Source organism: Manis javanica, chromosome 2, assembly GCF_040802235.1.
Source record: "Manis javanica isolate MJ-LG chromosome 2, MJ_LKY, whole genome shotgun sequence".
In the NCBI taxonomy this organism is placed as follows: domain Eukaryota; kingdom Metazoa; phylum Chordata; class Mammalia; order Pholidota; family Manidae; genus Manis; species Manis javanica.
In genome coordinates this window covers 167,442,382-167,730,739 of record NC_133157.1, presented here as the reverse complement: position 1 = coordinate 167,730,739, position 288,358 = coordinate 167,442,382, and the positions used below count along the sequence as shown (strand labels likewise).

The 288,358-nt window shown below is 39.2% G+C and overlaps 1 protein-coding gene across 15 annotated transcripts; it reads left to right on the top strand.

The window, feature by feature from the left end:
• The first annotated feature begins 124,085 nt into the window (after positions 1 to 124,085).
• PAG1 (phosphoprotein membrane anchor with glycosphingolipid microdomains 1) lies at positions 124,086 to 266,318 on the top strand. Of its 15 annotated transcripts, XM_073229753.1 has the most exons (11): positions 124,086 to 124,556; positions 168,665 to 168,734; positions 199,886 to 200,001; positions 210,482 to 210,574; positions 240,490 to 240,556; positions 240,676 to 240,882; positions 242,464 to 242,515; positions 244,783 to 244,879; positions 247,173 to 247,777; positions 253,576 to 253,635; positions 257,726 to 266,318. In XM_073229753.1, the coding sequence occupies exons 6-11, from the start codon at positions 240,758 to 240,760 to the stop codon at positions 258,092 to 258,094; spliced, it is 1,308 nt and encodes a 435-aa protein (XP_073085854.1). In that variant the 5' UTR covers positions 124,086 to 124,556; positions 168,665 to 168,734; positions 199,886 to 200,001; positions 210,482 to 210,574; positions 240,490 to 240,556; positions 240,676 to 240,757; the 3' UTR covers positions 258,095 to 266,318. The 15 variants fall into 15 exon arrangements, with proteins under 15 accessions (XP_073085854.1, XP_073085856.1, XP_073085855.1 ...); XM_073229755.1 differs by lacking the exon at positions 199,886 to 200,001; XM_073229752.1 differs by lacking the exon at positions 240,490 to 240,556 and having other exon boundaries at positions 124,087 to 124,556.
• Positions 266,319 to 288,358: the final 22,040 nt, after the last annotated feature.

Genomic DNA, 288,358 nt, shown 5'->3' with positions numbered 1-288,358 from the left:
AAATTGTCAAATCCAAAAACCGTTTCCTGTTGCTTCACCTTCTCTGCAGCCTTGGGCTATCCGATTAGTCTCTCTTGTAAAACTGTACCTTCTTTCCTGTCAGTGTCACTTCATTACTTGTTTCTTGACTCACTTGTTTAAATGTTTCTCTTTTCCACTCACTGCCCAAGTGAAGGTATTCTGTTAGTCTCCACCTTATATCTTTTTTTTTTGCTCTATAGATTTATACTTTAGCTAATCTCCTTCACCCTGAGCAAATGAGTTCCCCTTCTGCCTTCAGGCCATGGGAGCACACAACTTACTGTTACTACAGCCACTGTCTCTCCTTTCCTTTTACTCAGTAAGGAGGCACTCCTCCTCCTCTACTATTAAGCCCTCCTTGTACTATCACCTGCCTTCCAAGTACCCTAGGGGCATTGCTCCCTTATCTTGTCATTTGTCCTAGATCCTCAGCCCCTTTCTAAAGGCTCTTCTCCCTCAGATATTATCTTGCTTGATTTTCTCTTACGATGTAAAGAAAAAAAGTCTCTTGACCCTACGCTACCTTCCAGTTATCACCAATCTCCCTTTTTTCATTCTTAATGAAACTTAAACATTCTAATTTGTTTTCGTCTTCATATTTTATAACTTTTATTACCTAATGTCTTAGGTAGGGTACCTCCAGAAGGCAATGCATAAGAATTTGTAGCTTATTTGGGAGACAACCCCAGCTAGGGGTTGGGTAAGTGAGTCAGGGCAGGGAAAGAGCCAGCACAGGGTGTATCAATGCGTAGGAAACTACTGTGGAAAGCTATTTCATGTCACTGGGACATCTGAGAAGCTATGTACAACATGCCTGAGAGTTTCCCCTCCTCTGGAATGAGAATGATGGGGTATTCACCTATCAACTCTCATCCTGATCACTGAGGGTTGCTCCTGGAGGTGTTCACTCTCCAGCACTCTGGCCAGCTCTAAGGCAAAGCTGGGCTCCTGCTGGCTTACAAAGGTAGGAAGTGGCAGGTACTTGCAGTGGGGGTGCGCGGGAATCAACTAGCAGATATGGGAATAGTGAGTGCCAAAGGGATATGGGAGGAGCACCAACTGTGTCTGCTACACCCACTGTAATTAACCTGCTTTTACCATTTCCCTTTCATGGTGAGGAGCCAATGATCTCATAATTGCCAAACCTAGTGAAATCGCTCCCACCCTCGTCCCCCTTGACCTTAATTTTCTGTAGCATTTAGGTCTCCAGTCCTTATCCTCTTGCATACTGTTCTTTCTTTGGTTTCTAAGAAGCCAGTCTTTCTTGCTGCTTCTGCCTCTATACCAATTTTGTCTCCTTTTCAGCTGTCTTCTCCAGGTGTTGATGTTTCACAGGACTCTGCTTTGGATTTCTCATTTTATTTGCTATTCCTGAGACATGCCTTGTAATTTTTTGACTCTCACAACCACCTACATGATGCTGACTTGAGTCTGTATGCCCAGAACTCTTCTCCTGAGGTCACAGCTGCATATCAGGTGCATTCCACACGTCCACTTTCTGGAGTACCTGATCATCTTAGTCTGAATGTCAGATATTCAATCCTAGCATTCACACAATGAAGTATTATCTTTCTTTCAAGACACACATACTTCCTCCTCTATTCCCTCTTAGCTAACCAGTAATACAAATGGAAAACCTGGGGGTCATTTGAGTCTTTCTCTTTCTCCTTACTCTTCACATCCAATTAGTGAGCAAGCCTGTCAATTTCATCTTCTTCATGCTTTCCAGTTCATTCATTCCTGCTCTTTCTCTTCATGCCATATCAGTTCCCTCTCCTTACTCCTGTTTTGTTTCTAACCTCACCTCATCACTATGGAAACTTTAGCCTGCTGCTAGATGGTGCATCTGATCAATTGCTTATTGAAAAAATCCAAATCCCTTACTGTGACATGAAGAGCCTCCACAAACTGACCCCTGCCAGCCTCTCCAGCCTCATGACTCACCATTTCCTTTCCCTGCCCACTCTATACTCTAACCATTAAAATTTTCAAATGGTTCCATAGAGTTCCAAATCTCCATGTATTCATTTACTAACACTTCTATTTAGCACATACCATGCTATGTAATCTAGTAATTCTGCAAGTATTAAATTATTTAATCTTTATAACAATCCTATAACATACATACTATTATTATCTTCATTTTATAGATGAGGTAATTGAGGCTCAGAGATGTTAAGTAATTTGGCCAATGTCACACAAGTAGTATGTGGCAGGGCCAGGATTCCAATCAAGACAGTCTAGCTCCAGAGTCATTGCTCTTGACTTCCCTCCCACAGTGAGCTGGATTTGCTATTCACGTCTCTCTCTGTCTGGAGCATCCTCTCCTCACTCCACTCCCAGTAAGTCCTTCTCTAGCAAATCTTTCTTAATCCTTCGTGACTTTGACAGACTTGACCTCTCTTATTTCAGTAGGTGTCTCTCTTAGTATAAACTCCTTGACAGCCTCTCCTTTACTAATTCCTGTAGTTTTCTCTGATTATTGAATGTTCCAAAGTTAAAACCTTTAAGGTCTTTTTCTTTTTATCTACTCCCATTCTCTTGGTGATTTCATCTGCTTCAGGCTGCAAACACCCTCTGTACAGGACAACACCCACATTTAAACTTCCTGCTTAGAATTCTGTCCTGAACTCCAGACTCACCTATAAAGCCACCACCTGTGTGACTTCACTTGGTTGTGTCTAATGGGCATCTCACAGTTTACATGTCCAAACAAAACTCCCAATCCTTGCTTCCTCCCATTGGCCTGCATCTCAGTCATCTCCTTCCCAGCTAGTGATAACACTATGCTTCCAACTGCTCAGTAAGGACTTCCCTGATCACCCTATTTAAGATTGAAGGCCCCTAGTTGGAACATTCTCTATCTTGCTTTCTAGCTGCACTTTTCTCCATATCACCATCTAACAGTATGCATTTTACTTACTAATTTTATTCTCTCTCTCTCTCTCCCAACTAGGATCTAAATTTCCCCTAAATTTAGAGCTTGCTAATTTTGTAATTAATGTGCAAGACCTTATCATCCCTTTGTCACCAATCATTTTTGTATCCACTGATTTAATATCCCAGTATCCAAAATATTATCAAACCTGAGTCTACCTATAGAATATTTATTTCGTATGTCTTTTTCTTTCATTCCCACTGATAATGCCCTCATCAGACCTTGACTGTCTCTCTATTCTGTCCTTTTAGTCAGCCATTCAGTTGTCCATCCAATTTCTTCATGTATCAGCAAATATTTTTTAGTCCCTACTATACTAAGTACTTGGCCTGTATTGTACAGAATGTGCCATAAAATGGTTTCTTTTGTCAGGAAAAATATCACTTGGTAGGACAGACTGACACAGTAACTTTTGTTTCAATCCTTTATCTATATTATTAATATTAGTTTGAATGACTGTAAGTCCAGGGAGAGGAAATGCTGGGGTAAAATACCTCTAAAACTGAAATCAGTCAAAGGGAGAAATAAAGTTTAAAACCCATTTATTGCTTACAAACTACAGTCTGGGCCTGTCTCTCTATCCTGCTTTGGCAGAAGCAAAACCAGCCCTTCCCCTCACCTCTCAGGTTCAGATAAGCCCTCTGTTGCCCAGGTAATTACCCATTGATATAAGGAGATGAACCTCTCCTCACCCACCCCTGAGGAATGCCTATTGATATGCAGAAGAACTAAAGCCATACGTTTCTCCACCCCTGAGGAATGTCTGTTGATATGCAGATGAACTAAAGATAGGCAAGATATTCTGGAAATATTACAATTTTACCCACAATGATTAAATAAGCAAATCCAAAGTCTGAATCCATGCCAGTCAAAATCCATTTAAACTTCCCAGTGCTAAAAGGCAAGGGTCTAATATTGTCCAATTGCCATCGGCATGCTGTTTCCTCACCCCTGGGAATATATTCCATTGCATTTTGTAAATGTTGTTTCTCCTGCTAATAAACTGGACAATTCCAGTTAACAATCTGTACTTCCTCTAGTGCTGCTGGAAGCGACATCATTCACCTCAGAGATACATGGCTAGGTTCCTCCCGTGACCACTCACGTCATGTACTCAAAAGGCCACTTTTAGGAAATGCATCAAAGCAGCTATGTGTTGCTTTTGGTTTCTGTCTGATCTTGGTAAGGGATTGTATTCTGTATAATTAGATTTATTTATATGCTTCTCTTAACACCCCCTGCCCCAGAAACCTAAGTTTAAAAAGAACAGAATATGTGTTCTAGCAATTTCTTGTACCTTCAACATTGTTGGACTATATTAGGGGATCTGTGAATGTAATTGAATAGAATCTGAAGTAATTGAATAGAATTGCTTATAGATTACACTTATTTAGAACATATCATACAACGACTTTGGCATTACAGCTGTAGGTGACATGGACAGTTACATGGAACTATACATCAAAACAATAACATTTTATTCAAGGATGAATCAAGAGGCTATTCTTTCTTTGATTCAAACAATAAGGAGTAAAATTCCCCTGATCTAATTTAAGGCTTAGAATTATAACACCAGCTCCCTCTGTTGATCATTTTAGAAATGACATGGAATTTGAAGCTATCTTGAGCAGCTACAAAAATAGAAGACACCCCTACAAAAGTGAAATAGTAATTAAAACAAAATAAACCAATGAAGACACATTTGAAATTTCATTCTGAAAATATAAGGAAGAAATAAATAATATGGCATTAAGTGGCAACTTCATGCAGTGTCCCCTTCCCTGTTGATTAGCATCATCAACAAACATACAGTGTTTAGGAGACTCACTGATAATGGAGTCTAACAGAAACATAATTCCAGGCTCTTTGAAGAGGTGGTTATCAAGTTTTAGTTTGTATAAAGCTAATCTGGACAAGTGGTTCTCAAGCTTTGGCATGCACCAGACATCAGCGGAAGAGTTTGTAAAACGTGGATTTCTGGGTCCCACGTGCAGTGTTTTTGATCCTATGGGTCTGTGTTGGACCAGAGAATGCATAGTTATCGTATTCTGAGAACCACTCCTCTAGACCATTTTGCTAAGTATAATCCACGAGATGGGAGACACAGAATCTCAGGCCTCCTCCAGACCTACTGAATCAGAATTTTCTTTCTCATATGATTCCTCAGTGATCTGCATGTATGCACATCAAAGTTTAAGAGGCATTAGCTTAGAGCATGGGTGGCAAATCTTTTTGGGAAAAGATGAGAGAGTAAACATTTTAAGCTTTACAGGCCATAGAGTTTCTGCCACATCTCTGCCATCTTTGCACAAAAGCATCTGTAGACTGATGGTGGCTGTGTGCCAATGAAACTTGACTTACAAAAATAGGCAGTGGACTGGATTTGGTTCAGAACGTGTGTTTATGTGTGTTGTTAATGTAATTTCACCTTTCATGGTTCCTGTTTCAGTTGTCCTAGGGTTGGACTGATGACATTTTGGTTCTGGTGGTGAGCAAACCACTCTTTGAGAAACATTTCCAGCCGTCATTTTCTCTTGCAATATTAAATTATTTTATTATCTATTTATGGTTTTCTTTTAAGTAGCTCATAGAAAGAAAAATAAAAATCCTGACCCAGGATTCTTTTCAACAACACCTTCCATGTTCTTCCCAGTGTTTCCATCACTAGGGTCAGGCTGGTACCGATTGCATGCATTTTTCCCAGCAGAGCAAACCAAGCACTGTAAGGAAATTTGGCTCCTGAAAGAGTTGCTGCTGCACATATTTTTCCCATCAGGAAAGAGGACAAACTGCATGCACATTTAAGCAGGAAACTCATTACAGAAGAAAATTAGAAGCAGAGAGAAGTGCAGATCCTTCTCTTTTATTACTTCTCTAATTTTTTTAAACCCAAACTCAGCTGTTTTAGCTAAACTCTTCAGGGAATAGTTTTATGATTAAAGCAAAAAAAAAAGTATTGTGAATTTACTTTTTCTCAATTCTACATCAAGCAGAGAACGGGAGGGAAAACAAAGATGGCTGTGACATGGATTTTGTTCTCAGTTTTTAAACAGTTAGTTTTTCTTTTATAAAAGTATATTTGAATTTACCTATTTGTCCCAATGTTCTCATCCCTTCTTACCAACTCTTCCTTCCCCCAAAGGCACTAGCTTTAAAATAAGTACGACCTTTTCTGTGCCCTTCTTCTTATTTCAGTTAAAAAATCTGGAAATAATACATGAAACAAGATTTAATTGTTAGTGAACAAAAGTGAAAATTATAAACATTGTGTTTTAATATATTTTTAGGAAGATGTATTTTTCCCCAAGTGTGGAAAGAGATGGCTAGATTTTTTTTAGTCATTTTTTCCAGCTGCCTTAAAGTGTAGTTTTAAATTGGGAGGTTCTTGGGAGTTAATCGTTTTACAATTCTTACCTATTAAAACAATACTGTTTATTATTTAAATTTCTTAAATGCAGGTAAGTGACAAAAGAAATCATGCTTAATGCCACTACTCAAAGGTAGTGTCTACTAACTTTTAAAAAAAATAATTTGAGGTGAAATTCACATAACATAAAATTAACCATTTTAAAGTTAACAACTAAGTGGCATTTAGAATATTCACAGTATTTACAATGCTGTGCAATAAATACCACCTCTATGCAGGTCCAAAACATTTCTATCACTCCAAAGTAAAACCTCTTACCATTAAGGAGTTTCTCCCCTTTCCTTCACCTCAACTCCTGACAACGAGCATTCTGTGATCTATCTCTATGGGTTTACCTAGTCATTTAAATGGAATCACACATATGAGACTCTGTGTGTCTGGTTTCTTTCACTTTAGCGTGTTTTTAAGACTCATGGACATCACAGCATGTATCACTACTTAATTCCTTTTTATGACATAACAATATTCCATTGACCATTATTATCACATTTGTTTATCTATTCATCCACTGATTGGATGTTTCCATCTTTTGGCTATGCTGCTGAATTCATCTTTGTGAATAATGCTGCAGTGAACATGGTGTACATAGACTTGTTTGAATACCTGTTTCAGTTATTTTGGGTAGATACCTAGCAGTGTAATTACTAGATCTTATGGTAATTCTATGTTTAACTTTTTGAGGAACCACCAAACAGTTTTCCATGGTAGCTAAACAATTTTGCATTTCTAACAATGTAAAATTTACATTTCTAGCATTTCACAAGGGTTCCAATTTTTCCACATCCTTGCAACACCTATTTTTTTTAATTTTTTAATTTTGATATCATTAATGTACAATTACTTGAACAACATTATGGTTACTAGACTACCCCCATTATCAAATCCCCCCCACATACCCCATTACAGTCACTGTCCATCAGCATAGTAAGATGCTATAGAATCATTACTTGTCTTCTCTGTATATACTGCCTTTCCCGTGCCCCCGCTACATTATGTGTGCTAATCATAATCCCCATTTTCTCCCTTATCCCTCCCTTCCCACCCACCCTCCCCAGTCCCTTTCCCCTTGGTAACTGTTAGTCCATTCTTGGGTTCTGTGAGTCTGGTACTGTTTTGTTCCTTCAGTTTTTGCTTTGTTCTTAGACTCCACAGATGAGTGAAATCATTGGATACTTGTCTTTCTCTGCCTGGCTTATTTCACTGAGCATAATACCCTCTAGCTCCATCCATGTTGTTGCAAATGGTAGGATTTGTTTTCTTCTTATGGATGAATAATATTCCATTGTGTATATGTACCACATCTTCTTTATCGATTCATCTACTGATGGACACTTATGTTGCTTCCATTTCTTGGCTATTGTAAATAGTGCTGCGATAAACATAGGGGTGCATATGTCTTTTTCAAACTGGGCCTTGCAGCACCTATTTTTTAACATTTTTAAAGTGTATAGCCACCTTTGTGGGTGTAAAGGGGCATTTGTGATTTTGATTTGTATTTCCTTAGTGACTAATGATCCTGAGCGTCTCTCCATGTGTTTATTAGCCATTTGTGTATCTTCTCTGAAGAAATGTTTACTTATATCCTCGGCTTATTTTTAATGGGATTGTCTTTTTGTTGTTCCGTTGTAGATTTCTTTATTTACTCTGTATGTTAGACCCTTATTAAATATATGATTTGCAAATATTTTCTCACATTCTATAGATTGTCTTTTCACTTTATTGCTTGATAATATCAGTCAACATTTACTTATTGATAATGTCCTTGATGCACAAAAGTTTTTAATATTGATGCAGTCCAATGCATCTATTTTTTTCTTTTGGTACTCCTGTTCTGGGCTCATATATGAGAATCCATTGCCCAATCCAATTCATGAAAATTTACCTTTTTTGCCCTACGAAATTTATGGTTTTAGTTTATATTAGGTGGTTGAAACATTTTGAGTTGGTTTTTTTATATAGTGTGAGGTGGGGTCCAAATTCATTCATTTGCATGTGGATATCCAGTTATCCCTGCACCTTTTATGGAAGAGACTATTCTTTCCCTATTGAATGGTCTTGGCACCCTGTTGAAATGAAATTGGTCATAGGTGTATGGGTTTTTTCTGGACTTTTAATTCCATTGCACAGGTATATATGTCTGTCCTCAAGCTAGTGCCACACTGTTTTGATTATTAATGCTTTATAGTAAGTTTTGAATCTGGGAAGTCTGAGTCCTATAACTTTGTCCTTTTAAAAGATTATTTGGGGACTATTGCAACTCATATGAATTTAAGGATCTGCTTTTCCTGCTATACTACTTCTGCAAAAAATAGTATTGATAAGTATTGCACTGAATCTATAGATTTTTGGGGGATAGTATGGATATCTTAAGAATATTAAATCTTCCAATCCATGAACACAGGCTGTCTCTCCATTTATTTAGGTCTTTTTAAAAAAATGTTACCAATGTTTGGTACTTTTCAATATGATAATCTGTTTGGGATAAATCTCCAGATAAAATATATAGGGCTAAAGAGTATACAAAATTCCAAATATATCACAAAATTTTCCTTTAGAAAGGTTTCCCAAATTACACTTTTATTCAATGTTAATCAGTTTGAGGGGTAAAAAATCATCTTGTTTTGCTTTAATTTTCACTTCTTTGATTCTCAGTGATATTAATACCTTTTCATGAGTCATTTATAATTCTTAGTTAGAAACATTTGTTTGTAAACATGCCTCAATAATGTCTGACTTTCTAAATTGGATTTATAGAACTATGTCTGGTTGCCACAAACAATGTGAATGCAGAACATTATTATTATTGTTGTTGTCTCAGTTGTATTATTTTCCATAATATCCTTAATTATGTACAATAAAGCATATTAATCTCAAAGCCCTTCCATTTTAACTTTGTGGATAATTAATAAATCAGAATATTTGAGAAGAAGGAATAGCTTGGTTTGTCTTTTACCGTATATTCCACCTGGACCCTGACTCCATATCTAAACATTATGAGTTTAGCAACTAAAGATGAGCAAGTAAACATCTCTGGTACTAGAGCACCCATGTTCCTACTTAAACTGGCACTACAATTGCTGTTCACAGAATCTTAGAGCTGGAAAGGGCCTCAGAGACCATTTAACATAACTCTGTAATTTTATAGATGACAAACTTGTGGCCCAGTCTGGTGATACAGTTTAACAGAGGTCACAGTCAGGGGCAGGATCCAAAATGCCACAGTCCTTCCAGAAGGCTAAAGTTGTCTCTTATACAGCCAGAAAACAGTGTTAGCACTTAAAGCCTATGTGCTCCCTGCAGGTCTCAGAGGCTAAAAATGTCTGCTGCAATCCAATCAATCCTTAGAACAAGTAGTGGGAAAAAATGTGAGCCCTTATTTTAACTTGGATAAATATATTTTTCTTGCCACACATAGCCCTAAGCAAAGGTTATGCAAATATTTCAGGTACGTCTGGGCAAACTTTTCCTCTTTTCCAAATCTTGTTTTCCCTTTTGTTATACGGTCCTCAGAGAAAGCAGTAGCTTGTACTAAAGAACCTGAACCCTAGATTCACAGTGTCTGAGCTTGGCTTCTGGCTCAATCAGCTACTAGTTGTGCATACTTTCAAGCTTCACTGTTGCACCTATAACATGAAAACGGTAATAGTCATTAGGATCCACAACAAATAGGATAGTTGTGAAAATAAAGGACTAACACATGTAAAAACACTCAATATAGAGATTAGCACATGACAATGGTGAAGATAAAGGCTCTAAGTGCTCTTTAAATATTTATAAATTGCAGAATGTGTCCAGTATGCTGCTCACCCCACTAAATCTCATTGGTACAGGAAAAAAAAAAAAACCTGCCTCTGCAGTACCTGAGATTGTTACTGCTCCAAATTCTGAAACATGTTTGTTGTGTTTATACTCTTCATAGACAGAACATTTTAAAAACACATGTGACTTGGATTTTTCTTTACCACCACCCGAGTTTCTTTAACAACTGTGAACATGGGATAACATGCTTGTTGTAAAGTTATTCAAGACCTAGAGCACAGAAACAGTATTTTAAAGAACTAAAGAACGTTTTTGAAGACAAACTTCAACACAGTAATAATAAAGTTTACATTTGCCATTTTTACTCTAATTTGGAAAGACGTTCAATGAAATAGCAAAAATTACAGGTTCCTGAATTAGATGAATATGTATAATATTTTGTTACCAACATTATTAATAAATAGAGGAAAAATTTGGATAAAAATTAATGTAATACAAAACAAAGGCAATAAAGATGAAGAAATATTCTGACATCTAGATGCTCTACAAACTATTATAAAATTCAGATCATACCAAGAACCACAATTAATAAAAATTAAGCAATGACTTAAAAAAAATAGTGAATAAACTTTTGATTATTTGATTATCAAATTAGTGGAGAGGTGTAAATTATGTCAACACACTGAAAGAAGATAAAATTTCTTGCTTATTTGACAGGAAACACCAACACCGATTAAGATAACAGAAGATTCATACATACTGATGCAAAGAGGTGTTGATAGCAAGGTGGGTGATACGTGTTGTCAATGCAGGAGTATTTGAAAGTGCTCACTGCTTGAGTAAAATGAAAATGTTCAGATATCTTTCAATTTGTCATATAAAGAAGTAACCAAAGAGTATGCAGCCAAAATAGGAAAGTACTGAGTTGCATCAGACAACTAATAAATATGAAAAATTACATTATTTTCGTGGATTTTGTGATGCCTATGTCAGTTTTTTAAATGTGTGATTTGTTGTGATTCTTTTCTCAATTGAAGTAAATATTCATTTTGGTGACTGATTCTGATTTGTAATTTATATTACTTCTCATAAAGGAGGACTCCCCAACTGCCTAAGTTTCAAGCCCAAAATCTGGATCTGCCCCTGAGTAGGAGAGATATAAAGGGTCAAAAGGAGGAAACTGAGAGGCCTCGATCCTGCGTGAAGTCTGCGATGCCAGCTGACGCCTCTTTGCAGTTGCTGATCCAGTTTCCGTGGCCTGGTAGGCCAGTGGAGTGCTGTGGACTTTTCACAGGTTTCCCACCTTTCCTTCCACATTTGCTACGGCTATTAATGCTGCCCCAGCAACAGCTGTCTGCCGGAAGACTGAACTGGTCTGCAGCTTGACGTCCGATAGGAGTAAGTATGGCGGCAGGTAAAAGGTAAGCAGAATGATCAGTGTCAGAGAGTGTTCAGTGGAATGTGAGAGGATGTTGCCTCTGGAATTTATACAAGAACTTGGGCAGGGTAGATGAGGCATTATTATATAAGTGGTAGTGGATCTAAACTTGACCGGTGGTGACTACTGAATTTCTATGCAGGTGGTTATCTGCAAACGGAGTTTGCCGAGCTAGATCCATCTTTTATTTGAACTCTATGTTACTTGGGATGGCTTGCAGCAAGAGGCCTGCTGACGAAAACTAGGTAGGATAAGGGTGGAACACAGCACCAACTTGCCCACACCATTCCAGGAAGCATGGCCTGAGCCCTGGATGCCTTGTGCCAGCCTGCATTAGCTATTGGTGACATTTGCCGCTGAATTATATAGCTTGTTTTGTTTCACTAGTTCCTTAAAATGGACCACCAAAAACTTAAGAACTTTAAAGTGTGTATAAAAACAAAAGGTTGAAAACCACAAAAACATAAGGAAACTCTTTTGAGTTCAAATGTAAAGTATAACTTTGTTTGGAATAATTAATCTCTGAGTCCATGCATGGTTCTCTATTCTGAAGTAAACGGTGGAGTTTGCAAGGTCATTCAGTGCCCATTCTTTTATCACACACCTAGTAGGTCCAGGCATTGTGCCTGCAGCTGGGCATTCAAAGAACAAAATGCAGGTAATGGAGCTTTTTATCTTAGTCAAGACCCCAAAAAACTATAATATATGGTAAATGCTTTGGGAAAGACATGGCTAACCAGAATGAGAGTATTTGACTCCATTCTGGAAAGGACAGTATGGAAAAGAGCTTTTGGTTTTTTATGGAAGTAGAATTACTGCCTAAGAGAAAAGGAATGGGAGATAGAAATTATGGCACGGTGAGAATGAAGGTTAATTGCTTATTTCCTCCTCTGGGATGCTTTTGTAAAGCATGTAATTCTTTTATCTTCAGGGATCTGACATGTTTTAATTAATTTATACTAACATCCTAGTGTTCTAATATTTTTTTTCTTGTGATGGAAAAAATATACTTTATGAGTGGCTTGGGGCCATAATGGGAACAAACACTGAGAAGGGTGGAAAAGATGTTGACGGCAGCTGAAAACTTTTCTGTTTCACTTCACGATTTTGCCTAAAATCAGCTAAGATGGCATCCTCTTACCTCTATTCTATTTTTAACAAATGTTCTGCTTCATTTTAAAAAGTTCTAAATAAGCAAGCCTGCACTTTTATTTATTTAGATAAAATCCTCAAAAGTTATTTTTGAAACTGATTAAGGTTTAATTTAAGAATTTAAGCCCCTACTTTTAAGACAAGCATTTTTGCTATAAGTTCCAAGGAGAGCTTAGAAATCTCCTTGATATTTGTAAATCTCATTGAAATTATCACAGTAGGAGCCAAACCATATCTTGGTTTGCATATGATTTTCTACGCAGCTAATAACCTGAGACAGTTAAGAACTAATCATCTCAGCATGGCTGTACCTGCTGTTCTAAGCTTGGTAGCTGATAATTGCAGCCTAAAGTATCAGAGAAAAGAAGGAAAGAAAATGTAATATTATTCCCTTAATAGAGAATAGGGACAGTCGTAGGAAAGAATTATATAACTGTGATTTCTGCATTATTTATCTTATGTGGCAAATGTCACAGGGCTTTCAGCGAGGTTTTGTTCATTACTGTTATAGCATGAGTGTTAAGATGCATGATCTAAAGGCTCTTTTAAGAAGATTTAAGTCATTGACTTTCCTTTCAAGAATGGAAGAAGAGCGTTATTGTTATTGCATCCATTGCATTCCATAGACCTGGGAAGTACAGCCAAGCAAAAAACCCACAGAAGAAAAAAACTCGGCATTTCCAAAGAAGTGGGGGCTAAGTTCCATATGGCTTGCTGTGGTATATAGCAGATGGCCTGGGCAGCATGCTGTAAATGCTGACAGGGGCCAGCAGGCAGCTAGAGAGTGTGCCTGTTCAAGCCTGCCGCGTGAAAAAGATTTCAATCAGAGCAAGGAAAAGTGATGATTTTTATGTCTATGATTCTTTGCTTGATGCATTCCTAGGACGGAAGTAAAATGTCAGGAGGACAGATGTGAGGATAAGGTAGAATAATCTCTTGATAGGTTTACTGGTACTGAACGCCCAAGAAAACAGCTCTGGTTGCTCAGTTAGAATTCTAACATCTCTCAAACAATGGCTAAATTTTGCACAATGCTTGATATGCCAGGCTTTTAAAATGTCACAACCTTCCTAGGTAGGTTCTAATTTTATTCCCAATTTAAAATGAGGAAATGGAGCCCAAAGAGGGAGGCTGGATAATTTGTCCCCAATGAGTTGTGGAGCTGTTCCTGACCCCAGAGTTCACTTACTGCCATTACTTTAGGCTACATCTGTGCAAGATGTGTACTTGTTTAAAAGCAGGTCTTCTTCCCTATCATACATAGAGAGGACAGAAATCATTCATTCAACATACATTTCTTGCACATCTGTGAGAGGCACCATCAAGACTATGGATAGTTGGGGTGCAAGGACCCTGAAGGATTTCCAATCCATTGATTGCTAATAAAAGATAATCTCCTCCATCTAGAGAATTCACTTTAACATTCCTTCTAAGTTAGTATTTGAAAAGACCAGTGCCAGTCATACTGCCTGCTCTCCAGCTTGCGACAGCTCGCTCCAGCATTCTGCTGCCCGGGAGCCTCTCTAGCCTTGCCACCCCTCCTCACCGACAACACGTTCTGCAGCTGCCAACCTGGGTCACACTCTGCTGTCCCTCCACATGCCCAACATGTCCTTCTCTACTTCTCGGATGATTCTTTTCTTTCCACCTGCAATTCACCACATCTCACTCACCTCAAAATCCCTCTTGTCCAACATAAATGTGAAAGTCCTCCACAAAACCATCTCTGGGCTTAGCCCATATGCCACAGCCAGAAGAGCCTCCCCCTCCCCTGGGGCTTCCAGGATGCCTTGTCCACACCTTTTGGGACATGGGATACATTGTGTCAGTGTTGTGATTGTTTTGTACTAGTCTTACCAACCCTTCTAAATGGCATCATTTTAAGGGAAAGTTTTTAGTCTATCCATCTTTGTGTACACCAGGATCTAGCAGTGTGTTGAATAGATGGCTGAATAAATAATTCTCCTTGAACAAAATTATTCTGCATATTAATGACATTCCTGTGGTTAAAAACTAAATTAAGCCGCATTTTCAGAAGAAATGTCCTTACCTAAGACCAACCAGAGATGGATAACTTTCATCTAGAACATTAGGATAGACAGTCCCCTAATGACAGGTGCCACAAATGGTGAAATGTCCAGTCATTTGAGTGAACTATATTATTTCTTCTGGAATTGCAGTGATTTTGTCTGGCCAAGCCTGAGACCTGTAGCTGGTACTTTTCCAATCTCTCAGCCTCCATTATCCCCTATAAGTTCCAGCCCTCATCACCTCTGTCCTGTTTTCTTGCAATAGCTTCACACATGGGTGCTCTGACTTCCGACTCTCCCTCCCTCTCTCACTTTCTCTCTCTCTACTATAAACCACCTCCCTCCAGACTCCAAAGTGATCTGAAATATTACTTCTTTGAAGAGGCAATAGACCAGAGTGGTTAAGAGGGTGGGCTTTGCAGTCAATGATGTTTAAGTTTGTGTCTCTAGCTGGCCACTTACTAGTTAGCTCTGTGACACTGCACAAATGACTTAGCTTCTCTAAGCCTGCTTTTCCTCTTCCACATTCAAGAAGACTACTACACCATAACATTGTTGTGAAAATCTCTCATGTAACATGCTCAAGTCACATGCCTGGCATAAAGAGTCTCAATTGCTGAATGCTAAAATGTTAATGTCATTCCTTTGCTTTAGAAAAAAAGAAGGAAACTTTAAGTGGCTCCCAATAAGGTAAAATAAAAATATACACATCATGGCTTTAAATAGAAAAATATAAATCTCATAATTATTGAGTCTCATTCTATCTTTACAATATGGTTTCCTGATTCCTTCTTCCATGTAAGCCCTTCCTTCAGCCACAAAGAATTTTTCAATTTTTCCTTGTCATTCCCTTTCACACCAATGAATATGTAGGTCTGTCTGACTGGAATTCTCCTGAAGTCCACCTGCTAAACACCTACATAATTCAAGACTCAATTATAAACTTATTTGTATAGTCTTATTACTCCAGACAGAATTAATTCCCTCATTTTGCTTCCAGCTATGCTATTCTTAGATCTATTAAAGTAAGTTTCAAATGGCATTGCTATTGTTTATTTGTCTTTTTCTCATTAAGCTATAAAATCCTGTTAAGAATATGTCTTATTAGTGTCTAGTTAGATACCTAGTAGAAGTGCCTGACATAGAGTAAACTTCCATAAATATTTGTAAAATGCATTAATAAATGTGTAAGTGGATAAATCCAGGAACCAAAGGAATCATTCTTTGTGGAAGAAAGATATAAAGCCAGCTGACATGTATTGGGCCTGAGTATTTTATTTATAAAATGAAATGACAAAATACACACACACACGAACAAATGTACAAGGAAGTAAACAAAAAATAAAGGAAACAATTCAATATCAGGGACTGGTGTTGGAGAATAGTATGCCTTCTGTGCTTGCTCAGCCTAATCCCCTAAAGCCTTTTTTCATATCTTTAATGAGTTCTGGGCAGTAAAAGTTCATAATGGTGACCTGGAGCCATCATAAGGCAAAACCCATCTTCTGCTTATCTTTCTACTGACAGGACATTCAGTTTATCACAATATTCCAATTCTTGGTCCTTCAAGCTTACTATAATAAGAAAGTCAATAGGATTATGCTTCAGGGACTTACAAAAGCAAATAATCCTAGACAAAGGAAAAGCTTTATGCCCAAAGACTTACTTGTGTTACCACATATAATAGTAAAAAAATTATAAACGAAATGCCTAAGATATAATAATGTTAACTATATTGTGACACATTTATTCTGTGGAATTCTGCTTTTTCAAATTACATTTTTGATGTATATATAGTATAATAAGAGAATGCTTTCAATATGTGAAATTAAACATCAGGTTATATAACTGCAAATAGACAAGGATCACAACCATGTAATAAAAACAATGGATAGACAAGATACTGAAAAAAATAGATCAAATATTAGTAATATTTGGGCAGTGGAGCCAACATTTTCTTTTAATTCATAGTAATTTGAAATGTTCTTTAATGAAATCTATTATTATTATTATTATTAAAATATTATTTAAATTTTTTAGTCCCAAAGCATATTTTGATGGACTAATCAAATATTAGGCCAATTTAGTCCACTGTACATTAGAAGCCTGTATTAGTCATTCAGCCATCTTAGAACATTGTTCTAAGATATTAGCTAGGCTTTTATGTTAATGAAGCAAGCTGCTTGGGAGCACCTATTGTGTGAAGTCTTTGTGTTAGGCATTGGGTTGGGGGAGAGAAGATACAAAGATACTACACAGTATCTCATAGTATCTTCACATTCTACTTATGTGGCTTCGTGCACCTGATTCCCAATTCTCTCCAGTACAGCCTGTCTATGTCAAATGCTCTAATAGAGATGAGAGTAAAGAGCTACGTGGGATTTAACTCTGCTCGACAGTACTAGAGGAGTGTGTACAGGAAGCTGACATGTGAGCTGGGAGTTAAGGATTGTGAAGTCTAAAAATGTAAGGGAGGAATATTCCAGAAAGAGGAAGAAAGACATTAAAATGCATGTGGAGTATGAGTTGTCTGCTGTGATGGGAACATTCAAAGACTTGGCACGAGGCAAGTATAATTGCAATAATGCATTTGTTGGCAGTGTACATGAAAAGCCTAAGTAAACTTGATCCTCCTCCATGTTTAAATATTATATTCTTAAATTATTCTGAAAAACTCATATATCTGTAAATTAATTTCCCATGCTTTGGCCTATTTTTGTTTTCAGTTCTGGACTTGTATAATTATAGTTAGGGTTCTAAAACAACATTAAATCTTTATTCAGGATTTACCTTGTACCAGGCACTCTGCTAAGCATTTTCCATACATTATCTCACATGAACCTCATGAAAACCATAAGAACTAGGTCCTTATCCCCATTCTACAGATGAATAAACCAAGGCACAGAAATATTAAATAATTTGCCCAAGGTCATGCAGATAGTAAGTAGGAATAAAAGAATGTGAAGGCCAAAACTAATCACGTGATTCAAATTTGAATTAATTCTCAGGCCTTGAGCAGATCCAACTAATGCCCTACAATGCAGTTCAGCAAGGTGGTCACTAGATGGCAGAGCTGGCCCAGCTTGGATAGAGTTTGGAATGGGTGCGGTCGAATCTTGGAAGCTGGATGGGATTTAACAATGGTTAGAAAGAGCTGCTTCTCTGAATGAAGCAGATGGGGACAGGAATAATACTCTTTCCCATGTAGTTAAGGCTTCAGAGGAAAGCGTCTCATTTTTCAGAATCGAGAATCACAACCATAATCAAAATAATTTCCTACATATTTGGTTATTTCCAATCTGCAAAAGAAAAACAAAGAGGGTATGAGTCTTCTCATTTCTTCTTTCATAGAGAAGGGGGATATTTGTAGCCCGGCTTATTTAGGTGGAGAGATCTCTGGTTTCAAAGGGCTCTGCCTTTACTTGCTGCAGTAAATCTAGAGTGGTACATCTTCTTTCAGGGAATGAATGCTCACTAGGGGCAGAGAGAGGTACTTAATACCCTGAGGTCTGACTGAGACACCACCTGTCTACCTTGGGTTGACTTTTACGTACTCCTCCACCCTATAAGATTTTTCAACTATTCAACTTAGGTTAAATGGTTACAAATATTTAACAGGGATAATTAAAGAGAAACATCATTGAAAAATAAAAGGCATTTGTCATGTTACTCAGTTCTTTAGTCAGGTTGAAGTCAAGACTCAAGCAAACTGCTCAAAGACCTAAAATTATTGTATCTATTAAAATCACTGACCCTAAGGAAATTCACTAATCCAATTGTCCAGCATAGAGGGGTAGACATATCAAAAGGATGCTCCTATAATCCTTGGGATCAAACACAGACTCTACCCAGAATACCATATACTGGGACTTTTGTGCAAATGAAGGGTTCATGATGGGGACACTCTAAATGCATATGGGATACATCAAACCAAGGCACATCAAGGTCAGACTTACCCACAAAATGCATGACAGTCCTTGACTACCCATTTCCTGTTTCATAGAAAGAGCATGACCCTGTGGGAACTCACAGGCAGCAACCCCTGCCCATCGCCCAGTGCTATTTAAAAGAAAAAAAACTCCTAGTCAGAAAACATCATTGAGGAACACAAAGAAGAATTTGTGTTTCTAAAATGTGAAATGAGAAGAACCATTCAGAGTCATGTTAAGTGAAACAGAAAGTATGTCACCCATTGTAATTTTGCGAGAACATGCCCCAGAGGCATGTTCTTTTAAATGAGAACAGAAAATCTACCTTCTTCCTCCTTCCCTTTCTTCAAAAGGAAGAAATACTATTCTCTTTGCATCAGATTATTCCAGAGTGTTTGTACATATACACTTAATATATATTTAATCAGCTCTGTGGAAGTAGGATTAATATACAATAAAATTCACCAGTTTTAAGTGTATGATTTCATGAACTTGGACAAATGTATATGTTGTGTATCCACACCACTACTGTGAACATTCCTCATGACTCTAAAAACTGCACATTCTCTTATACAAACAATCCTTTCCCTCCTACCCACCTCCCAGGTCCTGACAACAAATACTCTACTTTCTTTCACTCTAGTTTTTTTTTCTACAATATCATAAAATGAAATCATACAGCATGTAGGCTTTTCTGCCTGTAAGCTTTCACTCAGTAGAATGTGTTTAAGGCTCATCCCCTAGCACATGTTTCAGTGGAGATTTTTAGCATTTCATAGTACTTCACTATATATACTACTATTGTTTATTCATTCACCAGCACCAAACATTTTCCTGTGTTCAGTTTTTAGCTATTATGAACAAACTCTTAGGAACATTGAAATATAAGTCTCTGTATGAACACATGTTTTCATTTCTCTCAGATAAATTCCTAGGGGTGGGATTGATAAGTCATCTGGTAAATGTATGTTTAACTTAAAAGCTGCACCAGTTCAGATAGGGCTGTATCTACTGCATGTATTCCTTCTTTCTAAACTCATGTGTCTAGAATAGTAAAAGAGCAAAGGGCCTCTCCCGTACAGAAGGAGCAGAGCCAAGGCCCTGTTTTAGGAGTTTCAGACATTCGCTATCATTTGTATACTGCTGTTGGGCAGAGAGTGATAAGATTCCAAGATTTTTGTCTGAGCTTGAGAAGATAAAGCTGTCAAATGGTGCTGCCTCTCCACACATCTCAGTCCATGGGCCCAAGCCTCTTTTTGCTCTGGTGCATTTTACCAGCAACTCTGCATTGGATCTAAGGTGCCAGAACCAGTCATAATAAAGCTGTCCTTGGCTTTTCTTTGTCAGAATTTCTCTGCATGTACTTCTCCTAAGGGGATGCCAAGCTTGAAAAACTGCTAGCTGTAAACAGCCCTGATCCTACCAATATTATAAGTTTTAAATAGAAATTTTAATGACTTCTTCTCTTTAGTGTTTCAAAAATCTCTGGGCCTAATCCCATCCAGAACAATCCACTGCACTTATAATATGTTTGGAATGTATTAAATGACATGAAATGCAAAACTGATAAAATACTCAGTCTTCTCATTAAAGTAGCAGTGTTCTTGGCTCCTTAATTTCCTAATCATCTAACTTGTTTCATTATTTTAGCAACTAATAACCTTTCCTGGAGAGTGAACAATTATTCTGTACAAAATTAGGGAAGATGTGCAAGAAAAATTCTTATATGAGAAGTGCCAACTACAAAACCACACTAATTCTTAACAGTGTGAGAGAGGTGCTAATGTATATAATAAAGGATCTGAATAATCAGGAAAAAAAATGCTAGTAGTAAAACCATATTCACATTACTGACTCCCCTAGGCAAATGCTCTCCGGTTGCATCCCTCTTACACCTTAATGACCAACATTTGTATGTATTGGTATTTGGTGCCTATTACAGGTTAATGTTGAATACCATTCTGTAGTTCCAGAAGTCACAATATGTAGTATCTCAGACTGAATTTAGAATTGGAAATCAGCATTTGGAATACCTAGGACTGAGAAGAGAAACTACCAATAAAATGCATGTATAGGAATTTGTTGCCTTGCTTATATTTAATATGTATTAAGTAGTGTCTACTAGGTTATACTAAAAACTCTTTGGTGCACAGAGTATACAGTAGCAAACAAAACAAAGTCTTGTCTCTGCAGATCTTAATTTTTAATGGGATGTGTAGACCAGTAAATCCAAGAATGGTTAAACACACACACACACGCATACTTAAAAAAATATCAATGCCAGGCAAAGAATAAAAGCAGGATGATGTGCAAGAAGGGATTTAGGGAAGCTTCTTTGAAGAAGCCAGCTATATCCAGATTAGGGAAACTGCATCCCAGGCCAAAGGAGCAGCTATGCAAAGGTTCAAGGTCCAAGAACCCTGAAGATCAGAAAGCCTGAAGATGGAAGGGGAGAGTGTGCGCTGAGGTGGAGAAGGCTTCCTCCGCCAGCTCACAGAGTTCGGAGGTCATACAACACACAGCGTATGTTCTGTGTCCAAACCTAAGGATCATTTTACCTCACAGATGAGAAATGTAAGACGAAAAGTAAAGTTAAATGGGTTGAAGTTGAGAATGCTTTTATTAAAAGTCTAATAAATATTTTTATGTTCAATGAACAAAATAATAAAACAGACAAAGAACATGTGTCTCGCCTTCTCAAGACGTTTCCTTCCTTGCCATTGCCTTTGGCACCACTCCACAATTTTATTATCTAACAACTTCCTCTTCCTTCACCTCACAGCCGAGCCTGACAGCAAGGAGGCTGGGAAACGGAGCTCAGCGTGGGGGCCAGGAGAGTAGAGGGTAGAAAAGCAGCGAACCACCTCTGTCTCACCCTAGAAGCCACACAGATTTCTCCATTATTTTCTTTAGGTTCCCTTACATTTTATTATATTTTATTTATTTTATTTTTTGTGGTGATGGAGTGCCTCATGAATGTTTGTGCTCCAATGTTATGCAAATTTATGCATGAATAGTTATGTTTCTGAAAAGCTGTATCCCCTAGTGATACATAGTATCACTAGGTGATACTTAAGCACTAAATCACAACATGAATAGCATGGAGATATTTATTTTCACAAATAGTAAAACTGTGACAGAGCACATTGAGCTCTGTAAGCCAAAGGGCAGAGGAGCAAGAGGCCAACTGCCTGTCCAGTCTCCATGAGAAACTGAGTCAGGTAGGCTGCTCAGATGGAGCTGATTTTATTTTACATCTGGGAACTCCCAGCAATTTTCACATATTTAATACAAAATTATCATGGCTTGGAATGCAAGATGGCGGCATGAGTAGAGCAGCAGAAATCTCCTCCCAAAACCACATTTATCTATGAAAATATAACAAAGAAAACTCTTCCTAAAATAGAGACCAGAGGACACAGGACAACATCCAGACCACATCCACACCTGTGAGAACCCAGTGCCTCGTGAAGGGGGTAAGATACAAGCCCCAGCCCAGCGGGAGCCGAGCGCCCCTCACACTGGCTCCTGGCGGGTGGAGAGGAGTCAGCAAGGAGGGCTAGGGAGCCCAGGACTGCTGAACACCCAGCCCCAGGATTCCAGACCAGAGTGCAGACACAGTTCATGCGTGTGGTCCTGGATACTAGGGAAACAGGGTGGCAGGACTGGTGAGCGGGTGCCTGAGGCGGACTCTGGAGAGCAATGAAACGGGAGTGGCTTTTTTATTTTTATTTTTTTGGCGAGTGCTTTTTGGAAGCCTTAAAGGGACAGGGACCCCAATACTAGGGAAACAGGGCAGCAAGACCAGTGAGTGGGTGCCTGAGAACGCCACCTGAGGACAAAGAAAATCACGTGTTTTTCCTTTTTTTAATTATTTATATAATTTTTTCTTTCGTTGTTGCTGTTGTTGTTTTGGTTTGGAGAATGCTTTTTGGAAGTCTTAAAGGGGCAGGACAGGACACTTACCCCAGAGGCAGGGAATCTGGGGATCTCTGGGCACTCTAACCCCCTGGGCAGCAGGGAGCACAGAGGCCTCTTACAGAGATAAATAGCCTCCCGGCCGCTCCCCCTCCAACGGGGCTGCACAATTTTGGAGGAGCAGCCCGAGCCAGGCCACGCCCACTGCAACAGCAGAGATAAACTCCATAGCAGCAGGGCAGGAAGCAGAAGCCCTGTCTGCGCATAGCTGCCAAGCATAGGCCACTAGAGGTTGCTATTCTCCCAGGAGAGGAAGGCCACAAACCAGCAAGAAGGAAAGCTCTTCCAGCTGTCACTCGTACCAGCTATGCAAACTATCTGTGTCACCATGAAAAGGCAAAACTACAGGCAGACAAAGATCACAGAGACAACACCTGAGACGGAGACAGACTTAACCAGTCTCCCTGAAAAAGAATTCAAAATAAAAATCATGAACATGCTGATGGAGATGCAGAGAAAAATGCAAGAGCAATGGGATGAGATGCAGAGAAAAATGCAAGAGCAATGGGATGAAGTCCGGAGGGAGATCACAGATGTCAGGAAGGAGATCACAGAAGAGAAACAAACCCTGGAAGGATTTATAAGCAGAATGGATAAAATGCAAGAGGCCATTGAAAGAATAGAAACCAGAGAACAGGAACGTATAGAAGCTGACATAGAGAGAGATAAAAGGATCTCCAGGAACGAAACAATACTAAGAGAACTATGTGATCAATCCAAAAGGAATGATATCCGCATTATAGGGGTACCAGAAGAAGAAGAGAGAGGAAAAGGGATAGAAAGTGTCTTTGAAGAAATAATTGCTGAAAACTTCCCCAAACTGGGGCAGGAAATAATCAAACAGACCACAGAAATACACAGAACCCCCCAACAGAAAGGATCCAAGGAGGACAACACCAAGACACATAATAATTAAAATGGCAAGGATCAAGGACAAAGAAACAGTTTTAAAGGCAGCTAGAGAGAAAAAGGTCAACTATAAAGGAAAACCCATCAGGCTAACATCAGACTTATCGACAGAAACCCTACAGGCCAGAAGAGAATGGCATGATATATTTAATGCAATGAAACAGAAGGGTCTTGAACCAAGGACACTGTATCCAGCACGACTATCATTTAAATATGATGGTGGGATTAAACAATTCCCAGGCAAGCAAAAGCTGAGGGAATTTGCTTCCCACAAACCACCTCTACAGGGCATCTTACAGGGACTGCTCTAGATGGAAGCACTCCTAAAAAGAGCACAGAACAAAACACTTAACATATGAAGAATGGAGGAGGAGAAATAAGAAGGGAGAGAAGAAAAGAATCTCCAGACAGTGTATATAACAGCTCAATAAGTGAGCTAAGTTAGGCAGTAAGATACTAAAGAAGCTAACCTTGAACCTTTGGTAACCACAAATCTAAAGCCTGCAATAGCAATAAGTACATAGCTCTCAATAGTCACCCTAAATGTAAATGGACTTAATGCACCAATCAAAAGACACAGAGTAATAGAATGGATAAAAAAGCAAGACCCATCTATATGCTGCTTACAAGAACCTCACCTCAAACCCAAAGACATGCACAAACTAAAAGTTAAGGGATGGAAAAACATATTTCAGGCAAACAACAGTGAGAAGAAAGCAGGGGTTGCAGTACTAATATCAGACAAAATAGACTTCAAAACAAAGAAAGTAACAAGAGATAAAGAAGGACATTATGTAATGATAAAGGGCTCAGTCCAACAAGAGGATATAACCATTCTAAATATATATGCACCCAACACAGGAGCACCAGCATTTGTGAAGCAAATGCTAACAGAACTAAAGAGGGAAATAGACTGCAATGCATTCATTTTAGGAGACTTCAACACATCACTCACCCCAAAGGATAGATCCACCAGGCAGAAAATAAGTATGGACACACAGGCATTGAACAACACACTAGAACAGATGGACCTAACAGACATCTATAGAACTCTACATCCAAAAGCAACAGGATATACATTCTTCTCAAGTGCACATGGAACATTCTCCAGAATAGACCACATACTAGCTCACAAAAAGAGCCTCAGTTAATTCCAAAACATTGAAATTCTACCAACAAATTTTTTCAGACCATAAAGGTAAAAAACTAGAAATAAATTCTACAAAGAAAACAAAAAGGCTCACAAACACATGGAGGCTTAACAACATGCTACTAAATAATCAATTGATCAATGAACAAATCAAAATAGAGATCAAGAAATATATAGAAACAAATGACAACAACAACACAAAGCCCCAACTTCTGTGGGACGCAGCGAAAGCAGTCTTAAGAGGAAAGTATATAGCAATCCAGGCACACTTGAAGAAGGAAGAACAATCCTTCTTCAATGGATAGTCTAACATCACAATTATCGAAACTGGAAAAAGAAGAACAAATGGGGCCTAAAGTCAGCAGAAGGAGGGACATAATAAAGATCAGAGAAGAAATAAACAAAATTGAGAAGAATAAAACAAAGCAAAAATCAATGAAACCAAGAGCTGGTTCTTTGAGAAAATAAACAAAATAGATAAGCCTCTAGCCAAACTTATTAAGAGAAAAAGAGAATCAACACAAATCAACAGCATCAGAAATCAGAACAGAATAATCATGACAGACTCCACAGAAATACAAAGAATTATTAAAGACTACTATGAAAACCTATATGTCAACAAGCTGGAAAACCTAGAAGAAATGGACAACTTCCTAGAAAAATACAACCTCCCAAGACTGACCAAGGAAGAAACACAAAAGTTAAACAAACCAGTAACGAGCAAAGAAATTGAAACGGTAATAAAAATCTACCCAAGAACAAAACCCCGGGGCTGGATGGATTTACCTTGGAATTTTATCAGACACACAGAGAAGACATAATACCCATTCTCCTTAAAGTGTTCCAAAAAATAGAAGAGGAGGGAATACTTCCAAACTCATTCTATGAAGCCAACATTACCCTAATACCAAAACCAGGCAAAGACCCCACCAAAAAAGAAAATTACAGACCAATATCCCTGATGAATGTAGATGCAAAAATACTCAATAAAATATTAGCAAACAGAATTCAACAGTATATCAAAAAGATCATACACTATGTCCAAGAGGGATTCATCCCAGGGATGCAAGGATGGTACAACATTCGAAAATCCATCAACATCATCCACCACATCAACAAAAAGAAAGACGAAAACCACATGATCATCTCCATAGACACTGAAAAAGCATTTGACAAAATTCAACATCCATTCATGATAAAAACTCTCAGCAAAATGGGAATAGAGGGCAAGTACCTCAACATAATAAAGGCCATATATCATAAACCCACAGCCAACATTATACTGAACAGTGAGAAGCTGAAAGCATTTCCACTGAGATCAGGAACTAGACAGGGATGCCCACTCTCCCCACTGTTATTCAACATAGTACCGGAGGTCCTAGCCACGGCAGTCAGACAAAACAAAGAAATACAAGGAATCCAGATTGGTAAAGAAGAAGTTAAACTGTCACTATTTGCAGATGATATGATATAGTACATAAAAAACCCTAAAGACTCCACTCCAAACTACTAGAACTGATATTGGAATACAGCAAAGTTGCAGAATACAAAATTAACACACAGAAATCTGTAGCTTTCCTATACACTAACAATGAACCAATAGAAAGAGAAATCAGGAAAACCATTCCATTCACAATTGCATCAAAAAGAATAAAATACCTAGGAATAAACCTAACCAAAGAAGTGAAAGACCTCTACCCTGAAAACTACAAGTCACTCTTAAGAGAAATTAAAGGGGACACTAACAAGTGGAAACTCATCCCATGCTCATGGCTAGGAAGAATTAATATCATCAAAATGCCCATCCTGCCCAAAGCAATATACAGATTTGATGCAATCCCTCTCAAATTACCAGCAACATTCTTCAATGAACTGGAACAAATAATTCAAAAATTCATATGGAAACACCAAAGACCCCGAATAGCCAAAGCAATCCTGAAAGAGAAGAATAAAGTAGGGGGGATCTCACTCCCCAACTTCAAGCTCTATTACAAAGCCATAGTAATCAAGACAATTTGGTACTGGCACAAGAACAGAGCCACAGACCAGTGGAAAAGATTAGAGATTCCAGAAATTAACCCAAACAAATATGGTCAATTAATATTTGATAAAGGAGCCATGGACATACAATGGGGAAATGACAGTCTCTTCAACAGATCGTGTTGGCAACACTGGACAGCTACGTGTAGGAGAATGAAACTGGACCATTGTCTAACCCCATATACAAAGGTAAACTCAAAATGGATCAAGGACCTGAATGTAAGTCATGAAACCATTAAACTCTTGGAAAAAAACATAGGCAAAAACCTCTTAGACATAAACATGAGTGACCTCTTCTTGAACATATCTCCCCAGGCAAGGAAAACAACAGCAAAAATGAGCAAGTGGGACTACATTAAGCTGAAAAGCTTCTGTACAGCAAAAGACACCATCAATAGAACAAAAAGAACCCTATAGTATGGGAGAATATATTTGAAAATGACAGAGCCGATAAAGGCTTGACGTCCAGAATATATAAAGAGCTTACATGCCTTAACAAACAAAAAACAAATAATCTAATTAAAAAATGGGCAGAGGTACTGAACAGAAAGTTCTCTAAAAAAGAAATACAGATGGCCAACAGACACATGAAAAGATGCTCCACATCGCTAATTATCAGAGAAATGCAAATTAAAACTACAATGAGGTATCACCTCACACCAGTAAGGATGGCTGCCATCCAAAAGACAAACAATAACAAATGTTGGCAAGGTTGTGGAGAAAGGGGAACCCTCTTACACTGCTGGTGGGAATGTAAATTAGTTCAGCTATTGTGGAAAGCAGTATGGAGGTTCATCGAAATGCTCAAAACAGACCTACCATTTGACCCAGGAATTCCACTCCTAGGAATTTACCCTAAGAACGCAGCAATCAAGTTTGAGAAAGACAGATGCACCCCTATGTTTATCGCAGCACTATTTACAATAGCCAAGAATTGGAAGCAACCTAAATGTCCATCGGTAGATGAATGGATAAAAAAGATGTGGTACATATACACCATGGAATGCTACTCAGCCATAAGAAGAGGGCAAATCCTACCATTTGCAGCAACATGGATGGAGCTGGAGAGTATTATGCTCAGTGAAATAAGCCAAGCGGAGAGAGAGAAATACCAAATGATTTCACTCATCTGAGGAGTATAAGAACAAAGGAAAAACTGAAGGAACAAAACAGCAGCAGAATTACAGAACCCAAAAATGGACTAACAGGTACCAAAGGGAAAGGGACTGGGGAGGATGGATGGGCAGGGAGGGATAAGGGGGGGAAGAAGAAAGGGGGTATTAAGATTAGCATGCATGGGGGGAGGGAGAAAGGGGAGGGCTGTACAACACAGAGAGGACAAGTAGTGATTCTACAACATTTTGCTATGCTGATGGACAGTGACTGTAATGTTGTTTATAGGGGGGCCTGATATAGGGGAGAGCATAGTAAATATAGCATTCTTCAGGTAAGTGTAAATTAAAGATAAAAAAAAAAGAAAGAAAGAAAGATAAGGGGGATTACTCCTTGATAGGATAAAACTAATGGTAAATCAAAGATTAACGCATGCTTTAAATATCCTTAATTTTGATCACTTAAAGGGTGTCAGATGATCGGCTATGGAGGTACACTTTTCTGATAACATTCCTTTCTCTTAATAGAAAAAAAAAAAAAAAAGCAGTTCCTGTGTGGTGACCTCCAATGTGTTCTACACAGTGGTATAAAGGGCATATGAAAGTGTGGGAAAAGGGTCTGTTTGTTTTTATACAGAAGATCAAAGCCTAATTTGGCTACCCAGAAAATGAACTAAGATACGATATGAAGAACTTCCAACATCAGCACTCTCTGGAAGACTCATACCAGAAGATGATCATCAAAAAACCTCCACAAAGATCCAGGCGATGCTGCAGTTGTAGCTGCATCCATCTCACCATTTCCTGGACTTGCCATTGGAATGAAGAAGGAGATATCTAAGCTGGCCTGTGCATACAGTAAAACAACAAATTTGACTGGATCTATACTGTTGGAACTCAACCAAGTATTAGGAGAAGTGCAAGTTGGAGCGCTCCAAAATCTTACAACTACAGACTATCTACTGTTAAAAGAACATATGGGATGTGAACAGTTCCCAGAAATGGGTTGCTTTAATTTGTCTGATTTCTCTCAGACTGTTCAAGTACAGTTGGACAATATCCATCATATCATAGACAAATTTTCACAAATGCCTAGGGTGCCTAACTGGTTTTCTTGGCTTCACTGGAGATTGCTGGTAATTATGGATCTGCTTTGGTTATGTAACTGTATTCCTATTATGTTAATGTGTGTGTGCAATTTAGTTAGTAGTTTAAAACCTATACATGCTTAAGTTACTCTACAAGAAGATACGTCAAAGAAATAATCAATCCTCCCATGTTTTCTTCCATCTGCTACCTCTATAGCTTTTCTTCTTCCTTCCTGATTATAACCCTTAAATAGAATTCGTGCCTCAAATAGAATTTACCGAGTATCATAATTCCTCCAAGTGGTAAAGATACCTCAAAACAAATGCTGGGCATAGAAGCCACAGGGCATAAATCTGCAAAGAAGTAAAAAGCTATCGTTTTCAAACAATATGGCTTCTCTCTCACTTACCAACTTTACATCTGCCTGTATGGCCCGGAAGATGACTGGTTAGCCAGAGACGGGTAAGATTCCTCAAGGGAGGAACAACCTAAGACAGGCACAGTCGCAGGGGGGCCATCAGGTGAGAAACTGGGGATCAACAGTGGTGAAGCTTAGAACCTCACCCCCCCCACCCCCCTGTTTTGAGAGAAATCTTCTGCATTCGTGGATGTTTCATTGCCCTTGTCTAGCTCGGATTAACACATAGTCTACAGGCACACACCTGATCATCTACAATTGCTCTCTTACAACACTAAACTATGTTTTCTACCTTTATCTTGCATCTACCTACCACTTCAGCATTTTATTAAAAATAAAAATAATAATAATAATAAAGGGAGAAATGTGGGATCCACATATAAATCAAGTATAAAAATCAAATGAATATTCATATTTGACCTGATTGTTTATAGTTCATAATGCGTGATCAAAACCGAAAGTTTCTGTGATGACTGCCCTTGTACTGTTCACCATGTAAGAACTTATTCACTATGTAAGAATTCGTTCACCATGTAAGAACTTGTTCATTATGCTTCAGAAGATTGGAAACTGACGAGAATTAGGCTTCAGATGGATTAATGATTGTACATTGAGCATTGACTCCCCTATACAGAATTTTATTGTTGTTAACAACTATTTGATCAATAAATATGAGAGATGCCCTCTCAAAAAAAAAATTATCATGGCTTATATATGGTACACAGAAGTAAATCTGCAAATATTAAAATGCTGTAGTAAGGAATTTTCTGGTTAGGAAGAGTTTACTTGATTGAAGTTCTTAGTAAAAAAATGTTATAATAGCTCAATATCATTTCAAAGGAATTCTGAATTTAAAAAAATTGAATCTGTGTAATTTCAGTTTATTGCCAATTAATCCCAAGCAATTATAATTATTATAATAGTGATTTACTCTAAATTTATATAGTCAAGCACTAAACTAGGAAAAAATATATACATATAACCTCATTTATTTTTTTATTGATGTATCATTGATACACAATCTTATATACTCATATTATTAAATCCTCACCCCAACTAGTGCAGTTACTGTCTATCAACACAGGAAGATGTTACAGAATCATTGGCTATATTCTCCTTGCTGTACTGTTATCCCCATGACCAATTTATATTATGATTGAGAATTTTTGTGCCCTTTTATCTTCCTCACCCTCTCAACCCACCTACTTCATCTATCCCTCATGGTAACTACCAGTCATTTCTCAGTGTCTATATATATAATCTCATTTAATCTGCCCAATAATCTTATGCAGAAATTGAGGCTCAGGAATATTAATTGTCTCATATCACACTTGCCAGTAATTCCATGACCAGAACTTTAATCCAGATCTTTCAAAGCAGAGCTTCAGCTCTTAACCATCTCTACACTACCATCTCAGAATAAGGACACAACAGAAAATGTTTCTGTGGGTCAGACAATTTCATAATGGCTATTAAAGCTCTTCAGAAAGGAAACCCCATTTTCTGAGCAGGCTGGAGGTACATTTCCTGACTTCTGCTCACTCATTCAGTCAACAAGTGTTTGGGTGAACACTTGCTGTATGCCAGACATTGTTCTGGGAAAGGGTCCTGATTGTCCTGGATTACCTGGGTGGGTCCTAACTCCAGTGACAACTGTCCTCATCAAAGAAGAAAAGGGAAAGTCACACAGGGAATGGCCCTGTGAAGGAGGCAGAGATGGAGTTTTGCAGGCATAACCAATGCTTCTCCTCCGGAGACTTTGGAGGGAGCTCAGCCTTGCCAACACCTTGATTTCAGACTTCTGGCCTCCAGAACTGTGAAAAAATACATTTCTGTTGGTGTAAGCCACTCAATTTGTGGTAATTTGTTATGACAGCCCTAAGAGACTAATATATCACCCCTACTGTAATGTAAACTCCTGGAGAGTAGAGACTGTGTTTTATTCATAGAAACGTAAATAAAAGAGGAAGGAGAAACAAGAAGTATAGGGATGGGGGTGTTAGATGGGTAATGACTGGAAGGTCTCACTGAGAAGGTGATACTTAAGAAGGGACCTAAAGAATATGACAGAGAAATCTGTGTGGCTATGAGGGTGAGACAGAGGTGGTTTGCGGCTTCTCGACTCTGTCTGCTTTTTTGGCCCCCATGCTTAATTCCATTTCCCAGCCTCCTTGCTGTCAGACGTGGCTGTGTGGTGAGCTCTAGTCAATGCAACACGAGCAGAGGTGACAAGTGCCATGTTCAGCCTGTCCACCAAAGAGCTCCCACATGAATTCATCCGTGCATTTCCACCTTCTGGTTCTCTGTAAAGGAACACTGTTTAAAACGATCCCGGAAGCCTCATGTTGAACACAGCAGAACCTCCTCTAGTCTGGGCTCCAGAATGACAACATAAAAGAAGAGCACCCCACTGGGTTTTCCTCTGAGTCACTGGCTCAGGAGAAGCAGCGGGATCTGGAGAGTAGCATCAGATTTAATTCTTTGCAGCAAATGTTTATGGGTCACCTAATAATACAAGGCAATCTGCCAGGTATTCAAAGATGAAAACCCAGTCCCCCTCCTCAATGAAGAGAGCGGACATCAAAACTAGGTTTCATGTCCTATTTTCCACCCATGTTATTTAGGGTAAGCTTATTGCTTTGGGAACAAATCTGAAATGTATAATGTCTCCAAACAATACCGTTTTCATTTCTCTAATTTTACAGTTAAATGTTGAGTTTATTTTTCAGACCAACGTTTACTCGGGCATCCATGGCTCAAGTCTTCCCATCTTGCGGCTCCTCCCTTCTCAGTGCGCTTGTCCCCTCCTATCAGTCAAAGGACGGGAAAGAGCCCATGTAGACTCGTGGGGAGATTTTTATGACAGTCTTAGAGAAGACTATCCAGATTCCATTGGTCAGAACTCAGTCACGTGGCCATAATTAACGGTGGAAGGTGAGAAGGTAGGGAAGCCATCTGCCCAGGAGGAAAAATAAGTGGGTTATGGAGAACATATTATAAACTGAAAACTAATTTGTTATTTCAAAACATGGAAATCTCTGTTGTTGGCAGAATCTTAGTAATAAGCCTTTATATATTACTACCCAGCTTTGTTGATTTATTTATAAGGAAACATCACGGGCCAAAGATAAGAAGAAGAAACAGAATATTCTTGAAATATTTGTAAGAATGTTTGAAATGGAGTATTTGAATTCTTTCATCAATTCCTTGTCATTTATTATGTTAAGGAAAAGTTAAGAATCCCTTATAATCTACTTCTAAATAATTTTCTGGGACCCTCCACTTCTAGATTTTGTGTGAGTTGATCATCTCCGTTCTTTCCTGAGTCTCTACTCTTCATGGGAAATCAGTCATTCCAGAAAACAAAACAGGAGGAGATGTAGTTGTGGTGTAATTAAGTAGGAGGTTCATGAGCCAGATCATCTTAACTGTCCCCCAAACCATGGCTGTTGACAGAAACTATTGTCTATAGGTTGAATGGATAATATGCTTCTCATAGGTGTACTGGTTTCATTTTACTGAGATTTTTCCAAATTTTACATAGGTGATTTTAGGATTAATTAAGGACAAATTTAATTCAATGGTTTTGATTATGAATTTTCAATTGGATAATAAAAATCTTTAATTTTTTTGTATTAAAAAGGAGGTCTTTGTATTCGATAAGATTGGAAAGGAAAGCTTCAGTCCATATTCTAGGGTACAAATGAAAGTAAGAAACCCATTGCAGTATGTGTCCACTCAACTAAAAACGGAAGTCCACACGTGGGTACACACAAGCATGGATGCAAACATAAACAGAGTCCGACACGGCCCCGCATATACCTTCAACCCCCAGCAAATCACTCTTTCTGACTATGTCCACAGCACAATTAGTCCTACACCTTCCACTGTCACCATCATCAACAATACATTTCAGAGAAAAATCAGCATCAGTCATTCTTCCTCAAGTCAGTGGTGCCAGTTCAGGACAGTTCTGGCTGGGAAATAAAAAGGAGAGAAAGCAATCTGGTGTATTTTAATCCAGAAGGTATGTTTTGTATCCCAGTGCATTGTTCCGGTTTCCTTGGGCACAACCAAAGGAGGCAGTTCAGTTTTGAGTGGTGCCACAGAGCTGTGTGCCCACCCAGAGTGCTTACACAAATAGGAAACTGACTTACTGACAGTCTATAAACTTGCTATCCAGAACACGGTACCTCAGACCAAATAACATCAGCATCTCCTGAGAGCTTGTTAGAAATGAAAAGGTCACAGGCTCCACCCAAGAGTGACTGAATCAGTATCCATGTGTTAACAAGTTCACCAGGTAATTTGTATGCACATTAAACTGAGAATCACTGTCCTATAGGGTTCTGTATGTTCTTTGCCACCATTTCATCTATTAATTTCTTAATATGATCATCATGTGAAAACTCAAGTATGTTTTGTTAATACCTCTTTATCAACATCACTAACAGGAACAAGTTACTAGTCATGTAATCCAACTTAACTAAATAGACCTATTAATTAGGACACAAACACTTCATCTAGGATTAATCTAGTTAATTTCCTGGATAGAGAAAACTTACTTGATTCACAAAGGATAAAAGATTGTGATGGTGGGGTGAAGGGGCAGAGCCACTTATACTGATTTCTTTCACAATTTACTTGTACTAAATATTTTTAAATCATTTACTAGTCAATAATTATAGTCAGTAAAATGAAATTTTGTCTTGTTAAAAATTCACACTCAGTTATTAAAGTTATGGAAGCAAATTATTTCAAGCATAAATAAGCATGCATATTTCTTTGATTGGAAAATCTCACAACATGTATAGTAAATACCATTTCCAAGAGGAATTAATAGAAATCCTATCAGGTACATATGCATTCATGTAAACCAATTTATTAATGTCAAAGATGATTAAAACATACACTTTAAAATTTTTTTATTTTTTGTTGTGACTTTTTATAGAAAGCATTATTAAAAAATTATTGAAATACTTTAGGCAAAGGGTATAACTGCAACTATTGTCCTTGAAAGCACTTCTGTATCTCTAGAAGTACAAGCCTAAGGCAATACTACAATTAGTATGAGTGGACTCTACTCTTTAAAATATGTGAGACCAATTATTCTCATGACTGATGAAATCCCAAATGACCTTAAGTATTCCCACAATGTATCAAGGATATTTCTTCTGTGGAAAGTGCCAAGAACTTACACAAGAATGTCTTAGGAAAAGAGAATTTTCCCACAGTAGAACAGAGGAAATGCATGTTGAAAGGCAAGTACTAATATGCAAAATGAAGCATATGACCTACTTAATTATGTACCCTTGGGACATGCAATGTGTTTGCAAAGCAACCAAGGCCTTAAAGGTCATATTTGAGGAGCACAAATCAGATGTAGGGAGGACGAAGGAATCCTGGTTGCATGGCATCATAATGAGATGAAACATCCTGTCACATCTTTACAATTTATGGTTATTGACTATGGCCACACACTCCCAAGGGAAGAAGCAGAAATGCTTATTAAAGCAGAGAGAAGCACACTGCATTTACAAATGTAATATGCTGCAACTGAAGGATATTAACAAAGAATTGGATTGGATTTTTTTCCTCCTTAGGTTATAGAATTTATAAGTAAAATAAAATTATGTTTTTCAAATTCAATGATTTTCCTATTACAATCTTCAGGCTCCTTTGTGGACCAAGAGGGAAGGATCATAATTTCTTGCCAAATCATATCCTCAAAAGAACTGTTCACAAAATAAAATTATCAATAACCTCCCTCATTCTAAATAATCCACCAAGACTTGCTGAGCCCTGTGTGTACAGAAGGCGTTACACCAAGAACCTCCATTGGGATTGACCATCAAGGTCTCCAATGACACAAAGCAAATGGGGCAGAAAAATTGCTTTCTCACAAGTTGCATGTTCGTATCTCTAAAATGGCATTCCCCAAAGTAAGTGTGCACTTTGAATGAATTACAAATACAACTTCAAAAAATGTACGTTGAAGAGGCAATCCCAGCAATTATAAATGGAGTAACTAATGACCACCAGAGTAAGCCAGTGCTCATGAAATAATAATACCCCATACTTAGTATTTTTCTCTGAGGAGCATAGTGTACTTTACAAGCATGGAATGTTTTGCTTTTTAGTAAAAGAGTCCTTTAAAAGTCTGTTCCTGTATCTTGAGTGAGATAAATTACACTCATTTCAAGCAAACTATTGTGTAATTCTCACTATCCTAATCCCTGTACACCAAATTGTTTATCCTGGTGCATTTTTTTATGAAGATGGTATGAGAATATTTACTGTTTTTCTTTCAGGCTATCTTAATTCATCTCTGGATTCTTAAATTTAATTAAAATATCCCTTTTTAAGTTTGACATTGATTAAATAGATCAGATAAGGAAATACACAGTACAGTTGAATTTTAATGCATAAGCAGTAATTGTAAAGCTTTGCACCCTTACGGGTTTTCTGCCCTTATACATTTAGGAAGCTGTATTTTCTTGAGAGATTACTTTTGGAAGGTTGGTCAGTCCCTTGTTAAACCATGTACTAGGGACTTCTTTTCTTTTGGTGGGGAAGGGAAGAGCTTAAATAAGATTTGCTGAGGTATTCTTTATAAACAGTAAACGTTTTCCTTTTAAGTGTACAGATCAATGAATTTTTATATATGCATATATAGCTATGTTGCCACCACTACAAATAAGATATGTAAGATTTTTATCATCCCAGGAAGTTTCTTCATGTCCCTTTGCAATCATCTCCTCCATCCCCAGTCCCTGGCAACCACTGGTCTGCTTTCCATCATCATAGTTTTTGGCTTTTCTATATTATCTATGGAGTCATATAATACGTGTTCACGTGAATCTAGATTCTTTCAGTTGGCATAATGTTTTTGAGATGCACCCTTATTGCTGCATGTATCAATCAGCTCATTCCTTCTTATTATTGAGTAGTGTTCCACTGTAGAGATGTACTACATTTTGTTTATCCATGCACCAGGAGATGGGCTGTTTCCAGTATGGGTGATTATGAATCAAAATGCTATAAACAATCACATGCAGATATTAGTTTGGGCATATATATTTAATTCTCTTGCATAAATACCTAGGAGTGGAATTGCTGAGTCAGGTGGTAGGCAAATGTTTAATTATGAGAAACTGACAAACTCTTGCAAGGTAGCTGTACCATTTTGCACCAACGTATGGGAATCACAGTTGCTCCATATCCTTGCACACTTACCATATCAATCTTCTATCGTTTTAGCCATTCTAGATATATGGTAGTATCTCATTGTGGTTTTACTTTGCATTTCCCTAATGGCCTATGATTTTAAGCATATTTTCATGTGCTTTTTGATCATTTGTATATCTTCTTTGCTGAAATGTCTCGAAGTATTTTTCCCATTTTTAAAGTGTATTGTTTGTCTTATTGATTTATAAGAGTTCTGCATATTCTGTATACAAGTCTTTTATCAGGTGTCTGTAAATATTTGCTCCAAATCTGAGGCTATTTTTCATTTTTTAATAGTTTTTTTAGAGGAACACAAATTTTTAATTTGATGAAGTTTAACTTCATCAGCTATTTTTCTCTTATGATTTATGCTTTTTGCTCATTATCTTTTTGTATATGCTCTCAATGTTTAAAATGTCTCTTGATTTTAATGTTTAAATGTTTAAAATGTCTCTTGAATATTAGCTAAAGTAAAATAGCCTTAATGCATTCTCCCTCTCTATTCTTATTTTAATTCATTTCATTTCAGTAAAATTCAGGCAATGTATTAGCTTCCTATTGCTGCTATAATATATTCCCATGAATTTGTTGGCTTATAACAACACAAATTTATTATCTTACAAATCTGGAGGCGAGAAGTCTAAAATGGTTCTTACTGGGTTAAAATCAAGTGTCTTTCTGAAGACTAAGTGGAAGAATCCATTTCTTTGTCTTTTCCAGCTTTCAGAGGCACCCACATGCCTCCTTTTGTGGTTCCTCCCTTCACCTTCAAAGCCAGCAATGGCCTGTCTAGTCCTTTTCAGACTGAATCACTTTTGACCTTCTCTCCTGCCTCTCTCTTCCACTTTTAAGGACCCTGCATTGGTTCCATATGGATAATCATGAATCATCTCCCTATTTTAAGATTAGTTGATTAACAACCAATTCTGTTTACATCCTTAATTTCCATTTGTCATGTAGCACAGTATATTCATAGGTTCTGGGGATTAGAGCAAGGACATCTTTGGGAGCCCATTATTCTGTCTACCACAGGCAACATGGTAAGAAATCAGCCTAAAAGCATCTGTGCTACCATAATTTCTAGCCTATCTTGTTATAATACCTAAAAGACATATTGTGCTGTACTGAGTACTGATCCATTTGCTTATCTGCCCAAACCCTTAAACTGTGAGCTTTTAAGGAAAGGAAATGGATTTTTTTTATCTTGGTAGCCTCTACAGAGATAGGCCTGCCATATAAAAGGTAACTAAAAATATCTGACAGTTGATGAATGAACGAATGAGTGAATGAAGTTTCTTCAAATCAACCTGCTGGTCTTGCTCACATCTTTTTTCATCACAATACTAATGCTGAATGGGTTAAATCTTAGATCCATTGCTTATTTGCTCTATGACTGAGTCTTTCTCTGAAATTTCTATTGCAGCTATAACAAAATCCACAAGCCCAGCAATTTACAAGGACACCCATTTATTATCTTGCAGTCCCATCGTTTAGAAGTCTGGCATGGCTCAACTGGGTCCTCTTCCTGTCTCAAAGGGCAAAGTGCAGGTGTTAGTCAGGCTGGGCTCTATCTATCCTGATGAGGCTAGAGAGAACTCATTTCCTTTAGTTGTTGGATTGAGGTCCCGGTTTACTTGCCGGCTATCTGCCAGGGTTTGCACTCTCCTCGTGGGGTATGTCCACACTCATGTGGCCCCTCCATCACACTGTAACAGCAAGTCTGAGTTGTTCTCACACGCCAATGCTCCCTGGATTTCTGAATCTGCCTTTTAAAGGCTCATGTGATTGGATCAGGCCTACTTGGGTAATCTCTATGTCTTAAATTCAACTGATTTGGGACTTCAATTACAACTGGGGAACCCCTTCACAACACTACTTAGATTAGTGTCTGATTAAATAACCAGGGGACTGGAGTCCTGGGGTGAGGTACAGAAAATCTTTAGCTTTCTGCCTATCCTGGCTTCTAATTTAACCTGGCTGTACCTTAATTCCCCTTTATAAAAAGTGAGGGTGAGAAATACTCTATCTCATTTATTGCTATGGGAATTAAATACCATAATCCATGTATATACATATATGTAGAACAGATCCTAGGCACTAGTTGGATTTAAAATATATTTGTTTTCTCAGAAAGTTTATTCATTTTCACAAATATCTATGATTTTCACCTATTATTCTATGAACTTACAGCAAACTGGAAGAATAAACTCACCTCTTTTTAATAATTAAAGTTGTGTTTACTTTCTGTAAAATCTATATTTTTCATGAAAAAGAATTTTCCCATACAAATTTACATGTGATGTGTTACATATCTTCTGACATATTTGCAAACAGAATAAAGTGTCCTGGGCCTAAACTAATAAACTCAAATGGTCATATGCTTTACCATCATAGACTTTTCTCAGAAGCTTTACTGCTCCAATTAATTTTTATTATCTTCTGCCTTCATTATAGGGAAATTAATGTTGTGGTATGCATTTTCTTTATACCAGGAACTAATTTCATCTCCTGAATACTTTCCTAATTTACTAAAGAATCTTCCTTTGGTCTTTGATGTGGAAAGACAAATGGCCAACAGCTGTTCTCACTCAAGAGTTCCTAACCTCTGACATGGGTTGAGTGAGTTAATCTATAAAACAGTCGACCTTCTGCTGGCTAGGTTGAGGGCTTTTAATGGGTAAAACACTTAATAAGAGAATGAATTGGATATTTCTGTCTCCAAAAATCACCTCATTTTCTAATCAGAACTTTGGTTCCCTAATTACTTTGTCTTTCACATAAAATAAGAAGACAGATTTCTAATAAGATAATCGTGGTTGTAGGTTATTCTCAGGGTTCGTCCTACATTTTATGAAATGAGTTTTTAAATCATGAACAATTCATCTACTTATATATTAACAGTAGCAAATTTAATTATTAATTCTAAAAATATTCAAGTTAACTTAAAACAAACATACTAACTCACCTGGAATTTCTTTCTTTTTCATTTCCTTGGTGTTTTGTTTTTGTTTTTATTTTGGTTTTGGAAGCAACATTTGGTATACTTACATTTGAGGTTTTTGAAAGAATTTTCCATTGTTCTATTTGGTCTTCACCACAACCCTTTTGCGGGTTTGGATGACTGTTATTATCCCCTTTTAAAATGAGGAAATGGGCTTAGAGAGGATAATTAACTTGGTTATTTTCATGTTAGCTGGTAAGAAGCCAAGCTATGTCTTCTGGTTTTCATCCTGTGTTTCTTTCCTCTTTGCAGTGTGGCAATTATATGTGAAACATTTCTAAGCTGACAGACTCCTCTTTAGGTGTAAGTCATTCAGCCACATGTTAAACTTTGTTAATTTGTTTTAACGCACTCTGTTGTAAAAGACATAAAAAAGGCAGGAGCCTTTTGTGTGTAAATATGAAACTTTTAAAATTAACTTTGGGATATGTTATAATTAAAAATGTACTGGTAATTATCATCATCTCATGGTAAAGAGTAATAACTGTCCCCTACTATGTTTTAATCCTAACTTTGAAAATTCTAATTTTGAAACCCTATTTTTTTCTCCCAAAGTCCAGAAAACTATCTTAGCAATGCTAAGTAGTATCATGTTGTTTTGGAAGTTAATAAAAACTAGAAGGACTATATAGTTTACCATCCAAATATAAGGACACTTTGAGAGCGAGAAAAACACTGTTACCAGTTATGTTGGAACAGTGGGCATAACCCAGATGGGCTCAAGGAAACCAGGATATGTCATCACTCTCACCTAGCCCTCTGACTTCAAAGATTTTCCATTTCTTTAGTGATAATAACATGAATCTTCATCAGCCTCCCTTTAAGCCTAAACTTAAGACTGGGCTCTGGACCTTGTCATCACCTGAAGTGCTTCATCTCCTAAATTTTGAACTCTAAAATTTTCTTTTCCCCCTTCCCTTCCACTGCCTCACTATCACTGCTTCTGCCTTTTGTCCTCCTATTCTGGGGCCACCACTGTTCACACGGCCCCTCCAGCCGACTGCAGGCTCATTGGTCTCCAGCACTGATTCTTCCCTATGGGAAGACATTTCAGTAAAGCTCTCCCTAGAAGCTCTGATCCCTTCTACACTGTGTCCTTCCAATGCACCCAACTTTTCAGTTCTTTACCCTGAGCACCGCAAATCATCTCTTCTCTTCCTACCATGAGGCTGTTGGGCAGAACTGGAGAAAGTCACAAAACCAAGTTTGTTTGGTTTTGTTTTTGTTTTTCAGATTCGTCCTGTTAGCATCTGGCCCCTCCCCTCTATTTAACAATCTTTTCATTCATCATTAATTAATGTGCTTTCTTCCAAGCTCCTCAGGACTAAATCAGGTTTAATTTCTGCCTTCCAGGAGAATACAAATAGTAGGACAGATAGTCATGAGTATAGAAAGTACCATTAAGAATGGACACAAAGACACCAGTATGTTGGGGCATAGTTGCAGGGAGCGGGGTCATAAATAAAGAACAGGAGGACTCAAGAAGGATGAAACGAGCCAGGGAAGGTTTCATAGAGGGTTACTGCTTGAACTAAGACTTGAATGGGTATTCTTCAGTGGCAAGGGAAGTGGGATGTAAGCATAATCCAGACAGGGGAGCATCATGATCAAAGGCAGGGAGATATGAAATGGCCTGATGTACTCAGAGGACTGTGAGCATTTCTGAATGGCTGAACTGCGGGCTTCAGATGAGGCTGAAGAAATACCATGCATGCTAAGAAACTTGATCATTATCCGTAAGATAATGGACAGCCACTGACTAAACAGAAGACTGATGTGATCAGTTTTACCTTGTAAAAGCATCACTTTGGAGGTGAAGTGGAAGCTAGATAAGAAAGATGTAAGACATGAGCCTGTGGTAGCAATTGAAAGCTATTGCAGATGTTTAGATGAGAGATAGCATGTCTGCATTAGGCCCCCAACAACAAAGTGAGAGGGAATGAAAGAGCACAGTGGAAAATTAAGGATGGGGAATGGAGAGATTTGGGTTTTGGATTGCCCACTAGTTAGGACCAACTGAGGAGACTGTGGCCCCAGGGTCTGATACGGCTTACTGGATAGGAGTAATTCAAAATATGTAGAAATACAAGAGCAGTAACACATTTATGGAAAAAATAATGGATACAGTTGCACAGACACATTAGGTGCCTATAGTGCTGGTCTGCCCTGATTCCCCCTCAGGGCTGAAGGACGTGGCTGCACTGCTGGCAGGAGCAGGCTTCTCTCCAAGTCAGGCTTGCTTTTTTAGCCTGCATTCAATGCTGGGCAGTGCCGGGGGGTGAAGGCCCAGCCCCATCTCTCCAACTAGGGATGACACTGAAGGACCATTCCAGATTCTGAGCTCCTCATGAAGTTACCTGAGGCTTTCTGAATGCATTACCACTTAACTTCTCCTTCCATCCAAAATGCTTCCATCTTTCCCCTTCTAAAGATGTCATTTCCTAAAGTGGTCCCTAACAAACATCCTACACAAAAATCCTGGTGTGCTTTTTCAGGGACCCCAACCTATAACAATGCTTAAGGTCGACTGAAGGGGAAATAATGTCCTATAGCACTTGATCCCTGCACAGATGACTGAGTTTGGGTGAAGATGCTAACCGAGACCAATGGACTTAATAAGCTCACTCTGGGAGGGCACATGGAACAGTACAGGGCCAGAGAACCTTGGGATATCAATATTTAAATAAGTCATTAGGAGAAGAAAAGCTAACAAAGGAACCTGAGGAACAAGGGTGAAAGGGTAACGGAATCACAAATGGGTGCCATCAGGAAGTCAAAGGAGGAAAGAAGTGGTAGTCAGTGTTAGACTCAAGAAAAAATGATCAAGTGAAATCAAGCCTTGAAAAGAACCTAGCAATGATAATAATTAGGGGAGCAGCTGGCACTTGGACAGGGCCGCTAATGCCATTGCATGGGCAAACCAGTCAGTACTGGCTGCAGTGGGTTCATAACTTGGTTATGAGAAGGAGAGCATCCAGGTAGTAACTAAAAAGGAATGCAGCATTGTGGTTTGTGTGTGAATCTATATGCGTGTTGTCTTGCCAATGGGTTTCAGCCCCAGGCAAGTTTGCTATGGATGAAAATGACAGCAAAATGTTCTTGGGGTGAAAGCATTATACCCAATTTTATTCTCACAGTTGCAGGTCAGTCACTAAAATCCCATGCACTCAGAGCGAGTCTGCATGCCAGCAAGCCAGTCTCTGGGCCCCTCTGTCCGCACAGCTGTCCTCTGGGTTTCTCTGCACAGCCATCCTGCCCAGCCATCCTCCAGGCCTCTCTGCACAGTTGTCCCACACAGCCATCCTCTGGGCCTCTGTCCTTGGCATTGCCACCACTCCAGCCTCTGCTCTGCTCTCCTGCAGCCTTGCAGCCCTGCCACCGTGTCGTGCATGTAGAGCACTGGGCGGAGCTCTTGATATAGAGTCAACAATCATGTATTGCCCACAGGTGTGAAGTGAGCTAGTCAACCACGGCCAGGTGAGAATCCTGGCCACAGGAACTCTCATTTTATCCACACAGGTGTAGTTTGTTTTAGTAAGGGAGAGAGTTGACCTTCACCTGCGCCAGGAAACTGCCCCTAATTCCTCTGCTGACAGCAGTTGCTCCCTCCTCTGACTCCTAAGATTTCTTTCTCATGTCCTGGTCATTTTCTTGCTTGCATAATATTTATGGACATATCTTTTATATACGTTAGTTTTAACTCTTCGTGGAAAAAGTTCGTGAAGAAATTACCTTTAAATTGTTAAAACTATCTGGAAGTCTCACACAGTGGTACCCAGTAGTGGTTGTGTAATTAACACTTTGAAGAAAAGATAAGGAATGACTCAAAGAAGAGAAGGTGAATGTGCCGAGCCCCTGAGGTGCCCTCAGTGCTCACTATGACCTTATTTTGAGGAAAAGTTGTGGAGATATAGAAAAAGGTTATACTGTCATCTGCAGACAAAATAAGATTATGGAATCAAGAGCCAGTAATACTGAGAGGCAGGCAAGCTTCTAAACAGAACTAGCTCTTTGGGGCAAAAATAAGATATTTGATTATGGATGTCAACTTGTACCCTTAAGGTGCCTATGGATACAACAATGTTACATATACTCAAGTGCTTCATAGCTTGGTATCTAACAGTATTCAGAGTATTGAAGAAGTTAGTTAAACATAAATGTTAGTAACTGTATTTTCTAATGAACTAACATCTGAGAATTAATCAAAATAGGTTCAATTTATTAGTTATATTTCCCTAAATCATACCAGTTCTCCGATACAGCTTTTTGGTTAAAAAAATATTATAGGGTGAAACCCAGAAAATAATTATAATTTTAACGTTCAGCACAACCTCTTAAAATTTCCTTTCAAAAACAAGTTCCAAATGACCGGGTTGGAGGACATAAAAGAAAGATAAAACCTCAATATTTGGTTTCTAAAATCTTTGAGTGAATGAACCACAGCAGGGCTAGATCAGCAGTACCTCTGTTTTACTAAAGAGTCTTAAATCACTTCATCACAAAGAAAACACACTCTTCAGGGAAAACTGAATTTCTGTAGGTGGGTTTTCTTACTCTTTTTCTTGCTAATGAGAATAAATTTAGGATGATCTTGCAAAATTTGGAGTATTTAGAGTTATTAATGTTCAAGTTCCCTTCCGGATTTGGTCCTTTTGAGGGAAAGCAAAATTTATGAACATAATTAAGTGTATAGCTCTCCCAGCCAAAGTGAAGAAAGGAAAAAAATATATATATTTTTTCATTTTGTATTCTCTTATTTGTACCTTTCCCTAGAGGGGATAGTTGGTTTCAGAATCAAAATAAGCATTTCTAATTGGTGAAACAAAAGAGTGATATTTGAAGTAATCAATTGTGACAAGCCACAGATAATAAATTAGGCAGTTAGAATGTAGAAAAAATATCAGGTAGATGGAACAGGGTAGTTAGAGATCACAATTGGAGATGCAATTTTCAGATAAAATGAACTATGTTTCCAAACATGTTCAGGAAATTTTTTAAGTTCCTCAAATATAAACTAGAGCCATTTTAAGAATTAAAAACCTAAATCAAAATTTTTAAGATTAATTTTGGTTATGATATTTAGAGCACACTAACAAAGCCAGAAATTATTAATAGTTCCATTTTTAGTTTTGGGGGAAAAAATAATGCTCTGAAATTTACTTTATTTGAATTAAAATATTTATGAAGAGCATAAAGGTTGAAATGCAGAAAATTTGTCTGTAAGATAATAGCTGTATATTATAAAGCATGGAATATGTAAAAGCATTTAATAAATTTCAGAAAGAAGATAATTCTGAGAGATATTGTTTTACTAATGAGAAGACTACTATAATAAATTAGAGGAGCAATAGTTATTTTGAAGACACGTTATCAGCCTCTCTTTCAAGTCATCCATTTATGTGGGTTGGGTTCAAATTTAGACCAAACAGGCACCATCACCCACCTCTTTCCTCTCCCCAAATGCAGAATATCTGATGATAGAACTACAGGGCCATCAGTGACAGTAACCCCTAATTTACAGAGCCCCTTTAAACTCCAGACCTAGTGGATTTGGGAACAGGTGTCTGTCATTGACAGTGTATCAGATGTGCAACAAATGAAAACAACCTGTAAACCAGCAAGGGAATATGCCTTAAAGCCAACTAAGTACAAGGCACAGCCCTCTTTCTATGGTACAGTGAGTGGGCAATCTGAGCAGGGCTGAGGGTGGAACATGGGCATGCAAAGAGACAAGGGATTCCTCTGGGAGAGGCAGTAGTCTTCTGGGTGCAAAAAAGATCTTCTATGTTGCCATATGCATGGGAATGAAAAATGAAGTACTGCCTAAAAAGGGTTGGAGGCATAGCAGCTGGTCCCAGTGAGGTGTGTCCCTATTTCTCTCAGAAGAATTTTGTTCTTACTCTGGCTCCCACCCACACTCTAAACATGATTGATCCCACCACCTCTGAAAATGAAACCTCACTTGTATTTCCCTGAAGCAGAAAAAGAAGCAGAGATGCAGCTGATCATGGTGGACACTAGGATTCTGGGTTCTTGGCAGGCCAAAGCCACCTTTCTGGCTTGAACAGTCATAGCAACATTTTAGATCTCTGTGAGGCTTCAGAGATCATTTCCATCACTTCTTTACTCTACCTTAACTGTACTTCCCTATCAGACAACTTAAAATCTGAGGAAGCCCAACCAGCACAAGAATATTTTAATTAACAAGCTCTAACAGTTTCCCCTTCCTGATTGTCGTTTCCGTGGCTTTTTTCACTGAATTTTTTTTCTTTCTTTATTCAAAAAATTTGATATTTTGCAGTAACAGTTCCAGGCAAATCAATGTTTTAATCCATTCATCTTATCTAGTTCATGTATATATTTAATTCTTACAGTGTGTACTGATAACATAGATTGAATTTTATATTCTCTAAATCATATCCATTTTTCCAGGGTAATGTATTCAAACTCTGGCCCTTTAAAACAAATTTTAATAGTTTAAAATTTTACTCTTTAAAACCTTACTTCTCATTCTCCTTCCTTCAACCTTCAATGTCCTTTCTTCTATTTATCCAATGCCCACATATTCATTGCAAGCAGCTATATACCCACACTCTCATGTACAGGGCTTTTCATCAATTTTTGTTCTACAGAAATGGAGTCATTCTGTAAGCATTTCTCTGCATCTTAATTTTCTCACTGAATAATGGAAATTTAGCTCAATGAGTATAGATGTGACTTATTTTTTCTCATGGTTGCATATAATCCATGCACGGATGTACTGCAATATATTCAGTTATTTTCCTATTTATGGACAGTCACCGACCTTGCTGGCCTTTTTCTTCTACAAACAATCCTACAGGAAAAGATTTTTTTGAATATATAGTCAAAGGTATCAAAGCTTTGTTTCTGTGCGATAAGTTCACAGGAATAGAATTTCTAGGTTGAAGGATAATATCTGGAAATAGATATTACCAAACTGCTTCCTCTGAAAAAGGGTGTTACAATTCATATTTCTTCGAGAAAACTGGGAATACTATTTTACAGGTACTGGATGTTATCACTTTTAAATTTTTATTAGCATCATGGGTAAGAATTAGCATTTCAGAGATAAAATTGATCATGTTTACACATGTATATTGTTTGAGTCACTTGTATTTCCTTTCCTACGAGTTGCCCATTTATAATTTGCTTGTTTTACTTATTTATATCATTTAGTTACTTTTTTTCTTACAGATGCAATATATCAAGGAAGCCCTTGATATACTGTAAATATTAACCCTTTACCAATAATGTGCACTGTGCATGTTCTTCCTCCATAACTTCCTTATTTGTTTTTAAGATATAATTTGCCATAATACATTAAAAAGATTTTTATGCAATCAAGTATTTTATCCTTTCTTTATAACTTTTCTAGATTTCCTACCTTATTTAAAAGACCTCTCCTCATTTTCTCTGAATTTTGCCTTGTCAGGTGGCTAGGCAGACATGAGCCATGAGCGGGTCCCACCCTGACCTGGACAAGGTCCTCCCCCTCTCCACCTTCCCCTTGTCACCAGATGACAGAACACACCCCAAACCCTATCTGTTTATGGTTCAGTCTCCTTCCTCCTTAGGGTCAAACAAGATGTAAAAAGCTCAAGGGGTTTGAGACCCAGAAGGTGACCTGGAGCTACTTGTGGGTTCATTATACCATAATTATAATAATTTTGCATTGCAGTTTTGTGCCCCCCTCACCCCACCATGGGTTTCCCTTAGATACTTTTGGATAAGAGCCTGTGCATGAGGACGAAGGTTATATAACCTGAAACTGTTAATCAACATGTCAATCAAATGACATAAGACAAGGGAAGGAACTTTCTACTATTTTAAAAACCAACCCTAACCTACTAGCAGGGCTTCTTTCTGGTTTCCAGACCTCCCACTCTACCCTTCTCAAGAGTGTATTTTTGCTTTGCTTAATAAACTCCTGCCACTTAAGACTGTTCTGTCTCTTGACTGAGAAAACACAATGCATTCAACCAGCAACAGTTTCATTATTTTAAATATTTAATCTGTACAGACTTTATTCTTCTACATACCTCTAAGAATTAGGTAGATTAGGATGATTAAGGTATGTGTCTTCATTTATTCAATCTTTTTCTACATCTTTAAAGAAAGATATATAATTTTACTAATAAAAGTACTTCTTGTTGGTTAGATGATTTATCATTTTGTTTGCTATTTTGAGAATTTTTTTCATCATGGTTTCAAATTTGTTATTACAGGCAAATAGAAAAATGAATGATTTGGTATATTCATTTTATAATCAAGCACCTTAATGAAATCTTTCACTATATCTAATAATTGTTATTGCTTTCTGCATTGTCAAAGTAAACAGCCATGTTCCTAGTATAAAATTATAATCTTGTCTCCTTGAAGCTCATAATTATATCTCTTTATTTTTCTTGCCTTACTATATTGGCAGACATATTAAAATGCAAATGAAAATGACAATCATTATTTTGTTATTTACTTTAATAGGAATGCTAATTGTTTAAGCATTAAGCAACCTCTGTTAAGAATAGGTTGGCTAGTGTTTGAGCAAAGCTGAGAAAAACAGTTGGAGGCATTCAGTATGAAAAGGTTATGATACTGTCATTCTGTGTGCAATTCAAAACAGAAACAGTGTTAAAATGCAAACTAATATCAATAAATTCAGTAGTTCTATTCTCTAAAGATGACAACTTCAATGTATGTTTTATAATAATTTGTATGGGTGTTTAATAATTTGCAAATATTAAATATAACATACTTTGGTTCTCTACACATATATTTCATTGGCCCATTGGAAAATTCTGCACTGAATTTGAGATAATATTCTTTGTCTTGTAAAGGAAGAATCCTCTTATTTAAAAATAACTAAACACTTTTGGTCAGAAACTGATTTTGAATCCTTTCTAATGTCTCTTCAGCACATATCAAGTTTATCACCTTTTTTTGTCATTGATATTGATGTGATAGATTATGTTAACATATTTTGTAGAAGTCAATGTTGTTTGTATTCCTTAATAAAATATATATAAATATTTTGATGAGGTAAATATTTAAACATACAAATAAAATATATCCTTATATATCTAAAATGAAAGATTCAATTTATCAGTAATTTATTTAGAAATTTTTAACCTATTTACTAAAGAAATTACTCTTTTTTTCTATTTTGCACAAACCTGTTTAGTTTTGGAACAACTATTACACTAAATATTTAAAATGAACTGATAAGCTCTCCATGATGTTCTATTTTTTGGAACCATCTACATAGTAAGTAAATTATCTGTTGATGTTCTGAAATAACTTTTCATGTAATTTGTGACTCTTTACTAAAGGTACTTAGGTGACTTTTTTCCCAGTTCTATCATAATATTCATTTTTTGACTTTCTATGTTCCTATGAGTCAATTTAAGCAATATATAGTTTACTCAAAAATCATGTTTCATTGTTATTTCATTTTCATTATTAACAAATAGTTTGCTTACTTTTCTACATTTGGTCTAGTCAAGTAGTAGTCCATTTCATTTTAGTTAGAGGACCAGGTTATGAATTTATTTAATTTGAACAGTTTGTGTTTTTGACTTTTTAAAATTTTTATCATTCTTTCTCAATGCTTCTTAAATTGAATGCACAACTCAGTGTTTCCTAAACTGCTCAAAAGAGCATTGCTCTGAGATGATTATACATATACAATGAAAAAAATTTTCTCTAATCAAATAGTTTGGGAAACAGTGAAAATTGTATTTCCTCATAGAACTTTTACAATGCTCATTAGCATGGTAAAAATACTGAGGAATCAATGACAAGTACCAAATGATTTCACTCATCTGTGGAGTGTAACAACAAAGCCAAAACTGAAGGAACGAAATAGCAGCAGACTCACAGAACCCAAGAATGGACTAACAGTTACCAAAGGGAAAGGGACTGGGGAGGATGGATGGGAAGGGAGGGAGAAGGGAATTAAGGGGCATTATGATTAGCAGACATAATGTAGGGGGGGCACGGGGAAGGCAGCATAGCACAAAGAAAGTAGTGACTCTATAATATCTTACTACACTGATGGACAGTGACTGTAATGGGGTATGTGGTGGGGACTTGATAATGGAAAGAATCTACTAGCCACAATGTTGCTCATGTGATATATTAATTATATCATAATAAAAATAAGTAATTAATTATTTTTTAAAAAGGAAGGGAATTCTGACACAAGCTACAACATGGATAAACCTTGAAGACACGCTCAGTGAAATAAGCCAATCACAAAAGGACAAATAGCGTGTGATTCCGCTTATACAGGTTTCTAGAGTAGTCAAGTTTGCAGAGACAGAAGTACAATGGAGGTTGCCAAGGGCTGGGGGGAAAGGTGGACAGACTGTTAGTTTGGGAAGATGGATCATGGTGATAGTTGCCCAACAATGTGAATGTACTTAATGTCACAGAGCTGTACACTTAAAAATGGTTAAGATGGCAAATTTTATGTTATGTGTATTTTACCGCAATTTTTTAAAAAGGTAATAGAAGCTAATTTCATACATAAAAAAAGATACTGAGGAATTCTCAAGTTAAAAAATGTATAGCTTTTTTAACACAGCATTTTCTAAGTTATTTTTACCCTAGAAAGAATTTTTATAGTATAGTATACTTCAGTATAGAATAGTATAGTGTAATATATATATACCACCTATGCTACTCTAGAACGTAGTATGTATACAGTCTAGAGTAGCATATGCTTTCTATAGTATACTGACACTTCATACCACGGTGTTGTGGAGGACACCAGTTTGGGAAATTCTGGCTTCAGGTCATTCATTTGTATGTCTTTTTGCTTGCTTATAAAATGAAAGCATTTGATGACATGAATTTGTCTCTGGACACTTCTTTGACTACATCTCATATTTTAATATGTAATGGCTTCTGTTGTCATTTTCTTGAATTCTTTGATTCAAAAATTATATAAAGGAATTCACACAATAAGGTTTTGGATTATACTTTTGCTATTAAAGACATTTTATTACACATATAGTCTATGTAATTTTTGCTTTGGAGAACTTACTGTGTTTCTTTGTGACACAGTAGATAATTCTTTATATAGTCACAGATCCTGAGGAAAATGAATCTTCTTTTTTCAAAATAGTGAGACTGAGTACACTATGTACATATGTATCAATTAATCAAATTAATGTCATGTGATTAGAATTCTCTATATTCCTTTTTTTATCTCCCTGTTTGATCTGTCAAAAAAGTGAGTAAACTGAATTAAAGAAATATGGTAGAACTGCATTTCTATTTCTCCTCATATTTTTATATGTGATTTTCTTTATATATTTAAGGCAAAATCATATTTTATGATTATTACATCTTCATTACCTTCATATCAACCTCCTGTCATTCTCTGTCTCCTTGCCTTCTTTTATTTTCCTTTATAAACTCATCTGTTTGGTTTGTCACTGTATCTTCAGCATCTAGAAAAGTATATGGCACATGGTGTACACAATATATGCTTGAGTTAATAAATCAATTAAACTATATATGAAATAAAAGAGACCCTCAACCCGTTTTACTGCTGATCTGTTTGTGTTTGTATTTATCTGTTATTTTCTGATTCATCTTGTCCTTTTATTCTAAATGAATAGCTTTGTTTTAGGTGTATTCATTCCCCAAATTCTACTAATACAGAGAATGGTTTAATTAAACTGACTCAATCTGACTCAATCTGAAAATCTTTTAATGAGGTCATTCAATTTTTAAATTTATTATTACAACAAATAGCTTTCATATTACTCTTTTAGTTGAATTCTGTATTATTCCATGGGCTACTTTAAAACTTTTAAGAACATACTTACCCAAATTCTTCACATTATCTACCCAAGAATAAAATTTTCTGTTGATCAGCATGCATTACTTTTCCCCCATTCTCCTCCTCCCTCCCTATATTTGAAGTTGTAATATGTGATTCTAGACCAGTTTCTTCTTACAATGAACTGCTCTGTATTATTCACCACCTACTTCAGTATTTGTTCCTATTTTGCACTTTTGCTCTTCTTTTTGCTTTGCTTGGATGGGAAATGATCATTTCATGGTAAATTGCTCCCAAGAAGAACTCTACAGCCAATAACAGAAGCTAAATCACACTTGTGGAGATTTGGGGAATCCAAAGAGATATCAGAGAATAGAGCTTAAACTTTGTCAAAATGCATTTGCCAGACAGTTAGTACAGTAAATGAGGAGAGGAAGAGGCTGCAACACCTAGTGGTTGTGGCTCAGGGAGTGTAGGGATTGGCCATTCAAATGTCACTGGGCTTTACCTCTTAAAGTGAAGAAGTGTAAGCAAAGGGCTATCTCCCCATGGATAGCACCCAGAGATTTGTCAGTGGGTGTTCACTCTGAACATAGAGGCCATGCTTAGAAATTCCTGCTAGGAATGCACACTATGCATAATACATTACATTCCAAAATTGAATCAACATGCTGCTGACATAACAAGGAAAGCTGCTCACCCCTTCCCTGTCCCAGGTTACACAAGATTCGGCAAAAACTTACGCATACTCAGATAAAGTTCCACCAGTGCTGGGCCCCACAGAGAGGAGAACAGAGTTACTCCAAAAGGAACAACCAAATTCCCTTGCTTCCAGACTCATGCTTCCCATTCTTGGGGAAAACTTCTTGCCATATCCAGACAGTTTTGTATCTGGAGGGAGACCTATTGGGCAGACCTGAGCCCCATTTACCTGAGTTTAAGACTATGTGTCATCATTGTACACAGAGGGAAATTGGGAGTAAATCTTCTTTTCTGGGTGTGAAAACTACCTAGGAGAAACATATAGGATAGAATAATTTATTCATATATTAATTTTAAATCATTTTTAAATGAATACTTCATTTTTTTATATTAGAAATGTTCTGTTCATCCTGCTGTATTTGCTTTATGACCTGACAATAATTTATGATTAAGCCAAAAGAGCCTAACTCAGTCTTGGCACTCAGAAAGTACTCAAGAAATATTGTTGGCTGGTTTTCCAAACTTTTTCAAAGGCTTCTTTCTAGAGAATTTATTGTTAACAGTTTGGTGTTAACCTTATATTTTTTGAAACTGAGTTATCTCTGGGATTTGTGATCCAGCAAGACTCAAGTTTCACTCCACAGGGATCTGATTAACCATCAGGCCCTATTAGGAGCTTACACCAAATCAGGCTATTACATCCAAACGGAGGCATGGTGAGGCACTTCCATACCCCACGCCACTCTTCTCCTGACATCACGTCAGTACAAATCTTCCTGTATTCTTCCCTTAACTCAGTTAGGCCCAGGGTTGACATTAGCATAATTGACCTAGAAATTATAGATAATAGCAGCAAGAAAAGGTTTTAACAGGCTAGACAGCATTATTTAGTCTTTTTCTATAATGACCTTTTTATTACTGTTATTTCACTCCCTTTATTCTATTTACCACCCCTTGTCAAAGCACTGAGGCCTGTGAGACAGCTATGAAGCATCCATTCTCCCACAGACAAGCCTTCTTAAAATGTCATCATACCTCACAATAACCTTAAAGGTCAGTTATTTAATGATTTTATGTTGCAGGGAGAAATGAGAGACTCTACATTAAGTGCCCTTCCCCAGACAAATCAGAGCCCGACTGGAGTCAGAACACCAGTACTCTGACTCCCAGTTAATTCAACTGGAAAACAATGCATCCCCCTGGCTGAGATTGCTGCCAGGAACTTTGGGAAGTGTAATGTAGTATTCTGATTGTAAGCCTTTAATAAATGGGCACGCTTATCCTTTCTAGGTGAACCATCACTGGGTCTTGGTTTTTGACTTAGTTATGCACTAAGTTTATATCAGGATGGAATCCAGGGCACTGTATGAGATTACAATAATAAGAGGCTTTTTTCTAGAAGCCTTCAGTCAGCATTAATGGAGAAAACTCAAAAAGTATACTTCTTGCCATATGTGGAGCAGAATAACCTGATTAATGAACATGAAACCTGTCCTAGTGGCATGTAAGCAGCTTTGGCCATAGTCCCAGCAATCTTAGAGACTATCCAAGGTCAAGTTTTGTCAACACTTGGATGGAAGTCATCCAGAGAAAACCGCAGGTGTGGAAAGAGATATGTTGATGATTCAGTCATCAACATTCTGAGCCAATAATCAACCCCAGCATGGTATTATTGACATTCTGAAGGCTTTTGTAATTTGCATGGCTTAAAAATTAGACTCAGTCAAAACTATTGGTTGTAAAGGTAGTTGTAACTGCATGTCAGAAGGAATTGGCTACATAAGCTCTATCAAGTTCTTCAAGATTTTCTGCAGAGAGTATTTTTTGCTTTCATTTTTTCATAAAATTCTGATTTCCTTGGAAAAAGTAGTGTGGACATTACAGCTATGAAGCAGTGTCTTGAAAGTGTCATGGGAATAGTTTTATCATGCTGGAGAGTTGCTTGGGCACCCCGCATCCCACCCACCCCAAAATACAAAAGGCCATGTGTGAGTTGTTGGTAGATGGGCAATAAGACTCAGATTCTTCAGTCTCTCTGTGGCTTCGAGACAATTCTCTTCAGGTAAAAGCACATTTCTGAAGAAATAACAGCTGAAATACATATGCCTTTTTACCCTAAACTTTTTAACTTACATTCAGAATGTTGATGCATAAGTTCCTTAATAATACCTTCTTTTTATTAAACCATGAATTCCTGATGCTTAGAACCAATATTCTCACCACTCTTCTTGTATAAGTGTTGAATGAAGCAGTCTTGTTAAGTGAACAACAGTAAATATAGCCTGGGTTTCTTCCTGGTTCATAGTCCAGATGATACATTCTAGGTTAACATTTTCGTGATGATAAAATGTTCAAGCAGCTGAAAACATCACTTTCAATAAGGATCTGTTAACAAAAGAGACTATTTTGAAGGTAGAATGAAGTGGTATAACTGATTCAGACATGGTGGCTCTACCAAGTAATATCTTTTGATGGAAGGTCAGCATGATTTGACAGAGCTGGGGAACTGTTAAATTAAGAGACTACTTAGAAGCCAAAATAGTAAATGTATAAATATTCAAACTACTCTTATAAGCTCAATCATTTTTTTAAATTTTCAGCCTTATTAAGGAATAACTGACACACAAAATTGTATGATATTTAAAGTGTACATTATATTGATTTAATATACTATATATTTTGAAAAAATTCTCACCATCAAGTTAATACCCATCTGTCAGATATTTATCTTTTTTTTGGTAGGAACATTTAAATTCTATTCTGTTAACATATTTCAATTACACAATACAGTTTTATTAACTATTGTCATCATGTTTTGCATTAGATCCTCAGATCATATTTATATGATAGCTGAAAGTTTGTATATACTTCCAACAAACTCCTGATTTCCACCCCGCACTGGCCTTGAGAAACCAGTTTTCTACTATCTGTTTCTATGAGTTTGCCTTCTTTTTCTTTCTTAGATTCCACATGTAAGTGGTACCATACTTGTCTTTATCTGTCTAGCTTATTCCACTTAGCATAATGCCCTCAAGTTTCATTCAGGTTGTCACAAACAGTAGAATTTACTTCTTTTCTATGGCTTAATAGTTAGTATGCCATTGTGTATATTATACCACAATCACCTTTATCCACTCATTCACTGATGGACACTTAGGTTTGTTTTCATATCTTGGCTATTGTGATTAATGCTGTGATGAACATGGCAGTGTAGATAACTCCTCAGTATTCTATTTTTATCTTCTTTGAATACATATCCAGCAGTGGAATTGTTGGGTCATATGGTAGTGTTATATTTAATTTTTTGAGGAACTTCCATACTGTTTTCTATAGGGTCTGTATGAATTTACATTCCCCTTGACAGTGTAAGAGGATTCCATTTTCTCCACATTCTTGCCAACAGTTGTCACCTCTTGCCTTTTTGATCATAGTCGTTCTAACAAGTATGAGGGATATCTCGTAGTTTTGATTTGCATTTTCCTGATGATTAGTGATATGGAGCACCTTTTTATGTACCTGTTGACCATTTGTATATCTTCATTGGAAAAATGTTTATTCAGTTCCTCTGACCATTTAAAAATCTTATTTGGGTTTTTTGCTATTGAATTGCATGAGTTCTTTATATATCATGTGTATTAACCCTTTATCAGATATGTTGTTTGCAAACATTTTCCCATTCTGTAGGCTACCTTTTCATTTTGTTGATGGTGTCCTTTGCTGTGAAGAAGCTTTTTAGTTTGATGTGGTTCCACTTGTGTGCTTTGCTTTTGCTGCCTTTGCTTTTTCTGTCAAGTTGAAAAATAAATCATTACCGAGACCAGTGTCAAGAAGCTTATCCTCCATGTTTTCTTCTAGGAGTTTTATAGTTTCAGGTCTAATGTTCAAGTCCTTTATGCATTTTCAGTTGATTTTTGTATATGGTATAAGATAAGGCTCATTTTCATTCTTTTGCACATGGTTGTCCGGTTTTCCAATCCGTTTTACTGAAGAGATAGCCTTTCTCTTGCATATTTTTGACTCTTTTGTTATGAATTAATTGACCCACATGTTTGCCTTTATTTCTTGGCTTTTGATTTTGTTCCATTGGTCTATGCGTCTATTTTTATCTTATCAGATAAGCTGTAGTACAGATAGATGAAACAACTCTCTAGTTTTCTCATAGGTTAACATATGTATTTAACTCACTAGTTTAAATTTAAAAAACCAAGTTTTAAAAAATGTCAAAAATATGATCAAAGAATTTAAAAATAAAATGAAAAAACTACTGTGTTAGGAATCATCTGTTGCAAGGAAACTAACTCTGGTTACATTAAGTAAAATAGAAACTAGAGGCTAGAAGAGAAGCCAAACTTTAGAACAGGAAATGTTGCAAGATTCAAAGTGACCACCTTCTCTGTCTTTCTGTCTCACTCTGCATGCTCGCTTGGTTCTTCTTCTTTTTTGTGGACAGGCTTACCTGCAGCCTCGCTTTTGCCCTTCTAGTGGATCATAGGTTAAACAAAGCCATTCCAATTCTGACTTTTTCTTATACCCCAGGTGGAGTGTAGCAGACACTGACTGGGGTCACTTTTTTCAAATCTCATCTTCAAGGAAAGAAAAATCTGATTTGTCCATTTGGATAAGTCAAGGAAAGAAAAATCCAATTTGTCCATTTGGATAAGATGCTCACTCCTGTCCAATTAGTTGGGACTGATTGCATCCCATGTGACCATTCCTGAGACTGCAGGGTTCCTTGTTCCTGCTCATTAAAGGCTGTGCAGGCACATTATCAGAAAGAGAACTATGTTGTAAAGGCCAAGTGACCAGTATGTCAATTACATCTAAAACGTTTCTGCTAGAGATGTATTCAAACATAAATTTATAACATTAATTGCGATTATTATTTTAAACAGCGGAAATACATGAGTTGACAATTTAACTAAAGAGGTAAAAAGATTCACGTCAAATAAAGTAATAGAAAACAAACATAAAAAAATCAAGTTCATGGAATGCAGCAAACAGTATGAATAAAGGTAAAGACAAAAACTAATTAGTTAGAAAACAAAATTTAGAATCAATCATTTAGAACAAAGGAAGTGCTCAAAATATTTATGGAATGAAATGAATGAAAAGAAACCCTTGGTAAGTCAAATCAAGAAAAATGAGTCAACAGAAATAAATGGTATTATGTAAAAGAAATAAAATAAAACCAGATACCTAAAAGAATTAGAAATGAGAGAGTAGCATGTACAACATATGGAAAAAGGTGAATATTATTTAGAAAAGGGCAAAATATTATTCCAGTTCAAATAAAAAGCCAGTAACTCAGATTTTTAAAATGTAAGTCACTTATTCTTGTCTACTACTCAGTAGTAGATAACAAATACGAAGTTATATCTTTTGATAGAAGGCCACTGTGGTTTGACAGAGATGACTCCATATTATCACCAGTCATTATCTATTCCTGCCTTACCCACTTCCATCTCACGAAATAAAGTCTAACTTAGCATGATTTGTTTGTCTCCTAATAAAATGCTGTTTTCATAAAATAATTACTGCAGAAAACATTGGAATTTGTATCCACATTTTTTATATCCTTGCAATGATTACTCATCTGACATTTTAATGTCTAAACAGATAAAGTCCTCTAGTATTTCAAAAATATTGGAAACTGGACTGTAGAGAAATCCTTGATCACACAAGTAAGATAGAGACAATTAACCAGGTTACAAGATTAACCTTTGAGAAGTCAGTTAGGTAGCAAGGCAAAGGGACTGGAGATCTCAAATGAGATGTGGACATTCACAGGGATGGAATCCTTTGGGAGGGGCCTGATGTCCACCTGGTAGAGAGCAGGCAGAACACATGGTCAGGCACAAGGTAGGCACTGTTCTTGTATGTGTGTGTGTGGGAAGTGTGGATGGGGGACATATTGTCCAGGTGGCAGATAGCAGGTCAGGCACAAGGTAGCTATTGTTCTACTGTGATGTCCCCGCCCAGCAATAAACACACCTGTGCAGGGAGTAAAGGATACAAAGTCTAACTCTTTTTTTCTCCCTTCATAGTGATCCACTTAATGTACCTATTACTGTTTTTCCTGCTTGTCAGGATTGATTCAGAAAGTGAAATGAGGCAATTAAACAAAGACTGACTTTCACAACTAGCCCTTTTTTTCCAGAAACTAAGATCCTTCTGAGTTATTTCTTTTAATTCCAAACCCTGAACATCACAGTATCTGGAGAAACCCAGAATACTTAAAATATATTGAATAACGGATATAGGTGGCAATAGAGGAGAGAGAGCATACGGGAAAGAACAGGCTTGTTTTAAGTGGATTTTTTAAAAAAATCAGTTATGTTTTGGCCCCTTTGCTAGTATGTGCCATTTCCATCAACACAAATTAACCCAGCTTTGCCAAAAATTAGCAAGAACCAAGACTGACAAATTTCTCTGGCTTACCCCAATACTTCTTTTTTATACTTCCATTATCCTAACTCTGAATTTGTTCTGAAAATACATTACAATTAATGTCTAACACAATGCAGCTTATGATGTGGTTATAGATTCCTCAGGGAACAGAATTAAACCACCAAAGCCATTTTCTAAGTCTTCGGTGAAAGACTGGATTTACTAAAATGCTAAACAAATTCAAAGTAGTATCCCTTAGAGAGAGAAATGAAGAAAAGCATCAAATGCTTGTCTGCACAAATCTTTTCTTCATTCTGAAAATATTCTAAGTAACATCAAAGGAATGGCAGAAAAATGATCAAGGCTAAACAAATAATGATGAGTCCTCATTACTGCCTTCCACTGAGGATTTCCAGCAAATTCGAGTTTACACCTTGTTTAGGAAGATGTAGACTATTAAGTCAAGAGCAAATGTTATCTACATTTAGCAGATGGTAGAGATGAGACTCTGCAGAAAAACTGATATGCTCAGCTTCTCGCTTCAGGGTAGAAAGGGAGAATAATGTTCAGAACCTGGGAATCCAGCTACATTTCTCATTACCTGAATCATCCTTTCTGAGAATTAAAAATAGGATATTGCAGTTGAATACATAAAAGTTATAATCCTTCAGGAAAACTGGGCTAATTGTAGATGGTGTTGTAGGTTGCATTACTGTTTAGAAATATTCATACTTCTTCCTACCCCCATAGGAGTATCAGTTTCCCTACCATTAGACTTTGGGCTTTCCACGTAACTTACTTCAACCAATGGGCTGTTGGCAGATATGCCATCAGCGAGAACTTGACATGTACTTGTTCAGTTGTCCTCCTGTGTATCTGCCATTGCCTTGAAAAGAGATTCCTCTGCATACTTATTGCCCCTGAGTATAAACAAGTGGAGCCAAGCTTGCAGTTCAAAGCAGAAACATCCTGCTGATTCTTGATCAGCCAACTCTGACCAGAAAGCCGACTCATGAAAAGTAAGCACTTACTGTGGAACGGCACTGAGATGTTATGACTGCACAGTAATAACTGACCAGACATGAGAATTATGTGGTCTGCACTGGAGGGTCTGAAGATAGTTGATTTCCTTTTAGCTTCATTTCCTCAGCTGCTTTTTCTATTTTTAACTCGTAAGCCTTAATTCCCCCAGGCAAAGTGATTTGCTTCAGCTCCCAGCCATTTCTCTAATTCTGTGCTTGGTTTAGTTGTCTTTATTACTGCTCCAATATTTACAGCTTAAACCACCATAACCTATGTGTCCTGCGCTGATTGGCTTTTTATGAATTGCCCAGAGTAATCCGTAAAATCCCCAGGAAAGTAAATGGATTTAAGGTATTTACAGATCTGGTGTCTGCATATTTTTACTTTTTTGCTGTATTTACAGAAAGACCGTTCAGTATAGGTTTTATCACTGTGAAAATCTTATTTTCATGTAACATTCAGAAAGTAACTGTTTTTTTAAATTATAGTATCTGAGTAGAATCCCATATGAATGAAGCTGATAGGATATAAAAATTGCTTTGTTACATTTCAAGTCCAACTTACGTAGCTGTATCTATTGATAAAATGTACATAGAGGATGTAACTTTGACTTTCAAACTGCAGCGTTCTCAATCTCAGCATTTACTGACATTTCAGACCAGATATTATTTGTTGTGAGGGGCTGTCCTATGTACTGTAGCCCTGGCCTCTAGCCACTAGACAACCCCTTCCTGCAGCTGTATCAACCAAAAATATCTCTAGACATTTACAAAATTACTCCAACTGAGAATCACTGAAATAGAGGATATTTATTTTCATTTATCAACTAAAGATACCTAACTCAGAAACTTCTCCACTTTCCCTTTTTCTCCCCAATGACTTTGCTTATCTACCTGATTTCTATGTTCTGTCCAAAACCAAGGGTAATCATATCTGTCAAAGTTTAAAGAAACATTCCATTGCATTGAAGTCTGGTTTCAATGAAATGATATATGTCAAAGCAGCATTTACGTAAGTGAACTCTTAAATAGACAGGACCTGGGGAGCATAGCATCACTTATGTTAACTTTTTGGTTCAATAGTATATATGGAAACCAGATCAATGGAGTACAGTAACAATGGGGCACATGTTTGAACCTTCACACAGTCTTATTACATGTATCTGGGCATCAAAGTGATATTCATTAAAGTGATATTTTACCTGTATCCCATTTTTCTCAATTGTATGGAGTCAAGATTAGGATATTTCTCTATGATATGAAGAAGCTTTGCACAGCAAAGCAGCCACAACTAGTCTGATTCTTCTAATTAGACAGTATAAGATTTCTTGCACACAAACACCATATCATATTTTGTTTTCAATAAAGGACCATCTGTTTTCTAAAGGATGCACTCTTAGGAATGCAATATTTCATTTAGATATTATGGTGTTGCTGTATTTTCCTTGACATGTGAACCATAGTCATTGCAAATGTAAAGCCACCACTCTTGTATTGCAATAAGGTTATCTCCTTTTCTAATGTGAGTTTAGAGGCAACATGTCAATATTTTACAGACAGAGTGACTTAGCAAATGGAGTAGTAATTAAAATAGTGTATCTGAGAGCAAACCACTCTGGCAGATGGTGAATGCCTCTTTACCAACAATCTTCAAGCAGAGGCTAAACAGCCAAGAATATTTACTTGTGAGAGGGCATTGGTCAATCTAATTTCCACTGTTCCCTCCAAGTCTAATTTCCTGTTATTCTTATCTTTAAACACTCTATTTTTACTGAATTAATCTATGAACTGTTCTTGGAAAGTAAATACTATGAGAGGTAATGTCCAACTTTTATCACATACATTATCTCATTTTATCCTCCTCAAGGACTTATAAAATGGGTATCAGCATCTCCATTTTACAGATGGATACACTGACGCTTAGAAAGATAAAGTAACTCTTTCAACTCAGTGTCAAAACATAGATTTCAGCCCAGTCCAATCTGACTGTGTCATCACTATGCTGAAGTGGAGACTAGAGGTCGGAGTCATGACCATAGGATGAGTTTGTCGCCTGAAATCATTATATACGAGCCACAGATTTTTGCCACACACAAAGAACTCCTTCTCCAACCCTCTTAAAATTCTATGCCTTGTATCATTTATGACAAAGTTCTATATTCAGCAAAAAACTGGTAGGCAATGTGGAGAGCCATATCTATGTCTTGCTACAAATGAAGCTTTGTTCTCTAGTTCTGAGTAATTTTATTGGTTCAAAAAAGTAATTAAAGAAATTTTCATAAGATTGTATATCAATGATACTTTAATAAAAAAAATTTTTTTAAGTAATTAAATTTTTTATACCAAAACTCAGTAAAAAATGATGGATAAAGCCTATCATTTTAATTTTGTTATTTCCAATAACAAAATTAGTGAGATAATTTGTGTGTGTTTTTGTAATTGGTGAGAAGTAACTTTTGAGTCTTAGGTTTCATATTCATGCCATTCCTTTCCATACCTTCAGAAAGATTGGTAGACAAACATGATTGAAAAATCAATCAAAAGCCTTGTTTACAGTACAACTATTTTCCTGATGAAAGTCAGAAAACCATACAATGAGATGGTTCATTTCAGTACACATATTATTTCTGAGCAAGATGAGGACACACAATGCTAAAAGCATGCACTAGAACTGTTATTCCTGTAGACAGTAATGAAATATCAGTATCAACAGGAACCCTGTAAATCACTGTTTCTTATTTTATTATAGGAAATGTATGCAGCTATGGATCTGAGACCTTTCTCTTATTAAACATACAATTGACTAAGTTGACACAGCTCTACTCTCTCATAAGAAAAAAGCCATCCTATCCAAGTTACATGATTTAGTTTTATCCATTATTTGACCTTTCCTTAGCTCATATTTCTTGTTTATAGTTTCAAGCTTTGAAAGCTGGCTTGACTTATAAAAATATTTTCCTTACAGCAAACAAAATATACAAGACAACTCCCTCAGAGCACTTTATTGTATTTATAGCTCATCTTGTTCCAAAAGATATTTGAGAGGACTTGCAAAATGATGTATAGTAATTTGACAATATTAAAAGATTTTTAAAAATCAGGAGCAAATAAAATATTAATAACAAGAGGGAAAATTATATAATGTGACCTACTTAAAAAGTGAAGGTGATTGACCCCTTGGTCTCTCTTACTTTAGATTATAAACAAAAGAACCAACTCCAGACAAATATGCTCTACTGGTTTTACTTTATGAGGCTATTTCTCTCTACTTATAGCCTGCCTTTACTTATTTTGTATAAAATCTTTCCAGAAGAACACCCAGTTAGTAGTAATAAAGTAATAATGAGCACCATTTATTGAGCACCTCCTCTGTGTTACACCCTCTCTAAATAAAGCTGGTCACACTCTGAGTTCAGTTCAACTAGTAGACATTTTTGTTCTGTTATTTCATCTTTTTCCACACATTTGTTTCTTGTGTGCTGTGAGTATAAGCCTTTTGAGGGCAAGGACAAGATATTTCTTCTCTCCTTTTTAGTCTCACATTGCCAATTCCACCTCTCCAATCCCCTCAAAAAAAAAAGCTTTATTGCAAAGCAATCTGTGATAGGAATAGTCTTTGCCCACCCTTGGTGTGTGTGTGTGTGTGTGTGTGTGTGTGTGTGTGTGTGTGTGTGTGTGTCCTATTCTAAGCCTACTCATTAGGGAACCTCAAACCCAATCCCAAAACCTACAAGTAAAACAAAACCTTGCCACAAGAGTGGAAACAGGTTGTTGTGCACTGAATTGTGCCCCTCCCAAAATTCAAACGTTGAAATGCTGACCCATAGTACCTCAGACTTTACTTAGAGATTGATCCTTTACAGAGATAATCAAGTAAAATGAAGTCACTAGGATGGGCACTAATCCAGTATGACTGGTGTCTTGATGAGAAGAGGAAATTTGGACACAAAGGAAAGATGATGAAGGTACAAGGAAGACAGCTACAAGCCCAGAAGAGAGGCCTGGGACAGGACCTTCCATTTCAGCCTCAAGAAGAACAAGCCCTGATGACCCCTCCATCTCAGACTCCCGCCTCCAGCACTGTGCGAAAGTACATTGCCATTGCCTAAACCATCCATCTATGGTACTGCATTACAGCAGCCCTAGAGGAAACTAACAGAGGAGTAGTTTTTTGTTGGTTGGTTTTTGGGTGTATTTTTTTGTTTGTTTTTTAATTTTCAGCAGCTAGGTATTTTTGTCTAAACTCATTGAGATAAGAGTTGTATACATTTTACTCTTTGTATTTACTTATAGTAAACTCTGAAGAAGATATACAAAATAGGGCCTGATATCAATATTTAGTTCCTACTCACTGATAGGTGGTAATCGTTAACCGGAGTTTCCAAGAGAATGATAAACGTTCTGATCCAGTCTGGATGATAAAATTTCCAGTATCATCATTAACAACATTTTATTGAGGTTTTACTGTGTAACTGGCGCTGTTTTAAGCACTTCATGTTAAATCACAGTTACCTTGGGAGAGAAACACAACTATTATCTCCATACCTGTTGCTTTGCACAGGACCTCTTCTTTCTTCAGGCCTTTGCTGCCAATCACAGAAAATTCTAGTCTTCCCGTATATATTTGCCTGAAGCACATTATTTTAAGAACTACTGTTTTGTAGCTACTTCTCTCAGAAAACTTCCCGCAATTGCTGGGTATTAACATTGTAAGTGAATGCATGTTTTTCATGAGAATGCAGGCCTATATTTTCTATGGATCATCTACTTGAGAATTACCTCCTTGACTACTCACTTAAAAATCAGTTCCCAGGGTCTCATTCCAGACCTAATGAGTTAGTTTCTATTGGTAGGTCCCTGAAAACTGCATTTTTAAATAAACTTCATTTGAGAACATGGCCTATTTTGAAAATGCCATCTGTGTTTTCACTAAATTTTAATTTAATTGACTAATTAATTGATCAGTAGAGACTTGTGCATTTATCATACTGGAAGAGTCTTTAAAAATAATAAAAGGATAAACAAAATTATGATAAAATTTTATAAGTCAGTGTAGCTTTAAAGCAGATTACAAGCACACTGTTAGAAAGACAAGGAAAGGAAGCATTAATACTCAACAAATGAGCCTGAAAACATCACTAATCCATGTGCTTTACATTAAATGTCTCATTAAGGAGGATAGTTTTGGCATATGGTTACTGACCCTGTGAATTTCTCCAATTATTTCATAATACTGCAATCCAAGTTACAAGTTCGGAGCATGTATTGACAATGGAATCTAATGTACCAGAAAGAAGAAAAGAATAATTATAGAAGACAGGTTGTTCTGGTTATTTCAGAAAATTTTCCAGCAGTTTGATTTCTTAGTTTGATAGGAAAGGCTAAATATTTCTAAGTTCCTGATTGGTGACCAGAGGAAGCATGTTGTGGTAGCCAACCTCTAAGATGCCTCCTTTGATCCTCACCTCCTGAGATTCATACCTTTGTCTAATCCCCTCCAATACCGAATAAGGATGACATGTCTAACCAGCAGGATATTGCAAAAGATGATGAAGTAGGATGTCTGAGGCTAGGTTACAGAAGACTGGTTTTTCTGCTGTTTGTTTCTTATATCACTTCTCTGAAGGAGACCTGTCGCCAGGCTGCAGGGACACCTAAGTAGCCTATGGGAAGACTCATGTGGAGAAGAACTGAGGCCTCCTAAGAGCAGCCAGTGCCAACCTTCCACTCATGTGGGTGAGCCATCTCAGAAGAAAAGCCTGCAGCCCCAGTCAGGCTTTCAGATAATGGCAACCTCGGCTGCCATCTTGTTTGCAGCCTCATGAAAGACCCCAAATGAGAACATGGCAGCTAAGCTATTGCTGAATTCCTAACCCACAGAAATTGTGTGACATAGCAAATGTTTATTTTTGTTTTAGGATTTTTGTTACATAGCATTAGATAACTAATATAGATATATATGCAATAATCCTGAGGATATTTGGAAAATGCTGAAATAGTATTTGACACTATTAATCTATTTATCCTTGTGTAACCCTCTAAATCTAGGTTCAATTTTCAGTTTTCCACCGTTTTTTCAGGTAACTGTTTCTCAATCCCCTTTGCTTTCTCTTTTTCTCAAGACATCTTCTCTCATCATTATTTACATTTTCTCTCTAAATCATCTTTTCTACAAGGCTGATCTTCAAATCTTTTTTTATAGCCCTGAATACTTCTTTCAGTTACAATATACAGATGGCATGTGAATATTTCCACTTAGATGCTAAAAGTCAACATATCTGGAACTGGATTTTTCTTTTTGTCTTTAAAATTGATTATTCTCTTCTGACTTTATATCTATTGGTGGGGTGTGGGGGATCATTATTCTCTCCATTTATAAACATCAAACTACTAGTTCTCTAACTCTTCATTCTATTTTTGTCTTGATTTCCACATTCTACCTTTAAATTCTGTGAATTTATGTTCATAATATCTTCAAAACCTCCTGCTTCTTTTCATTCCTATTACATGACTAGTTGCCAGGTCCTTGTGACCTGTAAATTATAATAACTTCATAAGGTGATAATTGCAGTAACCACTTTACCTACTCTTTCTGATTCCAATACTCTTTAAGTCCATCCGTTATGCATGTGACTGTCAAATAAATCTTTCTAGACATCATATTCATTCTTCTTCCACTCACAAATTGTTGATGACAATTTCTTATCCTTAATTTTACCTTCCTCAACCCCTTGTCTGATTACTGCATTATTTTAATTCTTCTTTACTGAGCTGAAATTTTACCACCACCCTATTGTGCCAAATACAATTCCCCCTTCATATACCTTGCTCAGTCCTTTCCCCACTTACTCATGACCTTTTCAGTCTCTCTGCATACTCACAATATCTAAATCCTTGTAATGTGTCACAACCCAGCTCAAGTCTCACATTTCCAATAGATTTTCCATGATCTCTCTATTTCACAAAATGTTGGTAGCATGTATATTCAAAGGCACAGTGCATAAAAGGCACTATTATTCTGGAATTAAAAAGGAATGATACAATCTATAAAGTTCTCTGAACTACTATTATACTTGCTCCTTACTGTATTCATTTAACAATAAATAACATAAATCTCTGTATTTTCAACCAATGAAGATGTAGCTCAGCAGGAAACAGCTGAAATATTATGACATTACTAGAAACCTCTGGACATTCCATAATTCCATCTGGAGTTATGAATGAATGTTGGTCATTAATAAATTCGTTCTAACCAGGTCATGCCAAGATGATTCAGTCACAGTTATAAAAACAACGAAAAGTCTAGTGAAGCAATCACATCTATGAAACAAGTGCATAAGACAGGAATGCAGGAACTGAAGAAAGAGATGGAAGACAAAAGAAGGGGATGAGATATGAATTACTGGAGTTTAGGAAGAAAGTAGAAGAAAAGATATGATCATAGCAGAAATAAGTGTAAAATTTGAAGGGAATTTGAGGGAAGTAAACACTGCTGAAAGTCCCATAATAGACAAAAGATAAAAACTGTAAAAAAGGCAAAATAAAAACAGAAATAGCTGTTCAATACAACTTCTGAAATAAATGACTCTACCCATACTGAAAATTTACCATTTGCCAGAGTAAACTAGCCCAGATTGATCTGTTCTCAGAAATACATAAATAAGGTTCATAAACTTTTAAAAGAAAGAAAACTCCTTGGCCATTCAGGAAAAAAAGAACTTCAATTGGTCTCAGACTTTTCTACACCTTCTAACATCAGAACATAGTAGAGGAACACCTACAAATCTTCAAGGGAAAACATAATTTAAACATTTTAGACCCATTCTAACTGCTTTTCAGTTTTAAGTATAACAGACAAATTGTTTTGAAAATTCAAGAATTCAGGGACTATTGTTTTCATAAGCTCTTACTAAGGAACCAACTAAAGGAAAACTTTCAGCCAACCACTGACAATGAGAATTGCACTTAAATAACTGTAAGACTAAGACTAAAACTAAAATAAATGTAGGAAACGGGGTGACAAAATGAAAATATTATAAGCTCTGCCAAATTCTATAAGATAGAATGAAAAAAGAGTGTAGAAGGGCGAGGGGAGAAGAGGTTAGAGAGAGAATAGAGCTTCAGCCTGTGTTCACTAGAAAGCAGAGCCTCCAATACTGGAGAGTGTGATCTAGAAAATAAGAGTGGGCTATGGGAGAACAGAAACAGGAGGAGGGAGGGGCAACACAAGAATGTGTATTCATGCTATACATTGCTACAGACTCCAGCTTCATTCATTCAAAACTCTACCCTCACCCTACAGATTTGGGGCACCACCCTTTCATGTGTGAAATTCTCCTTTTATTTTAGACCCATTTCTGGTTTTTCTATTCAAGTCCATTGAACTGTCATTCTATTCTGATACCAGTACCACATTGTTCTTGTTATTGAAGATTAAAAATATGTTTAAATGTGAGGAAGAGCTAGTCTTCCTCCCAAATCCGTTGATTTTCTTGACTATTCTTGTTTTTATTTTTCCATTTGAAGTTTAGTACTGGCTTGTCTGATTCCAAAATAAAATGCTGCTTCTATTTTTATTAAATCTTATGTTTATGATGTTGATTTTTCCTATACAAGAAATGTTATACCTTTCCATTATTCATCTTCTTTTGTGTGTTTCAGTAGCATTTAAAAATGTTCTTTATATAGCTCTTTATAGAGATCTCATGCTTAGTCCTAAACATTTTACCTTTCTTGTTGAATAGAGTTTTTTTCCTTGCCCTTTATCAAATACACAAAACTGACTCTTTATCCACAGCCTTACTAAGTTGTCTTATTTTGGTTGGTTTCTTGAGTTTTTGTCATGGAATCTGACCTGTGTCTATACTGAATCTTCACTTTGACAGATTTAATATGCCTTGAAGTCAAGAGCTACAGCAATCCTTGGCATTTGATAAATGATGTTATCTGAACCCAGATCACATCTCCTAGGAAAGCATTGTTCCATCCTAGTTTAGGCATATGAAGTAATGTTACGATTGCTGTTGATTTGTTTGCTGTTCTTCAACACTGACAAAACATTCAGCTGTTATTTTTTATTATCATCAAGTAATCCATGGGTATCCTGGGAATGTATTTGTTATAATTAAGAACTTAATCGATAGAGGAAATATGTGGCTTTTATCTTAAAAGTTTACATTATTCTGGGCTATGTCTTCTCTCTTACCATGAAACATCCAATTGATTTCCCACACATGCGTCAAGCTAAACCAAATCTTTCTTGCGCATTGGGGATCAGAAGCACCAGCTATCAGGAGCCAGGAATGTGAATATCGGAGAAAAGCTGGTAGGATCAAGCAACTACCACTGATTAGAGCTAATGCAGACACATGAATTAATGGTAGCATGCATATATAAATCACAAACCAGCTTAGTCAGAAACCAAGCAAACGGACAATAATCCAGGGGGAGTGGCAGTATTTAATAGAGGATAAGAAAAGTCAATGGCAGAAAGATTAGGCAGGTATGTTGTATGTAACTCGTGGAAGACAAGAAACAAATTTTCCACCAAAAAAGGAAGAAACTGTCAGTAAATCTGATGGGCTCTAATGCATCTGTTAAAATGATAACTGTGATAATTAGGTACAAATATTGAAACATATTTACAAAATGATTCTAAGTGAATAAAATACATGACAAGGGCTACATACTTAGTAATATTATTTCTAAGAAAAATCAACTACACTGTGGACAAAATTTGTAAGAGAATAGGAAGAAATAAATATTAGAGAATTGAGACTATGTTAAGATGAAGAAAAGAAACTTTTCATTTAACAATAATTTTTAAACTCTGTCATTAAGATGTGAATTTAAGAGAATGGGCAAAGTGAGAGCAACAAATAGACCTCTTAACTGAAGCAGGCATTTGCTTTAATCAAGACATTTTATTTGCCTGCTGTTACCATCATTAATAAAGGCTAATTCATTTATCATCTCTTGTATGTTAAGTCCTCAATGCAAAATCAGTCTTTAACCATGGCTAATATCAGCTTTGCACATATGTTCCTCACACACCAGTGAGAAATGGAGAAAATGAGATTTATATGCTGTATATACATACACATATACTGTATACACATAAACACATACACATTTACATGCTGTGTATATGCATATGTATGTGTATATATATTATATGTATACATACAAAAGGCATTTAATGCTATTCTCTCTAGGAGGATATGAAAGAAATTTATAAGATGACAGCTGGTCTTAAGGCACTGAACATTTAGTGGAGTGGGGAAAAGGGGGAATGGACTTGAAATAACTGGCAGTGAAATACTCTTTTCTCTTGTCTCAGAGTGAAGTAACAGATGAAGAAAATTAATTTATAAAGGCAACTCCACCAGAGTTTCCTAACAGCAGTGCTGGAACCTGGGGCTGAACGCTTGCTTCTTCAGTTGTACAGGACTGTCCCAGTCATGGCAAGATGGTTTGCATCCCTGGCCCCTGTCTTTGAAATGCCAGTTTTCCCCAGCCATTGTGCCAAACAAAATTAAACTGAATTGAATTGAATTTAAACACACATTTATTTACAAAATGAGACTCATTAGTCCAGATGTTTTCAAATTCCAGTGTTCCAAAGGATCTATGTTGCTTTGGTTTGTGCTATTCAACTTATCCATACTGAAAGAGACAGTAAAAATACTAATACTGTGTGTATCTAAAACCCTCATACATTTCTGATTCCTCCCTTTCTTTCACCTCCCACCATCAGATCAGTCAACACCATCTCTCCACTCTACCTTTAAATCTATATTCCCAGTCCTGTCCAGCCACTTCTGTCCTTCACTACCAACTATGTCATGCAAGCTCCTATCATCTCTCACCTGAATTATGGCAGTAGCCTCCTGGTATGAACTACTGAATGTTTGTGTTCCCTCAAAATTCGTATTTTGAAGCCCTAGCCCCCAGTGTGACGGTATTTGGTAACAGAGTCCCTGGGAGGTAACTAGGCTTAGATAAGGCCATGAAGCATCAGTACCCTTACAAGATAGTGCAAGAGAGCCTGCTGTCCCTTTCGGTCTTTGCACAGATACTGAGGAAAAGCCGTGTGAGCACACAGCAAGAAGATGGTCACCTACTAGCAAAGAGACCTCAGAATGAGACCTACCTTGCCAGCACCTTGATTTTGGACTTGGAGCATCCAAAGCAGTGAGAAATAAATTTTTGTGTTTTAAGCCATCCAGCCTGTGGTCTTTTGTTACAGCAGCCAAGCCAACTTACATCCTTGCCAACTCGTCTCCCTGGCACCCTGTTTGCCTTGTTTGTTGCATTTCTCAACACAGGAGTGACTGTCTTGGAACTCAGATGATACCATTTCCTCCTCAGAACCCTCTGATGACTTCTTTTCTTATTAGAATTAAAGTCAAGATTCTTACTTGGTCTTTCATGACCTGTGCCCTGTGAACACTTTAACGTGGTCTTTTGATGCCCTGCCACCACATTGACTTGCTGCTCCTCCATGTGCCAGTTTCATCAGGCCTCAGGACCTTCGCACAATCTGTTCTGTCTCTGGAGAGCTCCAAGCTCTCTCCCTCACTCATGAAGGTCTTGACTCAAATGTCCCTGGCCACCTTTAGTAAATGTCAATGCCCTTTCCTCTCACGTATCTACTGCCTGTCTCCTTTCTTTGATCAACTTTTTTCCTTGTCACTTACTGCTTTTTTAACATATTATACATTTTACTTATTTATCTTCTTTACTGTGAGCACTTCCTCCCACATATAATTTCATGAGGGATTTTCTTTTCCTTGTTGTTTATTGCTGTTTATGCACATCAAGAATGGGATTTCTCGACCTGTTTGTTTTTTTTTGGTATCATTAATATACAGTCACATGAGCAACATTGTGGTTACTAGATTCTCCCATTATCAAGTCTCCACCACATACCCCATTACAGTCACTGCCCATCAGCATAGTAAGATGCTATGCAGTCACTATTTGTCTTCTCTGTGCTATACTGCCTTCCCTGTGCCCCACCCCCTATATTAAGGGTGCTAATCATAATGCCCTTTTCCCCCTTATACCTCTCTTCCCACCCAACCTCCCCAGTCCCTTTTCCTTTGGTAACTGTTAGTCCATTCTGTGATCCTGCTGCTGTATTGTTCCTTCAGTTTTTTATTTGTTCTTATACTCCACAGATGAGTGAAATTATTTGATACTTGTCTTTTTCCGCCTGACTTATTTCACTGAGCATAATACCCTCTAGTTCCAAACATGTTGTTGCAAGTGGTAGGATTTGTTTTTCTTATGGTTGAATAATATTCTATTGTGTATATGTACCACATCTTTTTTTATCCATTCACCTATTGCTTCCATTTCTTGGCTATTGTAAATAGTGCTGCAATAAACATAGGGGTGCATCTGTCTTTGTGAAACTGGGATCCTGCTCTCTTAGGGTAAATTCCTAGGAATGGAATGTCTGGGTCAAATGGTATTCCTATTTTTAGTTTTTGAGGAACCTCCATATTGCTTTCCACAATGGTTGAACTAGTTTACATTGCCACCAGCAGTGTAGGAGGGTTCCTCTTTGTCCACATCCTTGCTGGCAGTTGTTCCTAGTCTTTTCTATGTTGGCCATCCTAACTGGTGTGAGATGATATCTCATTGTGGTTTTAATTTGCATTTCCCTGATAATTAGCGATGTGGAGTGTCTTTTCATGTGCCTATTCGCCATACAGATTTCTTGTTTGGAGAAGAGTCTGTTTATATCCTCAGCCCATTTTTTAATAGGGTTATTTGCTTTTTGGGTGTTGAGGTGTGTGAGTTCTTTATATATTTAGGATGTTAATCCCTTGTCGGATATGTCATTTACAAATATATTCTCCCATATTGTAGGATGCCTTTTTGTTCTGCTGATGGTGTCCTTGCTGTACAGAAGCTTTTTAGCATGATATAGTCCCATTTGTTCATTTTTTATTTTCTTTCCCTTGACTGAGGAGATGCGTTCAGGAAAAAGTTGCTCATGTTTATATTTGCCTATGTTTTCTTCTAAGAGTTTTATGGTTTCATGACTTACATTCAGGTCTTTGATCCATTTTGAGTTTACTTTTGTGTATGGAGTTAGATAATAATCTAATTTCATTCTCTTGCATGTAACTGTCCAGTTTTGCCAACACCAGTTGTTGAAGAGGCTGTCACTTTCCCATTGTATGTCCATGGCTCCTTTATCGTATATTAATTGACCATATATGGTTGGGTATCAGGGCCTCTAGTCTGTTCCATTGGTCTGTGGGTCTGTTCTTGTGCCCATACCAAATTGTCTTGATTACTGTGGCTTTGTAGAAGGGCTTGAAGTTGGGAAGTGAGATCACTCCTGCCTTATTCTTCCTTCTCAGGATTGCTTTGACTATTCAGGGTCTTTTGTGGTTCCATATGAATTTTAGAACTATTTGTTCCAGTTTGTTGAAGAATGCCGTTGGTATTTTGGTAAGGATTGCATTGAATCTGTAGATGGTTTTAGGCAGGATGGCCATTTTAACAATATTAGTTCTTCCTATCCATGAGCACAGGATGTGTTTCCATTTATTTGGTATCTTCTTTAATTTCTTTCGTGAGTATCTTGTAGTTTTCAGGATATAGGTCTTTCACTTCCTTGGTTTGGTTTATTCCTAGGTATTTTATTCTTTTTTATGCAATTGTAAATGGAATTGTTTCCCTAATTTCTCTTTCTGCTAGTTCATCATTAGTGTATAGGAATGCAACAGTTTTCTGTGTATTAATTTTGTATCCTGCAACTTTGCTGAATTCAGATATTAGATCTAATAGTTTTGGAGTGGATTCTTTAGGTATTTTTATGTACAATATCATGTCTTCTGCAAACAGGGACAGTTTGACTTCTTCCTTTCTGATCTGTATGCCTTTAATTTCTTTGTGTTGTCTGATTGCCGTGGCTAGGACCTCTAGAACTATGTTGAATAAAAGTGGAGAGAGTGGAAATACTTGTCTTGTTTAGCTTGTTTCAGCTTCTCACTGTTAAGTGTAATGTTGGCTGTGGGTTTGTCATATATGGCCTTTATTATGTTGAGGTACATGCCCTCTATACCCATTTGTTGAGAGTTTTTATCATGAACGGATGTTGAATTTTGTAAAATGCTTTTTCAATATGTATGGAGATGATCATGTTGTTTATGTCCTTCTTTTTGTTGATGTACTGGATGATGTTGATGAATTTTCGAATGTTGTACCATCCTTGCATCCCTGGGATGAATCCCACTTCTGCAATATCATGTCTTCTTCCATGCCAATCTGGGTGCCTTTTATTTCTTTGTGTTGTCTGATTGCCTTGACTAGGACTTGCAGCACTATGTTGAATAAAAGTGGGGAGAGTAAGCATCTTTGTCTTGTTCCCAATCTTAAAGGAAAAGCTTTCAGCTTCTTGCTGTTAAATATAATGTTGGCTGTGGGTTTGTCATATATGGACTTTATTATGTTGAGGTACTTGCCCTCTATACCCATTTTGTTGAGTGTTTTTATCATGAAAGGATGTTGAATTTTGTTGAATGCTCTTTCAGCATCTATGGAGATGATCATGTGGTTTTTGTCCTTTTTGTTGATGTGGTGGATGATGTTGATGGATTTTTGAATGTTGTACCATCCTTGCATCCCTGGAATAAATACAACTTGATCATGATGATATTTTTGATGTATTTTTGAATTTGGTTTGCTAATATTTTGAGTATTTTTGCATCTATGTTCATCAGGGATATTGGTCTGTAATTTTCTTTTTTTGTTGTGTCTTTGCCTGGTTTTGATGTTAGTGATGCTGGCCTCATAGAATGAGTTTGGGAGTATTCCCCCCATTATCAAGTCTCCACCACATACCTCATTACAGTCACTGCCCATCAGCATAGTAAGATGCTATGCAGTCACTATTTGTCTTCTCTGTGCTATACTGCCTTCCCTGTGCCCCACCCCCCATATTACGGGTGCTAATCATAATACCCTTTTTTCTCCTTATACCTCCCTTCCCACCCAACCTCCCCAGTCCTTTTCCCTTTGGTAACTGTTGGTCCATTCTGTGAGCCTGCTGCTGTATTGTTCTTTCAGTTTTTTATTTGTTCTTATATTCCACAGATGAGTGAAATCATTTGGTACTTGTCTTTCTCTGCCTGGCTTATTTCACTGAGCATAATACTCTCTAGCTCCATCCATGTTGCTGCAAATGGCAAGATTTGCTTTCTTCTTATGGCTGAATATATTTGTTTCACATATGCAGGTGATCCTATGTTGGGTGCATAGATATTTATAAAAGTTATATTCTCTTGTTGGACTGACCCCTTTATCATTATGTAATGTCCTTCTTTGTCTCTTGTTCCTTTCTTTGTTTTGAAGGCTATTTTGACTCATACAAGTGCTGCAACTCCTGCTTTGTTCTCCCTATTAGTTGCATGAAATATCTTTTTCCATCCCTTCACTTTTAGTCTGTGTATGTCTTTGGGTTTAAAATGAGTCTCTTGTAAGCAGCATATAGATGGTTCTTGCTTTTTTATCCATTCTATTACTCTGTGTCTTTTGATTGGTACATTCAGTCCATTTACATTTAGGGTGATAATTGATAGGTATATACTTATTGCCATTGCAGGCTTTAGATTTGTGGTTACCAATGGTTCAAGGTTAACTTCCTTACTTTGTAAGAGTCGAACTTAACTCAGTATGCTATTACAAGCACCATCTAAAGGTTCTTTTTTTTCCTCCTTTTTCTTCCTCCTCCATTCTTTATATATTAGGTATCATATTCTGTACTTTTTGTCTATCCCTTGATTGACTTTGGGGGTAGTTGATTTGATTTTGCATCTTCTTAGTAATTAATTGTTCTACTTTCTGTGCTGTGGTTTTATTTCCCCTGGTGACAGCTATTTAGCCTTAGGAATACTTCCAGTTATAGCAGTCCCTCAAAAATGCACTGTAGAGGTGAGTTTGGGGATGTAAATTCTCTCAGCTTTTGCTTATCTGAAAATCGTTTAATCCCTCCTTCAAAGTTAAATGATAATCTTGCCAGATAAAGTATTCTTGGTTCAAGGCCTTTCTGTTTCATTGCATTAAATATATCATGCCACTCCCTTGTGGCCTGTAAGGTTTCTGTTGAGATGTCTGATGATAGCCTGGCGTGTTTTCCTTTGTATGTGATCTTTTTTCTCTCTCTAGCTGCTTTTAACAGTCTGTCCTTATCCTTGATCTTTGCCATTTTAAGTATTATATCTCTTGGTGTTGTCTTCCTTGGGTCCCTTGTGTTGGGAGATCTGTGTACATACCTCCATTGCCTGAGAGACTATCTCCTTCCCCAGATTGGGGAAGTTTTCATCAATTACCTCCCCAAAGACACTTTCTAGCACTTCTCCTCTCTCTTCTTCTTCTGGCACCCCTATAATGTGAATATTGTTCCATTCGGATTGGTCACACAGTTTTCTCAATATTCTTTCATTCTTCCAGATCTTTTTTTCTCTCTGTGCTTCAGCTTCTTTGTATTCCTCTTCTCTAATTTATATTCCATTTGCTGTCTTTTCTACTATATCTAGTCTGCTTTTAAATCCCTCCATTGTATGTTTCATTTCAGATATGGAATTTTATAATGATTGAAACTCCATCCTAAATTCATCCCTGAGTTCTCGAATATTTTCTGTACCTCCATGAGTGTGTTTATGATTTTTATTTTGAACTCTCTTTCAGGAAGATTGGTGAGTTCAGTTTCATTTGGGCCTTTTTCTGTTGTTTGTGAGATTTTGGTCTGAACCGGGTTCCTTTGATGTTTCATATTTGTATGTGGTGCCCTCTAGTGCCCAGAAGCTCTACTCTCTGGGGCTGCTCAACCCCTGAAGTAATGTTGGGGGTCACAGGGGAGCAGTATTGGTGCCTTGGGGGTAGGAAGAGCTGTTTTCTGCTTCTTGGCTGCAGCGCCTTTCTCCACTGTCAGAACCAGTGGGCCAAGCACACAGGTGTAAACCTCTGTGCTTTGCATCTGTAGTTGCCATAGGCGGAACCTCCCTCTGGCTGGCCTGACACCAGGGCAGGGACTGCCAGTTTGCAGCAGGTGCCAGCAGGCCAGGAAGAAGGCATAGCAGGCTGCATGTCACAGTGGGGGGAGCCTCAAAGCTGAGTAGCCAGCCAGTAGGATGGAGCACCTGAAGCTCCTGAACGTTCCCAACCTGCTGGGCAGAGCATGCCCAAACAACATTGTTCACCTGTCCTTTATCCCGCACAGCAAGCTCCATGCAAACACCACCTCTTCAGCAGGCCTCTTGCTGCTAGGAAGCCTCTCAGACCACCCACCTTTCCTTTCTTTTGTCCCAGAGCAGCCAGATGTGGATCACTGTCCTCCGTAAATGGTTGGAATCTCTGTCTCTCCAAGTATTCTGCCTCTCTTACCTTTCCAACCCCACTAATCTCCAGAGCACTATGTAATGTAAGTTTGTGCTCCCAAAGCAGATCTCCAGGGCTGGGTGTTCAGCAGTGCTAGGCTTCCACCACCTCCCCACTCCATTTCTCTTCCTCCCGGAGGTGAGCTGGGGTGGGGGAAGGGCTTGGGTCTCACTGAATCAAGGCTTTGTTATGTTACCCTGTTTCACAAGGTCTGTTCTGTTATCCAGATTTATGCAGTCTGGTGCAGTCTTCTTTCATGTTGCTCTTTTAGGATTAGTTGTATTAACTATATTTTTGTATTTTATGTGATATGGGGACGAGTTCTCTTTCTCACCTCTCACATTGCCATCTTGAATTCCACAGTCTCTCAACCTGTTTTTTTCCCATTATTGCTACCCTTAGAACACTTTTCCAGATATTTTTCACACATTTGTTTTTATAACTCCACCACTTGTTGAGTACCTTGAACATATAGTATGCATGTAATAAAAACTATTTGAATGAATAAAGGCTGGTTATATTTAGGAGAAGTTTATGGAGAATCTAGGACTTGAGTTAAGACAATGTATTTGCATAAGGGAAACATTTCTCAGTTGAGAGAATATTAGAAGATTGCCAGTTGTACATTGGGTAAGACAGATAAACTATACTGAATATATAAAAAGAAATCTGATTATGAAAAGCTTTAATAACAAATTTTGGGAGTTTGGACTAGAAACTGAAAGCAAGAAGAAACCATTACAAGAATTTATGGAATGGAGTAACATAATTAAAGTTGTATTTTAGGGAAATGGCCTGGCAACAGCATAAAAGGTGAGAGAACAGGACGAAAGTGTGTATGTTTGCTAGGAGACTGCCAGTAATTGGCTATACACTGAAGCCATGACAATTGTGAGGAAGAAGAACAGAAAGACTGAAGGTATTTCCAAAGAGATGACATAAGAGCACTGTCTCACTAATAACCTTAGGCTACAAGTAACAGAAACACGGAAAAATATTGACTCACTTTGCTAAATATCCACAAGTAGTGCACTCACTGGGACAGGCTTCATCCAGGTTCCCTGGCCCCATTTCCTTGAGATTCATTTGGCTCACTACTCCTCCATTTGCTGACTTCATCTCCAGGGTGATATTAAGATAATGAGCTCACTTCCAGAGTCACATTCACACATGAGTGCAGACCGAGAAAAAGCAAGAAAAGAAAGAGAGAGAGAGAGAGAGAGAGAGAGAGAGAGAGAGAGAGAGAGAGAGAATTGCTGCTGAAAGCTTTCCCAGAAAAGTAAAGAATTACTCCAGAATCCCCAAGAATTCTTTCTTGAATCTCTGAGAACTGAACTGGTTTGCATGACAATTGCTGAAACAATTGGGCAAGAGGAAGACATTCTCCTCAGATCATTCTGGTACATTTCTTGGGAAGGGATTCAATTTCTGTGCCATATGGGCTGCATAAGGGAAAATTAGCTGATAGATTAATCAAGTGGACAGTGAACAATGACCCTAGGACATAAGGGAAATATCAGAGCTGGAAACAGAAATTTAGATGTCCTCCATGTAGAATTGAATGAGCTCACCTAGAGAGTGAGTATACAAAAAGGACAGATGATAAGTCTTGTCTTCAGATTAGAGTAAGGAGGAAAAAGAGATGATAGTGGATTTTTAAAAAGAGTTTTCAGAAAGATCAAAAGAATAGTAAATACAGTATAATCATGGAAGATGAAAGAACAAAAATTTGGGAAGAAGATGTCAAATATTACAGAGATGATGGAGAAAAGGGCTAACAAACCCAAGTTTTTAGCTGAAAAGGAATTAGAAGTATGTGCGGAAGTCATTTAAAAAATCATGGACGATTTTTAAATAGTAGCAAAGCCCAAGTTCAAGTTCTCAGCATAAATCTCCAACAGGTCAGGTCAGCTCCTCCCACAAGCTAATAGGACTTCTACACAGGCAACAAAAGGATGATTCCATCACTGGTGATGTATTTGGTTTGGGGAAAAGATTAAGTATCAAAATTATTTAGATTCTGATAAGGCAGTATTAAATAGCTGACCTTGGAATTTAAAGTGGGGCTGGAATTGTAAGCCAATTTTTTTTTTTTTTCACTGATTTTCTTGCTTACCAGGTAACACAGCCAGTTTTGGTTCTGTTTAATTGAATTTCCAATATAACATAGTAGACTTGCTAGCTCTGTGTCTTAGTTTACATTTCCTTAAAAGCAGAGTTTAAAATAAGGCCTTGGGTACAGGTAGTTAATTTGGGAGGCAAACCTTCTAATTTGCCTCCCAAAAGGAGAGAAAATGGAGAGTGAGACAGGGAAGTGGTAAAATCCATAATATGTAAGTACTGACTTCAGCCAGCTGTAGGCAGACAGTTACAGCATCCTACCTCAAGCTCAGTTGGTGGTGTCTCTCCTTCTGCCCCAAAGCTTCCTCTGAAGCCCAGCCACAGACACACCCTAGAATTGCAAAGGTAAGCATGAACAATGCTGGGGCAACCCTCAACCACTGGGGGATGGCACTAGGTCAGTAAGTGCCTGCTGTACCTGTTGGTTAGCCCTGCAGGCAACTGAGCCTCCGTCTGTCCAGGGATCTGCAGAGGAGCTCTGTAAAGGTCCTCAGATTGTTGCATCAGTGAACAGGAGGTTGCGCAGCTGATGGAAGGTTGATCCCAGATGTTAACGCTGCATGTCCCAAGCCATGCCCACAGGTTCTCTGCAGTAAGCCCTGAGGCAGGAAAGCAAAGAGCTGCCACCTCATACATGATGGGGAGCCAATAGCAATCGCAGCCCAGTATCCCTAACAGCTGTCCACCACAGCTGCTCTGAGGTCAGCCGCCCAGGGAGCTATGACATGGGCTTCACACACAGCTGCTACACCAGGGTTTCTCAACCACAGTACTCCTGACTCTTGGGGCCAAATAATTCTTTGTTACGGGTGCTGTCCTGGGCACCATAGAATGTTTAGTGGCATCCCTGGCCTTTCCTCACTAGCTGCCAGTTGCCCCCTGCCCAGTTGTGACAATGAAAAATGTCTGCAGACCTTGCTACATGTCACCAGAGAGACAAAGTCACTTTCAGCTGAGAATCACAGAGCCACACTGTGTGAACCTGGGCAAGTTGCTTCGCTCCTCTAAATCTCAGCTTTTACCTATAAAATGAGACTAACAGAGGATGGACCTCATGGGCTTGGGGGAAGGAGTGAATGAGATGGTGAACATTAAGCACTGAGCAGAGTACCTGGCGCATAATATATATTTAATAATGATGATAATAATGTAGGAAAACTCTGTACTTCATAGTGGTATATTTTTGTGACTAGAATTCAAGGTTTATCTTCCCCTTCTTTGATTAAAAATAATGATAGTAAGGTACTTATTCCTAATATCTGTTTCAGCAAATGGATCAGAGGCTAAATCTCAATGTGAATAAATCAAAGGGAAAAAGGTTACCATCAGTCACTTTTCTTCTTCCATTACCAACACCAGTTAATGCTCTTAAGTTAAACATGACCACGTATCATTTTGTTCTCGCTAAGTGAACATGCAGTGTGAAGGAAATAAGAGTGAATTCACTCTCTTAAAAAGTGAATAGAAAATTAGAATATTGTATTCTGGGGTAATCTTGCAGAGTTTACACTTCAGTATGCTACAAAATGCAGATTTAAAATGTACAGTTACTAAAACAAATTTTTTTCAACAAAGTGTACAATCAGACTTAAAGACATGAATATTTCAGGTTTATTAGCATAAACTGAATACTAGCATGCAAACACTGAAATGAATTTAAGGAAATTGTTAATGATTCATTACATAGAGTTCTTAGATTTTTGTGTGATCAGAGCAAATGCATTAGCAAAAACAATTATGCACTGAGACAATGAACACCACTTCCAGGGAAAAGTCATTAGTGTAATAAAAAGGACAGTTTGCAGAGCCTCCTCCTGCACTTTCTCTGACTCAGGCACAAACAGCTGTTGCCATCTGCCACGGAGAGCCCTTGGCGGAGATACTTGACAAACGTCTGCCAAGCTCCTGGGTTGAAAATGTCTGCCCCAGAACCTTCAGAGACCGAATATCTTTGAAAGGTAGCAAATGAATCTCCAGTGAGACTGGCTTATCTCATTCTTAAAGAATGGTGGGAGATAAATAAAACAAGTATGAAAAGTACATTCATGGGAAATCACTTTTGTGGCTTCTGCTTCTGTCTCTTCGAACCTTTCAGAGGGTGTGTGCATTTGCTCACAGCAAAGCCACTGCTCAGACTTGTTGCATTATATTGTAACTACTTTTTAATGTGTCTTTGAAGTGCTGGTGCCAAGACATTGTCATTTTCCTTTCTTCAGGACCTGGCACAGAGCACTCAAGAAATGATAAACAAGTGAATGAATGACTAAAAACACCAGTTGGTCCAGTTCACCATTACCAAAAACACCAGTTGGTCCAGTTCACCACTACCGGTGTAACAGACCCTAAGATCAGTGAAGAACTTAAAGTATCAGTCTCAGTGTTCACAGGGATATCTTAGTAAGCAATGTACCTCTGAACCACTGAACCTTCCAATCATGGCTTAGCCTCCCTAGAATAGATACAGTCTGAAGCAGCAGGAAGTGAGGCAATCATGTGCAGACACTGAATGCTCAGACATGTGACATAGACCAGATCTACACCCCCAAAGAAAAGAAGTTAGGCCATCTTCCAGATTACTGAGACAGAAAAAGATATTTGCCAGCAATTGCCAGATAACTCAGGCAAAGTGTTTCTTTCTTTTTTTTCTGCTTGAATTAATAGTATAATTGCCTCAGTTCTCCCTTTGTCTATTCATGTTCATAGCTTAAGATAAAATAATTTGCAGCAGAGAGTCCTAGGGGGATAAAAGAGAAGGAGCCCAGAGACAAAGGAGGAACCTTCAAAATAGCTCGACTGTGTCACCGAACAGCCTGCATGCATCCAGGTGGCAGTCTGGAGATTATGAAGTGAAACTGGATCTATGCATATGATTAGGAAATGCTTATTTGAATTTTACAAACAAGAGCATTAGCTGTTTTCATAATGCAAAGCATTTGATTTTACCTTAATGTATCAACATTTCAGAAGCAAATCCAGGTATCTGTTGTTTCTATTTCATTTAAGTGGATGTTGATTGCAAAGAGGCTTTTCAGTAAGAATTCAATCTGAAAAGCTTAAAAAAAACAGTGGTTAAGATGAAATGGTTTTAAAAACCAAACTTAATATGAATACTTCCCCCAGGAAATGATGTTGATTAATAAAAAACCAAGTTAAGTACAGTAGACTTTCACAATGGTGTTATATCTGAATTTCTGGCTAGGAGATCTTCCCAGAAATGGAATAATATATGAGCAAGTACCTTCTAGGGCTTCCATTTTCAGTATCTGCTCTATTTCATCCAAGACAGCTCAACCGCTATTGCCCTGGCCATGTTTATAGCCAGCCACCAACTTCTGTGATTATGCTGATCACAGCTAAGTTCTAAAATCTGATGGAAAAATAAACAGGCACCATATAAATTAAAATGAAATTATCTGTGAGAAAACTCTGTAAACTGTGACATACCATGCAAATCTGAGTTACTATGGTACAGAAGGTTCATTGGAGTCCTTTTTTTCTTTTGATAAAGTGATGTGACTAATTACAAGCACAAAACCTCATTAAATCTTTTACCCTGATTTTCCTTTTTAGTTATTGGAAGCTTATCTATTTTCTTCCAGTGGATTTCTTTTCTGCAACTAGATGTTTTCCTGTCATGACTGGATTTCACAATGACTGCTAAGGAACTGTTTGAGGCAAAAGAAGATGGGATTGGTCCCCCTGCATTACAGGAATTCACCGTGGAGACCAGCAGACAGGAAAAAGAGGAGTGGGAGAAAGCAAATCAGGATCACTGCGGACTCCTGAGCACAGGTAGTTAAAATCACAGCCTAGGCCCCCTTGTTTACTTGGCATTCTATTCCTGGGCCATGAAAAGAATTCACAGACTTTGAGTCAGTGTTGGGACAAAAGATGAAATGATTTTGTTGTATGAGGCTAACTGACCTGCAAAATAATTCCCCCATCTCCACTCCCATAGACTTAAACTTTTTTCATACCTACTAGTTTAAAAGTGATTTGTAAAGCTGGTATCAATTTATACATAACATATCTAAAAACTCCTGCATTAAAAATTAGGCTCCTGGAATTATGAAACTATTGTGAGCGACATTGTAGGCCAAATTGTCAATGAAATTCTTTGCTTTAACTTTCCTTTTGCTTCTTTCAGGCAATTTTTTCCCTCAAAATTTGTTGCTTTGAGAGAGGAAAAGGTGTGCTTTTAGATGTCTCATCAGATTAAGTGATTTTAATAATAAATTCTTGTGCAAAATTTGCCTGTAAACATTTTCTATCTCCTATCAGTTAAAAAATTTTGAGCATGTCCACAGTCAATCTATATTAAAATATTTATAAAAGTAGGTATTTTAAAGATGTTTTAATAAAAGAAATTCATCTCAAGAAGAGATCACCAACCCCCTATCTAAAATACTTGTATAATGACCTTTGGTGAACTTAATAGCACTCCTTATTCAGCCATTACTTCGTTATTTGTTTTCTTTCTCTTTGCTGTGCCCTTGGGCCTTCATCACTTCTTGGATTGCTTTGAGATGCCCTCCTTGCTACTTGAGTCCCAGCTGGGAGATTCTCATACTCTGAACACATTGTGATGCAGTTCACAGCAAGTTCGCCTCAGTAGAGATCAGTTTTTCTGACTAGGACCTCATTACATTCCATTTGAATGAACTTTAATGGGTTAATCAAATTCTCTTAACTAAAACTTTGTAGAGCTAAGTACTTTATCAAATGAGTGGTCTATTTTTACACACTTTGGTGTCATTTTTCAGAAATTTGGGTCACAGTATTGCTCTAGTAAGGTGTCCTTGGGAATATCGCTTTTCATTCTTCCTAGTCTGACTTTCTTTCAGATTGCTTAAATAAATGAGAAGATCAAAGGACTGACCAGTGTATTGATACTGGTGCTACCGTTCCCAAAATATTCCTGAGATGGGGATTAAGGAGAACCAGAATCGGAAACCTATTATGCTTATTGTTGTCATTTAAAACACTTTAAATCATTCTTAATAAAAATGTTGACTCAAAATTGTTTAAACATGTAGACGTTATATATTATTACAGTAGGAAATTGAATGGGAAAAATTGTATTTCAAAATGATTCTGAGTGATCACACACACACACACACACACACACACACACACACACACACACTCACACACAACATCCATAACATTTTTCCAGAGCCTAGGAGCCTCTAGTCGTCTGGTGGTCCTGCAATTAAGAGTTATCTTGGTTAAGTGCAAAGGGTTGGAACAAGATCTTCCAGTCACATCTGATTTAACTCCAAACCTGGTCCAATAATGTGCTTCTTACTCCTGCAACGAAAATGTATATATTTAAAAATAAACTAAAAACAACTCTTAGAATCAGGTAGTTACTACAATGTGATCCACCCCTAACATTGCTTTCCTTTCCGTGGATGACTAAAAGTTGGAGGTGTATTCTATTTGCAACCATATTTCTGAATAAGTTTAGTGTTCGTATTAGAGGGCAATTTAATTAACGCTTTACAAGGCCTAGCCCCTTATATTTAATGGGTTATTTTCCCTTTAAAGTTTTGGTAACAGCTGATGTGGGAGGTGGCCTTAGATGCCCCCTCTCATAATGAGGGAAAGAAAAAACATTCTATCAAATGTTCAAATGTGCCTATTCTTAGGTTTTATTCTAACTAATTTAATAACATTAAAAATTGATGTTCTCCACTCTTTAGAAAAGTGAAAATTTTAGACAAGGGATTGGAGAAAAGATTTATGTGCGTGCTTAATTATTTCATTATTTATGTCTGTCACTGCTCCTAGCACTGTAAATCAGAGTAGATAGGGCTTGGTGCTTTGTGACAGCAATGAGGCATTTGAAAATCTGTAATGGGTTGCTGTAAAGCAGAGGTATTACCTAACATCTTTATGATAAGCAATCTCCCAGAGCAAAGGGAAACCACCTTTCTAAGGGTAAGGTTTATTTCACGCGTGTATTTCACAATTTATTACACCAGCTTTGTTCCTGCATACCAAAAACTCCACCCATTGTGGTTAAATAACCTCCACTGATTTAAGAAGAAATAAACAAGGGGGATATGTCCCTTTTTTGATCTCATCTGCTCCTCAGTTTCCTGCACATCCCGTTTCTGAAGACAGCTTGCTGCCGACACCTAACTGCGGGCATCCTCACCCAGCCTCAGCAAGCTGCCATGGCGAAGCCCAGCGCTCTCGCGGTGGAAGTCAGAGGCAGCCTAGGGTGTGACCTTCACTGTCCAAGCTTCAAAAAAGCCCTGTATAAACCTGATAATAAGCTTAGATTGCAGAATGATCTGTGGTAGCATTTTCTCCCTCAGAAATTGTTTTCGGGATTCAAGTAAATTTCTCAGAGGCAAGTAAAGAAATCTAGATTGGAGTGGCAAACTGGGAATTAGAAACCAGAAATAGGTCTGAAATTAGGAAGATTTTAGCCACCGACAGCAACAGGATTCTGAATTCCCAACTGTTTTTGAGTAAATGGTGAAAAGAAAGGTCTTAAAGATTAATCATTTTTGACCATAAAGAAGGTCCTGTCTTTATTGGCAGCCAGACACTCATATAATTCTTCTCCCTTCTCCTTTCCTCCACATTCCTTTTAGAAACAAAGGAAGGAGATGGCTGGGGGACATGGCAGGGGCTGGGACTCCCTGTGTGAAAGTGCTACAGTTTCACATTCTCATCTCCAGCTGTCAGTTTCCTGTGTTTCTGTCATCTTCCCCCAAGCACTTCCCTATTTTTACTGTAAGCTGAATGAACTGGGGCATCCTCTGGAGGATCTCTGCCTGCACAGCAGGGTTTCTCTATTCATAGAAAACTACTTCATCATCATTTTTAAAAAGTGGTAAAACGATCAGGCTATATAAACTTTTCTCATTGGAAACTGTCAGTTTTAAGGGTTTTGTAACACCTCCTCCAGCTGTCCCTCCAGATTTCCTCTGATTTTTGTAGTACAATAGTTGCTGTTCATCAAAACAGAGGAAGATAATCTTTCATATTCATTAGGTGGAGAAAAAAATTGGTGGCCTATTTATAATTGAAAATTGTTGTCCTGTAGAAGAAAGGGGGGCATCTAGTGCCAAGGCCTTAGCTAAGCAGGAGACAATGGTGTGCCCTCTGATTCTAAGGACAGCATGTTCTGCTGCATTGCTCCATCTCTAATTATCCTGATTCATTGGCTGATACTTCTGTCAGGGATTTTTGACAGAAAACCAACAATCAGAGACAAAACTGAATACATTAATTCTGGTCCTTCAAGCCTAAAATATTAACAGAGCAACCAGTCTCATGGAGGGGACCAAGCCGGGGGAGGGGATGATACCACAGCTGCACAACTGCATGTGGTAATCACTGCTGTTATCTTCACTGCTTTATATGCAGTGGTTCTCTGATCGTTCTCTGTGCTGAGCACTGCATATTGATTTGGACAGAAGTAAATGAGTTTCTGAATACGTAAGGCGTCTTTGGTATACTTAGAACAATCACTTCCCTTTTTTGTTTCTTTTCTGATTTAGTTTTTAACTTCCAAGGTCAAGTGACTCACTTATTTTTAGCTTTTTTCTTTTTACATAATTTACTATGTATTTGCAGGGTATTTGATGGAGTAAGCATGTAAACATTTTTTAATTAAATTAGAAATGAATTTCTTCATAATAAAAGCCCGATTCAAACACTCACTTTCAAATGTTCTGACATGGTATGCAGGATATTTATGTAAATCATCCGACTCAGACATGGAGAAGTACAGGGGGCAGTGATTACATTAAAAAGACAGCACTTTGATTCAAATGTAAGGTTCTTCAGTAGTCGGAAACCTCCATGTTCTCTGACAAGAGGCTTCGGGTCGTTGATATGCCCTGAGTCAAGGAGTCTCAACGCTGACTGCCCCTTTGGCTCCCTGGACACCTCTGCTGCTGGTGGCAGACATGAGGCTGGGCCGGAGAGCAAGAATGGCAAAGGACACCTGTCTTGAGAACAGCATTACATTGAGCCCCTACTTTCCACCAGCTAGCTCCATTTCTGCTGCCCCTTCCAGTCTGGAAGGATACAGTGAGCTAGCAAATATGACCAAATCTAAAAAGAACACCTTGTGGGCTAAATTCTCTTGTCTGAGATGACAGGTAGCTCCCATTTACTGAGTGCCAAATGTGCCAGGCATGATGCCAGATACCTGATATAAGAAGCTTGTTGAATCCTTAAACAAGCTTGCAGGGTAGCTTTTATTATTTTTCCCACTAAATACCAGAAGCCTGAGGCTTAGGAAGGTAGAGTTAACTGCCCAGTATCACATGGCTATCAAGAAGTAACACTAAGATTCTAATTCATGCTTTTAACCAGGTGTAACCAACACTGCTCTCGACTTCTCCCCAGATTGCCCCCAACCTGCTGTCCTGCTAAGCAGGGAGTGGATGTCTCATGAGATGACCCCAGGAACTGTTGCCAGAAGACCTGTGCTTACACACCTGTTCTGCCTCCTTCTAGTATGTGACCAGTATGTTAGGCTGCTCCCTGGCTCTTGCCGGCAAAGTAAAGAACATTGGGTTTTATTGCAAAGGACCACTGTAGAATTAAATCTATTTTTTTCCCAACAGAATACTTTGTGTATAATGGGTGTTTGATTAATGCTTGTTGAATCTGATTTTTGAGTGACTTAATTCTATAAAGAAAATACATTTGTATATTTTGTATCATTCTCATTAAGTAGCAACTTGAAAACATCTCAGTACATCTTCATTGCAGCTTGAGAAAGTCTGTCTGTCTTTGAGAAGATAATTTTCCACTTTATTTGTATCTTGTACATATATACCCATGCATTTCCTTCCACATTTAGAGTTTACAGTCTCAGCCAAACATGCATACATATGTTAGAAAGATACAAGCACTTGGCCCAGAGTCCCCAAAGCAGGAACTCAGTGACATGTTGCTGTGACTCTCAGGCTTGTCAGGGAACTATGCCTAAGCTTTCATTTACATATACCCATTTCCTGATCCAGCCTCCTTGGCCACACAGGGTTCCTGTTCTTCTGTTTGGAGCTCCTCCAAGCTTATAGCCAACAACACTTCACTCAAGGAGAAAGTATGCTGGCAGTGCAACTCAAGTGGGAAGATGAGTTGCATAGGGTGATAGTAGGACACAGAAGTCATGGAAAAAAAAGAGGTGCAGCACGTAGGGACAACCTTGGCTTTCTGAGATGATGGGTGGCTGCCTTCTCACACGGTGGAGTGATGTGTATTTGTCTGCCTTAGGTTGGGGTGCCATGAGAATATCCCCAGACTTTGTGACACTGGAAGAATTTTCAGAGAACTGCAAATGTCAGAACCTTTGCACATGCCCTGTGGAAATGCCCTCACCCCAGGCTATGCAGATGGTGTCTCCTCCAGTCTTCTCTGACTTCCCTCTTCAAAGCAGCTGTTACCACTCCCATGACACTGTGTCATCTTCATAGTACCTCATTATGATCGGAAATTAAACTTTTTATTGAGTTACTTGTTTTCTGATGTCTGCTCCTTCTGGAAACAAGCTTCTTACTGCTATTGTCCCAATGGCCAGGATGACTCAGTAGATATTTATGAGAAAGAATGAATTTCACCAGGGTCATTTCACCCCATTTTAGGCTGTTAATTTCTTCCTTATTCTAGGAGAGCTCTACTCAGATATCCCATTTCTATTCAAAAAAATCTCAAATATTGTGCAACAAATCTTCCTTTCAGGTCCCAAAATGATATTTCCTGTCTGACAGCATTCACATGTTGTTCCTTCCACAAATTCTCTGCTCTTAGGGTGGCTGACTGCTTCTTATCCAAATTCAGTATCATTCCTTAGAAAGGACTTCCCCGATCCCCTGATCAACTGATCCTTCTTTGTTTCCTGTCAGAACAATTTGGATTTTTTCTTTTTCATATAACATTATGTTAGTTTCAGGTGTACACCATAATGATTCAATATACATGTAGTCAACATAGGTCTATAAGATTCAGTAAGTTTAACATCCATCACCACACTTAGTTAAAATTTTTTCATAACAAAAGATAACTTTCAGTTATCAAACAAATAAGTCTGGGGGTATACTGTACATCATGGTGACTGCAGTTAATAATACTGTATTGTGTATTTGAAAGTTGCTGAGAGAGTAGATCTTTAAAGTTGTCATCACAATAAAAAAAGTTGGATTTCTTTTTTTTGTTTTTGTTTTTCAATTCAATCATTTATTTATTTATTTGTTTCTTATTTATCTCCCCCAATAGTCTCTAAGTTTCACTAAGGGAGACACGGTGCATATTTTATTTTATAACACATATTTATTTATTTGTTTCTTATCTATCTTCCCCAATAGTCTCTAAATTTCACTAGGGGAGACACTGAATGTTTTATTTTATAATGCATGCTTAGGATATAGCACAATACCTACAACATAGTTGTAAATGAATTGTTGAATGACTTGAATGGTCTTAAGTCAGTCTGTCCACATTTGGATTAGGAGGCAAATCTTACTTTCAAATTTATTAATAGATACACTCCTTACCTCTTTCAATTTATAGATAGACTAGACTCTCCTTAAAGGACAAGTTAAAATTCTACTTTGTCCATGAGACTTTCTAAACATTTCAGACACAGTCACCTTTCCTTTTGCCAGACCCATTCATTTAATTCACAAAGTGGTGCTAAGTGCTGTAAGGGACAGAAAGATGTATCAGCTATGTTTCCTTCCTCAAAGAGGTTTGAGTATTTATCACATACTTTTGGACTAGAGTGTGATTTATATGAGTCAAATGAATAAATGAATGAGCTTAATTATAACTTTGTTGACCTCTCAACTCACTTTTCATGGTATTAAACACAAACACTCACCTTCTTCCATAATCCTGCTGGGAAAACTCAAGAAAAATTATCTTTCCAGAAGAATCGAGAGCATAATCTATGCCTAGTACAAAACTGATGCTGGGAAATGAAGTCAATTCCCAGCACCCCCTAAATGCAATTTGCACTCTATTAATCCATTACATTTAGATTAACTTCCTGAAAACCACACCCTCTGGTATTTAAATATAAACACCAAACATTTTCCAGCCAAAGGTAAAAGTTTTTCGTTAGCCATCTTATGAAATGACGTCCTTTTGCTGGTTCAAATAATTATGTTAGTCTCCCTCCCTTTCTCTCCCCTTGGTTTCTCATGATCATACACAGCAGCACTGTGTTTATGCCCCCACTAATTTGAAACCAAGTTTCAAATCAAATGTAGATTTTTTTCCCATGGCTTCCTCCATTACACCCAATCCTTGACAAAAGTTTTGTGTCTGTGGCATAAAAACAAGGAGCTTAAGGGTGAGAAATGCAGTCACTCTGTTGGCTGGTTTGTCTCTATGATGCTCTCCCAGAGCTGAAGTGGTTTTTCTCTGCATTACATATAAATGGAGCAGTTGTTCGGGCGGTGCTTTGGCACACAATTGGCTACCAATTTTCTGTAACACATTTCATCTTTATTCTTTCTAGTGTTATTTTTTCTTTTAATTACCCTCAAGTGTGGGCTACTGGAACTGCCTTCTAGTTCTAGTTTCTTCTCCATGCAGCTCATCCTGTCTCAGCCACAATCACCAAATTCCAGTCTCCTTTACGTATAGAACTTCCAGATCAGTCCTCTTCACTAGCTCATGGACCCAGAGTTCCAAAGCACAGACTTCAGAAAGCTCACCATTTCTGGCCTCATCTCCTGTAAAGTTCTGGCTGTACTTTCCCCTTAACTAAAACCAGCTAGCTCATCACCGTCTGCTGTCCACTCACAAACATGGTTGTTAAAACTCTTCCCTAAATCCTTCATCAAGTCTTGTTAGCACCATGACCCCCTCCACAGGATATTCAAGCACCTCTTGAGACCTTCCAGCTATGGGCTTAGCCCAAGCTGCAATCCCGGCTTTTCCAGATTCTGCAACAGACCCGTCGGCGAGGCCTCCCTGCCCCTTGTCCACAGACCACCTTCTTCACAGTAACTGCAGACAACTCGCAATGTAATTTCTAAAACAAATCAGATCACATCACTCTCCTGTTGAAATTATTCTGGTGGTTCCCTTTCAAAACCGTGATAAAACACAGACTTCCTACCTTGGCCTACAAGGTCCTGTGAGCCTGACACCTCCCACACCTTCACCTCTAGCCAGTCAATTCATTCTGGGCACACTGGCTCCCTCCTCAGGGCCTGGGACTTGCTTTTTCTTCCCCTCGAAGTCCTCCTTCCCTGCATCTTCACAGGACTTCCTGCTTCTCATGTCAACTCAGAGAGGCCTGCTCTGGCCTCTCTAGCTAAGCAATGTCCCTTTTCACTTTCTTTTCTTTTCTTTTTTTTAAAAATTTTGGTATCATTAATCTACAATTACATGAAGAACATTATATTTACTAGGCTCCCCCCTTCACCAAGTCCCCCCCACATATCCTTCACAGTCACTGTCCATCTGCGTAGTAAGATACTGTAAAATCACTACTTGTATTCTCTGTGTTGCACAGCCCTCCCTGTGCCCCCCACGCACTATACATGCTAATCATAATGACCTCTTTCTTTTTCCTCACCCTTATGCCTCCCTTCCCTCCCATCCTCCCCAGTGCCTTTCCCTTTGGTAACTATTAGTCCATTCTTGGGTTCTGTGATTCTGCTGCTGTTTTGTTCCTTCAGTTTTCCTTTGTTCTTATACTCCACATATGAGTGAAATAATTTGGTACTTGTCTTTCTCCACCTGGCTTATTTCACTGAGCATAATACCCTCTAGCTCCATCCATGTTGTTGCAAATGGTAGGATTTGTTTTCTTCTTGCGGCTGAGTAATATCCATTGTGTATATGTACCACATCTTCTTTATCCATTCATCTACTGATGGACATTTAGGTTGCTTCCATATCTTGGCTATTGTAAATAGTGCAGTGATAAACATAGGGGTGCATCTGTCTTTTTCAAACTGGAGGGCTGCATCCTTAGGGTAAATTCCTAGAAGTGGAATTCCTGGGTCAAATGGTAAGTCTATTTTGAGCATTCTGAGGAACCTCCATACTGCTTTCCACAATGGTTGAACTAATTTACATTCCCACCAGCAGGGTAGGAGGGGTTTCCCTTTCTCCACAACCTTGCCAGCATTTGTTGTTGTTTGTCTTTTTGATGATGGCGATCCTTACTGGTGTGAGGTGATATCTCATTGTGGTTTTAATTTGCATTTCTCTGATGATTAGCGATGTGGAGCATCTTTTCATGTGCCTGTTGGCCATCTGGATTTCTTCTTCAGAGAACTGTCTATTCAGCTCCTCTGCCCATTTTTTAATTGGATTATTTGCTTTTTGATTGTTGAGGTGTGTGAGCTCTTTATATATTTTGGATGTCAATTCTTTATCAGATCTGTCATTTATGAATATATTCTCCCATACTGTAGGGTACCTTTTTGTTCTATTGATGGTGTCCTTTGCTGTACAGAAGCTTTTTAGCTTGGTATAGTGCCACTTGTTCATTTTTGCCTTTGTTTCCCTTGCCTGGGGAGATATGTTCATGAAGAAGTCACTCATGTTTATGTCGAAGAGTTTTTTGCCTATGTTTTTTTCTAAGAGTTTTATGGTTTCATGACTTACATTCAGGTCTTTGATCCATTTCGAATTTACTTTTGTGTATGGGGTTAGACAGTGATCCAGTTTCATTCTCTTACATGTAGCTGTCCAGTTTTGCCAGCACCATCGGTTGAAGAGACTGTCATTTCCCCATTGTATGTCCATGGCTCCTTTATCGTATATTAATTGGCCATATATGTTTGGGTTAATGTCTGGAGTCTCTATTCTGTTCCACTGGTCTGTGGCTCTGTTCTTGTGCCAGTACCAAATTGTCTTGATTACTGTGGCTTTGTAGTAGAGCTTGAAGTTGGGGAGCGAGATCCCCCCTATTTCTCAGGATTGCTTTGGCTACTCGGGGTCTTTGGCAGTTCCATATGAATTTTTAAACTATTTGTTCCAGTTCATTGAAGAATGCTGTTGGTAATTTGATAGGGATCACATCATATCTGTATATTGCTTTTGGTAGGATGGCCATTTTGATGATATTAATTCTTCCTAGCCAGGAGCATGGGATGAGTTTCCATTTGTTAGTGTCCTCTTTAATTTATCTTAAGAGTGTCTTGTAGTTTTCAGGGTAGAGGTCTTTCACTTCCTTGGTTAGGTTTATTCCTAGGTATTTTATTCTTTTTGATGCTATTGTGAATGGAATTGTTTTCCTGATTTCTCTTTCTATTAGTTCATTGTTAGTGTATAGGAAAGCTACAGATTTCTGTGTGTTAATTTTGTATCCTGCAACTTTGCTGAATTCTGATATTATTTCTAGTAGTTTTGGAGTAGAGTCTTGAGGGTTTTCATGTACAATATCATGTCATCTGCAAATACTGACAGTCTGATTTCTTCTTTACCAATCTGGATTCCTTGTATTTCTTTGTTTTGTCTGATTGCCGTGGCTAGGACCTCCGGTACTATGTTGAATAACAGTGGGGAGAGTGGGCATCCCTGTCTTGTTCCAGATCTCAGAGGAAAAGCTTTCAGCCTCTCGCTGTTCAGTATGATGTTAGCTGTGGGTTTATCATATATTTCCTTTATTTTGTTGAGGTACTTGCCCTCTATGCCCATTTTGTTGAGAGTTTTTATCATGAATGGATGTTGAATTCTATCGAATGCTTTTTCAGCATCTATGGAGATGATCATGTGGTTTTTGTCCTTCTTTTTGTTGATGTGGTGGATGATGTTGATGGATTTTCGAATGTTGTATCATCCTTGCATCCCTGGGATGAATCCCACTTGGTCATGGTGTATGATCCTCTTGATGTATTTTTGAATTCAGTTTGCTAATATTTTGTTGAGTATTTTTGCATCTACATTCATCAGGGATATTGGTCTGTAGTTTTCTTTTTTGGTGGGGTCTTTGCCTGGTTTTGTTATTAGGGTGATAGAATGAGCTTCATAGAATGAGTTTGGGAGTATTCCCTCCTCTTCTATTTTTTGGAAAACTTTCAGGAGAATAGGTGTTATGTCTTCTCTGTATGTCTGATAAAATTCTGAGGTAAATCCATCTGACCCGGGGGGTTTTGTTCTTGGGTAGTTTTTTGATTACTGATTCAATTTCATTTCTGGTAATTGGTCTGTTTAGAGTTAGTGTTTCTTTCTGGGTCAGTATTGGGAGGTTGTATTTTTCTAGGAAGTTATCCATTTCTCCTAGATTTTCCAGTTTATTAGCATATAGGTTTTCATAGTATTTTCTAATAATTCTTTGTATTTCTATGAGGTCTGTCGTGATTTTTCCTTTCTCATTTCTGATTCTGTTGATGTGTGTTGACTCTCTTTTTCTCTTAATAAGTCTGGCTAGAGGCTTATCTATTTTGTTTATTTTCTCAAAGAACCAGCTTGTGGTTTCATTGATCTTTTCTATTGTTTTATTCTTCTCAATTTTATTTATTTCTTCTCTGATCTTTATTATGTCCCTGCATCTGCTGACCTTAGGTCTCATTTGTTCTTCTTTTTCCAATTTTGATAATTGTGACATTAGACTATTCATTTGGGATCGTTCTTCCTTCTTTAAATATTCCTGGTTTGCTATATACTTTCCTCTTAACACTGCTTTTGCTGTGTCCCACAGAAGTTGGGGCTTTGTGTTGTTGTTGTCATTTGTTTCCATATATTGCTGGATCTCCATTTTAATTTGGTCATTGATCCATTGATTATTTAGGAGCATGTTGTTGAGCCTCCATGTGTTTGTGACCCTTTTTGCTTTCTTTGTACAATTTATTTCTAGTTTTGTACCTTTGTGGTCTGAGAAGTTGGTTGGTAGGATTTCAATCTTTTGGAATTTACTGAGGCTCTTTTTGTGGCCTAGTATGTGGTCTATTCTGGAGAATGTTCCATGTGCACTTGAGAAGAATGTGTATCCTGTTGCTTTTGGGTGTAGAGTTCTATAGATGTCTATTAGGTCCATCTGTTCTAGTGTGTTGTTCAGTGCCTCTGTGTCCTTACTTATTTTCTGTCTGGTGGATCTGTCCTTTGGAGTGAGTGATGTGCTAAAGTCTCCCAAAATGAATGCATTGCATTCTATTTCCTCCTTTAATTCTGTTAGAATTTGTTTCACATATATTGGTGCTCCTGTATCGGGTGCATATATGTTTATAATGGTTATATCCTCTTGTTGGACTGAGCCCTTTATCATTATGTAATGTCCTTCTTTATCTCTTGTTACTTTCTTTGTTTTGAAGTCTATTTTGTCTGATACTAGTATTGCAGCACCTGCTTTTTCTCACTGTTTTTGCATGAAATATCTTTTTCCATCCCTTCACTTTTAATCTGTGCATGTCTTTGGGTTTGAGGTGAGTCTCTTGTAAGCAGCATATAGATGGGTCTTGCCTTTTTATCCATTCAGTGACTCTATGTCTTTTGATTGGTGCATTCAGTCCATTTACATTTAGGGTGATTATTGAAAGATATGTACTTATCACCATTGCAGGCTTTAGATTTGTGGTTACCAAAGGTTCAAGGTTAGCTTGTTTACTACCTTACTGTCTGACCTCACTCACTTATTGAGCTATTATAAACACAGTTTGATGATTCTTTCTCTCCCTTCCTATTCCTCCTCCTCCATTCTTCATATGTTGGGTGTTTTGTTCTGTGCTCTTTTTAGGAGTGCTCCCATCTAGAGCAGTCCCTCTAAGATACCCTGTAGAGGTGGTTTGTGGGAGGCAAATTCCCTCAACTTTTGCTTGTCTGGGAATTGTTTAATCCCTCCTTCATATTTAAATGATAATCGTGCTGGATACAGTATCCTTGGTTCAAGGCCCTTCTGTTTCATTGCATTAAATATACCATGCCATTCTCTTCTGGCCTGTAAGGTTTCTGTTGAGAAGTCTGATGATAGCCTGATGGGTTTTTGTCCCGACCTGCAGGACTATCAACAGGGGTCGACAACCTAGAGGAGAGAATGAAGGGGCAAGAGACACAAAGAACGAACAGTAAGACAGGATGTCTGATCAAGCTGACACAGTTTGTTGTTTGCAGGCTCAATTTATACAGGTAGCAAGGGAGGGGTGGGTCAGAAGGTGATTGGGCCTTAGGTGGCACCGGTGGGAAGGTGTAGAGGGGTGATTGGGCCTTGGCTGGCACCAGCGGGAGCGGAGGACCTGGAAGAGAAGCAGGGAGTTCGCCATCTTGTGTGTGGGGGCCCTTGGGAGGGAGGTTTCAAGGGTGGGGCTTTCCCCTGGGGCAGAGGGTGTTTCTTGATTAACAAGATGTTGGCAATATTAATAGGCCAGTGGAAAGAACAGAAAAGCACAGGTTGCTAGGTAACTTAACCACTAGTTCCGGCTTTGGAGTTTGCTAAATGCGTTTCTTGGTAATAGGAGAAAACTTGTTTCTAACACATGGATTGATTCATTGTTTCCAATTTTACAGGAGAGACTTTACTCAAACGTTGCTGTTGTCTTAAGACTTTCATAACTGAGCCTGCCTAAAGGCCCACAGGTTTGCTCCCAACAGGTTTTCCTTTGTAGGTGACCTTTATTCTCTTTCTGGCTACCTTTAATACTCTGTCCTTGTCTTTGATCTTTGCCATTTTAATTAGTATGTGTCTTGGTGTTGTCCTCTTTGGGTCCCTTCTGTTGGGAGTTCTGTGTGCTTCCATAGTCTGAGCGACTATTTCCTGCCCCAGTTTGGGGAAGTTCTCAGCAATTATTTCTTCAAAGACACTTTTTATCCCTTTTTCTCTCTCTTCTTCTTCTGGTACCCCTATAATGCGGATATTGTTCCTTTTGGATTGGTCACACAGTTCTCTTAATATTGTTTCATTCCTGGAGATTCTTTTATCTCTCTCTGCTTCAGCTTCTATGCATTCCTGTTCTCTGGTTTCTATTCCATCAATGGCCTCTTGCATCTTATCCATTCTTCTTATAAATCCTTCCAGAGTTTATTTCACTTCTGTAATCTCCCTCCGGACATCTATAATCTCCCTCTGGACTTCATCCCTTAGCTCTTGCATATTTCTCTGCAGCTCTGTCAGCATGTTTATGATTTTTATTTTGAATTATTTTTCAGGGAGACTGGTTAGATCTGTCTCTGCAGCTCCTCTCTCAGGTGTTGTCTGAACTATCTTGGACTGGACTAAATTTTTTTGCCTTTTCATGGTGGCAGCGGTGTCTGTAGGCAGGTTGCAGGTGTGTCAGCTGGGAGAAGAAATTCCTTTCCTGCTTTCTGGATGCCTTGCCCTTCTCCGCTGCCTGTGTCAGTTATCCGCACTCCTGGTGCAGCCACCGGGTTAGTCCCCTAAGATGCTGTGGGTGGGGTTTCCGTCAGAGCAGTGCGGAGCCCTGCGGGGAGCGGCAAGCATGCTCAGTGTGCTCCTCCATGAAAGCGGCACCCCTACCAGGCAGCTGTGTGCCAACAGTGGCCTTTGGATCTGGCCTGGGTGGCTGTGCACATGGCTGGGATTCCGGTCGGCTGCTGGGAGCATGCCTACTTCCTCTGGCTCTGCTTCAGGTGCTCGTTGGGCTCTTCCGCACAGTCCTCTACCGGGCTCCTCTCGCTCCACTGTTGCTGGTGCACATGAGCCTCACTCGGGCTGTTCGGTTGCCACCGCTGCGGGCTCGCACAGCCTCTCCTGGTCCCCTCTGGTGCCATTGGTGCACACGATCTGCTCCCAGTCCCTTCCAGCACCGCCGCCCCTGGCACGCGCTGCCACTCTCCCACTACTGGGCCGGTGTGTTGGGGTCTACGCCAGTTGGAGGAATGACTGGCAGACTGCTTAGTGCTGTGAGGGACTTCAGAGCTGCACTGCCTTCCCGGGGTTTAGGGCGACTAAGGTTCCCCAGGATTCCCAGCTGCTGGCTAAGTGTGCCGGGATGACTTCTTCCAGTAATGGGGTCCCTGTCTCTTTAAGACTTGCAGAAAACACTCGCTTTTCTTTTGTCTCAGGGGCGCTGGTTGCAGGGACCTGTCCCAAGTTTTGCTTTTCCATTTCTCTAATATCCAGCATCCCGTGCACCTTGTGTCTGCGCTCCGGATGTGGATTTCTAGACCTGGTTGTTTAGCAGTCCTGGGCTTTCACTCCCTCCCTGTTCCAACTCCCTTCTTCCTTCCGGGTTCTGAGGTGGGGGAGCGTTTGGATCCCGTCTGGCCACAGCTTGTATCTTACCCCCTTCATGTGATGTTGAGTTCTCACAGATGTAGATGTATCCTGGCTGTTGTACTGCATCCACTGGTGTCTCTTTTAGGAATAGTTGTATTTATTGTATTTTCATAAATATATATGTTTTGGGGAGGAGATTTCCTCTGAACTACTCATGCCGCCATCTTCCCGTGATCCCCGCCTTTTCACTTTCTATGAGGTACCCACTTTTGTTATGTCACTAGCAACCATTCATGCATGAAGTCATCATACTCATTTGTATATCCTTTATGTCTTCCCCTTTTGAATGTAAGCTGCCTATGGTTAAGTTCACTGTGATATGCTCATTATTGTCTTTCTAGCAGCTAACACAGAATCTGGCAAAAGCTGGTGTTCTTTTCATTTATTTATACCTAATACTTACATAGCACCTACTATGTGTCAACCACTGTCCAGAGCATGAGAAGACAGCTGTGAACAAAATTGAAAGAGGTCTCTATTACATTCGGGGTGAGACTGGTGCCCACTGTAAAAAAAGAAGTTGTTAATAAACAAGTAAATACAGGGTATATCAAATGATAATAGATGCTCTAAAAACAAAAAAAGAAATTGTACATTAACAATACCAAAATAAATAAATGAATGAATGAATGAATAAATAAATAAATAAATAAATAAAAATTAAAAGAAGTGGAGGAATCGGAGGTGCCAGTGGAAGCATCCCTCCTGAACAAATGAGTAAACAGTGTGAATAACTCCTGTTTTTGTTCCCACAGCAGTTGAGATGCACTTTACCCACACTTACATGTTTATCACAGCTAAGTGTTCACATGGCTCTTTTCATGTGAACTCATTTGACTCAAAGTTCTAAATTAGTGTTGATGTTCTGCATATCATATTCTGTGCCTGGCATATAGGAAGACTCAATAAATGCAATTAAACAAGTGAATTCATTAACATATACATTTTCTGTTCTTACTATCTAGAGTTTCTTCTGCATAAACCTTCATGAAAGAGTTTGCTTAGGAGACCTAGAGAAAATATTTTTCATTTAACCCTTCATATATACAGCCAGTGCCACTTTTTCTGTTTCTGTGCATCAGTATGTGGAAGGCACATCTCCTGGCCACTGTGTCCTTTTTATTTGTGACATCATTCTCTTACAAGGGTTGGATGAAGGTTTTCCTTCCTTCCCTGCAGGCCACAAAGCTAGGGATCATGTTCATTTACCCTTTATATAACACATAATACATTTGTGTGTGTAACAGAAATACATAGTATATATTATGCACAAAATTGGGTTCCACTGTTACATAGGAAACAGTTACAGAGCAGAAACTACTCTGTACTTCTGATCTGGGTGCTTGGCACCCAGCCATGCATCAGGGTAAGTACCATTTTCCTGCAGAAATACTGTACTATGTTTAAGGTCCCTCTCTGCAATATCATTACACTACTTTCCTAGGTAAACAAAAGCAAATGTCTGTCTTTCTCAGTGCTTCTAGTGCCTTCCAATATCAGATGCAATAAAAGCCTTTAAGCCTTTTTTTTGTTTTTGAAGAATTGGTTCCAGGTAGTATCTTTGATATAGCTAAGGCAACTATGTATAAAGAAAATAATGAAATCTGACTGTATCCATACGAAAGACATTACAAAGAAAATTAAGTTTTTCCTCAAAGAATCTGAATGGTGGGAATGCACATCAGGAGAGCAAATACTTCAGTACCAGCCAAGCAGTTCATTTCATTATAAAGATGCCTCATGTATCCCTATGACTAAGAGAAAAAAAAAAAAGAGCCTATTTCTCTAGTAAAAGACTATAATGACTATTGTTAAGGGCTAGAGAAGAGGAAGAGATGATTTTGTTACCTATTATACCGGATTTCAAAATGCGTGTGGTTTCCTGCTAGAAACGTAATTTCCTGTCTTCTCTCGGAACAGTTTGGGCTGGGCTGTCATAAATTTCCTGTGTCCCTCTCTGATAGTATGTACATAAGAACAGAAGGCAAGAAGAAAACATTTCCCAGCCAAAGTATATCATAATTTTGTTTCAAGTGCGATGTAAAACAGAAAATCACTACACCATTAGTTAAATCTCTACTACACATTCAGTTTTTATGCCCTTTAGCGCTATCTCCCTAACAGCTGTTAGTGTGGAATGCCAGAGACCCTATGGATTGAGCATCTATTTAGCAAGTGGGCTCCAAGCATATATAGAAGATCTATATCTTGCAAAACAGTCTGGGAAAAAAATCAATGCAAGTATGTAATCTATATGGAAAGTAGCATGAAATCTTTTTGTTTTAGGCAATAAACAAATTTAGGATTGCAATTTCATTAGTCCTGGAAATGTGGGTCTTCCACACCAGTCTGCCACTAATGGGTCCAGTGAATCATGTTGTAGCTGGTTTATAAATGGGATCCTTTGGAATGCTTAGCAAATAGAGCTTCCATTCTTCATCCATCTTTAACTAGCTATTGTACACAGTCCACATCTTGTTTGCTATGCTTATGAAAAGAAGTTCTTAATGATGAATACTATTGTCAAGGATTTTCCATTTATTCAGAGTTTTAATTATAACAGGTGCTTAGAGAAAAAACTTCTCAGATGTGGTCAATTATCTCTGCTATCCAGTGGGTTGGAGAAGAATGTACACGTATAAAATAAAATTGCATCAAATCTAATTGGAATGTTTTGACAGCAAGACACAGCAAAAGGTTACACTGGTATTATATAGCAGGAGAGCATAACAAATGATTTACAACAGCAGCAGAGACACAACCTTGAATTACAATGAATAGAGCAAGCTGGCTATTAAAAATGTATAGCAGTTAATAAAACTGCATTTGATTAGATGAAAATGTGGGGGATAATTTCTAATGGATCATGGATAATGGTTCTAATACAGCCAAGTGGATTTCCTTATTTTGATTTATAATACCCACTCTTTGACAGACCCTCCAGGCATATGTACAGCAGCCCAACAGAATTCAAATAGGTCAAACTGTCAAGGGAGCCGCTGTCCATTGTTATCAGGAAAATCCTAATTTAACTGATGTGTTTACAAGTTTTGATTTTTCTGAATCAAAAGAAAGCAAAGTCCCAGAGTCTTCCTTTTTTTTTTTATAAAACTCTCCTACTCTCAGTCCTTAACTAAAAGACAACTCAGATAATTCTCAGTCTTGACTTCAGAAGAAGACATCAAGATAATTGAATGGCAAGCCAAGAGAATGGCACACATATATTATTTACACTATTTTAAAAAGGTGTTTTTATAAGAGGGATAGGAAAAGAGTGTGTGGGTAGATTTGCAATGGGCTGCATCAGATCTGAGAAGATGTCATGGATAAAACAAAACAGAAGTATCATGCTATGGAGTAATGATATTTTCAAAGTGGTTTCATGTCCTTGTCTTTAATGCTCAAAGTATCCTCCTCTTAAAAATTAGAGGGATTTTGTCCTTACTTTACAAATTAGAAACCAGATATCTAGATGTGAAAAAAGCTTTATAATAAGAGTATAAGTGATCAAAGAATAGAAATAGTGCTTTGAAACATCCTTTTGTTACCACTCAAACATTAGCATTTCCTTCCAATGTCTTGATCAGGAAATATTTTGGGGACAGCTATATAAAATAGTCAAGTACACTTCCAATGTCCCCTTCCGCTACCACATCATTCTTTCTCCCACAATATCCATCCTTACTTCCCATATCACATATTATGCACATGTGAAAATTATAGGTAACACAGAAAACAGCACAGTGATGAAGAGAAAAAGTATATTTATGTAATATATTTGAGTCATATTTATGTTAAGGTCATTAAGCCTGTGAAAGTTTGTCATCCTCAATAATAAGCAAAAAAAAAAAAAATGCAAACAAATGAGATATTTCCCCAGGATCAGAATCCAAAAAAAATTTTTTAATTAGTGCAGCTTATTGGCAGTATCAAAAGATATATAATATGTGTGTATACCTGTATATACATATATCATATACATACACACATATACATACATGTACATGTACATAAATATACATATATATTTTGTAGCACTTTTTCCTTCAGGGGGAAAGATGCACAAATATAGAAAGATACACTAAACAATAACTACAAATAAATAGGAACTATATAAACTAAAGGTTAACAGCTGTTCGAAGCAAGGGATTATCTGAAAAATTACATTACATTATTTTTACATGGTAAAATTAGTGGTAATTTTAACTTCTTTGTATGTACTTCTCTATATTTTTCAAATAGAATATGTATCAAAAACCGTTTGTGAGAAATGTATAGGTCATGAGTGTTGGAGTCCAACAGCATAGTTTGGGTCCTGGCTACACCATCTTAGATTTCCTAAACCTTTGTTTCTTCAACTGTAAAATAAGGATAAACTTAGTTCTTACATCACGAAGTTGTAAAGATTAATGAGAAATGAAGGGAAATTCATAGAAATGCTTAGTGTGGTAACTATTGCATGGAAAGCTCAGTAGATATTAGTCATTGTCGTTGTTAGTATTACTATTTTCTCAAGTCCAACTTCATTTGACCTACCAGATAAATTTTAATCCAAGTCCATTCTTAAATATGCTTGAATATAAAGATACTTGTCTCTTGTTCTCTTGGAAGTTTTGCATTTGCTCTCAGATTCCATTTACTTCTCCACCCAAAATGCTACATTTTCCTTTGCTTTACCTCTTCACTGAAAAATTCTTGTCTGGGTCCCTATTTCCCTACATTTGTTAAGATGGAACTGCCCCCACCTCCCTCTGCTCATCTCTTACAGCTCAGTTCATTGGAATGCTACCCAGGTCAGAGCTTAAACCATTCGTCTCTTTGTTATCTCTAACCTTTCCTTCCTAGCTCAATGATGAGTTGTGCTTTTTACTGAAGATGAACCCAGGAGCCCCCTATCTCCTAGAACTTGTTTCTCCTACAATGTCTATAAAATGGAAAATGATCACTTTTTAAAAAATTGCACAGAAAGTGTCAATGTGACCACAGAAATATTCCACTCAGGAGCAATGACTGAGCTATTTATGGAAACAAAGAGATGGATGCCATTTTGGAAAATAGTTTCATATTTTTGTTGTGTTCTTTAAAATCTTTACTAGACAGTTTCTCTGTTAATTAGAACACAAAACTAAAGTGTCCCAGTTTGCGGCCTGCCATTGCAACATTACATGCACACAGAAATTGTTATTCTTGACTCAGCATGTAGACATTCTGGGTTAATGAGAGAAAAGTCAAGTGGGGAATATGAGGAATAAGTGCTCTTTTTTTTTTTTTGAGAGGACATTTCTCATATTTATTGATCAAATGGTTGTTAACAACAATAAAATTCTGTATAGAGGACTCAATGCTCAATGCACAATCATTAATCCACCTCAAACCTAATTCTCATCAGTCTCTAATCTTCTGAAGCATAAGGAACAAGTTCTTACATAGTGAATAAGTTCTTACATGGTGAACAGTACAAGGGCAGTCATCACAGAAACTTTCAGTTTCGATCACTCATTATGAACTATAAACAATCAGGTCAAATATGAATATTTATTTGATTTTTATACTTTATTTATATGTGAATCCCACATTTCTCCCTTTATTATTATTATTATTATTTTTAATAAGATGCTGAAGTGGTAGGTAGATGCAAGATAAAGGTAGAAAACATAGTTTAGTGCTGTAAGAGAGCAAATTTAGGTGATCAGGTGTGTGCCTGTAGACTAAGTGTTAATCCAAGCTAGACAAGGGCAATAAAACATCCACGGATGCAGATTTCTCTCAATACAGGGAGGGGGCGGTGAGGTTCTAAGCCTCACCTCTGTTGATCCCCAATTTCTCACCTGATGGCCCCCCTGTGACTGTGCCTGTCTTAGGTTGTTCCTCCCTTGAGGAATCTTACCCGTCTCTGGCTAACCAGTCATCTTCTGGGGCCATACAGGGAGATGTAAAGTTGGTAAGTGTGAGAGAGGCAATATTGTTTGAAAAGGTTAGCTTTTTACTTCTTTGCAGATTTATGCCCTGTGGCTTTTATGCCCAGTATTTGTCTTGAGGTATCTTTAACACTTGGAAGAATTATGATACTCCGTAAATTCGACATGAGGCACGAATTCTATTTAAGGGTTGTAATTAGGAAGGAAGAAGAAAAGCTATAGGAGTAGCAGACAGAAGATAACATGGGAAGATTGATTATTTCTTTGACATATCTTCTTGTAGAGTAACTTAAGCATGTATAGGTTTTAAACTACTAATTAAATCGCGTACACACATTAACATAATAGGAATACAGTTACATAACCAAAGCAGACCTGTAATTACCAGCCATCTCCAGTGAAACCAAGAAAACCAGTCAGGCACCCTAGGCATTTGTGAAAACTTATCTGTGATATGGTGGATATTGTCCAACTGAACTTGAACAGTCTGAGAGAAATCAGGCAAATTAAAACAACCCGGAATAAGTGCTCTTTTAAACTGGCAGAATTTTAATTCTCTTTTCTTCTGAATGAGCAACATGCTATATGATTGCTCATCCAAGATTTCTTTCAGAAACACGTGGGTTTTGTTAAATTTCTTAAGAGTTGATAATGGGTAGTGTACAGACAAACATGTTTGCCTCCTGACTGTAGCAGAAAATAGCCTCCAGGTATAATGACATAGTTCATCATTTTGCAGTAAAAAGCAAGAAAGCCAGGACAGTGAAACTTGATGCTTGCAGGGGTTTATGTCCCTGAAGACCTTTAGAGGTAATGATCATTCCACCTTCCATCTCAGTAGCATCTGATGGTTTGCAAAGTACTTTCACATATATTATTTCATTCAAGGAAAAGAAATTCATATTCTATAAGGGTCATTCCTGAGAGAAAATAAAATGTCAAGTAAATGAAAATTATTCCTAGATTGAATAATTCAGGGAGCTGCTCTATCAAAATAGTGAGCTACTCCATTAGAAACAGAGGAGCCAAAAAAAATAAAACAAAATCACCATCACTTGTATAAATATGAAATATGTGGGACTTACTAAATTTTTTCATTATGTTCTTTGTTCAGGGACTGTAATTTGTTCCATATTTGTTGAAACTGGAATAAATGATAAATAGACATCCTAGCTCTCAGGTACCCTGTGGGATTTCAGTACTTTAGCACCTGAGGCAAAATGTATATATATTATTTGGCAGTGCAGTAACTTTCCTTTGCCTTCTAATTCTATCCAAATTTCACTCTCGGACATGACACCTTCCCTGTCTTTACCTCTGTGTACACTTCCACTACAGCCAGACCGGGGTCCTCACATTGACAAATCTGGGCACGTTCCTGCCCCTAAGTCTTTGTACCCCACCACTCTTCACAACTAAAATAATCTTTCTTTCTCCAAGAACTTTCTCCAACTATTCTAAGCTACAATTGCCTATCTTAGTTTTCCAATAGTTCATTTTGTCATTCATTCATCAACACTATTCAACAATTAAAGAAAATCAACTATGTACAAAGCATCATGCTAGGTACTAGAATTAAAGTAATAAAAAAGAAACAAGAACTCTGTTTTCAAGGAGTTTACATTCTCTGGGGAAAGGACAGGCCATAAACAGATACATAATAAAAAAAATTATTTTAGATGCTGCTAATTGCTATGAAGATCTAAAATAGGGTGGTATTAAAAACGGAGAGTGGGGATTAATAGCTTAGACTGGAGGGTCAGTGAGGGCTTCATCTGAGTCAGACCTGAGTGAAAAGAAGGAGCCAGCCCTGCAAAGAGAGGGTGCAAAGTGTCCCAGGCGGGATGAGCCACATCCACGAAGTTTCTAAGGAAGGAGCAGGCACGGCAGTTTCTAGGAACAGGGAAGGCTGGTATGGCTGGAAGGTAGTGAGCAGGAGGAAGCTTACTAGAGATGGATCTAGAGGTAGGCTGGTGCCAGGTCACGCAGGGACTTCAGTTTTTACCCTGAATACATCCAGGAGCCATCAAAGAGTTTTAGGCAGGAGATGACAGGATATGATTTGTGTTTTTGGAAGATTGCTCTGGCTACTGGGCAGAGACTGGACCATGAGGATACAAAATTAGAATGAGGGAGACCAATCAGGAGGTTGTTGCAGGTCCATGGGAGACAAGTGAGGTTTAGGTCAAGGGTCTCTGGTGAATTTTGAGAAAGTGGACAGATTTGGGATATATTTTACAGGTTATTCATCAGGACTAATGCATAAACTGAATATAAAAAGGAAAAGTAACCCAAATTCATATTCTACTATGTCATAATTAAGCTAGTTAATATGGGTTTGTACATATGCTCCTAACTAGACTATGATTACTTTCATACCAGAAATTAATTATATCCTGCTTTTCTTGGTCTCAAGTACAGAAATGAAGATGTCCCTTTGCAAAAATGAGCATACAATAAAGATCTGCTAACTTGAATCTCACTAATGTTTTTACTTCTGTTGTGGGGTCAAAAATAGTCCAATCTAACTGAGCATTGCAAAGCAAAGTGTCTCCCCTGTGTTTTTTTTCCTGCCTGCTACCATCTGTCCCTTCACCTCCCACTACTTTTCCAGTCTCTGTACTTCACTTCGTGATTTCTTGGTAACCGCCCTCTGCCTATCAGCTCTTTGCTTCTGTAGGAGTGCCCACTGCTTCCTTGCTCGCGGCACCCACACTTTTGCAGCTCTCTGCAGCCATTTACTCTGCACTCACTCTCAGCCAGGCCCTCTGCTGGGTTATAGGGACCCAAAGATAAGCATGACAGGCATGAGAAACCTCACTGTCCAGCCTTCTGATAAGAACCAGGTAGCAGAATCCTGGACCCTATGGACACACAAGAAAGAAAGGGAAGAATTACTCAGGAAGACACAGATTTGATTCTCTGCTTTAGAGCTGAGCTCTCTGAAGTGTACCTAAAAAGAAGCTCCATCCACTTCTCTGCCACTTATCTCTCAACTTTTCTAGAAACTATGTGCTTCAAGTTCCTGGAAAGGGAAACTTTAATCTCTCCATGGAAACAAGGAAGATTCAGTGTACATGTGTGCAGAAATGTGTTTGAGTTTCCTTAGATAATGCCAACATTCTTTCCAAATCCTCTCTTCTCACAAGTAAAAGTCCTTTCCTTCATTTGGGTTAACCTCTATTCAATAAACATTTATCAAATCACCACTAATAAGCACATAATCCTGGAATGGTTCTAGAGATACAATCCCTGTCTTCTACATCCTTGGAGGAAAGACTTAAAGTAAAATGAAATCCAGGCCAAACAAACATCTGTAGAATATGATGTTTGAGCACAAAGGAAAGGTGATATATCTTGAACAGATGCCTCAGAGGAGAAAGAGACTACATGGAAATGGTATTTGTTATTGAAAGTGTGAAACATTCATGCCTTTTTATTGATAGCAATAACAACAAGAAATGACATTTCAGAATATCAAAATTTTATAATTAAAGAACACTAAAACCATTTATTCATATGCTATGGGGCATAATGCTGAAGAGCATCTATATAGAATGCAAGTTAGACTGGCAAACTTTCTACTATAATTTCCAAATATTCTCTAAGTTTTTAATAGATTACTTTTAATATTTAATTTATGTAGGAGTCGTAGCAGACTTCCTATTCTGATTTTCTATGTTTCAATTTGTTTCTCCATGAAATATAAACATATCAACAATTAGGGTGAAAAAATATGAATTTTTAGATAAACTAAATATGAAGTGTTTAGTAATTGTTCTCAGCTGCTGTTGCATTAGAGCAAAAATTATTTTATATTTAAGGAAAATTGTGTGGAACCACAAATCTATAACAAATTTGAGTTGACTGTATGACCATTTAATTAAATATGTTTCAACATCAATAACAACTTGATAGTAAATTATTGTTTACTATCTTATTTATATTTATACCTTTATATATAATTATTACTCATACATTCATGTGTAAATATGGAATTCTCTTAACCAAAAGTGGGTTTTCTGTTTATCCCTTGCAATTCTTCCTAAACTGTGCCATGTAAATTGGTTTCATAATTTGTTTTCATCTCCACATTGTGTGAAGTGCTTTTGTTTATAATATTCTTTTTGAAGTCAGGAAAGCCTTACCGATAAAAGAGATAGCACAATCTTGTCCTTTCATATCATAGAGTAAATAAGGGGAGTTGAGCTGTTCATTTGATCAGTAGTTGCCACTCTGAAATAATTTTCCACCAAGTGTGGAATCTTGGTATTATCTGGAAAAGAACAGTCACTACCAGCAACCTTTACAAACCAAACCTGAGCAGCAAGTTGCCTTTGGAATAATAACAAACTCACATTCTGGTAGAGTGTACAGGCCCTACAAAATCTAAGCTGTGAGGATAGCTTTGTATCTCCTGATGGCTATATTCCTCTTCTTCTTGGCTATAAGAGTCTTAGTTTTGTTTGAGAATCTGCATGCTCATTTGCTAGCAATGGTTATAGTGGGACTCAGCCATTATGACATTTTGTTCTCCATCTTTCGGGTTCTCTTACAGCATGTGATAACCAGTAAAACAGCAACAGAAATCTGTTGTGGGAGCTTCTGCGAAAGCTTTCGCTTTCCTGAGTCCAGGGACAGATATTGGTGCCACCCCTCCCTCGTTCCTCATGGCTTGGGTGCAGATGTGAGGTCAGAAACTGAGGCAGTCATTTTGACACCATGAGAGAAAGGCTGAGAGAACTACAGAGACACCAGCTCCATCACCATTTAGTCCCTGAACCAAGTCCCTCAGCCTCCTACATTCAGACTTCACTTCAGAAAAAATAAACCTCTATTTGTTTAAACCATCACTGTTCCCTTCTTGTCATTTGCAGTAAAAAGCATTCTTCACTGAAACTGACTGAGATTACTTGCTTTTCTAGCCTCATTTCCTGTACCTCTTCCTCAAGCTACAAAATCCACCTACATTCTGAAAACCCACTGAGCTATTTAACGATAGACAAAAAGCCTTACCTTCCAAAATTCTGCTTATCAAAATGACTCAGCACAAATTAGAAATTTCCCCACAGCTCATCTCAACCCCTTTCCTCCATGTTCCCATGCTCTGCACAAACCTCATACTAAGCAACTAGACTAAAGTGTCCTTGAGAAAGGGATCAATTCCTTTTTGAATTACTTAAATGCCATTACACTGTTCCAGGACCTAACAGTACCAGGAACACTGGGACAGATGTGTCATCTTTGTCAAATCTTACAGTTTCTTGACTACTTGAAATTATAACCTTGGTCTTATCTTGCCATTTTCACCGAGAGGGTTTCCTTTGATTCTGAATGAAGTTATACTATCCCTTCATTTGGCATTCCTGGATTTGGTGAAAGAAACATACTACAACAGTTTTTCTGAAGGACACTTTTACCATAACAACTTAAAATACAAATGTATCTAATTTTTGATCCAGTTATTCTGATTCTAGAAAGTTATTCCAGAGATACAACATGAAGTGGCCAAAGATATCTGTATCTAGATAATGTTAATAATAATAATAATAATATAAGCATTGCTTCTAATAACAAAAATTGGAAACAAGCTACATGGCCACTAATACAAGACAGGTTAAATAAATTATGACACATCCATTTAAAAAGAGAAGACTATGCCAATGTTAGAAAGAACCAGAAAAAATCTATCTATCTATATATATATATATATATATATATACAGTGACACATACGGATTTCCAAAACACACATCACTAAGGAAAATAATCCAGTTGCAGAAGAGTTTATCTTTATTCCTTTTCTGTAAAATGCATGTATATATTGAAAAAGAGCAAGATGAATAAACTCTAACTTTTAAACAGTGGTTAGTTCTGAGGTTGAGACATTTACTCCCTTTGACTTAGGTTTCAGTATTGTATCAATTTATATTTATAATGAGGAACAAATTGTTAAAGAAACAGATCTTCTCTGGTACTTGTTTCTAATAATGGTAGGAGGGTAGGAGCATCTGCAGGGAGGTGACTTCATGCAGAAATGAAGAAATGCAGGGAAAATTTGAAATGAAGGAGAGAGAGGGGCTGGAAGTGGGACAGGAAGACTGGAGGTTCAGGGAAGAATACATGATGAGAACTGTCCAAAAAGGGAACATGGTGCACTGTGAGGTCGCGAGCTTCCCATTGGCCCACTTAGGCAAGCAAGAGGCCTACAGTAATCACTGACACCTTTCTCTCCCTTGTTCCACAAGATTTCTCTACAACATACTTTTCTCTATCTCTACCAACACTACCCAGCTCCAGATAACCCACTGCTCCTGCTTGAACCATTAGAGTAACTTCTAATTGGTATTCCTTTATCAAGTGTGGGATGCAGAATTTTGGTCCCATGACCTTTGCCCCTGATGCCATGCCTGTGAAGAGCTTCTGTTACATGGCAGAAGGGCCTTTGCAATGATGTGGGTTATTAATGAGTTTGACTTTAACAAAGGTGGGTGATCGGGGATTATCAAGGCGAGCCCAATGTGAGCACATGAACCCTTAGAAGCTGGGCCGTCTGCCAGCTGAAGGCAGAAGAGGAAGTAAGAGAGGTGGTGGGAGGGGAAGCTGGAGAGACTGGAAGCGTGAGAAGGACTTGACAGGGTTTGGAGATGGGAGGGGCTGCCTGGGAAGCAGAAGGAAATGAATTCTGCCAACAACCCATGAACTTGAGTAAGAATCTCAGCCTGTATCTTGATTTCTACCTCGTGAGACCCTAAAAAAGAGAACCCAGTTGAGCCATGCTGTGACTAGACCTTTTGCCTACAGAAACTGTAATATTGTTTTAAATTGCTTAATTTGTGGTAATTTGTTTGAGCAGCAATAGAAAATGAATACACCAACCATGGCCCATCTCTGGTCTATTCTTCCAAACGCAATAATAATTATTTTCTTTCTCCAAATAACAGATCTGGTCAAGACATACCCATTTACAACCCTAATTAGCTTCCTACTGCCCTTTGAAAACCTTGCAAACTCCTTAACACAGGCTTCAAGTCTTGCATGATTTTCAGCTCCTATGGATCTCTCCAACCTCATTGTTAATCTTGACACTTCCACTCCACTACACTCCCGTTCATCTTTCTTAGTTGAAATGTAGCCTGTTTTTTAATACCGAACATTATGTACTTTTTCCACAAGTAAAGCATTTGTTTCAATGCTATTAAAGGTACTAGTTCTATGCATTACGATCCAAAGGTTTGCCCAATTGATGTAGTCACTGTTAAAAATTTGATATGCACCTTCCTTACTTGTTCCTTTGCTAAATATATACAATACACTATAAATACCATCATTGCTATTGTTTTTACAAAAATGGAATTGTACACATAAGTAATATTTTCTTAGCAATGGTAAAAAATCCATTATGTCACACACTTCCCAAAATTCCTTCATATAGATCTCTCATTCTATCAAATAACTGCATAATATTCCATAGAAGTATAATAATTTATGATATCACCTCCTATTGATGGGTGATTAGGATGTTTTTCCTCATTTTTTTCCTGTTATCAGAACCAAAGCAATAAAACCATAGTGTAAATATTTAAATAATGGCATTTTTATTTTTAGAAAATATTTCTTTGCTAACAATTGTAAATTTAACTAACAAATACAAATGGGTTCTTTCCATTGTTTTCTATGAGGTCATGGTCCATATTTGTCTGGTTCATTGGTATCTTGCCCAAACAGAACATTGAACATGACTTATAGAAACTTTGAGTGAAATAAACATTTGCAAAATTGAACTGAACAGATAACAGTATTGTGGGGGCCCTGAATTTAAAAGTTGTCAGTGTGTAAGCTGTGCTGTATGATGTCTAGGTAAGACTCCAGAGTCAGGGTGTTACTAGGAAATTCACAAACCCACTATCTGCATCCAGCCTGACCACCAATGGACAGTATGTCTTTGAACTCTTTCCAGTTCATTTGAATCTCCTTCCACTTCATTTTATATATATATAATATATATATATATTATATATATATATATAATATATATATACACACACACACACACACAAAGTGGTTAAATGTCATGCTTCTCATGTTGCATAGACAGGTCCATTTTAATATGCATTTTATTATTATCAGGTGTCTGATAATAACATAATCTAAGTTCCATTAACAGTAAAGTACTATATTAAAATTATACCATATTTGTGATTATGAGGGTATTCACTAACATCTCTTTATATGCATATTTCACATGCAGAGGATGAAATGATTATCAAATTCTTCCCACTCTTTCAAGTATTCAAAGTCTACATAAGAATTAGCCCACAGTCACCCTGGAAAATGCATGGCACCGTCAGAGGAGTGATGAAGAAGTCATATACAGGAGTCGGTATAAACAAACCTGTTTGGGCTGGAAAACCTGAGGTCCCCTGGGTATGGCCAACACCTCCTTGAATGTAGAGATCAAGGAAAATCAGTAATGAACACCTTTATGCTCCCTCCCCCACTTGAATTCCAAATAAATGAAGACATAGATAGAGAAGTTAGGCAGATGGAAGCCACAACACAGCATTTATTACCAGTAAAGATGTTATTGGAAGCTGTGATTACATCCAAGGGCTTGCAGGTCTCCCAGAACAACGGGCTCACCTCTCTGCTGCAGACAGTGCTGGACGGAAAAGGGAGGGAAGGAACAGAGCAGAGCACTTACTTCCTACCAGAGCTCACACCTAGAACAGAAGAGGAGTGGGTGGTCTGCACACATCCTGTTTCTTCTTTCAGCCTCACCACACAGTGTAAAAGTTGTCAGTATGTAAGCTGTACAGTATGATGTCTAGGTAAGACTCCAGAGTCAGGGTCTAACTAGGAAATTCACAAACCCACCATCTGCATCCAGCCTGACCACGGATGGGAACTCTCTCTCCCTGCTGGGAACCAGAGACGGGGACAAAGCTGTCCAATGTATGCTCGTGGAACCCCTTTTACATTAAAGGAAATATCAGGTGTGAAAAAGAAGAGCTTCCCCCTGCTGCTCATATTGAAAAACACTTTTCTTTTTTTTTCTTATGCACATGTTGCTGCCCTTCATGGGGATTTGGATTTTGAGACAGCAGACAACCTATGCATCCTCTGGCTAGCCCCACAACAGACATGCATACACACCACACAGGTGAGCTAAAGCATTTGGTGAGGACACTCTAGGAGAGCACAAGCCAGAAGAGACCCTGACTGTAAAATTGTGTTTGGAGTCTAGACCTTAAATACTTAACAGTTTACAGTGCATTTTAGAATCTAACCTCTTAATTTATTTTGAAAATAGAGCATAGAAATATAGTCCATGATTCCAATTTTTAAATTTGAGAGCAAATGTTTTTCCTGTTAATATCCCTATATTCTTTCTCTTTGATAATGTATTTATTCAAAGCATTTTTCAAATCCTTGTAATAACATTTATGAGTACCAGCAATGAGCCAAGTCTTATAAGGAAAATATTATGAAGACCATTTTATAAATGAAAAAATTAAGGTTCAGTTAGATAATTTGCTTAAGGAATAAGAAAGGAAAATTATATTTGAACCCAGATCTTCCCAACAGGCTCCTGTTTACTTACACAGATTTCTGTCATGCTAGAAATTATTTGTGGTTGAAATCATGGCTTCTATTTTTATTCATTTGTTTTCCTATCCATAGCAAAAAAACACAGCACTCTCACGTAGTAGGTATCCAGTAAATACTTAAGTTTAGGCAAGGAGACTATCATGAAATTCTACATATGGAAAGTGCATAGAAATATTCCAGTTTGATCTGTCATTTTATAATTTAGCAAGTTAAGGCTCAGAGAAGATCTTCCAGTTTGCAAAGCTAGGAGAGTGTCAAAATCTAAACAAAAATCCTTCACATATGGCCTTGCAGCTCTTCCTGCTACCATTTCCCCTTTACCATGGGAATCATCCAAATGACAAGTGGCTTGTCATGGATTATGGTGGTTTAGCAACTGGAGGAGCCAGCTGCTGCTTCTCCTGGGACATAAAGACCCAAGGGAACAGAGGTCAAGTCCATGCCACAGAGCTGGAAAGACTTACAGGAAGGAAGACAACAATAATAAAACATCACATTTACTTACGAGAGAAGCAACAGAGAATAATGACTTTATGCATGGACTCTGAAGCCACATGGCCTAGGTTACTATGTATAGAGGTAATAGGCTACTTACTAGCTGTGTGACCTTGGACAAGTCACTTAGGCCATGTGTGCCTTAGTTTCTTCCTCTGTGGAATGGGAATGTAGTGACTCACACTATCTTTGTGAAAGGTAAAGGAGTTACGTATATAAAATGCATAGACTTCACCTGGCACAGAGTAAGCCCTAATTCATTTTTCATTTGAACACTTTATAGGTTCCAGAGACTGTGCCAAATGTTTCAAAACCATTAATTTTATTTATCTTATTATGAAATAAGATAAACCCCTGCCACATTTTATAAATGAGGACTCTTCAGGCAGAGAGAGAATAAACAACTTGACTGAGATTCTTACACCTGCCAGTGGAGGCATAGAAACCTGCATGACCTTCCCCCAGGGCCCATGCTGCTAAATCACTGTGCTGGCAGCTGAATCTCATTATCAGCTCTCTCTTCCACAAAAAAGGAAAGCTGCACTGGGGCCCCTTGACTGGGGCTCCTAGTCAAGGCCACTTTTTTTTCTAATTAGCCTCCATTAATTCTCCTGTGGCCCCAGCAAGGTAGGTCTACAGCAGCCCATATCACCCCTAATTCAAAAACAGTCTGCATTAGCTTGGACACTGCTCTGAAATTCTGAAAGTTTGGAATTACCATAAGAAGATCTCAAAGGAGAAGTGATTTGGATTTCCCTGGAATCAGATACTGCTGAAATAATTAAAATCCGTCGACCCTGAAGCTTTCTCTTGAAAAGTCAGATTGCCCAGGTGTCTCCCATTCTGAAGCATATGTACATGGAAGCTTGTGTGAAACTTACATACAGGGTCGGAAGCACTCACTATCAAGGAGTATTCTAGAAGGGGAGGACCATGAACCCTTCCCCTAATGGCAAAATGGCCAATGAAATCACCGGCTTTGTCTCTCAGAAAGCGTCACAAATAGTGTCTAAACTTAAAACTTCACAAAGCAATAATTTCCATCAGTGTTTCCATTTAGATAAAGCTTCCAGGAAAATGCATTGAGATTCAGCCTATCAATACATGTTTATTATTGAGTTTGTTACATACTTAGCATTGGGTTGAGCAAACTTTGAAGTTTCCTACCACATGCTTGAAGGAAATTTAAGGCTCTTAATAGACATGATTGCATGTTGTCAACTGGAATGCTACAGTAATTACTGTTTCCCAACTCCAATTGCTATTGTTATCAGAGATCCTGTGAGTAATAAAGCAAAAGTTTGGTGTGTTAGGAAAGTCAGTAATTACTTCAGAATATTAACATTAAATCAGATGAAATACAATGAAATTTCTCTCGCTATTCCCCCCTCTGAAGTAAATTGTATGATATTCCCCCATAGCCAGTGAAAACTCCTCTGGCTGCAATTACTGTTTCAATTCTGTTTATAACATGAAGAAGACACAAAGAGTGAGTGAAGTCCCGTTAGTCAATAGGGCTAATTAATTTTAACCTACTAGATAAGCAATACAATTATTTTTAAACTCTTTAGATGTTTTTGTTTTCATGTTTCTTGTTTCTGTTTTTGTCAATACTTGAAGTCTATTTCTTATCCTCTTTAAGAGTGTAGATATTAAGTTGGATTCCTAACCATTCCTATCAGTATAAATGATTCTCTGAATTTGGCAAGAAGACATTGGGTTAAACTACTAGCATAAACATAAGGCTAAATGAACAGTTTTAAGATGAATGACAAGCACATTATTCATTATAAAATCTGATTCTGAACTTCAATGGCTGTATCACTGTCTATTGTCATCCATATAATTGTCAGAACTGGAAATGACCTTAATACTTAAGGAGGTGTGATAAGCTAAATAATAGGCTTAGACATCCAACACAGATGGACTTTTAATTTCAGTTCTGGTTCTGACTTACTCTAAGATACTGGGAAAGATGCTTATCTATGGCTTAGCTTTTCCTATTTCTGAAATAAAGAGAGAAAAGAGAATATTAATGTCCAGGGAGACAAGACTCTTAAATAGGCATGAAATCCAAGGGGGGTATTATAACTAATAAGTACTTATTTGTGCATCATTATATTAACCATAAAGCAGGTTATTAGTATCCAGGATTTTTAAAGATAATTCACACTGGGCATGGTTTGAAAAACAAAGGTGTAGAGAATGTGGACTTGACTGCCAGAAGCCTACAGTTCAGTCAGAGAGATGGGATGCACACACTAAAATTTCTTGATTATTTCACTGATCATCAATCAACATTGCAGACTGACAGATGTGGACATAACCTGATATAACTGTTCTCTTCTTCATTTTGAGGTGGTGATGTCACTACTGCTTTTCGTTAAATCAACACTAGAAATAAGCCAACCCTAAAACAAGGTGAGTTTTTAAATATGCTATGTGATATCATGTTTTGACACCAATTTTCTGACATCAGCTAAGTGTCCTGCAGTTAGAGTCTGATACTAATTGGAGTTAGCATCAGATCCCACAAGTTACAGGGCAGATCCCCAACATGACTGCCCTTACATCAGAAGCTAGCTGCAAGGGTGGGGGGTCCACAGGCTTCTTGAACTTGTGTCTGGCTTGGCTACAAACTCAGAGGTTCCCACAACCCTCCTTCAGATTTGATAATTCATCTGAATGACTCACAGAACTCAGGAAAACACTGTGGCTAAGGTTACTGCTTTGTTATGAAGGACATAAATGAACAACCAGATGAGGAGCAGAGATAGGGCAAGGCCTGGAAGCATGCTGAGTGGGAGTTTCTGTGCCTGTGGAGTCAGGGTGTATAACACCCCCCAAGTACATCAATATGTTCACCACCCAGCAAGCAGCTCAAGACTTTGTGTCCTGAGTTTTTTATTGGGGTTTTGTTGCATAAGTGTGATTGATTAAATCATTGGCCGTGTGATTGAACTCAACCTCCAGATCCCCTCCTCTCCCTGCCAGAGGATGGGGATACAGGCTCCAGCCTCCTAAACACACATTTGGTTCCCCTCAACATCTCATTAGCAAAACTCAAGTTTGGCTCAAAGGGATTCATTATGAATTTCATAAGACAATCCTATCACTCAAGAATTTCAGGGTTTTTGAAGTTCTTTGCCAGCGACCAAGGACAGTTTAGGAGAAGTGCTGTGTGGATAATTTAGGAGTAGGTGCTGTCCACACTCACAGGAGGAGACACCCCTCCAGCAGCAGAGGTGAGATGATCAAAGGTCATGGACAGGATGAGGCGTGAATTAGGCACTAGAGTATGGCTGGTATTTGAATGACAGACATGAGAGAGAAGAATTTGAGTGAAAAAACAACAGTGAAACACAAAAGTAAGGAAGTGCAAAGGATAAGGATGCAATTAAAAGCAAACCAGTTTGACCAAAGCAGAAGATTTGGGAGGAGGAATAGTGAGACAGAAAGTAGATTGCAATCACTCTTGTGTACCCAAGGGTCTTTTAATCAAGAAGTCTAATTATGTATTTTCAGAAGGAATTCTAATAATTAATATGGAATAATGAATTACTAATAAAGCAAACTACTATCAGATTGCCATTAATTAGTTTCAAAATATAATAATCCAGTACTTTCAAGAGGAAAAAAGACTTTACAAGGGTACCATAGTTGGTTGGATTCTGAACATTCCTTCAATAAGAGATCAGGACAATGCATGTCAAAGGAATATAAATAATATTTTTAATTGCTGTTACTGGCTCTATGAACCAAAATAATGTCTCTTGGGTTCAGCTGTCCCTGTGTATATATAAACAAAACAGCCTCTATACTTTGTTTCTTTTCTAGCCAAGAGAAATTAGGCTCCCATGGCTGGAGACAGCTGTCATGCATTTCCCCGACTGCCACCATAGGAGTGTTAGGTTCTGTAGATCATTACCAACACCAACATCTGGCTCTGCTTGCTTTCTTTCAAACATAGCTTAATTTTCCTCTAAGTTTCCAGAAACAGGAAATACCATGTGCACTTCAGTGGAATTGAGGATTAAATATTTCTAAAACCAACTGTTGTTTTTACAAGACATCTTGTAGTGATGGTTTATTTTATGCTTTTGTCTCTGGAAATTATTCTCTCTATATGAATTTCTATGAAATCTCCAAGATCCCTTGCCTCCCCATCAGGCTATACCATTGTGCTTTTTTTTATTCATCCCCTAAAAGAATATGTTTGAGACTCCACTGAAGTTCTGAACACCAACCACACAAGTAACATCTCAAATTCCAGGAGTTTTTGTTACCTATTCTGAACTGTTTGTTCAAAACAGCAAGTTTGACCACTGCCAAGTGTGTGGAAACTTTGGGGAGCCCTCAGTCTGACTAGCCCTCACTCGTACTGACCATGACCCCTCTCTAGATGTTCTCTTCCTTGGGAGTAGGGAAGAGAAGAAAGTTCAGCAGAAACCGGATGCTCCTTCTTCTTGGGGAAATAGCAACAGTTAAATGACTGACTCAGAGAATTAAAGGAACTACTATCATTATCCCCATTTTGCAGATAAAGAATATGTAGGCTGAGGGAAAAAAACATGTAAATATTGCATATTCCTGCACTTCTAAGTGGGCTTCTGGCTCAAAGAGAAAGCCACACGGTACTGAATTCCTCTCCTTGTCATCTTTTGTGCCTCTGTAACAAGTGAAGGCCACCACTCCAGGGACAGTACAGGACTGAGAGCAGAAAAGCATTTGCTGACAGTGTTCAGAGGGCAGGAATAGAGGAAAATGGACAACAGGGCAAGAAATGACAAAAGTGCTTTAGCCCCTGAAAGCCTTTCACATTTTTCTGAGTTTGGAGACTGTGCAACTAGCTTCTCTTTGAAGTGAAACTCTTGCTAATGTTATACATAGTTCTTTCTCCATCCTGAATTTTTATTTCTTGGTTGGTGACTTGATTTATGACTACTAATAAAGTGCACAGTTTTCTCTGAAACCTATTTAAAATATGTTTGCAAGAATTGTATTATACAAAAGTAATAAAGGCAGAAGAACTAAAAAGTGAACCTAAGGAATCTCTGCCAGCATTGTGCATATTCACATTAGTTTTACAGTAAAAAATCTTGAGCGACGATGTCAGGATAAGGAATGCCTAAGGTCAGGATGACAAAGGATATTCGGAATAGCCATTCTGTAATCTGTAATATAAAGACATTTCCTAAAGCATTCTCTGTTTTCACTTTTCTAAGTACTGCCTTTCTTCCCACCATAATTTCTTTCTCCCAGTAGAAAGATCTGGAAGTGTCAAGTCCTAAACCCTGCGTTTTCCGCTGCATTTCAGTGTGAGGCTACAGAGTACCATTAGCAGGCTTTGTCCTGATCTCCCCTAAAGCCTTTTCTACATGATTCCCCTGTTCTCAGAGGAACCCTAAAGTCAGTCTTAATTCTTCTGTCAGAAAAGAAAAGCACTCCCTTAAACAAACTATGGTTAATCATTGTTTACATTAAAATGATAAAATAGACACCAGAAGACATCTAACTGCAGATTTAAGGTTTAGGAGAGAAAAAGAAAAAAGCTAACACGAACAAGCAGCATTTACTAGGAACCAACTACATGCTTGAAGCTATGGCCACTGTTACCTAACACAGATAAGCAAAGATGGCAGCCATATGATTTACCTGACAGATGGAGATGCTGGGAGTTGAAACCAGACAATTCTCTGAAGTTCCCACTGTGCAACTGGCCCCTCCACTGGTCACCTTCTCTTTCTATTAGTGAGCAACTTGTTTAGGAGGGAGGGGTAGGTAATTCTTAGAGATTAAAATTCAATGTACATTTCTGTAGTAGTTCTTTAAAGCATTTATTGATTTATAAGGGGTTTATAATCTATTTATTAGTCTCTGATCATTCTTTCCTATAGATTAAGTCAAACATGAGAAGCTTAACACTTTAAGTACAGGCAAGCTCTAAGCTACGGGTACAGTTTCAATTGCTATTTCTCTTCTTGGTCACAGACCAATACTTCTCCCAAGTTTATCTCAGAGGCTACTGACAACCTGTCTTCACCAGCCTCTGCTCCTCCGCTACAAAAAGTCCATAGCCAGTCTTCCTCTTTGGTCCCCAAATTCCATTCTCGCCAACCCCAAACCCTACTCTTAACCACTGGGCCAGAATCCTCACCCAGCACCTATTTGCTTGCAGGTTTGGAGTTACAGTCAACACTACATTAACTTATTTGTGGGCTTAAGAAATATTCTGGGCTAGCCTGAAAATCCAAATCACTCATTATACTGACTGCTGTAAGTTCCAAACAAATTATTTAGAACAGACAATTTAGAAGTAAACATTTGAAATTCAGGCATTTCATGTTTCCTGTCTTAGGGCAAGAGGAGTTGGGCTTTCCAATAGCTTTGAAACATTTCCCAGGATAAAAAAGACAAACCCAGAATGTTAATCTCCCTATCCTCACTCTAACCTCCAACTAGGGATTCAGTTATGGTTTCCAGTGAAGTTACTAGCAGCTGCATGTATTCAAACAGGCAAATCTTGTAACAAACCATGTCCAAAAATCAAACACAACTTGCATTGATTTTTATGGCAACTTTATCTTCCCTTAGTGAAATCTAATTTTATATTCCCACTTGTGTCTCAGCTCTGCCAGTTACCTTGGTTCTCCTATCTAGACTATAAAACTAGGAAGCAAGCAGACGGAATTTTCATTTCAAAAAACCCCTTTGAGTGAAATGAATCAAGAAATGTCATTAACAAATATGGAGAATTTTTGGACCAAAACTTCTCAGCTCAATGATAAGCCTGTGGTTCTCAGCAGAAAGAGCTTAATAAAAACCTACTCAAAGTATACAACTCCTTGAATGACCAGAGAATAGAGTCAGTGGAGTCACTAGCATCTGTATCATTGAAATCCTCACTATTGGGGCTTTTAGAAGCACTGAATGTGGAAATTTTCAGCCAAAGAGCAGGCTTTGCAGATCTATAAGGAATGCAGACCTCAGAGAGAAAAAAAATTGTAGCTGCTGTTCCTGCCAGGCAACAATAGAAGCAAATGAGAAACAAAATCTATGTTTAGACACATTCAATATTAAGATAGTCAATATTAAGCCAACATTACACATTTCATGTGTTTAATGCCAATAATGGTAGCTCAAAATACAATGTCAGTGGGACATACTAATTAATTTAATCTTAAAGTCAATCACACTTCTGTGTGATTATGAAAGTATGATTATGAAAGATCAGAAGTGAATTAATATACTGTGCAGAAAAATATTTTGATTGCAGTTTCTAACATGTAAGAAAATGAGATGACAACTTTGAATTAGATTTTTCTAAAAGTACCAATATGACTATTATACTACCTTTGTTTTTGTTTTTTTAACTTAAAATATTTTCCAATTAAAAACTGAACAAAATTCCATAGCTAGCTCCCTAATTTCCAGAGAATTCTTTTTTTTAATTGAAGTATAGTTTATGTACAATATTATATTAGTTTCAGCTATATGACATAGAAATTCAAGGGTGTTATGCTAAGTGAAGTCAGAGAAAGATGTGGAATCTAAAAAAATAAAACCAAACAGAAACAAAATTCTCTTTTGATTAGGCATCCATTTATTTTTTATTTCATAATCACATAGAAGAGTAGCTCTAATGGAAGAGTTACACTGTGAGTAGACATAACTGTGGGTAGGACATAGTTTACAGTATAGCACTCCCAGGTAAACTTTGGATTGAAACACTGCATATAAACATCACACACTTTCTTCCAAAATTACTCAGATCGGGAATATAGCTCATAGCATTTACCACAAGCACAAGAATCATTCCTGACATTTCTGGTTCTGTACCAAGGAGTGGCTTTGAAATACATTTGGGTTCTAATCAATTGATGGCAAATCTTGATAAGAAAAATTTGGAAATGAAAAAAATCTTCAGTATGTCATTTGATGAAAGGAGAGCAGAGGAAACTGCTTCTTGCCTGGACTTTGTCTAAATCACTTAACTTCTTTGGGCCTGGATAAAATAAAAATGGTAGTTACACTTGTCACCAGAAAATGTCACACTTTGAACCTTTTGATGAAGTCTGCACTGTGTAACTGCTTGTGCTGGGACTGGGATGCTCTTAGAAGAACATTTTGGATCCCAAAATATGGAGCTGCAAAACAGGGGTGAAGACACAAAATATACCTCCTCCCTACAAAAACAAAAGCCTTTCTACTCAAAATTTAGACACAGCCTTTAAAGGGTGTGAACAATAAACACAGAAACCACTTTCTTTGTAAGACCTGAATCATTGTTTTCCTTAGAACTATAGAAGCCACATCTGACATTTGAATCTGTACTCTTGTTCACGTTCTACTGTTTGGGCAAGTCAACAAATGTCCATAGCATCCTTTTTTTAAATTTATAAAACGGATATCTTTTAAAATTCAATTTGTAAGACCATTGTGAGATCAATGAAGTGATGTATGTGACATGCCATACATTCATAAGCTCTTGAACACCTGAGTTTCACTCTGCACTATGAGGCAGGAAGCCAGGCCTGGTCCCTGGATCTTGTCCAAGGCACCTTCCCAAGCTCTAGTTGAGTCCAAGGTTAGTTGCCCCCTGCCTGCCCTTCCCACTGCAGTGTACTATCAAACAAGCCATTTAACACCCCGACCCATCACTCTGCTTCCTGCATGCACCCCTCCCCTCCTAGTGGGCCTTCCTCCCCCACCAACTATAAGTCCCCTTTAATGATATGTGTAATGAATACAGTGTGTTATGTGTGAGTTTAATGTGATTTATGTATTTTTTCCTACTGAGCAAGCATTGCATAATGACTGTAGAAAATTTGGACTAGTTATATAAAGCACCAGTTGGACCACTTGGACATGGACTTGGAGTCAGATATCCTGAGTTCTAGACCTGGCTTGGCTCTTCTCACTGTAAAAGTCTATTCCCAACTCCAGGTTACTGGTCTAATGTCCTAAAGTTTGGCCCACTCAACGCTCATGTCAGACTCCTCTAAAGTGCTCCTTCCCAGTGGAAGTCCTAAGCCCCACCTTTGCCCAACAGCTAATCACAACCACTGTGGGTAGGACTGAGGCATGTGCTCTGCCATTCTAAAAAAACCTACTCAGGTGATTCTCACACAGACCAGCATTTCAGAAGCTCTGCTCCAGATGTAGCCCACACCTTGAGTAACAGGATGTGGTGGTCTGGCCCTGCAGGGCTGGCATCCTCTGAGAACTTGTTAAAAATGAAGCATCTCCCCATAGTACCCAGACATACTGCATCAGAACCTTCATCTTAACAAAATCCCCAGAAGATTCTGTCACACATTAAAGGGTTGAGAAGCCCTGCTCTGCCTCAGTATCACTTGGGAAAGCTTGACAAACTACTGATAACTGGGCCCCACCCAGAGATTCTCCTATGCTTATTCTGGCTTCTGGGGTGCGGCCAGGGCAAAGGGCTCTTAGAAGCGCCCCAAGTTATTTTATGTACAACCAAGGTAAAAGACCATTGTTCCCTAAATTGCAGCCCTGTATGGTTAAGCTACAACCAGGGTTAAACTGGCTTTTGTGGGCTCACTCACCGACCTAAGGACCGCTTAGAGTAAACAGTGTTTTTTAAGGGACAATAGCTCTGGACACAACAACGTCAAGCACACAGCTGTAGGTTCACAAAACCCGAGGCGGAAGACTTCCTGCACCTTCCCGCTAGGGCGCAGGGCACAGCTCGCGGGCACCCCAAGCCCCCCGCACCCCCGGGCCCCGCCCGGCTCGCCCCCGCCCCTACCCGGTGACGTGCCGCAGCCGGCTGCGCTCATGCGCACTCGCGCCCCGCGCCCGCACGGCTGCTCCGCCTCGGAGGTTGTCATTCTCCGCGGCGCGGCGGCGAGTGCGGACTGCGTGCTCGCCCGCCCGCTCGCCTGCCCGCACGCCGGCGATGTGACCGACAGCCCGAGAGCGGGCTGGAGGCTCTGCTGGCAACAGCGCCTCGGCTTTTCTCTTGCCGCATTTCTGGTTGAGTCGCCATTCCCACGGATCCCGATACACGCACCGGGGTCTCGGAGCGCCACACTCCGGGGTCGGCAGCGGCTGCAGCGCTCAGTTCGCGCGGCCGGGTGCAGCCACAGTGGGCGCCGCCGCCCGGCGGTGCACTCTGGCAAGTGCCCGGCGCCTGTGGGCACCGCGGAACCGAGGTGGCTGGTGGAGCGGCAGCTCGGATCTCTGCCCCCGCCACCGCCCGGGCAGTGCGGGGCCGGGGACTGCGCACAGCCGGAGCGCGGTTCCCCAAGAAGGCTCCCTGTCTCCTGCATGCCAGTAAGTTGACTGTAGTTTCTGAAGTTGGAGATAGCCGTGGGAAGGGGAGGTTCATTTTTATTATCTTTATGTTATGGGAAGCTGGGGGTGGCACCGCTTGTTAGCAGGGCTCAGCCTGCGGAGGAGTGCAGGGTGCGAAGAAGCGGACACCGCACGCAGGGAGAGGCAGCAGCCCAGGGCCGGCTGGCCCCAACCTCTGAAGAACGTGCCAGTTGAAAATGTGCTGTGAGAGGACAGGTGCACCGAGGGCATCTCGCCTGCTGTTGATCGCACGTGCTGAGCTGACTTGATTGTGTGTTTGGGGAGGTGGGGGATGGGGGGACGTTCAGGGTCTTGTCACTGTCGTTAGTTCTAAACGGAGTGACATCTGTAATATTCCTGGGGATGAGCGCTAAGTCATTCTTTCCCAGGCCTCCAGGCTTCCCGCGCATCCCATTTTACTCTTCCCCTAGGCAGAAGTTGCCAACATTTCCATAATTGGACCCCAGCCCTTTAGGGAAAAAGCAAGTTATATGTCAATCCAGCTTTTTGTGCTGTAAGGCAAATAAAATGAGAAATCCGCTCAGTGTATGTGATTTCATACACTTTAAGAATGTGGGCAAGTGTCAAAGAAATAGGACTTAGATGATGACACTTGGGTTTCACCCCGACTGTCCTGCGCCTCTTATGTAAGGCTTCCGGCCAGATAACTCCCGTCTCTGCAGCGGCTGCAGCTGTGGCTTTCCAGTCCGTTTGTTTAAGGTCCAGTTTGAACAGTATTTAATGAAAATGCTGACATGATATAGCACCCTGTGAAACAGAGTGTACTCTTCAAACTGGAGTGTCTTCTAATAGGGAGCATACAAGGAAAAACCCAGTATATTTTTCAAGGCAGCTCCAGGAATTAGACACATAAATCAAGTTTTAAAATAGCATGCATTGTGCAGAGAGCTTGCGGAGGACCCTTTTTGAACACATCCCCTTTGTTTTAGAAAAAGTGGAAATTGTTCATGCCAGACATTTGTTGAGTCTAAAAGTTAAGTGTACTGATAGACTTGATTATCTTAATAAACAAAGAGCATGATTTATAGGTAGCTGGTCTCTTCTGCTTTGAAGGATAGAATTCTTTAACCTTTCTTTCTCATCTATTCCCGATAGATTCCTTTTAAGCAGAGCAATAGGTTATCATTATTGATGTTTAATATTTGAGTTGATTAAATTTGTAAAAGGGATGCTTTGAAATACCATCCAGTACTGCTGTGACTATTAAGACAGCAAACATTAGAAAAAGGGGGATATTGAGATTATCTGGTGTGGAAATCAGTAGTTTAACAAAACAGACCAAGACAACCCTAATACATTTTTTAAATTTGAACTTGTAAATTAATGTTAAACCAGGGGTTTGTTTTAATGTAAGGTTTATTTAGTAACCTCCAGAAAGAGAAGCATATGTATTTATACCATTCCAGCACATAGAACAAGATGAACTAGTATTAGGCACCCCATGTAACAATACATCATAGTTATTTTTTAAATTCTAAGAAAATACACAGAATGTTGTTTCAAAAGTTGAAAAGTTAGTCAACACATCGTAGTTTGTGCGAGCATCCATTGCTCATCTCCAGAAGAGATTATGTCCTAACGTGAAATCTCAAACAGGTTGACCCCTGTAAGCATCATGGTTAGGAGGACAGACTAGGGAGGTGAGCTGCCCGCGTTGGTACCATCTGTATGAATTTGGACAATTTACCTAAATTCTATGCCTTAGTGTCTTCATCTGTAAAATGGGATAGTGTAGCACCTACTTCACCGAATTGTGGTGAGGATTAAATGAGTTCATAGATATAAAGCGGTTGAACCAGTGTCTGTCATGTAAAACTGGGATATAAAACTGGGTAAAGTTATCATTGTATAAAAAGAAAGGCCTCTTTGGATCCTGTGGGCATTATATGGCTGCTGACGGAGGGTGACAGAAGCAGTTCACGTGTGCACTAGGAGAGAGGGTATAAACATTTACTAAACACCTGCTAGTGATGCAGACACTAGTGGAGGCTGACATACTGTCTCTCTTAATTCCTTACTGAGGTGGGTGGCTTCATGTCCATTTTGGAGATGAGGAAACTGAAGCTCTGTGAGATCAAACTAGTAGAAATCAGAGTTGAAATTTTAACCCATTTCTGTCTCTTTCAAACCCTGTTTGTTTGTTTTTTTGTTGTTCTTTTTTTTGACCCTGCTGCTTCAACTTGCAAAGTGTTTTTTTGATCTATTCTCCTTCAATCTTCATAATAACTTAATAAAAGAGGTGCATAATTATCTTCAATGTACAAATGAGGAAATTGAAGCCTTAAAATATACAAAGTGCTTAACAGCATTCACAACACAGTTATCCATGACTGGGAGCTATTATTATGATTATTACAATTACTGTTGAATAACTTGTCTACCCTCGCATGTGCTAGAGGTACCAACAGGTGAAGTGAGTTTTCTCCCTCAGTTTGAAGTGGATTGTGTTGCATTTTACTTCATGTATTCATAGAATCAAGAAGCAAACTAGTAACTGTCACAGTTCACACTGGAGGGCGGTCCTCCTGTGTGTTTCCTGCCTGCAGATGTGGTTGCAACGGATCCACACGCCCTAGGAAAATACCACAAGCCACAGTCACCCATCTACAAACAGTGTCATTCCTGGGCATGAATTCAGCCCAGTTGGAGACCAGCCCTGTGGGAGAGAGAGAGGGAGGCCTTGCCCTTTGCCACATATCATACTGTACATTCAAAAATGGAAATTACTTATATTTTACATTAAATAACATTCTTCCTGGAGGCCTTGGTACCAGTGTCATGGGGGCAGTACTGTGGTGAAAGTCTGGTTCATAGCCCATTGAACTTCTCACCTGACTCCCAGAGGTTGGGGGTGCGCAAGGCTGTGTGTGGTTTTTTTGTTTGGTGTTTTTTTAAGCCTTCGTAGGTTATCATCCATATATTAGAGTGTTCTGGCCCTTGATAAATATTTTTTAGATATTAAAATCTAATTGCTGTATAAGGCACATAGGCAACAGACTGATTTAATCTTTAATTAAACCTCTTAGCTTAACCTGCCACTGAAAGGTAGGTACTTCAAGACAGATGTTCTATGTTGGTCTCCTTTTCTTTAAGTCAAAAGTCTGTACAGCCTGGTACGTAGAGTTAATAATACTGTATTGCAAATCTGAAAGGTGCTGAAAGAGTAGATCCTAAAAGTTCTTATCACACACAAAAAAGAAATTTAATGGTGGTGACAGTTGTTAACTTACTGTGTTAATCATTTCATGGTATATAGAAATACTGATTCCTTATTTTATATATATCTGAAATGAGTGTAATTTTATATGTCAATTATATCTCAATTAAACAAATAAAAATGAATAAAATCAAAATCCTCTGGGACTGAGCTTTTGGGAGGGTTCCTCACTGTGTGCTCAGGGGAACACAATACCAAAGATACAGTCTGCCAGAAAAAGCCCTTGCCATCAACTGAGGCTTTCTGCCTCTCTGAGTACAGTATCTTCTACTTCGGTTTTAGCTCTCCTTGTCAGAATGCAGATATTTCATTTGACTCAGTCAATACTTACATTTTAAATCGCCCTCTGTCCTAGGTTATTCTATAGTAAAAGTCTTCTTTGATCACTTTTATGACTTGAGCTGAGTCCATAATCTACTTTTAACTAATTCTTTAGCATTTGTGGAACTGTTTTAATTCTTGTCTGTTAACTATTTATTGGCTTATCTGTGGCCACTTCTAAATCTCCAGATAACCTTCCTCTGACATCCAGTTTTCTCTTGCTGTTGGAAGATACGTATACAAGAAATGCAAGCTAATTTTAATACGGATAAAGTGAATGAAGGTCATTTATTCTCCCCAGTCCTATCTGCTATTTTGAATTATCTTCCTTGGAGTTGGAAGCTGATTATATTTCTGGAACTCTGGCTTCATTATCTGTGAGAAATGTGTTGGGGAGCTCTACAAGTTTCTGGTTATATTAGCAAACAATTCATATGCACATGGCACAGACATTCTCTCAAGGCTGGGACATTGCTGAATTTGAGGGCAAGGAGTGGTAATGGGGGGAGACGGCTCTGAGTGTGATTTATCTGCCATATTTCTTGTCCTTATGGGTCATGTCTTCTGGTTAAGAATTAAAATGAATAGCTACCAGAGAGCACTAATGTGTGCTGACTGCCATGCTAAGAACTTTGCCTTCAGTATTTACTTTAATCCTCATAGTGCCCTTATGTGGTAGTTACTTGATTATCCTTTTTCACAAAAGTGGAAACTGAGGCCTACAAAGGTCAGAGTGCTTGTCCAAGACCATGCTAGTGAGTTTTGGAGCCAAAAGTGGAGCCCATGACTGTCTGATGAGGCCTGGGCTCCTTGGAGAGCATTCTTCTATGTCCAGGTTTGGGGACTCCATGATAGTTCAGCTATATTTCACAGGTGTACTTTATTGTGCTTCTTGAAATAATCACATACTGTCTCATTTGGTCCCCTCAGGGACCCTGGGATACAGCTGTAGGGGTAGTGGGAGGGTGCATACTCACCTTCTTGCCGACAGCTGGCCCTGGCATTGACTGCACAGAAAGCATTGTCTCCATCTTTGTGGAAGAAGAGCTTAAGCTTGGTTCATGCAAAAAGCTCAAAAAAGAAACCACATGTTAGCATTGTGAAATAGGAAATGTAAAGCCTTCAGCTGATAACTGGAGCACAGTGGAGAGGCATGTTAACTTTATCTGTGTTTGGGGTCAAATAGTTGCATCATTCTAGTTAAAGAAAAAAGTATAGAGACCTGAGATTTTCTCAGGTGATTTAGAAAAAGAAGTTTTTTTAAAAAAATGCATCATTAATGAACATTACTACAACAGTATCCCATGTCATTCACAGTGAAACCACGGTTTTTAAAGTAAGTGAATACATATGTTTAACAAGTGAGGTTCAAGTGTGTTGTCTCAGAATAGGAACATTGCATCAGATAGTCTGTGTCTACATTTTAGCCTCTCTAATTCCAGTCCAAATGCAAAGTAAAAAGACGTAATTGAAAACGCAATTTGTAATTTTCAAAATCCTGAGCCCCATTCCTCTATTTTATCTTGATTTTACATTGGAGCTAACATCTGTTCAATAAATTCCTCCTCTCCTATGGGTTTTGAGTTACTGTTTTTGTTGTTTTCATAATATTTTGGCATATCATGTTGATGTCTTATCTACTCCCCCTCCTTGATTTTATAGAACTCTACAATTTTCAAACCTGTGAGTGACTATAAACTTAAGAAAACTTCCATTTTCTAAATGTAGACCCTATTGTAGAGGACAGGGATATTTGGTCTCACTTGGGGAGCCTTTACTTAAAACAAAGAGACCTTGAAACCATATGAACCTTACGGAGTAGCAAGTTAAGAAAAAAGGTTTATGAATTGATCAGCAGCAGCTTTGTACCTTCCTCTACAGTTTCATAGGACCCAGTCCCTTCATGCCATATCATGCATTCATTTGCAAATGATCAGCTTCCACTGATTTTCTAAAAGTACTGAAAGGTGTGACTAAGTCAGCATTGCTGTCTTCTGTCATTTTAGTCTTCAGAGAGCCCCAGGATTGCGTATGTAAGCCTTTCTGTGAACTTATTCTCTAAGGAATGAAAGGTGATCAGCTAAGTCCTCAGGCATCTGGTCTCACTGTGTTTGTGACTCCGGATCATTACTGCACACATTGCTGCCCAGCTGTGCCCATTCCTCCATCACTCTCATTGTGGGGCACGTACTGAAGCTATGGAGAAACTTTACTGCTGAGCAAGCTCACATTGTAAGTCAGAGGCAAATAAAACCATGTAGCACAATTACTGTTTTTTTAATGAGAAAAAAACTATCTAACATAGCTACACACAGCAGTACCATAACCTTTGCGTTCAGTATTGGGAAATTGTGACTACAGTGGCCTTATTATTTTTTCCCTGACACATTCTAAGAGGAAAGATGAACCTCTAATTCACACATAACCAATCACTTGATTGAAACTTGGCACTGTTTGTGTCAGACTGAGTTGGAGGGATATTTCCTTAGTTACATCTTCACTAGCTACACATTGATTTGATACCAGGCCTGTTGTTGGATGATGAAACTCAAATACCAGAAGACCCCTCTCAGTGCCCTCAAAGATCTCTGCCTCCTGAGGGGCAGAGATGCTGAGCAGCAGCTGTAAGCAGTGCGAGAAGATGCTGGGCTCTGGCAAGGGTACTTAACTCCAATGGGGTGACTTTCCCTTGGGAAGTTAGGCAGGATGTGAGTCTGGAAAGTGAATCAGAGGGGACCAGGCAGCTGAGGATATGGCCAAAAACAGTCTGCACAGAGGCACCAGAGAGTACAGTGCAATGGAAGTAATGGAGAAGGTGGGCAGTGTGTCTGGGGAACAGCTGGTCATTCTATGTGGCTCGTGCACATCGAGGGTGGTGGGTGGGGCTAGATATGGAGAGTGGAGTCTGGAGCCACTTTAAGAAGGGTCTTGAGGGTCGTGTTTGGTCCAGATGAATTTGAGTACTTTAGGTTGTTCTTTTAGCATGGCCACTCTGAGCATTGTATAGAGAATGGATGGGGTGGGGGGGTAGGAGATGGATAAGAGAAGCCCTGTAAAGCTGTTGAATCCTAGTGTAGGTTTAAGGTCTGAGTCAGACTGGTAAGAGTGGGGTTAAGAGGACAAGGAGAAGCAGGGGGAGATGGTGGCTTAATGGATGGCACCCAGGTCTCTTGTCTTGGGCAACTGAATGGACAGATGTGCCACTGGTCATGAGAGTGAATATGAAGGATGGCGCAGTTTGCAGGGGAAGACGACAAATTCAATTGTGCATTTGTGTATTGTGAGCCACCAGAGACACATCCAGGGCTTAAGTTTCAATTGACAGTTATACCAGCCTGTGGTTCTGGAATTCAAGGCAGAGGCTGAGTCAGAAATAGAGTTTTGCAAGTCTTCAGTGTATTTGAAGTCATTGAGGTTGTGATCTACCCAGAGAGCATGTGGAATGAAAAGAAGATGAAGGCTAAGGTGGCAGGCAGAAAAAAAGGAAATGGGATAGTGAGATTAAGTGAGAGAAGTTTTTGACAGTGTTAGACATGAAGTGGCAGGAGCCAGAGGCAAAGCAAAGTGAAGTGTGTGATGGAATGGGAGCCAGGTGGCAAGGGGAGTGAATCGAAGAAAAGGCAGAGAGCAGAGGTTCAGGCCTGGCTGCTGACTTGCTGTGTCCACGCAGGCGATGGTGGCCGTTTCTCACTTAGCTTTCAGTTCTTGTCAGTAAGCATTAAGGCCTGCCAGGTGGAAGGCGGGTGGGGCTAGGTGTAAAAGAAAGAAATAAGAAATAAAATCATGAATAAAGCATGATTCTGGATCTCAAACTGCTTTTAAGATAGAATCGTCATTTCTTGTTTTTCTATTTCATTCACTTTTCTCCTTCATTGACAGCAGGGCATAGGCACTTGGGAAAGTGGAAACGATGAAAGAATTGCTTTCATGGTGCATGAAGTGTTTGGTTCTTCATAACAAGCATGTCTTATATCCATGAATAAGCACACTGAAAGGAAAGTGATAAATGGTGCATTCTTTGACAGTTTACAAATACAAATCTAAGCTTTTGTCATGGCTTTAGCACCTTTAGAGGGTTTGAACCTTTGATCCAATTCTTTTATAGTATTAAAAAGTCTTTTGACTCTTTGATGTGTTTGAGATATATTGAGCATGGTTTCCTGTAATTTTCACTTGACATAAAAACAGGCCTCATTATATTATAGACAAACTGGAATATTTTGGGATGATGGAAATAATCACCATGTGTATAAGTTAATATCATGCATCTCAGGCCTTACTCATTTGTCCTTTAACTTTGACCTAATGGCAGAATGATTCCCATTAAAGAAATGAGAGAACTGAGATGCAGGGTGCAGATGCCTATGTGGACATAACACAGCTGGTAAATGATAGAGCTCCTACACCCCAAAATGAGGCATTTTGACTTCAAATTCTAGGTACTTGCCACTTGTCATGTTGCCTGTGTCTTCATGAATAGCTACCAAAGAAAAGTTAGGGGGTGGAATATTTAAGATTTTTTTTATTAGTCTGCTCAAAGCGCCATCATTAGAAACTATGTTGGCCTCAGTCTCAGTATTTGATGGGCAGCAAGTTATTTATGCAAATATTTGTGATTAGTTAGACTGGGGGAAGATCTTTACAAAATGAACATCTTTTTCTTTCATTATCTTAAAAGTTTTTGAAAAGCATCTGAGTTATAAAATAAAAGGATTCAGTATTTGAAACTGAAAAATTGTGAACTTGCTATTTGTGACACAATGGGAATTTGTTTTTCAGTTGTTGCCGTGTCTGTTGCACATGGCAACGTATTCTGTGTGTACATGTAATAAAAAGCAGCCAAATTAAGTTCTGTGTGTATGTATATGTGTGTGTGAAATAAAATCAGCCAAATTAAGTTTTAACTATTAGTTTCTCTTTTATATCAATTTTGAATTCTCCAAGTACATTATATGGTGTAGATTGCTTTATCTTGCCGAAACAGCTATTATGTTACCTATGTAATGCCGAAATATTAAGGCATTTGTCTTTTTCTTAAGCAAGGTAAAATAATGCAGAATAAATCTAAAGGGTTTATTTTAGTTTTACAACTTGTATTTTGGCTCAATATTCTAAAATTATGATTTGCCTAATTTTGTTACTGTTACAGCAGATATGAGCTATTAATATACAGTAATGTTAGAATTATGAAATAGACATGGAATTTTATGGCTGTTTGAAAAGTTTATTACACTACATTTTTTTAATCTCACAAAAAAAACAATCCGTGAGCCTTGCTAGATGGTAATTTCCAGATGAAACCAATTTCTAGCAAGTAGCAAAATGCTGGTACCAGTGTTTATCCTTAGATCTCAATTTCAAGCTTCATGGTGCCAGTTTTACATTTTAGCTTCAGTAGGAAAAGCCAAATCCATGGACGCTTATGATTTTGTGACATTTGGTGGGTTGATCTTTTGTTGGTGGTGCTAATTTTTAAACGTAATCATATAATTATAAATTTTTTTAAGTTTTATTAAAACGTTAGGGAGCTCTCTTAGTTCTAGTAATTATCATTACACACAGTGTATCGTAGCATTAGTCCGGTTGTAGTTGAGAAACTACAATGTAGGCTTATGAGAATTTAAATAACAATATAAAGTAATATGATATTTTACATATGATTTTATTTCATTTTATATTTATAATATATGAGGAAATGCAAATGAAGTAAAATGAAAATTAATTTGGCCATTTCATGCCTCATGTGTCCCAGTTTCATCCAAATGCAAATGTGATAACCCAGGGCACAGAGTTAGTATATATTCTGTCAAGGTGATTTAACACAGCTGTATGCATTACTCACTACCAAGATGCATTTCCTACTAATCTTTCCATGAGTATGTATTTTAGTATAAGGTACTTGGAGTGTTCATTTTCTAGAAAGAATAATTAAATTTTCTTGACCTCTTTTTTCTTCCTCTTGAATTTTATTCAGACATTTTTCTATTAATATATATTTGGCATGATAGAACATGTCTACATTAGTAATCTAATTTGAATACCATAATTATGTGTACAGTTAGGGCTTGATTGAATAGCGGGCTTTTGCATATTATATATGTTCTTTCCTTTAGTGGATTTAGGAATTACATGCTTAATATTCAGAATCCTAAGCCTTCTTATTTGCCAATAAACACAGAGAGGTAAAATATAAATACTTTTACAAAAATTTAAAAAGGTATGCTTCCTTTTCAGATGTTAGGAATTGACATACACTTGTTTACTGTAGCTCTTATATGTAAGGTCTTACATGTAAAAGATTGATAAGGAATATTAGAAGTGGTTGAAAACTAGAATGGGGTCATTTGCAGTGCCTAAATATGTTTATGTTGAGATCAGCAACATTCTCCTTTGTTTTCCTAAATAAAAAATAAAGATGCTTTGAAGCAAAGTGATATGAATCTTGATAAACATTTAAACATATTTGGATAGTATTAAGAACATTTTTCCTTTGCTTTATTGTATAATAGCCACTTTGCCCAAAATGTACATCTTGAACTTCACATCAATGGGAAATACTCAATATCTCTAAAGTAGAATAGAAACTAAAAGCTTTGGAGTCTCATTAAAAGCTTTTAATATAGATAACAGCATTTCAGGCTTTGCATTTGGATGTTTGGAACAGAATTGCTACACTCTATGGTTGTTTAGAAAAATAAAATAGTGAAATATTAAGCTTACATTTAACTTAATGGTTTCTGCCACCACCATCTTAACCTTTCCAACTAGCTGAGTGATTTGCTAATAGTAGTAGCATGTCAGGACCTGGGTTATTATACATCTTTCCTTTTAAAAAATATTTAATAGCATTTTAAAAATTGTTTTCCCAGGTACAATTCATGGTAAACAGTCCGGTGCTGGCAAGGAGCATGCTTCTTTAATACTGTTTTGTAGCCAGAGGCCATTTGGCATTTTGACCCTCCTCTTCTGTATTTTCACAGCTCCACATACCCTGAAAATTTCCAGCTTTTTGCATCTCCATAGCTAAATGGAGAACAAAAAGTTTTTTCTCCTTTTCTCTCCCTAATAAGTCAAGGACTGTGGTCAAAGGATCAGATCATTTACTAGTCATGCACTTTCTTTCTTGATGTGCTCACTAGCTTCAGGAAGTGATCACGTGAAAGGCGTTGCTGAAATGTGAACACATTAGCTTGAGTTGATTTGTCTTACTTACACTCTTTCTAATTAGGGCTGTGGTTCTCAACAAGGGGTAGGTACCTTTGCCCCCCACCAGGGGCACAGACATTTGGCAATATCTGAAGACACTTTTGTTTGTCACAGCTGGGGAAAGGTATATGGTTGGCTCTGGTAAGACCTGTTGAAAGCCAGGGATGCCATTATACATTCCAAATGCACAGCCTTCCTGAGTGAAGAATGATCTGGTCCTAAATGTCAACAGTGCTGAGGTGGAGACTGATCTAGACATCAGGGAATGTCTGTTTAATTTACTTTACAGTTGACCCTTGAAAAACACAGGGCCACTTAGGCACGAATTTTTTTCAATAAATGTACTGGAAAAATGTTTTGGAGATTTATGACAATCTGAAAATCATTATCTTTTCTCTATCTTACCTTTTGTAAGAATGCATATGTAATATATAAGATACAAAGTATATGTTAATCCCATTATGTTATTGGTAAGGCTTCTGGTCAACAGTAGGCTATGAGTAAAGTTTTTGGGGAGTTAAAAGTTTCATCTGGATTTTTTACTGCTTGGGGGTCCATGCCCCTAGCCCCTGCATTGTTCAAGAGTCAACTTGTGTATTATTTAAGCATATAGTAATGTGATAGATGGTTCTGGTGAAGAAATCATGGTATTCAATACATTATTTTATTGAACATCTATTAAGTCCTAAAAATACAGTGAAAACTATGCCATAATCCCAGTTCTAAGGAGTTTACACTCTGTTTGCAAGATGACTGGTAATAAAATACTACCATTTGATGTGACATATGTTGTCATTAGAGGTATGCATAGCATGTTAAAATAAAAATAATTTAGATTTCATTTGCTAAATGTAAGAGAATATCTGGAAGAAGTTATGTTCTCTACATGCAAAATTAGTCATTTGTAGGTGAGATTTATTTTTCCCTTGATACTAAGAATAGGTCTCATTTATAGACCCATTATAGCCCCTCCTCTTAACCCATTTCAACTGATGTTAATTTGAAAGGTCAGGGAGGGAGAGGAAGTGTTGTCATAAAAAGTGTTACTTTCAAAATTTAGGGTATTAAATTTTAACATCTTCATTGAGGTATAATTTGTATGCATAAAACTCTATTTTAAGTGTACAATTCATTGATTTGTAGTAAACTTGCCGAATTATGGAACTGTCGTCCCAGTGCAGGTGTAGGACTTTCCATCATCCCAAGCAGATCCCTTGGGCCCATTTGTGGTCACTGGCCAGCCCCAGGCAACCACTAATCTCATGTCTTTCTCTTTTTCTCTCTCGCTTTCTATCTCTATAGATTTGCCTTTTAGCAAATCTCTGGACATTCCATTTGGGATATTCATTTCTACAAGTAAAAATGTAGTTTGCTGTCTTCCTTTTGAAGATCAGTATCACGTTTATATTTTTCATGTCACCCATACCATAGACCTGCTACAGCACAGGTTTGGGCAGATTTAGGTACCAGAAATCTGGACTAATAAAGTGGAAAATGTGGCAAAGGGAAAGATGAGCACTTAGGCTTAACACAGCATATGTGCTCCATTAGAGTACATGGTACGCCTGTTTGTCAGCTTTGTTCTGTGTTGTTCCCTATGAATCTGCTAAAATAATGTTATTGGAATCACTGAAAAGCTGAGGTCAGGTAAATGCCTGAGTGATGTGGGGAACTACCAAAGCATTAAACTTTCCAGAGAACTGTCTGGGGGACTGAGTACAGGTCAACAGTCCCTTACTCAAACCCTTTGGAGCCAAACTTCTTTCAGAATTAGGCTTTTAGAAAGCTAATATAACTTGTATATTATATGTTATATAATACTCCCATGGGATCGAGGAAACTGTAATTTCTGTAGTTAAGTGGATAAACATTCACATTTAGTTGGACAGGAAAAAGACCAAATAACTTCATGTGAGCTCAGGTCAATTTTTGGAGCAAATTCATTTGGTGGTAAAATAACAAAGAAAGTCTGTTTTCAGAAATGTTTGTATTTCAAAATTGTGGATAGAGGTTACGAACTTGTCCCAAAGTAATGTCCCAGGGGATTACATTTCAAATAGTTGTTCCATCCTTTTTCCAGCTTCCACTCTCCCCTCCCCTCTCCCATATACACACTTCATATGATTTAGCCATGGGTGAACTTGTCTTTCTCTCACATCATTAACTTCCCATCAGACTTGAGAAAATGCCAGGTTAGCTGTTCAGTTTCAGTGGATGAAGGCCAGGTGCGCTGTGTTAGAGCCAGCCAGATCTACATTTTCTTGTGGCCTGTGGTTTCACCTCCCTATGATAGGCCTGAATTGTGGCCTTGCCCATCTACTGCAGCACCCTGGCCCAGTGTCCCAGAGAATGAGCATAGTTTTGTTGGGTCAAAAAGATGTCCTTGGAGAAAACTACAAAGGTAACAGTCTCACTGTCCTTTCAGGTAGTCCCAGACTCATGTTTGGTTACCCTCAGACCCATCACAAAATCTCAGGCAGTGACAGTAGACAGATATAGGAAAAGATGAGAACCTGGGAAGAGAAGCCATAGAGTTAGTTTTCTTGAAATAAAGGTATTTACATCAAGATAGATAAAGACATGAAGAAAACAATGTGCAGTTATCTAGTGGATTCTCAGCTCAGAAGGAGGACATCGGTACAAAGCAAGACATGTCAGACTTATTCCAAAGTGTTGTAAATTCTTCATACTCATTTTATATAATTTGCCTAATGGTACTTAGCAAGCCTTGTTGGTCTTTCAGCCATAAATATCACATCTCTGTTAATTTCCAACAGTGGTACTCAGAAAATTGTACCTCTGTGGCAGTGGGGTTTAACTGGTTGTCCGTGGCACGCCTATGTAGCTATAGACCCATCGTGAATGTGAAAAAATAGTTTGATCAATGTGTAAAACTTTTTTTGTTGCACGTGAGTACACAGGCTCTTATGACAGCATTACTTAGGTAGAACATGCTACTGATTGTTGGACACAATTACAACCAAGGGCTTTTTTGCAGATTGGAGTAAAGAGCAGAATGTAGTGTTGCACCAGTATTGGGAAAAAATTTCACATTTATGGGGACATCGAAGAATTTTTGCCTTCTGAGGATTAAGAACATTACCAAGGCAGTAATAAGTTCTTAATAATCAATGTGAGCTGAAGGTCAACCAAGTGAGTGAGGTGGTAATTCTGGAGGTTTTTATAGGCACTCAGGACATGTACTGGAAACTACATTGCTATTATTATCTCTTTTTTTAAAAAGTTCTCAATTGCTTCAAGGGTAACACCACAATTTCTGTCTGAAGGTGAACCATCAATATGAAAAGTCATTGAATCATTGTCACTTGGTAATGGAAGTACACCCCCACCTTTCCTATCCACAGACTTCAGTCCTGGGTATCTGGGGTTACACCCACACCCTACTCCAGCTGCAGCCAACAGTTTCCTCACAGTCTTATGAAAGTGTCATTTCTCTCCTATCTCCCAATTTTAAAAAGTAAAATTTGTCCTGCCTTAGTTTTGTACCTGTCTTTTCTTGCCAAGCATCTTCCAGAGTTTGCTAGCATTTCTTCTTGTTACCACATTTCCTGTTGTTCAAGAGCTGGCAGCCCACAGGGGCCTCACCTTGTCTCGGCTGCACTCCCTTCCCCGTGTAAATACACCCCCCACCCTGGCGCTTCAGTGGTGCTTTCCCCTTCTTTGCTGGACCCTCAAACCACTCTCACCTTTGTTTGTCTCCCGCTGCCTTTAGAGCGTGCTTCTCCCTACTGGCTGCACCAGGCCATCAGCTAGGGAGCCTTAATACTTAGTCATGTGCAGGGCCCACCCCCAGTAATTCTGATTAACATGCCCTGGGGGCCAAGACCTTGGTGGGTTTTGGGAGCTGTCCCAGAGAGATGCAGCCACCACTGAGAAGCAGCAGTTTTGAGGGCACGGTGCCTGTGTGTTGTTGTAGGTAATAAGCTGTTGTGGAAGGAGGACCAGGCAGTTTGAACAAGGGTGGGAAGAGATCAAACATCAGCAGCAGCCCTTCAGCCTTCTGTTGACTCCCAGTTCCAGCTCAGGGGGATGGGGCTTCTGTAAGTAGTACCTACACCTACCAGGCTGGTGTGACAGCTTCTTCCCTCTGAACCCTGGGCAGCCAGATACCATTTCAAATAAAGCGTATACTTATCTCCTCATGAGGTTGGCTATTGGGGGCCTGATTTTGTTTTCATAATTTTGATCTCCTGCCTTGGAACCAACTAGTTCCATTTTTACTTTTGTAACTCTCTATATACCAAAGCCAGGCACCATCCTCCCTCATCCTCTCCTGTTAAGTTCACCTGAAATCACGTGCCGTAATGGCACGTACAGAAGAACCAATTAAAATTCTGAAGTGAAGATCTTCACGTTGCTTTTCCTTTGTGAGGATGATGGGTGGCAGGCTCTTTGCTAGGAAACTACTGAATATAGAATATGATTTTTTCTGAATTAATGGAGGGGGGAAGGCCACTACTAAAACTGAACTGTAGTCTATTCATAGTTTTCTTTTATTCTTAATATACCTATGGGTCACTGAAATCTTTACAGAATAAAGAATCCAGGAGTTGGACAGAAATGCATTTGGATAGCCTTCTTTATAAAGCCCACTTTATAAAGCCTCTTCTCTAGACGTTCTGAAGCTAGAATGCCTTTGGATGTACTCTGTTGTTCCACAGTTTCTAAAGGGGCTGAAAACAGTTATAACATGGACAGGTTTACAATGCTATCTGTACCCAACTGCTTTATTGTTAAGGGATATTTTGTTCCTGAGACAATACTTTTATTTTTATCAGTAGGTAGGAAAATAGAATTAAGTGAGGTGCTATTGGTATTAATAACAAGTATGCACAAGTAACTATTGAAAGGACATCTCTTGTGAATATGGAAAATCCAGTTGTGCAAAAAAATAAAGAAGAACTGCCTCACCTCACAAACCATGATGAAGAAACAGGAATGATTTAAATGCCAGCTTTCTTTAATTTAATGGGGCCAGTTTACAGAAATTGTGTTTCTGTAACACTTTCCCCTGAGCACAGACATTGCACAAATTCTGACCCAAATTCTGCCCCTTTGCATGGTAAGAAGTGCAGCTCTTTCTGTCAGCCTCTTGCATACAATTGAGAACTTGCCAAGGTTGGCAGTGGTACAGGCCAATCATGGATGAATGCGCTCATCCACTCAGCATATGCTCACTGAGTTTCTACTGCATGCCAGGCACCATGATAGGCAGTGGGTAGAGCAGCAAACGAACCAACCTACCCCAACATTTCTTTTGCGAAGAAACGACCACATAAACAAGGGAGTGTCAGCAGCTGAGTTCTAGACAGAGAAGTAAATGTATTAATGTTCTTGAGAGTGACTGATAAGCTAGGGAGAGACCCCAGAGGAGGTGACATTTAAGCTGAACTTTGAGTGAACAACCAGGTGGGTCACAATTCAGAGACCAGCCTAGACAGAGCAGATGCAGGCAGTAGGAAGAGACCAGGAGGTCAGAGAGCTCAGGCTGCATGCTCTGGAGCAGGGAACAGTATGGCCAGGTTTGTATTTTAGGAAGATCACTTCAGAGCAGGACAAAAGGTGACCTGGAACCAGACACTGGGGCCTGGGGCTGGAGGCCAGATGGTGGAACCCCAGGGTACCTGCCAAGAGCAGAACAGGCAGCATGCTGACTTCATGCTAAAAGGCTGATCTTGGGCTCCTGTCTTCCAGGCAGACCCAGACCAGGCCCCTCAGCCTGTCAAGGGCAGCTAGTCTTAATTATTCAAGGATAAGGACACTAGTCTTAATTCACTTGTGAAAAAATGCTGCTTTCCAGACCTCATCCTGATCTAAGAATGTGGAATGGGACCTCAGACTTCATTAAGCCTCCAGGAGTCTGATGCAAGGAGTATACAGACCCCTTTTTGAGAAATATTGTGTCTAAGGACTGTGCTGTTCCTTTAGTATAACAGCAATCCTGTAAGAGAAGTGTTTTTTCCCCTGGATTACAGATTAGAAAACAGGCTCAGTGTGATGAAGCATCTGGCCCAAGGTCACACACAGCATGGGTGCATGTCATGACTAGCAAAGCAACCTGCCCCTCTTTACAGAGAGCCCTGCCTGCGTGAAAATGGGAAGATGGGCCATGCAAAATTCAGAGAGACTTTGCAGGTTAGCATGTCCTGTGAATGAACAAGAAGCTTCTCTCAAATCCAGGACTCCACACATCCCATCTTAGGTCAGAACCAGAAATGTTCATTTCTGCTATCTTTTTTTCCTGAAGGGAATGTTTTATTTTGTTCTTTAAAGGTAGAATTTTAAGTCCTAGGGGAGAAATATATATATATTTGCAATATATATATGTATGTGTATATATATATATTGCAAAAGAGAGATTTTATCTTTTTAGGTCTTTCTGGGCCTCTTTTTGCCTTTTTCTCACAGAAGAAGTTAGAAGATTCAGGGGTAGCATTTTTTAAATCACCCATATGCCTAGAAACCCAACCATTATGCCTCACAGAAAATTACCATGCTTTCAGTTGCCATGAATCATTTATTTCTTAAGTGGCTCTTGAAGCAAGAGTTGTAAAGATGGTGTTGGAGAAGTGGAGGAGGGTTGCTGAGTGAAAGCACATTGATAATTAGAAATCTTGTTTAAAAGCTGGCTTGGAAACACATTTACTTAAATAAATTACCTGCCTGACCTGCCTGACTCAAAAAGGTGAGGAAGGGCCCAGCTTTATTTTCTTGTGTTGATGGGGTTTTGAAAGTATTAATCCAGAAGATTTAATTTTGTAATAAGTGTTGGTTGACCTGACTTTCAGGAAGGCCTCCTTAATGGTTTGTTAGGGCTCCCATAACAAATAACACACACACACAGACTGGGTGGCTTTAATAACAAATTGATTTTGCTGCAGTCCTGGAGGCTGGAAGCCCGAGACCAGCGTGCCGGGAAGTCGGTTTCCTCTGAGGCCGCTCTCCTTGGCTCGCACATGGCTGTGCTGTTGCCGTCTTTTATATGTAATCCCTCTGTGCATGCGTGCCCAGGGGTCTCTCTGTGGGTCCTAATCTCTTTGTAGTAGGACCAGTCAAATTGGATTAGAGCCTACCCTAATGACCTTATTTTAACTTAATTACCTCTGTAAAGGCCCCGACTCTGAATACAGTCACGTTCTGCAGTACCAAGCGTTAGGGCTTCAACATGTGAATTTAGGGGAAACAGAGTTCGGCTCGTAACACCTCCACCCTGGGGAATACATAGAAAAGAAGAGCATGGAAATAGGGCAAGCAGAAATCCTCCCAGAGCAGCGCCCATCCCCCACCTCCAACCCTCTCCCCTTCACACTGCCGTGGCCCCTGTGTTGGGCCCCCTGCAGCTGTGATCTGTAGGGGAACATCCTCTAGGACACCAGCCACCACCCACACTAGACTTCCGCCGTAAATTGCCTGTCTCAGAATGAACCCCTTTTGAATGAACTTCTTGGCAGTGATGAGCTTCTGTCTTCTCTGAAGCCTGAACTGTTATGTGGTGTAAAGGGGAGGCAGGATTCTTGATCACAGACTCTGCCATGATTGTCACAGCATAGATCACTGCTTTGATGATTTCAGAACATCAGACAACCACTCATTCCTGATGTTATTTTTGTGAGCTTTGACTGCTACTGTGTGAGGCTGACTGTCCAGAAAGGCAGATTTCTGTGTACAGGTTTTCCCAAGGGGCATGTTCTCTTACTTGGTGGTGGCAATTAGTCTCATTTCCATCCTCAATGGTGTAAGGTGGGCGCAGGGACACCTTTGGGGGCATAGCACACAGACAAGGCATCCTGTTGTGAAAGTAAAATGTCCCCCATCTGGGCCTACATTTGTGTGTAAGCGAAAGAGGAACTTCAGTGACAATCTCAAGAGGGAAGAAAACTAAAGGTTTAGGTGCAGTTTAAAGAAGGCTGGATTTGTAAAGTGGGAAGAGACTTTGGCTTTGTGATTGTAGTGAATGAACTTATTTGTAGGTTGTAAAGCCTGGAAATACAGACATACGTGTTCTAGAAGATACCATGTATTGTAAAGTTATACTAATATATCCTTTGTTATGTGCATTCACCAGTTTCCAGACTTTGTGACCACACTCAGGCTTTTTTTAATTGAATTGTCCTGGGTCATCTCTCCAAGCGCCAGCTGCATCTTTGATTCCTGGGTTACCCACTGAAGGTAAGATGACTGCCTTGGGGCCAGTCAGGTATAGACAGTTAGTTCCGTTTTGGGTCAGTTAGTTTGAATGGTACCACAAAGGCTATGTATTGTTAGCATATTATTTTCTTGGTTTTATATCTTGTTTCATTTAGCATATGTCTTGGAGGCCTCATTCATTAAGCATTTATTGGAAACCAAGCATTTTTCAAGCATATTAGTGTATAGCATTAAGGGCCCACAATGCCCACTTTGTAAGAGAGGAAATCTAGCTGAAGTGGTGGCGTGACTTGCCTGCAAGCTAGGAAGTCTCTGAGTTGGGGTTAAAGGGAGATCTGAAAGAAGTCATAATTTTTGCTTCACACTCCTTCTATTTTCCTGTGACTTCTCTTACTGAAGCTCACCACCACAAAAAAAAATACAGTAGTTTTTAGATCAGTTAGGGATTAAAGAATGAATTATTAAGACAGATCACATGTCCTTCTGACTTAGGAAAAATGGCATATACCAGTGAATTGATTTGAGAAATAATTCACTGTCTGTGTGATGTTGGGAAAAGCATATTGCTAAATGATGGATTTAATTTACAAAATTTTAATACTGTTGCAGTTGTCGAATCAGTTCTGTGACAAGGGATAAAATTTGGATCAGGCTGATATTGCTGAATCTATAGAGGGACATAAACATTTGATGGTTAGCTGATTGATATTTAGAGACTTCCTAGCTCTGAGATGCAAAGGTTCTACGAATTTGTCATATTTAACAAAGACAAAATCATTTTCAGAATAAGTATGTTTCTCTGAAGCCTCATTATAGAAAGTGATATCATTTCACTATTCATAAATGGTTTTTTAAAATTCAGACAGACTCCAAACTAACATTGTCAGGGTTTTTCTTCACTCTGTGATTTAGGATACAACTACCATGGTATAACTCATTGATAAAATTTGCTGTTCACTGTTGAAGGCCTCATTGGCCCCAGCATTTATCAAGTCTTGCCATGAATAGCTTATTCAAATATGTGTATTCTCAACCAGATCACAGAGGAAGAGACTTGTGTTCACTGCTTCTTTGGGAGTTCCCCTTTTGTGCCTGACACACAGTGGATATTTGCTCTGTGATATTCTAACTTAACATGTTCAAATACCCAACTCACCAGTCAGCGCCCCCCATGCTTCCTTCTGCTACATCTCATCCTTCCCATAGTTTTTGCCTGATTGTCACCCATTCAATAGATGGGACCAGTAAAACAGAAGTCACTTTTGATGAAGCCTCTTTATCCTTCACTTGTCATAGCCCTTGGCCACATACAGATCTGTGTACTCTCTCTATTAAATATTGAATCTGCCTTTTAATTTCACATCATTCTGCCATTCTCTTTTTAGAATGTTATAATCTGAATGACATATGGCCCAATGCTATATTTTTTAAGTCTCCTAACTGGTCTCCATTCTGCCAGACTTTGCCAGAACTAGATTATAGTCTACCCTGCCGCCAGGAAGAATTATCTAGCATGCTGATTTGTTCATGTCTTTCTTTAAAATCCTTCATTGAGGCTTCTGAATATGGTCTCCAATCGGCATGGCATACAAAGTTTTTAGTTATCTGTTCCCTGGTGGTCAGTCTAGCCTCATTTCTTACACTCTCTTGGGTGTTCTGTGTTCTAGTTATATATATCAATGCAAAGGTCCCCAAATGTAGCCTGCAATTTTGCACAAACAGCTCCTTGAGTCCCGTAACTGACTAAGTCCTGGTTTCCTCTTCAGGTCCCACCTTCTCTGAGCCACGGACTCTGATTGTCCAACCACTCCAACCCTATCTGATTTAGATGTCCCTTATCTGCATTCCCATAAGTCCTCCATTATATCCCTTTTAAAGAGCAGCTCACACTTTCTCATAATTGCCTGGTTAGTGGTCTCTCTCCCATTGGACTATGAGTTTCTTGAAGGCAGACATCACACCCTATTAATGTTTATTTCCCCAATGTCTAGCCCTGAATATGCTTTATAGTAATCAATGAAATATTTGCTGAATTGGTCTGAAATTAACTGAAGATAAAAATGGGATGGATGGATATTATATAGACACTGTCTAAATTGGAGAGTAAGAGGCAATACCTCCATTTTTATAATAATTTGCACTTTAATTACCTATATTTTATGACACTTTATACAATTTGCTATCATTTTCTTACTTGCTTCCCTTTCTATGCCTGTGAAATAGAACAAGGAGTATTTTCTTTGTGGCCTTGAAAATGAAGACTTGAAGCAAATAGACTGCTTGCCTGCACACCTTAAAAAGCTAGGAGGTTGTGGGGCAGGACTCCAACCTAAGTCTTCTGACTTGAGGGCTGTAGCTATATTTCAACCAATCTTAGAAAACCCCTACCAGAGAGAAAAGTCACTGTTATTCAGGAATTGAAAATTTCACACATATATAAATCTTAAGGCTCAACTCTATATTTTTTAAGTCTCCTAACTGGTCTCCATTCTGCCAGACTTGGCCAGAACTAGATTATAGTCTACCCTGCTGCCAGGAAGGGACTGGAAATCCCGTAAGAGCAGTTAAAATGTTCTTAAACTTATAGTGTCTGATCTTAAGCAAGTTATATATCTTTTCTCTTTCATTGTTCCGATCTAAATAATGGAGTTTATCTCATAGAGTGTTTTGAGAAATATAAGAGCTGCTACATAGAAAGCATAGGTATAGTGCCTGGCACATAGTCAGAGCTCCATTAAGGTCTTCTTGTTTTTACAGCCCACCCCAAGGACACATAACAAGAGGCTCACTAATATTTGTGGAATACTATTGATTGACAAAGCAGAGAGGGAGTTACCTGGTAGTTACCAGAAGTTACCTGATACGCAGTTCAGAAAGACAATTATTATCTTTGTGTTCCTATATACCAGGGAGAATTGGATAATTGTTTTAAACTGTTTTAAATAATGTAAAAATACCATTTACATTAGCAACAGAAACTACAAAGCACTCAAGGATAGTCTTTCATAAAGATAAGAAATTATAAAGCTTTATTGAAACACATAAAAGGCCTGAGTAAATGGAAATACATACAGTGTTCATGGACTAAGAAACTCAATATGAGAAAGATGCAGCCCTTCCCCAAATTTATCTATAACTGCAATGCAATTTCAAAGTCTTCAGTTTTGTTTTTTGTTTTGTTTAATGAGAGTGTTGAGAAGGGTCTCTTACATTTCTACATGTCTTGCAAGCAGAAGCACTAACTGCCTTTTTGATTCTGAACTATTTTTCCAAGGATATTTATAAGGAGAACAGCCTTAGAAGATATGTTTCCCTCCAGGGCAAGGCTCCATTATGAACAAGTCATGTTCCTCAGACTCAAGGTTGTTTAGGTGTGATGCAAGCCCCACCCTCACTGCAAGCTCCACATCCACCTAAGCCCCTCCATAGCACCCTCTGGGACTTGAGCACCAAGTGGAAGTGACAAAACCTCAAATCCATGTCATGCTGTGAGAGACTAATAAAATCCTTTGTCTCTGACCCAGGAGTGTTGTGTCTTCGTATAACATCCATAACAATTAGCAGGCCAACTTGTTAGCTTACAAGTTGAATAAAATCTCAGCACCCTCACAATTCTTGATAAAATTGTGATAGATCTTCACTTGTAACTATAATTTCACATATTGAATTTCAGGAAGAAAGAGTAAAAATTTGGTACAATGATTTCTCAAAAAGCTAAAAACAAATTGACTAGCTGTTATTGCCAAGAAAGAAACTATTCTTTGCTGATTTAACCTTTTTCCCCCTTAATGATAACAAATGAACCTCTTCAATTTGTCTAAAGCCTTTTATTTTGACATGTTTGGCAATAACTTTCCCTTACCTTTGTTAGAGCTTAGCTTCTCTGGTTCTTTTACAGGCATGCTAAACTAGCTTTTGTGTGTGTGTGTGTGTGTGTCTGTGTGTGTGTGTGTGTGTGTGTGTATGTGTGGTAGTTTTGTTTAAATGTTTGTTTGGCAAGCAGATTTATTTGGTTTCTTTTTAAGGCTTAACATTTTCCAGCTATTGTTCCAGGTGTTCTTTTAGGTGCTTACACCTAAATATATCAGAGTCACTTTGCTATTTATCCATAGTGAGGATAAACACATTAGAGTTATATGCATTGGAGGAAAAAATAGAAAGGTGAAAAAAGTCCCCAGTTAATATGATTACAGAATATTTATTTTAGTGCCAGGAGCTATTCTTTTGGAGAGAAATGGACTTTGGAAGCAGAGTCCCAAAGAGCAAAAACATAACAGTGCTATTCAGTTGTACTTTTAATGAGCCACTATTATAACACATGCTTGGCTTGTGTCTGGTACATTTTTTTCCCTTTAAACTTATAAATCACTGAGGCTGCTGCATATGCTTTTAGGAAGGAGTTGGTATCTAAGTAATAATCAAAGAAGCACACCCAAATGTGAAGCTCTCTGAAGATAATAGATATTGAGGAATTATTTTTGATAAACCATGTGGTAACTAGGCAACATAAACATTTTAAAATTAGAGTAAATGTTTTGTACTGAGGAACTTTAAGCTTTACATCAGTGTTTTTTTTTTTTACTGATCTTTGATATGTTTAGGGAGGAGCGCAATGGCATTACAATGTCTCCCCATTCTTTAACTGTCTAAATTCTTAAAATCATGGTGGACAGCATACAGAATCCCCTCTCTGTGACTCGCCAGTGTGGCTGCCTGGCCAGTCCAAGTGACTGATGGCAGTGCAGCTCTCCAGACTTAAAATTCTTCTGCTACCTCAGATCCACAGTGTCTGCTTCTGCAAGGGACTGACAGCTTCATTATCTGTGACATAGCGCCAGAACATTAATGGGGCTTGTTTTGTACCTTATGTAAGTGGACTCATACTCTGTGTTCCCTGTGACTTGCTTCTTTTACATAGTTATTTTACTGAGTTACATGTAGCTGTAGTTTATTTTCATTGCTGGGTAGAATTCTGTTGCATTCCACAGTTGATTTAGCCAATCTCCTGTTGATGGAACATTTGTGTTTGTCATTCTATTCTCTTAACAGAGTGTTAAGAATGTACAAGAGTTTATTTAAAATAAGGGTCAGTAAACTTTTCCTGTAAATGACCAGGTAGTAAATATTTTAGGCTTTGTAAGGCACAGATGGTCTCTGCTGATGCTCTTGTCTTCCTCCTATTCCTCCTTCTTTCAACTCTTTAAAAATGTTAAAAAAAAAAACATTCTTATCTTGTGGTCCATAGTTTGCTGACCTTGCTGTAAAATATATACCTAGGAGTGGAACTGCTTAACATTGATTATGGATATGTTCATTTTAATGGGCAATAAGAAACTTTTTCAACATGGTTGTATCAGTTTATATAAGCAGTATATTAGAGTTTCTGATGTGTCTCATCTATAGCATAACCTAATATTATCGTATTTGCTAATTTGCTTGTCTGGTAGATAAGAATGGTATCTTATTGTGGGTTATAATTTGCAATTCCCTGATTACCAGTGAAGTGTAACATGTGTTCCTGTATTTATGAACAAATTGTACTTCCTAGCCTGTGAAATGCTTCTTCCTATCTTTTGATTGTTCTTTGTTTGGACTGTTCACATTTTTCTTGTTGATTTGTAAAAGTTTTTATATATTCCATATACTATTCCATCCATTGTTTGATTTCCACTATTTTCTTACATTTGCAACCTGTTTTTGCATTCTTTTATGGGTTTTATTTTAACTAACAGCTTTCTTGAGATATAACTCACATATCATAAAGTTTACTCTCTTAAAGTGTACAATTCAGTGATTACTAGCATATTGTCAAAGGAGATCTTAACTTTAGTTCAATGAGGTAGTCTGTATAAAAGAATAGTATATATATTCTAAATAACATTTTGTTATTTAAAATATATTTCATTTTATTATGTAACAGGTATATATAATATATAGTATTATACATATTTTATATTGAAGAACATAGTTTATGTTTCACATATGTTTTATTATATATATCATAAATAAACAAATAAATAAAATAATATAGCTTATATTTTTGTGTTACCCTGAGGCCACAAGAATTCTTCCATATTGACATCTTAAAGTTTACATTTAAATGTTTAATCTGTCTAAAATTGGTATTTGTATGTGGTGTGAGGTGGGATCTAATACTTATATGGCCAACCGGTTGCTCTAGTGATTTTAATAGTATCATTCAAGCATCAAGAAAGATGATTTGGTGATTATTTCTCAGACTAGGAGACATGAACACTTAGAAATAGGCTTAAGTTAGAGCATCTGGATTCCAGGTTAAATATAAATTAAATAGATAAACTCATAAAAAATAAACATACACAAACATTTATGCATACCTTTTTTTAATTCCCTCTTATCAGTAATAATAAGAACTACTTATGTTGTGGTGTCGGAGGGGGGAGTCACAGGGAAGACAGTGTAGCACAGAGAAGACAGACAAGTAGGGACCTGTGGCATCTTACTACGCTGATGGGCAGTGACTGCAATGGGGCATGGGGGGGACTTGATAATATGGGTGATTGTAGTAACCACAATGTTTTTCATGTGGAACCTTCATAAGAGTGTATATCAATGGTACCTTAATAAACAAATTAATAATAAATAAATACAAAAAAAAAAGAACTACTCATGTTGGTCCTAGTCCTACCTTAAGATAAGAAAAATGAACTGGGTGATGTTTTATGGTACCCCAACTCTGAAATCTGATTACAGTCTGAACAACTATTAAATAGGGCAAAATCCTGTTATTAAATAGCACAATGTAAACTGGCCAGATAAAATTATGACTGCTTACTAGAAGAGTTAGAGTTCTATATATCTAAATAATAATAAAACAAAGAAACATGACCAAAATGCATACTTCAGTTTTAAGCATTTAAAGAATTCAGATATTGATTTTGTGTTTAACTTTACCTGACTGCATTAATAATTCAGTTTTGTATCTGAAAGGTTTATTCAGACTAAACAATCCCCAAATTTATTCAGTCTTTTAGGTCTCAGGAAGCTGGAGATAGCCTTTGCCACACCTCAGCTCTGTAAGGATAGCTCGTGTGTCTTCTAACATAACTGGAAAATAAATCTACACACCACCTATGAGTACCTTTTCTGCATAGATGGTGGAATGTACTATTTGTTTCCTATGCAGATTTTACAGTGGGCCAGTGGGATGTTTTGAACTTGCATAGTGAGTATAGAATGGATTCTTGTTATTCTAATAATGGACTTGGCTGATCGTAGAACACAATGCACCTTTTCATGATTTTAATGCTTCTGTGAGTTATTTTTCTTTTGTCTACTTGTCACTTCACTGTGAGTTTTCTTTCTAGAATGCTTTTTGCCAGACTTGCTGTGAGTCAAGCTGGTTGATGAAGCTCAATTTTGCTAACTCTCCAGAATAGTTTGTTAATCCTTACTTTACATTTCATTGAGTACTGCACCATGCAGTTTCCTTCTGTTCACCCCGGAAGAGAAAATGACTCTGTGAAGCAATAATGTGATGAATTTAGCGTCTACCCTGAGGAATTGCCATTTGCTTCTAACTGGCAAGTGGAGTACAAGATCCAAACCCTGGTTTTCCCAGAACTATTCGAAATAAGTGCCCAACTGTCATAACTCAGAGCTGCTCTTGGGTTGTTTTAAAGTGCTTTCATCTATTTGAATGTTATTCTTATTTACACATTGCTTGCTACTTACTGTATCATATTTTATTCTGACACTCCTTACCTAAATCTCTTGTTAAGAGTAACATTTCATATTGAACTACAAAGAAGAATTTCTGTTAAAATCATACTTCATCTCTATGCATTTTAGGCAGACTTTTATTTACTTCAAGGTCCGCTTTTGACACTTTGTCCATTTCATCTAAAATAAAGGGTTAATTAAAGGAAACAGATCTAATATTACAAACATATCTGCTCTTTAATAATAAGTGCCTGCCCTCACATACATCTAGTTCTCTTAACTTCTGTAAAGAGGTCGTTTGGGAGAAAAGCTTTCCAATAATATAAGTATAAACATACACAAGACCTGTGCAACTACTTCTTATAGACGGCTTAGAACAGAAAGAGACATCTTCAAATGATTACTGAAGTAGGAATAAAACTAAAAACCTCAGAATTTAAGATAATTAATTATAAGACATCATCTGCAGAGAAAAGTTCTATTCTTTTTCTTGAAAGTTCTTGAAATAAAAAGGTAACAAAGTCATTTGGGTATTCTTTGAGAACATTTGGAACATACTCTTTGGAAATTGATTTTCTGATAGGTTAAGTGCCTTGACACATTTTTAAAGTTTTCCTTAAACTTATTTGACAAGTATTTGAAATGGATTTCATATAAACTTTTGCTACTACTTCATATAAAAATAGTAAATGTAATTTCCTTGATGAGGTTTCTAATTTTATCTTCAAAATGAAAGGAAGGATGGACTACTGCTTCTGGGATGATGAAGTAGACATATTTTTGCCCGTTCTTCCCAGAAAGTACAACTAAAAACCCTAGACAGTCTGTGTAAAATGAATATAAGAAGAAGACTGGAAAACATGGAGAAAAGAAGGTAGATCATCTGTAGGCGTCCAGGCCCCAGGGATGACACGGGGATTAGTCACGGGGGTTTGGGTTTTGCCTCACATATCCCAGATCTGGAACTGGAGAGGCCAGCAATCAAGAAACTGCAGCAGGAATAGAGCCACATCAACAACAGTCTGTCCTCTGTAGCCAAAAGACCAGAAAAGGGGCACCCAGCAGGTAGAAAGCTTTCAGACAACAACCTCTGTGCTCTAGCCAGACCTCACAGAAAAAGCAGGGGCCCCACCCTGCCAGCAAAGGCTGATGGGGACACTGAGATATCCAGCCTTGCCGGGCTCTCAGGAGGCACCCCAGCACCTCACTGTGAGGTGTCACGGAAGGCTGAGTATAGGGAGCCAGGACTTTGATTTCTACTGGGTAGTAACAAAACCTATCACTTCACTTCCATCCAAGAGTAAGTGGAAAGCACATGAGGAGTCTGGATTCCTCACCCTGCCCCACCACCATGGGGCGTCAGTGAAGAGTGCAGAGGACGCGGCACCAGGATCGTTCCCATCCCGCCCGGAAGGATCCGTGGAGGCCTGGTGGAGAGCCCAGACCACCCCCTCCCTAGTAAGGTCCTCTTTACTTCTCTCAGGGGTCAGTGGAGGTGTAGTGGGACACCTGATTCTCCCCTGACCTGGCGATAATGACAGTCTCCCTCTTGGTCTGCTGGAGTGATGTCAGAGGAAGGCTGCTAAAATAAGTTTAAATAAGATCTAGAGTCTCATAATACACAACATGTCCAGTTTCAATTAAAAAAATCCCTCGTCATACCAAGAACCAGGAAAATCTCAAACTGAATGAAAAAAATGGCAATTGGTAGAGGCTATCACTGAGACAATGATGATGTTAGTATTGTCTGACCATTGAGCAAATAGGACATGCTGGATGCAAATGAAAAAATAGAAAATCCCAGAAAATAAATAAGAAATGTAATGAAGAACCTAGTGGACATCTTAGACTAGCAAAATACAACAACCAAAAATAAATCTTGGTGGATGGGCTGTACAGCATAACGGAGGGGACGGAGGAATGAATCAGTGCCCTAAACACAGAACAACAGACATTCCTCAGTCCAAACAAAGAGAGAAAATAGACTGAAGAAAACATGAAAACAGCATCAGGGACCTGTAAGATCTGACATTTGTGTCATTGACGTCCCAGAAGAGGAAGAAGAAGGAGGGGCTGAAAAAGTACTTGAAGAGATAATGGCTGCAAACTTGCCAAATTTGGCAAAAGATACAAAGGTACAGATACAAGAAGGCAGGTATATATAGTAGGCCCCCAAAGATACCCACATTGTAATTCCAAGAACCTGTAAATATGTGACTTTACATAGGAAATGGGACTTCACAAATGTGATTAATTCAAGGATTTTGTGATGTAGAGAATATCCTGAATTTTCTGGGTGGGTCCTATGTAATCATAAGACTTCTTACAAGAGGGAGGCAGAAAGACAAGATAAGGTGAGGTGGTGATGGAAGCAGAGGGAGAAAAGGCAATGTGATGCGGGGTTACGAGCCAAGCTTTGCAGGCAGCCCCCAGAAGGTGACAATAAAGCAAGAAGACAAATGTTCCCCTAGGATATCCAGATAGAATACAGCAAGTCTTCTTACTTACAGATTGGTTAAGATTATAAATTATATTTTAAGCTACTGTCTCCATCCAATGAGGCTGCCATAACAGAATACCATAGACTTGTGTGGCTTATAAACAACATAGATACTGATTTTCAGCAAAGGTGCAAAAGCAATTCAGTGAAGGAAGTTAGCCTTTTCAAAAAATAGTGCTTGACAATTGCACATCCATATGTTAAAAAAAATGGAACCTTGATCTGTCTCACATCTACAAAAGTTCAAAATGAATCATGGATTTAATGTAAAACATAAATCTATACCACTCTTGGGAAAAATATAGGAACAAATCTTTAAGATCTAGAGTTAGGTAAAAAGGTCTTAGGCTTGACACCAAAAGCACAATCTAACTAGGAAACTTTGATAAGAATTGGATGTAATCAAAATTAAAAACTTTTGCTCTGCGAAAGGCCCTTTTAAGATATAAAAAGCCAAGCCATTGAGTGAGGAAAGAGTGTTTGCAAAACATGTGCTTAAGAAAGATCTAAACAAAACAAAATAAAAATAAATAAACAATGCAATTACAAAATGGACAAAAGAAATAGATACATTCACTAAAGAGAGTATACAGGTGGCAAATAAACACATGAAAAGATGTTCAACATCACCAGCTATTAGTAAAATGCAAATTAAAACACCATTAAAATATCACTATACACTTGTCAGAATGGCTAAAATTGAAACAGTTAACACCAAATGCTGTTGAAGGTTTGGAAAAACTGGGTCACTCATATATTACTGGTGAAAATGTAAAATATTAAAGCCACTCTAGAAAACAGCTTGGCGGCTGCTTAAGAAAACTAAACGTGCAACTACTATATGACCTAGTAATTGCACCTGGAGCATTTATCCCAGAGAAATTAAGACTTAAATTCTCACAAAACCCTATACAAGGGTATTTATAGTAGCTTGATTTGTAATAGAAATAAACACTGGAAACAACTCAGATGTTATTCAGCGGATGAATGATCAAACAAACCGTGTTATATCCAAAACATTAACTATTACTCAACAATAAAAATGAACCAACTATTGATCAATTTGTACAAATGTCCAGAAATTATGCTAAGAAGGCCAATCCTAAATGATCACATACTGTATGACTCCCTTTATATACCATTCTTTAAAAGTGACAAAATTTTAGAAATGGAGACCAGATTAGTATTGACAGGAGTTAAGGATGTGGTAAGGGCAGGAGGGAAATGGATGTCACAACAGAAAAGCAACATGAGTAATCTTGTGTCATGGAAATTTTTTGTATCTTCACTGTGTCAATGTCAATATCCTAGTTGTAATATTGTACTATAGTATTTCAATAAGTTACCTTTGGGGAAAAGTCATCTGTGGATACATGGGCTCTCCCTATGTTATAGGCACCTGCAGATGTAACAGTTATCTAAAAATTAAAGGTTCAGTTGAAAAAAATTAGAAGGAAAGTGAAGAACTCTTTATTTCTTGGAGATCATTTTAATTTGAAAACAAGATTCAGCATTATACTGTAAAGATCTTTCCATATCCAAATTCAAAAAGATGTTAGTATAAAGTAGGCTCTTTCGAAGTATAGTTACTCTTTATTTGGTGGGGGTTGGAAGGAAGGCAAGAGATTCTATTATATGTGTCAAAAAATAGTTAACATTTGTTGAATCCCCAACACCATATGAGGCCAGTACCATTTAAAGGATAGGAGACCGAGTCACAGAGATGAAGTAATTTGGGGAATAGTGAGTCCCCATTTGAACTGAGCAGTCTGGTTCCAAATGCTGCATTCTCTTTAATGACTGTATTCTTCTGCCTATTCATATAGGCTATTAATTCTTCCCCAAGTATGTTTCCGGAGTAAGATACTGACCTCAAGAAGTTTAAGCACTTTTCCTAGGCTACAGTGAAGTAAATCTGGGATTGAAATCGCAGGCCTTTGCCTTGCCATCCACATCCCATCCTACTCCCACGGCAGCAGAAGCCATACATCAAAGCCCTCAGACCTGATACTCAACCTATTTTGTGTTGGCCCAATTAGTGCTAGGTGGTAGAGTATTTCAAATTTCAAAATTGATATTAGTAGCATATATTTAAACATTGTGAGATATCATGTAAAAGTCCAGGTTTCTAGCTTCTCTTAGGCAAAAAGAAAATCTGCCAGTGCTGAGTTCCCATTCCCACTTTCCCCCACAGGCGTGAGGTACATTGCTTAGTGGTTGCCCTTTCAGACGAGGCGCATTTGCCACAGTCCTCGCGTCTTTTTATTGTCTCCAAATGATGCAGCCAATTGTGGCTGCCTTTTTATCACTGCAGGGCACTGTTCTTTTTCTTAAAGCAAAGTAAAGTAAAATCTCTACCAAATCATAGACCTTTAGAGAAGGCTTTGACTTTCTCTGGTGCACTTCGCTCATGCATGTTCCCTGCCCCAGCCTGGTCAACACTTGTATTTGGGACTCTTGCCCATTATGATACCACAAAGCTGTTACCTCTGCTAGGACCATGTTCTTCCCTTCCTCTGCCCAAATGGGACTCATTCTTCAAAGCTTTTCTGATCTCTTCAGTAACAATCTATTGCTTCATTTCTTTTTTTAACATACAAGCTACATTTCTTTCTCATGGCTTTGATATTCCACCCTTTATCTTAGCAATTTGTGTAGTTGTATCCTACCTGATTATAAACTACTTAAATGTATGTTTCTAAAAACCTCCATCATAAGAGAATTTGAAGTTGCTGAACTTAAGACTCCCATAGAATTGGAGGAGCTGAAATCATTAGTTCATCTATGAAAGCTATTAATTAAAATGAAATAGGCATACATGAAATAGAATATGCCTTCTTTGGCATTTCTTAAATTAGTAATAATGAGTATTGTGCAGTTATTTTCTTCATTGTTATGGTTCTTTAACATTCCTTGCTAAAGGAATGTTCTATCTGGAGTTTCAGTGAGGTGTTTATAGATTTGGTTTCATGGCTCTAGTACACAGAGCAACAGGTAATATTTCTTCTGCATCTGGTTTCCTAATGAAGTATTAAGCTGCTTTCCATTTTATAACTCAAAGACCACATCTCTCTCCTATGGGGCCCAACTCTGTCTCTCCTGATTCTCAGATACTCAGTCGGAAATTGTTGACCGAGAGAGAAATGGAAAGAAAGAATTTTGCAGAAGGAGAATTTACCATGAGGGAAATTCCATGTCCAAACTTGCCATGTGCAAATTCAGAAAGATGTTAGTACAACATTATTCATGTTGATATGCTTTGTAGTACCTTAGCACGTTTTTGTTACTGAGTAGACATTCAGAAGTGAACTGATCATGTTTGATATTGAACTAAGTTAATTCAAAATTGTCTGAGGATAATAGTATTGCAAGCTGTATTAGGACTAGAAGTGTTTTCCCCCACCTCTGGATTAAAGAGTAGATGGCAAGAGGTGGCCTTGTTTGTACAAATTGTGTTAGGGTTGAGAGATTACTGACAAGTCCCTGCAGATGATAACCTTCTAGTCTGGCATGTGACGAGTGCTGATGGAAGATAGGGTGGATGTCGGGGATGTCCAGGAATGGAAAGGTTGCTTGGGATCTAATCTCTGGACTCTTCCTGCTAATCTGTGTTATCTTTATTCAAAGGAAAGTTCTGAGAAGGCTGAGACCTATGATTTTACCAAACCAAGAGATCAGTAAGTTCACAGCTTATAATACCACTGTGGGCAAAACTCGGACACTTGCAGGAAGGAAGACAATGGAGAAGTGAGTAAAAGGGTGCAAAATAGAAAAAAGGTTGAGAAGATAAGAGCTTTTGCTCTGGAGCCAGAGTATTTGTTACTATGTGTCTGCCTTCCTCCCAGTCCTGCTCCTAGCTCTGTGACCTTGAGCAAATAATTAGCCCCCTTGTACTTCAGTTTCTTCATCTGTAAAATGGGAACACCAATTGTATTTCCCTCATAAGGTTGTTGTCATATGGAAAGTGCATAGAACAGTGCCCCATATGTGTTGCCAGCCCACTCTTTGCTTGCTGTTGCAGGAGGGAAGGCTCACTGGGCAAAGGCAGAAGAGTTTTGCTCTCTCTTGCACCAAGCATCAACGTTTCCTTTCATAAGTAGCAACATGTCTGTACTGTACATTGTTTTTCTTCTTTGTCAGTTGCTCATTTTATTCTGTACCTACAAGGTCATCTAGAACAGCCTTCCTTTTAATGTAATGAGTCAGGAGCCTGGGATGTAACTTAGATAAAATGGCAACCAAAGCTACTCATGCTTTTGGGACCCTTATCAATGTGTGTGTTTTTTTCAGATGTCTCTTTGAAGAACCTATTTTCAACCTTAGATGTTTTCTCAGGTTGTCTTTGTACTAAAGTCAAATAACTGCCCATTTTCAAAATACCATCCATTTATGATTTATACTAGGAAAGATATTTGGCTCTTTGGGAGACGTCTTAGTTGTTTTTTTTTTTAATTGAAGTATAGTTGACATTCCTTACGTTTCAAATATACAACCTGTATAGAAAGCCCTAAAGACTATGCCAAAAACTATTAGAACAAATAAATGAATTCAGTAAAATTGAAGATACAAAATCAGTATACAGAAATCTGTTGTGTTTCTAGTATTCATGAACAAGCAGAAAGAGAACTTTTTTTAAAAAATCCCATTTATAATTATATCAAAAAAGAATGAAATACTGAGGAATAAGTTTAACCAAGGAAGTGAAAGACCTGTACTCTGAAAACTACAAGACATTGATGAAAGAAGTTTAAGACAATACAAATAAATGGAAAGATATATAGTATTTATGGATAGGAAGAATTAACATTGTTAAAATGGCTGTACTACCCAAAACAATCTGTACATTCAGTGCAATCTCTACCAATGGCAGTTTTCACAGAACTAGAATGAATAATCATAAAATTTGTATGGAGCCCCAAATGATCCCTTAATAGCCAAAGCATTTTTGAGAAAGAAGAACAAAGCTGGGGGTAACACCCTCCCTGATTTCAAACTATACTACAAAGCTACAGTAATCAAAACAGTAAGGTCTTCTCACTTATCCCCACTTTCATAAGGACTAGAGAATAAAAATGTTCATATTACAATGAAATTGATTGACATCAATTCTTTTCAAGTTATTTGTTTTTAAAGTGTCTTTAGTAATTGATTTAAATATTTTTGCAGTTGATTTATTAAACAGATTAAAAGCTTGTCACATATCTCAAGTGTATCTCAAGAAACAAGTATGTGAGAAATAATATGCAGCTGAGTAATTTGAACACAGAAACTCTGGCATTGAAAAAAAATGAACTAGCAAGTACATTCTATATTTTTCCTACTTCTAAATGTCAGAAGGTTTGCTGCATACATTTATAACAATGATCCTGTAAATGAAAGTATTTTTGAGTCCAGGGGTTTTCATTGACCCCATTCCATTCACATGGGCTTGTTAGGAGGCATGGTTAAACACCACTTACACAGGATAGGAGCCCAGTCTTCAAGGGGCTGCTCTTCCAGCCCCTAGTGTGGCTCCATTGAGTGGATTTAGGGATGAAAGATAAGCAGAGTACATTGTAGAAAGAAGCATTCTTGTGAGAAGTTTGGGACTGAGAAGCAGACAAAGAAGTGAAAGAGATTTAGAGTTTAAAAGGCTTCTGAGATAGAGGAGAAGTGTGGTGGATGAGATTTGCCCTCTTAGTCTCCAGTATCTCCTCTCTTTCCTAATCTTTCAGCAGTTGCAGATTTTCACTCAGATTATAGAGAGTGGGTTAGGTCATGAGGAACAAAGATGGGATTTTTTTTCTCCTATCTTTTGCCTCCTCCTCCTCACTCTTGATCCTACCTCACCATATAGATCTGATTTTCCACTGGTTTGCAGAGTGAAGCAAGAGGGGGAGTTTCATAAGTACAGAAAGAAAATGGAGCAACTTTTTTTCCTTCATCTTTTCTGATCTCCTTACCACATACTTTGTTTCTTTGGAGGTCCTGTGGGGGTAGGAGATCCAAATGTGGAAGGCATACAAATGCCTCCTTTGTCTTTTTAACCTTCTCTCTTCCTCCCCAACACCTCCCAGCCGGACACCCCCTACACACACACATATGCACACAGGCTCACACTTCAGGTCCATGCTAAGGTGTGTTTATGTGTATGTAGGATGGTGGTAATTAAGACTCCAAAGCAAGGAGATTGAGAAGCTTTGGCTGGATGTTGTGAGCAATGGGAGGCCTTAAAACTGTGAGGAGGAAAATAAAAAGACTCAATCATTGGCCTAAAGTGATCTGTAGTCCAGAGAACTCATTTTAAAATGTTAGTACACAAAATAATGAAACAGTAAATTCTGACTAACAAGGTCAGAAAGACTGCATAAGCCTTGAGAAATGAATTTTGATTGGGTAGATGGGAAAAGGGAGGAGAGCATGATCCTAGCAGAGATAACAGCCTAATAGCATTAATCAGGGCAAGAGTCACAAACTCAGGTGGTATCCTAAGTGACTGAAGTGAGCCAGAGACTCTCAAAGCCCTCAAAGCTGTAGGTCAACAATTTGGTAGAGAGGCAGGTACAACTACCTTTCCTTTAACTTTACTTTTAAAACAACTACAGTGCCATGCAGTAATCAAAAGCATCTGATTTGGTGGTGGTATCTGGGAGACAATAAGGAGTGGTAAGGACTGTGGCAAACAGGGAGTACATTCTCATGCGAAGGGCAGCACTTAATAGTTTCATTGAGTTGCTGCTTTTCAGAAATTTAGGAATATTAGTCCAGTGCTAGTAGATTTTACATTCCACTTTCCATAAGCTAGGTGCTGACTAACTGCTTAATATAGTACTGATTTAACACCTAAAGATGGATTCAAGGTATCCTAAAACCTGATACATCAATCAGTTTGTGTTAGGCTTCTTGAGATGTGCAGTCCAGCAGTATTTTCTTTTGTCCTATCTTTCCTTCATCTTTTCTGGAGTCCTCTGTACCCCCAAATGACAGGATGATGTTATCTTATGAAGGATGTTATTATGAAAGGAGAATTCTTCTAACATAAGCCAGCCCCCTCTAGCTCTCTTTGATATGGTCTCAAGGTTTATTTAGGTAGTGGTACCCACAACAGTTTAGTCTGTCCTTGTCTCCAGCTAATCTAAATGTTTTGCTTTCAGCAAAATTTGCACATTCTGTCCAGACCCTTACTCCAACCTTTGAATTATTGCTTCAATTAATCTTTTGTTTTTAAAACATGCCTTCTTCAATGTTTTTCTTTTATATCCAACAAATTCTTTCCTAATTTCTAAATGTGTGGAAGAAAATTTTAGAGTTGTGGAAAAAGTATACCAATCTTTTCATACCTGGAGAAATTGATATTTTTTTCCAGAAAAGTCACCATATATTGGGAAGGGGCCAGGTGGTATTTAAATGTGAATCAAGATAGATGTCTGCCATATACAGATCTGATTAAAGGGCATGGCAGTCCTTTTCAACATTTTGGAAATCAGTTCACAACAGTGATGAAATTTGAAATTGAAAATTCTCTACTAACAACTTTTTGTGGCTGAAATCTAGGGGAAAACCAATAATAAAATCCCCCTAATTAGAAAATAGTGGCTCCTAATTTGATTTAGGAAGTATGTAAAATGGCTGGACAGGAAAGGTTTGGAGGGAGCTGGTTTAAAAGATACAGTGACCAACCAGCATATTAACAGCAACTCAAAGACGTTTTCATAAGCTTAAAATGTTTTTTTTTCTTGGAATAGGTATTCTTAAGCCTTTGAATCATATTCATTTGCTTGAACTCTAGAGCTCCAAGGCAGAGCCATATACAAATTAAGAGTTTAGGAGCATTTAATGAAGTGGGGAATAGAGGTTGTAGGTTAAATGCAACCTGGGCTGCATCATGGATCTGAATGTGCAAAAAAAATGTGGGATCCAGATCTCAACCATGAAGCATGGTGTCCAGCCCCGCACACCATCACTGTGTGGTCTCTCATCTCTGGCAGCATGTAGTGAGCAACCCCACTACTGTAAGATGGTTTTCTGGATTTTTGTTTGCAGCATCTCCTACGTGTATTCAAAACGTCAAAAGAATAAAGGCCTCTATGGCAAACAAAACCCAGTATTCTTGGGAAGCTGTAGGTTGTTATTTATTTGTAGACCCAAAGAAGGGTTAGTTGAGAAGGAATATTCCTCAAGGAGCAAGAGGTGGTAGAACCTTAGGTCAGAAGGTATGAGGTACATTTCAGGGTCTGTAACTGCTTACACATCACCCAGCCTTCCTGGGTTTGTAATTCTTGTCTATAAAATGAAGTCATTGAACTAGGTGGTTCTCTGGCCTATGCCTCTCACACTTTGACGTGCATACAGATTGCGTGGGCATCCTGGTAAACAGCAGTTTGTGATTCAGTAGGTCTGGGGTGGGGCCCAAGGTTTGCCTTCCAGGGAGTTTCCGGGTGGGGCTGGTGCTTCAGGGCCACAGACCGGATGTTTGGCTCATGCTGCATGATCTCTAAGCCTGGGCTACCTCTACAAATCTGTGAGAGTGATCATCCGACATTTCAGAAAGACAGGACAATTTTGGTAAATGTGCTACTTTGCTATTAACTGTTCTCATTCTTCATAATCATCTTCATCAAAAACCCTTTAAGTGCCTAATTATGCATAGCAATTTCACATGCTTTACATAAAAAACTAAATCTATTTGGCCCCCTTCTATCAGATTTGACAACCTAAAACAGAGAAATATGCATAGAACAGTGATAAACATAGAGTAATAAATATTTATCCAGATACAGAACATATTACAATAAAAAGTTTACATATTTAACATGGGCCTTGGGATATTTATTTTCTTACAGCTTTTGTCCTTTTAAAATCTGGGAAACCGAAACACTTGGTTGCCCTGTAGTTTTCTTTTCTTTTTTTTTTTTTTGTAGTTTTCTTTTTAAAAAACAAAATGTTTCTGTTTCTATTTTACAGATGGGCTTTGGGGAATGGGAAGGTCAGTTTCGGAGGTTTCTTTTGTTGTTATTGTTGTTTATTTTGGCTCACTAACTTCAAAATAAATACGTTATTAGCCCCCCATGCAGAACTCTCATCACCATGTGCAGGTGTTGCAGCCTGATTTTGTGTTGTTCAATACTGGGTGTGTGGACACAAGTCCATTAACCTCAGCTCTTCCTGCCCAAGGGCCTTGAAGGCTCCAGTCATCCTCCCATTCTTTCTGGGATGCAGAGAAAGCAGGGCCAGACACTATTATCTCTGCATAGTGGGCAGTTGACTGATGCAAGAAAGGAAGCTGGCGTGTCCAGTGTTTTGTGGTGACTGACTCACATAGGAAGGCTTAGAGTCAGTTCTCTCTCTTCTGCCCACTTCCAGAGTAGACCTGAGGGCTCCACTGTCTTACCATATGAAGGGGTCAGATGAGCGGCTAATGCCAGCATTTCCTCCTGACAGTAGGACAGATTCTGTTCCTGGAAGTGGGACCACCCACCTACTGGCGATTGCACTCTCATACCCCTGGTGATGAGCAGGCTTGTTAGAGTTATATCAGTTTGCCAGTGATGTCACATTGACTCAGCTCATGGATTTATTCTAGCTGAGACACAGCTAAAAGAATTATCACAGATCGGAAGGTGGTCACATCTAGCCAAGGGTGTCTGGATCAAATATTTACCAATAATGGGATTAGAGGCCATGGGTTTATACCTTCTTGATTCAGATAGGCATGTGGAATATTGAGTAGTGACTGTGTGTAGGCTTAGGGGTGCAAAGATGCAGAGAAAACTACCTGGACACCCGGTAGGTGCATTATCCAAAATGATGTATGTGGATGGCGCACTGCTTTGGAGGCAGATACACTTGGCTCCACTACTCACTGCCTGTGTTCCTTAACCTTCCCAAGCCTCAGTTTCCCCCACTGTGGAGCCAGCATAACAACAGTACAGAGCCCATGGAATTCCCATTAGCATGAGCTAAGGTGAGGATGTACGGTATATGTAGCACAGGTCTGCAAATACTGACTCCTAACTACAAAATTTTAGTAATTGTAATACAATTATTACAAATGACAGCATCTGCTATCATTTGGGTCTTAGAGAAGAGTGAGAGATTCTAAATTTGGTCTTTTTATGTTATTTCATGTGTGACTATTTGTACAGGAGTTTGTATCTGGGTTAATGAAAATTTCACACTCTGTTTATTAGGAATAAGGTTGTTATTGGAGCAAAGCTGCATTAATTAGGCTCACCCTTATCCTTCATTCTGAAATGTATACAGCTGTTGTGTTCTTTGTCTTATAAAATTAACTATAAAGAGTGAAGGCAGTCTGCTTATATAGGGAAGATATAAAACCAGAGTAATTATAGCAGGAAGCTAAACCTTTAAAAAGCCACGATGGCAATGCTATATATTTTGCATTTGTGCCTAGTAATTGATCTATGTGGGCATGTGGAATTAATGCAGGCTGGATCCAAGGCACTAAATAACTGGTTGCCTGCCTGAAGGCAAATGAGAGCAGAGGGGCTATCTGGAACTGGTTCTCAGGAAGTGAGGGATGCCATTTGCCCACAGACAGTGTGGAAATGGGGGCAAGGTCCTCGGAGGGGCAGCATCCCCAGGTAAATGGATCTAAAGCCTGCCAACTACACTGTAATGTTATAAGGTAGGATGGAGTAAGGGTACCAGGCAGCTGGCTGGAAAGCCAAGAAGCCAAAATGAGCTTTTTAAAGTAGAGGATAGGAAGTAGAACCCCAGGGAAGTCCCTAACCTCAGAAACTTACTCAATAACACCTTTTTATAGGGTGCCTGCAGCTTCTGGTCAAGTGGAGGTTGAGCCAACTCACCCAAAATGTAAGCCAGTTCTTCTCCATATTTAGTGTGCACATGAGTCACCTGTTAAAATGTAGATTCTGATTTAGTAGGTCTGAGATGCTGCATTTCACACATGTCCCCAGGGGCTGCTGATGTTGCTGGTCTGGGAACCATGCTTTGTAGCAAGGTCTCAACCCAGTCTCTCTCTAAGCATCCCAGTCTCTGATCACCACCTCTTCTATTCAACCCTCTTTCATACCCTAACTCCAACCATACCTGAACTCCACCAACACCTGCAGTCCATTGATCCTACTGATTTCCACTATCCTCCTTCCAGATCTCTATTCCCAGCTCCCCAGCTTAGATTCCATGACCTCTCTTTATAACATCCCATGTATGCGCCCTTAGGTGCTTTGCATCCCGCTTTCCTCACCACATTTACCTGACTCATCACTGAGTATGCCGCTTCTTCACCTGTGCTGGCAATGGGGCTGAGGGAAGCACACCACGGAGCTAATAGCCTCGCTTTCATGTCTGCAGCCCCTGAGGTTGCTGGTTCCCTTGTCCATTCCCTCCCAGAAGATGTCTTCCTACTCTCTGCTCTGCTCTCAAGCCCCTACCACATCCTCTCTAATCCTTATTCTCAGCTGATAACCTTGCTTCTGATTTTCCAAAAAGGACTTCCTCCTGCTCCCTCTACTGGGTCTACCCACATGTCTGCCTGGGGCCTATAGCCGGGGCCTGCCCTGCACTGGCCATGGGAGCACTGGGCGTGTTCATTCTACCAGAGGTGCCATCATGATGGTCACACTGAGGGGCCAGAGTGGCCAGACTCTCTCTGACTTGTGTTGCCACCACTCTCCAGTGTGTGCCAATGGCCAGCCAGCCACTTTCCATTCCCCTGCATCCCTACCCTATCCTTCCCCACCGCCTTCTGGGCTCTGCTCAATCAGCATCTTCTCTGTGAGCTCAGGATTTCCTGACTCCTCACTTGAAGTAATGCCAGCCCCAAACTAGCTTCAGTTGTTTTTTTCAGTGATTATGTTTTGCCAGATGGCTGGTTTGTCTCCCACCTCCACTAGAAAGCTCCATGAGGCAGGAGAATTTTGTCTTTTTGGGTCAATATTGAAACCTCACTTACAAGTGGCCAGCACACTGAGACTCTCCTTAAAGTATTTGAGTAGATAGTAGAGTGAAAGATGTGATTATATTAGAACAGAAGCAGGAAGAGTCAATTAGTAAAAACTACATATCAATATAGGTATTTAAAAAGCCCCTCATCCTTTCGGAATAGACAGGGCTGTGGAAGACCCCTGTGTGGAGATAATGTTGGGCCTGACTATGCCACATTTAATAGCGGTCATTGAGCCCTGATTGGGGAATTAGGAGGGAAAAACCAACATTGAATTCTGTCCAAGAATGCCTGTCCCTTCCCTCTCTCATTAAATGCTCCCAGGGAGGTCAGTAGTTTTACATCAGGACTTAACCAACCCACCTGCTCTGTGATGCAGATTATTTCCTCTTCTCCTGAGATGCAGATGAAGAGCTGTGACTATTTAGCATTTAACAGTTCCACGAGCTAAATATGCCTACTTTGCCGGGAGTTTGGGAAAGGGGGTATTTTAGCCATGCATCTATCTCCACATCTTAGACATGCATTTGTGCCTACATTCATGAAATCAAGCACATGGCTTTAATTTGGCAAAGGGAACATCCTGTGAAGTCATGAACGGAGGTGCTCACCATGAGAACGTGTGCTGCTCATCCTCAAGGATGAAACATTAGGCAGTTGGTCTATGTGATGTCCTAGAAGTGTTTATTTTTATTTTGTTCTGAAGTGTTTTGCTTGGAATAACACTGTCAGCATAAGTCATTGCAAGCTCCGATTTAGGAAGAGAAAGCACAGAGGGTTTTGTGAGTATTAAATAAGATGACTGACCTCACACACAGGGCCAAGAACATAGCAGGTGCTCAGTATACATGCTTTCCTTCCTCTCTGCTACCCCATCCTGTGCTTTCTTATGGTCCCCATCCAAACTGTTGTATTTCTGCAGAAAATGGAAGTTAGGTTTTAAATATTATTATGTTTTAATAAGTCATTCATTTGACACCACTGATTCTCAACTGGGGAGTAGTTTTTGCCCTTCAGGGAACATTTGTTAAAGTCTGGAGACATTTTTAGTTGTCACAAGACTAGAAGAATGCTAACCCCTCAAAACAAAGAAATACCCAGTCCCAAATGCCAGGGCTATATACTTACACTGATATTTACAGTTTATTTCTTTTCTGGTCTCTAAACAAAAGAGAAGATTGAGAGGGATGTGACTGGCTGAGGACCCATGTTGGGGCAGGTTGGAGGTCCCACCAGACAGATACCAGGATTCACTTACCTTTAATAAGCTGCCACAGGTGGTCTCCAGCTTAAAAACAAGTGCCTTGTTAGGTAGGCATTTCTACATTAGTTGTTCAGCCTTTAAAAGTAACACCTACACACACAAGCAAACAAACAGTGTGGCAGAGGCTTGGAGTTCCCCGGATAGAAGGTGAGGATAGTGAGAGGGAGGTGATGAGATATGACTGGTAGGTGGCAGGCACCATGTCAGACCATGCCAGGGGCCTTGGGTTTTAGCCCAGGAGCAGTGGAGAACTATAGATATGGGGCCTTTATGCTCTTTTCTGTACTGAATTCACAACCTCACAACCTGTACATACTTCTGTTATTCCTTGTCTCTGTATCATTTACATTGATAACTTGGTCTCCTGAACTGGGCCTTCTTTGCTAGCATGGAGGTTTTATCAGTGTTTTTTCAAGTTAGCACTGTCTCAAAATTGTTATTTCTCCACTTTTGGACAGGTACTGTTCCCAAACCCTTGTTTCTGACACAGTAGTTTAGAGCTTGAAATTCATCTTCCTGGTTTTAAAAACGGTGAGTTTTCAGGAAAGCTTCCAGAACCCACAATATTGCTGAGCTGTAATGCTTAGTAGTTCAGAATGGAGAATTCTTAGCAAAAGGCAAATTTACACTGCCTCTCTTTGTTGAAAGTGGACACTCAGCAAAGGTGATCTTTACACTTTCCCTGCCTTCCCTGAAGGTTAACTCTCTCGTGCCATTTACTTCACTTCTCTCCTGGCGCTGACATCTGGGAGGCTCTTCCACCACATGGGCAGGGGCCCCATGAGATGGCTGCGGGGTGGGGTACTCTCGTCTGGCTGGCAGGTCATGGAGGGACCACCACCTTGCATGTTGTCAACTTTACTATTTCTCTTTGGTCTTTCTAGCATTGTTTTGCTTTCCATTTCTTTCTAAGAAATAGCTTCTCTCTTTTCCTTTTTAAACTTTACTAAAAAAGAAAAAGCAAATGCATTGGTTTCCCTGAGTGAATACTTCCCCTGAAACTGGTTATTGAGTAATGCCTTCCCTGCCGATGGTTTTTACCCCATTTAGCATGCTTTAACATGCCTTCGCAGATCCACAGTCAACAACACAACTTGAGAGTTGAGGTTACATTCCTCAAACTTGAATCATACTTCCTCTAGAGGAAGTGGTCTTTATAAGTGATACAGTTTTATGTTAACCATAAGAAACCATGCTAACAAAAACATAGCATGTTTCAAGATGAAAACATAAAATAATGTGGCTAAATATTTTACAACAATAGTCGTACAGTTCTGTACAATATGTCCCAGCCATCTTTGTTCTGACAGAACTATCATCTTCTTGAGGCTTACAACCTTTTTTGTTTTTGTTTTAATCCGTAGCGCCTTGCAGAACTCAAAAGGTCCATGTTTGAGGTACATGGTGCTAACTCATAGTTACCATCAGTGTCTACGAGCAGGAAGTGGAAGGAATCCTTGAGTGAAAAAACAGCATGGGCATAATTAATTAATCAATCATTGAGAGCACATGTGATTGACACCATCATTTTTACTTTCATATAAAATTTGGGATAATATACAGGTCTGTGACTATTTTAAGAGCAATTCTTAACTGTTGTTTGTAGTCTTTCTTTATAGCAATAAAGTACTGAAGTTAGTTAAATAATTGCTTGTCAGATGCTTGCTTTATTGCTCAGAACTTTAACGAGTAAATGAAAAGGTAATCATTTTATTCTTAGTCATTGCAGTTTTCCTCCAGTTCAGTTTTGAAATTGTTTCCTCTTGTGTTTCTTTTCCAGAAAACACAAGATTGTTTTCGTATTTCAGCAATTGGGTGCAACTTCCAAGCTGCAAAAGAGTGACTTCAAGGTATTCATTTATCTGGCTTATTCTATATTCTCAGTTATTTAAGCTTGCTTTTAGCTTAACTTTGTACAGGTGACAGTGGTTTATTTGGGGACTCTGCATGGAAGGACGGCAGCTTTGAAGCTGAAAAATCTCAGCAGTATTTGCTAGTCCAATTTTGTGTTGAGCACCATGGGTTTGTGCCACAGAGACTGAGACACCCAGCAGTCATGCCTTCTGCAGTATGGCGTTTCCCTTTGGTGACAGGCACAGCCCTAGCTCTGCCCTGTAATGCCTGTGGAAAATGGGGCATAATGCCTACCATCTCAATCTCTTTCCTTATCTTTGACATGGAAATAATAATAGGATACCCTCTGATAATTGATGGACAGATTAATGGACTAACATGATTCTCAGCACTATCACCATCAAAAACAACAACAAAAATCTAAGAGGCTGCATTTACTGTTATCACTAGTCGTATTAGTGATCTCATGTGTGCTGATAATAAAGTCATATCAAAATTCCTTAATGCCCTCTGGTCATCCTTGAATAGAGCCCAACCCAGAAAAACATCTAACCTCAATGAACAAGTTAACATGAAGACTCTCTATATTTGATTTTAGCAAGAGTTTGCTGCATAGTTACCAATTTTCATAATCCTGGACTTTGAAATGCTATGTCCACCCATTTAAAAAGATTTACAACCTCAAGCATTGTGCTCTGATTGACCCCTATCCTTTATACATCATTACTCAATTCCTCTGTGAGCTTAAAAGAAAGGAGTACATATGACCTGAATGTTGCCAATCTCTTCATGGAAGGAATCTTGTTAAATAGACCACTGTCTTAATTGAATTTTTCCTTCAACTTATTGAGAGATTCTCTCTCTTGTCTGAGTAACCCTTCCCTCTTAGGAAAGCAAGGAGCTCTATTCAGGTCATTTGGGTTCCCCTCTGAGGTCTTTTAAAATATAACTGCAAATCATGGAAAACAGCTTGCCTTTTGTTAACTCACTTAGTCTAAAGAATTAAGAGCTTTGATTATCCAGTCTGCAAAAATGTCTTCTTCTGATCTCCCAACATTGGACAAGAATCTCCATTCAAGGATGAAATACTGTTTTCTCTAAAGCCCTTCCATTTCCAGTAGAACTGCTTGCCTTATACATTTATTATTTGAGGGCCTGAAATGCAGGGCATTTTCTAGATAGGGTGACTTAAGATTTAACCCAAAAATCTATGTTATAATAGGTCTCAGATGTTTCTGTGGTAGAGTCACAGAATTCTTGAGCTTCTGGAAAGCACTGTTTTATGTACTGCTTTTGTGTATGTGACTGATTGCTTTAATTATACTATGAGGATATATTTCTGCCTTTTTAAAATTATACACACATTTCCAGTGTGCTCTCTGATAAACTCCTGACCCCACTGTTTTGGTTATCTTCATTTGTATATACCAATTAGCCCTCAGAATTACTATGTGTGCAGTGAACTGTCTTCCCTGCCCCTCCTCTTTCATCCTCTCCTTACAACTGATTGCTTCTCCTGGAATCAATATTTCAGTTAAAGGAAGGCACCACTGTCAACCCATAACTCAAGTCAGAAATCTCCACCCTCACATTCTCTCGCCTTCTGCAATCAGTTCATACCAGATCCTGGATTTAAGATGATATACGGAAGTTCCTAGGATGGTGACTGGCACTTGGTGAAGCCAAATATTAACCGCCAGCCATCAACAAATGTTCATTGTAAATACCTTGCTGATCCTCCTTTCCTTTGCTCCCCACTGTCACTATGTTAGTTCAGGCCTTAACTCTGCACCTGTGTCTTGCTGGGTGCAACATAGCTCTCTTCCAACAAACTGTCCCCACTCTAGGTACCCTGCTCCCAAATGTGATTGGGATTTGTAATGTGACTTCCTGCTCAGTGACCTCTGTGGGCCCTTGTAACCTTGAGAGCAGATGGGAACACCTTGATGCGGCCCTCCATAATGGATGTGCCCCTCCCATGCACTGCCTGCCTCCCCTGCTTTGCAGTCTGCTTCATTAGGACTGAAGTTCTTTGGATGTTGCAACACACGGTGTCCTTTCAGGCACACATGCCTTTGCACATATTGTTCTCACTTCTGAGAATGCCCTTGCCCCTTTTTTTTCTTTATAAATTCCAGTGCATCCTTCAGGATCCACCTCAATTCCCATCTCCTCTGAGAAGCCCTCCCTGATTCCCCCATATAGCTGGGCTCCCACAATTCTTCAGTTGTATCTCTGATCATACCGTATTTAATTATCCACTTATATTTCTGACTTTCCTATAGATACTGAACTTCCTATAGATTCAGATCTCATTATTTTTGTAACTGCAACATCTAATGAATTCCTTGCACATATTAACACAGAGTGGGTGCTCTAATTTTTTTTTAAATGAGTGTATCTCTGAAATTGTAATAAAAAAAATAAGATAGTATTTGTGTAATCTCAAGTAGTGCTTTCCTCTGACCAAATATAAGCATTTTTCTCACAATAATGTTTTGCTTCTATTTTACTTTTAGTATTGATGTATTAAAGAGTCACCAAAACAATTTATGTCCCTTCTCCTCTCCAGCTGATAACAGTGGAAGGCAGAAGCCACATACTTGTAGAACCTGTAACTGTATATCATTTCTGCCTTGGAAGTAGATTCAGCCAATATCCTTATCGACTTTGGTAATGATAGTTACTTTTATGATGTTTTACTTTGGAACTCAGCATTTAAATGACTCCAACCCATTTTCAGGCTTCCAATGTGCCTTTGTCTTGGAAGTGTGTTTCAAATGTCCAGAGTTGTACTTTCCACTTATCAAAAAGACAAGCAATGAGAACAGCCAGGATCAGTAACTATCTGGTGAGATAGGAGCCCCTAATCCAAATCAAGAGATGATTGTGTTTCTTGAGTGGCTGCAGTTAACACAGTTAGTGAAGAATTGCATGTTTGAGGAGCTAGAGAAAGATAATGGGATTCATTTTTAATTCCACCCAGTTCTGAGCAAGAAAGCAAAAGCCTGGGCTTTCTGGAGTGTCTTTGTAATCAAAAATTACCACAGACCTCTCAGAACTTTTAACAACCATCTCCACTGTGAAAAATAGGCTTAGGTTATAAGGTGATTGCAGAGCTAAGGAAAATGATGACTTTGGCCAGCTTTTGTCTCTCATTTGATCTTTGGCTCACAAAGATGAGGTTAATTTCAGCATAAGCGATTAACTTCATTTTTTAAATCAGTCCATTTTAATAGCAACCTGCTTGTGCCCTGAACAACGTCCAAGAGCAGGAAGGAGTTGAATGTAAATATGCGTTATGATGTAAATCTCAACTATCTCTAAGCCAGTAGTTAGCAAAATACTTTGCCATCAATCTAATTAATCTTTTTTTCTATCTTTCCCTACATTTATTATGCATGTGTTTTCTGAATTATAAAAGCAATATACATATTCACTACAGAAAATTGGAAAATACAAACTCCCAGGGAAGAAAAAAGCTTCCCTATGAGAAAAGAACCATTACTTAAAGAGAACCATTGTCAACATCTTGGTTGGTCTTACTGACATCAGCCTTGTAGAATTTTCTCCAAACATAAGTACTTTTCAAATTCTTATTATGAAAAGTTTTGCACACACAAAAGAATCAATAATATATTCAGAATCATATACTCACCATATATGTTCACAAATTATCAAGATTTTGCCCCTATTTGTTCATCCGTCTCATTTTTCTCTTTTCTTCCTCTTTCATTTGGATGTATCCACTAATACTTTCTAAAGGAGAAGGGGAATCCTGATGTACCAAAGATTGTGAAAGGCAAGTATGCCTGCCAATTTCACATACCCTCACTTACCTTTTATTAGGAAGCAAAAAGGTATGGTTTTACACTTAATATTGCATTATACTTTGGAGATGAGTAGCCCTAAAGTTCAAGTCTATCACATGCTAGATGGGTATTGATTTTTTCTTTTAAATCAATGTTTCCCTAGAGCATAGTTTTATTTATTCATAAAGCGAAGATGCTGTCTGACAGGAGTTGCAGCAGTGTAAATCTGTGGTGCAGGCTTAATACGAAGAGCTTTTGTAAGACTCAGGAATCAATGATGCCAGAAGGTTACTTCATAAGCCTGAAAAAGTGCATTTGCTGTGCTTCAAAGTACAGCATATGATTAAGTTTCATTCCATTCCTCTGTTTTCTGCACCACTTTTCAAATGGGCCGAAGTGAAGCAGAAAGTTTAGCATATGGTTAAGTTTCATTACATTCCTCTGTTTTCTGTACCACTTTTCAAATGGGCCGAAGTGAAGCAGAAAGTTTAGCATATGGTTAAGTTTCATTCCATTCCTGTTTTCTGCACCACTTTTCAAATGGGCCGAAGTGAAGCAGAACTAAAGTTGGAACATCATGCTGCATAGAATCAAAGCTTCCTCAGTGATCCCTTGTTGACACCAAATCTGTCAATTTACTCTCAAAAGATGTGCTGACCCTCTTGATTGAACCCTGTAATTCTGCCTCCTAGTACAGGGAACCCAGAGGGTGGGCTTTTCTACCCAAGGGGCAGATACTTCCTTCACTTTGGAACACTTTTGTGTACTTGATGGTATTCTAAGAATATATAGCAGCTCTCTGCATAACTAGGCTATGTGAGCTGTGTAATTTTAAAAATACTTGCTTTTTTAAAATATATGTGCATTTGTTTTTTTCTTTTAAAAGTCAACATATAAAAATTAATTTAAAGAAAATATGTCCCAGATACTTCCTCAACCTTAACTGATTTTTCTAGTGATTAAAAAAATGTATTTAATGGCTAGAATGTCACCATCTGGAGTTTTAAATATCAATTTTCTATTAGCTCTCTGATCTTAGCATGGTAGAACTGGCTGGATGGTCAGATGACCTAGACACCAGTTTCATTATTTACTTCTGGCTGCTGTGTGGCCCAAGGCACATTCCTGAATTTCCCTAGGACCAAGATTTTTGTTTATATGGTTGTTTTGTTTGTTCATTTAAATAAAGATAAGTGAGGGTATGTGAAATAGGCATTCACTTGACTTCCTTAGTCTTCCGTAAATCAGGACTCTTTCTTTTTTTTTCCTTCTAAAAGTAACTAGTTGATATTTTTAAAAAAGAAAAACAAAAGAGAAAAGAGGGATGGATGAAGTGAGGATTATTTCTTCATGAAGAATAACGTTTCTTCCAGTTTTAAATGTCATAATTTTCTGTGAGAAGAAATCAGATGATTAGCTCAGCCAGTTTCCTTAGAAACTTCAGAGCCATTGAGGGCAGACCTTGACTTTCGAGACTGGGATCTTCAGGATCTTCAGCACCTGCTCCCGGGAGCAGCTGGGTGCTCCAGCCAGGCCAATGCTCCCGGGGGCCCCATTCCTCACAGGGACGTGGAGAGATCTCCAAGATACTGTGCCTTTGCGTCTCAGCCTTTTCCTCTCTCTGGTAGCAACAATGTGAGCCTCTTCCCCGGAGGGTTCCAGGCACTGGGAGGGAAAGAAGAGCAAAGCATTCACTATGGTCACTGCTCACTGCTGGTCATACTTGCTGTCCTTTGCCACACGGCTATAGGCATTGACACAGTCTGGTGGCATGTCGTTATTTTGGAGCTTTTCCTGTTAAGCTCTAAGAACATTACTGTTCATTTCCTGAATGGATGTCTTACTTGGCAACAGTGAGAAGATTCTAAGAGCTGCTTTTGGAGTATTGAGACTGTGATTTTGGCTTCTGCAGAAACCTTAATTGCCTCCTGTGAAGGGCACACTACAGGACCTGTTCAAAGGAGGGAGCTGGCTGTTTGGGCTAACCTTGAACTTAAGATTATTAGTTATATTTCCTAAATAGCTTTACTAAGTCCTCAGAGTATTCTTAACATTCCTTGAAAGTACCAGCTTCAAGTTCTTTAATACTTTTAATACCTTCTGCTCTATCTTTTCAAAGTAATTAATCATGCACTCCTCCCGGAAGCCGATTCAGAAAGTCATTCTCCCTGACCCTGTGATGGTGTCTTTAGAGGCCATGCAAGCTCACCAAACCAACCTGGCCATCCATGGAGTGACAGGTGTCACAGCTAGATGGCCCTACAACCAAATAATTAACACAGGATGATTTTGAATGGTAGATTTCTGGGAGCAACCACAGTTTCTTGGAATTTTGATATGTCACTTGGTTGTGCTGAGGCCCTTCCTTCTCTGTGTGCCCCACACACCTCTGCAGGCATCAGGCAAGTCATTCTGATGGCTTGTCTGTGGTGTCTTTAACTGTAAAGAGTCAGAAAACAGGGCAGAGGGGAATAAAAGAAAGACAAACTTTTCCTATAACTTCATGTAGGGGAAAACCGAAAGGTTGAGAATTCTGCGAAAATGAATATTTCCCAAGGGGACAGACAGAAAACAGAAATTTGGGTTGCAAACTCAGGTTTGCCATTTCATTAACACAGTCTTTGCTATTGCTCAGCAAATTCCCCTTAGCACAAAGACATGCTGCCAAATATTAATACTCACAATTTATTTTTCCACATTGGAATAGTTGTAGTTTATAAAATGTGTATATACAATCAAAGGTATTGTTAGGTAATTATTAAGCCAAACAGGCTATGTTTGCAGAGGACAAGGTATGTTAAATTTTTACTTGAGTGTGTTCTTAAGCCTCTGCTGAAGAAAGAGCCCATTTACTTCAACTGGAGACAACTTTGCATCCTGAGTGTAGGAGAGTATGGTGTATGCTGCAAATAGCAACTCAGAATTGCTGCAAACTGGTAACTATGTAGATGAGTGTGGGTGATTTTATTGATAACTGAGGCAGTGTTAGTTGAGTTTTAGTGAGTGACAGGATTGAATTATTGTTGCATGGTTTCAAATTGCTTTGTCTTACAGTCTCTTTACATAATTTAACAAATATTCTAATACTGGTAAATGGGCCTCAAACACACAAAAAATGGTGAAAACCACTCCATTATGAGACTAAATCACCTCTCTCCAATTGCCATCTGAGGCCCTTTCCCATCAAGGACAGTTTTTATAGGTTGAAAGAATAGAGGATGGTTCTGTTGTCATTCAGCTCTCAGTTTAAAATGTTGCTTCCTCAAAAAGGACTTCCCCAAGCAGCCATGGCTCAGGAACCCCTCAAGACACTCTATCACTTCTTTCCTTTTTGCTTTTTTAATATATGTTCCCTGTCTGGTACTTGAGTGTTAATTAGTCCTTTGTTAGTCTTACCTACAGGGAGTAAGCTCAGTCATCATCTGTTCTGTTCACTTATATCCTCAGTGCCTAGAACAGTGCCTGGCATTTTGTAAGCACTCAAATGTTCCTTCTGTTCAGCTACTTTCTTTTCTGGATCTTCCCCTTTTGCTCATCTTTGAAGCCATTTCATCATCACTGTCTGGAATCAGGCTTTACTGTCACTTCCCCTGCTGTGGAATCCATGGTACTTTACACTTTGCATTTCTGACATTAACCAGCAGTTACTTCCTGGTTGTGGATCTGATAGGCATGATGATAACATATCTACTATGTGTTAACATGATAGGCATTTGAGACATGTGAGTGAGATCAAATTTTCCAACCACAAGATAACTTGCAAAAGACTTTGAGAGAGAAACACACAATATCTGAGAATGATCAGTACACTGGTGTTAACACTAAAGGTCAGTTGGATGGCATGTCCTGCTCTGATGGTAGACTCAAGGAACAGTCTAGTATGGCTTTCTTTTTTGGTAATGTTATTTAACTATGAATAACTCTTTCAGAAGGAAAGCTTTTTTCTTTTAGAAACACTCCACCTCTCTTCCCCCAACTCTGGCCCAGAAGTCTGAGTCTCATGTTATTATGTCTAGGAATATAGTTACTAGATTTTCTGCTAATGGCTGTATTTTGCATGATAATGAATCCAGTCTTTTCTACATGTCTGCTTCATTTATGCAAAACAGATATAAATTGGAAGATGTATGAATCAAACTACTCTTTCAGGGAGCTGGGAAGTTGCTATAGAACCAGAATACAGTTTTGGGGCCCTCTTGGACCATGAAGTGTTAGTTCCATGGTCATCAATCAGAGATAATGTTTATTGGACAGTTTCAGGTAAACAGAAAACATGTTCTAAATTTCAATGCCTTAGCTACTTCTTCCAAATTCAGGAAGGTCAAATCATTTTTGGCCATCACTTACACTTTGAAGTAGTGACCTCTTAGACATACATTAGTAGCCGGAAAGTATTAATCACAGTCCTGCTCACTGATTTTCAATAATATGGAAAAGGTATTCCAAATTGGCCCTGGCTATTAACAGAGAAAATAAAGAAAATTATATTAATGATGTGTGTGTATGTATTTGTATCAAAAGCCTTTTGTAAATGCTGTAGAGTCTCTCAAAATCTAATCCTTGAGAGAAATTTATTTTGTTCTGAAAATAGATAACTTCTCTAGGAGATGCTAAAATCTTTCATTTATAGGAGATGCATTATAGCCTATGAATGGAATAGTGGGAATTCTCAGTTCTTACTTTAACTTTGCCATGATTTGCATAAAAAAATAATCAACCTGTAAGATAAACATTTTGGTACTGCTATGTTATTTGCCCTGTAGTTAATTTAAAGATAAGGTAACACTAACTAATAGTCAGGAATGCTCATCTCTTGGGGTATTTATTGATTTTTGTCTTTGAGCATTATAAAAAAGTGTCTCAAATCCCTAAGGACACTGAACTGCTTAGAAATTCTAAGCTAAGGTTAAGTTTTCCTAGGTAAGTGGTGGGAAAAAACTTGGCTTCTTACTAATGGACACAATTTTTTTGAGTTTGGACCTAATGCCAGTGTTCTAGCACAGAAACACAATATTTACTTGTTTAATATAGACTAATAATCTAGTCCTTTATTTCTTTCAAAAGTAGGAAGTTAAAAAAAGTACTTAGGCCTTTTTTTTTTCTTTTTGAGAGGGTATCTCTCATATTTATTGATCAAATGGTTGTTAACAAGAATAAAATTCTGTATAGGGGAGTCAATGCTCAATGCACAATCATTAATCCATCTCAAGCCTAATTCTCGTCAGTCTCCAATCTTCTGAAGCATAACAAACAAGTTCTTACATGGTAAACAAATTCTTACATAGTGAATAAGTTCTTACATGGTGAACAGTACAAGGGCAGTCATCACAGAAACTTTCGGTTTTGATCACTCATTATGAACTATAAACAATCAGGTCAAATATGAATATTCATTTGATTTTTATACTTGATTTATATGTGAATCCCACATTTCTCCCTTTATTATTATTATTATTATTATTATTATTTTTAAATAAAATGCTGAAGTGGTAGGTAGATGCAAGATAAAGGTAGAAAACATAGTTTAGTGTTTTAAGAGAGCAAATGTAGATGATCAGGTGTGTGCCTGTAGACTATGTGTTAATCCAAGCTAGACAAGGGCAGTAATACATCCATGGATGCAGAATATTTCTCTCAAAATGGGGGGGGGGGGTGAGGTTCTAAGCCTCACCACTGTTGATCCCCAATTTCTCACCTGATGGCCCCCCTGCGACTGTGCCTGTCTTAGGTTGTTCCTCCCTTGAGGAATCTTACCTGTCTCTGGCTAACCAGTCATCTTCCGGGGCCATACAGGGAAATGTAAAGTTGGTAAGTGAGAGAGAAGCCATATTGTTTGAAAAGGTTAGCTTTTTACTTCTTTGCAGATTTATGCCCTGTGGCTTCTATGCCCAGGATTTGTCTTGAGGTATCTTTGCCACTTGGAGTAGTTATGATACTTGGTGAATTCGATATGAGGCACGAATTCTATTTAAGGGTTGTAATTAGGAAGAAGAAAAGCTATAGAGGTAGCAGACGGAAGAAAACATGGGAGGATTGATTATTTCTTTGACATATCTTCTTGTAGAGTACCTTAAGCATGTATAGGTTTTAAGCTACTAATTAAATTGTGCACACACATTAACATAATAGGAATACAGTTACATAACCAAAGCAGATCTATAATTACCAGCCATCTCCAGTGAAGCCAAGAAAACCAGTTAGGCACCCTAGGCATTTGTGAAAATTTGTCTATGATATAATGGATATTGTCCAACTGTACTTGAACAGTCTGAGAGAAATCAGACAAATTAAAACAACCCATTCCTGGGAACTGTTCACATCCCGTATGTTCTTTTAACAGTAGATTGTCTGTAGTTGTCAGATTTTGGAGCGCTACAACTTGCACTTCTGCTAATTCTTGGTTGAGTTCCAACAGTATAGATCCAGTCAAATTTGTTGTTTTACTGAAAGCACAGGCCAGCTTAGATATCTCCTTCTTCATTCCAATGGCAAGTCCAGGAACCGGTGGGATGAATGCAGCTACAACTGCAGCATCGCCTGGATCTTTGTTGCGGTTTTTTGATGATCATCTTCTGGTATGTCTCTTCCAGAGAGTGCTGATGTTGGAAGCTCTTCTTCACATTGTATCTTACTTCATTTTCTGGGTAGCCAAATTAGGCTTTGATCCTCTGTATAAACACAAACAGACCCTTTGCCCACACTTTGATATGACCTTTATACCATTGTGTAGAACTCATTGAAGGTCACCACACAGGAACTGCTTTTTTTTTTTTAAGAGAAAGGAATATTATCAGAAAAGTATACATCCATAGCCGATCATCTGACACCCTTTAAGTGATCAAAATTAAGGATATTTAAAGCATACATTAATTGTTCATTTACAGTTAGTATTATCCTATCAGGGAGTAATCCCCCTTCTCTTTCTTTCATTTTTTTTTGTTATCTTTAATCTACACTTACATGAAGAATATTATGTTTACTAGGCTCTCCCCTATACCAGGTCCCCCCTATAAACCACTTTACAGTCACTGTCCATCAGCATAGCAAAATGTTGTAGAATCACTACTTGTTTTCTCTGTCTTGTACAGCCCTCCCCTTTCTCCCACTCCCCCATGCATGCTAATCTTAATACCCCTCTTCTTCTTCCCCCCCTTATCCCTCCCTACCCACCCATCCTCCCCAGTCCCTTTCCCTTTGGTATCTGTTAGTCCATTCTTGGGTTCTGTGATTCCGCTGCTATTTAGTTCCTTCAGTTTTTCCTTTGTTCTTATACTCCTCAGATGAGTGAAATCATTTGGTATTTCTCTTTCTCCGCTTGCCTTATTTCACTGAGCATAATACCCTCCAGGTTCATCCATGTTGCTGCAAATGGTAGGATTTGCCCTCTTCTTATGGCTGAGTAGTATTCCATTGTGTATATGTACCACATCTTCTTTATCCATTCATCTACTGATGGACATTTAGGTTGCTTCCAATTCTTGGCTATTGTAAATAGTGCTGCGATAAACATAGGGGTGCATCTGTCTTTCTCAAACTTGATTGCTGCGTTCTTAGGGTAAATTCTTAGGAGTGGAATTCCTGGGTCAAATGGTAGGTCTGTTTTGAGCATTTTGATGAACCTCCATACTGCTTTCCACAATGGTTGAAGTAATTTACATTCCCACCAGCATTGTAGGAGGGTTCCCCTTTCTCCACAGCCTCGCCAACATTTGTTGTTGTTTGTCTTTTGGATGGCAGCCATCCTTACTGGTGTGAGGTGATACCTCATTGTAGTTTTAATTTGCATTTCTCTGATAATTAGTGATGTGGAGCATCTTTTCATGTGTCTGTTGGCCATCTGTATTTCTTTTTTGGAGAACTGTCTGCTCAGTTCCTCTGCCCATTTTTTGATTGGATTATTTGATTTTTGTTTGTTGAGGCATGTGAGCTCTTTATATGTTTTGGATGTTAAGCCTTTATTGGATCTGTAATTTACAAATATATTCTCCCATACTGTAGGGTTCCTTTTTGTTCTATTGATGGTGTCTTTTGCTGTACAGAAGCTTTTCAGCTTAATATCGTTCCACTTGTTCATTTTTGCTGTTGTTTTCCTTGCCTGGGGAAATATGTTCAAGAAGAGGTAACTCATGTTTATGTCTAAGAAGTTTTTGCCTATGTTTTTTTCACAACTTTAATGGTTTCATGACTTACATTCAGGTCTTTGATCCATTTTGAGTTTACCTTTGTATATGGGGTTAGACAATGATCCAGTTTCATTCTCCTACATGTAGCTGTCCAGTTTTGCCAGCACCATCTGTTGAAGAGACTGTCATTTCGCCACTGTATGTCCATGGCTCCTTTATCAAATATTAATTGACCATATATGTTTGGGTTAATGTCTGGAGTCTCTAGTCTGTTCCACTGGTCTGTGGCTCTGTTCTTGTGTCAGTACCAAAGTGTCTTGATTACTATGGCTTTATAGTAGAGCTTGAAGTTGGGGAGTGAGATCTCCCCTACTTTATTCTTCTTTCTCAGGATTGCTTTGGCTATTCGGGGTCTTTAGTGTTTCCATATGAATTTTTTAAATTATTTGTTCCAGTTCATTGAAGAATGTTCCTGGTAAATTGATAGGGATTGCATCAAATCTGTATATTGCTTTGGGCAGGATGGCCATTTTGACTATATTGATTCTTCCTAGCCATGAGCATGGGATGAGTTTCCATTTGTTAGTGTCCCCTTTAATTTCTCTTAAGAGTGACTTGTAGTTTTCAGAGTATAGGTCATTCAGTTCTTTGGTTAGATTTATTCCTAGGTATTTTATTCTTTTTGATGCAATTGTGAATGGAATGGTTTTCCTGATTTCTCTTTCTTTGGTTCATTGTTAGTGTATAGGAAAGCTACAGATTTTTGTGTGTTAATTTTGTATCCTGCAACTTTGCTGTATTCTGATATCAGTTCTAGTAGTTTTGGGGTGGAGTCTTTAGGGTTTTTTATGTACAATATCATGTCATCTGCAAATAGTGACAGTTTAACTTCTTCTTTACCAATCTGTATTCCTTGTATTTCTTTGTTTTGTCTGATTGCCATGGCTAGGACCTCCAGTACTATGTTAAATAACAGTGGGAAGAGTGGGCATCCCTGTCTACTTCCTGATCTCAGAGGAAAAGCTTTCAGCTTCTTGCTGTCAGTATAATGTTGGCTGTGGATTTATGATATATGGCCTTTATTATGTTGAGGTACTTGCCCTCTATTCCCATTTTGCTGAGAGTTTTTATCATGAATGGATGTTGAATTTTGTCAAATGCTTTTTCAGCATCTATGGAGATAATCATGTGGTTCTTGTCTTTCTTTTTGTTGATGTGGTGGATGATGTTGATGGATTTTCGAATGTTGTAACATCCTTGCATCCCTGGGATAAATCCCACTTGGTCATGGTGTATGATCCTTTTGATAAACTTTTGAATTCGGTTTGCTAATATTTTATTAAGTATTTTTACATCTACATTCATCAGGGATATTGGTCTGTAATTTTCTTTTTTGGTGGGGTTTTTGCCTGTTTTGGTATTAGGGTGATGTTGGCTTCATAGAATGAGTTTGGGAGTATTCCCTCCTCTTCTATTTTTTGGAAAACTTTAAGGAGAATGGGTATTATGTCTTCTCTGTGTGTCTGATAAAATTCCGAGGTAAATCCATCCAGCCCGGATGCTTTGTTGTTGGGTAGTTTTTTGATTACCGTTTCAATTTCTTTGCTAGTTATTGGTTTGTTTAACTTTTGTGTTTCTTCCTTGGTCAGTGTTGGAAGGTTGTATTTTTCTAGGAAGTTGTCCATTTCTTCTAGGTGTTCCAGCTTGTTGGCATATAGGTTTTCATAGTAGTCTTTAATAATTCTTTGTATTTCTGTGGAGTCTGTCGTGATTTTTCTGTTCTCATTTCTGATTCTGTTGATTTGTGTTGATTCTCTTTTTCTCTTAATAAGTTTGGCTAGAGGCTTATCTATTTTGTTTATTTTCTCAAAGAACCAGCTCTTGGTTTCATTGATTTTTGCTATTGTTTTATTCTTCTCAATTTTGTTTATTTCTTCTCTGATCTTTATTATGTCCCTCCTTCTGCTGTCTTTAGGCCTCATTTGTTCTTCTTTTTCCAATTTCGATAGTTGTGATTTTAGACTATTCATTTGGGATTGTTCTTCCTTCTTCAAGTGTGCCTGGATCGCTATATACTTTCGTCTTAAGACTGCTTTCCCTGCATCCCACAGAAGTTGGGGCTTTGTGTTGTTGTTGTCATTTGTTTCCATACAATGCCAGATCACCATTTTAGTTTGGTCATTGATCCATTGATTATTTAGGAGCGTGTTGTTAAGCCTCCATGTGTTTGTGAGCCTTTTTGTTTTCTTTGTAGAATTTATTTCAAGTTTTATACCTTTGTGGTCTGAAAAATTGGTTGGTAGAATTTCAATATTTTGGATTTTTCTGAGGCTCTTTTTGTGGGCTAGTATGTGGTCTATTCTGGAGAATGTTCCATGTGCACTTGAGAAGAATGTATATCCTGTTGCTTTTGGATGTAGAGTTCTATAGATGTCTATTAGGTCCATCTGCTCTACTGTGTTGTTCAGTGCTTCCGTGTCCTTACTTATTTTCTGCCCGGTGGATCTATCCTTTGGGGTGAGTGCTGTGTTGAAGTCTCCTAAAATGAATGCATTGCAGTCTCTTTCTCCCTTTAGTTCTGTTAGTATTTGTTTCACATATGCTGTTGCCTCTGTGTTGGGTGCATATATATTTAGAATGGTTATGTCCTCTTCTTGGACTGAGCTCTTTATCATTATGTAGTGTCCTTCTTTATCTCTTGTTACTTTCTTTGTTTTGAAGTCTATTTTGTCTGATATTAGTACTGCAACCCCTGCTTTCTTCTCGCTGTTGTTTGCCTGAAATATGTTTTTCCATCCCTTGACTTTTAGTCTGTACATGTCTTTGGGTTTGAGGTGAGTTTCTTGTAAGCAGCATATAGTTGGGTCTTGCTTTTTTATCCATGCTATTACTCTGTGTCTTTTGATTGGTGCCTTAAGTCCATTTACATTTAGGGTGACTATTGAGAGCTATGTACTTATTGCCATTGCAGGCTTTAGATTCATGGTTACCAAAGGTTCAAGGTTAGCTTCTTTAGTATCTTATTGCCTAACTTAGCTCACTTATGAGCTGTTATATATACTGTCTGGAAATTCTTATCTTCTCTCCCTTCTTATTCCTCCTCCTCCATTCTTCATATGTTAAGTGTTTTGTTCTGTGCTCTTTTTAGGAGTGCTCCCATCTAGAGCAGTCCCTGTAAGATGCCCTGTAGAGGTGGTTTGTGGGAAGCAAATTCCCTCAGCTTTTGCTTGTCTGGGAATTGTTTAATCCCACCATCATATTTAAATAATAGTCATGCTGGATACAGTATCCTTGGTTCAAGGCCCTTCTGTTTCATTGCATTAAATATATCATGCCATTCTCTTCTGGCCTGTAGGGTTTCTGTTGAGAAGTCTGATGTTAGCCTGATGGGTTTTCCTTTATAGGTGACTTTTTCTCTCTAGCTGCCTTTAAAACTCTTTCCTTGTCCTTGATCCCTGCCATTTTAATTATTATGTGTCTTGGTGTTGTCCTCCTTGGATCCTTTCTGTTGGGGGTTTTGTGTATTTCCGTGGTCTGTTCAATTATTTCCTGCCCCAGTTTGGGGAAGTTTTCAGCAATTATTTCTTCAAAGACACTTTCTCTCCCTTTTCCTCTCTCTGCTTCTTCTGGTACCCCTATAATACGGATATTGTTCCTTTTGGATTGGTCACACAGTTCTCTTAATATTGTTTCATTCCTGGAGATCCTTTTTTCTCTCTCTATGTCAGCTTCTATGCATTCCTGTTCTCTGGTTTCAATTCCATCAATGGCCTCTTGCATCTTATACATTCTGCTTATAAATCCTTCCAGAGTTTGTTTCATTTCTGTAATCTCCTTCCTGGCATCTGTGATCTCCCTCCAGACTTCATCCCATTGCTCTTGCATATTTCTCTGCATCTCTGTCAGCATGGTTATGATTTTTATTTTGAATTCTTTTTCAGGAAGACTGGTTATTTCTGTCTCCTTCTCTGGTGTCTCTGTGATCTTGGTTTGCCTGTAATTTTGTCTTTTCATGGTGATAGGAATAGTTTGCAGAGGTGGGACTAGTGATGGCTGGAAGAACTTCTCTTCTTGTTGGTTTGTGGCCTTCCTCTCCCCCTTTGCGAGGCGCTGGGTTCTCGCAGGTGTTGATGTGGTCTGGATGTTGTCCTGTGTCCTCTGGTCTTTATTCTAGGAAGAGTTGTCTTTGTTATATTTTCATAGATACATGTGGTTTTGGGAGATTTCCACTGCTCTACTCACGCCACCATCCAGGCTCCGCCTCCTACTTAGGCTTTTTAAGTAAGATAAATGTGCTTTGGGAGGCCCATTTGCCAATCCTGGCTTGGCTTTAGAGAACTGATAGACTCCTTCTGGGATTTAATGGCAATTCTAGACTGTTTCTCTGAGGAAAGTCACATGCACAGAAAACTTTGCATATCATTGCCAGTAGTTTATAGACCCTCCCAAAGGACCCTTTGGTATCTCTTTATTGGACTCCGGGTAAAGGAACCCTGACTTACACTTTGAATTTAGGGATTATGCTTAATTCTCTTGTGCTGTAAAAACTGATCTTTTAATCCTTTGCATTAACATAGCACCCAAGGCATATTTGAATATTTTGCTGAGATTTAATTAAACAAACATTTATTTAGTCCTTTTGCAATGAATTATATATTTAAGATGTTGACATTTATTAAAGAAATAGTTACAAAGAATAATTATAGAAATAAGCAGATGCATTTTTAAATGTTATGAATGTTGTTTGCCTTTATGTAACCATATCATTGTATTTTCTCTTTCTGTGCCTTCCTTGGCTTCCCTTAAAATTTAAGTACTTCATCCATTTCATGGGTAGGGATAATTCATCCCAGGGTTCATATGCTTCTGGAAAAATTAAAAGCCAACTTTAGTTCCATTTAAGCAACAGTTGGTCACTAAATAATTTAAACAATTATTGGATATGTTTCATGTGATTATTTGGTAAAGAGTGTCACTGGTAAAACAGAATATGAAAGTTTGTTATTTTTACTTATAATTTAAATTCGTTTTTGTTTTGAGGTTCATGGCTCTTCTTGTACTTCTTACTACCAGATATGTAAGTCCCTATGCCAGTCATTGTTGCACATATCAAGAAAAAGGTACAAATAATGCCAGTCCAATCAGTCAAGGAATTCCTCATCTAGCAGAAGGGACAAAATAAACTGTTAACAGTGGTTACCACCCTAAGAGAGATATCAAAACCTTACCAAGAGAAATGGAGCATAGGGGATCAGGGAATTGTGCAGAGGAGGGAGGATTCGAGCTGGACTTTAGTGGACCAATGGGAGAGGGTTGGCTAGAGGTGTTTTTGTGGAAGCTCATTTTTTTTCTGAACCCCAGTCCTAGTTTCTGCCAAGACTAAATGCTTGTTAAAACACATGGTCCCAAAATAGGGATTTGTAGATTCTTACAGCAGGTTGAAATACCAGCAGCACAAAAGAAAGAAACCATCTGTCTGGAACTGTCTATGTATGTACTGTAGGAGTAAGCCAAACTTTACTAGGAACACTTGGTAAAAATACAAAAATGCCAGGCAAGTGGTAATGAAAGCTAACACCTAGCACCCCTTGCTCAGGGAGAAGGCAGCCTGAAAATTAACAATGTAATTGATTTGGGGGACTTTTCAAGCTAACATTAGAAATTCAGTGAAGGTAAGTGTCCAGACAAGACTGAGCTTAAGTCATCTTTGGGTCATTAGTCTGTTAGCCTCAATCAGGATTATAGTAATAATAATAATAATGACCACCACTTACTGGGTTCTTTCTACATACCAAGCACAATGATAAATGGCTTCACTCTCTCTCATCTAATCCTCACCATGACCTTCTGCAGTGTGGGTTTGACTAAGAGTGGGGGATCCAGGGCTGGACTCAGACCCCTCCCACCACTTACTAGCTGCATCACTTAGGCATGTTTTTAATCTAGGCCTCAGTATCCTCATAAAAGGGGGAAATAATAGTGCCTGATTCCAAGGATTGTTTGTAAATATGAATATGTTCTTTAGCACCATGCCCAGTGTTAGCTGATATTATCATTATCCTCATTTTGCAGTCAAGGGGACTGAGGCTTAAAGGTTAAACAGTTTGCCTAATTTCACACACAGTATGAATCAGAGCCAGGATTTTGAACCATCTATCTAAGTGCAAATTGTGTATATAGTATATATCCTACTGAACTGAAAAGGAAGTCAGAATTACATGGTTTCAAATTTAATATCATACTCATTTGCCTTATATTTGTTCTTCCTGGGTGATCTCCATTCCCAGGGCTTCACTTGTCATCTGACTCCAGGGTTGGCAAACTATGACGTACAGTCCTAATACATTCTGGCATCTGTTTTTGTAAATAAAAGGTTTATTGGAATACAGGCACACTAATTCTTTAGCTGTTGTTTTTGGCTGCTTTTCTGCTGCCATGGATTTCTTTACCTCCATGCCTCATATCCACCATAAAAATCAACATTTACCAAACTAAGCTCTTCCTGTGTTTATATCCCACCCCAGTCAAGTGTTCCTGCTGAGTTTCCTATTCCACTTAATGGCACCACCATATGCTATGCCAAAGGGTGCTTCTCTCCTTTCTATTACTCATGCCTCATCTGTCACCAGGGTCAGCCCATTGCCCACCCAAAATATATCAGTGCCTTGAAGACAGTATTCTAGGTTGCTAAGTAACTAACACTTACCATTCTTATATTCTCAGGCCCCACTGGCATAGAGACCAGAAATTCTTTTTTACCATTCCTTAGAAGTTGCCATAAAGTATATTCAGTGAGAAATAATTACTGATATATCTCCATCAAATTAGCCATAGAGAGAGGGATCCATTTCTCAACTTTAGACACTGTCTCACAAGTAGGAATTCAGGAAGCTAGGAAGTCAGAATGATGTAAAATTTGTGCCTTTATTATGTGGATACATGGAAGAGAACATGACTGATTTATTGAGTTGTTAACTTTAAAACTGTTCATCATTGGTGTTTTAAAATTAAATCTCTGTTCTTTATTCAGAGCTTCTTTGGCTGGGGTGTGGGGAGTTAAAACTCTAATGTAACATTACCATTTCTTCTGATTCATCCAAAGAATATATTCAGATAACAAATGCATTCCCATCCTCATCAGTATTACTTGAATATTATTTTAAAGCTTTTGATATTATTAACTCTGCATTCTATTTTATGAACTTAAAATTATACTATAGTAACTATTAAGGAGCATAGAATAGCATAGTAAAAATATATAAACTTTGATATACAAAAGGATTAGTGGGGATAATAAATATCCACTCAGTTCTTAGCATTTTTATCTTGGCATTTGTTTTATCCAGCAAATATTTTCATAGTACTTTAATTTCAATTTCTCTCTCTGAAAAATTATGCAGAAGCAGCTCTTGATGTCAAGAACAACAAAGATGTTTATAGCATTTAAGTCAAAAGCAGAAGTCATAAATTAATTCTAATCCTCTGAGCAAAGACATTAGCCTTTGTGTAACATAAGGATTTGGGCTTCTTCACACAAAATAATCCCAAGAATAACAGTTCCCATGCTCAAAAGTGATTTTAGAGATTAATATTTTCTTTAGCTAATGATTATGTAATACATAAATAAGCTTCTCTACTTCCTGAAATTTTAATTATCTGTAGACTTCCAAAACTATATTGTGATCAGATGTGTAAAGAAGTGATGGAGCTCAATTACGGCCAAATTAAGGGTGATTTTCCATTCTGATTTAGAGAAAAATGCCACCTACCATCAGATTTCAAAATAGCTGAAATACTCAGAGAAAAAAGGTAAGTGATTAAAGACATGAAGCTCAATCTCGTCTCTGCGCCCTTGGTCTGCGAGCCTCTTGCAGCAGAGGCAGCTGCTCGGCTGCTCCTGCTCTTGCCCAGATCCACGGGCTGTGGCGGGGGGGGCCCCTCAGCAGACCTCCCACCTAAGCTTCAGGGTGACACACAACGTCTTGCTGCAGGGTCTCCCAGAAAAGTCTCCCATTTAAGTCTTAGTGAATAGGTTTTAGCATGTCGATAGGCCATCATTTATCTTTTTCTAAGAACGAAGCAGTTTGCGGCAGAACAAAGCAATAGAGCTTCTGAAAGAAGCGGGGCTTGAGTAGAGATTGTGAAGCCTTAGGTGAATCCCTTGACTCCTCTTCCTATTTAAAGTGGGGATAACAATCCCTACCTCATAAATGCAGGAATAATTTTGCAAAGCACCTGGCAGGTGGTGGGTGCTCAGTAAATTATGGTGGTAATGGTTGTGGATGTTATAATGTTGCCACCAACAGCCACCACCATATTTGCGGCATTCAGCTCACCCATCAGACAGCGCCGCTCGGTGTTCTGATGGCCTGTGACTCGCAGGTGCTCCAGCTAGCCAAATGAGGCAAGAGTTATCTCAATCTTGATAACTAAGTGGCTCTGTTCCAATCTTGTATTTTCTATTATATGGGATCGTGACGTTATGTCATTGAGAAAAATGTGCAAAAGTCATCATGCAAATATTCATAACAGCACATTTTTTTAAAAAATGAGTATTTGGTAACTGCCTGCCACAACAAGGAGGATGTGACTAAGGATATAAATAATATAATATTTTATATTTTTTAAAATTACGTATGCAGGCTGTTTTGAAGATGGAAATGTGAATTTGACATAATAACTAAAAACTGTGTATAACAGTATTTCTTCACTGATGGTAGCTTTTAAGTGTTTCCATAAAATTAAAGATCAAAGGAAACAATAAATGTCAGAAAACAATAAATAGGTTTTTTATGTTCATTGACTTCTTTGTTTTCCACAAAGTTTAACTTTACAGAAATGTTAATAAAAATTGTTATGACCTATTTGTCTTAAGAATGTAATAACCTTCATGTATTCATGCTAGTGATAAAGTCATTCAGTCTTCCTAATAACAGGCTTGAAGATGAACTTTTGGAATAAATTCTTTTGTAAATTAGGCTTCTTTTGCTGTTTTTTCTTTTTTTCTCCTGGGTTGCCAAAATCTTGCATACACATGACAAACCAAAAAAGGTGAGAAGGTTGAACAGAAGATTAAGGTTTTTAACTAATCCAATACAAATAGAGGAATGCATAACTAGCTGTATCATAATATAGTAATTTATGTGGCAATTTGGGACTTAATGGTTTTAAAAAGCTTAACTAGTTTTCAAGCTTTTTAATCACCTGACAGTGATTTATATAAATTAGGGTTTCTCTGTGTTCTTATTTTTCTATTTCCTCTTACTGCATGTAACAGGGACTAATTCTAATATATAGCGCTCATCTTCATCAGAGCAATGCCTCAGGCACAGTGGATAATTAACCCGGGCATGGCATACAGTGAGCATTAGTTACCTATCCCAGCATTCAAACAACAGCAGAGACAGCTTATAGACTGACACTGAAGTATACACTACACAAGGAATAACGTTGCATTTATTGAGACTTTTTAAAAGAAATATGTAGACTATCTCCAGAAATGTTTAAGACAAATATAAAGTTAACAATCCTATGGAGAAAGAAAGTGGTGTAAGGAGATGGACAACTGAAATGCACTTTGTCACTCTTCTTGTTCAATTCCAGAAGACTGATAACACTTGGAGGCGTGGGGTGCTGAGTCTGTGTTTCATTTGTGATGAGCACATATTCTACTGTGTTCTGCCCTCTTATCAGCAAGAGTGTGAGGCTATGATTGTGGAGTAATTCACTAGCCTATTAACTCAGTCACCTACATTTCTCCTTTCATTGTCTCATTGGGCTTCTCTACATCATGCTTGCTTGTCTTCTCTGTTTTCCTGCTTGAAAGAAAACCTGCCTTAAATCCAAATGAATTTACTACTCATTAATTAATTAATGGGCAAAAATAGATTTAAAAAAACTATGTGGGTGCCATTCCTTTTCATTACAGGACTAGATATGTGTCGGTCTCTCATGTTTAAGACATATTTTAGGTTATTTTATAGGCCATCTCATATTAAAATTGTGGCTCACATTAAAACTGAGCATTCCTGGGACCTCAGATCCTATGATTTTAGATATATGAAACTCAAAACAGAATCCCCCAAAGTGTCTTCTCCAGCAACATTCTCATCACTGTTCCTGTGAATGTTTATATCTGTTTCAGTGGATAAATTCTGACATTTTCATACATGAATGAGGTAGACTAATTTATGTGATTAAATTCTCATTCATTTGATAGAAGATTAAATACTTCATTGAAAAATGCCAAAGGATATTTTTAATTTGGAGTCTCAATTTTAATTGAGGTGCTATCATTCTAATTTGAGCATTGAGGAGAAACAATGAAACATGTTCTTAATTTCTAAAGTAGATGATTACACTCTATTAATTTTAAGACAGACTTCCCTAGTTTTCCATTTATAGGAAAAATATTTGCAAACTTATTTTTGTGTTTATCCACATATAAAATAAAAATAATATATTGAATGTGTTGTATGCACATAGATGACTAAGATGACCAGGGGTGAGGCCATGAGATCAGGAACCATCTCTATCCCCAGTGCCAACATGGGGATATTACATGGTGGATGCTCACTATTTCTTGAGTTTCCAGATCAATCATTAATTGCTGCGAGTCAGCAATCTGGACGGGAGTAACAGCCTTGCCATTCCTTAGGAGAATCACTGAACCTGTTTGATCCTCAGTTTCCCCCATTTGTAAAATGGGTATGACATACTACTTTGGTTTTAAGGGAATATTGTGTGAGCTAAAGGAACAATGTATGGAAACTGGAAAGGGATGTCTATAAGCAGTTAGTAGCTTTATAATTGTGTTGTTACATTCTGGCTGTTAGTACCATGCTGGTTAGTATACTACTAGCCAATTAACACTCAACAAATGCATCTTTAAGTAAGAAAAAAAAGTATCCTGAAAATAGAGAATTGAAGAGAAATTAGTAATTTATTGCAGTAATTGACCTCTAAAGTTTTTTTGAAGCACTGTGTTTATTTTGACATAATTGTGATCCTTTATATATTTAATTTACTTTCATTTTTTCATTGGGGTACACTCAAAAACATGTATTTGGACAACTAAGTCACTTCTCAGCAACATTGCACATTAATAGCTTTTATGTACATGGGAGGCTTTTTTATATAAGAGTGAGCAAAGAATAATGTAGCATATAATATGAAGGTTTAAGATTAGGTAAATGAAAACTTGGTTTGTGATGGATTGCCATCACTGCTTTGGAAATTAGTTTGGATATGTATCACATAAAATTCACTCTCAGGTATGCTATAAATTTAATGACAGAGTTTTGTTGAAATGAGATCTTGGGGGTTTTGATAAACAAAGTCAATCAGTATATGCCTTAGCTTTTATTCTATCTTCTTGCTCAATATGCAGTTAAATTTACTCTGTAGGATCACAGTGTATAACATATATTAATTTGTAATCATCTATATTAACTGTAGGCTAACACTGCTGCTAAGTGACACCACAAATGTGTTAATAAAGTCATAAACATCAGCTGGAGTCATAAATGTTGTAGTCCTAAGCTTTGTTTTGTTTTTAATCCTCTCTATATATCTTTAATTAGATGATATATTCGTGATTGAACCTACCTGAGTTTACTTTTACTACACATGAGGGATTGTAAGACTGGTGGCAAAGACTTACAAGACATGACAAAAATTATGTCAGGCAGGGAGATGGGACAAACTCTCACATCAATTTTTAAAACCGTCTAATCAATATCCATATACTTAAATATATGAATGATGCAGGCAGGAGTCTTTGATAAAAAACACAATGATCCTCCCAAGTTCTGAAAAAAATTAAGAGATGAAATAAAATAATTTGCAGATAAGACTCAAATATCACCTTTATTACCAATAAAGACCAGGTTGGAAGGCAGGGTTTATTTGTTGTACTGACGTGGAACCCCAGAATTATACACAAGCCATACTGGCTGGGGCGGGCCTCTCTGTGGGCCCAAAGGATCAACTCAAATTATGGCAGGGAAGATCAAAGGAAAACTCACAGTCCCAGAGGGCAGCCCTGCTCCTGGAGGAGGAAGGGAGGAGCCTACCTAGGACACCCAGTTCTTGCTTGCCCAAACCTCCCACATCACTCCACCTCCCCTTGCATGGAGTACATGAAGAGCAGAATGAGCCAGAAGGGTTATCATGTCCAGTGTAAGACAGGTAAGGTTATATTTGATGTCAGATAAACTGGTGGAATCTAAGGACAGAAGGAAAAAAGTAAGCTTTATGAAGGACTGTCAAGGCTAAGAGCTAAGTGGTCAGGGAAGAAAGGGGTGGAACATTCCAGACTTGAACTGTATCAGCCAAGGGCATAGGCTGCAGAGCGTGAGTTTGTGTTGGAAAGAAGCTGGGACTGGCAGGTCAGGTTCCAGAGGGCTGGGAAGTCCCTACCACTGGTACCAGGGAGCTCCCTTCTTACCTACAGAGCTTCAGGAAGTGGCATGCCAGTATTTCTTCGGGAACATGTGTAAAAGAGGTGGTTTTTTCTTCCCTTTGTTGCATCATAGCACATTGAACTCTGAGAATGTTTTTTCATATATTTGCATGATTTTCTCTACAATTTGTCTTGGCTAATTACATTTAACTATAAGGTTTCTAAGTCTATTTTGTACTCAGTGACAATGATCAGATTTCAATAGCAAGGAGTCTGTAATTTCTGGAGTGTATGACCTAAGTCAGAACATACAACAGAGAAATTATTCCCTCTCTTTCCATGATAAGAAAATCTTGTTTGTGGTTATATTAAAAGCTATCTCTGAAAGAGAGGTAGTTTTGAAGTAGTTTTCAAAGCCAGAGTTTGTAGTATGTGTCAATCTGGGTGGACCCAGTGGAATCCTGTTCCCTGAGTCATGCTCAGCCATGTGCATGAGCCAATAAACTATTGATTTTGAAGTGTTCTTCTGTTGTCTAAGTGATTATAGTAGAAATTTTCCAAAATAAAATCCTTAAAAATAGAGTTTCAAAGAACAGTAACAGTCAATTATGGAGTGGTTTATTACATGGATTTTGTTAGTTCATATTTTAAATCATGTTTGGTCCAGAACAGTGTTACTAAAAAAGGAAAAAGAAATCTCTTAGTACAGTAAGACTGTAAGATGGGTGTATCCTGTATACCCATAAAGCAATTGTTAACTCTTTGCTGAATGCTTTGGGTATGGAATGGTGGGAGAAAACTCATTAGCCCCCTTCCCTGTCTTCAAGGAGTTTGAAATTTCACTGGGGAGAGGTGACAAGTGTCTGAGTGATAAGTGATAAGTACAAACAATATATGGCTAAGCACCAGGAAGTATGCTTTCAGTCATTCATTGCCTCATTTATTCAGAGGACTTAGTGAACAGCTTGGCAGGTGTGAAAGGCGTTGTGTTCTTTTGCCTGACACCCTGATGATGGCTACTGTTTTGAGCACAGTAGGTTGTTGGATTCACCATGTAACTGATAACACTCCACTATCAAAAAGTAGGTAGATTTTAGGAATTCTGTTCTTGGCTATCATTTATCACTTTACCTTAGTTCCCTCTCAGCTCTCATATTTATTGAACTAAGTGTATGTCTAATATGACTCAGATAGAAAGAAGAGAGAATCAGACATTTTAGAGCAAAAGGAGAAGTCCTGAGATGTTGTTATGCTGTAACAACTAGGCAATTGGATGGGCCAAGTACATGGGCCTGGGATGGACCACCCTCATGTTTCTTTTGGAGGCTACACACATTACAGCATATGGGTTTTTGCTGGTGTATTTGTTTTTCTTTTCATCAGTGCAAAAGGTTTATTTTAGTTTATCTGTGTAATGCTTGGTTTCTAAAGAGTTGACTTGTTATAACAGCGATTCTTGTGGACTGGATTGGACTAAATGAACCATGCTTTTTTTTTTTTGAACAGCTTAAGTTAAAATCACATACCATACAATTCAGGTTCATACAGTATATAGTTCAGGAGTTCTCAGTGTATTCACAGAGTGTCACCATCACTATCATCAATTTTAGAACATTCTTAAACACTAAAAGGAAGCCACTCGTCCCTTAGCTGTCACTCCCACATACACAATCTCCCCATCTTCACTTGCCCTCCAGCCAGGCAATCACTGATCTATTCTCTGCCTCTAAAGAATAACTCTAATAAAGGAAGCAGTCTGAACATCAGGGTTCAAGTGGACGCGAAACCCTTGCCTCTGATGGTTGGAGCTGTTACGGTTTACAGTATCTGATGTAAAAGTCTAAAGTTTCTAAGTGTGACTAATTAAGTGAATCTCATCAAAAATAATAACAAGCTAAAATTAGCCATAGATTCAGTGGGTGGAAAAGTACTCCTCAGCCATTATCAGTCGTGTGCATCAACCATTTGCTGTCAGCCCTGGCCTACCCTACTCCACCTCTCTGTGAAAGAGATGTTTAACAGAATAAAGTCAATGATAAATTGCTTATACTTTATGGCACTGTGCACTGTTCACCCAGCAGAATCCCATTTTGGACATACAGTATGCAAGGGATTTTGCTAGATATATCAAATGGCTCTACCCTCAAGGTGCTCTCAGCATAGATGAGTGGCAATGGATATGTATAAATAAATAGATACAAATTAATGTCAAAATAGTCTGGGTACAGCACAGAGGGGACTCACGAGGACAGTCAGTTATGCCTTGGGAGACTGGTGGGGAAGGGGGATGTCAGAGCAGTGTATAAAGGAAGTGACTCAGGAGATTAGCTAAAACACATTGGTAATCTGGGGGACTTGAGGAAGGGAATTCAGGTAGACGGACAAGTGTGTTCAAAAGCAAGGAGGTAGGAAGCATCCTAGAACTTCTGGACATGAGCAGATAAGGCAGTAGAGTGTCCTTAGGAAGGCAGTGAGGAGGCCTGAGGGTAGGGAGCCACTCTGTGGAAGGGGCTGTGTGAGATGCCTAAGAGGTCGGGCTCACTTTACCCACTGTTTAGCTCCTTGTGGCTGCTGTGACGAAGTACTAGAACAGCAGAACTGGGTGGCTTAGAACAACAGAAATACATCCTCTCACATTTCTGGAGGCTTGAATTCCAAATCAAGGTGTTGGCAGGGCCGTGCTCCCTGAGAAACCTGTAGGGCAAGGATCCTTCCTCTCCGGTTCCAGCGCCGGCGGCCGCAGACACTCCGTGACTTGGATCGGCATAATTCCAGCCTCTGCTTCCTTCTTCATGGGGCGTCTTCTCTGTGTTTCCTCACATCATCTTCCTTCGGGGCATATCTGTCTATGTCCAAATTTCCTGTTTACAGGCACACCAGTTATATTGGATTAGCGCATACCTTTGTGACCGCATTTTAACTTTATTACCTCTGGAAAGCCCCTGTCCCAAGTGAGGTAGCACTCTGAAACAGTGCTTAGAACATCAACATACAATTTTTAGGGTCCAAAATGCAACCTGTAATACCAAGCATTAGTGTGATATTGAAAGAATTTAAGCAGAGGGGCTGAGTGATTAAACTTTTTAAAACATTTTAGAAAGTCGTTTGGACAGCTGTGGAGGATGAATAGAAAGGAGGCAAGAGTAGTTAGGAAACTTCTGGCCTTGTCCAGGCAAGAGGTCTATAAATCTCTCATGCCTAACCAAGTAAATGGGGTGTTACTTGATTCTTCATGCATCAAATATTTAAAAAAGAAAAAAGAGAAAAAGGAGAAATCCACAAATCCACAGCAGCCCTGGAAAGCCAGGAAGAAACACCATCAGCAGACAAACACACTCAAAAATCCCAGAAAGCATGAAGAGAAATTAATCTGATTGTTGACAAAACCCAACAGAACCAAGAATACTGCTCCCTTTTACAACTGCAGACTGTATATTAATACAACTTCAGCTTTGGGTCAGGAAGGAGAGGGAGAATGACATGAAAAGTGCACATGCCCTTTGATCCATCAGTTCCATGTCTGGGAATCTCTCCTATCAACGTACTTACTCACCAGCAGAAAAATATATATGTAACATATATATACATATATATATATATATATATGTGTGTGTGTGTGTGTGTGTGTGTGTATATATCACACATACATATATATGTAAGAAATATATATATACATACATATATGAGTAATCATTATAACATTGCTTCTAACTGAGGAAAGACAAAAGCAATCTAAATATCCATTGACATGGAAATGCCCAAATATAGTCTGTCCATACCATTGAATGCTCTATGGTTATTAAAAGGAATGAAATAACTCTCAAAGTACTGATGTAGAAATTTCTCTAAGATTTGGTAAATGAGCATAATGAAACTGTTGAACAATGACTAGTGTGGGGTACCATATATATAACACATTTTTTTTTAACTTTTAGATTTTTTATATCTTCCCAGGCCTCTTTAAAGTGTTGTAATCAATTCTACCTATAATTGATTATAATTTCCCTGTAATACTCACCTATAAAGAAGGATATGGGATTGGGGCAATAAGGTGAAAAGGAACCTTCATTTTTTATCGTATGTCTTTCTGTATTCTGTAAACTTTCAATAAGCATGTATTATAACAAAACTGGAAATTTACTAGAACAAATATTTAAGAAGGTAGAACCTATGAGAGTTGGCCATCACCTTAATGTGATGAACAGTGGGATGGAAAGGAAATGGGGAAAGTGGGGGATAGAATGGAAATCAGGCAATGGGGAGGCATGAATCCCAAACACTCAGAAGCAAAAGGGCAACGTTTTAAAGAGGAAACTTTAAAAAAATAAATAAAAGAAGTAAGCAAAAAAGACAAAAGGTATTTATCGTATTGTCAAAAAGATCTAGGAGATTTCATTTGAGAAACAGAAGAATGTACGCAGCTTCACCTACAACTGGCAAAGCCCTTCACATGAGGAAGGAGAAAGAGAGCACCATGAGATGAGCCAGCTGCAGATATTAGTGTCACTTCCGGAACTGCTTCTGCTGGAGAGTGTATAAGGCCACCAGTAACATCACTAGTGATCTACAGATTGCAAATAAAATAGCAGGCACTATCAGGTATGGGTTCATATCTGAGGAGTGGTAGGGAAAACTGTCCCCTTTTGTTAAGTCCCTCTTTTCTCTCATCTTCCCTTCCTTTCTCTCTCCCCCTCTTACCCCTTTTCATTTTTATATACACACACACCTGTGATAAAAATCTGCAGCCTGAAAACAAAAATGAAAAGGAACTAATAGAAGACAACAATGTCCAACTAAGATAAGTGACTCTAAGTGATAATGAGGAAAGAGATTTTCTGCCAAAAACTTATGTGAACATTTTGTGACCTGCTTATCAAAAAGGTGAATCAGGTAATATTAATGTAGCAGAAAGCTTGAAAAACAAGTGACAATAGTATTTCCAACATCAGCTTTTATTCACTGTTTATGAACAAAATGCTTTTGTTATTTCATTTGAGCCTCACATTAAACCTTTGAAGGTGCAAATGCTTCCATCTCTTTTCACAATGGGACAACTGAGTTCCGGAAATGGGCAAGAGGGTAGAGTCAGGTCCACTGTCTTTTATTACAACATTGATGTCTGCCTGACCTCAAGAGACTATCCTAATTTGTCTCTCAGGTGCCACCCTAATTTGTCTCTCAGGCTAGATATTTCAGAGTTTATCTTTCAAAAACTTGTTTTGTCAGCGGTCCTAACTTTCAAGAATTGTAAAAGGTAGCAAAGTATATTAATCTATGTTACTTATTGAATAAAGTGGTCATTTTACAACAAAAGCTTGGTAAATAAAGAGGATAGCCTTTTTGGGGGGCTACCAATGTAAAAATATATCTTATAAAATAAAAATATAGTATTTAATTTCAGAAATGACAATTATTTTATCATTCATGATGCTACATTTATGTTCTGCCATCATAAGCTGTGAGCAATGGAGGAAGGACCACAGAAATAGGGTTCTGTTCCTAGCCAGGCCCTGAGGTATTTCCTGATACCAGGGCTACAGATATTGGCTATGCTTCTTCATAGGAAGAAATAGCTATTGATTAACTGTTTCACTAATACATAGCATGCAAAAACTAGTTTCTCAATGTGAAGGAAGAAAATAGAGAAATTGTAAGTAAATATACTTCCTGTGAGAAGTAGAAGTACAATAAGAAAGTTATTCACTGCTATATGTTCACTTTCTGGAAGTTTCTGAATATAATGTTATTGGTAGACACTAGAACAGGATCCTTGTCTTCATGTCAAGACTTACGCATATACAAGCAAGCAGATCACTTTATTAGAGACATGAGGAAACAGAAACACCTTGACAGACCAAGGTGGGCCGCTCAAGAGAGAATCGGCCCTGAGAGGAATCTGGGTGGCTCCTATTATGGGAACAGAAATGTTTATTCATTAATTAGGTGAACTAGCATGAGGAGGGAGGGTTTCAATTAGCACATGTGCAGTTGGATTACACACATCCATGTGTGGCAACGGCATCTCGTGTAGCGTTAGTGTATAAATCTCCACCCAGGGGTGGGAAATTTAGTATTATAATGAGGAAGAGGAAACTATCAGACACCAAATTTTCCATATGCACATGTCACAAGTTCTGTCTTGGTCCTGATCATCTGAACAAGGAGCTTCTAAATTTAGGACATGGTGGCTATAAAGCTAGTTAAAATAATAGGTTTATATGAAAAACCAGACAGTCCTGGAGCCTTACAGAGTCAGTGACCTGAGTCACAAAACATTTTGTCAGGACCTGGGTAGGGAGGGGTTGGGCTCGTCTCCATTCTTTCTGCTTACCTCAATAACTCTACACAACTGCAACTTTCCCCCCAAAGTCATCAAATAGGTAAAATATACACGAGAGTAGGGATATAAATTAGCACTTATGATTAATTGAGGGCCATGACAGCCCCTCACTGAGGATTCTTGGCTTTTCCAAGGATCATATTCCTGGGCTGAGACCCTGTCACCCCTGTAGCATCCCTTTCAAACAGTATCAAGAGCTGACAAATGACAGAGCAAATCTCTGGCTGCTCATTCTCTTAGGTCTGAGGTTAGTCTTGCTACAGCACTCCTTTCTTATTTTTCCCTCCATGGTGGTTTTGTGTAAATTTTCTTACCTCTACTTCTTAAGTACAGGATAGTTACCATGGCAACACCTGTTGATGGCCAACCAAAATAAAAGTGTAATTCTGCAATGAGGAAGCTGCTTCTGTATTTCTTGTTCCTCCCTCTCAAAGTCAGATTCAGGAGATGTTTTGTTTCTTCCTTTTAGGCTTGTAGTTGACACCACTTTCCTCGTTCAGGCAGATTGACAGAAAACTGCTCTCCACGCTTTCCATTCATCTGCTGAGATGCAACCACGCAACCTCCTGAAGCATTTGTTGTCAGGTGAATTTTACCAGCTACAGTAGAAATTGTATCTTTGTTCAAGGGAGTTCAAAATCATTAAGGCCTGTTTTTGTCTCTTTTCTTTCCTTTTCTCCCATTTCCTTCTTCCCTTTCTCTTTTCTGCCTTACTTGGTGAATCAGACGGACCCAGATTCCTTCTTTGACCAGACACCCAGACCAAGTGCCAGCATGGTAGAGTGGAGACTACTTGTCTCACTCCCAGTGCCATTAGTCTGGAAATCAAAACAACTAAGAAAATAACTGAGTTATACATAATGCCAATTAGTTCTTCAGTCAGGTTGAAGGAAATACAGTTTAGATATTAAATACATTGAAAGGACTTTGAAAAAATAACAATGTGCTAAAAAACAGTCCTAGATGAGTTGCTAGTATCTTCTTATGGAAACTTAAGTTATATCATAAATAATCTGTATTTAAACAAGCATTTTTGTGTGGAGGTGGCATTGCAGGAGATGGGGCATCATAGGAGAATCTTTGGATGTGGTTAAAAAAATTAAATAAAGGCACCAGCCCTAATGCCACATCACCTGAACAAGAACACACAGGTAGCATATGTGAAACATGGTGAAGCCACCTCCATAAAGCAGAAAGTAATGAGAAGTGGCCTGGGTTATGTTTGTAGCTCGGACTCTAGAGCTGTGTGGTCACAGCTGAGCATCAGTTTCATTATTGCTAAAATTAGTTGAGCTGAAATATTATGAGGTATGCTTTTAACTCTAAAATTATATTAACCTAATCTGAAATATTGCACAAGTGCTAAATAGTGAACAGTAGAATGGGAACCAGGACAGACTTTTAAGCATAAATTTTAAGTGACTTTTCAAAGACAAAAAAAAGGTATGAATTAACTAAGAGCAGGGTCGAAGAAAACAAATGATCTATCACATCAATCTAAGAATACTGTTTCCCAATAAGTAAAAAAAAAAAAAATCCTTAGGAATTTGGTCAGTCCAAATTCTTACAGTATCCTTTCAAAATTTTCCTCAAAATTGAAAAAAAATTACTGAAAATTTTCCCTTTAATTCTGCTTCTTATTGTTGTTGGAAAATACAGATTCTCTCTTTGAAACTATGTCATGAATTGTATGAACCTCTGTGTTGTTTCAGTGTTCACTTGAATTGTATAATTGAGAAATAGCTCCAGTACAGCAGCTGGGTTGAAATGTTAAAACTTCTTGAAATAAGAGATGCAATCAGCATCTCATTGTTCACCCACATCTTTGTGCCTTCAAAGTCAGGACTCCAGTGTTAGAGAACTCAACCATTTTTTCATTCACTGGCTCTATTTTAGTTTCTTGGAGTTGCCATAATAAAGTTCCACAGATGGTGTAGATTAAACATCAAACATTGTCATCTCACAATTCTGGAGGCCAGAAGTTCAAGATCAAACTGTCAGCAGGGCTATTCCCCTCCTGCAGATGCCAGGAAAGGATCTGTTCCAGACCTCTCTCTGGCTTACTAGTTGCTGGTAGGTCCTTGAACTGTGGCCACAGAACTCCATCTTCATGGCATTCTCCTTGTGAGCATGTCTCTCTGTCCAAATTTCCCCTTTTTATAAGGACAGCACTCATTTTGGTCAGGGGGCCTTCTCCAGTATGACTTCATTTCAACTGATTATATCTGTGATGACCCCATTTCCAAATGAGGTCACATTCTGAGGTACTGAAGATAAGGACCTCAACATATGAATTTGGGGGGAAACATTTCAACCCATGACAGGCTCAAAAGGGTAGCACACAGACAAAATGCAATATTCTAAGTGTGGCATCCTACAGAGATAGAGCTTAATAGACTAGTGTCCATCATGATGCCTTCAATTGTGCTGAGCACACCAAGTCTTACAGATCATAACAGAGCTAACATTTGCCGAGCACTGACTGTTTTGAGGCTCATGCTAGTATGCTTATCCATGCATTGGTTCATGTGGTATTTCCAATCAGTGAATCTCCTTGACTTTCTCTGGGCAACTGAGATACAGCTTACTAAGTGTCTCAGAATTTCTCTGAAGTTCAACTTAAGTCATCTAATAGTTATTTTCCATCAGGGAAATGATTGAAATGTCATACATATAATTGCATCTTCTAAAACTGGCCCTAGGTCTTAGGGATGACTGCATGGGTATAATACCAATAGTACAGTATGTAAAGGCCATATTGAAAGTCTAAGACTGTGATGGTCAAATGTGCCTGAGTATGTCTATTCTCTCTTACTATATATGTGTATTATATGACATATATATATATATATATATAATATTTTTTGTATATAAATATATAGAGAAAGAAAGATGGACATAGATATATAGTTTAATAATACACTTACATATATATACATATAGAGAGAGGCAGGGGGTGCTATACAGTTACTCTGTCCCATGTACAACTACAAAATGTCAACCTTTCCCACACACACACACCTTCCACAGCCCTGTGATACTCAGACACTCTTCAGACAGCAGTGTAGAAAGCTGCCCAAGGAATAAGCAGAGTTTAAATGCATCTCCTTTTCTCACCCCATAGGAAGAGACATTGCCTCAGGTCAGTACAAACAACCCAGCCAGTCCTACAGAACCTTGAGAACAGAGAAAAGGGTCCTTTCTATCCTGAAGTTATTATGGCTGGGATTCCTAACAGTAGGGAGATTTCTGTGAGTACTGGGGTCTCCAAGGGTACTTGGGCAAACATCAGGTCAGTGTCTGACCCCGACTTTTCTGAGCTTCCTGGGAGAGGGGAAGTTTCCTTGCATGCCCCCCACTCCACAAATACACATCCATTCAAACAACTTCTGGGAAAGCTTGGCAACCAGAAGGCATCCAATCCACCACCCCTTGGGTGATCCCAAGACTAGATAAAACAGAAGTTGTTCCTCATCAGGAAATGTGTAAAGGCTGATCTGAGGCTGTCATGGGCAAGGCAGTGAGCCAGCTGGCTGCCTGTGGGTACCCATCATGAGGCAAAGACAAGCCAAAGCTATAGGCTTTACAAATGGCAGCTTCAGTTCCAGTCCAAAGGACAGCTGCCCAGATATACAGTGTTGAAGGGACTGGAGTAATATTTACTTTTTGTTCTTTTTAGCAAGGAAGTAACATTTAAAGGTGAATAAGGAAAACAATGAATGAATGACCTTGTTGGTTGCCTCCATTTATTATTCCTTATTTACATTGCATAAAACAGATGCTTTTAAATATTTCTTTACTACCAATTCATAAACCAGTGAGTAGAGGAGTCAGTTTACATATGTCTGTTCATTAAAGCAACATTTAAGTTCCAAAGCTCATCTTTTTACTATGTTTGTGCTGCCTTGTTTTATGTTCGGATGTCTGAGAAGCATGCAATGCTCCCTAAATACATTCAATTTGCATCTTGTAAAGTATCTTTTGCCAATAAGAAATGTTTTTTTTCATGTTGAGCACTTGGGTTGTTTTGATTTTTCTCTCTGTTAATATTGACTCTGCAAGGAATTCATGTCTAAGCCTTCCTAGGGATGCATGCTTACAGATAAGACTTATTGGAAATAGTGCCATATTAAGCCTCTTTCTAGGTAGCATACTTACAAAAAGGTTTTTGCTAACAAAATGTCATTTGTTAATAGCTCCATATATGTATTATGACTGTATCTATAGTTATCTGGGTTTTGTGTATTGTAGATAGTATAGGATATATGTTTAAGGATTTTTACTGTTGGCTCCCTAGAATTCAAGAAAAATATGTTCCTCTTGGAAAGGGGATTATTTTTATTAAACCACACCATCAAAGGGGATTTTCAGAAGGAATTATCTTCCCAGTGTGAAACACATCTTTTCTGATGCTTTTTTTTTTTTGCCTTCATCTTATCTTCATGGTAATTTAGGAAATCATGCTCTTCTTGGTACCTCAGTGAACTATATTTCTTGCCTCTTCCATTTTTCTGTTCTCAGTAAGGAAAATAAATCCCCTGAAAACACTCTTTTCTTAATGGACTGTTGTCTTTGCATACATCAAGGATTTCAGCTATTAGAGTGTGTGAAAAATGAAGCAGGAGATGTCAGATGGCATGAAGACTAGAACTGTTCACACAGTAAATACCAGGAAAGCTGAAAGTGTGAGCTAACTCAGCTGGGAGGTGGAAAAGAGGAGAGGCACAGCTGGGGGAGCCAGCAAGAAAAAATGGCCAGAAAACAGAGTTTAGCAGGAGAAGTACAGGCTGGGAGAAACAAGAATCCATGGATGACGGGGGAAGAAGTGCCCTAGGTTATATTTTTCCCGGTATTGTACAGTACATCAGAGTTCATAGACGTTACCTTTAGCTTCCCCTTTAATTTAAAGAATTTAAAGCTGTACCATTGAGCATATTTAGCATCACTTTGTTGCATGATGATTGTGAAAGACTAAATATTGAAATTTTAAGGAAAGGAAATATCTGTACTTTGAGGTTAATCTCTATTATTCTGAAAATTCATTCAACCCATCATAGAATTCAGATGGATTAAATAAGAAATAAGATGGAGCCTCAAAACAGTCAGTGCTCAGCAAAGTCAGTGCTAAGCTTTGGAACTTAAACGTTGCTTTAATGAACAGACATATGTAAACTGACTCCTCTACTCACTGGTTATAGATATGCTTATAGATAATCTAAGTTTATAGATATGCTTGTTTTTTTTTACCCAAAGGGTATCAAAGTGCTAACATTTATCATTTGGTAAAGTGGGGAGGGGGTGTATAATTAGCTGGATTAATAACAGGCTTGGTAAGTACTATCCAGAGGGAACTGATTAATAAATGGCTGTCTTCTTCGGAGAAAGGTTTCTGTTTGAACCTAATCCTGCCCTAGGTTAAACTGTGTAAGTGCATGGCCCAAAGCTAGGAGAAATGGCTAATGTAATAACAAATGAGAGGAGCACAACTCAAGAGCATCTTGACATTTAACAAATGACCCAAATCTAAGAGGCAGAAATGACACAGGGATGATGTAAGCACCTCATTACCACAACCACCAATTAAACTGCAAAAGGGCAGTAAGGAGAGATGTGGCTTAGCAACATCATATGTGAAAGAAATTTTTATTTTGTTTTAGTCAAGTGTAAAATTCATACATGCCAAAACATAATGCAGTTGGTGAAAAGAGCAGCTGTGATCCCAGGCTTTCCAAATAAAGGTGTAATAACTGGACTGATACTAGAGGCCTATTCTGCTAGTCACCAGTGAAGTGCTACTTCATCTGGAGAACTGCCTTTGAGCTTGATCATTTAGAAGAGAACAACCGAAAAGTGAAACTGCCCATCCCTAGCATGTCCACCCCCAGCATGTCTGCCCCCAGCATGTCCACCCTCAGCATGTCCCCCACCACCACCACCTCTGCTGTTTCTCTCCCTGTGTACCTGAGTATCTTGGACTGAGTATCTACTTTAGGTACCATGGCCCATCTTGGTCTTATCAAGAGATCTTCTCAAGAACTGTGGCTCTTACCCTGAGTCACTGCCCAGTAGCTGTAGCTAGACCCCTGGATGATACCACTGTCTTGAGCTCACCAGCCTATTGCTCCCTGCTAATAGCATTGCCTCCCTGTGATAACTGGGCCCCAATAATTCCCCTACCACCACTACCAGAACCCAGATTAAGGATGATTCCTAAATTAGATCAACATTACCTTGTCCACTGGATATTGTGCTTACCTGCTGACCTGCTCTTCTAAGTGGGGATTGAGAGCTGAAACAGGCTCTCAGCCTCCTCTGCTCTTGTCAGCAGGACTGGCCAGGGCCAAGCTCCCTCCTCCTTGTAGCCTCTGTGCTCTTCTGGGTATCTAAGTGGTACTCAGAACTCTATTCTTGGAAATGGAGAAAGGGAGGCTTAAGTGCAGGGGAAGAGGAACTTGAAACAGTTGTTTTCAAGGATTTGAAATGTTGCCGTGTAGGAAAATGACTGGACTTGTTCTGCATGACCCTAAAAGTTAGAACCAGGACTCAAACTAGGTTGAAGCCACTAAGCCGCTGGGGTGAGGAAGAACCATCCTTACCCCTAGCTCAAAGCTAATGCTTCCCAGAGCTAGCACTGAATTCCTTTGGGAGCCCTTCATTATGGAAGTGAACCCAGCATAGGCTGGATTAGCAGGTCTATGTTTTGTTTATTGTTTGCTTCCTTTGCAACATGGATAAAGGATAATATTTACTGGATGGCATTTGCACCTGTGATATATTGCTGTCATCGTATGTTAATCATGAGTAACTGCAGTTCTCCTCCTTTCTCTGCCGGGGCTGCAAGTGAGAGCAGCTTTATTATAGCAACATCCCCGAGTCACTCTGATTTTTTTAAATTAATACATTCAATCAGTGAATAAATATTGAGTGATTATCATGTGTTAGGCACTGTAATTCTCATATGTTAGGCACTGTGATTCATTCAGTGCTCAGTACTTTTAACTGTTAGGTTTAACCAAGTCCTTTTGATATTGCATTTAGAAACTGGAGGTCACGGACATTGCAGAAAGGGTTCCAGATGGGTTGATTAACACATGACCTTGAATTTTCTTTTAAATTTGAAAAATTCTGATCGAGCTTCATGATTCTAGTCTCATATTGAGTGGATATCTAGCCTCCAAACAGAGTTTTTAAGAATCAAACATGAATGTGGAGTTGGATTGCTCTAGTTTGTACAACCAAATCCTGTATTTATCTACCCAGATTACAGGGCGGGTGCTGTCAACATCATCACTACCTCCCCAGAAGGGACTATAAAGGCAAAACTTTGAAAAAACACTCCTCTTCCTAGACATTTCCTCAGCAATGCCAGCTGGAGCACAGGCCAGGCCATCTGTCAAGTGAATATCCAATCCCTTAGGGTCCCAGTGGCCCAGAAATTGAACTCGATTTCAGTTCTGCAGAGTGGCTTTAGCTAGAACAAGCCTTTGGGCGAGTTGGTAAGATGCATCGTGAATTATCAGAGTTCACCTGTTTGAGCCTTCTTAGGAACATCACCACATATGTTAAGACCTTGCTAATAGTCCTTGTTAAAACTGTCAATGAAATAGGCACAGAAGAAACAGTACTGAGCTTGGCATCCCACTGACTGAGTATGTGCACTGTGTGGAAGGACATATTTGTATAGATACCTGGTTTCAGAAGTCTTGCCATTCCATTCAGGAAAAAAAGGAATCAACACTGAATGCATGGGATTTCTGTTTGATTGGATCAATAATCATTTGCAGTGACTAACTGCTGTCCACACTTAGAGATGCTGATGTCATGAGGATGAAAGGGGACCTGAAGGAAGCATTTGGTCCATGCAGAACCGTACTCAGCTTGTCTCAGAATATGATGTTTGCAGTGGAGCCCTGCAATCCTGCTTCAGCACAGAGACCCCAGTGATGCCAGTGGGTTTGCCGTATTTCTTTCAGGCAGATCTGGAAAATGACTGACATTATAATGTCCACATTCCTTAGGATATGTTTTCGGTGGCAGCCTTATTGAAACATAATTCCTGTATCATACAATTCACCCATTTCAAGTATACAACTTAATGGTTTTTAGTATATTCAGAGCTGTACAACAACAACCACACAATTTTAGAATATTTTTATTACCTCAAAAAGCAGCTCTGCACTCCTTAGCTATCCTCATCTCCCCCAGCTCTACACAATCACTCATCTACTTTGTGACTCTGTTTGTCTGTTTTGGAGATTTCATGTAAATGATATGAAGTTTTCTTATAACTAATTTCTTTCACTTCGCATGTTTTCCAGGTTCATCCATGTTGTTACATGCATCAGTGCTTCATTCCAATTAATTGGCCAAATAATATTCTTTTACACAATATACCACATTTTGTTTATTCATTCACCAGCTGATAGACATTTTGTATTGTTTCTGCTTTGGGGCTATTATGAGTAATGCTGCTGTGAATCTCCATGTCCATGCCTGTATCAGTTTTGTGTGGACTTATGTTCTCATTTCTCTTGGCATATACCTAGGAGTGGAATTACTAGGTCAAACGGTAACTCCTATGTTTAATTTACTGAGGCATTGCAGGCTATTTTCAAAAAACCAGGCTGTTTTCAAAGTGGCTATACCATTTTGTATTTCCATCATCAGGGCATAAGGGTTCTGATTTCACTGCAGCCTCACCACCAGTTGTTACAATCTTATGCTTTTTGAGTAGAGCCATCCTGGTGGGAGTGAAGTGGTATGTCATTGTGGTTTTGATTTACATTGCCTTGATAACTAATAACACTGAGCATATTTTATGTGCTTATTGGCTGTTATGTATTTATTTGGAGGAATATCTATTCAGATCCCTTACCTGTTTTTGGTTAGGTTGTCTTTTTATTGTTGAATTATAAGATTATATACTCTAGATAGAGTCCTTTATCAGATATGATTTGCTCACATTTTTTCCCATCGTTGGGCTATCTTCAGTTTCTTAATAGTGTCTTTTAAATCACAAATGTTTTTAAGTTCAGTGAAGCCCAATGTATCTATTTTTTTTCTTTAGTTGCTTGTGCTTTTGGTGTCATACCTTAAACTCCATTGCCAGTTCTGAGCTCATGAAGATTTACCCCTATGCTTTCTTCTAAGCAGTTTGTTGTTTTAGCTCTTAAATTTAGGTATTTGACCCATTCTGAGTTAACTGTTTATATGGTCTAAGTTTAGTAACCAACTTCATCCTTTTGCATGTGGCAATCCACTTGTCCCAGAATCTTTGGCCATTGAGTGGTCTTGGTATTTTTGCCAGGAATTAATTGACCATAGATGTATGGATTTATTTCTGGATGCTAAATTTTATTCCATTGATCTAAATGTCTTTCCTCTGCCAGTACCACACTGTCTTGATTCTTTTGTTTCCATGAAATATTTTAAAATCATGAAATGCATTTCTTAAAAGGCAAAAATTGTGTCACTTTTTGTTATTAAATTAACTGTCAAGTTATGTGTTCAGTTTTCAAGTCATACTCTTTACTCCTTTCTAGTAATAGTGAAAGCACATACAAACATTATTTCTAATCCATACTAATGAGATTTGGCATTTTAAGAAAACTGTTTATTCTTTTTGTTTTGTTTTTTACTGAACAACTTGATTTAGATAATCAAATCTTGCTGATATGTCTAACGAATTGAAGGGAGTTCCCTGGGGCTTAAGCATGATGACATGGGGAAGGGAGGTATTCGCAGCTGGGATCCACATCTAAGTATATCTGTATGGCAGGGCTTCAGGAGAGGTTTGATTAAAATCTAATGAAGGAGTGAAAGATGGGTTGGGAAAGGCTCCTGTCTGTCAAGCCCTTCATCCAGTGAACCCCTGTCCTCTTAGTGCACATGACTGACAGTGGAAATACCTGGAGTCAGGTTGGAGGAAGACAGCCCATAATTGTGTGTCTTATTCTGATCTTTTCAGACTTATTAAAAATAGAAAATAATACTGTAGCTGGATGCAGTGGCAAACAAAAGGCAGCCATTTCTCACTTGGTAACTGTCAGGAAAACAATAGATGTACCTCAACATAATAGAAATAGTCTGCTGACTCTGCTATGGAACAAAGCAACACTCAAGTCTAAGATGATCATATGTGGTCCTAATAAAAGAAGATCACTAGATGCAAATCAGGAAGGTTCATGTTTAACTTAGTTTTATATATTGAAAATGAGAAATAATTGTACACCAGGCTGTCAAAATAATTGAGAAGTTCTGAATCTTAGTCTACAGCCAGAATATTCTCCTTAGGGTATAAGCTTATTTGTTCACTCATTCCATCCCTCTCTCCTCCTCCCTTTCACACTGCACCTACCCTGGTGTCTTACATAAAATATAAGTTCAGTGCAGGAGATATTTATTAGAGGATAGAAAGAGAGGGGGATGGAGGAAAGACTGGGGCAAGAAAAACAACAAAGCTGTAGATGAGACAGGACTGAGGAGCACTGATAAATCAGGAGGGAGCACTAGGGAGGTCCTCTTCATGGCCTCCTCCACTCCTGCGCATCTTCCCCATTCCTGCAGTGCAGCAGATGAAGGAATGACTCGGGATCAGGGGGTCTGTGTCACTCAGGTCAGTCTGTTCATGCTGCACCAGAGGTTCTCCTTTCACAGGACCCTTTCACAATTAAATCTCAGCTTGCTTTACCTAAAACTGTAAATAGTCTTCTCAAAGAAATCACTTGTTTTATCTCAAATTCAAGTAACATTTATTTTAATTTTAATATTACTACAATAACACAGATTTATTTGTCAAAAAACTGTGAAAATATGGAAAGAGCATAAATCGATGTGTATTTGATTAGACATTAACTTGGCTGTTATTTTAGAGAATTTTTTTTTTTTACTTATTTACTACTATTGTAGTTTTTCCTCTACTTTGCAGTTTGTTCAGAAAGGAAAATGAAGCTCAGTGTTTGGTATATACATTTGCGAGTGTTTTTATAGTGAAGTGGACAAGTATCTTTCACAGTCTATATCCACCTGCCTTTTTGTTTCTAACTTTCTTTCTCTCTGGGTATAGGCTAAGAAGAAGGAGAGAACTCTCACCACAGCATTTCACAGCAAACACATTGCCAGAGCTTTGAATACTTATTTGGACAAGCATTTCTCCAAGGTAAATATCACCATTGTACCAATAACAGGGCACATCATTAGAATTTGCAAAATGCAGTGGCATGGCACAAAGGCTTAATTGTTTAGTCTAATACAAACCTGGAGTGATAGGAGACAGAAAGAAGAAAACAGAACTGTTGGGATATCCTGCAGTCTCCTCTTAATGTGTTACCAGAAGAATGCCACCAGAATCTGGGAGCTCACTGAGCTGTACTAAAAAATGTGTGGGAAAAAGGGAGGGAAAGGGAAGCTATATTTTTTTTCTTCCTTTTAATCTCTCTCCAATATTCATGAAAACAAAAGGCAGCATGGCTTGATTATAAAACTAGCATCTCGTCTTTTATGGAGAAAGAGTTGGGTAATTCTTTTTAGAGGTTTAAATAAAATACATGCTGTATTCATGTCACAAGAGGGGAAAAGAAACCTGAATCATATTTCACACCAACTAAGACTTAGAAATATGAAAGATTTTAAAGATATCCATGGTCTTCTTTTATGAAAATACCTAGTAAATGAGCCTCTGGTTGGTGACAAATTCTTCATGGAGTTCTGGTTTTGGAAGGATCATATCCTGAATGCTTCGTTTGGCAAGCAGAGAAGGGCGTGTGTGTGTGTGTTTGTCTGTGAGAGAGAGAGAAAGAATAGGAGAGAGAGAAACGGAGAGAGAGAGAAACCAAAGAGAAGCCTGTCAGTGTCATACTGTATATTTCAGATGAGAAACACCAGGCACTTTCTTTATGAATCATGAGCTTAGCAGGAATAAAGGCTTAACAGAAGCAGCTGAATTTGTAGTCAGCTTTAGCATTCATGAATTAGCTGCCAATATTTTAACACAAATTGCTGTGTCATTTCTATTAAGTTCCCCTGTTGCTGCTCAGTCTGTAGCTAAAAGCTGTTTTTGCTAAGACCTGAAATTATATCTGATGAAATGCATCCTTCCTTCCTGATAAAGATACTTGTGTACACATACACACAGAAATGCAAAAAATATATGATCCAATTTAAAAGAAAATAAACGTGTCAACTTTCTCTGGTTAGCATTTAATATACAGTTGACATTACCTAGTCCTTAGCTTGCTAGAATGCAATTTCAGTTTGGAAGGGGAGAATGTTTTCCTCCTCAGCCCTTATCCTGGTGGTTCTTTTCTGACAGGGTTGGGTGGGGGAAGTGGAGGCGGTACATTAGAGGAGAATTTTGTGATACTATTCATTCTCTGTGCTGACAGAGAAGACATTGTTTGTTCACTGTAATAGGCTTGGCAGGAATCTGTGCTGTGCATACAGAATGGGAAAATAGAGCAGTGGGGAACCTCAAAATCCTAAGTAGTAGATCAGCCTAGAGATTTTTTAAAATATATATTTTAATAGCCTCTCAGAGGCAAGTCATAATTTGGGGAAATAATTTTCCTTTAAGTGGTAGTTTTCTGCTCATAACATTATGCATGTATTACATGAAAAAAACTCTTGAAGATAGCACTGCACCTATCTTAATACTGCAGTAACAAGAACTGAAATCATCAAAGTTTAGAAATACTTTATAAATACACCAGACGTGCTCTGAGATGACTTCCTGTGCATTAGCATTCACATGGGTATAGATGAAAAATAACCTATGTACGTCCTCTGGTGATTCACAGAAGCAAGTGTGAGCTGCTAAGACAAGAGAGAAAAAGACACATTAAAAGATGTGCCCCGAGGTAAGAAGTGAACTGCAAGGGAAAGTGTGAAGGGTACCATGTCCAAAATGGCCAGAACTTCGAAGTCAACAACTGTAAAAGTAAAGGTTCAAAGCAGTATGCAAACTCTGCCTAGGAAACTGAGGTGGCAGAAATGTAAATCAAGTCTGAGGCCTGGCGTTTTCTGCTTCTTAAGCCTCTGTGTTCACCCTCGTTCCCCATCCTCCACCTCAGCATATGGACTATGTGATACCATGGTCCCTGATAGCCCCAGCTGTCTGGAGACTCCGTGTGTGCGCATGTGTGCATGGGTGCTTCTTACTAGAGCAGAAAAAGATGTTGCCAGGCCGCAGGATGCTGTGTTCACAGGCAGAGACCCGGGAGCCTCTGAGACCAGGTGCGCTGGGGCCACCCTCAGCCAAGTTCCAGAGCCCCTAGTCCCTGTGCTCAGAGAGAGATTCATCATCGCCAATCTTGTCTTGTATTTGTAAGAATTCCCTGCATATTTTTACAAGAACTCTGTCATATCAATTATGACATTTCTAAAATTAGTTACAATGATGTCAGTATACAGCCGGCCATTAGATTATTGCAAACCCTTCTCAGCTTCTTATGTAACATAAGGATTAACCTTTTATACCTAAAGCAGATCTTCTACTATCCCACTTGTGAATCCTTCCTGTATATTGTCTGCTTTGTTGTTTTTAAATTTCTGTCTTTTAAAATTTGTATTTGACAATCTTTTAAAAGACGTATTTTTATAACCTTTTAAAAATACATAAAATATGTTTATATGATGATATTTTCAATAACAAAGAAAGCAACAAAAATTAACCAAGATGTTTCCAAACTATTTCCCTTTACTGCTTCAACATATTGGTATAAAATATATTTATTTTGTCTGTTTTTACAGCATATTTTTGGCTATTTTTAACAACCAAGTTAGGCACTGTTAAGGGAGGGGAGGTAGAGGTTGGCCAGCTGGTCCATCTGTGACTCTGGTGGTGCTGTCGTCTGACCTGCTCTCTTATTCCTGTTCTGCTGGAATCCCCAGTAACCACTGCGTCTGAGGTCTGATACTTATTAACAAGCTGGTGACAGCTGGGCTCTCCATAGCATGTGCCCACAGCCCACCCAAAGCGGTGGGCACTCACAGGCAGCTAAGTCCATGCACACTGCTAGGAATGGAAGAGCCCACTTTCCTCCTTTGTACCCTTGTAACTAGTCAGGCCTGGCTGACTTAAAATGAGGAGGGTGACGTCTTGTTTCTCCAGTGTTATGTGTCATTTTTGACTACTCTGAAAAGAAGCTCATACAAACAGAGGGAAATTGGAGGAAAAACTAATGGCACAATTTTATTTAACAAATACACTTACTGTAAGCGAAACATGGGTCTAAGCACTTTGCAAATATTAAATCATTTAATCTGCCTGAGTGTCCTACTATTTTTCCATTTTACTGAAAAGGAAACTGAAGCTCAGAGAGGGTGAGTAACTTGTCAACCAAAGTCTCACAGGTACTGAGGGGGTATAGTGCTGGCCTCAGGGCTGTCTGTGCCAGAGTTCAGATGTTAGGGCTCCATGTGCCCAACCACAGGCACCTCCTGTGCCACACCAGAGCGTGCTTAACTGTCACATCCCCTTGGGGTCTATAAACACCTATATGGTCCCCACAGAGGACACACATTGTCATTTGAGGAACTGTTCATGCTTTGCCTCTTGGTGCTTGTCAGTGGAAGAATTTGTAACTTCTGTCCTTCCCAGAATCCATTAATCAATTAATCCATTAATCCTGAGCACCCCGTCCCTCAGCTGTCAGGATGAGCTCTCCTGCGCAGCGTGCTTGCACAGGGTCACCTAGCAGCGCTGGGAGAAAGGCCAAGCATGGTGGCTGTCCCTCTTCCTCACTACCTTTTTCACCAGGTGGGTGCTGCACCTTTTCATGCATGATGGCCCTGAGGCCATCAGTGGCACTGGACTTGCCAGCATTGAGGGAAGCCACCATTCAGGCTGACGCGTCAGTGAGGTAGATGTTTGACTATCTTCTTTCTCACCTACCCTGGGGATTTAGACAGCTGCCTTCTGGAGGCCTTGCCTTAGCCCAAGACTTCTCAAAGCGTGGAGACGTCTGGCCTTGACTCTGGTCCCTGACATATTCTCCAGATCCTGGACGGCTGTGTGGTGGGTGGGAAGCCCAGGGTCTGAGTTGCTCTTCAAGAGTTGATGGTGACATGTTAGTTAATGAAAACAATTATTGTCTATTTTGGTATCGTTGGATATTATACATAGTTTGAAACTTACATATTTGGTCCCCAAATCAATCACATACCAGCATGCCTTTTAAAAAATGTGTCTGCCAGTCAGGCACTTTATTAGATAATGAACATAAAGTTAATTAAATAGTACATCCCTTGTTAAATAGTGAAAAGTCAAAATAGAATTATTAAAGTTTGCATTTGAATGAACATAATGCAATATTTAACAAAAACTTACCTGAAATCAAATAATTTTATTAAATCACTTCTTTCTTTATACCACAAAAATTTTAAATAATTGAAATACCTCCTATGGAGGTTTGCAGAAATAAAACTGTGCAAGTCAAAACAGGTGAAGCCTTTAATGAAACCAGGAAGAGATACAGCAGGAATTATTTGTATTCAGTTTAAAGAGAATCTTGCCATTCTCAAGTAAATGATTAGTAATTGGATACTATGAGGTCTGGTGAAGGAAGCTGAAAGATCTCTGGCATCATCAATTGATTAGAAGAAAATGTTACGAAACCACCCCTGCCTTGCCCCACTCCCTCCACATCCGCTGAGTTTCTGTGTTTCCTGTCCTAGTGCTCAGTGAAAATCGGTGGTTACCTCTTCAAATGAATGCTGTTGTAAAAATCCTTGTACTATTTATGTTTTCTTTTCTTCCTGCAAAATATACATAGATATGTATACTATTTTGAAATGCCGATCATAAGTCAATGGCATTTCCACTATTTATTGCTCTTTTTACAACGAAAGGTGATTTCTTCCTAAGTCCTATTTTTCTTAATCAGGTAAAAAGTTCTTAGAGTTTAATTTTTTTGTGTTCTGGGACACTGGGGCATTATTTGTGCCATCTTGTTTGGTGAGCTTATTAGTTTTCATATCTGACACCACTATTAATTTTTTATTACAGTAAATAAATATCACATCTATTATATCCAAATGCTGCCAATGAATTTCAAAATTAGCATTATAATTTTCCAGTCAGTATTCATGTTCATTAGCTGTTCTCATTGTTAATTTAAAAATCTAACTGTCATTGGAGTAACTGTTCTTTCATAAAGCTTCCATAAAAATCAGGTAGTTCAATGGATATGATCTAAGGAAAAAGAAATATATGTAAATGAAATATCTTTGATTAATTGATATACACTAACACATTTTTCTGTGATTGTAATGAGCATTCATTTTCAGACTTTGAGAGAATGAGTCATTTGTACTAAGAAGTAGATGCTAAAGTACTATGTTTGGCAACTTGGAAAACATTTTTAGCATTTGAATTTCCCTATTTATAGTACAGCATCAGGCAGAGTAAAATGTTTGGCATTTCTATAAGGGATGCAAACGTTTAACATTCTCTGTTGTGATCTAACAATTCATTTCAGAGTAAGATGAATCAGTCTTGTTAGGAAAATGTTTTATACAAATATTGGCAAGGAAACTGTAACTGCATTTCTGTGGATTTAAAAAATGCAAACTCCCACAATATTACTTCTTTTTTCTGCATTTCTACACTGTTATGTGAACTGCCTTTTATTACTCTAAGTTCTCACACTACTCTGCTCCATTCCTCGCTTTTTAGATGTTATTCATCCATAGTGAAATCAGAGACCAAGCTTCTAGGTCCCTCCAAATGTCAAATTCTTTTTAATCTAATCTTCCTCTTATCCACAGTGTTCTTCTCATAATTAAAATTTCAGATTACTTCATTAACATATGCCCTTTCTTTTACACTAAAGAATATGAAAAGAATAATTTCTAGAATTTTTGTTCATAAGTGGCTGAAAAGATTCTCTTTCTCTTTCTTGTTCTCCTCTCTCTCTCTCTCTCTCTCTCTCTCTCTCTCTCTCTCTCTCTCACACACACACACACACACACAAATGCACATGCAGTGTTGAACCAATGAAGACCAGAGCAAACTAAATGTAACAGGGTATCCTGAGACCAACAAAAAAGACATTAAGTAAAACCTAAGGAAATCTGCATTAAGAATAGACTTTATTAATAATAATGCACCAATATTGGTTCATTAGTTGTAACAAATGTACCATGTTAATGTGAGAAGTTATTAACAGACTAGGAAAAAATACAGTTAACTTTATGTATAACTAATGAGCGGCTACAGTTGACTCCAGCCTGTTTTGTGATAAGAACTGGAGTAGAAAATGGTAACTATTTCTCCAGTTGCCCTGGTCCTCTATGAATATTGCCATCTATAGCAGAGACTGGCAAAATGTGGGGCCACGTGTAGCCAGCCACTGTTTCTGTAGGGCTTGCACATGCTTCACTCTTACCTTCCCTGTTCCCATATCCAGGGGACTGAGCGGGTGCAGGCTCAAACTTCTGGAGCCCAGTTCCCTGCCATTCGGTGTTGGGAGCTTTGCTTGACTTGTTTAACCTCTGTGGACCTCATTTTCCACTTCTATGAAATCAGAGTGTCAGGTCAGATTTTTCTCTCAAGGAATGTGTGACCTGGAAAAATCTGACTCTCTAAATATGTGTTGGGAGATCTTTGTGTGACTGCAGCTATGGAATTTATTGAGGAGGAAATTCGGCAGTAAGGCAGTTTGCATGCACTATATAGTGTATACTGTAAGACTATTCATAATTTCTCAGCACTTTTGAACTCTGCCAAAAAAGAAATAGTCCTAAAAGTAATACTTGTTGACATATGTGAGAGTCACATATACATTAAGAAGACAAGACCACAGTCTTTTGAAAAACCCACACTGAATCTGAACTTAAAATCATATTAAAATGTTAAATTATATCTTAATTTGTGAGAAAGTGTTGTTATTCTCATAAGGTACATTTCAAACAAGATTTTAGGTTAATGTGCTTTTATATCATACACTTAAATGCAATTTAGTTGTAATTTATTGTTTAATATAATTTATAGTGTTATGCAGTATTTTTATTTAGGACAGTAAGATTTTGAATACCTAATTATGCTTAAGACCTTTAAGACATTTAAGATTCTGCCAAGTGTTCGTATTATGCTTGTTGAGTTAATCATCAGGAAATTACTTATCTGTTAATACTTCTTAATTCCTTTTGAGCCATTGTCCATTATAAGAAATTATTTTCTAGCTGTAGTATTTCAGTGCTATGTTTTGATTTAAGGCCTGTAAAAAAGAAAGTTTACTTAGGTCTGTCTTGAAAGTTAAATCCAATAATAACCACTTGACTGGTGGAAGCACTCCTGGCAGGCAGGGGTTGAAGAGTGGTGCTCAACTTTGACTATTCAATAAAATCACTCAAGGGGCTTTTAAAAGGCCCCATGTGCAGGTTGTACCCTAAACTAATTAAACCAGTCTCTGCAGGTATTAAAAAAAAATACCCTGGGTGTTTCGAACATTCAGCCAAAGCTGAGAGTGACTAGACTTGGGGAAGAGTGGGGATCATCTCCTGTGATGATCTTTCTACAGCAGAACTCCCCCACTCTTCGAAATTGGGTGCCCTGAGTACCTAGGGGTCATTTAAAGAGTGTATATGTCCAAAGAAAAAGAAGCTTGCCAATGCCAATATTATGGAAAAAAGGCACATCCCTTACCCTGAATCTCCACCACACAAATACCAGGAGAGTTTGTCCTGATTTTGAAAGAACTTAGGAAGGGTACCCTGCATGCCTGAGTGCTACTATATTTGCTTTGGCTTGTATGTTGTTTGGCACTTTAGTTCACATTCAGGCTCAATGAGAGCTCACATTTGTTGAGCATGCCTGGTAAGTATCAGGCACCAGACCAAACATCACTATGTCTCACAGACAGGAAAAACAGAAAAAGCTCACTTCAAAATAAGAATAAAAAGGCAGAGTTCTGTTTTGTTAGAAAAATCTTATGTCAGTGTAATTGAATCTTTAATCATTTGTTCTTTCACTTAATGGACATTTATCAAACGTATGTGCTATTCCAAAAATAATTTTAAAATGCCAGAAGAATACAAAGGACCTGTATCCATTATCTTTGCTTCATAACAAGCTTGGTGGCTTAATATGACCATTTATTTAGCTCTTGAGTCTGCAACTGGCAATTTAGGCTGGACTTGGCTGGGCAATTCCTCTTGTTTCAACTAGGCTCCCATATACAGTGATGCTCTGCTGTGGCTTGGCTTTGTGATCTTGGGTGGGACCTCCCATGTCTGGAGGCTTCCTGTCTGATAGATCTCTGGTCCATGTGACCTCTCACCCTTCAACAGGTAGTCTTGTTCCTATGAGGGAGGTAGGGTTACCTAGAGAATGAATGGAAATATGCAAGGTGCTTTGGGCCTGACCTTAGAAGTGGCACCATCATTTCTGCCACACTTCTTGGCTAAAATAGTCACAAGTCCAGTCTAGATTCAAGAGGTAGGAAAATAGATTTCATCGCTTGATGGGTGTTAATGAAAAGTCATGTTGAAAGGGCAGGGTGAAAGGAAGGAATGAGAAATTATGATTGTTTTTTGCAGGCAACCACAGGTGGGAAAATAACTCTGTCTTGGGACATTAAGGGAGGTGTCTGAAAGGTCATTACATCTGAGCAGGCTTCAAAGATGCAAAATAAGTAAAAATTGCATTTTGAGGTGAAAGCACTAGCATAAGCAAAACTATCTAATTGCAGTTGCTTCAGTGAAAAAAAAAAATGGAGATTGTAAGTTTCCTGAATGTAGGAAATATATCTAGCCCAACACAGTGCATGTAGAGGGCACTCAACATGTGATTTTTCATTTACATCAAAAAGAGTCAGTATAATGGAACAACTGTGAGTGTGGGCCCATAAAGCAGATGTAGTAACCTGATAGCTTTATCACTTACCAGCTGAGTGAGCTTAGGCAAGTCACTAACCTTTCTGCTCCTCTCTTTAGCACAGTAAAGAGAATAATGCCTTTTGTATCAGTTTGCTTTTGCTTTGTAACAAACCACCCCACAGTTTAACAGCTTAGAACAACAGCCATTTGCTTAGCTCCCGATTCTGTGGATTTATAGTGTGGGCTGGCTCAGTATGGGTTTTTTAGTTTCGGTTGGGTTCACATATATGTCTGTGGTCAGTGTGCAGTCAGCTGGGTGTCTCTGCTTCTGGTAGGTGACTGACTGTTGCAGGACAGTGAGAACACCTGGGTCATGTGTTGCTCATCCAGCAGGCTAGTCTGTACTTTTTCGCATAGGAGATCAGCAGGGTTCCAAGAGTGAGGGTGGAAGCATGCAAAGCCTATGGTGTAGGTTCAGAATTGACACACTGTTGCTTCCACTCTCTTCCATGCAACACAGTGAGCCACAGGCCTGCTGAAAATGAAGGGTAGAAAAATAGACAGCATGCCTTGGTGGAAGGACCTATGAAGTCATGTTGGAGGGAGTTGAGGATATAGGGAGGGGAAGAATGGTGACCATTTATGTAATCTATACCTACTTATAGCTCACAACAGTCCTATGAAGGATAAGTTAATTGTAACTTGCTTTTTCAGAGGTGAGGCTCCAAGTCAAAAAGTACTGGCAAATAGTGGCTATTCAAGAAGTGGAAGCTATTAACTTTTTCTTACTTAAATTAGAAATTAGATTTTTAGCCAAATTCTTTAATTGCCTCCTTTTAAAGAGCAGCAGAGGCTTCCAAATGGTATTCACAAAGGTTAAGCATTATGCATTCTTTCCCTGTTGCAGAAAGACAATATAAGTAAGGAAAAGCTCACTGCCCATGAGTTCATGTATGTCTTGGCACAGAACTCAGGTGCCATCACCCAAGAAGGCTGACAAAGCCTGGCAGCAGCAGCCAGACACACCTTCACAGCTCTCCTGGAGAAAGACTTACCTAATCCCTGTGAAGGGTCAACTTAAGAAAAGAACCAGAGACAGTAAAGCATAATATTTTAACTCCAAAAACATTAAATGCCTTTTTAATGGGTCAGTTTTAAACCTATGCAAAGAATGAAAACCGTAATAAATCTTTATTGATTGCTTTCACTGTTGTGTTGTAAGTATTTTCACACAACCAGCAAAGCCCTTTATAGTTCCAGATTGATCCATAAATTGCTCTTAGATTCCATAAATTGGATTCAGTGGGGATTTATTTATCTGGCAGCTGGAATATCTCTAATCAGTGATGCGAGCTGGGTCAAAAACAATCTCTCTTTTATTGAAATAAAAGAACATCAAAGGTTATTCAAGAATGTGTAGTATAGGAATATGGAAAATATTCATTTAGGACAGTGTCTGTTTTTACAGCGGTGGAACTTCTAAGCTCCTCAAAGGGATCTCAGATGATTGTTGGGCTCTGCATCCTGACTCCAGCCCATACTACCCAACCTTCCACCTCCAGAAACCCCAAGGCCTGCAAAAGGCCATGTCCACCTACTTACACATAGTTTTCAATCACTGAGTGTCCACGTACTGCAGTTGCTTTCATGGTTTTAGGAAGTCATGGTGGTGGAGTGATCAGGACCTGTGACTGTCACCCTCATCTCTCACTTTTTTCCCCGCTGAGTGGTGGGGGAAGGCGGGTAGCTATGAGATTCTATAAGCCTCAGGTCCTTATTTTGTCAGTACTGATCATATGAGGACACTGGTTACATGGCACTTCCATCACATTTATAGTCATTAGGTTATTAAAACCAACACAAATATTGGATACCAGAAATTTAGGTTCTCAGAAAGAAAAAGGGAACATAAGTTGCAATGTTCAAGACAGCCCTACACAAACAGGTTTGCTGATAGTCTTGTTTCTGCTTTTAAAGGCCGCTGGTCCACCTCTAGTCACCGCCCTGCCTCCTCTAACGCAGGGGAGTACAGGCCGCTTCTCCCAGGAAGGCTTCAGGGCCTTTACCATGAAGAGTAAACAGTTCATTTTGAACACTCAGTGTTTGCTTTTAAAGTAATGTTTTATGGGCCATATAATAAGTACCTAACCTGGTACCAAGCATATGGTAACAAGTATTCATATACTCAATATGTCTGTCTCTGTGTGCCTGAGAATGATTTCTGCCTTATGAAATTCATGTTGGCAAGCACAGTGGTTTTTGTTGATACTGATAGACCATCTGGGGCTTGCTATTCTAAATTTGATGACTCTATTTATACATAATGTCTTTAAGGGGAATTCCATACTTTTGACATTTGCTTGCCTAAGTAGAAGTTGTATACAGGTTTCTGGACCCAAGATAACAGAAATTCACTCTTAGAAACCCAAAAAATACCTTAAACTACTGCAATGATTTTTTTTTTATAAATAAAAACTAAATGCAAATATGTTGGGCTAGATCCCTGGACATCCTAAGGTTTTTAATATTGTTATTGTAAAGAATTTACAGTATATTAAACATTTTATATTAAACGCATGCCTTGAAAGCTGTTGGAAGCCCTATTCAAATGAAAGCCATCTGTAAAGTGAGTAAACAATCTCTTTTATCCCTCAGATTTTAGATGATTATTAAAATGTTAATTGCTAGGTTTCTACCTCATACATCTCTAGTGTGCATATAATTTCTCACAGGTGGACACTGAGTAATTGACCCCCTTTCTGCCACCTTCTAAGACTTAGAACTTTGTCCCTTTTAGAGGATGCCATGCCTTTTAAAAGATGGGCAAGCGACACCCAACGTGGTATAAGAGCCCAGTCTGCACCCTGATCTGTTATTACCCAGCCTTCAAGTAGAGTGTTGATTACCATTTCCCATTATTTTTGTGTTGCACTTTTCTTAAGGTAGAGTCAAGAAGAAAGCAAAAGGTAGAGTTTTCTTAATGTAGAGTTAAGAAAAAAACAACAGAATAAGTGGGTCATGTCTTCAAAGAAACATGAGAAAGATTGTGTTTCTTTGAGAAAGAGAAAACACATCCACGTGGTTAACCTCTCCCTACCCTCCTCAGTGTTTGTGTTACCTGCACACTGGAACTCTGACTGTGGGATCTGGTGGTCCTTGCCTTCCTGGCTTCTTGATGAGAACTTCACTTTATATGGAACCACATTTTTTCTTATACAGTGTATAATGAGGAAAGAATATCAGATTTAGAATAGAAGGCAGGGACGGCTCTGCTCTTTCCTGGATTAGGTTGGGTCTTGGGCAGCCATATAATCTTTCTGGTCTATTGTTTCCTCATTTAAAACACCAATAATGATGTTTTTTTAAAAAAAATCCTGCTTTAGCTTTCTCACAAGATTGTTGAGCTACTCAGAAAGAAAAGCCTGTGAAAATGTTTGATGAACTCCAAAATATTACACAAAAATAAAGTAATAATAGTGCTCTGAGTCCGGGGGGTGAGGGAAGATGGGGGCTCTTGAGTCTTTGTGGATGAGTAAGGGACTCTGCTGTCCTCCAGATGACAGAACGCAGTGTCCACTGACTACCAGTTCAGGCATGAGTTCACAGGAGAGCTTTCTCAGTCAGTGTGACAAACATTGGTCAAATCTACCACACAAATAAGTGGACACAAGAAAATGGGTGTCCTGAAAGAGAAACACATGAGAATGACCTTGTGCACAGGAAGGTTTCCTGGCATCTCCTGGGAGTAGAACTTAACTAGAGGAAGGGCTGGGATTGGTTGAAGAGGTTCCAGGTGAGGAGGAAGTGAGTGGGATGGAGGCAGTGAGAGAGTCAAATGAGATGAGGTGGAAGGCAGGCAAAAGCCAGAACTTGCAGGAAGTGGAAAGCTACTTTGTGTGACTTCCTCCTCTTTATCCCTTGATCAACAGAAAATCATTAACAGGTTTTAAGCAGATGGCTTGGTATGATCAGATTTTCTTTTTGAAAAGATACCTCCAGCAAGAGTATGAAAAAGGGCTTGGAGGACAGCAGTGTGAATGCAATCATCAAGACAAGAGATGCTGGTGATTTGGACTAGGAGGCCGTCCCTGGGGATGCAGAGACAAAGACCTGTTGAAGGGATGGATTTGAAAGTCATCTAAGAGATGAAACCAAGAGGGCTTGGTGGGTTGGATTCGATCTGAAGGGAATCTGAGAGGGTGGTAAGTGGGAGGACCTGGGCTGTGATCTTGTGCAGTTAGCTAAGGTGGCACCATTCCCAGACCCAGGGAGCTCTGGAGGAGGACCCCTGTGCAAGAAAGATGGGGGGGCCCAGCCTTATGCACATTGATGCTGAGGGCCTAGTGACATCCTGGTGAAAAGTCCAGGTGGCAGTTGGATGTAGGATTAAAGCTCAGAATAGAGGCTTCAGGTGGAGACACAAATGGAGAATCAAGGCACCCAAAGGGAATGAAACCTATGGGTGTAGATATGACACCAGGAGGAAAATATGATGCAAAATAAGGAAAGGAGCCTAAAATTGAACCTCACAACCAGGCAGAGGAACAAAGCTTTAGGAGTGTCTTCTCAAATGTGTGATTACCACTAGAGTTTGTCATTTTCATTTCCTTACATATGATCTGATTACATTTTAAATGACACATTGATGGATAATCATTATGGATAGTTATACAGGTTGCACATATAAAATTTGGTCTGATTTTCTTTTTTACACAGATACTCATACAGAAACTTATGCACAAACCTCACAGTCTTGTGGATATGAGTTAACTGACATGGGGAGACAAAGTCTTTAATTGTTATTTGATTCTGTAAGTGATAGAAGTAAAAAAAAAAAATGAAGGTCTGGTGGTTACATCTAGAGGCTCAGTCAGTTTAGGTTCACATTTTCGGCAAAGAGACCTCATAGTTAGTGCTTCCTCTTGGATCGCACAATCCATGGTCTGGTTCATCCCTTTTCCATGACACTGATACTCTTCAGTGCGTTCAGGTGCAGTCATCCTGACTCACCCACCACAGTTTCCCTTCAGTCCCCCAACTTTCTAGGTTAAACAGCCTTAGATGATCACTGCTGAGAAATAATTGTTAGTTCTGCATTGGCTTTGTGACCATTCATTTGCATTGTTTGCCTACTGTTTGCATTGCATAGCGTCCTATAAATTTCTATAAAAGTCTACTTAAAATTGAATTATATTTTAAACAAATTTGGATTGATCATTCTTTCTAATAGTATTATTTGGAACACTTTCATATCATTTCATACTATTACTCTTTTATAAATACAAATTTATATATTGGATTTGGTTAAGGCAATATCTACCATCTCCTAGAACTTTTTACTGTCACTGGACTTCCTACATTAGAAGCAGCCAATTCTGATATTGCTAATGATTACAACTTATCATTTGAATTAGACATAGCTCTAATTAACTAACAAAGAGAAATAATCAAATACTAGCTGTATATTTGAATGTTTTATATACATTAAGTTTTTAAAAGATGCAGATTCTTCTTTAAGTATATGTTTGAATAAAATAAGCTGTTGTTAAAGTTGCCCCAAGAAAGCAGCAGGAGAACCTTACACTGATTAGATGACAAGGGCACTGAACTGCATCTTTCACAGGACACAAATGTAGCTGATTTTGGTGGTGAAATCACATGTACTTTTTTATATTGAATGGAATATTGAAGATACTGAATGGAGCCAACATACAAACATACGCACATATTTGGAAGGCTGGCAGAGGGTGGTATCAATATGGCTTTGAGTGCTAGTCTAGACCAAACAGAAGTACCTTGAAATAGACATGGTGTCCAACTGTTGACTCCGTATGTCAGTAGGATTTGTCTTGAAGATATTACAGCTGACTTCCTAGCCAGATCTATTAGTTTCCTGTGATAATAATGGAAAGGTAAAATTACTGACAAAAGATCCCAGGTTTTAGTAAATCCACCAACATAAAGTGGATGCTTTCACAATGTAATTCCCTTCCCAAGCCAAATGTGTATGGGAATGAACAATAGGAAGAGACCCAAAAACTTTTCCATGATAGACTGAGGACCCTATACCCAATAAACATCTGTTGCCCCCAATAAAGAGGTCTACAGAAACCTCAATAGAAGATTGGAAGTGCAGTTTCAAACATTAATGTCTAGCTGCTCTCTGCTGGGAATTGAAAGAAACAACCAAAATCACAAAATGTACAGAGAAGTTGTCTCTGGCAGATGTTTAGAGCCAGCAAGGTACAGCGTGCAGATCACCTCTGCAGAAATGGCTGGCTCTATGGGTCTAATTAAAATCCCAACACACACATATTGCATGGAGAACTGTAGATTAAAATTGCAACTGTACACACTCGTGTGTAATGTATTAACATCAGTAGTTTCAATCTTAAGTAATACAAGAGTATATTCAGAACTACTCTTGGTAAGACTGCAGAGCTATGCATTCATTCACTCCATCAATATTAACCAAGTGTCAGCTACTGTAGGTTCCGGAGTTATAGCTGCAAAGACAAAGAATGCCTGTCCTCATGGAGGTTATGTTCCAAAGGGCATCATGGAACCATAATGCAAAGACCAATAAATATGCTCTCAGATAGAGGTGACAGGAATGGAAGAGCGAGTAATGGGATTAAGGTTGGGAGTATACAGGAGGGCTTTAGAATGATTGGTCAAAGAAGACCTCCCTGAGAATAAGATGTTTTAACAGGATGGAAAAAATGAGGAGGAACTAGTTGTGTGATAACCTCAAGAGTGGTATTTGCAGTAGATAAACAGCTAGTATAAAAGATCCAGCGTGAGGACAAACTCACTATGTTCGAGAGCTAAAAAGAAAAAGCCCATGAGTTTAAAAGGTCACGGCCAGGGATACTAAGGAACCAGCTGAGGCTGGAGGGGTTGAGCCCACTTGGTCCATGGCGTTCTTACTGAGTTGAACAAAGTGTATTGTGTCCATTTAAGCAATGAAGATCAAGAGAAAAGTTAAAGTAGCCTAAAGCATTAAAAAAGTATTATCATAGTAATGTATTGATTTCTAGTACACTCTTTATGTCTAAGAATTATGAATCATTTTGCATGTGGAGAGATGATAAATGTATTTTAGATCAGCTTTGACATGCAACCAAAAAAACTGGTATGTGAGAAGCAATATCAGACCAGGAGGGTTTTGTATTTCTTATTGAAATTTTTATATTTAAAATAATGCTATGTAATTTATCTAATCAATTATGTTTATCCATATAACTTTTAGATTCATATTTTGAGAGGTGCAGAGAAAAATATGTAGATATAACATAGTAGACAATCAAAGAACATGGCTCAGTGTCCATATCCTCTGAGTCTGAATCTTTGTGTTGCAAGCTCAGATACTACCTTATGGAACAGATTCTATGCCTGCTTTGTTTTTGCCCTGAAGGTGTACACGTGCAAAAAGCTTGGTTTATGTGGTTCCTGGGGTAGCCTTGTGTGGGAGAAAGAGTGATGAGCTGTTTTATTCTCACATCTTGACTATGCCATGTTCTAATACTATAAGGAATAAAATGAAGTAGCATTTGCCAATGAAGAGTTTAGAAATACGGATGAATAATCTAGTTGAGCGATTCTCAGGCCTAAGTATATATATATTCAAATGCTCTGGGGACATTTACAAATATCATTGTCCAGACCCAATCCCTGCTCAATTAATCCAACTTCTGGGGTTAGGCCAGGGCATTGGTACCTTGTAAAAAGTTTCCCCAGTGATTCTAATGTATAGCCAGGGTTGAAAACGCTAGTCTAATTCAGCAGAATTTATAATTCTCTGTAGCCTTTAGGATATAGTCCTTGGCTCTTAAATTTAAAGCTTCACATATGTAATATTTATAAACTAAGATCTGCCTCCTCTTCTAATAAAGACACTTACATAAGACTCTTCAAAATGTGTAAGATAAAAAACTTGTAATCGGTGTTGGTGTAGAGAGAGGAAAGAAAGAGCTAGACTAAGGTAATTGCTATAATTGAAGGATAATTACAGCTTTGAGCTTCCAGCCAGCCATATGAGAGGGAAAGAGAAAAAGAGATATGATTTTTGTATGTACAGTTTAACTATAAAAAAAAAGCAAACTGATTTATCAGGATTTTTAAAAAAAACTCTTCCAAGCGCTACAATCACTGAGTGTATCACACAGACACACAAACCCTTATGTACAACACAAAGGAACAATGTTATTAATAGTTTTACAAAAAAATGTAGATAAATAAATCATGACAGTTTCTTCCGTTAATATTTTATAAAAGCCACGTTTTTCTGACATTAGTTAAGCAGTGGGTTCAGTGCCCCTAGCTCATGATAATAGGATGGTGTCAGCCACAATGTGGAGGATATTAGTGTTTCAGTTGGCAGTGGTGAGAGGGTATCCTTCAGTTCATCTGAAAGCCATATCCAGTAATAAACGAGGGGGAAAAGCATCAGATTGCAACTCTGGTAGGAAATGTGAAAGTCTGGAATTTGATCTTGCAGCCCAGCCCTACACTTTCTAATCCTCACAGTGATACTGTAATAACACAGTGTTTGGCAGAGTATTAATAGTTTAGGGTCTATACTGAAATCATATGCCTTGGTGTCTTAGATGGATCCTGGCTATTGAATCAAGGACTTGAGATAGATGAGTGAATGTTGCAGGATGTCTGGGATTGTTGTTAATTGTATTCCCAGTAAGATGACAGAGTGCATCAGTGACTGGTAGTAGACCAGTTGTCCCTAAAATTTACTTGTGCCCCACATACCATCACCTGCCAATGTTTTAGGAAGTAAAATGAAGGCAGGTTTCCAAGAATTTGGAGAAAGGACTAAGAAAAAAGTACTGTAACAAAGACTGAATCATTCTCTTAAATTTAAAGTATAATTGTTGTTTTATAATTAGTGTTGAGAAATCACATAACCATTATAAATAATTGCTTATAAAAAGAACTGAATGAAGCCACTTGGCTTAGATTATTTAACCCAAAGAATTAAAATGACAAACACTAATATCTTTCCCAATAGCAAAAACTAGGTGTCAATGACTAGTTTGATTTTCCTAAATAAGTTTTCTTTTTACCTTGAAAACACACTCCTCATTCCATTTTGTAAGTATATTTTTCTTGACACTCTCCTGAGAAATGAGAAATAAATAAACAGAGTCCTCTCAAGATCAGATCCTACTGTTGTGTTTCCCACAGTGCGCATCTCCAGAGCTGCCCTCATAGCTGTGCAGTGCATACCCCACACCCCTAGGAGGCACCACTCACATATTACAGCCTATGCACCTAGCACAACCAGAGCTACTCAAAGTCTCATGGCAGACAAGTGTGAAGTCACATTCCTGACACCATGTGCAGTATTACTTGGAAGTCCCATTTTACATTTTTTAAGTCATGAATAGTTTTAATTTATGTTCCGTAACTATGTGTTTCTTTTATTAGTAAAGGTAAATTGAGTGACTTGGACATTCAGGAAGATGTGGCTGGCATCTTTTTCTTGAGCTCACACAACACGTCGCTCAGACGTGCCCCTCCCCATCTGCAGCACTGCCACTTTACCATGGCCACTCTCCTACTTCTTAATTTAAAGGCTTTGAAATGTTTCTTCAAAAGAGGTTGAAAACCCAGCATAGAAAACTGAGGGGTGGGGTGAGGGATGTCAAAGCCATACCCTGATATTAGCTGTCAACGTGCAATGTGAAGACTTCTCTTGTTCTCTGCTTTCCAAAGGAGACACAGATTGATGCCGAGTGACCATATGACTACCTAACATACAAAAGTGCTCTGAACCCAGCAGGGGAATAGGGGTACCTTTAAAATATTAATGTTAATGGGCCCATATTCTAGGTCTCTCCAAAAAAGTTCTTAATACCATGGCATAAAATGTTAGGTTCCAAATGTGATCCTTCAACTTAGAAACCAATGTGACTTTTAAAATATGAAATTCTTCAAATGATACAAAGACTGCTCTAAACACAGCCACAACCCATAACTTCCATTTTATTCATAATTTACAGAGAAAATGGAAAATCTTGAGGGAGAAGACATGATTTTCATTAGCTATGAAGATTTTCAAAATTGCATTTGTTTCAGTTCATTAGGTCTGATAACCACATTAGCTATGTGATGTTGTAAGGAGAAGCAATGCCCTGCAGAGACCACAGGGTGAATTTCCTGAGTTTCACTGTGTCTACCCACCTGGACTCTATACAGGACTAGATTTTTCCTTTCACAGGATGAACCTATGAAAACAATACAGCATATAGAAGCCATATTGACACAAGGTTTCCTCTCGCCTTTCCTAATTCCATCTACAATGGTTCCCCCAGCCAGATGCTGTAGGGTTTGAGTCATTCTGAAGCTCTGAAGCCTTGATGAATAACTTCCAGCTCACTGGGATTCCCCATTGGACTCACAACAAATTCTGAGCAAAGAGTTTTCAGTGAACTACTTATACTTCAGAATCACTTAGGATGTGTGTTAGACAGATTCCTGAGATCCCTTCCAGCTACCTTACATCAGGATATCCGAGGCTGAGGCCTGGGCTTCAGCAGGTGTGGTGAAGTGGGGCTTGACAGATTTCAGAGGGCTCTGTGCCAGGGCTGGTGCCCTCACACGGCCCAGGAGGCACGGCAGGTGGGGCCAAAGAGGGGGCCTGGAAGCTGTGCACTTCAGTTCGAATCAAGACCAGTTACTCAGTAGAGCCACTGTCAAAACACTCATCCATTTAAATAGAGAGGATATTCTCTCATTCAGAAGTGAGATACTGACCTACCCTGTCATATCTCTACTCAGACCTTACAGTTTATCCCAGATTACCTTTTATATCTAGTCTAAAGTGTTTTGGGCTCTCTGGGATATTAATGGCCTTTGTAATGAACATGAACCTTTTCCAAAGAATGTGACGGGTTCTGACTGTTCCACGGTTAGTCACGTCAGGCCATGTAAGAACAGGATCTCTATCAGTGTTGATACTCTGTTACACCTATTTCTCCTACCCTGTCAACATAGTTTTACCTTCCCTAAATTGGGCAAAGCAGGAAAGGAAAATGAATGTATTGAATATGTAGACAGGTACATACATAAGCCATTCTTAAATTCACAAAGTACCCCATGGATTAAGGTTAGCTGTAGACAGAGTGGTAAAGCAGAAAAAACTACTAGAAAAGTCCCCCATGTGTGCTCCCCTTGCCAGCCCGACACCCAGTGCCCTGCACGCTGGCCTCAACCCTCCCCCCTCCTTCCACTCCCTTCTCCTCACCAGCTGACTCAGTCTCTTCCAGCCATTGAGACCTCCGTCAGATTTTAAATGCACATGCCACCTCTTCCATGAATATTTGTTTTTTAAGCTTTGCTTTAACTATAAAGTGAAGGCAGTTTCCTCCCAGTTGGTAGGAGGGGGCAGGGCTTTCTACAGGTACCTTCCCTGGTCCTTGAAATTCTACAGGTCCTCAGAGGCTGATTGACATTGACTGTGATCAAGTGCATGCATGGAAGTGGTTCTTCCCACCCTGAAAGCATGCAGAGGCTGTCTTTGAAATCCTAGACACATCGAGGACAGTTCTCAGCTTGAAGCTATATCCGTCCAAGGGCACTGCAGCGGTGTCAGGGCCCCGGCACCTCTTCCGCCCAGTCTAGCAGAATCAAACTAGAATGATTGTGATGAACTGTTATTTCTAATGCAATATGGGAGGAGTGAAAGGACTGTGGCTCTTTTCCTTTCTGATTTCACATGTTTGGAATTCAACAATAAATAGTTTTTCATCTTTGAACAAGATATAGATCTGTATTAGAAACTTAATTCTATTTCTCCCCTTGCAAATTAAATTTTGCAATGGAATTGCAGAAGACCAGTGAAATCTCACATTCCAGGTGTGATTAAAAGAGGAAACAGTGTTTGACACAGAATAGGTATTTAGCAATTATTTGTTTAATGAATTACAGTGTCAAAGAGTGAAACACACTTTGTGCCTTAGTGTCAAAAGAGTAAGAAATAACATCAGAGGTATTAGGCAAGAAACCAATGAAACCAACCCAAAGAGCTGGCCAGCTTTAACGACAGAGACAGAGGACTCCAAAATGTTCTGTCACAATTGGAGTCTCCTCAAGCTAATCAAGACCTGAGATGGGAAATCAGATAAATCCTTTTCAGACTTGCTGTCTCTGTAAGATTTTCCTGAATTGGAGCATATGCCTTTAAGAAGCCTCAGAAGGTTCCAGCAGCTGCCTTTTCTCTCGACATTACCTGTGTGTGTCCATCTGCATGTTTTGGATTGATTTTGCATTTTGTTTAAAGGCTGTTATAAATAAGAGCTGTAAATGTCTGAATATACAACTAGATGTTAATGAAAACAGACTCGAGTCAGCCCTGCAGCCAGTGTGCGGAGGCGGCTGTGCCAGAGGCAGCTGTCGGGATGGTTCCTGGCGCTGGACGCTGACCGCAGGCCGCCTGTGACCTCTCCTCCTAATGTTCTCATGACTGGAGTGGCTCGTCAGGTTTTCCCTTGCTGTGCTTTCCAGGGATTTGAAAGTATTGATCACACGGAGAATTTCAGGTTCTTGCTGGGTCAATATTTCCATTTGGATGGAAAGTCCAGAAATTTTTATACTTAAGTAATCACCAACTGCTTTTGCCAAATGATAGACTCTCACAGCTGGAAAGAAGCCTTATAGGTGACCTCATTTTTCAGAAGGAGAAACTGAGGCACTTGTTTTATAATGTGGTGGAAGAAAACAGAGCAGACCCTGGGTCTGTGCCTCCACATACCAGTGACGGGTCCACTCATGGCCATTTCATTAGATTCTGGACTGGAAAAGAAATGCCTCAGGTTTGAGCACTCATGGGGGAATCAGGAGGGCCCTTAAGACACAAGAGCTCCGACCTCATCTTCATGTAACTGGGAGTGAGATGAAGGCCAAGTTTCAGCACGAGGCTTCTGACTGGAGGACCCTACAGCCCCAGTGGAAGGAAAATGAACCCACTGCACTAGTGCTACTTCACATGTGGTCCTCAGGCCAGCAACCCAGACCTTACCTGGAGCCGATGAGAGATGCAGAATTCAGAATCAGCACCTTAACCAGATCCCCAGGTGTTCTGAAGCTGCACCAGAGAGCTATTCTAGAACAGTCTTCTCAAATTTCAGCATGCATCACAGTCACCTGGAGGGCTTGTTGAAACAGATTGTGGGCCCCACCCCAGACCTTCTGATTCATAAGCCTCAGCGAGGGCCTAGGATTCTGCATTTTTATCAAGTTTCCAGATGATGCTGAGGCTTCTGGTCCAGGACCACCCTTTGAGGAACTCTGTTCTGCAAGATCCATGACCCTGTTGCTCCTCTATGAGGAACTTGGGGTCATACCGCTTAAGTCATCTGCACCCCCTCCTGGCAGAAAGCCGTGAGGACAAGCCTTGTGAACCTTTTTTTTCAAATGCAGGTTCTGACTTCTAATGAGCTAGTCATGCTGACATCCCCTAGCCGTGAGTAGTTATAACACCAGCAAGTAACCTGTGAGGAGAATTTTTGAAGATTTTGATTCTGATTTTTAGCAGTCAACAAAAAGTATTTTGCCTGCCAATTTTACAATATAAAGAATTCTTAGTATTTTTAAACTAAGTAAAGATGAGAATTACAGGTGAGAATTATGCATGAAGCACAGGGCAGTAGTTGAGCCAGCCTCTTGCCAGTAGCCAGATGAATATTTAGCTAGCTGCCCTTCCACGCAGAGGCAGAAGTTCAGGGGAAGGTGTGGCAGAGACCGCGGGCTGGCTTTATCTAACTCAGCTGCAGCTCACAGTGAAGCCAGTGCTACCGAGTAGCATTTCTCTGCTCCATTACTTAAATTGCCATCTAACTCTCAAACTCTACTTCCACCGTGAGAGTGTGCTTTTCCCAGAATAAGCACCCTTTGCTGTGCAGTGTCAGCGAGGCAGTGTGGGCAGGGCAGGGCTTGGTCAAAGCTCACTGGGGTGGGACAGATTTGGGGATGTAATTCGCTGTGCAACCACAGTCCACCCAAGTGTTAAAATGAATCTAATCTTTCAAACACCATGAGCCATGAGTGAAGGATTTGAGAGGCATTTATGTCACATGGTAAATTGCTGAATTTCCCTCAGTGAAGAAACTGAAATTTGCTTTGGATTAAGTCTTTTACTATTTAGGAAAAAAAGTGGCTGAATCACTGTGAGTCAGAAGCCAAATAAAAATAGGTGCAAAGCAGAGCTTAACAGAGCAGGACTGTCAGAGTCCGAGTCTTAGTGTATCGGCCTGTGTGGAAACAATGAATCCTCCCAAGACCCCAGTGAACCTCATGGGGCAAGGGCTGTAAGACCCCTGGGTCCCCTGGTCCGCTGGGAGGAAGACCCCTGAGGAACACATGGGTGGGAAAGAGCAGTGAGTGTATCAGCAGAGAATGAACCTTCTTCTTTTTGGTGCTGAAAACAAGTCAGGAGAGGGGGAGGTAAGAGGCCCAGAAGCTGGGGAGGGCCCCACATCCTCCCGTCTGCTGCTGTTCCTCGTGCTGGGAGATTATGAGCATGGAGGGGACGGCCCGCCCCCTCTGTGAGAACACACTGCTGGGCAGTGTGCAGAAAGTGCTGGGGACACTGCGTCTGGAAACCTAGAGCTGTGTGATCCTAGACAAGGCAATTAACTGACCTTCAGTTTTCTTATCCATAAATGGATTCACACCCACATCAAAGGTCATAGAGATTAAATGACATAATGTGTAGAAAAGTGGCTGGTATATAGTATGTACTCATTTAGGTTTTTTCAGTTTTTTAATTTCCAGCCTTTGAGTCAAAACGGATAAGTAATGTGCATCTTAGAACCTGGGGCACCCTGAGTAGAGGCAAGATAACTGCATGATTTCTGGAGGCAGTTCCACAGAGATCTACCTCCCAGGTAGTCTGATAAGCACACTTTTGTAACTCCTTATGTCCCCATAGCATGTCAACATCATTTGAGGAGGCTGAGAATTTTCTTCTCCTAATTCTTACCATCTGTGAAGGCCTGGTCAGTATCCACCTCTTCTAAATGCCTCTTCTCCTCTGACCTATTAGCTCATTCAACTACTAATTCATTCAGCTTACCTATTAAGTGCCTCCTGTGTGCCACACTAATGCTACAGGTGTGAACCAGATAGGTCGTGCACAGTGCCTCCTCTTGGAGCTTAGACCAGCAGAGGGGCCACACGGAGGGCCTCAACATTTCAACTGTGAACAATGCTATGAAGGAAAAAGCTTGTCAGAAAAGAAAAAAAAACAGTGGTGGGGGCTAAACTAAACTTGGGAGTAGGGGGGCAGCATCAGGAAAGCAACTCTAAGGAAGTGACATATATACTGAGACCTGAAGGGCAGTTAGGAGTCCATAATTTGAAAAACTTGGGAAGGAGGACCAAGAATATTTAAGTCTCTTCTTTCCTTTGATAAATATAGGCCCAGCCCCTTATGAGAAAAGGAAGAGGAAAGTGTTCCTAGGAGCTGGAGAAGGCCTCAGTGTCGTTGCTGAGAAGGGGTCAGACGAACACTAAGGTTGGGGGTATGTGAGGTCGTCAGTGCTGACAGGCCTGCCGAGGCTGGTGTACAGAGAAACCAACTTTTCCAGCGTTGTGACTTTTCTCAAGAGATGTTCAGCTGCTCCAGTGACAGTGCGAGAAGCCAGATGGCTGTGTTCCTTCCAGAGTTAACATTTTGCCTTAAGACACACTTAGCTTATTTTTTAACTGTTGTCTTGGTGTTCATTTCTTTTATTCTCCTTCTCTCCCTTACCTTATAAATTATTAAACTTGTACCTGGAGAGCCAACTTGGGAATCTACTTATCTTTCTTCCTACAGAAATAAGTGTTCAAATAAATGTTTCTTGACTGGCTCCTATTTTTCAGCTCTTGTAGAAGCTGAGAATATGGGGGAAAATGAGGTGGATCTATCCCTGCCTTTAAAGAACTTGTACTGTAGATCAGATGAGCAGACATGCCCGGCGGGAAGCAACAGATCCTACTGCCTTGCCCTGCACACTTTCTGGAGCATGCCACTAAAACCTGACTGCACAATGAAGTCCTTTTACCTGTGTTCCTCACTCTTCTCTAAGCATCAGTCAGTACCTCCTCCTCCCCCTTGTTCCCTCCTTTTCTCTCTTGAGATTTACCTTTAAAAATAAAAAACCCTGGGAATTGGTTTTCAAGTCGGATATGAGCAAAAGCAGCCATAGAAGTTATTCCTTATGTGTCAAAGTTACTTACCTTTTGGCTTTTCTGAAGGCAAAACCAGAATGGTGGTGGCCCTTTCATAAGCAATTAACTATAGATTGTAGTATAAGTTTAATGTATTTCTTAAGACAACTGAAAGCCACACAGACCCCTCCCCCATTTCCTGTGTGGATCAATAGGTTACAAAAAGTAATCAGGTTATGCTGACAGACGGCCTTAAGGATTTATAACATGCTCTTAGGATGAGTGCCTGCTCTTCTGCCCTCAGCAGCAAGCTTCCTAACAGGGTCCGTTTGGTGCCAGTGGAGCTTCCCAGGGTCCTTTCTCCCGTGCTCACAGGTGGTGGGCTCCCTGCTGCTGCTGCAGACGGAATGTCAGGACATTGTCCCATAACGATGTTATGATATGGTTCAAGAAACTGAAGCACGAAAATCTCACCACGGGGTCCTTTACCACTTTCTCCTCTGTGGGTTTATTTCCCCTGACTCAGAGGAGAGAAACAGAAAGCTTTGCAACGACCCTACTCGGCATAGAGACTTTGTGCCTTAGCTGGGGGCACAGTAACATTTGCCTGGTGGTTCCCTGTATTCGAGCAGCTGGTTAACTCCCATTCCCACGAAGGTCAGTGGAGCAGGCCGGCCTGTATCAGAGCCCCTGTAATCTGAAGAGAAGTCTACCTCGATTAACTATTACAACTCTTTCAGAAGACTCAGAATTCCTGTGAGAGGTTAACTGAGCGTTAGCATGTGCCTTGCACAACAGGAGCCCAGCAAAGAACTTCGCTCCTCAGCCATTGTGAAATTTGTTTGATTCATCTATAGCTCACAAAGTGTCGTTTTACCACATGGTTCCACACCTGGTAATGACCCCGAAGGGGGACGTCCCACCAAGTAGGGTCCCTGACCTCCTATTTCGTCCCATCAGTGAGGGGTCATGAGTGGAGACGGGTTCAATCACGCATAATTATGAGTGGCTCAGGAAAGCTACAAAATGGCAATGATTATCATTACTGAGCTAAGCCTGCGTCAAAGGAATTACAGTGTCTGCTTCTGGAGCTAATCGCAGCCATCCCAACTCATCGAAGTATTATTTACAGAATTTGCCGTGATCAGAGCACCTACCTTTCAATAGTGTTTGGCTAAAAAAACAGACAGCTTGCATTTGGTGTGCACATTTCATCAATTTCATCTGGTTTTTGTTTTCTTTCCTGTTGGAATTGATTTTGGTGGCCGATAGTCTAGGCTAATGAAGAGAAAACACCAAGCTTAAGGCAGGAACTGCATAACGGACTGGCAGTCCTTGTGGAGCCTGACAACTGGGCTGAGGAAGAATTGTACTGCCACCTCGTGGTCCAACCTGGTACTCGCTTTTAAAGTAAAAGGCCATTGGGGTTTTTTCCTACTGATTGAATCACTTGAGTAAAATCATGAAATGAATGAATATAAAAGGATAAGAGATTATGGAGAAAACAACTTTGTCCAAAACATTTTAGTCCAACATAAGTATCCAAGCCAACTCCTGAGAGGATCCCCAACAGAAGTACTATAACCTGAAGTCCTTTAATCTCACAAAGGATCTTTCTCAGGACCAAATGACAAGACCCAAGAGCAGTCTGAAATAATGTAAAATTGGGGTGGAGGTTGTACCATTGCCTCTTTTACAATATCATACATTCATGTTAAATTACAGTGTTGAGCCACGATTGTACATCAATGCAGCCAATAACAAAGTCTGTTCTAAAACAAAAAGCGTTGATATACTAAATTAATTTCATTAATATTAGGTTCTTCTGCAACTCACCTTAGTGGGACACTTGGATGCCATAATAACTGTTAGCTGACATACAATGGCTGGTCTTCCTTTGTCCTAAGCTGGATAACTCAGAGTATTTACACATATGGCCTGACCACAGAATATTTCTTAAACTTTGAAGAAAAAATAATATCCTATAACTGAATCCAATTTATTAAGTTAGGTAAGAACAGGGCTGAGAGAAATAGGCTTAGATATCTCCATGAAAAAATCATGAGAGATCGCCCCGAATTGTTCATATAGTTCTGCTAATACAGAGCAATTCTGGATACTCACAAAATAACTTACCTGATACAGGAATTAGCAGAAAATAAGGCAGTTAGCCTTGAATTACCTTTTCCACATGGAAGCTGGCTGGTGAGGGGCACAGTGTGTGGTCTGGAAAATGCCATCATTGGCCCAGGGCCCTTCCTCCTCAAGGTGATTTGTACTTACCAGACACTGTGCCTCTTATCCTCCCCTTCTATCACGAATCTTGAGAGAAGCCTACCAGCCGCAGGGAAGGACACTGATCTCCCCACTGCTCCAGTGAAACTAAACGGAGGGCCCCTGAGCACTGCCTGAAGCGCGGTGAAACCTGTGTGTGCATGAGGGCCCAGCCTTGGGGAGAAAAGCCATTCCACTTCTTGGAAAGCCGGGACCATCCAAATGAGGCCTCCACTCTCATCCCCACCAAGAAATAAGAATATGTGCATCTACCCATAGTGGGGGGAGGGCAGTCCTGTAGACAAGCCACCAAAATTTAGGAAACAGATGACCAGTGACAGAATAGGCAGGAGAATTATGGGAACAGAAGTCCAGGAGAAAAGAGTAACAGGGGCGTAGACCTTCCTTAAAATGGAAATAATGCCACCAGGGAGCTCTGCTGTGAGGGTCGAAGTTCACATCTGGGTAGACCCCACCCACTGCCAGGCCCCTCAAAGGGCAGCTGCTGCCATGCCTGCCCCGCGTGGCGCTGGTCCTCCTGCATGCCAGTTTCCGACGAGAAAGCTGCCCCAGCAGTTGGAGCCCACACCCTAGGTAGTATACAGGGTACCCGCCTCAGAAACATAATGGTGATCATTCTTTTCATTGTGAGGTTCTTGTCCACCATGAGAACTTTTGGAAAAAATATTTCAGTGACTATTCAACAAATTCTGGTTGAAGGGGAGTAAGCCAGGAGTTTCACCACGTTTTGTCTCTGAGTTATATCCTTTATTCAGGAGCTAGTAATAAGCTACTTTCATCTTCTTTCTCCCACACTGTTCTGACAGGCGGGCACCCCACATATTTCATGATAGTCTATCTGTTATCTCCTGTTAAGAGAGCAAGAAAAGAAACGTGTACCGAAATCGAGAGAGGTGCTACAGATCCCACACTAGCATGCTGGCTGGAAATCTGGCTTTTGAATAATTCACACAGCAAACTATTTTCTAGGAACCTGGCACTTTATAAATAGACATTGATTAAGTCTGTTGTATGAATGAATGGGTGAATGAACGGAGAAACAAATGCCCCAACAGAGATCTTTTGTTTGCACTTCCTAAAATGCGTTATGCTTTGGACCTGCATTATAAAATTTTATTTCATATATATTCATAGGTCACCATGATTTATGTGCTTGCTTGAATGTATTTTAATAACTTACTGTGGTGCCAGTTTGTAGTCTAAGCTTAAAGTGAATTATTCATTTCTTCAACAAATCTGAAGAGAAGTGGTGGTTATTTCCATTCAGTTATAGCTGCCCAGGGCAGACGCACAAAAGCAATTTAACCACCCATTACTGTGTGTATGTAGTGTTTACAGGCAAATACATACCCACATAGGAAGAAAGAAGTCCTATATTGCACAGGAAGTTGTACATTTATATATTTATAGAGCATTAGGAAGTGTTTGTGTTGATTCAAGGGCCCAAGGAAAACAAGGGACTTCTTTATCTCCTAGGATTCTCTCTGCATACATTGCAGATACAGGTTTCTTTTCTCCAACTTCTTATTTTTCTTCAACCTTAAATATTCAGGTAAATGTGATGTGTTTCACCTGGAGAAAAGTTGGTCCCGTTAAACTACCTTTGCTAAAATGGCTTTTATTCTCCTTTTATGGTGCCCTCCTGTTTGCCACCAGCTGCCCAGATGCCCATCTGATGTGAGCACTCAGTGATGGCTAAATATAATGACAGCTCTTTCAGTGAAGCAAATGAAAATGTAAACATTGGCAGTCTTTTTCAGGAAAAAAAATTTTTTTTGAGTTCTAATTCATGATCATAAGACAAAAATATTTGCTTACTTTATTGATGAAACTTGAAAATACGATTAAGGCTTTTAAGTTAGAATGTTCTAGAACTGAGCAAAGCAAATGTTCTTTAATAAAACAAGGGCCCTCTGATGATGTAATAATCATTTATTTGACATACTACTAAATTTTTCAAACTCTACACCTCTTAAAACATTTTGCAAAACTAAGTAACCAATTTCATTTCAAAGCATGGGAGCTAGAACAGGGAACAGCAGCCCCCAAGGAGAAGGAGCTTCCCTAGGGGCTAAGACCACAAGCTTTGGGGTCAGAGACATCTAGACTCGCATCCTCTCCCTGCCCTTAGCACCTGTGACACCCCAGAGTGACTTACTCCATGTCTTGGCCTTTCAGCTTCCTTGTCTAAAATGGGGATCAGCATGTCTTCTTCACAGGCTGGTGGCAGCGATTAAATGAGGAAAGCATATAGCAGAGTCTAAGGCACATGCCAGGTACTAAAATGTACTAGGTACAGCTCTTAGACTTAATTTGTAGTTGTTTATAAATAGACCTTATTTACTGCTAGTGATGTATTCTTAGCACACACTTTCGTCCTTTTTTTTGAAAATGTACTTATTGAGTGCTCACGGAAGCTCAGTGAAAGCCAGTGAAAGCTCACTGAAAATAAACACTCACGTACTCAGAATACATAACTTTATGAAGGTGAATATAATGACATGCTATTTCATTAATTATACTGACCTTAAACCTTCTCAAAGAAAAGCAGGTTTAGGGAGCTAGGGAGACAAGTGGGAAAGATATAAACTATAGTTTTGTGAAATTTGTAAATGCTTTACAGTCTTCTGGGGGAAAAAAGACTGCAAATAAGCATTTACTTATTTGTTAGGGAGTACTTGGAATTTTACTTATTTGAACACTTTAAGAATCTGTCTCCAACATAACAAAATAGTAAGACCTCCTTTGCCTCAAACATCATGCACTTGTACATCCCCACTTTATATTTTTCAGCGAGGAAAATGAAGGCCTAGACAGTGGAGGGGACTTTCCCAGAGCAAGGCGTTGAGTGGAGCCCCAGGTATACCACACACACCTCCCTGACTGCTCAGGCCTTCCTCCCAGCAGGAGCTCATTACAAGATGCCTGCACTTTCCAGTGAGGTTTGGCGAGTTTCAAACCACATTGGTCTCTCTGCAGGAGAACACAGCCCTCTGCCCCCATGTCACCACCTCTGAAGGGCTGACGACTCCATCAGCTGGTGCCCCTTCCGATCGCCACCATGGGGCCCTCCGGGAATGTGCTGGGCAGCGGACAAATGCACATTGTCCTATGGGGGAGTTTGGCGGCTGTGGCCACTTTTCTCCTCATCACTTTCCTCATCTTCCTGTGTTCCAGTTGTGACAGGTAAGAGCCCAGGCATCTCCTGGAACCTTGAAATAACACATTCCCTGTACCCAGAAGGCTCTTTATATAAAAAGCCTCTTATAAATGGACTCACACTACACAGACACTCACAGAAACTCATGTGTTTAGCTTAATTCTCAGCTGCCAAGAATCCCAGGACATTTTTCATTAGTTAAATGAAAATCCATATTTGATTCTGCCGGGGAGCAACTGGAAGAGCCCTGATATATGAGACTCCTAGAATGAACTTCCTGCTGTTCTTTGGAGCACAGCCTTGTCAATATTTATCTTGTCTTTTTCCATCTGTGGATATTTGAAAATCTAAGTATGATGTCCATTAAAGCTATTCTTTTTGCTGCCACTTGAGAGTTCCTGAAAATTTTTGCTGTTACATGGCTTTAGACAGCTCGTTTTATTAAAAATTTGCAATCCAGAACTGCAGTTTCTTAAGAAACAGATGAGTTTTTTTCCTACAAGAAAGACACGTTGTATATGAAATATTCATCCTGTGATTCTTAGAAGTATGTTTCCTCTCCCTCTGTGTCTCCTTCACACAAAATATCCATAACCCACCCTCCCACCTCCCCAAAAAAGAGATCGTAGCTCAGAGAAAAGCAAAAGCCAGGAGTCATTTTCCAGGCGTTCAGACATTGTTATGATCCATGCAGCCTCCTGGTGGGTCGGCTGCTGGACGCCTGTGCAGACCAGCCAGCCCTCTTTCAATCCTTCCCAGTAACCTCAGAAGAGACTCAACAAGTGTCATTTTAAAGCCTCGATGTGGCTTCCTAACCTGAAGTCTCTGTCAAGAGGGGAAAAGCTGGGCTCTCCAAACCCAGGTTGCCTTCTAATCCCTGCCCAGTTATGGCCCAGGCCTCTATGGCTGGGACAGAGTCTGGCCAGAAAGATGAAACAGGCCAGCAGAGAGTTGGCTCCCCCGGGGCCCCGGAATGTCGACTCTGTAAGTATTTACACTCCCACTAGGTGTCACTGTTGCCCTACACATATATGGGAAACATTTTCTAGGATGGCTTTCTTTAGTCTGTCCTGAGTAAAAATAAATTCTATTTTTACTCGACAGTCCTGGACTTTTCCATAGACTGGAAGTACATATGACTCATCCCGAGAGCACGTACCCTTTGAGACATGCCAAAATTTGCATTTTCTTTCCTTATTTTTTCAATCCCATTGCAGTGTGTGACTGCAAAGCCTGAGTTAAAAGAAGTAGAGATAAATTGTCTAGATTTTCTTAAAAATAAAAAAAATGGTGAGGTTATAATACCTTTCAGAATTTTAGATATGAACAGTCTCCACTTGGGAACCTGCGTCAGCCCTTCTGTTGTGAACGTGTATATTCTCCTCGGAGGACAGGGAAAGCCGGAGAGGTGAGGGTCCCTTGCTGCGGCCCAACCCCTCGTGCCCTGCTGCCTGCAAAGCAGTGATGGAGTCCCTGTCCGGTTTTTGCTTCTGTGTCAAAATAAGTTTGGTTCTTAAAAGAGAGATTTAAACCTTAATGAGGAGTGTGTGTGTTTGATTTTGGATTGCACATTTGATATTACAGCAGCGTTTTCTTTCCCATATCAGAGAAAAGAAGCCAAGACAGCACAGCGGGGATCACGAGAGCCTGATGAACGTGGTGAGCCGTGTGCGTGTGTCTGCGTGTGCTCTAAACGTCAGCCGCCCATCTAAGCATGTTCCCCAGCTTATGACCTGATGGAGACTGAGGGACAGAACTCAGCCAGTTAACTGGCTGCCTGGGCTGGGTCCTCTTTCTGAAGGTGTGGGTTCACCTGATGGAGGCCTGTGTAATCAGCCAGGGTGCTTGGCAGAGTATCTGAAATGGATCAGCTGTGCCACTGCCCCAGAGATCCTTAAATAGCTGCAGCCTACTGCAGGGATGGACCTTTTTTGCGTCTGCCCAGCTGCAGCTGGCCTGCTAGTCTGCTAGGGCTGTCGCAAACAAATAACAAGTTCCTTGTCTCAGGGCTCTGGAGGCTGGAGATCCGAGACGAGGTGTCAGTGGGGCTGGCTCCTCCCGAGAGCTCTGCGGCAGATTGTTCCAGGCCTGTCTCAGCTGCTGCTCATTCACTGGTGACCTCTGGGCCCCTTCGTGCCCTTGTTGTCACCTGGCATGTGCTCTCCCGTGCCTCTTCCTGTGCTCTTCTCTCCATGTGTGTCTGTCTCTGTCCATGTTTCCCCTTTTTATAAAGACCCCATCTTAACCAGTTTCATCTGCAATTACCCTGTTTCTAAATACGGTCACATTCTGAAGTACTGACAACTCCAGCACAGGAATTTGGGGTGGGATACAATTCAACCCGTAACAGCTGGTCATTAAGCTAACGAGAGCTTGGGACTCCCAACGTGCCAGCTGTGGCCCAGGCCTGCTGGGTCTCCTATGGCCCTCAGCATCTTACAGGTCCTGACAGGCCCCACCCTGAGGCCTCTCAGACCCCCCATGGTGAGGGCAGCCTAAAAGCCTCTGGTTCTGCCTTCTCTCCTTTACCCGGGGTCATGCTCCCAACTGACTGAGCGATTCCAGCAGCTGGGGATGGGTCCACCCTCATATTCCCATAAAGCTGACTTAATCATATTTTGTCTGTGCTCTATGGAGGTACCAACAGAGAAGGCACTTCCTGTCACTGACGTAATTTCTCAAGATCAGGCAAAAACTGGTTTGGGGAAGAGGGTGAAAACATGCAGCCAGCAGACAGGGGCAGAGCTTACCCAGGAGGCATCCTAGTCTTGATCTCCCTGCCTACAAAGGACTCTTCTAACCCAAGCAGACAGAAGCTGTCAGGCCGCCCCCCTCCTAAGGCCCTGGGGTTCCTCCCTCTCTTCTCTGCCTGCTCACATGCACACCTCGCCTACCCACGGCTCTCCTGGTCTGCCTCGGAGAAGGCTGACACCCAAGAAACTTTGGGATCATGACACAGCATGAGCTGTTTGCTCTCTTTTTCTATTATTTGGTTTCTATTATTTGGTTCCCAATCAGGAGTCAGAGAATCTACGAGGCCAATTAGCCAAGCTTCTGCTGTTTGCATCAGAACTTTCCATGTGGAATCCTGGAGATGGTCAGGTTATGGCCTCCTGGTCGTTCAGGCTAGGCGTTCCATGAGAAGGAAGAGAACAGATGATACTAACAGTGATCCAGGCTGCCACATGGGACCAGTGGGTTCTTACAAACACACTGGAACTACCAACTTACTTTCTGACTATGCATAGCTATAGCTCAGCCTGGCATCTTATTCAATACCTATACATTCCAGACCTGTAGGAAATCCTATGATGCCATTCTTTCCTCCAAGTGTCAGAAATTTGTAAGAGTAAGAAAGGTTTGCAAACCTACTTTGTTTATATCTTTGGCCAGATTTAAGTCTCTTCCCTTCAGATGACAAAATGATGTGCTTTCCCATGCTTCTCATGGCACAGCACCCATTTAAGAAGAATGTCATCTTACACTGAGTACAGGGCAAGGCTGCTCTCTGCCAGAGCCCGTTCTGTCCGGCCTGGGGCTTCTGATGCTCTCCTTGCCTGGAGCCAAGGAGACCAATAACCTTACCAACACCTGTAGCCCATTTGTACACGACCAGGTGGGAAGCTCAGCGGCTGGCCTTGGAAGATCCCCAGCACCCTTCAGATCCAAGGACAGCCCTGTATAAGCCGCCCAGCATGGTGGAAGGGCTCTGTTTCTGATCTGACACAGTAACCACGAGCCGCATGCGGCTGGTGAGCACTTGACATGGGACTAGTACAACTGAGCAGCTCAGTTTTAATTTCTCTTAACTTAAATCCAACTAGTGGATTTGGGGTTTTGTTGTCATTGTCTGAATTTTAGAAAAAGCCACAGCTACTCCCTCTGCCACGCAGTCTGACACTCAGTGTGGTACGTTTTTTTTTCAGCCATCAGACAAGGAAATGTTCAGCCATTCAGTTACCAGCCTGGCCACAGATGCTCCTGCAAGCAGTGAACAGAATGGGCTACTTACCAACGGTGACAGTAAGTTCCACGAACTACCAGCTCTCCATGTAGGCCTCAGCACTTAAGGAGGGACTAGGTTTCAAAAAGAGTAGCTCAAAAGCTAGAAAATGTGTTCTTGTTTGCTTTTACTATTCCTACCAGTTTTAGCAAAAAAAATGTCATTTGGATGAGAAGCTAATATTTATTAATTGGCTTCTGTGGGCCATTGCTCTAAGATTTGTATGTGTGCTAACTCATTTATCTTAACAACCACCCTGTAAGATCACAATTGTTAATAGTAATGTTACTGCTCTCTGTAGAGTAGGGATTATTACTGTCCACATGTACAGGGAGGAAACTGCAGCACAGCACTTGCTGCAACCAATTTCCACAACTTAGTGCCTCGGAGCTGCAGGAATTTATTACCTTACATCTCTGACGTCAAAGTATAAGCAGGGCTGCATTTCTGACTTGAGGCTCTAGGAGAGAATCTGTTTCTTTCCTGTGACAGCTTCCCAAGGCCACTTGCATTCCCTGATTCCTGGCCTTTCCCTCCATCTGCAAGTCTCCTGCTCCCCTCTGTCATGTGTGAGGACCCTCGTGGTTGTGTTGGGCCCCCCTGGATAACCATCTACTCTGCCCCTCTCAAGGTCGGCTGATAGTTCCATCAGTGTCCCTCCTTCCTCCCTTGCCGAGGAACAGAACACACAGGATCTGGGGAATAGGAAGTGGATACCTTTGAGACCATTCTTCTGCCTGCCCCAGAGAGGTTAATGTTTGCCTAAGACCATATAGTCAGAGCGCTGAGGACCTGTAATTGGAACCCAGCAGTCTGAGTCCTGAGCAGCCCTCTGAGTCCCCTGCCCACTGCCTGTCTCATGCCCAGGATGCCCTCCCTGACAAAAATAGCTTGCTTTGCCCCTTCCAGCGTACAGAAGGCTTTCATCTGAGGCAGGAGGCTGTCCTTGCCCCGCTTACTGATGAGGAGACCATGGGGTGGTGAGTAGTGACTCCAGAGTCTTCAGACACCAGTGCCCATTCTCTGTCCACCGTGACACAGGCGTGTGGGGCAAAAGTTCACCCCCTCTGTGGTGATTAAGTATTTAAAACACAGATGGTGGTGGTGTTAAGTTCAGGAGGGTTCATGGAGTTTTCCTCCATTACCCCTTAGGGACATTATTTTTAATTCCCCCGAAGAGAAACACAGCTTTTTTTTTTTTCCAGGACTAGAGGTGAGCACTTTATTCATTCATTCAGTCATTTCGTTTTTCATGCAAAAACATACAGTGGTGCCTATAATGTGTTAGACACTGTCCTGAGCTCCAAGGCTCTTAGAAAATCCTAGTCTAGTCAGTACAAAGAAAGGGTTAAAATCATAAGTTGTAAACACACACACACACACAAAAATTATAATACATAGTAAATATGTATTATATAAAGAGTAAAGACAATATGGATGAATATGCAAATACAAATAACATTTAAGTATACTTACATACACTTATAATTTTTGTACTTATACATAAAGAATATTTAATATATAAAGACTATATAATGAAGACACAGTGATTTAATAACTTGTTCACTGCTGTGGACTCTGCTTTGTGGAATGATGTATCTCCAACACATCGACCATCCCTGGCACATAGTAGGTGCTCTACAAACATTTGGCAAAGGGATGACCAAATGGCTTCACACAGTAGCATTTCTGTGGTGCCCATCAAAGAATTTCACACTTGAATTTCCTAATGTGAGATAGAAATGTGGCAGTGAGTTGGAAGGAAGACTTTAAAGAGGCATGGGGTATGTGGGCCCCTTTGGCAGACTGGCTCGAGGTGCAGCTTTGTCCATCATTTCCGTCATGTCAGCCAAACAAAAGTGACCTATGAAAGGGGATGGCTGCCAACTACTCCCTCCAAGCAGGAGGAGGCCAGCAGGGCCAGAGAGCATGGCCCCAATACATGGCCCCAGTCGTGGTGCCCACCTCCCACAGTTTGGCCTCATGGAGAAACACTTTCATCCTCTGGTCTCATGAGGCGCTGTGCTTATGAGAGTCCCATCAGGAGTAACAACTAGTTAAAGTAACCATGAAACACATTTACAGCCAGGACAATTTGTTAAATATTGTATTGTAAATATGTAATGGATGGCTTTCGTTTAAGCTGTGATTGAAATAATATTTAACTAACAATCATCACATCTGTAATTTGCTGCCTGGAGTCAAATAAAAAGCAGGCACCTTGATTTAACCTAACTTTTCATTATGCGGTTCAGTGTGAGAATTACTTATGGAATCATCTATCTCCATTCTTAATACTTCTGCTGGCTTTAGTTCTTTCAGAAGACAGCACTGTGACCTGCATGCAGCATTACGAGGAAGTGCAGACCTCTGCCTCGGACCTGCTGGATTCCCAGGACAGCACGGGGAAGCCCAAGTGTCACCAGAGCCGGGAGCTGCCCCGGATTCCCCCCGACAGCGGGGCGGATGCGCTCCTCGGTGCCGGAAGTGCGGACGGGGACCAGGCTCTGGGCATGGAGGGGCCGTACGAGGTGCTCAAGGACAGTTCCTCCCAGGAAAATATGGTGGAGGACTGCTTGTATGAGACCGTGAAAGAAATGAAGGAGGTGACGGCAGCTGCGCCTCCAGGGAAGGGCCACAGCGCCAAGTCCAAGTCCACTTCAGCGCTGAAAGAGCCGCCGGGGCCCCAGGCCCAGGGCACGGCGGACTTCGCCGAGTACGCCTCGGTGGACAGGAACAAGAAGGGCCGGCAGAGCGCCAACGTGGACAGTGTGCCTGGCGACCCGCATGATCCGGAGGAGGAGGCCCCGCCGCCTGTGCCTGTCAAACTCCTGGATGAGAATGAGAACCTTCAGGAGAAGGAGGAGAGCGAGGCAGGAGGAGACGGGCCCGCGGAGGGGGCCGGGGAACCCAACAAGGTGGGCTGCGGTACTTCCGAGTGATCTGCTTTTGTCGTGGCTGGTCCCCAGCTGGTCCCGGGGCTTTCACTGGCTCGTTGTTCTTGGGATACATACAAACACTGTCTGGTTCCTTGAATGATAAAAGCTGTTTTAGCATAAGCCATGTTTGACTTTTCACCCCCTCCAAGTAATAAAATGCTGAAAACTCATGTTCATAAAATATTTCTGTCTTAGCACCTTACTTGGGTATTTTCCAGCTTTTACATCATGGCTAACTGGGGCCAAGTATTATTTTTTTCATTTTGAAGACAAAGAATTAAATGGTTAGACTGGACTCTTTGCCACACACTTGGCCTCTTCCACTTCGTTGCCATTTCAAGCAGCATAGTGATCTCTGCCTACCCCTCCAGGACCCCAGAAATCAGGCATAGGACATGCAGAGACAGAACTGACTCCCAGGGGTACTGAGTGAATCTGATTATATATACTGTTATATAAATCAAATAAGAGATTTTACTTTGTGAAAATATCAAAACAGTAACCATTAAATCTTAAGATTAGATATTCAACAAAGTTCTAAAATGTATTAACAATCCCTGAGCCTTCTCAGTGTGTGTCTGATAACTTGATATATGAGCCACAATAGCTTGAAATTCACATCTCCAGCTGTCAATATCTCTGTGAGATTTAACTAGGCTCTGTCTTCTTTGAGCAACTAGTATCTGATTTCTAGTCTCTGTACAGAAAAAGCAAGGCTCTCTTCTCATGTTCTGGTAGGAAAGGCAAGTAGGGATTAGTCAGTCAATAGTAGCCTTAAAAAACTTCAGAAGTTCATGATCAAAAGGTTATATGGCTTAGACCAAGGAATTCTTTGTAGTGTTCTCTGAATGCATTTCAGCTTTTCATATTATACATGAAATCAGCTATTGGAGTACCAATAAAAGTATAATGAACATATTCATAAAATACAAAAATACAGTCCATCACATACCCAAAGATAATGAAACTTATGTAAAGTTTGTACTGCCTAAAGCAGTCAAAGCTTTTTTACTTATAAGCATTTGAAAGATAAGAGGGTCAACTGTCTGACTAGTAGGTGATTCTCCAAATAGAAACTGAAAATGCCCATCTGGGAACCAAATTGAACACAACATAAATGAACAAAAATTCCTGCCCTCGTGGCACTTACAGTTTAGTGGGGAGATAGAGACATAAATGTTCATGTAAAGTATATGATATTGTAGGAAAATTTAAAGCTTATAGGAAAAGTTAGAATAGAAAAAGGAGGGTGGGGAAGTGGAGTGGGAGTATAATTGTGAACTCAGTGGTCAGGGCACGCCTGCCTGTGAAGATGGTATTTGAACAAAAAGCTAAAGGAACTGAGAGAATAAGTTGTACACATTCTAAGGGAAGAGCAAATGAAGCAGAAGGAACAGCCACTGTGTAGGCTCTGAGGCTAGAGCCTGACTACCTTCCAGGGAAGAGGAGGGAACTGGTGTAGCTAGAGAGGAAAGGGCAAGGACAAGCACAGTAGGGAGAAAGGTAGTGAGGGACCCAATCCTACATGGCCTTTGCTTATAATCTGAATTAAATGAGGATCGTTAGAAAGTCTGGAACAGAAGAACGGTTTAGTCTAGGCTTGGAAAGGACCCCTCTGAATAGTGTTGAGATTTGACTGTGAAGAGGAGAGGCAAGGACACCAATCTGGTGGCCATTCTAATGAACCAGACAAGAGGTGATGGAGCCTTGGATCAAGGCAGAGGCCACAGATGTAATGGGAGAAACCAAACTAGAGCCAAGAAGTTTGTGAATGGACCAGATGTGGAATAAGAAATTGAAGAAACAGTGAAGATTCTGAGGTTCTAGCCGCTGGAGAAATGTAATCACCATGAACTGAAATGGAGCGTACTACAGGCAGAGCATGGCATGATCGGTGCTGGACACATTCAGCTTGAGAGATGTATTAGATGTCCAGGTAGAGATATCAGAGAGCAACTGGGTGGATGAGTAGATACATGTGGAAGTCATTAGCAGAATTTTGTATAAAGCTATGACATTGGGAGAGATCACTGAGTAAGTGAGCATGAATGGGTCCAGGAGAGTTCCAAGGGCACAGGGCGTGGAAAGAAAAGAGACCAGCAGAGGACACCAACCTAGGAAAGAAAAACAGGAAAGCTCCAGGACCCAGAAGCCAAGTGAAGGAAGTTAGAGGAGGAAGGAGCAACCCCTGTGGCAGGGGCAGCAGATGCGGGAGGAAAGATGAGGGCTGAGGATCGACCATCACATTAGTTACATGGGGGCACTGGTGTCCTGGACAAGAGCAGTTCTGTTGGAGTGGCAGAGGCCAAAACTTGACTGAAATGGGTTTTAAGAGAGGATAGGAGGAGAAAAGTTATTTGAGCAAGTTTTTTTTTTTGCTATCACTAATCTACAATTACATGAAGAACATTATGTTTACCAGGCTCCCCCCTTCATCAAGTCCCCCACACACACCCCACTACAGTCATTGTCCATCAGCATAGCAAGATGCTGTATAATCACCACCTGTCTTCTCTGTGCTGTACAGCCCTCCCCGTAACCCCCCATAACATTATACATGCTAATAGTAATGCCCCCTTCCTTTTTCCCCACCCTTATCCCTCCCTTCCCACCCATCCTCCCCAGTCCCTTTCCCTTTGGTAACTATTAGTCCATTCTTGGGTTCTGTGATTCTGCTGCTGTTTTGTTCCTTTAGTTTTTCTTTGTTCTTATACTCCACATATGAGTGAGATCATTTGGTACTTCTCTTTCTCCGCTTGGCTTATTTCACTGAGCATAATACCCTCTAGCTCCATCCATGTTGTTGCAAATGGTAGGATTTGTTTTCTTCTTATGGCTGAATAATATTCATTGTGTATATGTACCACATCTTCTTTATCCATTCATCTACTGATGGACACTTAGGTTGTTTCCATTACTTGGCTATTGTAAATAGTGCTGTGATAAACATAGGGGTACATCTGTTTTTTTCAAACTGGGCTGCTGCATTCTAGGGTAAATTCCTACAAGTGGAATTCCTGGGTCAAATAGTATTTCTATTTTGAGCTTTTTGAGGAACCTCCATACTGCTTTCCACAATGATTGAACTAATTTACATTCCCACCAGCAGTGTAGGAGGGTTCCCCTTTCTCCACAACCTCACCAACATCTGTTGTTGTTTGTCTTTTGGATGGTGGCGATCCTTACTGGTGTGAGGTGATATCTCATTGTGGTTTTAATTTGCATTTCTCTGATGACAAGCAATGCAGAGCATCTTTTCATGTGTCTGTGTTGGCCATCTTCATTTCTTCTTTGGAGAACTGTCTGTTCAGCTCCTCTGCCCATTTTTTAATTGGATTATATGCTTTTTGTTTGTTGAGGTGCATGAGTTCTTATAATATATTTTGGATGTCAACCCTTTATTGGATCTGTCATTTATGAATATATTCTCCCATACTGTAGGATACCTTCTTGTTCTATTGATGGTGTCCTTTGCTGTATAGAAGCTTTTCAGCTTGATATAGTCCAACTTGTTCATTTTTGCTTTTGTTTCCCTTGCCCAGGGAGGTATGTTCATGAAGAGGTCACTCATGATTATGTCCAAGAGATTTTTGCCTATGTTTTTTTCTAAGAGTTTTATGGTTTCATGACTTACATTCAGGTCTTTGATCCATTTTGAATTTACTTTTGTGTATGGGGTTAGACAATGATCCAGTTCATTTTCTCAGAGAACCAGCTCTTGGTTTCATTGATTTTTTCTGTTGTTTTATTCTTCTCAATTTTATTTATTCTTCTCTGATCTTTATTATGTCCCTCCTTCTGCTGACCTTAGGCCTCATTTGTTCTTTTTCCAATTTCAATAATTGTGACATTAGACTACTCACTTGGGATTGTTCTTCCTTCTTTAAATATGCCTGGATTGCTATATACTTTCCTATTAAGACTGCTTTTGCTGCGTCCCACAGAAGTTGGGGCTTTGTGTTGTTTTTGTCATTTGTTTCCATATATTGCTGGATCTCCATTTTAATTTGGTTGTTGATCCATTGATTATTTAGGAGCATGTTGTTAAGCGTCCATGTGTTTGTGAGCCTTTTTGCTTTCTTTGTACAATTTATTTCCAGTTTTATACCTTTGTGGTCTGAAAAGTTGGGAGAACCAAGACCCTCTCCTCCTGCCAGGAGCTGGGATGAGGGGCGCTTGGGTCCCGTAAGGCCGTGGCTTGTGTCTTACCCCCTTCGCGAGGCTCTGGTTTCTCACAGGTGTGGATGTAGTCTGGCTGTTGTCCTGTATCTTCTGGTCTCTCTTTTAGGGATAGTTGTATTTGTTGTATTTTCAAAAATATATATGTTTTTGGGAGGAGATTCCCACTGTCCTACTCATGCTGCCATCTTGGTTCCCACCCTGAGCAAATTTTTTAAATAACTCTTTAAAGGGGCTTTGCTATATATAAAGGGATGCGGCAATAGTTGGAACTAGAAGGATTGGTTGGCTTTGTTTGTTTTTTAGAATTGAAGAGAGAACAGCATGGTTTGATGTAGGTGGGAATGATCCTACAGTGGGAAAGGCTGATGATGTAGACAGAGCAGTAGAATCCCTAGAACTCGTATTCCTGAGAAGGAGTGAGGGGACAGACTCAGTGCACACAAGGAGGAGGTCCCCTTAAAGAGGAGCACGGGGGCTCGCCTGCCGTGACAGGGAGGAAGGGGACACACGAATGCAGGCACCTGGGTGGTGTTTCATAGACATTCCTTCTGATTCCTTCAGTTTTCTCAAGGTCATCAGCTAAGAGTGAGGATGGGTGGGGAGGTGCTGGAGGTGTGGGGAGAGAGGAGAAGGTGTGAAGTGGACGACTAGGAGAGCAGGGACCAACACACTGGCAACACACAGCAGTGGTAAGGGCTCCTTTAAGGGGTGAGCTCACCAGTGACCAGAAAGGGCATTTAAAGTATGGCTGTTATGGTTGACAATGGAGTTTAAGCTTGATTGGGCAGAAAGGAAGGACATCAAAAGGGAGCATTGAAAAGGTGGTTGGAGCCCAACAGTGCTGAGGGATTGTTGGAACGAGGGGGTAGGAGTGAGCTTGAGCAGTGAGTGCTGGTCTGAAAGGAGTAGCAGGGACTGGGCTGGTGGAGCGGCTGTGGTTCAGGTGTGATAGAGCCCAGGGTGCAGCTATGAGAGGGACTAGTGATGTCAGGTGGAGGTCAGGATCAGTGCAGGGAGGTCAAGGCGCTGAAGGACAGGGATTGGAAGGACACACATTTGTTGAAATAGCAAGAATTCAGACAGAATATGTGTTAGAGCATCAACAAACTAGGAGCCAGAATCATTGAGAAATAATAGGAGCAAGTCTTGGAAAGCAAGCTGATTTCTCTATCAGCTTTGAAAATTTCCAGGTGACTTAAGGGTCTTCCTGGTGACTCATGCAAACTATAGAAATACAAAATTCAGGCATTTGAGAAAGAAGCACAATGTTTCATTATCAATCCTTTGATGATCAATCCTTCAGTGACAATTAGAAACTGAAGCAGTTGTTTATATAACTCTTTGGCTTATTTTTTGTTGTATACCTATAGATCAAATATAAAATTAGAAGAAATTTCTCTAAATTTAATACTACAGGGTACTCAAAAGCATCACACTTTTATAAGTGTTTTGTGTTATTTATTTGCAGAAAATATTTTCTTCCCTAAAAATCACTTGAAGACATTTTATAAATAGATGTGTCAAAACATATGCAAAAGAAAGGTTGAATTATTGACTTCATTTCACCTTCCTTTGGTTTGTATTTGTTCTCCCAGAGATTTAGTTCGTTGTCGTATAAATCCCGGGAAGAAGACCCAACTCTGACAGAAGAAGAGGTAAGTTTCATTGCTTTTGAAATAACCAGAAAGCTCCTAATAAAAAATAGCTTTTCTCCTTGCATCAATGTGCTGGTACGTTACTCTTCCCTGAGAAATACTCTCTTAAGCATATGTTTGGAGACCAGGGTTTGGGGAGGTTGGCTTTATAGCGGCTCATGGTAAATGGTAAGACAAGAAGGTAGACAGGATAAATAGATCAACTAAGTGAAGGAAACTGAGTAGGAAAGAGGGACCAGAAAAAAATACAAAAGGGAGGGGAAAAAACGGAATGAAAGAGAGAAACTTAAGTATGGGAGCTTAGTCAGCAGTCAGGAAGTCCACATATGAAGGAAATTAATCAGTGGTTGGAAAATACAGGAGATTGAAACAGGTGGATGTAGGGAATTTGATCCAGTCTGGGAGGCAGAAAGGTCTTAGGAATTCTGGAGGCAGAGAGCAGGAAACTCCAGGAAGTGCAATTCCAGGCTGGAGCTGGTGTTCAATCAGACATGGCAGCCAACAAGAGAGGACTGTACTTTCTCTCAACCACCAGGGCTAAAAAATTCACTGGTGAAATCTTTCGTGAAGCATTTAAATTGTAAAAGCCAATATATGTTATTATGTCAAGCTAAGCTGAGAGAGCTTCCATCTGGAATTCCTAGTATAGTAAATTTTGTACATGTACAAAAATGATACACATGTGAGCTACACATCACCTCCTATATAGGACTCTGGGTAGAATAGTAAAATAGGCAGATAGACCACAATGCCACATTGAAAGTTCAAGGAGCAGAAGTGCTTTCCTGCGATAATATTGCCCACCCCACCTCCATGTTTCCTGCCAGGGAGTGGACCTGCCCCCCAGCCACCTGGTTGCACAGGCCAAAACCTGGTGGGGGTCATCCTTGACACCCCATTTTCCACACTGTCCTCAGACTCACTCAGTAACCACAACCCCTCAATTCCACCTCTAATGGTTTCCTGCATGCATTCCCCTGTCTCTGTCTCCTCGGGGGTCCCTCAGTAGATACGGCAGTGGCCTCCCACCAGGGCCATGGAAGCTCCTGTGCCTTCTTCCCTCCCTTTTTCCACACTGTACCAGAGCCATCCCATCTGCGACGGAAAGTAAAATACATAAGAGATCTGAAAACTAACCCTTTAAAATAAGCCAAGACTATGTACAATTTTAAATTACTTTTCTTCTTATCTAAGAAATGTTTGTGATTTTTGAAAATAGAACCTAGTTATACTGATGAATATTTAACACTGAATAAAAATGTGCAATTCACATATATTCATTTTGTTTGAAAAAATATTTATTCTGGGAATCATTTATTTTTATATTCATGAAATATAATGTTAGTCCAGACTGAAAGTGAGACCTGAGTTTTAAGTACTATTATCCCAATTTAACAGAATGATGAGGGAAATGTTGATTATAAAAAAGAAGAGAGTAATTTATGAGAACATAGTAACAATTTACAGACTGAATAATGAAGTGCAAGAAAAACCACAAAGTTAAATAGCAGGGGGCTTAAAGAAACCTGTATATATACAAAATAGACATAGTAATCATTGAAGAAGAATATTGGAAAGGAATATTAGAAGATGTGGGAAGCTTTAATAAGAATTCAAATTTACAACATCCTTTGCACCTTAGGTTCATGCCCAGAGATAATGTTAAGTTGCAAGTTAATGAAAGAACCTGTAATTTTTTTAAAAAAATATAAAAGCCCAGAAAATCCAAGTGCTTACAGAGAGAGGGGGGCATTAATGTCAGGGACCATGGAGAGGAAAGTTAAGGAGAGAAACAGAAACAGTGGTGAGAGGCCAGTGCTCATGTTACAGTGTAGGATAAGTAGTGTTTGCCCTCCCTGATGTTACCCCCAAAAGTGAGAAGTAATTTCTAGTAAGCTGGTTCCCCTCCTCACTGGCATCCATGATTTTTTAGCCTTTATGATCGGTCCAAATTTTTGCCTTGAACCACCTTTTGGATAATAAGTTCCATATGGTTTGCACCTCACTACAAAAAGCAGAGGATTTTTTTATTCTTCCTACATTCAAAGAAATTATAATTTTTCATTTTCAGAGTAATTTTTCCATTCACACTCCAAGGTGTGAATGTTAATTTAATATTCATTAGAACAATCAGATCAACATGGCAAGAGTTTCCCAAAGATTATTTCTCTCACTTCAAACCTTTGGATTTCAAGGCCTGGCAAAACTGAGCCATCAGCCTGTAGTGAAAACTTCTCATGCAAATGGCCAGTTAGCATGCAGCAGGCCTGTCTTAAGAAGCTTTTGAGGCCAGCTGGAAACTTCATCCACAGCCTGTGAGATGGAAAAAGCAGGAAAATATCTCTCCCACTTGTGAAGCCAAGCATCTGTCAGGAAGCATGTTCATTTATTTCCCGGGTGTTTGAATAAGCCTATCACTATGGTTAAGATCAATACAGGTAATGAAGGATATTTCTACTTATTTCCAACTATGATTTCTGACAAAATAATACCCCCCAAAGTGTCTTAATCAGCCTATTTAATCTATCATTACCAAAGAAAATGAAATCCCTTTTGCTATTAACAGTTATATGGCATATATTTGTGAGACTGAGTAAGTATGCTTGGAAAATAGCCTTCTCTTCCCATAGGAAAGAGTGTCCCATGAGTTGTCTTCAAATTTCATATTTGAGTTGGCTGACTGTAAATAAGAATTAATTTTCCCACTTTAGAAAACTTAGCCCAGTCCATTTAACCAGTAAATGCAACGAAGTTAATTAATGGAAAATGATACTTTTATAGATGTATGTGTACTACCATCCAGAATCCAAAATCTTACTCTTCAGACCATTTTGATGCAGGAAGAGTGGATCGAAGAGTCTAATTCAGTGGTTCTCACACTAACTCATGGGGATCAGAATCAGCAATGGTGGGCCCCTCCCCAGTTTCTGATTCAGTGGTTCTGGGGTGGGGCCCGAGAATTTGCCTTTCCAGTGAATTCCCAGATCCTGCTGCTGCTGGTTTGAACCCTGCAATACATGTTTTCTGTCCTTTTTAATAAAGCAATAGAGCCCTTTTTCAGGTGAAACATAATTTGGATATAGAAATCAAATAAACAGTGATGCTTGGTGACATCCTGGGGGCCTCTTGAGTGCCCACTCCACCTGCTCTCATACCCCTCAGCAGACCCTGACACAGCCTGGTTTGCTTGGAATTATGCTAATATGGCTGGTCTACTTACAAAGTTGAAGATAAACATATATAATTGTTCTCTACTAATGTACTCCAAGATTAATATAGATAATGAACCCACTTCTGGGTACATATCTGAAGGAAATGAAATCACTATCTTGAAGAGATATCTGCAACCCCATGTTCACTGCAGCATTATTCACAATATACAAGATATGGAAACAATCTAAGTGTCTAGCAACAGATGAATGGATTTAGAAAATGTGAGATACACACACACAAAAAATATTATTCAGACATAAAAAAAGGAAGTCTGCCTTTTGTGGCAACATGGATGAAACTTAAAAGCATTATGCTAAGTGAAACAAGTCAGAGAAAGACAAATTTGTGTATGTTTTTAAATATACATAGAAAGTAAAAAAGCCAAACTCCTAGAAATGGTAGAATGCTGGTTACCCAGGTCTAGGAGTAGGGAAATGTGGAGATGCTGGTCAAATGATGCAAATTTCCAGCTATTAGATGAATAAGTTCTGGGATCTAATGGACAGCATGGTGACTAGAATAAACAAATAGTGTACTATCCTATTGAAAGTTAAGGGGGGAGTAGATCTTTAATGTTATCACCACACACCCAGAAAATGGTAATTATGGTACTGGAGGTGTTAACTAATGTTATTGTGGTAGTCATTTCCAGTGTGTATGTGTATCAAATTATCACATTGTACACCTTAAATCTACATATGTTATGTGCCAATTACATCTCAATAAAGCTGGGGGGAAAGTCAGCAAAAAAAAAAAAAAAAAACTTAAGGGGCACACACATACTCTCATAGTACTAAGTATCTAGCTTGTCTCTAAAAAAGAGGAGGGAGAAGCTGAGCTTGAAGCTTATTTATTCAATTCATTCTTTATTTTCTAGATCTCAGCCATGTATTCATCAGTAAATAAACCTGGACAGTCAGGGAATAAATCGGGACAGTCTCTTAAAACATCAGAGTCCACCTACACTTCCATCCAAAGAGCTGCTCAGAGATCCCCCTCTTCCTGCAATGATCTCTATGCTACTGTTAAAGACTTTGAGAAAACTCCAAACAGTGTCAGCACACCTCCACCAGAACGGAGACCCAGTGAGGAGCCGGAGCCTGATTATGAAGCAATCCAGACTCTAAACAGAGAAGAAGAAAAGGCCACCCTGGAAACCAATGGCCATCATGGCCTTGCCCCAAAGGAGAATGACTACGAGAGCATCGGGGACTTACAGCAGTGCAGGGATATCACCAGGCTTTAGCACCAGAAGACAACCCCAGAGAGCACATGGTCAGCGGTTCGGGGCATTTCTTCTGTGGAAGATAAAAAGCAATGATCAGCCAATACTGTATATGCTGCTTGCATAAACTGAAGCAAGTGGCCGTGCAGTGATTGTTTCCCAGTTTCAGAAACAGTGAGGTACACACCTGGCTGCCCCCAGCGTGCCCTGCCTGCTGTGGGCACTGGCACACCCAAGCACATCTTCCTCATGCACCCTCACCCTCTGGAAAGATCCCAGCTGCCTGTGGTTTCATCCCATCAGTAACGAAAGCCAAAATGTAGGGAAGAACAGTGTTCACGAAGAGCCACACCTTCACCTGCCTATAATACTGCCAATCACAAGAGCCAGGTTTTTCTTCCTTTCTTCCCTTCTTGTGCTGTTGGCTACCAACATTCAAATGTATGGCTTTCTTCTCTGTGAAATCTTCTGATTCCTAATGGCTCATTCCAAGGAAACTTTCCAAGGCTTGGCCTCTGCTTTCAGTGTAGGTGTTATAGGATGGTAAGAAATTGTGGTTGCTGGAGACCATCAGCTCACCAATCCTCTTCACAGAGCTGGGAATCCAAACCCTGCAGGTGGATAGGTCTTGGGATGTCCCTGGGGCTCTTAAGGCCTTCGCTCCTTCTGATTTTGGCACTCCACATCAGCAGCCTCTCCCAAAGTACTTGAAGTCATGTTTAGATGCTTTATTTTATTTTTCTAGTCGTATAGTTTTCTTGACCCAGTATTTGAAACTCTTCAGAGCCTTTTCAATATTTTCAATGAATATTGTGGTACTTATATACTTGTTTTAGCCCAGAGCTCACTCCTCCAAAATAGAGAGCCTTAATCTCTATGTTGAGACACAGACCACGTATTTGGACTGCAGCCTGGCGTCCATCTCTGAAGGGCTGTGGACTTGAATATGTATTTCTGATGATCTCTGCTACCACACCAACAGTGTGGGATTTCATAAGTTAACTGCTACCCTAAGGTAATCTATCTAAAATTAAAATGCACACATTTATTTTTGTTATATAAATTTATAAGATGTTTTATGTTTAATGCCTAATTTCTAGAAAGTGCCAGAGAAAAATGTATATCAACTATTTTGGTTTTCTGTACAATGATTTATACTCTCATTTTGAAAAGATACCATAAAGCGCATCAAGCTAATTATAAATAGTTGTTATCTTTTTTTCTAATCAAGTGTTTAAAACAATGAAGGTTTTTAAAGACTCAACTTTTCAAACGGTACTTGGAACTTCTGGTCAAAATTATCTGGCTCACTGGAGAAATAAGTGGAATCAACAAAATGATTATTTTCAGTAGTTTGTGGTGGATAATACTAAAATAATTTGAAATGGTAAACTGGAAAGAATAACAGTCTATGAGTAGGGAGGACTGTGACTTATTAGCCTCATGAAGGTATTTTATAATTCCACTATGGTTGAGTTACATTTTTAAGAAAACAATGAAGAGTTCTGCAGTCCATTGCTTGCAAATTCAAATCACCTATTGGGATTTTTTTTTCCTTCATTTTACAAAAAGCAGTGACTGAAATAACTCTGATTAAGAAATCAGCCTGGTTTGAATTTAATCATCTCTTTACATTTTATAAGGCCAACATTGGAAAAGTTGTTCACTTTCTGATTTAAAAGGAACCTGGTTGAAATGCTCTTATACCATGTGGCTACCGAAAGGGAGTTTTTCCTATACTATGATAAAGAAGGGGGAAAGCAGGCAATTATTCTAAACCACTGTGACATCTGTGACTTTTCTGATTGAATAGTCTTGCAGTTATGATAAAGAATGCAATTGGAAGGATGAAGCACCTTGAAAATTCTAGGGACCAGCTCACTAGCATGTTTTCTCCATCCCTTGTGTTCACCGCTGGGTTTTGCCACTGCTCTGTAATACAGTTTTGATTTTGTAAAGTGCACTGTCAGGGTAAACCGGTTGGTTGTCATTATTTGTGCAGCCTGGTCTCCCCATGAAGACTTTGTGTGCCTAAGCACAATTGCCATTGACTAGAAGATAATGGCAGAATACCCTTGGATTAGGGAGAGTTTACCAGGAAGGCACAAGCCTTGCTCTCTGAATTCATGCCCTTCAGAAGCACTGTTTTCCTGGTGATTGAATGAGTGTGACCCAACAGTCCCCACATAACGGGGTTCCTTTGGTACTATGCATGCTTCCGTGATGTCCTTTATCAGCCCTTGACCACACAAAAGTTTTATTGTATTTCATGTCTTACTCATTGCTGAGGAAGTGTGTATGATCTCTAAAGTGTAAAACTGTTTCTAGAGACACAAACTCTTCATAAACCATCATGTCAACTTGAAATGTCATTATCAGAATTTCCCCTAGAAGTTTTCAAAGAAAGGCTATGCAACATAGGTATAATATATGCACTGAAATGTCACACTTGACTGGCCAACCCATGCTAAAACTAAGTTCTGATATAAAGTATTGAAAGTATACTTTAAAAGGAACTATAAGGCCCTCCAGTACTAATTCTGAAAGAATAAGTGATAACAGCCCATGAGGGTTGGAGGAGGGAGAAGCAGAGTCAGCTTGACGAGACAGCTCTGCTCTTTAGACCTGTGAGTACCTCACTGAGGTACATTTATAGAGGTATCTTCACTGTTTGGACCTTACAGAACTGTATTTCATAAATGTCATCATCACTTTCAATTCATTTTTTGGAAAATTTGAGGTAGAATCTTTGACTTGGACAATAGCCTATGATTTCTTTAGAAAAGTTTCATGTTAAGCTGAGTGCTACAAAGTTTAAGTATATGAAAGGCAATATAAAAAAAGAATTTACCGTGTCTTTAAAATTCAACTTTGACATCCATATTACCCATTCAATTATCATAACTTATGTTATGTGAAATTACAAAAAAAAAGATAAAAATTTTTAGAAAGTTTTTTTCTCATTGATCAGAATTATAAACTGATCTTGCCTAAAAGTAGAGTCTCTGTTTTTATTTAGATATTTTGAAAGCTTAGAAGACTTTTTTTATGATGCTTTTACTCTTTCTCACATAGAGTCAGCAGGAAAATATAACCTGTTTTCATGTGAAATATTTGAAGAAATTTTAAATTCTAGAAGGTAATTTTTGCAATATGTTTGGCCACATACATTTTTTTCCTGTCCTGCACTAAATTATATCATTGTCTATTAAAGATTTTGAAGTCACTACTCTCCTTTATGGGAAAAGACTAACTACTGATTTATCTGCCCTCAAAATCCAAGAGTTAATTCTAATTGATGCTAAATTAAGAGTATGTAGTGAACACTAATAACTAAAATTTAACCTCAGCATATCACTATATCTGTTTCTTGTATTTGACTTTCATTTTTCTAATTAGAGCATTTGCTTACTTTATAGTAACAAATTATATGTATATGATATATATTGGATATATCATACACACACACACACACACATATACATATATACACATGTATATATATAAAGTTGCTCTGGTGCTTAATTAATGAGGATGCATCCTACTTTGTATTTTGAATGTTTGTCCTACTAGTGTGATGGCTGTTGTCATAAAAGCAGAATAGAAAAAAATAATTCTCCAATAGTTTTCAATCAGTAATTACAGGAGAACCTTCTTAAATTGCCCTCATTAAATTTTTCTAGTTAATAAATTCAGATTTTAAATTGTGTCCATTATTTTCTTAGCTAAAAAATAGTGGGAGTTGGGGGGAGGGTTAAAATAGTTTTATTATATATGTGACTCACTACATAGTCAACGTCACAAGAGGAGACAAAAATGGTGTCATTCTCAGATAGGTGAGTGAGAAGAGATTCAGCTGAAGGGAACACGAGCTGCAGCACGGTGGCCCCCACCCCCACCCCCAGGTGGTAGTCGCAGAGGCCCGTTGCCACAGGGTGGCATTTCAATTCCTTCTCTTCAGAAACCAGGAGGGCTTACCACAGACTCAACAGGCCACGTGACAGCATGATGTGCAATGATAGCAGCTATGAGATGATGCCATGGCCATAATCCCAGAGCTTCAGTTCAAGACTGCATTAGGACTTTGTAAATGAGTGAATGACATTTTTTTAGTGCTCCTTGTAATAGTTGATATGGCCCGTGTGACCTAGTGATGCGTACCCAGTCAGCCTAGCTCTGACCGCTGAAAGCACGGGAGGTACCACTGGTCATTTCCTGGAAATCTTAACAGGCTTATTGTGTTGTGTCACTGGGAAAGGTTAACATATAATGTTTGGTGTTAGTAAGTGTCAGTGTGAAAAATAGGAACATATGTCTATAATATCAAATATGGCTTCTTTTTGCAGTGAAATCTAAACTCCTTGTCCTGTGGTAGTATTTTCTTGCTCTGTGTTGTCCCTTTTCTAAATATATTATTCTTGACAGTGGCATTAGACAAATTGGACACACTTAGAAAGTGTTTGACTTAAAAAAGTCAGTCCAGAAACCATGATAAATTGGAGTCTTCATCTGGAATTACCGAAGTAAATTTTTCTAATTAGAAACCATGGTCCCAAAGAGAACAAATATTCATAAATGGTTCTTTTTTTCCTACTGCTCATTTTTAAGTCTGTTCATATCCAGGCCATACTATTATACAGTCTGTTAATGTTTTCCCAAGTTCTTCTTTTATTTAAATAAGAAATAGTAGTTGAGATTCCTCTTACTGCCAGATGAAATGAGAAATACAATTTTTGTTAAGAAGGCAATTATTTTTATGCATTTTATTTGTTAATCATTTATCTTAATGCAGTTAGATGAGATGTTTCTTCGCTCACCATTTATATACTATGGTTATTCATTTTTCAAATGTATTGTACTCTAGTTGTCTCAGGTCACCTTGTGTGATGGATTGTAAAGCCTGGTAATTGTCATTCCTCAGACTTGTATATGTTAAACTGGCAACAGTAAAATGTTTTAATGTTGTTACCTTTTACTATTGTATTAATATGTCTCATGTTTTCAGGGGAAGTTTGAAATGTAGCTAAACAAATAGGAATTTGTATTTCATTGTTTATGCATTTTTTCTCATAACAATAGTTTCCATATGGTCTGTTAGGTGATCCCAATCAGTTCAAAGTACTCCTTTTATTTTTTACTCAAAAATGCTTCACAACACTTAGCAGCACCTTGATTCACTGTCTCAAAAAGTCTTTGTAATGGTCAAATTGTTCAGTTTACAGAAGAGTAGGAAAGCCATTTTCAGTACTGGGAATTTTTAAACATCAGTTAGGTCCAAAAATATCTCTTATTCTCTCAACATCTTATAATTTTTTCCCCTCCCTAACTCTAGTCCATTTAAGGATCAAGTCTAAATAATTAATTAATGAGGATACATCCTACTTTGTATTTTGTATCATGAAGCCCCCCTTTCTTCCAGCCTCACTTTGGCCCCTGCACAGAGGACTGTCTGTCACTTATATAGCACGACCCCTGGGCCCCTTCCCCACCCCAAGGCCTGTGTCTGACATCCACAGGACATCTCACCCATCACAATCCTCAGTATCCCAGGCCCTGCGTGCCTAGCAGGTTATCCAAACCACTGCCTGGCCTGTGAGCAGAGAGCTCTGCCCAGCTCCCCTTTCCCATGTCACTCACTGCCCAGATAAGGCTACAGATCCACCTAGGGAAGCAGACACTGAGGTCATTTGCCATGAGCTGTGCTAATCACACCTTTCATGAGAATGTTGGCACTAAAGGGCCATGGAAAAGAACTTCTAAGAAGTTCTATTGAGGACTCAAACTCACGAATGGAGAAAAAGTAGCCCCATGCACTAGCCAAGCGAGTATACCCGTTCTCCACTATGACGTCTCTAGAGGCTTATGTCTCCTCGAGTTCCAGGGAAGGTGAATCCTTGAAACAGAAGACCAATAATTATCTGTAAGTAGTAGGACACTGATTTTTATAAGGGGACGGGGAACCCTTTCTCATAAGAATTAATCATTTATAAGATTAATTCAGTGTAACAATTTTTAACCATGTAGCTGTTGCACCCCATCCTCAGGAATAGTGCTTATGAATCATGTTAGTTATAACTAGTTTCATCTACTCTACCAGGTCTCAAGGAAATGAGAGCGTTCGACTATCTGACTGTGGAGTTGCCAGATATGGAGAATAACTTAGCCATTTATAGGCAAACTATCTGATGTTTGGAGTGAGAAGCCGAATACCTTTTAAGTACTCCCACAGGGACAGGTGACACAGTAGCTGAGAGTTTAATGTTCTACACAACTAAAGATCCAGGGTGTTTAGTTTTGATTTAAACTTCACCGTACATCATCATAGTTAATTACTCAAATAGGAAGTCTAGAGTATAATTTTTTTCCAAATTTACAGAATAGATATCTGTTCATTCTCTTTATACATTTAATTTTTAAAAGTCCCCCTACTATACCAGTTAGGCACCCTTAATAGAACAATTAAGGCTAAAATATACATAAGCCTTGGCCCTGGGGCTGCAGTTCAGATCCGTCTTGTTGCAGTAACTGGTTTGGTTTTGCTTTCTTTTTTTTAACTTAAGTTGGAAACCACGAATTTAAAACAAACTCCTTTTCCTTTCTTAAATTTAAGGAGACAAAAATAAAATGTAACTTTAGCTCCCCATTTAGACAGTAAAGGCTTCCCTAAAAGATCTCAATGCCCTTCCCTAGGTGAAGAGACTGAACGCCTGAGTCTACCTTTCAACATTCCTTTGACAAGTTTTTATGTGTTTTTAATGTAAAATCCATAAATGAATCTGACTTGATGCTCATGACCCATCCTATCATCTTGCTTCCTTTTTTTCTGGCATTTAATTTCTGAATATAAGCTTCTCTTGTTTTCCCTGGAGCCATACTAGAAATTTAATTGCTATGGGAATGACTGCCTGCTGATTTCCCGGACAATGGGCAGCACCGTTAACATGCTTGCCTCTCAGGGAGAAGCATGTGAAAAGTGTCAGGAAAGCTGAATTTTATGTCCAAATCAACAAGTATCGAAAGAGGCCTGTATGCGTCAGATTTTGACTTTTTTTTTTTTCTCTGAGTATCAACTACATATTTGATCCTGGGGGCAAATAGTGTAGGGATCAGAAGTAAAAGTTGAACTAAGTGATATGGACAAGACTTTTCACCTCTGTGTATCTCAGTTTGTCTGTGTTTCTGGAAAAGTTGTTACCCTAACTCCCTATCTACCACCCTGATTCTCTTAGGGAGCAAACTGTGTACAAATAAGAAATAGTATCTCTAAGATTTAAATTATTACTTAGATGTTTTCCTCTTTGTAAACTTGGGAATAAACCTGGTTTGTGCATAGCATATGGCCACTAAAACTATAATTTGTAGGTAATGAGACACATTATTTTGAGTATGTTTCATTTAAAGACTTTTAACTTTGTTTAATTGAGAAAAGAAACTCCTCAAAATGAAAAAACAAAACCAACAAAAGACTTCCATAAACTCTTTCTAGAAAAGTGTAGCATCAGTCTAACACCTACCCCAGAGTGTTCATTTCCTGTCGATAGTATTTCAACAATGGGAGAATTTTTCCTTGGAAAACTGAATTGAGGTGTTGAATTAAATTCTCAGAGGGGACAATTTAGGTTAAATTCTGGTTTTAGAGAAAAGAGCTCGTGCTCTGTGCTCTCTCTTCCAGCATTGACTTTACCATGCAACCTTGAGCAAATAATTTAACTGCTTTGTGCCTCAGTTTCTCCATATACAAAATGGGGATAATGATACCAACCATTGCCTACCTCATAGGGATGTTATGGGGACAAATGATATAATATAGATAAACACAAATGCTTTGCTCTCTGGAAGAAAGGTGCTATATAAATTGAAGTTATGTTGTTTTTAATGATCCAATTATTACGTTTAAATAATAGCAATACTGTTAGTCATGTTAACAAGAAGTTTCAAATTGATGTGTATTTACAATTCTCTTCTGTGACCAGATCTTGATCATTCATCCAATAATAGTACCTAAGGAATTGAAATGGGGTATTTGTTTCCTGTGTGTTTCTGCCCATAGTATTTCTATTCTGAATGTTCCCCAAAAGCTGGAGTTTAATTTGTAATATCTTATAGTTTACATGTAATGAACAGTATTCAAGACGTGTCTAAAAGTATAATTATATGTAAATAGCAGGTGCACTGTAATTAAAGGCACTTATCAAATTGTCTTTTGTTCTTTTTTAATTGCAATAAATGTCAATTTTATATAAAAGCTTGCTAAAATTCATTTAGTATATGGGAAGGTCAAGAATGGCTAATTTATATGCCTTTAGATCATAACCAGGGTTTTGGGATTTTGGCAATCAATTCACCACCATGACAGGAAGGACAATGACCAGAGTATATTGGTTAGAGTTATGAGCTGCTGAAAAGGGCCTGAGTTTGAGTCCCAGCTCCATGATGACTTGGAAGAAGGTGTTAGGTTTTGTCTGTGCCCCTGCTTCCACATAAGAAGTGAGGGAAGATAGTACAGCACTCCTAACAAGGGGGTCTTGGGGATTCAATGAGGTACTGAGCATGGTACACAGAAAATGCTGAATGCTTTGTAAATGCTAATAGATCATCTTCACAACAAGCCTGGGAGATTTTTGATGACGTCTACCACACTGTCAGCCATTCCTGTGAAGAAAAGCAACTTGAGAGCAAATAGTGCCCTGGGCCCTGGGGAAAACCCACCTGCTTGCTCGCACCCCAGCAGGAAGGCTCAGGGCAATGACTTGCATTAGCATTTGACCCTGGCTGCTGCCTTCCTAGTACCTGGAGCCAGTCCCTGGGTCCTAAACATGAAGCCACTGAGGGTTTTTTTTGTGATGCCTGTCTCCCTTTTGTCTGGGCCTTAAACTCCAGGATACCCCCAAACTCACAAATTGCCTCTTATTAGACCCCCCTATTCCCCTCCCTGGCCCTTCCCAGGTCCCCTCCCTGAACTCCATCTTATCTGCACATTAATAAATACCCTGCTCCATTCCCCCAGGGACTGACTTGCTTGTTTCCAGTGAACTGACTTTTCCCTGTCCAGCAGGTTACTTCCCAACTCCTAGTTTAAGCAGCTTGCTGCCTATTGCAGTCTTCAGCCAAACCTCCCACACTCTCTCTGTGGGTACTGCAAACCTGTGAGAGGCTGCTGGGTGTATTTGGGAATGGGGGATGCAAAGGAGAGAGTAATGGCATCCACAGATCACACCACAACTACAAATGCCTGCCGTGCCCTTGCAGGCTTAGCCTGCTGCCTCCAACCTGCAACTGCCTGTCCCATGTCAAAGGGTCTCAGCTGCTTCCAAATCCCAGGCAGGGTTGGGGGGTTAGTGTGTCTCAGCTCCATCTAGGACTTTGCTTTCTTATTCATGATGCAAAGCAATGGTGACAACCCCAAGGCAAATGCAGGGAGAGCCTGGCCATCTCAGTTTCAAACCCCTGCTTCACTTCTCACATGTAGGGAAAATTTCCTCTCCCAATCCCCTTCTGCCAACAGAGGATCAGAGCTAAAAGTTTGCTGAGTCTTTAGCTCACAGAACCAGGTTTCCCACCCGGGATACTACCTGAGGAATCTGAAGCTTCAGAGCTCAGCAGTTTGGTAGGTTTCCTGTCACCTGTAGAATGGAGTAGTTTTTACAATTCTGCAGAGGTGCATATCTAGGTAGGACATAGTAGATATTTAATAAGTGTTCTTTAAGGAGAATGGAGAATTCTGAGACCCTAGTTAAGGAAAGCCAGATATTCCACTGTTTTTTGGCACTGTTAAAAATTACCCATCGGAGGGAGCCAAGATGGCGGCGTGAGTAGAGCAGCAAAAATCTCCTCCCAAAACCATATATATCTATGAAAATATAATAAAGACAACTCTTCCTAAAAGAGAGACCAGAGGACACAGGACAACATCCAGACCGCATCCACACCTGCAGAACTCAGCGCCTCATGAAGCAGGTAAGATATAAACCCTGGCCCAGTGGGTCCCGAGCGCCCCTCCCCCAGCTCCTGGTGGGAGGAGAGGAGTCAGCAGGGAGGGAGAAGGAGCCCAGGACTGCTGAACACCCAGCCTAAGCCACCCGCACGAGAGCACAGACACAGTGCATGCATGGGGTCCTGGATACTAGGGAAACAGGGAGGCAGGACCGGTGAACGGATGCCTGAGGCCGACACCAGAGAACAAAGAAACAGGAGCGGTCATTTTTTTTTTTTTTGGCGACTGCTTTTTGGAAGTCTTAAAGGGACAGGGACCCCAATACAAGGGAAACAGGGCAGCAAGACCGGTGAGTGGGTGCCTGAGACCGGCACCTGAGGACAAAGGAAACAATGTGTTTTTCTTTTTTTTAATTATTGATTTAATTTTTTGTTGTTGTTGTTGCTGTTGTTGTTTTGGTTTGGAGAGTGCTTTTTGGAAGTCTTAAAGGGGCAGGGCAGGACACTTAGTCCAGAGGCAGAGAATCTGGGGATCTCTGTGCACTCTAACTCCCTGGGCACATGGAACATTCTCCAGAATAGACCACATACTAGCCCACAAAAAGAGCCTCAGTAAATTCCAAAATATTGAAATTCTACCAACCAATTTTTCAGACCACAAAGGTATAAAACTTGAAATAAATTCTACAAAGAAAACAAAAAGGCTCACAAATACATGGAGGCTTAACAACATGCTTCTAAATAATCAATGGATCAATGAACAAATCAAAATAGAGATCAAGGAATATATAGAAACAAATAACAACAACAACACAAAGCCCCAACTTCCGTGGGACGCAGCGAAAGCAGTCTTAAGAGGAAAGTATATAGTGATCCAGGCACACTTGAAGAAGGAAGAACAATCCCAAATGAACAGTCTAACATCACAATTATCAAAACTGGAAAAAGAAGAACAAATGAGGCCTAAAGTCAGCAGAAGGAGGGACATAATAAAGATCAGAGAAGAAATAAACAAAATTGAGAAGAATAAAACAATAGCAAAAATCAATGAAACCAAGAGCTGGTTCTTTGAGAAAATAAACAAAATAGATAAGCCTCTAGCCAAACTTATTAAGAGAAAAAGAGAATCAACACAAATCAACAGAATCAGAAATGAGAATGGAAAAATCATGACAGACTCCACAGAAATACAAAGAATTATTAAAGACTACTATGAAAACCTATATGCCAACAAGCTGGAAAACCTAGAAGAAATGGACAACTTCCTAGAAAAATACAACCTCCCAAGACTGACCAAGGAAGAAACACAAAAGTTAAACTAACCAATTACGAGCAAAGAAATTGAAACGGTAATCAAAAAACTACCCAAGAACAAAACCCCAGGGCTGGACGGATTTTCCTCGGAATTTTATCAGACACACAGAGAAGACATAATACCCATTCTCCTTAAAGTTTTCCAAAAAATAGAAGAAGAGGGAATACTCCCAAACTCATTCTATGAAGCCAACATCACCCTAATACCAAAACCAGGCAAAGACCCCACCAAAAAAGAAAATTACAGACCAATATCCCTGATGAATATATATGCAAAAATACTCAATAAAATATTAGCAAACAGAATTCAACAGCATATCAAAGGGATCATACACCATGACCAAGTGGGATTCATCCCAGGGATGCAAGGATGGTACAACATTCGAACATCCATCAACATCATCCACCACATCAACAAAAAGAAAGACAAAAACCACATGATCATCTCCATAGATGCTGAAAAAGCATTTGACAAAATTCAACATCCATTCATGATAAAAACTCTCAGCAAAATGGGAATAGAGGGCAAGTACCTCAACATAATAAAGGCCATATATGATAAACCCACAGCCAACATTATACTGAACAGCGAGAAGCTGAAAGCATTTCCTCTGAGATCGGGAACAAGACAGGGATGCCCACTCTCCCCACTGTTATTTAACATAGTACTGGAGGTCCTAGCCATGGCAATGAGACAAAACAAAGAAATACAAGGAATCCAGATTGGTAAAGAAGAAGTTAAACTGTCACTATGTGCAGATGATATGATATTGTACATAAAAAACCCTAAGACTCCACTCCAAAACTACTAGAACTGATATCGGAATACAGCAAAGTTGCAGGATACAAAATTAACACACAGAAATCTGTAGCTTTCCTATACACTAACAATGAACCAAAGAAAGAGAAATCAGGAAAACAATTCCATTCACAATTGCATCAAAAAGAATAAAATACCTAGGAATAAACCTAACCAAAGAAGTGAAAGACCTATACCCTGAAAACTACAAGTCACTCTTAAGAGAAATTAAAGGGGACACTAACAAATGGAAACTCATCCCATGCTCATGGCTAGGAAGAATTAATATCATCAAAATGGCCATCCTGCCCAAAGCAATATACAGATTTGATGCAATCCCTATGAAATTACCAGCAACATTCTTCAATGAACTGGAACAAATAATTCAAAAATTCATATGGAAACACCAAAGACCCCGAATAGCCAAAGCAATCCTGAGAAAGATGAATAAAGAAGGGGGGATCTCACTCCCCAACTTCAAGCTCTACTACAAAGCCATAGTAATCAAGACAATTTGGTACTGGCACAAGAACAGAGCCACAGACCAGTGGAACAGATTAGAGACTCCAGAAATTAACCCAAACATATATGGTCAATTAATATTTGATAAAGGAGCCATGGACATACAATGGCAAAATGACAGTCTTTTCCACAGATGGTGCTGGCAAAACTGGACAGCTACATGTAGGAGAATGAAACTGGACCATTGTCTAACCCCATACACAAAAGTAAATTCGAAATGAATCAAAGACCTGAATGTAAGTCATGAAATCATAAAACTCTTAGAAAAAAACATAGGCAAAAACCTTTTAGACATAAACATGAGTGACCTCTTCTTGAACATATCTCCCCGGGCAAGGAAAACAACAGCAAAAATGAACAAGTGGGACTATATTAAGCTGAAAAGCTTATGTACAGCAAAAGATACCATCAATAAAACAAAAAGGAACCCTACAGTATGGGAGAATATATTTGAAAATGACAGATCCGATAAAGGCTTGATGTCCAGAATATATAAAGAGCTCACATGCCTCAACAAACAAAAAACAAATAACCCAATTAAAAAATGGGCAGAGGAACTGAACAGACAGTTCTCTAAAAAAGAAATACAGATGGCCAACAGACACATGAAAAGATGCTCCACATCACTAATTATCAGAGAAATGCAAATTAAAACTACAATGAGATATCACCTCACACCAGTAAGGATGGCTGCCATCCAAAAGACAAACAACAACAAATGTTGGCGAGGCTGTGGAGAAAGGGGAACCCTCCTACAATGCTGGTGGGAATGTAAATTAGTTCAACCATTGTGGAAAGCAGTATGGAGGTTCATCAAAATGCTCAAAACAGACCTACCATTTGACCCAGGAATTCCACTCCTAAGAATTTACCCTAAGAACGCAGCAATCAAGTTTGAGAAAGACAGATGCACCCCTATGTTTATCGCAGCACTATTTACAATAGCCAAGAATTGGAAGCAACCTAAATGTCCATCGGTAGATGAATGGATAAAGAAGATGTGGTACATATACATAATGGAATACTACTCAGCCATAAGAAGAGGGCAAATCCTACCATTTGCAGCAACATGGATGGAGCTAGAGGGTATTATGCTCAGTGAAATAAGGCAAGCGGAGAAAGAGAAATACCAAATGACTTCACTCATCTGTGGAGTATAAGAACAAAGGAAAAACTGAAGGAACAAAACAGCAGCGGAATTACAGAACCCAAGAATGGACTAACAGGTACCAAAGGGAAAGGGACTAGGGAGGATGGGTGGGTAGGGAGGGATAAGCTGGGGGAAGAAGAAAGGGGGTATTAAGATTAGCATGCATGGGGGGAGAGGGAGAAAGGGGAGGGCTGTACAAGACAGAGAAAACAAGTAGTGATTCTACAACATTTTGCTATGCTGATGGACAGTGACTGTAAAGTGGTTTATAGTGGGGACCTGGTATAGGGGAGAGCCTAGTAAACATAATATTCTTCATGTAAGTGTAGATTAAAGATAAAAAAAAAAAGGAAAGAAAGAAAGTAAAGGGGGATTACTCCTTGATAGCATAAAACTAACCGTAAATCAATGATTAATGCATGCTTTAAATATCCTTAATTTTGACCACTTAAAGGGTGTCAGATGATCTGCTATGGAGGTACACTTTTCTGATAATATTCCTTTCTCTTAAAAAAAAAAACAGTTCCTGTGTGGTGACCTCTGATGAGTTCTACACAATGGTATAAAGGGCATATCAAAGTGTGGGCAAAGGGTCTGTTTGTGTTTATACAGAGGATCAAAGCCTAATTTGGCTATCCAGAAAATGAACTTAGATACAATATGAAGAAGAACTTCCAACATCAGCACTCTCTGGAAGACTCATATCAGAAGATGATCATCAAAAAGCTCAACAAAGATCTAGGCGATGCTGCAGGTGTAGCTGCATCCATCCCTCCAGTTCCCTGGACTTGCCATTGGAATGAAGAAGGAGATATCTAACCTGGCCTGTGCTTTCAGTAAAACAACAAATTTGACTGGAGCTATACTGTTGGAACTCAACCAAGAATTAGGAGAAGTGCTAGGTGTAGCGCTCCAAAATCTTACAACTACAGACTATCTACTGTTAAAAGAACATATGGGATGTGAACAGTTCCCAGGAATGGGCTGTTTTAATTTGTCTGATTTCTCTCAGACTATTCAAGTACAATTGGACAATATCCATCATATCATAGACAAATTTTCACAAATGCCTAGGGTGCCTAACTGGTTTTCTTGGCTTCACTGGAGATGGCTGGTAATTATAGATCTGCTTTGGTTATGTAACTGTATTCCTATTATGTTAATGTGTGTGCACAATTTAATTAGTAGTTTAAAACCTATACATGCTTAAGTTACTCTACAAGAAGATATGTCAAAGAAATAATCAATCCTCCCATGTTTTCTTCTGTCTGCTACCTCTATAGCTTTTCTTCTTCCTTCCTAATTATAACCCTTATATAGAATTCGTGCCTCATAACAAATTTACTGAGTATCATAATTCCTCCAAGTGGTAAAGATACCTCAAGACAAATTCTGGGCATAGAAGCCACAGGGCATAAATCTGCAAAGAAGTAAAAAGCTAACCTTTTCAAACAATATGGCTTCTCTCTCACTTACCAACTTTACATCTCCCTGTACGGCCCCAGAAGATGACTGGTTAGCCAGAGACAGGTAAGATTCCTCAAGGGAGGAACAACCTAAGACAGGCACAGTAGCAGGGGGGCCATCAGGTGAGAAATTGGGGATCAACAGTGGTGAGACTTAGAACCTCACCCCCTCTGTTTTGAGAGAAATCTTCTGCATCCGTGGATGTTTTAATGCCCCTGTCTAGCTTGGATTAACACATAGTCTACAGGCACACACCTGATCATCTACATTTGCTCTCTTACAACACTAAACTATGTTTTCTACCTTTATCTTGCATCCACCTACCACTTCAGCATTTTATTAAAAATAAAAATAATAATAATAATAAAGGGAGAAATGTGGGATCCACATATAAATCAAGTATAAAAATCAAACGAATATTCATATTGACCTGATTGTTTATAGTTCATAATGTATGATCAAAACCGAAAGTTTCTGTGATGACTGCCCTTGTACTGTTCACCATGTAAGAACTTATTCACTATGTAAGAATTTGTTCACCATGTAAGAACTTGTTTGTTATGCTTCAGAAGATTGGAGACTGATGAGAATTAGGCTTGGGGTGGATTAATGATTGTGCATTATTGAGCATTGACTCCCCTATACAGAATTTTATTGTTGTTAACAACCATTTGATCAATAAATATGAGCGATGCCCTCTCAAAAAAAAAAAAAAACCCATTGGTCCATCTTCTTACCTCTGTGAATGCAAGCTACATTATGATTATCATTACTGTACCTTTTCAGAAAATCACCATTCTGGTACTGGCTCTCATCCCAGATGATTCTTAAAATCTCAAGGTTGGACTTTGGGTGCTGCAAAGCCAACTGTCTACCAGGCACATCTGCTTCCACGATTTCTCCACGTGATATACCAATCTCATCTCAAAATGTGATCATCTGGACTGCAGTGCATCTTGCCCTTGCATGCTTCTGTCCTGGTTGCCTTTTGGAGTATTTTTAGCTTTGACATGCCTCCATTTCATGTACTACAGCTTCCTGCATACAGCAAGCACTAAATAATTGTTTGATCTAATTTGAATTCTCACTCCTATCATCCACAGTCCTAGGAGCCTTTCTTAGACTACTGTTTATAATCTCAGGATTTTATGCTTGAGCTCTTCCCATACCAAAGGCTCTCTGTGACTGTGAATCTCTAAAGAGAAGGCAGAGTAACAAGGTCAGGATGTCCTCCAAGTTAAAACAGCCCAAAAGCCATGTCCAGGGGAAGAAGGAAAACATCTGACATGTAGATAAACAGCATCACAACCTGGCAGAGTTGTCTTCCAAAACAAACAAGTTGTTCAAAGCAAACAGCTTTAAAGGCTCAGGTCCAAGATAAAAATAATAACTGTGACATCAAAGTAGAAAAACAAATTATCAGGAAAACAAAGGAAACTACAGGAAAACCATAAAATATTTACTGAGCATTTACTATGTGCAAGGTGCTCAAAGGCAGCAATAGAAGAAAGACAAACTCCTGCCTCAGTGCTTACCTTTAGATGCATGATGTGCACAGTTAAATTCCCCAGGTATTCAGCTTCTCAGTTTCTCAGCTGGTTGTCCCAAGTCTCTAAAGATCTACTTTAGATACAGGAGTCCAGAAGGGCCTCTGTGAACCAGTCACAGTGAAGGTGAAACTAAAAAGGATGACAGAGGGAGAGCATTCCAGGCATGTGACACAGCCACCACCAAGACTCCAAACCAAGAAAACCTAGCTCTTCCCACACAAGTGTATACAAGTCAAGAGGGGGTCAGCCTGCGGGCCTCCTGGCCTTCTCATTCCCCGTCATTCTTGCCCTTGTCCAGCTAGTCCCCATCCTAAGTGTCTCTGTGGTACCTCAAGTCAACCTTCCACTCTGACACCAGAATTATCCTTCAAAAAAGCAAGCTTGCTTAGGCAGGAGAAAAGGACAGGCTACCCAAAACATAGTAAGTACCTGCTATTTCCTAGGCATTACCCTAGATTTGGGGGATGCAGCAGTACATAAAAATAGGCAAGGATTCCGTTCTAATGAAGCTTAAATGAAAAATGACTTATCAAAAGAAATTTCAGACCATAAATGTGATGAGTAAAATAAACAAGGCATAAGGCATAATAAAGTGATAAAATAGAGAGTGCCTTGGTTTATGGGGGTGGGAGCGTGTTTTATATTGGGTGCTCAGGGAAGGCCTGAATGACCTGAAGCAGCCACCTAAAACTTGGGGAGGAAAACATTCCAAGGGGAGAAAATGTCAAATGTAAAGGCCCTGAGAAAAGAAGCTGGTATGTTCCAGGTCTACAGCAGAGGCAAAGGGTGGTTGCACCACAGCAATGGAAAATGGTGAAAAGGGAGTGAAAAAGCGGGCAGAGCCAGATCCCACACAGTGGAGCAGATTAAAATAAGGAATTGTATTGTGGGTCTAGAAGCAAAGGGAAACCACTGAAAGACTATTAACAAGAATTCAGCAACAATTGGTCTTCCATATGAAATATAACATAAAATTGGGTTCCCAACTTACACCATAAATGGAAATGAATTTCAGATGGATTGGAAAGATCATCATAAAGAACAATTAATCTCCAAAAGCATACCACAAGTTAAATATCCTTAAATACTCTTATTTATACAAATGATCAAACTGAGGCCCAGAATAGCCATCTTATAGTGGCAAAGAGGATTTGAACTCAGGTCATTCCACTCTAGGCCTGAGTTCTTAATCATAATTATGCAATGGGAGATTTTTATTATGGTTTAGAACCCAAGTATCTTAAGCAATACACAAAAAACACAAATGATAAAGGAAAAAAATAGATATATTTGACTTATAAATTTGTGAAACCTCTTTATAAAAGCTTAAAAATGTGCATTAGTGGAGGAAGCAACATACGTAAGATCGGCAGTATCTCTTTCTCTCACTGCCACATTCTTACTCACCTACAAGTGTGTTTGCACATAGTAGGAACTCAGTAAACAAGTTGAAAGGATGAAAGTTTATTTGGAGCTGATGCACCAAGATCTATGTGATGTGCTGATTCAAAGATGAATCATAAAGATGTACCCCAGGACCAGAAGGTGAGATCTTTATCTTCCAGGTTATGCAGGTAGCATTTGCAGATATAATGGCAGAGTTAAGGGGCTTCAGTCTGAGGTCCTTGGAGTTTGTACTGAGGTGTGCTTGAGAACAGAGGCAAGGAGAACAGGTTGGATGGGGTGGGGGTGGGGGGCTTTACCAAGACAGAGAGAACAGGGAAAAAACAATGCTAACTCTAAACATAAGTAGATAGTAGAACATAAGAAGTCTGACAACTGATGAGATGCAGGGGGTTGGGGCATAGAGATGGCAAGATGATTCGTGGGTTTCTGAATAGACAATGATCGTATTAATGGACCACAAATATAGAGGAAGAGGGTTTGAAGGGATGCGGGTAAGTAATGATTTCAGTTTGAGCTTAGAATACTCACCTCTCTATTTCCACAACTAAACATGGTATTTACCTATTTTCTATTGGTTTCATAACTATTTAGTAATATTGCTTTGAGCTTCTTGGTGGTGAAGCCCCATTAAACAGACATGAGACAAAAATCAGTGGGTCCTTCCCTGTGAGGACTTAAGGACGGAGTTTGCTGAAAACAGTTAACCTAGTTTACATTAACCCCAGCCCCAGTGAGTAAGTGTTAAGCTAGATTATGATCACAGCCAGTGCTGGATGAAAAACGCTACAGTTACTTGAATAAAGACCAGCATGGTAACTGAACAGCAACTCTGTGAAAGCGAGAGCCGGCCAGCAGTCAGAGGAAAAAGAACCCACCGGGAATGAAGCTCTCTCCCGACCAGTTCAGTAACACCCAATTAACGTCTTTTAAATTGAGGTAAAAATAATTTTCCCACCAAGAAAAAAAAAGTCCCTGCTCTCTCCTGTTATTCATTACTCATGAATTACTGAGAATCCTTCAAAGGAAGTGTGTTTAGTTCAGAGATTCTGGTCGTCAGTCAGTTACTGTAAGCGTGCTCTTCTCTAGGGTCCTCAGCGTGCCAGCACTGTGTCCTCCAGGCCCTGCTTTCTCTGGGCTTGGAAACCAGATGTCCCTCTCGCCATGGCCCGCACAATCGGGACTTTATAACCAGACAGCGGGGATTTCAGCTAAGGTCATGCTCTCTTTTGCAGTTTAAACAAAACTGGTGGCCATAGATAGTGGAAAGTCCAAAGTTGTACCATCATTTCTGCGGAGCAAGGGGCCTTCAGCACATGCCGCTCTTCTCAGCTCCTGCCGCGGCTGGCCACCTTCCTGTTCTGAGACGAACCACCTTCCAAATTTCCCTCAAGAATCACTCACACAAAACATTTATGAAGGTCACAGATGTTGCTGCAGGTATAGTTAGAACTGAACATTAAGCATCTCGGCTGCACCGCAGGCACCCACCCCTGGCGTTCTTGCTCTGCCCACCTTGCCTTCCTAGCTCCTCATCGGAATATGCTGTGCAATTCTGTTCTCCGCTCCAGCCAAGCCCTTCCCTTACATAGTCTACCACTAATTAACAGCCTCCTAGATACAAAAGATCAGCCACTCTGGGTTCCTCTCTTTGTAGCTAAGATACACTGGCAGTAGCTTTAAAGTTTCATTTCTTTTCTTCTCTTCCACAAAACAGCCTGAGTTGCACTGTATATCTGGGTCCACAAAGTAGCCACATCAAAGTAAACCCTTTAACCAACCCACTGAAACTAGATTTTTGCTTTCAAAAAAAAAAAAAAAAAGTAGACTTCACCACGTGGCCCCGGTCGTAACTATCATTTTAAATCTGTTATGTGCAGATGCCTTCTTACAGCCAATGAGTGCTGGGTCCCATTCACTCTTTCATTCATTCATCAAATAATTACTGAGTATTTAACGTGCCAGCACTGCATTTCCCTCCAAGAAAAGTAGGTCTACAGTTGAAGAGAGTGGGGATTAGTGTCTGATTCCAAGTCAGCTTTTGAGAAACTAAATGCTATTATGTGTGTCTGGGTTGAAGATGAGATAAGATTTCTACCCCGACCAGCTCAGTGTAGAGTCTGAGTTACCACCCCCTCAAAAATATCCTTCAGGTTTCACAAACAGTGTTAGAGCTAGAATGAATCTGAGCTCACTTAATTTGTCTGCCTCCTTTTACAGATGAAGACACAGAGGTCAGGAAAGACAAAGTGATTTCCTTCTGGGGTTGCATTTGGTAAGTCACCACAATACAGTCCTTGGAAGGAACTGTGAAAAGGGACCGTTTGGAAAGGCAGTGTGGGAAAGTGATGTTTGCATTCAAATCCCAGTAGTGCCTCTCATTCCCTATTTAACCTTTGTCAAGTTACCTAGCCACTCTGCCTGTTCCGTCTGAGTATCTATCTGTAAGAATGTGACAATACTAGCATCAAAGGATTATGTGAAATAACATTTAAGAAAGTGTCTGACTTACTACCTCTCAGCATGTTTAGTTTTCTTTGTCCCTTCCCTCAGAGACCCTGTCCCTTTACAGTACAGGCAAGAAAAGATGCCCATTTACCATCCTTCCCCCCTGTGCAGGTCTTACACATGCATGCACACACACACACACACACACACACACACACGCTGTGACTCCCTCCCTATGAGCATGGGCCACCCAGCCTGCTCACCAGCACTGAGGGTGGCGGCCACTGCAGACCTCATGAGGGGTTCACTGTTAATTTCAAGGACTACTTCAGGTTCCCCACGACAACCTGCCACAGCGCACTCTCCTCATTGGAGCCTGCAAACCTGAAAGGGTACAATGCCAGACGCCACACCGGAGACGCTTTCTGTCTGCCTTTAATTAATTTCTTTGTTTCACTTGAAAAGACATCTTTAGTTGTCTAATCCACCCTGTGTTTTGGCTGCAGTACAAGACTCTAATTCAGCTGTGGAAAGTGGTTAACTTCTAATTTAGCGATAGCAAGGTGAGAAACCAGCCCCTTCTCCCAGGAATCTAAGACAACAGCATAATGTGAGTGGTGTTCATACTCCTGAACCTAGCAGGCAAGATTTGGAGGAATTAAAGTTGCACCACTTTTGGGTCCTTGACTCATTTATAAATATTTAGAAATTAAACCATCAGAGTACTATAATAAGATACTCCGTCTTCAGTAAGGAATCACTTATCTGATTTATGGTGTGTGCATTTTAGATTAAACAATGCTGGTGATGACAAGAAAGGACACACTGGTGTCTTCCGTAAGATGGATCTTTCTGAGAGCAACTAGGAAGACCTTACAAACAGCTGTACCAAGCTAAGAAGGAGCATGACACTTTGTCAATGCCAAGTACCGAGAGCCCACGTAAGCATTCAATATTTGTCAAATGAACAAATGAGTGAGTGAATGGAAATGATATTGCCACATTTGCCATTTTCATTCATGAGCCCCCCTATGAAGACTCAGTTCAGAAACATGAGTTGGATTCCTAGTCCCTGCAACTTATACATTATATCCTAGCCTCTATATCAACTAGCGGCAAATGCCCTCCCAAACTTCCTAGCACCTCCCCCCATTGATGGCAGGGCTCATTAGTGATGGAGGGGAGTCTGTTCTTCCCTGAACTTACCCCAAAGCTGCTTCTGCTGCTCGCACCTTAGCTTGTTTCTCCAGGTCCCTGCAGGGCTTGGGGACAGTGGAAGCATGGTAAAGAGGGTGAAAGAAAAGTAAAACACCATTAACTTGGCTGTCCAGTCGCTCCATCTGCTGTCTCTGGCTCTCTGATGGGGAGAATCAGTAGGACCTCCAGAGATGGCCAAAGGGGCCACCAGCATGGCCCCAGCAGCAGCCTCACATTGGCTGAGCCAGGAGCCCAGCAGGCAGGTCTCCAGGGCTGAGTTCCTTCTGAATGATGCTCTTGGTGTCTGGGAGCACCCACATCCCCGTCCCACCTAACACTGCAAATCAGCACTGCCTCACTCCGCACCTGCTCTCCCACATGTCTCCCCCAGCCTCCCAGCTTCTAACTCCCAACCAGGATCAGGCATCAGTCTTTGGGGGTGACAGCAGTCCCTCCCAGAAACTCTCCCTGCACTCATCCATCCCCAGTGGCTATGCAGAGATGGGTGTCCGAGCACCTGCAGCTCAGCCAGCCCCCAGCCATGGGGAGTGGGCCAGTCTACCTGTGCCACTCTCTTGCCTCACGGATCTGCCAATCTCTACTCTTGAATCCTTCCCTCACCAAGCCTGGGGAGCAGGTGAACACCCCTTGTAACACACACAAAGGGGACAAGAGAAGAGCCCTCCTTACAGAGTACCTTCACAAAGTTACTTCCAATCTCCCACCATTTCTTCCATAGGCTGTTGAGGATAACAGGCATTGGGCTGGTTTTGTTATCCTTTAGAAAGTTCTGTGGGTATCTGCCCCTGTTACCTCTTGTTTTCAATGTTGAGGGCTGTATTCATTTCCTTTTGCTGCTGAAATAAATTACTACAAACTTAGTGGCTTAAAACAACACAAATGCATGATCTTATACTTACTGCTGTGGACTTGCAGAAGTCCAGCATGGTCTCATGGAGCCAAAGTCAAGGTGCTGGCCAGGCTGTGTTCCTTCTCGTGTCTGCCCTCTAGGGGCGAGCCCATTCCCTGACCTCTCTAGGCTTCTAGAGCCTGCCTGACTTCCTTCACTCGGGTCACACCACTCCAACTTCTGCTTCTATCATCACATCTTCTCCAACTCTGACCTTCTTGCCTCCTCTTTTAAGGACCCTTTCACTTATATTGAGCCCACTTAGATAATCCAGGATAACCTCCCCATTGCAAGATTCTTAACTGAATCATGTCTGTAAAGACCCTTTTTCCATGTAACCTAACAAATTCACAGCCTCCACAAATAGGATGTGGACATGTTTAGGGGTGAGGGTGTGAGCATACTTTTTTGCCTACCAGGGGACCTTTGGCTGAAACACTAAAAAAAGAAAGAAATCAGGGAAAACCCATTCCACATTTTATCATAACAGCCACATGATCATTTTCTCCATAGTATGCTTCATTATTATGTCATGCCTACCCACTTACTTTCTGTCTCCTCTTCTCAGCTGCACATGGCTCACTGCTGTACACCAGCCCCTGACACAGCACCTGGTACATTGCACATGCCCAAGTACATGAAATTCTGAAAACACCAGCATTTAAGAGGTGCATCAAGGGAAAGAAGACCATAAAGAGATAGAAAAGATGCATGAATTGTATGAATCGTCATTACACAGAAGATGATGCCACAGAAACCAAAGAAGTAGAAAAATTAAAAAGCAGTTGACCGGGGACATCAGATGTGTGGAGAGGAGGCACAGAACCAGGATAACTGGGGAATTAGAAGGGTAGTGTGGGCATTAGAGAGATCAGTTTCAGTAAAGCTGTCACGTAGAGGCACAAAGACATTAGACTGAAGAAATATTTTGAGGAAAGGAAATACAACAGCTACTCTTTCAAAAAGTCTGGCAGCTTGGGGAGAAATATGGGAAGAGAAGTAGAAGAACAAGGTCAGAGAAATATAATTCATGGAATGTTATTTGTTTGTTCATTTATCTATTAATTGTTCTTTTTTGCCTTGGGAAGTTCTCAGCATACTTGTAGGTCCAGGGAAATTAATATGAGGAGAAGATCAAAGAAACAAAAGTGGCCAGCTGGCAGATCGAGTGTCCCCAGAAGACAGGAAGGGATAGATATGGAGAACAGGTGAGGGGATTCACTGGGATGGCAGGTGTGATGGATAATTTATGTGTCAACTTGAGTGGGTCAAGGGATTCCCAGATTGCTGATTCAACATTATTTCTGGATATTTTCTGTGATGGAGTATCTGGAAGAGTTTAGTATTTGAATTGGTGGACTAAAAAAAGCAGATGGCCCTTCCTCAATGCGGGGTGGCAGTTGAGGCTGAAACTGTAAGCAACTTTTCATCATTGAAGGTCTTGAATGTGATGATGTAATGATTTCTTGTTGCTATGGCAACATACTACCAAAAGATAAGTTTATCATCTTATAGTTTGGGACATCAAAGTCTAAAATGAGTCTCGCTGAGCTAAAATCAAGGTGTCTATGGGGCTGCATTCCTTTCTGGAAGCTCCAGGGGAGACTCCTTTCCTTGCCTTTCCAGCTTGCAGAGGCTACCAGCCTTTTTTGGCTTATGGTCCCTTCATCTTCAAAGCAGGCAGCATAGCATCTTCAAATCTGTCTGTGCCTTCTGCTTCCCACTTCCACTTTTAAGGACCCTTGTGATTAGATTGGGTCCATCTAACTACTCCAAGATTATCTCTTCATCTCAGGGAGAGCTGATTAGCAGCTTTAATTTCATCTGCAATTTTAATTCTCTCTTGGCATGTAAGGTTACATATTCACAAGTTTCTGGAGATTGGCATGTGGAATTTTTGGGGGGCCATCATTCTGCCTACCATGGATGGGGAGCTACTGAAGGGCATAAGCACAGGAGCAACATGAGCAGATTGCCAGCACAATCGTGTGGAGACTGGGCTGGGACTGGGGTGGGGTTGGGTAGGGTGGGGTAGGTTGGGGGTACAGAGGCTGTAAATAAAAAGCCCATTTAAAAGACGATTTCAGTAATTAAGTGAAAAATGATGAGGGCCTGTATGCATGCACTTTAGGTAATTTAACTCTAGGAGTCTTAGAAGAATTCAATCTAATTAAGTTTGAGACATACCCCACAGTGTGGAAGAAAAGAAATTGTTTTTTAATCCTGGTTTACAGCATGAACAATTTTGGATCAAAGGCTATGTCTTCACTCAGAATTTCTTTGCTTTTTCCAAGAAGAAATATTTTCTTAGTTTGTAAATATTTGGATGGTGGACTAGATTATCTCTAAAGTTTCCTTCACACTAACTTCTCTGATTCTATTAAAAGAAGATGGGAGTTGTTTCCACCTTATTTAGATTGTGACTTAAAGATAATTAACACATGCCTGAAAAAGCCTCTATGAATACAACTGACCTAATGCAAAAGCTACTGCTAATGCACAGTGCCATCATTTTACCAAACTCCAGAAGACCTGAGCAAAACACTTCAACAGAGGAAACAAATGACTCTGTGAATCCCAAGAACTGGGAGACTCTGAAATTTATAGGGTGTGTTCAAAAGAAACAAAGCAGATGTGAGCTTGGACTCAATCTTGCTGGTGGGAAGAATGGACTGAGGAGTGGACTGTACCGTGTCCAGCAAGATTCTTGGTGGCAAGTGAGGGGAACTGACTTTTTCCTAAAAAGATCATAAGGATGCAGAGACTGGCTAGGGAGCTGAAGTCTGGACCAGAGAACCATCAGGAAGCCAGGGAGCATGCTGGCCTCAGAGCTAGGAGCACAGAAGAGGGATGGTACAGAAATGCCCAGGACATTTTGCCTCCCCTGCTTTTGCAGGATATCTGACATCAAACTATTCCCTCCATCTTTGTGTTACTGGCTGGAGAGTCAAAGCCCTGGGAGCAAACATGTGCTTGGCAGTGTACCCATTTCTTTAGCCGGAGATGAAGAGTCCAGCCCTCTCAGCTTGGCCTCCCAGCTGGCCCTGGAGATATTCTGGTTAGTGTGTGTATGTGGTGAAGGGGCGGGGAGGTAGTTTGGTTGCTAGATGGGCAAGAAATGACAAATGTCTTCTAATACAACTATCATGGCTTTTCTCCCTGGCCCCTTGCCTTCTCTTGGCTACTTTTTAGTTTACTACTATACTATACACCCATCTAGACTGGTGATCAAGGTAGGACCCCAATTGCCAGGATGAGACAGAAGATGATATTTTACACTAATCTGAAGAGATAGATGCATGCCTATGTTTATTGCTATATCATTTACAATAGCCAAATTATGGAAACAACCTAAATGTCCACTGACAGATGAATGGATAAAAAAGATGCGGTACATATGTACAATGAAATAATACTCAGACATAAAAAAGAATGAAATCTTGCCATTTGTAACAACATGGATGGATGTAAAGTGTATTATGCTAAGTGAAATAAGGCAGAGAATGATGATGAATACTGTATGATTTCACTTATGTGTGTAATCTAAAAACCAAAACAAATGAACAAATAAACCAAACTGAAATAGACTCATAAACACTGAGAACAGACTGTGATTGCCATAGGGAAGGGGAGTGGGAAATGGGAGAAATAGGGGAAGAAGAAAAATATTAGTGAGAATCTTGATCAAGGCAATGGTCACATGAGTGTATACACGTCCAAATTCATCAAGCTGTACACTAAGATGTGTGCATTTTACTTTATGTACCTCAATTTAAAAATTTCAAGTCAATTAATTAATTAATTAAAGAATATATTTTAAGTCACTTTGATTCTTTTGAGATTGCCATCATATGAAATCCTGGATACTGCAAATCTAAATTGCAACCCAGGTGGAATTTCTCAGCCAATTCCTAAGTTGTCTGGGATGCAGACGCAGCTTTCGACTGCTTCCCAGCTAAGGCCATGTGCACAGCCAGAACAGGCGTGGAGAAGAGCCTGGAGGGGTCATCCCTTGGGACATGGGTACATTTGCAGCAGTGAGCTGAATCACAAGCCCATGAGCCCATCTGGCTCAGTACCATCCTTGTGTGTATGTAGAACCTTCTAGTCAGCGCTCACAGAGATTAACTAAACTGCTTGCTTCGTTTTCTGGGTGTTCTATTTACTGTTAATAGGACCAGAGATAGAAAGGGATAGTGACCCATGCTTTTTTCACCACCACATTGGTCCAGAGTGAGAAAACAAGATGAAATTTAACCAGCCAGGAAGAAAAGGTCTGGACTTAAGGGGTCACTCTTTGCATGTCCCCAGCTGACAGGCTGGAACAGATATGCGCTTGCTGGTAGGAGCGGAGCCAGCAGGCTGTGTAACTCCAGTTCTGTGGTTGCAGAGTAGACAGAACAATCCATTTTTTCTCTTTCTTGGTTTTTATAATGTTCCAGAAATACTCAAAGCCAGGGATTTTGTAGTGAAAAGTGTCAGCAGTAGCACCTGGGAAGGAGAATTTATACAAAAAGCTGCCTCATCATTTCTTGGGATGCATAAAGATGCCCTGGAGCCTGATATGGTGAAGACAGTGAATCTTAAATAAAAAGCAACTACCCTAATTTCATACTGGGCGTCCTAGTGTACCAGGACACAGAGGACGAAAAATCAGAAAAGGCTCGAATGAGAAGAGTAGTGTTGTCAATAAGCAGAATATCAGATAAGTCTATGCCTTTCTAGCCATTTGTGGATAACAGTTATTCAGGGGAGGGGCTTTGGAGACTGTGTCCAGTCTTGGCTGTGTTGCCTTCAGATCCACTCCTGGCTCTTTTCCCCACTCTGCTTTGTGTGCAAGTTGCCGGGGGTGAGAGAGGCGGGGTTTCCAGACTCTGTTGTCCACCGGCTTTTGCTGGGGTTCAGCCAATGGTACACATTAGCAGGAGATGGGAAGGCAGGAGGAAGGAGGGACCTAGAATGTTTCTCCCTGCTTTGGCCACATCTTAGACAATAGCTGTGACTCTTCGGTGGTGGCTCAGACAAGCACCCTGCTGGCCCCCACAGTCTGCCAGGATTCTAGCTTCCCCCAGACACCCAGGCTCAGGGCTCTGGTAGTTCTGCCTCTCCCCTTTTCCCTCCAGGGCTGTTTCTTATCAGCCCTGAGATGCTAGGGCTTTCCCACTGCTGATAATCTCTGCAGTACCTCACCATCGCCTGTCTGGGTTCTCAGCAAATTCTATCACCTGGGTTATCAAATCCTTGTATTAAATTCCATCTTTTAGAAATACTTAGATGGTTTCTATTTTCCAAATTACGCCCTCTTTAATATAAGCAGAGGGGTGTTTTCTAACAAAAAAAAAATATTCCAGAAACTATACTGTACCAAGCCACCAAGCCCTGACTGTGGCTTCCTCTTTTATTGCTCCAGAGATCTTCACTAAAGACACTTGCATATTTGTGTAGACACCCCTCGTCAGTTTTGGGTTTCCCATCTCATCAGAACTTTCAGTATCTCTCTGCCATTCTTGTGCCCACCTCAGGAAGCAGCATTGCCCTGCAGAAGGACAATGGGCTTTGACATCAGCCTGACTTGGCTCAAATGCTGGTTGGTTCTGCCAATCGTGAGCACGGCAACAATGAAAGTCTCTGTGTGTCTTAGTGTAATAGACTTCGTTTAAACATTCGTGGTGTGGGCAGCCATAGACGGCCATGGGGAGCTGCACAGCAGAGTGGGAAGAGGGAGAACAGAGGTGTGGAATTTCTGCCAGCTGCTTAACCTCAGTTTGGTTTTAGTCCTGCTATCTCATTAAATTAAACTCTCTCTCTCTCTCTCTCTCTCTCTCTCTCTCTCTCACACACACACACACACACACACACTCTCTCTCTCTCTATCACAGAAACAAAATCAAATCCTTGTCTTTGTCTTTTTAGTTTGTGGTTACCAGTTATCTCAAGTGGCTTACCAAGGATTACCTGCCTTAAAGTGTTTTAGTGAAATAGCTCTTTAGAGTCTTTACTTCAGAAAAGGATATTGTTTCTTATCAGTATCCTCATTCCAAAAACTTACACTTCTTGAACCAAACATGCCTCATCAATTGACTCTTCAGGATGAGGAGTTTCCCAGGAGGCTTCTTGTTTTTATATGCACCAAGCCATATACTGGGCCTCAAATGTGCTGAACCCTGGTCATCACAGCCTGCCTCTTATCTAATACCTCAATTACAAATGTATAAGACTGAATGTTCCACTAATACATTTTCTAACTTATTTCAAACAAATAAAACTTACTACAACAAATAAGTAAATTTTGCAAGGTTGCAGGATACTAGGTCAATCAATATTCAAAATCAATTGTATTGCTATACATGACTGATAAGCTTTTAGGAAAGGTCATTTATAATAACATACAAAACACAAAATGTTTAGGGATAAACTTAACAAAATTAATGTGAAACATGAAAACCAAAAACTTCAAAACATTGATGAGAGAAATTAAAGAACTCAAATAAATGGAAAGATATGTGATGTTCATATATCAGAAGATTCAGTACTGCTAAGATGTGAGTTCTCCACAAATTAATTTATATATTTAATGCAATCCCCATCAAAACCCTAGCAGAATTTTTTATTTTTTGGTAGAAACAGAGAAGGTGATTCTAAAATGCATACCCCAAATCAAAGAATCTCGAACAGCCAAATGACTTTATTTTAAAGAGAATAAAATTGGACAATTTATACCCACTGCTTTCAAAAGATACTATACTGTACTATAAAGCTGCAGTGATCAAGGCATTGTGGTACTAGTGAAAGGACAGACATATAGATCAATAGTCCAGAATAGACACAGGGACACCCCTATAGGGTCCATTGATTTTTAACAAAGATACCAAGGTAATTCAGTGGAGAAAGGATAGTCTTTTCAACAATGTGAAACAAGTAGATATCCTATGGGAAAAAAGTGAACATTGACCTTTATCTTTAACTAAATGCAAAATTAAAGTAGATATAGACCTAACTAGAAAAGAAAAGAAAACTAGAAAAAAAATCTATGAAATCTTGGAGTAAGCAAAAGTGAATACATATGTCAGAATTAATTGAACTTTATTCCTTAACTATATGCATACATTTTATTTAAATAAATAAAACAGAACACCCCCCCTCAAAAAAAAGAGAAAAAAATCTATCCAAATTTGGTGCTTAGATGGATTACTTTCCATTTTCTTTTTCTTCTCTAGACACACTTCCCTTCATTCTAGTCTCCACCTCTGAGTTTTTGCTATTGTTCTTGGGCTAATGTTCTCCTGCCACCCTTCCCAGGCCTGCAACTGTTTCATCACTCGGCCCTCGTTCACACAGGACCTCCACAGAGGGCTCTCCTCTTACTGTCCCATGTAGTCCTTCCCATATCCTTTCCTTCCTCCTGCCACTATCAGTCATGCTCCACCATTTCTCTGTTTATTTTCTTAATAAAATAAAAACTATTGCCAACAAGAGAAAAATGGTTTATTTAGTTTATATGAATTGTCTGTCAACCACTGGAATGTGAAATACATACTCATGCAGGGACTGTGTTCACCCTGTTCCTAGCACCTAGAATAGTGCCTGAGAC

Coding starts and splice junctions, on each gene's coding strand:
- PAG1 (XM_073229751.1), top strand. CDS start 242,026: ATGCCAAAATTTGCATTTTCTTTCCTTATTTTTTCAATCCCATTGCAG. Junction 242,265..242,463: donor GGACAGGGAAAGCCGGAGAG/GTGAGGGTCCCT, acceptor TTCCCATATCAG/AGAAAAGAAGCCAAGACAGC. Junction 242,516..244,782: donor ACGAGAGCCTGATGAACGTG/GTGAGCCGTGTG, acceptor TTTTTTTTTCAG/CCATCAGACAAGGAAATGTT.